This window comes from Rissa tridactyla, chromosome 1 (assembly GCF_028500815.1).
Source record: "Rissa tridactyla isolate bRisTri1 chromosome 1, bRisTri1.patW.cur.20221130, whole genome shotgun sequence".
NCBI classification, from domain to species: Eukaryota; Metazoa; Chordata; class Aves; order Charadriiformes; family Laridae; genus Rissa; species Rissa tridactyla.
Window position 1 is genome coordinate 136,881,696 of NC_071466.1, and position 230,244 is coordinate 137,111,939.

At 40.3% G+C, this 230,244-nt stretch overlaps 1 protein-coding gene across 2 annotated transcripts; it reads left to right on the top strand.

Annotated features, from left to right (window-relative positions):
* The first annotated feature begins 37,517 nt into the window (after positions 1-37,517).
* ATXN10 (ataxin 10) lies at positions 37,518-145,605 on the top strand. 2 transcript variants are annotated; one of them, XR_008469626.1, is made up of 12 exons: positions 37,518-37,658; positions 41,629-41,820; positions 45,006-45,088; positions 66,917-67,013; positions 67,931-68,095; positions 80,437-80,517; positions 86,356-86,521; positions 92,624-92,732; positions 95,532-95,701; positions 95,848-95,869; positions 127,363-127,426; positions 144,444-144,510. XR_008469626.1 is itself a non-coding variant. In XM_054222937.1 (11 exons), the coding sequence occupies exons 1-11, from the start codon at positions 37,534-37,536 to the stop codon at positions 144,629-144,631; spliced, it is 1,440 nt and encodes a 479-aa protein (XP_054078912.1). In that variant the 5' UTR covers positions 37,518-37,533; the 3' UTR covers positions 144,632-145,605. The 2 variants fall into 2 exon arrangements, 1 of the variants encoding a protein (XP_054078912.1); XM_054222937.1 differs by lacking the exon at positions 95,848-95,869 and having other exon boundaries at positions 144,444-145,605.
* The last annotated feature ends 84,639 nt before the right edge of the window (positions 145,606-230,244 follow it).

The window sequence follows — 230,244 nt, forward strand, 5'->3', positions numbered from 1 at the left end:
TCCGTGCTGGTGTAAAGGAATTAAAACAGAGGGAGCTGCCAGATTAAATACAATAACTCTTTGTAACGATCTGTAGTTGAATTAGCAAGTGGATGTGGATGATAGCCCATATTTCAAGGCACTTAAAAACATGCATACTGGTAACTGAAGTGAATGCAATTATTATTTAAAATGTAATTCTGAAGAGTGGCACAAGGCCACCAATTCAACACCAGCTGCCTTATAGCAGGTAGTACGTAGGTACCGCTGTGAAGACAACTCCTTCCAGCAGCGAGTGTCAGAAGATGTTTAAATACACTGTTTGTTTCGCTGAACACAGAGAATGTGCTCTGCTCATCAGTTAATATGATCTTGCTACCTTTATTTTTTAAATGAGCATTTGTATTTTTGCCCTGTTTGTGAAAATTTTATCGATGCAGAAAATAGTAGGGGCCAGCTGTGGCAGAAAAAAAAGAGCATGGGTTCTTAGAAACATTTTCTGTGAACAATAGCCTCTAGCGATTCTCTTGCAATGTTTCAGCAGCTTGGATTTAGTATTCCATAACAGACTTTTACAGGGATGCTGACATATGACTTTTCTGTATTTTGTGGTGGTGTTAATCCATATTGCATAGGAAAATTGCGTATATGTATATATATTAGGTGTAGCTTGCTAGATAGGCTCTTTAGAACAAGAAATCCTGACGCCTGAAGAGCAATTCACAGCTGCTGGAACGGAGAAGATGTTCGTGCCGTGACCACATTGGCTTTGTATTACCTGTCTGAGTGACGGCTCATCTCTCAGGTCTCTTGTTCTTGACACTACTGAGATCACTAACGCCCCGGGACGAGAAACCCACCCCAGGGATGCTGCCTGTGGGCTATGTAGGTAGTCCTTCATGGAAGTTAAACAAAGGATCGGCTCCCTTTGCAATCAGGTGTGTTACATACAGAGCCATTTTAATGATGTCGTGTATATCCCAAACTTCCCATGAAATTACAGCAAAGTCTAGCTTGTGTCCAGTCGGGAGTAACTGCTATTAACAGATGAGCTGGGGGAAGCTCATTCTGAGTTTTTCCTGTTACATTCCAGGCTTAGAGGCACTTACGTAAAAATTCCTTTCATCAGAAGTGAGCGTGGCACACTTAGTGCTGTCCCTGTTAAATATACTGCCAGATTATTATCTTTTTTTGAACATGACAATAATCTTAGTTGACAGCTTGATGCATTTACTGGCCAGCGGAATCCAAGACATTAAAGCCTGGCCTGGAAAACCCCGTATTGCTGCTGTTGGAAGCGCCAAGGCCGAGCCCAGGCGGTGGGGAGGACCAGCTCTCCGCAGGCTGCCTCTGTGGGAAGTCCCCAGGGCTCGCAACCCACGGCCCGCAACAGCCCGTGTATGTCCCGGGGCTCGGGGCCCCACCTTGCCACGCATGTCAGGTGAGCACAGATTCCTCCGCATCCTCTCAAGTAGTAATTCCCCTGCCGTCATGTCCCCGTGACTTCTTTCAGGGAGCTTTTGTGAATGTTAAATACGGCTCGCTCTTCCTCTACGGAAATGGCCAAATGGCTGCGGGATGCTGCAAGCGTGTGCCTTGTCTGCATTGTGTCTTTGTCTACATGAGATTGTAAAGCATCTGGAAAATTATCTCGGCTTTCGTATATGATCCGTGTGCTGCATTAGATCAGTACAAAAGTAAGAATTAATGTAGGAAATTGTTTAGTTGCTCCCCCCGCCTCCTACCCCCCCACCTCGCCCTGATCCGTTTCATTTAACTTTTTTTGCTAGTGAATTTTGAGGATACTATTTTTAAGAACGGCAGGAAAAATATTCATGCAGTGGAAAAACTGTACTTTTGTCTACTTTGTGCATAACGATGTAGTGCATCTCAAAATAAGTAAACGATGCTAAGGACAGCAGAGGAATTTATTTTTGGGGGTTCAAAATGGATCCGAGGTAGTTCCAAGCAGAATTTAAGACATAGCTGTTGGAATTCAGTAGAATCAAAATAAATAAATGTGCTCCTTAATATTATTTTCTTTTGTCTTTTTGAGAAAATCAAAAACTGCTTATAAAAGCATTCTGCAATTTTTTTCTACTGTGGCCATACCTACTGTCTTGATATTATGTCTTCTCTATTTGTTTTCCATAGCAAGGTTCGAGTTTGGGTCCATTGGCTGCCGCTTTGCTTTTGTTTTTTAGTACATTTAACACCCAGTCAGAACTAATTAAACATACTTCTTTAGATTTGTGGAAAAGGCCATTCTCTCTGAAAGGGAAAAAAAATAATATAAAAATCCTTCTCTTCCCCTAAGCTGGGATTTTTGCTAGCTCTTTAAAAGATGTCAGCTGAGGTCTCGCAAGGATGCTCATTCCAAGGGCGTGCAGTCAGTCACCCTCGAAAATAGCGCTTGATTGTTCTCTCTTGGCCGAGTCTGAAGCGAGCACAGTTTTGAGAAAAGTGCCAGAGCCACTTCTGGTTGGCCAGCATGCACTTAGCCATGAGTTAAGAAACACCCTTTCTCCTAAGGAGAAAGAACAAGATGGACCACAACCTGATTTATATCTCGGGGTCCCGAGGTTGGCTGAGGTTTAGAACCTGCCTGCCTGCAGCCCCGCACCCTCCCTTGCCCCTGCCCACCTCAGCTCCTGCCCATGGTCACGGCCGGGGCTCCCCGGGCGGCCCCGCGTGCCTGTGGAGGACGCCCTTCCCTCAAATTACCCGTCTGGTCTGATGCTGAACCGTCCTCCCGGCTCTGCAACGGCAAGGAATGCCAGAGCCCTTCCCAACATCACTTCTGCTTTCTGAGCCTCTTTTGTTCCCTGCTGCCTGCGGTGAGCGCAGGAGGTGTGAGGCTGCGTGGAAATTGCTGCTGCTAGACAAGAGAGGCATAAAGTACACCCACCAAGTCTCCAAAGTCATTGATCTGATGAAAGATTTTTCATTCTTGCTGCAGCTAAGAATGCGCTATCTGTTCTGTAATGAGCCTTTTTTTTTTGCTTTCACCTTATCCTATTTCATCTTTTTTTTTCCTCTCCATTTCCCTTTATTGGATTCTCTTCTCCCTCTCCGTATTTTCACTCCCTGCATCCATCTTCCTCTTTTTCTTCTAGCACTGAGTGTTTACTTGTAACTGAGCAACCGAAGTTAAACATGTCCACCAGACCCCAAAGGGAGATCTTGAAGAGCTACAGAAAGAAGACCTTTCCTGGGGTCACTGCAGACAGAGGCAGGCACGCCATGCTTTCGTACCCAAGATGTTTTACCGTGGCACTCTGTACCACATCTAGATTATGCCCAGGTGGACACCTGCATGGGACAGTTAATGGCCACCCGCTTTTAAATTTACTTCTAACAGTTAAGTCCATGTACCTCATTACTTCAAGGTGCAAGAGCCAATGTGAAGCATGGGGCAACAGAGGAGACTGGGCCCAGAGTAATGAATTGCAGCAAGAGGCAGTGGGTCAGGGGTGTGGGGAGCCACCCCGTGGAGGCTGGACCACTTGCCGACACAGGTTCCCTGCACTAATTCCCATGTCCGACTGATAGCGTGTTCTTACTTGCCACCAAATGGCATGGCCTCTCCATTAACTCACGCTACGATCGGGTTCTTAGAAAACATTCAGGATCTGCCTGTGTTAAAAGACAACTGGCAGAGCTGGCTTGTCCCATCAGGAGGCCTGGGACTTTGAACAACAGCAAGGCGGGACGTTCCCTCCCCTCCTGCAACCCGTGCTGATCGCTCGCTGGGTAGATAGGGGTCCAGAAGCACAGGGATGGCTCTTCTCTGCAACTGCACTTCATCACTGAACTGGGTTAACTAACGTCGTGGAGGTAACTATGAACCACTTGGAATTTTTATGATTATATCATTAAGTCATGCCCCGTCTCATGCTGAAGAGATGTTTGGCAGTGATAAAAAGTGAGGATTAAGGTTCTGGGCTGTTTGATGCTCTTCTGGTAACTGGATATATCATATCCAGCCCCTCCATGCCTTCACTGCTAGTGGCTCTAGTAAGCTCGTAACTTCACTGGGCCACCGACCACGAGGAGCAAGGAGACAGGAGTCACAACTCGCTCCCCTTTGCTTCATCAGTGGTGACTGGGCTAGAGGAGTTCCTCCGCTCTGCGGTGAGAGGAGCAGGTCACCAGTCCAGCATGTGACGATTCACGTGGCACCAAGGTGCAATGTGGGCTTTAACAGTACGCAAAGTGTTTGGGATCCCATGAGGGCAACACGCTGTTATTTTATTTTAGACTTAAGACAGCTTAAGTCTGGCGTTGGTACTGCTCTGATGGAAATGGATTCCCTCACCCCATTTAAATTTAATAAAAAAAAAAAAAAAAAAAAGAAAGAAAAGCGGTTGTGTCCGACACCATGGGTGACAAATATCTTGGCCTGGCACTTCTCGGAGAATGACCTTTGCAGGTTGCTGATGGAGATGGTGATTAGCTCTTTTGTTTTGCAGTTAGCTGATGGCTCTCACATGAGCGAGGTGCGGTGCAGGTTACACAGTGGTGGTGGGAGAGATCTGATGAAAGAGAAATGCTTTTGGGTTCCCCTGCTCAGACTGACCCTGGCAAAGGCAGGAGCCACTTTCTCTGAACCTGCCCCATCAGTGACCTCGGACCTGATCAGAGGGACCACCCTCAACTCTGGATGCGAGGTAAGTTAAATTACATGCTGCCGAATCGTCTTAATACTGCCAACATTTTGGGCAGAAGTTGTAATAATGATAAAAAAGCACCAGTGTAATGGATACCATCATAACTCCGTAACTACAGTTTAGGTTTTGAAAATTACAAATATGTGTTTAAGTAAGCTAACCAGAAAGTACTAGATGGTGCTTTAACTGTGGCCAGCTGTCTAGTATTTAGAAATTAGAAAAGAATGTTTTTTCCCTTCCAAAGTGGAAAAATTGCTGTACATTTGTACATATTGAGCTGGTGACCATTCGTCCAGCTCTACCAGGAAGCATCAGGTTATCTGTGGTATTGACAGATGGCAAAGTTCTGTGTAAAACAACTGCACAAAACCTAAGGAAAAATGGACTTTGTAGCCTTCAATTTATGCGCTTCACTTCTTATGGATTAGAGGCCTCATTTGCAGCTACTAAATTTCATACATTTTTTTTAATCAGACCCCATCAGTTCACAGGTCATGGTAAACTTCACTTTCTTTAATGACAGTGAGATTCATTTTGTCTTGAATTATACTTGTGAGGCTTATTTTGATGATGTCTCTTCATGCAGGCAACTCCCTTCTTTCCAATTCATACTTTTGGCTACTGATCTCTTTATAAATGTTTATGACTATAATTCCTTTTTACCCCTACCCAGAGTAAGCTTCCCACCTTCCCCCTTATTCCACCTCCCTCTCCTTAGGTTTCTCAGATGTGGAACAGCTGGGAACATGGAAAGAGTATTTCAGCTGCCGATGTCTGTGTTGGTAAAACTGAAACGAGATGTTCTGCCCCCATAAGCCAATGTGTTTGTAGAGCTTCTGGCTGTGTGTCAGACAGAGACCCAGGGAAGAAGGTTACGTGGATGAGGCCAGCAGATAGACACAGGAAAGCATCCATCTTAGCAAGCCAAGAAGTGGGTATTAATGCAGTCTGAAAACATGTGGGCTTCCCTGAACTCCTCCTAAGGCGAAGGTTAGACTGAAATCATTGGTGGTTCAGGCTTGACTGTGTTTTTGATGTCTGGCCAAGCACAGTTAGCTGATAGGCGTGGGTGGCTGAAAGATTGCTCTCATTGAAGGGCACTGACAAAATGAGTTTGTTTTTTTTTTTCTAAACCCACAAGATTTCCCAGATTTGCAGATGAACAGCTTACTGAGACAGCATTAGAAAGGAGCTAAAGCAGAGGTCCATGTCTAGGCTGGAGGTGGGCTTACCTAGGCAGCAGTAGAAGGACTCTGAACTGGCACAACACGTCAACTGAGGTTGGATCCAAATATCTGCGCTTCACTGGTGGCTTTGTCCTTGATGCTTGGTCTAGAGGCTGCCTCTGCAGGAGCCTTTCTGTAAGGATACAGGAGGGAAAATGAGCAGTCCAGAGAGCAGTTTGGTCAGCAGGTTATCTCCAATATCTCTGCAGTAAAACTCGCCCCCCGTCTCCTCTGAAACATGGAGGCATTGGGTTGGCAAGACAGACTGGGAAGCACCTGCTTCAGCCTCTCTTGCATGGTAGTCAGTTGTGTTCTAGTGAAATGGGAAAACACTCCTACTGAAGAAAGGAGGAGGAAAAAGGGCAACAAGAATAGCTTCTACGGGTATGTTGGTGTTAAAAGAAGGACTAGGGAAAATGTGAGCCCGCTCTGTAAGGAAACCTGGACACCTGGGCTATGGAGAAGGCTGGGGTACTCAATGACATTTTTTGCCTCAGTCTTCACTGGCAAGTGCTCCAGCCACTCCACCCAAGTCACAGAAGGCAAAGGCAGGGACTGGGAGAATGACAAACTGCCCACTGTTGGAGAAGACCAGGTTTGAGACCATCTAAGGAAACCCTGGACACAAGTCCAGGGGACCTGCTGAGATTCATCCACAGGTCCTGAAGGAACTGGTGGATGAAGCCGCTAAGCCACTATTCACCATGTTTGAGAAGTTGTGGCAGTCCAGTGAAATTCACACTGACTGGAAAAGGGGAAACATAACTCCCGTTTTTAAAAAGGAAGACCTGGGGAACTATACCTCTGTGCCCAGCAAGATCATGGAGCAGATCCTCCTGGAAACTATGCTGAGGCCCATGGAAAATAAGGAGATGACTGGCGACAGCCAACATGGCTTCACTAAGGGCAAATCATGCCTGACAAATTTGGTGGCCTGCTATGACAGTGTTACAGCATTGGTGGAGAAGGGAAGAGCAACTGTTGTCATCTACCTGGACTTATGCAAAGCATTTGACGCTGTCCTGCACCATGTTTCACCCACTTCTTCTGTCTGTGGAGACTATGTAGATGGGTACCTCAAAAAATCCACGTTTCGTTGTCTTTTTAATAAATGCAAGTTGTACTGAACCCTTGGGTGGCAGAGACTCCACAGAACAAGAAAATTTTATTAATTGGTTTATCTTAATATGTAGCTTTAGCTATATATATAAAAAAGAAACCTTAAGACAGCTTGTGGAAATATTTTAAATTCGTAAGCGGAAACTTCGCAGAAACAGTGGAAAGGCTGCCTGGGACCACTGCAAGGTGGTAACAGTAATTGGGGAGGCCGAAAAGAGAAGTATCTTCTGCAGTTCTGAGCTCTGTGTAGAGACCACAGCTCTGCACTCATGTTGCTGAGGGGTGCTCATCAACATGTGCTAATGGGTGGCTGATGTGGGCTCCTGTGGTCTGCAGTGGGACATGCTGAGCTGGAAGGGTCCCGAGGGGGTGGTTTGATCCTGCAGAGCCCATCTAATGGCACAATGCCCTGTAGTGTCGTGCTCTTGGTCCCTCTTTCCTGGAACTGACTGAAGCTTTTAAAATGACATAAACACCTGCTTTTGGGGTGGGAGAGGTAGTTTTCTTCTTGTGAACAGGTTGTGAAGCAAAGGTCTACCAAGCAGCAGAGCTGGTTTGGTGGAGTGTGAAGGCAGGAGGGAGGAGAGGCAGCGACAGCCTGGGAGACCAGAGAGCATGTTGTCAAATCACCTCCTAAAGAAACAACGGCTCCCTGGAACAGCCACCTCTCTTCAGTCTGAAAACACCTACTGATGAAGGTGCAGGTCTACCTGAAATGCAACTGTCTGAAGTAAAAGTAAGACAGGACTGTTAATCTGTAAGGAGTGGTCTGGGGTCTCTAGACAATTTGGTGAGTTTGTCACTCATGGTGCCCAGCTGCAGAGGCTCTTCCCCAACATACCAGTCCCTGTACATTAGCCCCCTGTGGCCTTCAGCTAGCCCACCCAGTTCTGTCACGATGACCCCAGGCAGACCGGTAAGCAAAAGAGTCTTGTTTGCATTTGTCCTGCTACAAGGCCACATGTTGTGAAGGTGGATGTCCAGTCAGAAATACCACTGTCAGCAAAGACCTGACAGGTGGGATTCAGTTGCTTTCATCATGGGCTCCTAGTGCTATTTTTAGATGTCTCGTAGCGTCCAAGACATCTGTGTGTGGCTTGGGATACGACAGAGGACTTGCAGGAGACCTGCACCCTTCTGGAAGAGGATGGAGACCAGGGGGCACCAAGGCTGTCACTAACTGCCTGGATTTCAGCACCTGAACCCCCCAGTGCCAGGTCCAGGGCATCCTAAAGCACTGAGCCTTCCTGGGGCCTGCCCTGGTGGGGAGACACAAGGTGGGCACAGCTGGTATGGCCACATCTAAACTGGTGGTGCTCTTCTCAGTCTCCAATAGGCAAGAGCTGGCTTTACTTATGCAGGACTGGATCCAGTCGTTTGTGTCAACAGGAATTTCACCACTGAATTCAGCAGAATAAAAGCCAGCACAGCTTCATGCTGATGGGCTTTCATAACCATTTGTTTACAAGCCACTGTAAAAGGGAAAATGAGGTTTAATCTGACAGAGATAACATGAGAATACAGAAGTGTAGACAAAAAAAAATAATAATCTGTTTTCCGTCATCTCACCATGCTCTTCAGAGAGAATAAGCAAAAGCATATGCTACTAGTAGAGGAAGGTGTCTATAAGCAATGGAGCAAATCTGGAGGGGAAGATTTTTCAGTATTATCTTACTTAGCTGGAGGATGAAAACTGCAGACCGTGAAGTGACTGGGCAAAGAAGTGGAAAATGTTCAACCAAGAACTGTCCAAAATGGAAGAACAACGTAGGCAGAAAGAAAGACTGAACAAGGAGCTGGGAAGAGATGGGAGTCTATGGGTTTACTTTTCCCTTTTTCATCTGATTAAAGTAATTTCAGCCCAGTGGGTTTACATCGAAGTGGTTCAGTGGCTGCCAGATAATATCAGTGCACTGCTCGGATGAGAGAAGAGCATTTGATAGCTACCTGTATGTAAATCAGATAACGAGTTATTTATAGACCACAAACTCCAGTGTATGAATGAGAGGTGCTATCACTTGGCTGATTCTTGTCATAAAAAAACCAGAGAGACCTCCTGGTCTGCAAAGAGCTGTACCCAGGGAGACCTCTGTCTAAAGTACCTCTGAGGGTCTCGTGGGATCCATCTTTGTGGATCTATCAGTAGGAACTACTAATAGCAGGCTAGGAAGTTTAAATCCTATTGTTTTTCTGTTATGTATGAAAAAGCAGAGTTAAGTTACTATATTTTCCCACCACCATTACACAGAAAGCACAGAGAGATTATGGTTCGGGATGATTTATCGATGAAGCCGGAATTAAACAAATCTCCATCTTCTTTTAAGTCATTCTCTATTAGTCTCAATTAACCTGCACGTCTTCATTAAAATAACATTATTTTAAATATACATAAAAAATAACATAGGTACATTTTACGAAAATAAGGTATAATGAATAGAACCATATAGGAAACCACATAAACTGTATGCCATAATTAAATAAAGACCATCAATGTCTTGTCAGAGGAAATTGTCATTGAAGAATCTCAACTCTATCTCTAATCTCTGTTGTCCAGTGCATCTTACCAGAGGGCCAGCAAGGGTCTGTAACTGAATCCTCTTAAAAAGGCTGTTGAACTGAATTCACTTCAATATCAAAGTGTCCTTGCAAAAACTGGTGTGATCTCTAAATGCAAGACTTTAAAATACCCTATTCTGCTCCATTTGGCTGGAATTTGAGGACTTCAGTCTGAAAAAATAATGTTATTCTATTGACGGATCCCCAGACTGGGAGGGAGGCTGCAGGCTTGATTTGACAGGGTGGTGGTGGTGGGGGGGAAGAGTTAAAAATATCTGTTTTCTTGTCGTTGTTAATAGTGGTTGGGAAATGGCTGGAAGTCTAAATGGTTCTCTGTGCTCACAGCTCAGGTGAAGGGAACAGGGTTCACTTCTGCTCTAGATCATGAACTCTTGGAAAAGTAAACACAGATGAGGTAAGTGCAATGAGGATAGTGCTCATTCTGAGACGGAGGATGTCATAATGAAAAAAAAAAAAGAGATAAAACATAGTTATAACAAAATTAGCCACGACTAATTTACAACGCTGTGTCAGTGACTATCAGATACAGATAAGTTCAACAGATCAGCTTCAAACCACAGGTGCCTCAGTCAAAGTTTTAAGTCCCACACATGTGAGATTAAAGGAAATCCAAGAATGCAATTATTTGCAGTATGTTAAAGAGTTTACATCAGATTTTTTTGAAGGAGGAGTTTGTAAAAGCAGGTATATTATAGCCTGTTTACAGGCTAAATACCAACCTGGCAATTATGTTCTGCTTACTTAATTTCCTCTGCAAGTCTAATTGCATACACAAGTCGCCTTCCTCCTTGCCTTCCACGGCTCTTTAGTACCTGCCATGCTCTTTGGTATTTCTTTGGAATATCGTCTAAGCTACGGTGTCAATGTAAACAAGCCCTGCTCTGCTCTGCAGCTAGTAAAAGCTATATAAACCTGAATTCGCACTCGAATAAGGAGCGCTTAGGCTTTGGCTCATAAATGCAACATGCCAAAATAACTGAGTAGCATCCGTCTCTGAACTTACACTACACATATGTCTTGTTCAGGCAACATGCTTTTATTCTCTTCTTCGGATTAGAGTTCATGGCCTGAATTTGTTTTCCTGAAGTCAATTGCCATTGGTTTTGACCAGAGAATTTCATTACTGATTGAACCTCTTTCTCTGTCTCTCTCTCCCCGACCCCTGTTTTCTTTTTGTTTGATTCTTCTACCTAAATGCATTATGCCCTCTATAACACATGAATCTTATTTTATTTACCAGAACGGAAACTCTTGGCGGGGGGAAAAGTCCCCAATAAATATTTGATAGGCTCTGTGGATCCAAACCCATTTTCCACGTGGTCAGATTTCTGAAGATCTGCAGATCCCTACTGAGATTGTCATAAGAGTCAAGACAGATTAGCTATCTGTGATATTTAGGTATGTCAATGCTTTTTAAATCTAGTCCTTAATCTCCTCAATATTTGGCTGTATAACAAATTAGAAAGTATGTGCTAAGGTATTCACAGAAAGGCATTTTTTTAAAATACCGTTCTTTCCTGACTAGAACATGAAAATAAAACATAGTGGACTTGCTGGAAAGTCACATGGCACTTTCCCACTGCCCACCCTTAAATTTAAACCAGAGATTATATACATAAAATTGACAATGGTGTTGGCCCTTCAACTGAGACTGAGGAACAGCAATGCTGGTATTCTGTAAGATACCACTGACGGTAAACCACCTACGCAGCAGAGCAAATAATCACTTGTTAAACAGTGGAAGAAAGTCTACTGATGGAATGACTTGCAGCCTCTTCACCTTCAGTTTACGGTCAATAAATCTCATTTGAAAAGCAATACTGCCCGCTTAGCCTTTCAGCACCAGCAGACTGTCATCACCATGCCATATTATTTCTGGCCTCACGGTATTTGCACCGCTGACCTATTATTAGTCAAGTTATATCATCACCCATGTCTAAGTTGGTTTGTCAGAAGCTGGTGGGTGGAATTGTCCCACGTCGTTGTGGAGCTCACTGATGGAAATAAAAGCACTTTTCTGTGGGAAAGCAAGCCAGCAGAGAGGGACAGGCCCATGCAATGGGGGAGCATCTTGTCTGACTGCAGCTGGTGAGAGATCAGATGCGCATCCTGATATGAGGTTATATGTAGCCTGAGATGTTCAGAAGCAATAGGTTATAACTGCACACTTAATTGTGTTACACGTCTCAAAGAGGTCAGAAGCAGCTCAGGATGGCTGAGCTTTATCTTCACTCTGCCCGTGATGTTCTCTACTGCCTTGAGCATATAGGCTTTGTCTACACTAGCAAGCAGTGAAGCATAAAAGGATCAGATCTGGACACTGAAAAGGTTGAAGGTAAGGAGGTGATGTTCACACTGAAAACACACAAACCCTACAGGGGTGTTTTTCCAAAAAATGTCTAATCTGATCTTTAGTACCGAACATCCATGACGCTGGAGCACCTTAGGAGCCCTCTTGGTACGCATCTTGATTTAGTTTCATCCAGGGTGAATCCAGCTGTTGCTCTCCAACCTCTCCACAGTCTAAACCAAAGCACAGAAGGTGGGGTACAACCAGGAGATTAATTTCAGAAGTGCACTAAGGTGCAGATGAACCTTTTGCTGTCTCATAGGGATATTGCCATACGAGATTCATTTATGTGTGGCCTGTTTAGCTACTATGATAATGATAGTAGATGTGATTGATAGCATATTTTATTTCAGCATTAACTTGACAATACGCAAGCAAAGATTAGATGATGTTTATTTAGTAGGTGCATAATTAGCAGAGGTTAGACTGAAAATAAACAAGGAGGAGGTCGTTCTTCACACAATGGGTAAGTAAGCTGCGGGGTTCCTTGCTACAGAATATTGTAGACGCTAAAACTTCACAAGGCTACAACAGTGGCTGCAGATTCTCAGAAGTGAAATTAATGGAGGGATATTTTCTTCAAAGACTTTTCCTGTGTGTCGGGAACTCTGAGCTGTGAATTGCTGGAGGATTAGAAAGTGTCCTTTGGAAGAATCACTACGTGCTTGCCCCAAGTACCCAGTATTGGCTGCTGCCAGAGATGGGGTAATGGAGCAAGACAGACCTCTGATCTATCACGTTATAACAATTCTTGAGTTCATCACTTCTTTCTTTAAAAGGCTTTAGATTTTCAAATTTAATAATTCAAATAATTGATTTCAATGATTCAGGTTTTGAATGAGTTTTGTTTGAAATATATCTCTTTGGAAATGACATTGTGGTTCCCCAGGGAGAGAGAAACTGGATATTCCTTCTTCCAGAATAGCTGAGGTCCTTCTACCAGTCTCGCAATAACAAGCCTTCCCCCAAAATTGGGAAGTGGTTCATGATGGGAAAGGACACAAACTCTGTTGTCTCAATGATGTTGTGGTAGAGTACCGGAAACTGAACATTGCTACTTCAGTCTTAATATTTTGAGGACTGGGCATTCATGTTTTTACACAGAACTGTGATTCCCTCAGATGCTTCTTATCAAAACAAATCTGTTCAGTCCAAATCTCAGCATCCCACCAAACAACGGGGGAAAAAATCCCTTACCGGCTCACACTGAAACTTTTAATCTGCCACTGGGTGGAAAGCCTCTGTGCGCACACATGATGCAGTATAGATCTACATCTGATATGGACACAAGCAGCTAGTGTCGCTGTTGGCCAAGCTCGGACTTTTCCATACTCATCAGGGGATCGGATGTTCTGGTGGCTCAAACCAGGTCTGAGAGAGCAGCTCCATAATATTCGGAGGGGTTATATACCCTGTGAGAGGTTTCCTTCTCAAAGCCAGTTTGAGTTTCTTCTGTTCCTCAGCAGTCTTTTCAATCCCTGCATGGCACTTCGCTTTCCTATCACTATGGCTGATGCAACTCTTTAAGCGCTTGTGTGCTTTGAAAACCAGGTCTTTTAAATTTTAATATATGGTCTGTATTAAAGAAATCACTGCTTTTCTGTGGAAGGTATTTTAACCCAGCTGCAATCCAGTATATAGGTCATTACCTTAAAAGATCACATAAGCACAACAAAGCAGCTATTAACAACAGAACAAGGGTATAAGAAATGAAAAAAAATTACCTTCAGTTTACCATAGAAATAAGGTACACACAGTTTCATGTGCCTATACTTGTAGTGATTATAATTCTTTTGTCCAAATTTTGGCCTCAAAGCAAGCAGCCTTCCTCCACAGTCCCATGTGCAGTTACATTCATTGTGCAATTCGAAATGTGGACCTTTTATCAACTGGTGGCTAGAACCTGCTTGACACTGCAGGAAATACAGCCGACCCCTTTTCCATAGTCTGGGTGAGGTCTGGCACCTTTTTCCTTTTGGATCTGTCTGTCCCAAGCCATAAAACTTTTGCTAGGGGGTGGCGGTTAGGAAATCCCATCTATAGAAGTGAAGCAGCTGGTAATGTCTTATTGCATCCTAGGGGTTAATAAGTTCTTAAAAAAAAAAAAAATTAAAAAAATTCCTGTCGTGTTGTGAACCTCCTGGTTTGTAAAGTCTCAGTAAATCTTTTTAAAACCTGACCCCATCCTTTTAGAGTAGAAAATTTCTGCAGAAAATTCAGAGGTAAGTTAAACCACTTCCTAAAGCTACCTGAAAGCGCGTTGGTTTTCTTTATCAGAGGTATAAGTATGGAGAATGCCGCACAGATCAAAACCACCCTGTGCTGCAAAATAAGGAAATATATGGTAATTGATAGTGAGACGCAAACTCCTGGCTCCTCTTTTCTGCTTTACAGGAGGAGCTGGCAGTGCAGCCTACCATTACTTCTGCTTAACACTCCCTGTTACGTGATACTCTCTTCCGCACTAGGATTTTGCCAAACTTAGTGTTTGGGCAGAAATTTTCTATGCTTCAGGTCATTTTTTGTTTCTTAGCCAAAGCAAGCCTGATGTTTTCAAGCACAAAGCTGTGGCAAACAAGAGTGACCATAGACCTGAGCTGAATATGCATCTTGCCACAGAGGAGCATATGATGCTCCAAAAATCGAAATTTGCAGTTTTCCTATATTAAAGTAAGCATGGATATGTATCTCTCTCTTTTTTGTTTGTTTGGGGTTTTTTTCCTGGCATGCTCTCAGGCTGCTGAGCAAGCGCCTTAGTTCCCAGGTGGGCTGGCCTTTCTCTCAGGCAGGCGACTCTCTCCACCTCCAAGAAAATTTACAAAAATACAAGAACTAAGAAACTTTTGAAAACCAGCAGCCTGCAAATGTTCAGTCAATAGAGATAGTACCTAGCCACTACATTTTTTATTTTTTTTTATCAGGTGGAATTTAGGTGCAGATCTGTCACAGATGAAACCATCAGATCTCACCAAGGTTCTGTGGTATTGAACCATCTTAGTTTTCATCACCAAGTGCACTAGAAGCTTAAATCTCTGCCGTGGAGCACACCCTGAAGTATCAAGCTGACCTTTGAAATTCCTGCCTCCGGCCTTAGTCGCGTGGGATTCATGGGTCGGGCATCTCTGCAGCCTCTCAGCTCCCTGTAAAACCCAGTTTGTTGGGTGCGCCAGGCCCTCCTCTTCTCTTCTCAGGCCCTAGACAAGACTAATTACATGCTGCCTCTAGGATAGGGCAAGTATTCTGAAAGGGACCTGGTTGCAATTGTTACACAACCTTTGAACAAAAAGAGATGATAAAAAGATAAGAAGAAATCTTAGAATGGAAAATGGGGTTTGAAGGAAAAATGCCTGCAGCCAATGGCGTGAAAATACCGATGAAATTAACTTTGTTTTTCACGGAAGAACACTTATTGATATAAAATTTCCCCAACCCAAGGCAATTCTCAGCCCCAAAGGGTGTCATGTAACTGTGGTGTGGCATTCAAGTGGTTCTGCTGCAGGAGTCTGCCTTCAGCTATATTGCTTGAGAAAGACTAAAGGTATCCTATCTCGCTGCAGCGGCACAGAGCTGTGACAATAATACTGTGGCTACTTCAGCTTAAGCGATTATATTCTGAAATGGGAATAATAAATTCAGTGCAGAGCTGGAGAAAGCTTTGTGGTGACTTTAATTACTCAGTTCTAGTTGTGTAACTGGATTAAAATGGTATTGCAGAATAGTAGCACTGTACTTGACATACCATTTTTTCTTCCTTAAAGGGTTTCCCATGTCTTGACCTGCTTATTTTTTCCTTGTGATAAGATTCAGAACGCCAGTTTGGATGGGTTAGGTATGTTTCAGCAGTATCAGGATTACTTTGTTTTTCTTTAGCTTTTACGTTACATTGATATAAAAAACGTAAGATGCCAAAAAAAGTGACTTTTAAACCATAATACATGTTCTTTTTAGCAACAGATCTATCCAAAAAGCAGGATAGTGTATTTATTGTTAAGAGCTGCTTGCAGAGGGATGCACACGAAAAGCTGTTTGCAATGCATGGAAGGAAGTTTGATCTGGCCCAGGAGAAGTAAGTGCCATCTATTGGGACTTCATCCATCAGCAATTAGCATATCTCCACACACATCTCCCTTCCAGGATGTATTACTGTGCCCATTTTCAGTTTGAGGTTTACATTTTGTGAAATGGAGCTGTGCCGTATGGGCAGAAAATGGCCAGATGCTCAAAGGAGTCAGCACAAAACTGTGAGATCTGTAATCTGGAGCAGAGTCCTGGGAGCACAGGAGGGATGATGCTGTGGTCTGGTTGAGTGACTGCTTCTCTGCAGTGTATTCACCCATGCATTTATGCAGTATTTTGTCTCGCCAACATCCCAGGGCATACAAATGAAGGGCAGAAACAAGAGCCAAACTATCCAGCCCAACCCCTTGCAGACATGATGTTCTTGCAATTAAGGAAATTTACTCTTATTCAGCCAAGGCAGGTAATGGAAACCAAGTTAAGCAGGCCACCGCCACCTCTGCTTGAGCTCTCTGTATTGCAGCTGCTTTCCTGCTTTTACTCTTCCCGCTTCTTCACTGCTCCCCCAGCCCCAAGGAGATGCTGGGTCTCTGCTTCACGTGCACTGGCTCCTTAGCCTCTGCTTACTTCCCTGGACCATGGGATGAGGTTACCCAAGCATTTCCCAGGTATCTGCTTGCCCTCTGTGATCCAAGACAGAGAACTAGACATTTGGTCCGATCTGCAGCCGTTGTGTTTGTCCCTGTCATCGAGCTCCCGAGCTGTCCCTGACAGAAAGTGGGATGCAGATGTGTAAAGAAGGGCGCTTGGCTGGGGATGTGAGGCAGGTTTAGGAGTCTTGGTCCAGCCAGACTTCTCTAATGAGAAATTCTCTTGCACACAGTGTAGCTAATGCTAGACTCTTCGTTAAACCAAGATCGGAAAGAATCCTAAAGTCAAAACAATTCAAGGAACAAAGCTTCCCTTTCTCCCCTGAAGAGTTTAACCCACAGGCCAGTAGATTTAGTTGACAAAAGGATTGGAAAATCTGATACATGCAGACAGATGCAGACATGTATAAGGTACGTAAAGGAGTTACCTGTAGGCATAAGGATTATAATACAAGCGTACTGATGTTTGTCCTTGCAAAGGTGGGAATGCCAGTATAAACACTGAAGGGCTGGTTTCTATACCATTATGTAATGATCTATTTTTGACCCTTGATAACGTATGGGGCAAAATTACTTACCCATTCACCTGACGAGCACAGAAGCAATCTCCCCCCTGATGACGTGGTGTTTCCTGGACAGGCTGCAGGAATGATTCAGGTGTCTTGAAATTAGCTGAGATTTTTTCAAGACTGTATTACAGCCTGCCTGGGCTCTGGCTGCCCCTCCGGAAAGGTGTGTATCTTCCATAGCTCCTGTATCACATCTGCCAGCCCGGCGTGGGTATTTCGGCTAGCCTAAACCATCTATTACAGCGCTGCACATCTGTGTTCAGGCACCTGAATTGCTCCCCTCAGGAGCTCGGCTGGAGCCTGTATTCAGAGAGAATTACGGCCAGGCAATAGTGGATTTTCACCATTGGGAAGACCAACACGCTGTGGAAGGAAGAAAAAAATTATAATAGATTACATAGGGATTGCCTGACTAAAATGCTACCAGCTGTGCACGGGAGCAGGGAGTTTTGTTAACGCTAGCAGGAAAGGGAGTAAAATGCCCACTTTGTTAGTTGGGGGAGACCCAATTTGTAAAGTTCAAATCTGCATTCAGACCGGAGTCCAGGGTTATTTTGATCAAAGGAGTGAGTACAGCCTGCTGCAGAGACAAAAACAATGGCCAGACTGGACTGGCAGAGAGTGAGTCGAAACTTTCAACCACCAGCTTCTTGGAGCATTGAGCCTGGATACAGCTGTCCAGGAGTGAATTAATGCACAAAGAAGCTGCATTTGGGAGCACTGAAGCTCTGTTAGGTAGATAAGACCCTAAGAGTAGATTAGATTGTAGTGTGCTGCTGAAGGAACATGTGTTTTGTGGAACAGCAGGAGGAACAAAAAGAAAAAGACAATATAATGTGCAGAAGTTAAGTTTTCACAGTATTTCAAATAACTGACAGAATTATTTGAATTACTGGATTTCCGATACAGTTGTTCCTATTATACTGTTGGTGAACTTTCCTGCTGCTGGCAAGGAGCTGTGTCATTGCAGGAGGCGCAAGGAGTTTGCATATAATGGATACTGCAGCAGAGAAGGGCCAGATGAATGGCCATACTTGATTTAAAGTGGTGAACCACACCAAAGACAGCATTTATGGTGTTGTAAAAGCTGCATCTGCATTGCTTAGGGTTATTTAAGAACTATCTTTATTGAATCACTCATCGGGTCAGCAACATGAATTTAACAGCACAAACCCCTCCTGCTCACCTCTTTTATCTCTCTGCACGGTGTACTTTAGTCCCAAAAAAATACAAATAAAAATCAAACCGGTCCTGACAACAACAGCCATTTGGAGAAATAGAAATGCTGACGGGACAGAATTGCTCAGCAGCAGATACCAATTTTGCACTTAGACTTGCAGAGGCTACAGAGAGCTCCGCGTCCTGCATTCCCAATGAGGATAACATCATTGATTTATTTCATAATTTCACCTGCCTCTCACTGATAGATGGCTGCTTATTTTGATCCCTGGAAAACAGTTCTGCACAATAACATAGGTGCATTGAATGCTCCAAAGGTCAAGCAGCTTGAGCATGGGAAAATATTTGTGAATGAGGCCCAAAAAAACTACTGAAAGAGGTGATTTCTTGCTCAAAGATTAGTCTTCATTTAGAGACTGAGAATTTATTGCTGCCCAAACCAGCATTATCAGCTTTCTGTCAGCAACAATCATCAGGATTTCCTTTCCCAATCAACGTGAGCTGTGACCTCATCGTTGCAAAGGTGAAACCCTGACAGGGATTAAAGACTAATAGAGAGAAATGAGGTAGCAGGGCTAAACAAAGAGGAGCTTGTTACATGGCAATAGCGAACTCAGGCAGAAAGTTACAGCTGAAACACGAACCACCGAGCCAAAGGGGGAAAAGACTATTTTTAAGAAGAGCCTGAGTAACGCTGGGTCTCTCCGTCTTTCAGTGGAGGAGGAAGGCAGACTGCCATCCTTGCCACCGGAGATTTTTGAAGCGGGATTAGCATAGCCTTGTGGTTTGTCAAGTGTTTAATTGCAATTCTGCAGGGACGTAGCCTGAAAGACACTGGAAACCAATTTAACAATCATACCTATCATTATATACACCAAATTGCTCCTGTGCACATATAATATTAGTAGTCTGAAACAGAGATGCTGAGTCTGGGGGCAAGGTTTAGAACATGAAAAGCGATGAAAGGCAAATACATGTCTGATATTCATCAAAGCAATTTAATCCATGGCAGAATAGTGAAAAGAGGTAAAAAGGATTTTATGTTGTTGATCTGTGAGTTATTAATTTTTTCACTCATCCCTTCACTTTCTGGAACCAACAATTCAGGATATTTATTCTGAGGGGATTCTCTTCTCTTAAAGGTCACTCTTGGCCACCACAATATCTTTTAATCTTAAAACTCCCTGCAGACTCGATTCAAGTCCCAGTGGAAGCAGTCTGTACCATAACTTCCAGTGGGCTCTGGATCAGTCCCTTTGGCAGTCTCCAACACAACCCTGTTTTTTCCAGCAGAGGTAGACTTGTATTGTAGTCGAGATCCACGTGTTTTGGAAGTTTATGGGATACAGGTTGCTTTCTGCATGTTTCAAGCCCACCAACACAGGGTACCATCACCTCCTCCTGTGTGTGCTGGGCCCTCTTTAAAAGGGACCAGCTAATTTGAACTCCCACCGGAGCACGGAAATTACCTAACAGTGCTGAAGGTACTCAGCACCTCACTGCATGAAGTCTCCAGGTTGCGATCATTTGTGAACGTGCAAGTGGAGGATTAGATACCAAATCCAACTCAAACGTACAAGAATAGGACTGAATTTGATGTGGACCTGTTATATTTGACATGGTCTACTTACATCACATCTCAATCTGGCACAATGACTTCAAGTGAATCTTAAGCAGAAAGGCGAGATGAAAATGTTTTGATGATGATGATGATGAAGTATATCACCAGGCTCTGGTGAAGGGCCTGGAGAATAAACCTTATGAGGAGCGATTGAAGGAGCTGGGACTGTTTAGTTTGAGGAAGAGGAGGGTGAGGGGAGACCTCATCACTCTTTACAGCTACTTGAAAGGACTTTGTAGAGAGGTTGGTGCTGGTCTCTTCTCACAGGTAATTAGCGATAGAACAAGAGGGAATGGGTTCAAGCTGCAGCAGGGTAGGTTTAGACTGGACATTAGGGAAAAATTCTTCACAGAAAGAGTGGTTAGACACTGGAATAGGCTGCCCAGGGAGGTGGTGGAGTCACCATCCCCAAATGTGTTTAAGAGTCGTTTAAATGTGGTGTTGGGGGATGTGGTGTAGGGGAGAACTTTGTAGAGTGGGGTTTATGGTTGGACTCGATGATCCCAAGGGTCTTTTCCAACCTAAATCATTCTGTGATTCTATGATTCTATATCAGGGTCTTTGCTGATACTGAGCAGCCTTCAGAAACTACTCAGAATAAAAATATCTCCAGCCTAACGCATTTTAGGGCTTTCTGTGAGGAATCAACACATCTTTAAAATCTCCAAGGTGCTTTATTCTTTATATTTTAGCGATTAATGTCAGCCACAAATACAACAAGGTTAAGCCCTTCTCTAGTAAGAAATAACCGACTCAAGCAATCTGGTTGATCCCCAGCTCCCAAAAGGTGGAGCTGCAGGAACAGCCTTCAGCTGCTTTGGAAATGTTTTTAAGCTTACTCCAAAACTTGAAGTCACGTGCGGATAATCCCCAGCCCGCAGGGAAGCATTAAAATGCAAGGTTCGTATCTGCTGAGGGTAGCCCAACTGAAATTTGGTTCCTAACTAATGATAAAAACACACAGCAGCTTTTGGAGGCTGGGCAAAGTCAGTGCCTTTTCTGGGCTGAATTTTGTGTTTGTGCCATGGCTGAAACTTTTCACTCAAGGGCATTAAAATATTTAATTGTATTAAAATCTTAGAAATATTAGGATTTAGCAACACTATGGCTTGAGATCTATTTTTTAATGCTATCAGGCTAAGAAATATGGAGCCTACTGGGGTAGCTATATGAAGAGTCCTGTATCAAAACTCTAAGCTATCCAACAGTGAAAGGAAAGTGGCAGGCTTTAGATTTGTTAGACAACGGTTTTCGGAAAGGAAAACACATATATCGTGCTGAACTGAACGGGAAATTTAAGTAGGCACAATATAATTACCTTATCTGGAATCAGGCCAGGAAACCAGACTGGGATCTTTATTCTCAATGAAAACTGCATGGATTTATGCTTGGCAAACTAATTGCCGTGTGTAATTTATTAATTTATATGGTCTCTTTTGTTTTCAATTTAATTTTAGTGACCAACCATCTGCAAACCAAGTTAACTTTTCTCTTTTCCTCCTATCTTCAGCTGTGATCAAACACTCATCAGGATCTATTTCAGTTGCTGCCTTTCTTGTTTTGTTTTGTTTTATTTTACTCATGCTATTTCTGCTTCATGGATTACTGGATCTTCAGGTGCAAGAAAACTAAAAAGATTTCAAGATCTCAGCCTATTTAAATGTCAAATTTGAATGTTTTTACCAACACCTGAGTTTGGGGGAGGTGGTTTTGCAGACGTGTACAACATGGGAATATTTCATAGACAAAATCAACAAATAGTATGCCACTTGTTACCACGTCTTTGACAGGAATGAACAGTGGAGGTTTCACACTGGCATGTGGCATAAAGCGCCTCTTTCTTCCTGAAACTGCGTGCTGGGCTGGCACGCTAATTCCCACACAGTCCTGTTGTCAAAACTCCTATCCTACAGAATTAAGATACGTTCCTTTGAGATCTTTGACCTGGTATGTTTGAATACACGCCTTTTTTTTTTTTTTTTAATTAAAATCGACGCTAAAGCATGCCAGCCAGCGAAAATAGCTGTGCTTTCCTCAACATAACCTATTAAGGGCAGAGATCAGCATAGCTCGGCTACAACTACCAGAGCCCTCCTCGTTTCTTCCCTCCTTTGTCTCCCCCTCCATCTCTCTGCAAACACACTCTAATTTGGAGTGAGCTGGAACGATTTTTTTCACTACATATATTGAAGACAGACTTGGTGTTTGTATTGGCCCAGGGCCTGACATGGCATTTGTGAGGATGAACCACAAGCATGCGTACTCCAGCTAAGCTGGGCTAGGAATATGCGCGCTACAACCAGAAATTACCTTCTCCCCCCACTCCTCCATTTCCAAACCGATAAGGCAAGGAGGAAAGCACACTTCAAGCTTCTCCTTTCTGACTTGTAGCCACGGCTTCCCCTCTTACATCCCACCACTCCTGACAGGTACACATTGACACCACTTCACAGCGCTAGGGACGGTCGGGGTTGCATGAACAAGCTTTGCGGGACGGTTTTTGCAGAGGTGGGAGGGGAGGAACATGGAAGTGGTCATAAATGGATGGCGCTTTGGCTTTTTTTCCAATAATTTGCGAGGCAACACTGCTAAGCTTTTGTGAGAGAGAAGATAACAAGCCCCCAATATGGGTATGCCCATATTATATATGCCCTAATAACTGTGCACGTTCCCAACTGGAACAAAGAGAAGAGAATATTCCGAGGAGGCAATTATAACTCTATATCCCGGGTTTATCTCTGGTGTGCTCCTGGAGTAGCTCTGCCCCTAGCCCTGGCTAGCAGTAACTCACACACACGTTGCAGTGAGCAAAACTCCACCGCATTATATAAAGACTCATTCTGTAGCAAGGTTAATCTAAAATGGTGCCATAGAGCGGTTTGGCGTGTGAAGCAACTAATGAGCTGCAGAACTTTTTGACTCGATGGTCATCAGTTCAGATCTCACCCGAGCTGGTAGCAGCCAAACTCCCCCAGACAGAGACTCTCCTGTTCTTGGGCGTCTTTCACAAGGAATCGTGGCTTTCTCACCGCTACCCCAACATCCAATACAAATAACACCTCCCTGCCTGGTAGCTTGCCTGAGATAGACTGGTCCTGCACCAACAGAGCCGAAAATGGATCGTGTTTCAACAGGCACCATCTTATGGCCCTACCTTTGCTGAAGGTTGTCAGTGGAAGTGCTAGAAACTGAATGCCAGGTGAGACCCAGGCTATTTCTCTCCCTTAGTATGGGAAAAAACTCCTGGGAAACTGCCCTGATGGTGCTTGTTCCAGGGGCAGACCCGGACATTACTTTCCAATAAATTCACAGACTAGTGTAAGGAGGAGGTGAAAACAGATTTAGAGTGTAAGCGCTTTCTGAGGACCAGTCACTAGAGAGCGAACTAGCCCAGCTGCAGTCCCTGTGCATTAATGGCACGAATGGCAGCTGTGAAGGGTAGTCACAGAGATGCTCATCCTCGTTTAAGGTCAATAGAGCTTCTAAATGCCCAAGTAACTTCCATTTTCAAAGTCATTTACTTTCCATCTGTGCTCAGCTGTTCATCTCCTGGAGCTAATGCCTACAGAATACCTTTGTTTGCAGTGTGACTGGAAAAAAGTACTGTCACTTCAGCTCATTAAGCAGTTTGTAACGACCAATTCATTCAGTGAAATCAAGTATTCCTTTTGCTAAACCAGCAAATTCATTCTGTATCTTTTTTACAATATTTCTTGAAACTCTATCACTGACACTTAATATTTGCAGTTCTGTATTTAAACTGTGACAATAAAATAGCTGTGTGTTGTCATTTCTCCCTAGATTATGCAATCAAGGACAGACTAGAATGCACTCTACTTTCCCTGGTTTTATCCAAACACTGCAAAGCTTTTAATGAAAGTTTTCCTCCTTCTTCACATCAGACTGTTCCTAAACGTTTTTCATCCTCACTTCAAAACTTGGACAATTTCAGAGAATTCTCTGAAATGAAAAAAATTTGTTACTGGCTTGTTACTCCAAATTCAACATTTTAAGAGGATAACCTCATCCAAAAATGGGAAAGCTTTGATCAGCTTTGAAACAGATAGATTTATAAGCTGTCAAAAGGTGGACATAGTCTGACTGAGGTTTTTTTGTGACTGAAATGGCTAAAACCTCTTTACATTTAATGTTAGTGAGAGCTAACAGTCCACCCGAGCATCTCCTCTAAGTGAATTATTAAGAATACAAAGGCAGACACATTGAGAAACTGCAGTTAATATGTTTCCCTGACACATTCCTCAGTCATTTACACATCCCCTTTTTGTGTAATCATTAATTCAGTCAATCTTTTCCGCTTCATGTGTGTCTAACATATTGTTGTGTAGGGATCTCAGACTTTTTTTTTCCTCAGAAACCCTGGAGTGATTGACAAGATGTTTTTATAAATCCAAGAAAAAAAAATCAAGAAAAAAGTTCTTCTGTCTTTATACAAGCAGGCTGGCTTTGCTTCTTTTGCTTCTTTTGGAATTTGTTCCTTTACTCTTGTCAAAAAAAAATATCTATCTACCTAGTTTACGGTGAAGTCCTCTTATCAAGATTCTTAAATGCAAAAGACAAGTAGGACAGTGCTCTTAAGAGATATTATTTGACACAGATAGAAATACAACTTTATAAAGAAAGTATTTTTGGGAATCTTGGCTTGAGGAAGGAATTTGGAAGTTGTTGTCAGCTCAACTCTTTGTATGCCAGAATTCAATGAGTGATATGTTATGCAGCAGGTAAATAATATTGAGTAACAAGCTTTGAAACTCTTCTGAAGCTTTAAGCTTGCGTTTACTCTTTCATTTCTTCTGTACCAGTCTGAATAAATCTTCTTAATTAAAAGAATCAACATCTGGAACAAACATTGATTTGTCACATAAACCACAGTGCTTGACAAGTTGTCTTGCTGTTTCTGGCATTAGCGGGTCAGCATGTGGCTGCGCCTGCGCTGTACCTGCTCAGGGAACAGACACTGTAGGGTTTTGTCCATCCACCTCTTCTTGGGAACCTTCTCCCCTGGACCTAATTTTCCACAGTTTTCCCTTGACTGGAATCTTTCTGCCCTGTGTTCAGACAGGCGAGGGCAGCCCCATGCTGGCCTGTGCCAGGAAGGGACAGAAGGGATGCAGGTGGCATCTTGGGCTAGGTCTGCTGTAACGCCAGGCCATGTCACAGCAGTACGGGTGGCCATCTGCCCAGCACGAATGGCAAAGTTTATCATGGCAATGCCAGTTAATCACGTCCAGCTCTCGCATGGTCCCTGCCCCTCATTCCTGCACGTCCTCATTGTCTCCCTTGTGTTAAGGTGAGTGTTGAGCCACCATATGGTGGACCAGCATCAGGAACTGATCTGTATGGAAAGAATGTGGCAAAAGTGGAACAGCCAGATCAGGTCACCAACCCAGACGGATGCGTGGCCACAGAAACACTCGCAGCAGCACAGCATGGGAGACAAGGAGGTGTGGGACACCAGTAACCAAGAGTGGGCAGGAGGAAGGAGGGCAGAGGGTCCTGGAGTTGGCTTACAGCCTTCCTGCTGGATCAGTCCTCTGAATCGGCTCATTCTTCTGCTGGCTGATTGCTAGACCTCAAACAACAGAGCAAAGGTAGGAACTGGCACCTGGGGCAAAGCAGGACTGCCCCTTTCCCAGAGCTGTCAGCTCCAACATCAGCCTGCAGCCATTGTGTTCACCTGGCTCAGCTCCCTGAGCTGGATCATCGGCAACCACCAGCAGAGGAGGGAGGCCAGACAACTTCAAGGCAGGCGATTCAAGTCATCTCTGGCTTCTGAGAGGTACAGTCTCCCACAGGGTGTTCACTGCTCTTCCCCTCATCCTTGTTTACCTGCCAGGGAATGCCATAGGTCAGAAACAGGGCTGTGAGGCTCATGGGCAACCTCTTCTTGATGTTTGCCATTACACCAAGGGCTGAAAGGACCCTGAACGGTAAGGAGAGCTGAAATATGCCCCAGTTAGTGACACCCCACTAAAATACCAGTGTATCAGAACAGAGCTGCATTGCCCTTGTTGAAAGGAATATGAGGAGCCAGAATGAAGATATCCTCTAACATAAGGAGAGGAATTTCTTAGAAAGGCTCTTTGCAACATATCAATATGGGAGTAAAGCAGCCCAACTCATTTAAGACTGGCAACATTGTTAAGCAGTGAACACAGTGGCTGAATGTGCCCTGGTGTTCAAATCTCAGCTATCTTTACTGGAATGGGAGAGGGGAGGAAGAAACTACAAAAATGGCCCATTCACAACAAAACCAGTCATTATTTCTTCCTTTACAAACAATGGGGAAAAAAGGGAAAAGTGCTCTCCTGAGAACCTGTATGAATTTCCTTAAGAGGGTGTACTTTAGATGGAGAATAAGGTAAATTCTGTGAGATACTGAGGTTACCAAGGTAACAATGCAGTGTTTTGAATACGAAAGCAAACAGATGTATAAGCCCAAAGTAAATCATTAATGTGCATCAGTAATTCTGAGATGGGTTGGAGTGACTTATATATTGTAGTCCCTCTTTATTTAATATTTCAAAAGTGTTCTTTGATTTAAAAGCAAACACTTAATAGGCCTCTTTTCAGACAATTATGCTCCCTTTTCTACACAGCACTCTGAGAAGAGACTGGTTATTGATGCCATCTAATAGAACAAACACACAAACTTGATGGAGTCAAACAGAACAGAGGGGCCTTGGTACATCAAGAAACTTAAACACAGGCGTTATTTTAAGGTTGCTAATGATCCCAAGACTACTCAGTTTCTTGCAAACTTGCATTGGCTTCAGCACCCTGCTGGATTAAGGCTTACTTGGGCAATGTGCATTATACTTTTTAACTGCAGCGAACAATTTTTGGTAACAGTATTTTTTAACTAACTCCTTCTATAATAACAAATGAAAAAGTGGATATACATAGGTTAGGGCTGGACATAACTGTTTTCCAAGCAATTATCTTCTTATTCATACCCTATTTTCCTTGTTTATTTCAGTCCAATTAATTAATTCAGTCCAGGAGACCTGTTTGTAACAGCATGATGAATAACTCCTAAAGTAAGTTAAACAGTCAATTGAAGAGATTTCTTACAGGATGATGACTTAGCCTTGAGAGGTACTGAACCTCTAGTTGCTAATGGTTGCTAATAATTGTGAATGATCATTTTTATCCCAAGATCCAACCATTGTTCCAACATCTCTTCCTGTTTTCATCACTATTCTAGTGACATACTCAAAGTCTGGACTACATATTTAGCGGTGCTAAAACACAGTCATTTAAAAATGCTACTGAGATGCAACAAATTGAGCTAGAGTTACTTAGCTCATCAAAGTTTACGATCAACAACAAAGGTTTATTTCCCAGAAGAAAAAAAATACACCACGTGCCTAACATTATGGAATGGACTTAAACTATGATCTGTAGTTAGAAAATATTTGTAACTACTTTCATTAGTCCAGTAGAGAAAACAAATTATTCTCTGATGTGGGAAGTATTAAATCTGTGGCTATTTACTCAATGCTGGAGTTTTTCCAGTTCATAATGTATGTGAATGATTACAAAAATAAGTTATTAAGAATTTAAGTAGTGTCTCTTCCTGTGATTACTTTTGAAAGCTCCTATTTGCCGTATGTCATCTGCCTCCCTTCTGTCTTGAAACGTGACAGCCAGTTTGTAAACACCTTCTGCTGCAAGTCTGAAGAAGGACACGGGTACGTAAGAACTCCTCTGGTTTTTACAACTCTGTTAATGGTCTAAGAAAACATACTTTTTCTTGCAAATCTTGCCTCTTTTAAGTCATCCCGACTACAGCAAACTCCCTCTACTTCCAGACACAGAGGACAGCCTGCTACTGGGCAAGCAGGAGTTTCCCCGCAAAAGTGCCACATCAGGATGCTTCTCTCTCGGGACATCCCACTGACCGTGCCGTGAAGGGACATGCACATATAGAGGGAGAGACGGGGAAGAGCGGCTGCAGGGCTAAGGCACAGCACAAGGAGGAGGGGGAACTCCACCGACCTTCCCTGGGAAGCTCCGAGACGGGTGCTGGTGCCACACCACATCACTGCTGACAGTTCCCTGAGCAGATTCCTTCCATGGGTAATTAGCCTTCACAAAGCATGAATGGACTAGTTTTCTATCAGGAGACTGAATTTTAGCTGACAAATTAGACAGATTCCCCGAGGCCAGAGTTATGCAGCTTTGCCAGTCTCACTAAAAATGTGATTTATAACAGATTCCTCGGTACAGGCACTCCTTGCTTCAGGAATGAAGGTGCACACCATGCTCAGCCTCTTCACATAACGATGGTCCTAGAAACCTTTGTCTTCTGCTAGGAAAAACTGACTCTGTTACCTGCTTTTGATTTACTAAGTGACTCCTCTTTTGCCCAACTGAGTGTGATGGTGCTGGGAAACTACAGCCTGTATCCAGAAGCCAGGGGTGCACTGGTATAAATCACATTTCAGGAGGTAAAGGGACGTTAGTCTGGCAAGTTACACCAGATGCAGCTGGACGGAGTTTCTAGCTGGGAAAGCAACTCAACAGATTTTGTGTAAGATATGTCTCTGGCTTTCGATGAGGTTGGCATAAAACAGAAGCAGAAGAGCAGACATTGTGGCCTCTTACCTTGCATTAATTATTCATTATACAAGAAATATCTCACCCTGCTTTCAATCCTGTAGCCAACCTGCATGTTCCCCTGCACCGGGCCATGAACAGCATGAATTCTGATGCCTGTTATCTCTAAGCACAGCCCCAGGGGTGTGATGAGCCTGCGATACAGATTCACCCTACAGGCAGAGATGGCTATTTCATCGGTGTGGGGCCGAGCATGGGTAAAAGACAAAAATGAGATCTAGCAGACATGAATGCCATATTCTGCTTTATTCCCCTTCTCATCCTGCCTCTAACTCAGACAACACAGAAAGGGAGACAAACAAGATGTTTTCCCAAGACTAATGGGAAGACCCAGAGTCTTGTGCTGTTGCAGAGCCCCAGGTAACAAAAATCTTGGGCAAGGGGAAGGGGAAGAGAGAAGCCACGAGAGGCTTTAGACTAACATATTCCTGGACCCAGTTCTTGCCAACCGAGGCTCCACCTCCGACTCACCACTGTGTCTTCTCCTTATTTACCCCTCCAGTGAAACCGGTATTTGTATTTGGTGAATATCAGGACTTGCTCAGATCAAAAAGCAGGCTCGCCCATCCCTGACAGTGTCTTGAACATGTCTGTGTTTGCACTGTATTAATAGTTAATATTTATTTTAATTATCAATTTATATTACTTAATAACTGCATGCTGTGTTATTGAGGTATCAGGCACATCCAGAGGCTTGTAAATTATGTGGGGAGAGGCTAATAAAACCCATGCAGTCTAGATCTAGCGAGTGGATAACGTGTGGCAGACAGATGCAGGCACAGTGGGCTGGTTTTATTTGTATGAGTTTGGGGCTTCAGGAGGACAGGTGAACAGATGGACAACCCCCTCCTTCAAAATTTGTATTTGTCTCCACGTGAGCTGGGAAATTCATAGCTCTGTAGCATTACGGCTCCGTCATTAGACAGTGCGGGGGTTTTAAATTTAGAAAATCAGAATCCTGTCACGTAAATACAAATAATGACTTCTGCAGAGGCTGAATCTTATAATCAGCACATGCAGAAGGAACCTAACTAATTTAATTTATATTTGTGGCTGCTTAAGGAAGTTAAGATGGTTCAAAAAAATAATAATCTATGTATCACTTAACCTTAGTCTACTGACATGATCTTGCAGGAAAAACACATAAAGCATGAACAGATCAAAGCTTCCCTTCACATACATAATTAGAGGAACTTTTTGGACCGCCTTTACATACTGGTTTAAAAGAAACATAATTTTCTTTTTTTCAGGTCTACAGGTACGACACTTTCATCATTTTCATCAGATATTCCTTTGGTGTGTTACAGTTTTGAAATTAAAAGGCAATAAAATGTCCTCATATCCACAAATCTTCTGAAATCTTCTGAAGATGTTACTTTAATATTTGTTCCCCTTTTTTTAAAATTTAGGTTACGTGTTTCTTTCAAGGGAATATAAAGGTGGCATAGGCAAATTCTAGGAAAATAAGATCTGTTATTTTTAACTAGATCTTCATGTGGTTCACAGTATTATATCAAATTAATATTCACTAATTTTCACTACTCTTTTCTCATGAGTATTAAACTGCTGTTATAGTTGCAAAAATTGAAAAAAAAAACAAATTAAAGAAAAACGTTCTGGAGAATTTAAGTTTGAATCCATCATTTCTCAGTTCTGTATCTGTCGGTCAGTCTAGCAGCTCCTTCATATAACTGGATATATTTTGCCTTTAGAGAGAGACAGAGAATGTGTGTTGCAACTTCTGAGTTACCAATAGTGTCTTCTAAAAAGGTATTTCTTAGGGTGACATAAGACTGGCTTTAACAAATGCTCTGAAACCAAACTTTGCACGTATTTGTTTTCTAACACCCAAGATACAATCCCCAGTCCTATGGCCCTCATCTTACAAATCTTATTTGCTGACACAGTGTCTAAAGTACGGAAAACTTTTAAAGTCTTGTTTTTATGTGATTTAATTAGATTCTAACCTTATTTCTGTGTAGGCTAAATGAAATGCTGCAAATTTACCTACCCTTTCCTGTGATTTTAGTTTACAATAAAGATTCATAGATGCACTCATGAAATTATTTTCTTTTTCACACATGGAATTAACAAATTAAATGAACTGAACATCTGCAGTGAATAGCAGCCATTCAGAGAGATGATTTCAGGTTGAGCTCTGCGGCCCATTATTTTACCTCCACTAGATGTCAGTCTGTTGACAGAGCTGGAAGGGTTTACTCCCAACTTCATAGTAAGGAGCATGGTCAGGATCACAGCTACAATTCTTCACTTCCAGTCACCAGCAGTAACCCCAAACAGGAGCTACTCTGAGTCACTATATTGTTTTTTCTTGTTCTTTGCTCTTTCAGCCCCTATCTTTTCCCTCCAGCACATTTCTCAGCGTTGACAAGGTCCACCAATGCTGATAAATGGGAGCAGCACCAAGTAATGCAGGATTCCCTGTGGGCATTTCCCTGCGTTCATCCATTCATAAAGGGCCAGGCTTGACATATCTACTCAGTAGGCCCACTTTACTTGTGAGTTCCTCAAAAATATTTAAGTGCATGCCTTTTTGCTCCCTGACAGCGACCAGGTGGTGAGGAGCTTTTTGGTTATTTCAGTTCCTTACAAGGGATATTTATTTTTATTTTCTGTGAAGAAGATATAATTTCAGAAAGTATTCCCACCACTCCAATAGTATCTTTACAAGACTGAAGACAAGCTGAAGGAGCCAGGCTGGACTGCAGCCTTAGCAGATGAATGAAATTCCCCAAGCAGCAGAATCAGGGTAATATTTCCAGGACCATACACAGGATTTTGGAGGATTTTGGACACAGATGCTAACTGGTGGCTTGTGCAGCCCTGAAGCGGTAAGTCTCCCATGTGCAGCTCTGCAAAGATCATGCAAGCATGTCAGGTTTAATGTGCACGTGGAGAGTGACTACACGCTGCATGCAAAGGCAGTGAGCCTGCTTAAACTCTCTGTCCTGTGACACAGAGTTACTCCCTGTACGCACATGAGCCTGGTGAGCTCAGTATAGAGCACAGGAGTGATTTATGCACACGTACTTAATATCAACTTTTTGGATGCTCAGCTGCCCAGGCTGCTGAAGTCCAGAAAAAACTGTTGCTGTTATCAAAACACAGGAAAAGCCAAGATTTTCACATGAGAGATGAGATCTGGTTGTATTTGTATGGGAAATCCATATTATATGGCACAACTTTCAAACTTAGCACCGCTGACGGGAGCATTTTCACACGGGAGTCTAGGACTTAAAATAACACTGGATTGTTGAAAAGGTCACAAGAGGAGACTAGTAACTGCACACTCTCACCTTCACAGTCCTCCTCAAGAATCCCCCTTTCCCACAAAACCTGAAACAAAATGCTCTCAACTTATTTCAGCTATCCTGTCTCTATGCAGCACCATCCATTTCTGGTCATGCCTTTCCGTAAACCCTCTGCTTACCTTCCCCATATCCATCTTTTCTTCTTTATTCTCACGGTCAGTGTCAATGTCAGCTTGCCCCATGGAGAGAGATGTCCTTCCCTGCTTTGTGTGTTGCCTGGAGCATCCCTGTCCTTTCCTATAGACATTAAAATGCAGTAACTGAATTTTTTTCCCTGCCACAGTGTTAAAACTATATGATTGTCAACAGACACCCAAAACGAGGAAAAAGAACAGTGACTTTTCACATGGTTAGTTTTATCCAAGTTTGCATTACCCCAGTGTACAGGAAGAAGAAAAATGTCATACACAGCATCTACTGGAGAGTGAAGTGGACTGTATCCCACCTTCTACTGTATGCATCCACTTTCTATTTTGGCCACGCTCACCTCCTTAGTCGTCCCAACCCGTACTTACCCCAGCTCTTGCAAAAATAAGAATGTCACTTGCCATGTTCCAATTTGAGTCCTGATTTAGCGTATACTATACAATAACATAGAATAACTCCCCATGCTTTTTACAGGTCTCTCTGTCTCTGATATGCCACAGTATTATATAGATGAGCAGGTGCAAACAAACGTGCAGGCACACACAAATTGAATTGGGCATCCACTTACGTAGCAGTGGGATGCCATGAGCTGCAGACAAAAGGAATCCTGTTGTGCCCGTCAGATGCTGGGGTTTTAAGCAGGCAAGCCCTGTCCGTGATGCTGCTCCTGCAATACAGAAGATTTTGACACTGGGTTCCTCCCATGCAGGATGGTAAATAAATCCCATACTCTCTGTCAAACCCTGTAATACGGAGATTCTCTATCTGTGAGAATAAACCTCTAAACAGAGGGAGGCCTCGTCCTGGCCCAGATTTTTACTTTGCTTGTGCCCTGGCAGCATGGGAATTGCTTCTTGTTACAACTACATCAAAACGACTGGGAGGGAAGAGGTCTCTGTGGCAGGGGAGAGAGCCGGGAGAAAGCGGAAAGGCAGGCAGAGAGAAGCACTCGTTAGCATCTCCAGAGGATGCCCAGCCAGCTCACATCCAAGTTCAAGGAGCCCAAGAGGTATGTTCAGCCAGAGGATGGGAGAGGCGGCAGCTTGGAAATGCATGGAAGGTGTGTGGACAGAGCTGCGCACAGCACGTATGGGTTGGGATGGGGAAAAGGAGGTGGTAAAACAGCACGAGCTTTTCCTTTGTCCTTGCATGCAGCTGTTGCCAAGGCCAAAGCCAGTGACAAGCAGAGTTAGAAAAGACCCTTCCCTGGGTGTTTCCTGGTCAATGCTATTTAAAAATGGAATGAGGGAGAAGTGCAGAGGTAATGAGCCAGGGTGGATGCAGCCCTCACACTCCCAGGGCTGACACGTACTCTGCTGACGTGTAAGACAATCTCTGTGTCCCTTACACACAGAGAACTGCAGGACTGTGTGAGTTAGTGTACACATAGCCTCCTTTAACTTAGCACCAGCCTTCTTACAATTCAGCTGCATTTCCTGACATACCAGACCAAAACCCAATGTTAAATTCTACATAATATAAATCAAATGGTGCATGAATGAGGTGAAATTCATGTACAATGAAATTCCCCAGGTTATGAAGGTGCTAGACTTTGAGTAACAGGCTACCTAAGCAGCATCTCTCCAATGTTGAATAGGGCAAGGATTGTGTCCTTCCATATGCTCATGCACTTGCCCAGCATGATCATGATGATAATGCTGCTCCTGACAAAAAACAGTCCATGCAGATGTGGCATAAAAACTTTGTGAAGGGCAGACAACAGTTACAAAATTCCTCATTCACTCTGGAAACTGAACTCATCTAACAAATGAGGCGAGAGTATCTGCAGTGACTCTGAGCCTGACAACTGCACAGCAGACAGCATTTCATCTGTATTTACTTCTCGGAAGACACCATTTGTTTCCATGACAAATTGCAAGCCCTTTGAGCATCTCCTCCAGGGCCTTGCAGGCTTTCTTTCCAGATGAAGGGGTTTCTTTCTTATGAAGAATTAAATTTATTTCTGCTATTACATAACAAAGGAGTGACACGCACATCTCAACATCAAATGCGACTGCTCTTTTATGGTCCTCGGACACATATGTAACATCTCATCAGAAGCCAAATAACCTTGAGTTGTTGGCTTGGGACTGCAATAGCTATTCTTGGGATTAAGGCAGTCTCCAGTATCCATTTCATATGTATTCTTCATTGCTCTTGAATACCTCCAGAAAACATAAAAGCTATTTCGTGTCCATCTCTGGTGGTGAAGAAGATAGTGCTATCTCCTCTCAGATGTGCTCTTTGTCCTCTTAACACAGGTGTTCAGAATTCCTCAGCTAATTACTATAATTTGCCTGGTATAAGCGGGAAACTGAGGACCAGCATGAGGGCATGCTGTGCTCCATGGCTCAGTGGATCTGCTGTGAGACTCACTGCTCAGCAACAAAGGCTAATCAAAAGCATTTTCCTGAGTGCATCAATCAATTTCACTGGATCCTATTAAATAGTAGACCAAAAATAAAAGCTTTGGTCTACAGCTTCAAAGCTCTGTGGCCCAAGTCATACTTAATCTAATACAGGCCCAAAATAAGAGACAGAAAACTAATATTTATGCCGGAAATATAACATGCTGTGGGATTTGCTTCTTTAGTGTAAAGTAACTTTTTCCAGAGCTCACATTTTATCTTCTGATGGAAGTTACCTCCAATAAAAAAAAGGCAAGGCTAGTATACATCTTTTGATTAAAATGAGCAGCCATCTCTCAACATTTGAGATGTGAAGGATTCAAAGTCTTTGACCCGCTTTGTCTCCTGCAGAGCCAGTGTTTGCTGAAATGGGGGAACTGTCTCCCTCCAGAGTCTCAGCTGTGACGGATCTTTCTCTGTGTCCAGCTTCAAACATCAGTGCCTCAAAAGACTGGGCTACCTCTTAAGTTGATGCAGAACTCTTAAAAATAGGTTCTGCACTATTTTATTTTCAGATGGTATAGTCAGCTCTAGGGGGATTGTTTCCCTTCCTGTAGTTCTCTAAATCTGTGCTAAGAAAAATGAACATTATTTAGATTGTAAGCTGTTTGGGGGAAAAACTGGATCTTTCCGACACAGAACCGGGAAGATCAGATGAGCTCAAAGATATAACATCTGTGAGTAATGTGGTAAAAATGACTAAATTCTATAATTGATATCCCTGAGACCCTACAATACTCCCTTATGATAAGCTTATCTCAAAGTATTGCATAGCCTTGTGATAAAGGTCATTTTGAGTATGTTGTTGAGATTGAACGAAAGCATGGAAATACTGGAGTGAGGAAAATCAAAGCCCCTGTGGCGGTTTAAGGCAGAAAAAAACTCAAAAGAGATCATATACACAGGCAAAACTATTTTTCACAAGGATCCACAACTAATAATCAATACTACCGACTGAGGATGAAACAGGCAGCAAGACTAAACAGGGCAAAGCTGGCCTATGGAAATTGTTGGAAGAAGGTATCAATCACCAAGATCAGGACTCGGTTAAGATTGCCAGAAAAAAGAAGACTTTTCTGTTCTGCATTGCTTTTTAAGTGTTATTAAAAAGAAAATATTTCTATGTTAAGCTGCTGTATGCTATCTAACCTTGCCCCAGGGTAAGTGTGAGTTACTTTTGTCTTCCTCTATGTCAGCTGGGGTTACGTCAAAGCCTTAACAATGCACTAGTTTGAATTAGAGAACTAATGCATCCCCACAAATGTCTTGGACATCTATGGTCTAGTCAGTACTTTCAGCTATTTGAGCTGAAATATTTTGCAATGTGACTCATCGGTACACTACATGAAAAATCTGTACACTTAATGGAGTAAAAGCTGGTTATCAGTCACCTTAAAACATCAGATGTCATTGAAAAAAATCCTAAAGAGAAATGTTTACAAGGGGTAAACAAAGAATTGTTGCTTATAAGATTTGTGTTTGACAAAAGACAGGCAAAATGGCAAATAAAAGATGATGAAGGCTGAATAAAATCAGATGCTGGGCACGCTGTATCCCTTCCCAAACAGGGTAGGATAAAACCAAATACACAAGTACATGTTTGCGGGTAATCTTCACGCAGTACGTGTGACTACCTTGTTGGATTTCAGTGTACTCTACTGCTTCCTTCATTGAAGCTGTGATCTGCTGGTTGTCCAGGCCTACTGAATCTGTGGTGAGTGCGCACAGGCAGAACAATGTTGTTTCGTGCTGTAGCCGTACCTTCCCTGGAGTCATCACCGTTGGGTACAACATACTGAGCCACTGCCAGGACACTTCTGGTGCCTCACAATTCTTAGTCTGGAGTTTCACTGCAGTTGAAACAAATGACTCTTTACTCACAAACAGGCAATTCTTAAAAGTAATAGGAACTGTTAAAAGCAAGAACTTGCACGATTGCAAGGGGTCTTGCCTGGCATCTTTTACTTAATTTCTACTTGTTATTTGAAGTTATTTTTGCTATAGAGCCGTCAAGAATGAGTTGTTTGTGCATTAGTAATTACCAGGAAGAGGCCCGGAAATGGCACTTACTAATGTACGAAGAAGTTCGGCAGCCAACATAATAAAAAGCCCGCCCCACTGGTAACCCAAGACGTGCCAGTTTATTTCTAAAAGAGGGATGCTGCCTTCAGCCACCAGGTGTGTCGGGGCCGGCTCTGGGATGGGGGTGACGTCCCCTCTGCTCCCCCCAGCGCCAGGCACCGCTTTCGTGGCCTGGGGATGCCAGGGTCACGTGGGGAAAAGTGGAGGAAGGCCTGGACGGAGACAAGCGAATCACCTGCCACACGCTTTCCTGCCATACGCTATGGCAGGTTTTCCTGCCATAGGCTTCCTGTTGGAGGCATTGCTTTCAGGTTCCTTCAACTGTCTTTGGTAAATTTAGTTCAGTTCCAGTCTAATGAGGCTTTCTAGAGTACTTGGCCACAATTAGTTAGAATGGTTTGGGTTGGAAACAACTTTAAAGATCACCCAATTCCAACCCCTCTGCCATGAGCAGGGACACCACGCCCTAAACCAGGTTGCTCAAAGCCCCACGGGAAATTTAATTTTTTTTTTTTCCCCCGATGTGTGTATGTTAGCTTTTCATATGTATGTTTAGAAGACACCGAAATACTTATTTGGACCATTTAGAGGCAAGCATTCCTTAAAGCAGACTGGACGAAGAGAAGGACCAGGCCTGTGGCACGCAGCCGGCCTTCTTCCTGCTCCCTCAGGACAGTCGAGGGGCAGCCTGTGAGCCTGCCGAAGGAGGCCGAATTGAAAGCTGTCCCCAAGCCGAAGTTTTTCACGAGGGAGATGGGGCGTAAAGTCAAGGCTTGGCGGCCCCACGCGAGGCACGACACCGAACGCTCCCCCTGCGCACCCCTCACACAGGCGCGGCGGCCATTTTACCGCCGGCTCCCGCGGGGCGCCGCGCCGCGCCGCCCGCGCCGCCCGTTCGCCCGCCGGGGCCGGGCCGCGCTGCGCCGCCATTTCCGCGGGGCGGAGCTGGGCCGCGCCGGGACAGGCGATGGCGGCGGCGGGAGCGCTGTCGGCGGCGGCGGCGCGGCTGGGTCACGCCATGGCAGCCGCGCCGGAGGCCCGGCTGGAGAGCGTGCGGGGGCTGGCGGGCCTGTTCCGGGAGGCGCAGCCCAGGTAGTGGGGAGGAGGGGCCGCCCGCGGCCACGTGGGCCGGGGGAGGGAGCTCCGGCTGCGGGAAGCGGCTGGGACGGCGGGCCTGGGTGGTCCCCGCGGCGGCCCGCCTGCTCCCCCGTGTGCCGGCGGGCAGGGCTCGCTTACGTTCCGAGGGCAGTCTTGTCCCTCCGGGTGTCTGCAGTGAAAGAGCCCGCAGTGCTCGCAGGGTGCCGCCGGTTACTGCTGTGAAGTCTCTGCGCCCCCCCGCTGCGCCCCCCCCGCTTCACCCCCCCGGGGGCTGTTCGTGTGGGACCCAGGGGTCACCCGTGGGGCCCGGGGCCGGTGGGGGCGACCTGTCCTTTCTCCCCTCCTTTCCCTTGGGGTGCCACGGGGAGCTGGCAGTGCATTTGCATCCCTGTGGCAGGCTCGGGGCAGGCAGGAAAGCTCTGCTTTTGCTTTTCTCCCAGTCGCAGATGACAGTAACAGTTGCCCTTATAGGCAGGTATGCTCAGGTGGGCTGTAGCTGTAGGAATAGCTGCTGTGGGGCAGAAGGCCATGGTGAGCCATCTGCGGAGGCAAGAAATGGGTAAGACGTGCCTGCATGAGGCTTTGCTGGCTGCCAGTTTATTGCCCGCCTGAGGGTAAGGCCTTGGGATGAGGGCGGTGGTTGTGGGTCTCGTGGACAGGGCACGTGCTGTGCAGCAGGATGGGCAGCCGTGGCTTCAGTGGGAGGAAAGGTTGGATGCCCCTGAGTGGCTTTAAGGGAAAGGAGGGAAAGCATGTGGTTACCGGAGAAGGTATGGAGCCCGTGTTGAGCATCGCTATTCCTGTAAGGTCAGGGGGAACCTCTGCTGTGCCACACAACACTGTAGGCTTTGGCAGAGGCTGGGCATGCAGAGGTTCAGTTGCATGACAGGACATACAGTAGTGGTTTACATTCTCCTGGAAGGTGGGAGGCAGCGTAGTTTGGTGGGAAGCTCAGGCTCACTCGTCCTAGCAATAGCTGTTTGAAGGTTATAACACCTAAGAAAGAAGAAATCAAAATTTTTATCATAAAGTTGTGTTGTTTTTAGTGTTTTTTTTTTTTTTTTTTTTTTTTTAATTCCCAATACTATTTTTGTTGATTAAACTCATATTTAAAAGTTGGGGGCAGGGAGGAAGATGTGCTTACAAATATTCCCTTGTGAGCTTTGTGTGTACAGGAGACCTTCTGGTGTTCATCTCAATTTTTCTAAGAAGAGAAGAGGACCTGTGCATATTTTTGGCTTACATGCTGATGCTTTTTCTGCCTGTTTCTTGCCTTTCTCCCTGAAACCTCTGCCACTCTGACAGAGGAGTAGCTATTCCCCAAAATAGCCAAGTTTTATGAGTGCAGGTGGTCTGGAAGATAGACACTGTAGTTCCCCTTCCAGAAAGACAAGGCTGTAGTGTTAGCTTATATCCTATAGGACATGACACAATGGATCTGAGAGCAACTTTGGCAATGAATTTGCCAATTGTGGAAAATACTGTCATTGGTGCTGTTGAACCAGAAGACACAACCCAATGGATGTTTGGTATTTAAAATTGTGGTATTCAGTTACAATTCTCTTGTTATGACGTGATTGATTGTTCAATGCTTGTGGAAACAATTTAAAAATGTGAGTTCTGATAGTCTGTAATTCAGAACCAAATAAGGTGAGTAAAATAATGCCTGAACTACGGGATTCTGGTATGGAATTTGTGAGGCTTGAATTCAGCTGTGTGCTTTACTTGAGACTTCCAGTGCTTTTGAGCACTGGAAGTGCTCAGTTGGGATGACCCAGTGCTCACTGGATGACCCAATTTCTTTATGCTTCCGTTATTATTCTACAAAAGGAAGGAATACTAGGAATATTGTGAAGATAAATACTTTAAAGGCTTTTTATGTACTCTGCCTAAAGGAGTGGAATGGTGTAAGTACCTAAAACATAGAATTGCAAACTTCTGGGTTGTTCTCTTAATTCCCGGCTAGTTTCATGATTTTTGGAGCGCTAGTCTTTTGAACAGGGTTACATTAATATTTTTAACTCTGTGTTCACTAGGAAGTTATCTTTTTTTAGTTTCTATTTTTAGCAATCAAGTACTTAGATCTTACAAGGAGTGACAGTAGTCTTCCTTTTGGCATGGATACGTGAATTCTAACTTTGTTTTGACTTAATGGGAAATTGTGCATGTCTTCCTTGTCTGAGGGCTCAGCTGTTGTACACTTTGCTTCTGCTTCCTCTTCTATTTCTGTAGAATACTTGATGCTGAAATCAAGGACAGGTGGCAGCAGCAAATTGTGAACATCCTGTCTTAAGCAACAAAACATAGGGAACAGAAATTTTTGGAATATCCAGAGAGCAGTTCGTAATGAATGTCAAGGCCTAGTTATAATAGAAGGTATTTTTTCTCCTGAAAGCTTCTGAAGAGGCTCCTTGCTAACTTCATAAATTAATATTTAAAGATTAGCGGAAAGGTTATGGAAGAATTGCAGACCAATTCCAATCTTTTCTGGTTATATAGCTCCACTGTTTTCTTTGTGACTGAGGACCAGGTCTGCTTTCAGTCTGTCTTTTTGCCACTTTGGTATATTGCCCCCTCAGTATTACACCTCTGTAAAATGTAGCTTGGTTGTTTTTTTTCCCATACCTGTTGATAATTCTCATGGATGCTGTTGTGTGGGGTTTTTTTACGTAGCTGGAGATTGTGTAAGTGTGTTGGTCTTGATCCACTGTGAGGTTGTAGAAAAAATACGTATTTCCTGGAGATCTGATACCTATTGTTAGAGTAATTTAATGGTATTGTTTACAATGGCTTGGTTTATGGAGGTGTGATCGCATAAGCGATCCCTTATGTTGAAGGGTAGGTAAAATTTCTAATTGTGCAAACGTTTAGACATTTGAGGAATTAGCAGAACACAGGTAATATTGTATCGTCTACTAATGTTTGATCATGAAATTTTTAAGTTCTCTTTTAAGAAAAGTTTTTTGTGAGAAGGTATTTTGTTGAATATTACTTTCCATTTCATCCCACTATCTTTTGTTTATAGCTTAGCAGGTTTTTCCCAACCTTATGTCTCAGATCCTAATTTTCCTGTTTGATCTTGAGTACAAGTCTGTTTAAGATTCAAGGAAGCTGTGTCCGGATTTTCCTTTTTTTGACTCTGATCAAAAGTACTGTGTTGCCCTCATCTCCTTTCTGAACATAAAATCAGGGGAGAGAGTGTGTAAATAGCTGTAGCTTGGAAACATTTTGTGTATCTGTGTAACAGATCATCTGCAGATGTGTGCTTTGTTCCTGGGGAGTTTGATGCAGCAGCATCAGCTCTCTTATCCATTCGTGTAATAGCTGTCTGTGTGCTTATGGTTTTGTAGTGTTGTTTTGCTAGGTCTTGATACTCTAAGAAGTGGCATGGTATTTTTTTTTGTATGTGTAGTTTTCTGCTGAAGTAGACAGAGTTGACTTCCTTCTTTGGCTTTAATTCATACACTTCAGAATGATGCTAGTGCAGCCACAGGTGTTCTTCATGACTCTCCCTCTGTTGAAATTTGTGGCAGGCTATTTTATAATGGAGCTTTTGATGCCTCCTTCTTCTGAAACATCTAGTGTTAAACATCTAAACTGTGTTCATTAGCTAAATCAATTCCTGATTCTTAAAACAACATGCAGTGTCATGTATAATCGTGCTGTCTGTATGCATTAGGGACACTTTGTGTTTGTTTGGTTTTTGGATTCCAGAGAGCTGTTGGAAAGCTATAGGAATGCTAAGGCAACAACACACCTCCCTCACAGCCTCTTTTATGAAAAGCCTAGTGGGACAACTTTGTGCATACATGTTTTCTACTGGAAAGACCCTGTATACTAAGGATAGTTACAGATTGATGCAGAAACATCTTAGGGTTTACAATAAGAAGCATAACTGCCATAATAGGATGCTTTTTGACAGTGGCACACTTTTTTTTGTTCACTACAAATTTATTTATTTCAGAGAAATGGCAGAAGAAAGTGTATTTCGGAATCTTCTGGAAATCCTGATGAGCGCCTCAAATGAAATTGAGCAGGTCTACAAGGACTCCTGTGAATTGGTAGATCTAGACACCTGCCTGCTGCTCATAGCTGAGTGTTTCAGATGTCTGAGGAATGCCTGTGTTGAGTGTGCCAAGAATCAACATGTCATGAGGTATAGTTATGATCCGTTTTAACCCATACAAAAATATAACCTTCTGATGTTTGTGTGGTTTTATATAGAGATTCTTATTTTACACTGCTGTGTTAGTTGATTTATTAACTGGTATTTCCTGCTTGATGCAATCACTTGAAATGAAGTATGCAAGGAACAAAAATAGCTGACCTATTTGTAGGTCAGAGTTGGGGGCACTGCTGAATAATAGAACAAAGTGTTTGTGTCCTTAGTACGAGTTGATTATGCAAATGATGTAAGCCGTTTGAAGTCTGACTGTAGAACTATCCTTTTTTCTCTTTCGTTTCTTTAATTTTTTTGGATAACATAATGAATAAGTAAATAGTCTTAATTATCAGTTACAGGATTAATATGGCGTTTTTTAAGGTCCATTTAGATCTGTCTCGTACTCATGGCGAAGTATAGCATGTAGAATTGTGCGTATCAACCCTGATACATATATAGGTAAACTGATATTAATGGATAATAAGAAGTCAGGCTGGCTCCTTAAGTTATTTAGCCTCTCTTTTTTTTTTTTTTGCCTGTGTCTGTTGCAACATTGAGGGGCTGGGATGCAACCATCTGTAGTTACTGAAAACTTGGTAGTCTACCTGCTGTTTGGTGGTTGTTTTTTTTTTTTTTTTTTTTTTTTTAAAAAAAGAGACAACCAACAAAAACACCCCTCCCCCCTCCCAGCCAAGAACCCAAAACCAATCAACCAAACACCCCCCCACCTCTCAAAAAAAGCCCTGTTACAAGTTTGTTAGATCATGAAGAATTGTCTTACAGTCTTAAAATTTAGTTTCTTAGGACTGGTCAAATTTGGTTTATTGAACTAAATATAAATTTGACATGGGACAAAGTCGCAACTTCTGTGCTGCGGCAGAATTTTGTTAATGCCACAAAAGTTGCAGGACTTTTCTTAGAAGGCATTAGTTTTAGAATAAGGTCAATCTAAGTTCAGGCTCTTACCTTTTTGTTCCTGGCAGTGCTAACACTCGTGATTGTGTTGTGGGTCAAAGAACTGATCTGACAGAAAAATTATATGCTTGTTTATAAAGTTTTGCTGGATGGATATTCAGCCAGACTGGGTTCCTTATTGTAACTTACTGTAGCTCCACAGTTACTCAAGTTAACAAAAAGGGGGAAACAGAATTGCATGGCTGGGAGTTGGTAGGATTGCCCTTTTCAGTAGCATGACAAATACAACCTAATTACAGATACCTGAATTCCATTAGAAAGTAAAAGCTAATTTTTACTTTCTAATGGAATTCAGATATCCAACCTGCTTCTAAACAAACATGTGCTCTGCACTGGTCATACCTGTGCTGCATACTTGCCCTCACTAGGCAGTTAGCATAGCCTTGCTTATTTTGGAAGCTGGATGCTAATTATACTTTCCTTTAGACTGCAGGAGGGGAAGGCCTGTGTGGACAGAAAGTTCTCACCATGTTTCTAACAGTGAAGGACTCAATGGGTTACTCATCGGATACTGTTTTGGCTTTGTAGCGGCATAAGAATTTATGCTCCTTTTAATACTACACTGGGTGCCTTGAGCCCGCTGTGTATTAGCCATATGTTTGTGTTGATTTGAAACAGTTGCGAATGCACAACTTGTTTAGGAATTAAATGTCCTGAATGATCAACAGTTGTAAATGGAAAGAAAATTATGTGCCTTTGATGTTGAAGTGTGAAACATTCAGATATTCAAAAAAACCCCTCAAACAACAGGTTTTTTTGATCGAAATCAAAACCGATTATTTCTAGGAAGGAATGCAAAGATTGTAAACACAAGGATTGTGTAACAGCTTTTAAGCTATTGGGAAATATGAAGCTTTGTTCCTTCCAGGGTCAGTTTCTGTGCTTTGTGTGCTGTTAAGAAATTTGGTGTTGGAAGGAATGGGAAACGTTTTGATTTTAATAGATTGTATGTATACCAGTGTGCATGTGTGTATTATATATTTATAAATGTATCTTTTTCTCTGTTAGAGCTCAATGAGAAGGAGTATATGTTTGTCTAGAAAACATCTGTGGAAGACAATTATTCAGCACCCATATGTGATGATATTTTTTTTTAAGTAACTCATGCATAGGTTTGGTAGAAACGGTATTGCCATGTTCCGAAGTTTCAGCCACTCTGTCTTGGCTAATACCTTCTCAAAAAGCTTAACTACTAAAGTACAAATGAGTTAAGGCTGAAAACTTCATCTGCTTATACTGAGTTCTTTGACTTTCATTTTTTATTCCTGTTGCTTGCACATCCTGGCATGTTATGTTATCTACCTCCAGGATTGCTGATCTTTACCTGTAGCGTTATTTTGGTGTTTTTCATTCCAAATGGCTTTACTTTTTTAAAGGTCCATTCCAACCCAAACCCTTCTGAGATTCTCTCTATGATCCCTTCTCACTGGAGAAAGGATAAATTATTACATCACCTTCCCTGCTTCCCTCTGAGAGTTTTGTATGTTTCCCTTTGAACTGGCCCTATTCATTTTATGGCTGTCACAGAATGGTAGGGGTTGGAAGGGACCTCTGAGATCATCTATTCCAAGCCCCCTGCTGAAGCAGGTTCACCTAGAGCAGGTTGCACAGGATCGTGTCCTTGTGGGTTTTGAATATCTCCAGAGAAGACGACTCCACAATCTCTCTGGGCAGCCTCTTCCAGTGCTCTGCCACCCTTGACGTAAAGAAGTTAAAGAAGTTTTTCCTCATGTTTAGGAGGAAAAATAACAGTATAATGGCAGTCACTAATCACTTAGTTGGTATTTAGAATCTTCAAAGTTTATTACGAAGTAATGTACATTGATGCTTTCCCTGAACACTGGAACATCAAACAAAGCAAAATTTTTACACAAATAAAACTGTTTAAAAATTAGCAGGTTATTCCTGTAATTTAACATCTGATTTAGAAGACTAGCAAGAAGAAAGGAAAGGGTACTTAGCTCTGGAGGTACTGTGTCCAAAATTATTAATATGTAGGCTAATGCAGTAAACCTGTTCCTTTTGCTTCTGATGGCAGTAGTGTGGCTACTGATAGTTAGGCACAGTTAAGTAGAAGAAACCACTTTTTATTTCAGAGTTTCTGAAGATGTTGAAGACTTTGTTAACTTCAGTGAAAAGCATTTTTGCTTTACTTAAGTGTATTTCATATCAAGTGATTTTTTTTTTTTCCAATTTAATGATAGGAACTTGGGTCTCATCTCTACATCTGTCCATTTGATCAAATTGCTTCATGGAATACAAATCAAAGAAGAATTGTTATTAACTGGTAAGGCTGTGGATTTTGTTGAATATATAGTCTGCGTAGTCTGCATGATTTTTTTTTTTACGTGGGGAGCCAGGTGGTGGTATGATGACACCTTACTGATGCTTTTTTTAATAAGTAAGCTTAGTTGTTTCTTGAATTGCAGTTAAGAATTGGGACGCCTTCTCTTATGCTGCTTGAAAAAAATCTCGACCCCAAGTCTAGTCCCATCGTATTTTCCCCTCAACTATTCTCTGTGGATTGTTAAAGGAAAGATATGTGGAAAGTTCTTTAAAATTAACCAGGATATTTGAATTGTGAAAAGGAAAAGTTGCTGTAATACCTCCATTCAAAATACGTTCTGCTATTTTGCTGTCTTTTTATTTGATCTGTGAACATAGTGAAATGTAAAAATACTCCTTTTTTATTTTGATGACACTTGAAATAATTTATCTGATTCCAGGAAACAAATTTTGTCTGTGACTTTTTAAAATTATCTTTTAATTTTCATTTCTGTACTGTGGTTGCTGGCCAGTCAGGGTAATACCTGCCAAGAACCAAGTACTGATTTGAGTAGTGTTCACATTTCCTTAATGGATGAGTTTTTTCTTTTCTTTTCATGCAGTTAGGAGAAAATCTGACTGTAGTATCCTTCCTCCTTAATGGTGGTTATTGCTACTGATTTCTAATGAGCTTATTTCACTGGATATTAAGGCATTTTCAGTAAATCTCTTCACAAGCTGCATTTCACTGTGTGTGCATGTGGAGCCTAATACAGGGCATTGGACCCCAGTCTTTACTGTCTGTGGTTGCAGAGAGTAGGGAACGTTTGGTTTCTCTTGCTACTTTTATTTCTTTTCAATCCCTTTACTTGGATGAGGTTTTTACTGGGTTCCTGTTGCTGCCTTTCTATCATTTTGTGAAAGCAATTTGAAACTACTGTCATACAGTAACTTGCCCTCAGACAACTTTATGAAGCTGGGAAAGAATAGTGAAGTCCAAGGTACTGCTTTTTTCCTTTTGCTCCTGTATTTGGCTCAAAATGAAGCCTTTCAGGCATGTGATAGTATTATGCTTAAGCCGCATTCACTCCTTCACCAGCTGCTGGAATCCTTCTTCCAGGGAAGGATCCCTGATGCTAGCACAGTCCTTCAGTGTGGGAGAAACAGAACTAAACCCTGCAGATGGCAAAAAGAGGACTTGCTCAATGACCGTAAAGAGGAGGAACTGATAGCACACAGGAGTGACTCTCAAGCTGTGTCACAGGGTTGGACAGGGAGGACTGGCATGGAGGGCAAGAATGTCTTGCCGCATAGTTGTGAACCCCTTCGTGGACCAGTAAGGGAAAAGGAAAAGCGATGGGAACTAAAATGCTGGTTTTGTCCAGCCTGACATTGTCCCTGCTAGGGTCCATGACAGCAGTAGGCTTGAAAAGGCTGTCCTGGGGAAGTGGACTTCCCACCTTCAGCTTACTCAAAGCATCAGGAATTGTGTTGTGAGAATACTACCTTTCAGTGGTGCCTCCCAGCATCTGCAAGAGAGTGAGCAGGATGTACCCCTTGTTGGTTACATGCATGGCCTGAGGTTTCCCCTTCAGTCCTGTGGCTGCTGACCGCCTCCTTGATGGTTTATCATATGTGTCTATGCTTTTCTCCTGCTGCTGGGATCTGAAGAAGCAGCAGTGAATGTTACTCAGCAAAAAAGAAGGGAGGGGGTGGAACCCAGTAATTTGATTAACTGTTTCAGACTCCTTTTCCTAGCCAGAGGATGTTGTAAAATCTCTTTTTATTGACATTGAAAATTAAGGGGGCATTGACCAGAAAGTTTGTAACAGTATTTCAGTACAAAGTGTTTTGTCACTCTTACTCTACATAGCCATTCAACAAAGGAGTTGAGCTATAAATTTGATGTATTTGATGCATTGACTCATGATAGATGGTTTGTTTGGTACTGTATATGGTATTCATCTCATTGCGAAACATCTGTGATGAGCATGGCTTAGGTATTCCATTTATGTTAGTACAACAAAAATTTCTAGACAAGCAAGTGATGCTAATTCCTTGCTGAGTGATCTGATGAACTTTGTGCCTAGAGCACCATCCCTTTATGCAGGGTGTACCTCAGAAATTAACAGTTACATTCAACTGTGGATTATTAGTCATACTTTCAAAAGCGAGGCAAATTGCTAAATAAGACTTTATGGTCTAATTGCACTGTTGAAACAAAAGCAGCCCATGAAATTAGTAAATGTTCCCGTGTTTATTTCTGCTTCATGATTCTCCTCCTCATGTTCCGTACAAGAAATTGGGTCAATAGGCTACAGTAGCATGTATGTTTTCTTCTAGCATATAATTAGGTGTTAAGTGGAATATTTCAAGTTGTTCATTTGGATATGTGTCTCGTTTTCTCCTTTAAATGGCTGCTTGGATTTGATGATCCCTCTCGGTGCCTGTTTATATCCTTAAGGTATTTTAAATACCTTCATGTTCCTTCCATAGCAACAAAATACAAGGATAAAAAGGTAATGCTGTAGTGCAGAGTGAACAATACTAAATAATGTTTCAGTTCCTGTCCCTGTGAAAAATTCCCGGAGCAAATCATTGTAGGCTAAATAAATTTGAAGTTCCAACATTACTGTATTTATGAAGATGATGATTGAAACTTCTTTATGCAGACTGAAAAATTATTTTAACCTGATTTGTGGTATGTTTTTATTCTTTTATCTGTTGGTAACTGTTAAGACTGGTAAGTCTCTGAGTGGTGTGGTAACTTTTTGTAGGAAAGTTTAGTGTAGTACAGTTTGTAATGGATAAAACCAGAAATGAAATAAGTATATATTCTGAAAAATGAAAAAAGTATATATTCTCTGGCCGTGACTGTGACCAGCGTGATGGCTCTAAAGGAGGGTATAAACTGCATGTTCTAACAATATATTAGTGATCAAAGCAGCAAAAAAGGAGGTGCTGTGCAAGGTACTGTAATTAAAAACTGTCACTAAGATTCATTCAGTTAAATCCAGACTCCTTTGCATCTTTTCTGCTAGGAGAAATACTTCTTTTAATAGTTTATCTTAGGCCCAAGTGTTATATACATGGTTAATTTGTATTTGTATATTTACTGAAACAACTCTAGTGCAAGTGTTCAGCATATCTCTCTCTTTTTTTTTTTTTTTTGAATATGCTATAAAAAGTTAGTTAAATTCCTGTGTGCTTCTAATGTACTTTTACCAGCCATCTGTGGAAAAAGCTGTTGTTTTGAGTAAATGATATGCCACAAAGGCAATGGGCCAGAAAACCCAAAGGTGAGTTAGTATATCTGTCCTGGAATAGATCTTTAAGGCTTCAGATAGGTTTAAAAATAACTACTTAAATCATACATATGGCATATAAAGATTCTCCAACCACACGTGCAAGCCAGCCATCGCTGTAATAATAATCTTTCTTTTTAATACATATATTAAAAGAATGTTTTTAGGCCTCTCCCTATGGTGTTGCTACAGGTAGCTGTTTGTCCATACTTTTCCTCCCATCTTACATCCTAAATTAGTTTTAGTTGCATTTCATAGCCTAGTTTCTCCTCTCATAATTGCTTATAATACATAGTAGTACTTTGTCTTGTCCAGTTCATATTCTGTAGTATTTAGAGAAGGGAACCTGCTTTAAGGAGTTACGCAGCAAAAGGCAACAGCTAGATGAGCGCAGGGAGATCATAGGCAATGATGTTTAGGAAGTGTTTAACAATTCATAGCCCTTCTTCTGAGCAGTGTCAAGACTGATTTGTGTCAGATAAGTCACACATACTTGTAAATGTGCTGTTTTCTTATTGCTTCAGTAGTCCCCTCTCCTGCTCTCTGCAAGAGATAGAACTTCCTAGTCAAGTAGAGAAAAATTCAAGGGCTACACTTCTTGGACAGTATCCAAAAACTGGACTTCACCTCAGTGTTCTTAAAACTATAAATGCTGAAGGTGAGTGGTTGTGTAAGGAGGTACTTAACTTCTTAGATTACAGAGCTTGCATATTCCTAGTGGGAAGACAGGGAAGATGAGAAATGCTGCGCCTCTCTCCCCAGTTCAGAATTAATCTGAATAGGGGTTGAAGATGCAGGAAATGTTTCGTGCAAGAAGGTCCATTACATTTCTTTGTTAATTGATTTGAGACCACAGTCTTCCAACAAATAGCTAATAAGATATTAAAATTTTTACTTTAGTCTTAGGAAAAAAATTAAGTCTCTGCAGAATATAGATTTAACGGAATTTTCGTAATAACCTATCCACATCCCTTTTGTTTTGGTTATTTTTTTAATTTTTAAAAAAGCCTCACCGTAGCAAGTTTCTTTGGTTTTTTTCTGCTGTGGGTACAAAGACCAAGAACACTTGCCAGAGGAGCAGGCTGATGAAGCTGCCAGATGAACTTTAACTGAACTTAAAGCAGACCCAGATCTCTTAAGAGCTAAGAAGTAGTTCAGTATGTTAGGGATTGCAGCAGACATAGGAAATATCCTTGTCAGAAGCCCAAGTAGAAAATCTCCTTCACTTCATAGCATGTGTCTTGGTTTGGTTGTTGGGTTGGTTTTTTGGGTTTTATTTTTCCTTTTTCCAATGGCAAATCTTAAGCTTTCCAGCAGAATCTAACAGACCTTTGGGAAGGTACATTGAAGTTTGTCAAGATGATGGATCTTCAGATTCCAGAGTGTGAGATCTGGATTTAGGATCCTACTCTGAAATCTGGAAAAGACAGATAGCTTTGTTTCTCCTTAATAAATTGCAGTGAGGGCATGCCTATTCTGAAGCAAGCTTATATTCAATAGGCTGTGTCCCATTTGATCCTTTCATTGATTCCCACCCCCACCCCATCCTGGACAGAAGGAGCTTTAATCTTTCTGTTTGTACATAGATCTTCTCAAACTTTTCACAGCTTCAAAATAATTGCCGATGCTGAAGAATGTGCTTTGAATTCCAACATAATTGCTTAAAAAGTATGTATCTGCCAAAATACTTTTCTCTCCTCTAGGATGAAAAGGCATTGAATGCCTGATAGTTGCCCTGCGTGGGACAATTTGTTGTGCAAGTTCTCTGAATGAGTTGATTGTCCTTTCTGAGCAGAACCAAGTGCAACTGTGCCGTATCAGCCGCAGAGCCGTACTGCACTGTTGTGTGTGCCTCAGAGGGGTGCTCGGAGCATCGCACCAGCGTTCCTTCATGCCAGGCTGCTGGTGATACTTGAGCTAGCTTTAAACGAAGTAGCATGGGTATTGTTATTGTTATGGTGTGCTGATGCCATGCCTCTGAAGTTTTTTAGGGGTTTTAACCAACCAGGGTGAGCTGCATAAGCATGCATTAATGGGAGAATATTAACAGCTTATGTTAATGTCATGGGTACTCCTGGAGATCTCATTCAAAATCAGAATCCAGATGTGCAAGTTGGTGTTCAACGGTTTAGGTCATTCGCTGCTCTTAATGTTATGAAATCCAGAAACGCTGGACAAACTGTAGTGAATGATAAGCTTGAATCCTTGAACAGGAATTTGACTTTGCTTCCTATTTTCTGCAAAGTGTTCAGGTGCAGTTAAACTGCTACAGATACCCTATTTAGAACAGAACTTAAAACATTCCTTTAAAAGCCGTGATGAAAGATAACTCTATGTAGATTTTTTTTTTTTTTAATACTGCGCTTATTATAACTTGAGCGTTTTCTGGTAGGATGTTTGGCAACATGAATATCATATGTCTAACACCTGCTCACACCTCCTTTCTTGGGGGAGGATGTGTAGGAAAATATGGACTATCTTGTTTTAAACATTTTGAAAATACTCCAAATGCCATGTACTTACAAGGGAGCTATAAAGAAATGTTTCTTGCTTTGAGCAGAAGAGGAGAAAGCCTGTGATGCTGTTCAGGTAAAGACGACGACAATGAATCTGAAACTTCTTCAGTGCCTTTTTCCCCTCTGCCTGCCAGCAGAATTAATAATAGCTTGGGTTCAGCTTCACTCAGTGTTCATTAAGTACTCAAACTGATTTGGGCCTGATCAGCTATTGTGCATATTTTCTTTTTGTTAAGGAAGAAACAATTGCTCTTGACCAATTTCTGCCTTGTGGCATGATCATGTTCTAGGAAGAAACTTTGTTGGAAAGTGCTTTTTCATCTGTCAGTGTGTAAGAGAATTACTCTGCAGAAGAAATGGCAATAAGTAATCTTGGAATTCAGAACTGTGTAAAAATAAAAACAATATTGCTCGTTCATAGAGATTTAAAAAAAAAAAAAGCATAAGGGTGCGCAAGTGCTTAAAAAATAAGAGGTAAGGAACCTAGGCTATATATAGTTTCCAGAGATATTATTTCTTGCAAAAGCCAGATGCGATGGAAGCATTTCATCTTTGATGAAATAACAAAACAAAAACTTTCTCCTGAGGTCTGCAGAACATCACACTATTGAGCAAAGAAAGATACTTTATTTCTTTGTAAATGCTTAAAGGTGAAGTCATGCTGTGTTAAAAAGCCACTGAATCATAAGATGTAGGAGTTCATCTAGTACTAAAAAATCATGTTCACATTTCCTTGTGAGTGATCCCTGGAAAGAAATGAGGAAGAGATCAGAAATTCCATGGAGCTGCATTGGGTAACAACTAAAAAGTTATTAATTTAAAGTCATTTTCAAAGGCTTACAGAAATGGGGATGTCTAATTAAATGTCTTTGTTTTCCTGAAGAAGAATCTGAGTAAAACAGGAAGCTATGAGTTGCTACGTTTGCAAAATATTCCTGAATACAAAAATGAATGAATACCAGTTAAGTGATTCAGGTGATTTCTACTTTGTCAAGAGAGGCTAGGAGAAATTGAATGCCTTCTTTGCTTCGGTCTTTACTGCTCGGCCCAGCCCTCAGGAATCCCAGGCATTGGGGGAAGTAACAGGGAAAGAAGACTTCCCTTCAGTTGAGGAGGATCGAGTGAGGGATCAATTAGATATTCACAAGTCCATGGGCCCCGATGGGATGCACCCGAGAGTGCTGAGGGAGCTGGTGGAAGTTATTGCTGGGCCGCTCTCCATCATCTTTGAAAGGTCCTGGAGAACAGGCGAGGTGCCTGAGTGACATTGGCTTTCCTCCAGTCTTCAAAAAGGGCAAGAAGGAGGAGCCGGGGAACTACAGGCCGGTCAGCCTCACCTCCATCCCTGGAAAGATGATGGAAAGGCTCATTCTGGGCGTCATCTCAAGGCATGTGGAGGAAAAGAAAGCTATGAGAAGCAGTCAACACAGATTCACCAAGGGGAAATCACGTCTGACTAATCTGATAGCCTTCTATGATGGAATGATTGGATGGATAGATGAGGGGAGGGCAATGGATGTGGTCTACCTTGACTTCAGCAAGGCATTTGACACGGTCTCCCACAGCATCCTCATAGGGAAGCTTAGGAGGAGTGGGCTAGATGAATGGACAGTGGGGTGGATAGATAACTGGTTGAAAGACAGAGCTCAGAGGGTCGTGATTAGGGGCACAGAGTCTAGCTAGAGGTCAGTGATGAGTGGTGTTCCCCAGGGGTTAGTACTGGCACCAGTCCTGTTCAATATATTCATCAATGACCTGGATGAAGGGACAGAGTGCACCCTCAGCAAGTCTGCCGATGACACAAACCAGGAGGGATGGCTGACACACCGGAAGGCTGTGCCGCCATACAGAGAGACCTGGACAGGCTGGAGAGTTGGGCGGAGAGGAATCTTATGAAATTCAACAAGGGCAAGTGTAGGGTGCTGCACCTGGGGAGGAATAACCCCATGCACCAGTACAGGTTGGGGGCTGACCTGCTGGAGAGCAGCTCGGTGGAAAGAGACCTGGGAGTCCTGGTGGACAACAGGATGACCATGAGCCAGCAATGTGCCCTTGTGGCCAAGAAGGCCAATGGCATCCTGGGGTGCATCAAGAAGAGTGTGGCAAGCAGGTCAAGGGAGGTCATTCACCCCCTCTACTCCACCTTGGTGGGGCCACATCTGGAGTACTGTGTCCAGTTCTGGGCTCCCCGGTTCAAGAGGGACAGGGAACTGCTGGAGAGGGTGCAGCAGAGAGCTACCAAGATGATTAGGGGACTGGAACATCTCTCTTATGAAGAAAGGCTGAGGGGTTTGGGTCTCTTCAGTCTGGAAAAAAGACGGCTGAGGGGGGATCTTATCAATGCTTATAAATACTTAAAGGGTAGATGTCAGGAGGATGGGGCCAGGATCTTTTCAGTGGTGCCCGGGGACAGGACAAGAGGTAATGGGCACAAACTTGAGCATAGGAAGTTCCACCTAAATGTGAGGAGGAACTTCTTTACTTTGAGGGTGGCAGAGCACTGGCACAGGCTGCCCAGAGAGGTGGTGGAGTCTCTGTCTCTGGAGACATTCAAAACCCCCCTGGACGTGTTCCTGTGCAACCTGCTGTAGGTGACCCTGCTCTGGCAGGGGAGTTGGACAAGATGATCTCCAGAGGTCCCTTCCAACCCTATAATTCTATGAAATAAACCTTTCAGTTCTGTCCTCACTCAGTGAAATGAAACATAAGATGTTTCTTTTCTTAGACCTGTTCTTAGTTCTGCACTCAACCATTTGCAAATTGGAATTGCACTGGAAAACTGAGACCAGCTAATTTTGAGGGTATGGAAAAGCAGGGGAAGGTGATGTTCCCAAACCTACCAAGGAATACTAAATTGGTTTTCCTTTATTCTTTTTTAAATGGACAGCCATGTGTCCTCAACCATTTCTTGATTCTTGTAAATATCTATCTATCTATTTATTTTCTTCCCCTAGAAGGCAATGGCAGCAGCAGCACTGTTACTTTTGGTCCCATTAAAAAGATTATATTTTAGCCAATAGGAAAATGAGCTATAAGTAAATACATCTTTTCAGAATGCATCTGAATGGTACCTTTTCAGAACCAGTTAGCTTGAAAATAAGGGCATTTAGGGCTTATGTACTGGCATAGGAGTCTATCTATCTGTGGCCTATTTTTGATACTTTCTTCTTTTCTGTACCTTATCATTTGAAATGACTGGTCATTCAGCAATGTATTTTAAATTAACAGGAAAGAGAAATAGAATGGTCAACTATGGAACCTAAATATTCTTTAATTAATGCCAATATTGACCAAGGCAGTCTGTCTCTTGTCTCTTGTGCTTCTTTTTTATTTCCTGTTCAGTATCTTTCATGTTTCTGTTTTCTTCTCTTAAAAAATTTGCATTCTGCTTTCACTGCTTTTTGTAATCCTTTAATCATGTTGCACTGAATGGTTTCAGTTCCAAATTACTGCTTGTATAAAAATAAATATTTTAAAATATGCCTGGAAAGTGTGATGGAACAGTAAATTTTTACTAGACAGACATCATAGCAGAGCGAATATCCAGAGCTCATCCAGTGCATTTGGGAAATCATTGCTAAGTTTTATTACCTATAAACAGAGATCTTTTTTGCTGTCTGAACAGCAAGTGTCTCCACACAGGCTTGGTTATATGGATTTGATTGAACGTGACTACAGTTGCAGAAGATGTAACTTGTAAATTGTATCCTGGAGACACTCAAACACAATGGCTACTAAATTTAAACCAACAGGATTGAGGAAGGAAAGTTAATCCTTCCTCTCTTCCCACATCAGTGCCCTCTATATTCAGAGGAGAAAGCAACAAAATCTCTGTTTTGTTGGAGATTTTTGTTGTTGGTGGTTTGTTTTTGAGGTTTTTTTTTTGTGAGCAAATACTGTAAATTATTACACTGCAGTTTTGTTGTACGAGTCATATGTTACATGCTAATTTACGTGGAATGAGAGAGTAAGTGGTTATAAAGCTTGAACCATTTTACTTGTCATACAGAGTCAAAACATCATGAACTGTTAATAGGTGACACTTGTCAATTTAAGTTCCTACTCATATTAGCTTTCCTTTCAAGGGAGGAAGTGGGAGAGAGTGGTTCCTGAATGGACCCACAGTCCATGGGGTTAATTCCCAAAAAGCGGCATGAAGTTGCTTGGAAGAAAAGAGAAGTTAAAAATCTGCACTTCCATTTATTTTTGTATTTGGGGTTTCCTTTTGCTTACTGCTAGCATAATTAAACTTACTTATGTTTTACAGCTTAAATAAACCAGATGCTAATTTAAACAGACTTTTTTTATCCCTATAAATAAGGGACAGCCCTGATCTTAAGTTGCCAGTTTCCACGTGTGATCTTTGCTTTGTCTGTCTAGGCTTTTTGTATGGGGGACTGGTGCCAGTACTTTGCTGCCACTGTTAAAGTAAAAACTATAATTACATTGTCAAAATAATATTTATAGTATTTTCGGGGAATAATTGTGGGAGTGTGACGAATATATTATACTCATCAAACTTTTATGTAAACATAAGCATGAGTTTTTTATTTGAGTTATTGATGTTGTTTTTGGCCTTTGTGTTTTTCCAATCTGTAAAAATAATATTGGGATTTTCATGGTCTCTGTAGCATTTGCAAAGTGTATGCCCTAACAATCAGTTGATACACTATCTGGTAGAAGTAAACTGCTATTTGCACTTGTATTGGGGTTTTGGTTTCGTGTTTCCATAGCTTAAGAAAATCCTGTGTTTTTTTTAGTTTTGCTATCCCCTAATTATTATAGCTCAGAACATTTTACTACTTTACCGAACAGGAAAGTTTTAAGTAATTGGTTTGTTCTCGTGGTACCATTTAGGGTTGTTAGGTTGTTTGGGTTTTTTTCTTCCTTTGTGTTTAGCTCATTAATTTATTTTATTTTTTTTTTAATTGAAAGTGAGTCTGAGTGCTTTTCAAGGGTGACTGTGAGCATCTCCCAGAAACAACTGTGCTAGGAAGCAAGTACGAGGTTTTCTAACAATAGCAGTTGCCCCTTTGCCAATTGATGGTGCAGGCAGGACTTGGGCAGTCTTGCTGCTGGGCAATGGTAAGTTACCAGACGTAACTGGTACTTCAGTCCTGCCCCATACTGCAGTTTTAACTTTACAGCTGCTCTGTCTGTGCTGTGCTTTGGTTAATATTGCCGCAGCTTTTTAGTGAACTGTCTGAATTCAGAACATCTACAGCAAGGATTACAGCCATGCAGGCTTCACCCTTCTTAGGAAGGGTGTCAACCTGATGCCACCTTCCATGGGCAAGAAGGTTTTCTTCGTCCTCATAGTTTGGTCCAAAGTCTATTAAAGGCTGTGGAAAGTCTCTTAATTTTGGTGGGCCTTGGTTCAGGTCAGCGTTCCAGGTCTTTGTTCTTTGGCCTTTTTTCAGAAACTGCAAAGTAGGGAGCCAACTTTTACACCTCTTTCAGCTGTCTGCAGAAGGAAAAGAGCCAAACCTGGACTAAGACGAGTCAAACTGATGAATTGTCCTGAGTCAGCAAACACTGAATTCTCTTTAGCTCTTGTGCATGTAGTATTGCCCCTCTGCAGTGCTTAACTCTTGCTCTATGCGCTGAGAGTCACACATTTAGAATCTTGTGCAGTGCATACAGGCACAACTAACTGTGCCCTGCACGGCTAGTACAGCAAGCTATATTTATGTGATACAGCAGGAACTGTTATTTTGAGTAAATGCTAGTGTTAGAATTGTTTTCAGCCTTGACACATCTGTGTTCGTGTGTATGGCTTGGCTGTGACTTCTGGTATTACTGTGGAAACTTTACACATGCCTTAATTTCATTTTCTCATTTCATAACATCTGGAGTGGAGTGAGGTTTGAGGAGAGCAAGTTCAGATCCACTGAAGAAGTGCAGCTTTAGGACTAGGGGCACTATTTAAATGCAACGCTTTCTTCTCTTAAGGGGGAGGGGGCAAGGGAGGAGAGGGAAGAGAGGCTTCTAACTTGAGAATAAAAGCTCGAAAAGGGACTGAATCATCATTACTAGACCGTTGCTACCACAGGCAACTGCAGTTGTAGGATCTTGTGTCTGAATGTAGTAAGCTCCAGCTTTTTCTGTTTATTCCTTGTTAGTCCTGTGGAAGATTGTTATACTCCCCTCTTATTTGAAAACCTTTTCCTAACTGGTTTAAATGTCCTACCAAGTTTGAATCCAGTGGTTCTTGATAATGAGGTTTTTTCCTACCTTGGGCTTGATTCTCTCCTTGAGTCGTGTTGCATCTGCTGTGACTGACTGATTTAAGCTGTGCTCAGCTGAATTACTTCATTGACTGTGGACTGTGAGTATAAAAGTATATCACTGCAGTGGCTTGTTGAGGTACAATTTGAACTATGGACTGGATCCTGCCTAGTGAGGTTCATCTGTCTGATGCTGTTGACGTTCATGGCATTGAAAGCAGACTTATGAATAGAGACAGAAAAGCTGGTGCTTTCCAACAGTTTGGTGTATGTTGCACTGATGTTCAAAACTGTCCTTTTCATGATACTCATGGAAAAAATTTTTGATTGCTGTACTGGGAAACAGAGGCAGTGACTGTCTCAATATAAATCATTCTGCTCCTTCTAGGAGAGAGACTAAGGTGAGCTAATATCTTTAGGTTGTAACAATTGGTAGATTGATGGGCTGCCTTGTAGGTTTCCCTTTTCGCCTTGCTGATACTGCTTTTAGGCAGTGGGTGTAGATGTCTTGGTTTTTTCTTGCTCCTGCAGTTTAGAGGCTTTCTAGTACAGCCTGCCAAGATGTTGCTGATTTATGACACATGCATAGTGGTTTTATAATGTGGACTGATATCCACTTGGAGCACAAAGGAAATGGAAGTTTGCTGATGTCTATTTAATTAGCATGGTTTCTGGTTACTTTGGTTGAGGCTTGAAATGAACAGTAATGCCTATATTTCTGTGGATCTTTAAATACAGTGTTCTGTAAGCCCTTTCCTTCCTTTCTTCCTTCCTTCCTCGCTCTTTACTGTCCCCTACCCTACCAGCAAATAATGTCAACAAGATTCATAAAGAGGAGGGTTTCTAATCTACATAAGTATATGTGAATCAAAACTTGCAGAAATAGCTGTAAATTTAAGATTTTCACCACTGGTTGACTGTAAAGGTGTGGGGCAAAAACCTAACTGTTCTATTTTGGATGGAAAATTTGTTCCCTGACTTTTTCTTTTGATGGAAAGGCTGTGGTGTTTTTGCTTTGCTCTGACACTGTGTGCTGAATTGGCAGCTGCACGGGGCAGCTCTGGTGTGAGCAGGGCCATCATATTTCTGATCATCTTACCTTGCAGCAGCTGCTCAGTGTCTGTTTCTAGCTTCCCTCTACATCAAAGGCAGGAAGAGGAACCCGTCTTCATCTCATAAGCTGCTGCTAGGCTTTGGCCAGAAAAGGGCAGGCATCAATGGGGTTTGCCAATTATATACTGTCCCTAATTGATTCTATGGTTATTGGCGATGATAGGCAGAGTGCAGGTCACATGCTTTTTCCCTGTCTTGTGGCTGTGATGGAGGAGAAGAGATAAAGGATACATTTATTGTAAAGATTACATTATGTTCTTATGTGATATGACCAGATCTAGGCTGTTTTTGTTTTTCCCGTCAGGGATGTCAGGATAGTAAGATCAAGGTGGAAAGAACAGGACAAACAAACCTTGTAATGCAGAGAGCTTCATGAAGACAGAGCATCCTAAGTATAATGTGGGGAGAAGAAGCCTAGCTGTTTTCACATGTACTGCGAGGAAATGAACCTACTAAAGAGTCACGGAGGCCTGAGAGTGCTATAGTTCTTCCTCCAGGGAAAGTGAAGATGCAGGGGATGGAAAGGGAGCTGGAGGAAGATCCAGGCAAAGGGAGTAATGTGAGGCATCTGCTTGTCTTCAGGTAAACTGTTGCCTGTTTGGATCAAAACCCAAGTAGTTACAATTATGTAAAAGTTGACCATCACATTCTTCCAACCTTTTGATAATCATTGCCTCGGTACAACATCCAGACTCTCCAGTTACATGAGCATTGTTCTGATGGGAAGGGAGAGAGCTATCTGTAACCGTGGCTTCCCAGACACAAGCTACAAGACTTTTTTTCCATTCTGCAGTATCCTTTTTGTTAGCAGGTTTGGGCTGGGATAGAAATGCTTTGTGTCTATCCCTCACTTTTCAGTGAGAATTTTAGAGAATATTGCCAGTGTAGAAAGGAAAAGTTAGAAGATTTGTACCAGGAGATGTCAAGATCTTTTCCTTTCTTCCATCCTCTGGACACACATCACGTTTGATGTGGAAGGGACTGGAACAAAGCAATGAGAAGAGGCAAACTACCTTTATAGATATAAAAAAATAACTAAAAATAAATTGCGATGCCCAAAAATGTGGATGCTAAAACTGTTGCTGTATATTAATGTGGATGTCCAAGTAAAAATACTAAATGTAAGTTTACTTGTTGATCTCAGTATATTGCAAAAGGACCATGATCCATTATTAGCCAGATACAGAATATAAATGGTCCAAGGGAAAAAAAAAAAGTCTGATATCCTTTCCACAGGCTTACAGAAAAAGATCGTTTAGCTTTTCTAGGGAAAATATAAGCACCTCAGTGGAAATTTTGGTTTAAATGAAACAACATCCACAGTATGCCATCAAAAATAATTGGAGAAATTTGCTCATAATCTTGGTTAGTATTTTACATGTTAATAATTTTCTTTTTTTTTTTTTTTAAGACCTGTACAAGGTATCATGTAGTAGTGTGTCATATGGTTAGATACCATGAATAACGCATAGTGGGTGGCCAGTCCTTTTTGTTATTTTTCATGGTTTCCTGGCATGGTTTAAGTCCAGGTTGAAACTCCCCAGTACTTCAAACTTGCTGATTTTGCTAGACCAGGATCTTTAAAGAGACATTGTCTGTTAGATTTAGGCTCAACTTTTAGGTTGATTCAAGAAAAAGATTTTACATCTGAACACATGCAGGAAGCTTATAAATGCAGTTCCCAAGTCTGCAAGCACTTACATATGTTTTACTTCACATAGGAGAGTAATCTCAGGCATGTGTTTTTGCTACTTGTGGGGGTATAACAGGAGTCCCATTTATTATGCTTTTAGACTTTAATAGATAATTTATTAAAGAAATGAACACACTTACGATGGATACTTTCTGAAAATAAAACAATGCAATTAAAATACCAGAAGATAAAGAGAACAATCCAGTTACTGTATTAAATAAGTATCGTTAATGCTGGATGAGTCTGAGTTGGTATGACACTAACCTTATGTCAGGCAGTGGGATGTCAAACTGACTCTTTTCCTGGGGAGTCCTTTTTGAATCTATCATTATGAGTTCTCATTAGAACTTAATTCACATCACAGGCTAATTCGTTGAGTGGTCTGATGGTCTCTTCCAGCTCCCTTCTAATTCACTAGTAACTTCACATTTTTAATAGCGTGGTGGGGATTTTTGTTGTCTTTGAGTCAAGTTCTTCTTTATAGTAAGAAGAAAGTGTTGATATTTTGCCTAGACGTTTATCTTCCAAGAACAGAATGGTTGTCCAGTCACTGCACATAATGTTCTGTTAATATTAGAGTTGGCATTTCTGAAGGGAAAAAAAATAAATTAAGAGTGTTGCTTTCTTTTGGAGGTGGAGGAGATGAGGAGTGGGAACAGAAACTTTATTAAACACAACATTCTTGGTATTCCACAGATGGTAAAAATGGGTTACTAGTCTGCACTGCAGCAAGTGCAGTATGATCAAGGCGGAAATATAATCGGTAGCTAGACGTTCATTTTATTTACAGAAATAAAATACTAAGCACTATTTTAATAACTTTAAATGACAGAGCCCATATATGTATTGTACATTCAATTTGAGTAGTCTAGACAGAATGTTTTCCAAGGAAAATATATTTTCATCAGTATTTGTGGTATGATTCATGGTGGTGAAGAGGCAAATAACTCTTTTTATGACTGGAAGTTGCTTTAACTTGCAGCCACAAGGAAACAAGTCAATGACCGGATGATAGTGGTGGAAACTAACGTTTTATAGTAATAGAGATCTACACCTTATGCTGAGCTGAGGGTTTTATTTTTCCAGGGATGGCAATATATCACAAAACATTCTGCCATTGTTTACAAATAACAAAAGGTGGTGGTTGTAATGGCTTGCCGTCCACAATTCAGATCTATAGAGCTCACAGGTGACTTAGAAGGTGTACAGGCTGTCAGGAGGCTGTGATTTGGTCTGAGTACTTGTAAACCTTTGTGCTTGTCCCCGATGTAAGTGGGACACACCAGCTATATTGTGTACGCATAGTTAATGGTTAGCAAAGCATTAAAGAGAGATTTGCAAGTTTGCTAGCCTTACGGTTGCAGTCTGGCAAGTGATGTTAGAATCATAGAATCATCTAGATCAGAAGTGACCTCTAAGATCATCAAGTCCAGACATTAACCTAAAAATCACCACTAAACCATGCCCCTCAGCACGACATCTACCCATCTTTTAAATACTTCCAGGGATGGTGGTGCAACCACTTCCCGTGAGCAGCCTGTTCCAATGCTTGATAACCCTTTCTGTGAAGAAATTTTTCCTAATATCTAGTCTAAACCTCCCCTGGAGCAACTTGAGGCCATTTCCTCTTGTCCTATGACTTGTTACCTGGGAGAAAAGACCGACTGCCAGCTCTCTACAACCTCTTTTGAGGTAGTTGTAGAGAGCGATAAGGTCTCCCCTCAGCCTCCTTTTCTTCACACTAAACAACGCCAGTTCCCTCAGCTGTTCCTCGTAAGACTTGTTCTCCAGACCCCTCACCAGCTTCCTTGCCCTTCTGTGGACATGCTCCAGAATCTCAATGTCTTTCTCGTAGTGAGGGGCCCAAAAGTGAACACAGTATTTGAGGTGGGGCCTCACCAGTGCTGAGTACAGGAGGACAATCACTTCCCTAGTCCTGCTGGGCACACTATTCCTGATACAGGCCAGGATGCTGTTGGCCGCCTTGGCCACCTGGGCACAGCGCTGGCCTATGTTCAGCTGGCTGTCAACCAATACCTTCAGGTTCTTTTCCACCAGGCAGCTCTTCAGCTGCTCCTCCTCAATCCTGTAGCGCTGCATGGGGTTGTTGTGACCCAAGTGCAGGACCCAGCATTTGGCCTTGTTGAACCTCGTACCCTTGGCCTCAGCCTGTCCAGATCCCTCTGTAGAGTCTTCCTGCTCTCAAACAGATCAACGCTCCTGCCTAACTTGGTGTCTTCTGCAAACTTACTGAGGGTGTACTTGATCCCCTGGTTGGGGTTGTTGATAAAGATATTAAACAGAACTGGCCTTAATATTGATACCTCAGGAAGACCAGTTCTGCCTGGCCACCAACTGTATTTAACTCCATTCACCACAACTCTTTGGGCCCAGACATCCAGCCAGTTTTTTACTGCTTTCATACAGGCTTTATTGGATTTACGTTACATTTCTATGTAACTCCAGTAAAGGCAAAGGGTCATACTTATAACTATCTCTGTGTTGCATGCCCCAAATAAAAAGAATGGAAATCTCTTGTGACTGTTGTAAGCCTCACAGCTGAGGTCAAGATTTTTCGAAGTGATTGGTGAGCAAGTTCATGTACTCTTGTTCTTGAGCAGAGAAATTGTAGTAGGATTTTGAAAGATAAGTCTGATCATCCACCAGGAGAAAACTCATGTTCTGTAAGGAAGATGTAAAAATATGTGTGGATATAAACATTTAAATAATATACACTAGAGCAAAATATGTTGTGTAATAACGTAATTGTGTGTAGCAGTCAAATTGGGAAAGATACCGATGGGGAGAAATTGCAGTTAGTCTTTTGTTGATAAAGGCTTACCAGCAATAAACTCTTCTAACTTTAGTACTGGAATGTTAATAAATTTTAATAAATGAATAAATATTATCACCTAACCATGTGGAGCAGAAGGAAACAATAAATTGTGTTTTTAAATCATATGCTTAAAATCTTTGTCCTAATAATGTCAAGGATTTAACTTTTCATCTAATATACAATCTGATTCTGCAAATGACACTGTGTGAAATGATTTCTTTGTGAGAAGCAAGACACAGGGTCAGGCCTTTGGAAGGTTCAGGTGGGTCCTTCAGACCATCTGGGTAGTACTGCAATATAATTGTTAAATTAAAAGTGTGTGCTAGAGCTTGGTTCGGTTAGTGTGTGGTCATAAGAGATTGAAAGGAACAAATGGAGCTGTGATCTTGAAGCTACTGAAGTGCTGGAGTGCGTTTAAGCCGCCCTTATGCAGGGCTATAAAGTAGTATCAGCTCCCTCACCTTTTGCATGGGTGGCTTTGAGTGACGCCAAAAGATCAGTTTATGTGTAGACAAACATTTAGGTACCAAGATTCACTAGGAGAGGGGTCAGTGTTCCCATTTGTACATGTTGCCCTGTTGTAGAAAGAGGTTATTTTTGTAGAACCTAGAAAATTCTCCATAATCTATTGCAGGCTGTTTGTGAAAGCAACATGTAATCTGAGTATTTGTATTTGCTAAAAAATATCCTGCCTTTATAGGAACTATTGAAATATCAATGGCGGGGGGGGAAATTTCGTCAGCTCTAGGGCCAATCTGTGTATCAGAAGTTACATCTTAGTACATGTAATTTCACAGTGGTCGACAATCAGGTTAAAAATAGTCTTGTTGACCACACACAGTGTAATGTTTTTTAAGTAAAAATTTTGCTGTGCCGACAGCTACAGAATTATTTGTTAAAGTCAGTGCTTACAGACACCAGCAGGTAGGGGGTGGACTTAAGATGTTAACTAAATCAGTCCTATGGAAAAGACATACTTTTTTATAATTGTATTTCCTAAATACTAGCTAATGCAACTGGAAAGATTGATTGACAATTATTTTTAGCTTCATAAAAGTGCGGCGTTTGGGGTTTTTTGAGTATAACCACTCAGATACTACTGTGATGTGATTCAGAGAACATGCTGTGATGAGCTACTCTAGTTGTGGTGCTATATGACTTTTAATGCTGTTTGCCCCTCTTCATCATTGATTTTCCATCTGTGACTGCTGGACATGGCACATAGAATCATAGCATGGTTTGGTTTGGAAAGGACCTTTAAAGATCATCTAGCCCAAGCTGCCTGCCATGGGCAGGGACACCTTCCACTAGACCAGGTTGCTCAAAGTCCCATCCAGCCTGGCCTTGAACACCTCCAGGGATGGGGCATCCACAACTTCTCTGGGAAACCTGTTCCAGTGTCTCGCCACCCTCACAGTAAAGAATTTCTTCCTAATATCTAATCTAAACCTACCCTCTTTAGTTTAAAACTGTCGCCCCCTGTCCTGTCATTACAGGCCCTGGTAAAAAGTCTCCCTCCATAATTTTTGTGAGAAAGGCTGCAATAGGTCCCTCTGAAGCCGCCTTCTTCCCCAGGCTGAACACCCCAACTCTCTCAGCCTTTTTTTACAGGAGAGGTGTTCCAGCCCTTTGAACGTTTTTGTGGTCTTCCTCTGGACCCACTCTAACAGGTCCATGTCATTCTTGTACTGGGAACCTTGAGCTGGATGCAATACTCCAGGTAGGGTCTCATTGTGTAAGTCTGTCCAGCTTAGTGAAGACCCTCTTGTCCCACTTCAACAGGTGAATCTTATCAGCTCCCAGCATACACAGCTTCTCCAAGGCAGGTCCATGATCATACAAGCCAAAACATAGGTATTGTGTCAATACGCTAATCATAACCTCCAGTACACTAACCATATTTGGCATATGTTATTGACCTGGCATAATGATTGCACTAAGTCCTCTGAAATGAGAGAGACTGTGAGCTAGGTCCTGTTGTCTGTAATTCATACTCCTGATGTAGCTTAATTACCTTAGGTGTTTATTGAATCACATTTTTCTTCTGAATTACTGAGATTCATCGTATGAGATTACTTCCATGGGGAAATGTTGCATTATCAAGACATCATCTTTTTCTGCTTAGTTGTGAATAAGTACAGTTGCTTTTGTCTCACAGATTAACTGCTTGCCCATATATTGATTTGTGTGCTCTAATTAAAAGAAAAATGTTAACTGTTACTGGTTAAAAACAAGCACTTAAAGTAAAACTCTATTTTTCCATGGTAGATCCATGGAATTCTGACCTTTTCCTGGATCCTTCTTGCTTTTTCCGGACATCACGATTGAACAAGGACATTGTTGGTTGCTTTCAGAAATATTAAGACTCCAGTGTATGATTAATGGAGAATTTGTAGATATTTATTATTGTATTACAAATACGTTCATAGCATTTCATCATTGTTACAGTAAGAATGGCAACTTTTAAAAGATGTTTAAATTTTTTTTTCCTAGTCCGTAGAATTTTTTTGTCGGCTTAGTCTCTAAGGACCAAAGTGTAACTGATAGCTGAAAAGGGTCAAGCAATTGGAGATTGGAGTATAATCAACCAACCTCACATATCTGAGATCTTTCTCATAATAGAGTAGAGTAGGTAAGGAGTTCACAAAGAGAAATAATACCCTATTCCTAGGATGTAATGCCTTGTTATTTCTTTGTAACAGGGAAGTATTTCCTTAAAATGTCTACTAGAAAAGTAGCGTGCCCATGCTTGCTGTCCTTCAGGAAAATTCTGAGTCAGCAGGATGGGAATCAGATGGATGGGAAAAGCGGAAACATAACGATGGGCAGAAAATAATAAAAAAGTACAGATGTGCAGGGAGAGAGAACAGAAATCTTAAGAACTAATGCATAAAGGAGAAGATGATTCAAAATACATTGTGGAGAAAACATATATATTTTGGGCTTAAAAAACGTATATTGGGAAAAACCAAGTTACTGTTCCCTAAGCCCAAGTGACCTGCTTTCTTTTTGTTCCCAAGAGGACATATGGCCAGACGTCTGTAGGAAATCTGGCTGCCAGCTGGCACAGCACCTTTCAAAGAGACCTGATTTTATTTTCAGAACCTGGCAATATCAGCCACCTCCATCTGTAATAGGCTGCTGTTTGTGATACCTGTTAAACTGCATTTTAGCATTTAATTTTAAGTTTCTTTGCCAACATGTTAATAAGGGCCAGCCTATAGAGAGCTGTCAATAGGGCCAAAAAAGTGCTTTAATTTTGTGAGGTCTGTGGGTTCATGCTTTCATTTTTCATGAATTTACATCTTTTGGTGGGCTCTAGGATATTAACTTGTATGAAGAAATATCATCTTCCCATATTTTAAGTCTGTATTGAGAGGAGGCTGGAATAAATCCTTTGTAGTAATAGTAGAAATCTGCTATATTAAATTCAGTGTTAAAATTGGAGGCAAAGTTACTTCAAGTACTGGCTTTAATTTTTCTGGGATAGAAATCAGAAAGTATTGAGCACATAATCATATTGTATAATTATTTGTCCAGCTAAATAGAATTTAATGTGTGTAGTGAGGGAATAGATTTAGTTCTCTTGCTCTGGCTCTACCTGCTGTAACAAAATTTTCAAGCCATCTTTGGCTAGCTTGGGGAGGGTTCCTGGAGACCTCTCTTATTAGCTGCTCTTGCAGAGCTGAGGTGATGACAGGCGGCCTATTTGTGTTAATTTAATACAAGGAAGAAAGCCACCTCAGATCCAGAAGAGGCAAAATGGCCACTACCATGTGGCAGCCACTGGTTCAGCATGGGTCTGCTTCAGTTTGTGCTAACTGTAGCTCCAAGCTTTCATTGATTTCAATCTGTCTTAAACCTTGCCAGAGTCAATTAGTTCTTGTAGTCACTAGTAAGAAATGTTTGATTCTAATAAAAGTCTAACTGAGGAAAAATGTGATTTGTTTTGGGTATAATTCTAGAATACTTTGTGAAATTATTTGCATTAGAAGAGAAAATTCAAATATTTAAGTACAGTAGAGGTGAAATACTGCACCCAAAGCTTAATTGAGATGGATTCTGTAGTGTATAGCTGTAATGTTGAAGTTTGTCATTTATATGAAATTTATTAGTGTTTCTTTGGATTCCTGTTAATATATTTTCTGTTTTTTTTTCAGCTCTTCGTTGTAGCCTCCAGTTTCTTGGAAACGTTGCAGCAGGAAACGGAGATTCCCAGAATAGCATTTGGAAGTGTGCTTTCCCAGATCTCTTCTTGTAAGCATGGATGCGGGTTTTTTTCCTAATGTAATTTTTGTGGTTATATTCAAATCTTTTTTACATGATAGTTGTGCCTCTACTAGCACCATGAAGCTTTGAAAAATAACTTTGGTGAGAATGGGCCGGTTGAGACCATATCCTGTAGATGTTTTCTTTGTTAGTCAACCACAGGGGTCAGGACCTTTTAAAAAACCTACTTGTTCTAAACTAACAGTAAATTGATTTCATTTAACAGAAACTGGAAGAAAACTCTATTTCAAATTATAAGCTTCAAACATAAGCTTTATTTCGGAGGTGTTTTCAAGTAGTTATACTCCTTTCCAAGAACATAGCTTTTTCTTTATTCACTTTGCTGCTTTGTAGACCTGTCAGTAAAAGTGACTTAATCTTCGTGTCTTGCAGTCCTTTTGCCACCCCACCCTCCCTAACCTCACCAGAATATCTTCCTGGAGGTTTGATGACATATGAAATATTACATAAATTATTTTGTGCAAACTCATGACAGTATTGTTGATGGGTTTGGCCAATTTTTTCGTAGTGAGCTAGTAACAAAGGCACATTCACTCAATTTGATAATCATTCTGAATATGTTTTTGGAGCCCACTTATCCGCACTGGATGTAGAAAGACCTTATGATAATAGAAGCAGATGATTATTATGGTTTTACCCAATTTCTAGATCCCCAGTTAGCTCCAATTTAGCATTATTTTTGTAAATTGCCTGTTAAGTTTGACCTTCAGTTAGGGGTTGGATGTTTTTATTTGCAGATGTCTTCTGTGCCTCTTAGGCAATGACAAACTCATGGTTCTCTAAAAGACAGCACAGAAGAACAACTCGACAAGCTGAATGCCACTAGTCTGTTTTTCCAATGTCAGTTTTAACTTACCTTCTGAACTCCTTATTTTCTCTTGAAGGACATGCCTAATGTACAGTGATGAGAAAATTGTTGCCTATTGTTGTATGGTCCTATTCACCTGCCTTAATTCAGAGAAAGTGAGAGAACTACTGGATCCAGGGAACTTGACTGTGGCTCTTCGTGTCCTGAAAGTCTACAAAGAGCAGTTGGAGTCTGAGTGGTCGTATGTATCTTTGGATTTTTTTTTTTTTCCCCTCTCTTAATTGGGTGGTTTTCTAGTGTAAATCTTTGTATTAAAATGTCTAAATTTGTTAAACTGTTAAGTAGTAAATGAAGATCTATTTAGAAGTTAGTAATTTGGTATAGAGATAATTTTCATGATACTTTCACTGACTGTTTTGATTGCTGCTAAAGTAAGACTGCATTTTTGTTGAGGATATTGACAGGAATCTTAAAATCATGGTCTTTTTTTAATGAAACAGTTCTAGAATGCAAACTAATTTATACTTGTGTGCTGGTTTGTGGAGATTTTTAAAATACAGTTAACACAGAATATAGTCTGTACAGAGTTCAGTTATTGGGTCATGCTGGGAAGACTTGTATGACTAATGCTTCTGAGTAGTACATAAAACGTGGTTTTTTTTTCTTTTTTGTCTTTATTTTTTAAAACAGATCTGTTCTCTAGTGCAACATGCAATCATTTTTATACCAAAACAGAGAATATGTTTTGTTTGTGAATCTTGCATGTTTCATTTTCATACTTTAAGAGCACCTAATCAGTGGTTTTCTCCCATTGAGCTTTTGTGCTTTTTGTTAGTGGCCATTCTTGTACATATTGTCGTCAGTTATGTGTTTGAGAAACGTTCTGCCCTGCATCAGCAAGGAATGCACATTCAGTTAATTGTCATATGATGCATTCCAAGGGGGGGGGGGGGAAGGATAGTTTGTATGTTTTTGTAGCATTCTTTTGATAGTCATGTATAAATTCAAAATTTAATTAGGAAGAATTGTCAGGGTTTTAGTAGTTATTTGGAAAGTCTGTAAACAGGGTTAAGATGATTGAATGAAAAGCAAATGTCATTTACTAGTTTGCTTTTGTACTGAAAAAATGACTTTAAAATTTGTTTGTGGCTGGGCTTTTTTCATAACCAGGTCAATTTGCTTAGGACATAAATAATTTTCAGAAAGCAGACTTAAAGTTGCAGGGTTAGGCAACCAGACTTCTATTTCAAAAGTGACAAACTGAGTCTTTAGTTTTGGCATCTGTCAATATAAACACATGTGAAAGATTGCTTTTCAGATAATTATCTTGATTATCCTTCATTTTCTTTATGTATTGAAGATACGCTGAAATGTATTTTGGCTGAGATATGAAAGCCAGGAAGAGTGGGAAGAGGTTGTTACAGTGTTAAATTTATATTTTGGAGGTAATTGCAGGATAAATGCTGCATCAAAATAAATGCTGAAGTATCAATTTCCCTGATCTTTCAAGTCTGAAGTTTATTCTGTTGATGTTATGATGAAAATGTCTTACCTCCACTATGGATGTTTGATGTGGGTGGAAAACAGTCTCTCTTCGGAGTAGTCTTGAAATTAAAAAGGGGCAAACTTCCATACAAGATATAAGACCACGAGGAAGGAAAAGACAAAAGAGTAATTCTAGTCCTGCCATAAGGCAGTTGAAGAATGTTTGCCCTCTAATGTCAGAACACCAAGTTCCTCATATGGGGAATATACAAAAAGGCATTTGAATATCTTCCAGACATTAAAAAAAAGCCAATACATTTGGTTTTCTTTCATAGTACTTTAACACTGGCTAATTAAGTCTCAAAGCTCATTATCAGTTTTTGCAACTGAAAGAAAAAGTAATGAGTTTGTAGTGTAAGTTTCTTGGCATTTTATACAGTCGTCTTGAACCGAATTATAAATGGAAGTGTTTCAATAATGTTGGCGCTGTCTTCAAGTCAACACAGGTAAAGTGCATTCACAAGTGCAAAATCTAAACCAAAACGTGTGTTATAGCAGTGCAGTATCAAGCATTGAATAGGTATTCAAACAGCATTACCTTGAAAATGAAAAAGATCATTCCTTGCTAGGAAGGGGGTGATTTTTCTGTCTCTCTGTAACTCTGGAGCCTTTTTGTGATTCATCTTGTACTTATTTCTCCCCTGTTTCTTGATCTTCACTTAATTTGTTCTTCTAATGCTCCATTTCTTGTATCTCCCATCTCAAGAAACACATTTAGTCTTTGGTTCTCCCTCATGTTCATCTGTTCTTATTGTGAGACAATATTTGTCATGGCTGAGGGTAATTTAAATGGCAAAATATGTTCTTTCTTCCTATCAGATTTTTTTTTTTAATTAAAAAAAAAGTTATTCCATCCTGAAAGAAAGTAAGATATTTATATATTAGAATACATGTAGTTATCTCTGGTGTACTTGGGACAGGGAGGTAAGAAAGTAACATTTTCACATCCTTTTTTATTGGAAAGAAAAAAAAAAAAATGGAAATCCGCTAGTGCATACCATTCCTTACACAACGCTTACTTAAACAGTCTTTTTTTTTTTTTCTTGGTTTTAGTTATGATTTTTCTTTCTTTTTTTATTTCTTTTCTCCCCTTTTCCAGTTAGCCATAGGTCAGCGTGTCACACTAATGTAATGTTTTTTTATCTTAGATCATACATGCAGCGAGTGAGCCTGTACGGTGCGGTGTATTTCTGCGTAGTTAAAGGTTTGGAAGAGCATACAAAGTCAGTAGTCTTGTTACAAGTAGATCAATCATTGTAAAGTCTTGCAGTTATCGAGAGTTTTTTTTCTTGTTATCGTGGCAGTATTAATGCAGCATGTATTTCATAGGTAACAGGTTGTTCTTAGTTTGACTTTACATTACTTAAATTAATATTCACTTAATCCTATGAATAGCTGACTATGTTTTCACAAGGTACCTGCTGCTTGTAACTCAGATTCTTCTTTGCATCATTTTTCTCTCCCTCTTCTTTCTATCATTCTATCATTATTCTATCTTCTTTCTATCATTTTTTCCATTTGTAAAGCACGTGCTGTATGAGTCTTTACGAGTATTACACCTGATGTCACATGGCTGAACCTCCCAGTCCAAATCCCAGTTTTCTCTTTTTTCCTAGAATCTTAGAATTGGTTTGTGTTGAGGGTAGTCTTGAGTTGAGTCTGAAAGCCCGTTTCTTTTATTAGCATTAATCTTTCTACTGTGAGGTAAGCATGGATGGGTACAGTTGTGTAATGTAGTGATGATACCTTCTGTTGCTTGCTTCATTTCTTATTGCTAAGCAGCAGGAAGCAAGGTAGCCAGCTCTTCTGCTGACTTTCTTGTGTCTGGCATCCTAGAGCAGTTTTCTCTGCTGGTTCTCCGAATGTGCCAGCCATGTTGCACCTATTTTCTGTAGAAAACTGTTGTGAATTTTTCACAGCTCTCCATTTACTAGCGTAAAGTGCTGCTCTGTTCATGTGATCAGACAGAGCAGGCAGTGTCCAGAAATGGCTTCTTAATGCATACGTTGCTGTGAACACAAAAGCTGAACAGTAAACAGAATTTCTCATTTTGGTAGAAGTAATGTTATTTACTTTGGCTGATGAAAGCTGAACATTCTTGTCTTGAATATAAGAACATTTTTTTTGACAATGATGAGTGAAAAGCTAAGCTTTGTCCTTGGGTCAGTGTTAGTCCTCGCATGTAGTAATGCTGTCTCTTTTAGGATAGTTTGTGAAATTGTGTAGGTTTGCATGTGCCGTACGCCGGTAATAGGTGTTCTTTCATTAGAGCCTTCTATTTCTTAAGCATGTTTGGATATTGAATGAATTGCAGTTTTCTGCGAATAGGTGTATGAAAGACACAGTCATTGCTGCTTTGAGGATATGTTTAGACTAAGTTTGGACTCTGGTGTATTAGCGCTGTTGCTTTGGTGTCGATTTTTATCGTTGCGTATAATCTTAGAGGTTTGAACTAATTCTTGATTCATTGCTAAAGTACTGCCCTTTCCCCCCTGCCCCACCAATCAAGTAACTATGTTACTTTGTGATATGGAAGAGTATGCCTGAGACATACTTGGATAAAAGTGTGTAAAAAGATTTCTGTCCCATTTCTTATGAAGTTGAAGCTAAGCTTTGGACGCGCCTCTGGCTGGACTGTAGAAAAAATATTTTGTCAGGAATTAATTGAAAATTTGGAGCTGTACTTCATCTTTCACTGTAGTACATACCACTATGATTGCTTAAATGAATTTACATAGCTGCAGTATTTGCAACAGAGCCAGTACTCTGTTGTAAAGATTTGGGTCCCTTGCACCACAGCTAACAAAGATCACAGCAACCATTTTTAAGCGGCTGTTACGGCATTATATGGCTGAGCCAAAATACAAACTGTTCTTCTTCCAGGAGGCTATGCTCACTGCTGGACTCACAAATGACTGAAATTAAGATGTTCTTACTTCTAAAGTTAAAAGTATTACTTCATTCCTGCCTACCTTCTTGTCTCTCAGCAGGAGCATCCGGTTTCGTATTACAGTGAATAAAAAGTGAATGCCACGTGTGTTTATTCCTCTTGGCTGGGCTTTCTTGCTGTCAAATGCTGGTTTTAGGTATTGAAAATATAACAAGGCAAGTTTTGGCTATAGGCAAGACTTTTATTCATTATTTCATTCCCTTTTCTTTTATTGTGCACTGAAATTTATGACTTAATGTTCTTCTAAGTTAGTATCCAATGAATTCCACAAATAAACACTTAATGATGCTAAAGTTATTTTTACTGTTGCTGCCATGAACCGTTAGGACAGAGAGAGGACATCCAGGACAAATATTTGTATTTGAGGTCATTGGCTGAGCTGTAGTCTCTCCCAAGGGGTCCTCACTACTCCATTTGGCTAGCACATGTTGGGTTTTCTACTCTTCACCCATCACAGGAGGGCAAGCACATCTTTAAATTTTTTTTTTTTTTTTTTTTTTTGGTGAATTGGGAATTCCTCCTCTGTTCATGATCCCACGTTCATGTTTAGAGTCCAGTTTTCCATTTCCAAGCTGGAAGAGTCCTGAGGGAAAGTTCAGGAGGAACCTCTTTCCAAGTGTGATGCCTTTTGCTTCTCCCTTCAGTCTCGGAGTACTTCTGTAGGGAGATTTTGTCAGAGGAAATCTGAGATTATTTTGAGCAGTTCCTCAGAGCTCCTTTTTTAGAAGGAGCTGTTGGTGTTGGGCCTTTTGCAGTTCCTCTTCGGTCTGCCATAAACCCCTCTCCCAGTTAAAGAGAGTGGAGGAAGCGACTTTAAAGGCAGGATGTAGCTTTCTGGAATTTTCCTGTCACAGTTACCTACTTCTTGAATCACAAAGTGTTCAGTAGAAGACAAGGATTTTCTGTCAGGGAAGAGGGAATTTCTGAAGTGTTGGCTATACTTCTTGAGAGGGGTGGGTTATGGGAGATAAGGCTTCAGTTTAATGACTTCTGAATCTAGTCAATGATGGAAAGCCAAGCTATCCACTTTCTAAGCAATTTTTGAAACAGAGGAGAGCTATTTTGCAGATCAGCATAGTGAGATCTTGAGACTGTAAGCACTGATGCATTTTTAGAATGTGGTTATAGATTGACAGCATAACAAAAATTGCCTCGGAACTTGGAAGAAAGGGAGGTAACAGTGCTGTGGTGCACGCCTAAGTGTGTCTTCATGAGTGATACACTTTTTATTAAGTATTTTCTGTGGCGTGCTACGAGCTAAGAAATAGTTAATAAATTTAAGAAGGAAGTCAGTTCTATAAGGAATGCCCTGGTCAAATTTTGTATTCCGTCTTTGTATGATTATACCTGTTTATCCAGACTAGATGGTCTGAAAGTGCATTTCATAAAGCTTGTGGTTACTTGAAAGCATCAGAAATGCTTCTATCACTGAAATCTATGAAGTTGCAAATGTAATTCACACATTTAATAAATATTTTCTTGATTTAAGAACTGATACCTCCTCCTCTTTTTGTTTTAGAAGCTTGATCCTCTAAATAGCTCCAAGATTTTTTTAATGTTGCTACCTTTGCCATCTTTAATACTAGATGCTGAGTGGCATTTTAAAATAATATTAATTAACATATATAAGTCAATGTATTTTTAAACTGCCTCTAAACTTCTAGTCAACATGGCTCCTGAACTTGTTTCAGGCTAGCAGTCCTGTAATCTTGAATACTAGGAGCTCTTCCGAGGTTGCTGCTGCTGGTCTAATTCCCAAGAGCAGTCATCTGAGGAGGCAGATTGTGTATCTCCAACTGAGGTTCTTCAAAACACTGCCTGACTGGCTGTATACGCCTTTGTTTTGTAGCTCTTGGCTAAAATCTTAGAGCAAGAAGAAACTGGAAGTTTTCTGGAATGAAAGCCGTTGAAACTTACCTGTCTTGTCCTGAATGGTTGGATCTGTAGTTGGGCTTGCAAAGAGTGCCCAGAGCTTGCTGCTCTCAGAAAGCTCCAAGGAGTATGATGTTACAGAACATACTTCAAAGCGTATGTCTTTGCAGAGACACTGGCTCTGCAGAAACAAGTTAGTTTCCTTTCTTTGATTTGATTTATGGCATACACTAATTAAATGATCCTATCTCCTTGACGGTTCTTTGCTGTGCATTTGTCTTCTAGAAAATGTGTTGTTCTTTGCAACGTGCAGCTACTATCTAGGTTATTAGCTTAAGAATTAATACCCTCTAACTTTGTTGAAAAACTTCAATGCTGCTACAGCCTGGTGCATGAGTGACCATTCCTGTCCCATCTTTAGTCCTGAGACCTTGTCCTTCAACATAGGCTCCCCCTTTCATGGGTTGGTTATGATCTGTTGCTTCCAGCTTGCTCTGCTCATGATCACAGTTGTGGGATTAGCATTCTCTCTAAAATACTTCCTTGCACATGGAAGGTTTTTAAACCTCTCAACTGTGGTTCTGTTGCTTACACCCTCTTATGATCTCTTTTATTTTTTCTTTTAGAATTACTTAGTTCCTTTATATCTGTTCCCTAACAGCAGAAGATCTGTCTCAAACTGTGATCAGTCTTTATGCATTATGCCTCTTTTGGTTCTGCTTTCTCTACCCATATGTTCCATCTTCTGTTTCTATTCAAAGGGATGAGCATCATTTTCAAGCCCTTGGGAGACAATAATTTATTTTCTGTGTATTTTCCCGTCTTTCCAATATACCTCTGTAGTGGTATGCTGATTTAATTCTTCTGAAGTGTTGACGTACTAAGTTGAACATATCTAAAAACATGTAAGCAAGTATACTTACTCCATAAGCTGATTCTCTTTTCCTAGTGCTGCTTTCTTTCAACAGCTGCTGCCTAACAAAGGATGCTATCAGGGAACTGGACATATCCTTCCTTTACATACACTAGAATGCACTGTTCAGTAACTGAAATGTATTTCCTATTCACTCTTAATGTCTGTGTCTGAAAAAAGGTCTGATGAGTCTTCTGTACCAAACTCCCTTGCTGTTCCAAAGGAAGAAGAAAACACAAGCAGCATCTTGTGTCACATGTGCAATATGCTAAAGGCTTGCCAAGCAGTGCCTTTTCTTTTTCTTTTTCTTTTTCTTTTTTTTTCTTCAGTAAAAGCTTTTTCTTAAAACATGCAGAGAGCTATGCCTTAGGCTCTGGAAAATTATGGAGCCTTTAAAAAGTCATTCCTCTGTGTTTCCCCACACATCCACTCCCTTTTCGGTTTGTATTAATCAACAGCAGAAAAGTGTGTCACACAGTTTAGAAGCTACTGTATTTAGAAGAGAAACCAGCGCAGAATGCCACGAGAGATCTATTTTAGAATATTGAACCTGCGAACATATGTGTTTTGTAAAATAATTAGGAAAAAGTAGTACAAAATTACATTATAATTTATCCTAACCGAGACCAATGTGTATTCTAAAAGCTGTTTATTTTAGAAATACTTTGGTGGTTCCATTAGAGATGAGAATATAGCTTGTGTCATCAGTTTTTCCAAGTGTGTGCATGGGGCAGTGTAGCTACTATGGAAAGAAAAAACAGGTTGTATTTTTGATTCCTGAAGAGCAAGGAACAAAAAATCCTCCATTTTAAAATGGGAGGCGTAATATGCCTTTTGGCTTCCAGAAAAATGATATTAAGAGTGTGGTCAGCTGTTTGGCATTGGAAGTAAGATTTTTTTGAACATCCACTTTTTCTTTTTGAAACCACAGCTCAATGATGACTGTAAAGATTAGGATGTGGGGCTCCCCCTCCCCGTTTTTTGCCTTTGGTTATTTTGTCCTGGCTTATGGAAAGAAGTGTGGACAGAAACTAGTGCTCCTGTGGCAAGGAGTCTTGCCCGTAGGCACAGATTTAAAGGCAAAGATAGAACTTCTCAGTTGCTTAATTGGTATGCATGTGGTGGAGAAACCAGAAATTGTTACCTTTTTTAAAATTTATTTTCTTAAATTTTATTTTATTCATTTGGGGCTGTCAGCTCTGTCTCTTCTCACTGACAGTTTAGGGTGTTCCCTGCCCCCTTCTTCTACTCTCCAGAAAGTAATTATTATTTTTAATTCCAGGAAAGTTGGAGTTACATTGCAGGTTCCAAGTTCAACTGTAGTTTTAAATAGTACTGACAACTGGAAAAGTTTCCTTAATTTTCTTAATTGTAGAGATCTGAGTGCCTTCTGCTTTCTATTTGCAGTAGCAGCGTATTGGCACAGATTTCATCAATTTTTCAAACTGAACCCCACATGTTTATTTATCTTGTCACCTCTTTCTTCTTGTATATGTTGTGGAGAAGGGGGAGCAGGAAGTGATTGTATTGCTAATCATCTTCCAGTTTTTTTTCTTTGTATCTCTTCAGAAGAAAATTTTTCCAACTTCGTGCATAAGTAACAATAGCTCTCTTTTTAGTGCCTTTCAAATGTAGCTATCAAATTGAATGGGAACGTCTTCCGAGTCAGAGAACTACTACAGATAATCTGAACTCAGTCGTCTTGACCTGAGAGTTGACTTGGTGGATAGTATGGTGGCCTGTAAAGAGGATGCATTCATTGTGGATAACACCTTTTGAAGATGGAAGGATGTTCACTGTCATGCTTGATTCAGATCAGGAGAGGAGTATGTGATACATGGGGTTGAGCCTTAAATCTGGAAATGTGTTCCTTATTCTTCTTCTGAGTGAGAAGTGCCGCTGTTTAAGTGGGATGAATTATCTAGTTTACGGAGGTCTTTGTGGCAGCAAATGTGTTTCATTTGTTATTAAATAGCTTTATACTTGTAATTGTTTTTTAAATAGTTTTGATAGGGTGCTTATATTCTTGTGCAAGGACAAAAATTACTTCTAAAATATGTTCTGGTCCCAAACAATTCCTCATCATGCATATTGCTTTTTTAGCATCTAAAAAGGCTGGTGATACAGCTTTGAAAGGTTATCTGTTTAAACTTTCTTCTTTTTTTTCTTCAAAATTTGGGTGATTTGTTACATTTGTTTGTTAAACTACAGTAAAAATAGCTGTTTCATTCTTACAAAATATTTTGGATAGACTGTCATTACAGTAGGATGATGAAAAATGCCTTTGGTTTTGAAATCAGAAGTTTGCTGATCAAATAGAGAATTGCCATTTCTTTACTTCTTTCTTCTAAAACATTTGTAGGGGGTTTCTTCCTCATTTTCTGAGACCGAGGACGCTGTTTTCTGAACTTGCTAATGGGATCAAATCAACTTAATATGGAGCATGACAATTGATGATAAAGTTGATTGCTTACACCCGGCTTTGATTGGAGCAAGCTTAGTGGTCATTTGGAATATAGTGAGCGCAAATGTAGCTTATACCATTTCATCTTGGCTGCTTCTCAAATTCAATTTGGTACAATGCAGCCCTTGTGCTATTGTGCAGTGTATGAACTGAACATCTCCTCCTGTATTTATCTACTATGTAAGCACTTGATTTTTTTAGGATTTTAGCCAAACAATTTTTTAAAAGTAAAGAAAATTGGCATATTTAACACTGTTCATTTGTTACTGTGTTACGCTTGCATAACAACTTTAGTTTTCACCATTTCCTTTGCTAAATTACAGTGGTCCTCGGTTTATCCCAGTGGTTCTGCTGTTGGCCCCCAAAGAGAGTTTAAATCTCCTACCAAAGTCTTTTGTGTGCATCTGAAATGCCATATTCAGTTGGTAACCCAAAACTGAACATCTTTTTTTATTTGAAAGTTGTGGATGGTCTTACTTTTCCTCTTCTTCTCCCCTGCCCCAAATGAAAAACAGGAGAGCTGAGGACTAAAGATATTAGATTTAATTTGAGGCATCCTTGCTTAACTACCACCAAAATTTCTGGGCATGGTAGCAAGAGTTGAAAGTGCTTTATTCCACTACTAATTCTTCTGTTATCTCTTGATGATGCTCTTACAAAATATGCTGGTGCTCTGTTCTTTATGATACAGTAATGCAGGAAGTGTAAAACATAAAAGAGAAACTAAAATGCAGAAGCAGAAATTTCTGAGGTGTTACATCATGTCGTGAAATTAAAAGAGTAAGAAGCAGATACAGAAGTCTGTGCTCCTTTATAAGCAGAAAATTTATTCTGAAATTCTGCGAGCTCCTGAAGCAATAGAGGTCTAGTCCACAGAATGTGGAAGATGTGTGTGAATAAATACAAGAGCGTAGACCCAAGCAATGACGAAAATACAGGTCTTCCACTTCGAAAGGGTAATAACTAGTGTGCACCTAGTAGCATTAGATCTTTTTGTGTTAAGTATTGATCACTTTTTAACTACACGGCAAATAGTCAAGAAGATTTCCTCAAAGTAATGTTAATTGTGAAAATTAAGATTTAAATTCATAGTTCCAACTGCAAAATTGAAAAATCTGGTTTCGGATTGTCTCCTTAAATGCAGTTTTACCATAATTCATTGTCAGCTGAAATTTGTACATTATGAGGTTAAGTGCTGTGTTCTGCACAACTCCGATTATTATGCTTTTTTCTTTTGCAGCTCCAGATAAAAGCCTTTGCTTCTACTCAAATCCCTGAAAAATAAAGTCAGATGTTACCATTCTGAAGGTTTAACTGTGGATGGCTCGTATACCATGAATTGTTGGTTCAGGAACAGTAGAAGTGCTCCCCTTGACTGCCCTGCAGATGGCTTGATTCAGTTGTTATGTCTGAGTCTGCGCTGCTCAGTTGGAATACATTTCTGCTGTTGACTTTGGGGAAGTCTGTAGGCTCAAATTTGTGTTGAGAAACTCTTGAATCAATGCTAGGCTGCTCAGAATGCCAGTTTTAAGTTGATGATTCTCTATGCCTATACTATTCTTTTCCTTGAATGTGTGTATAAATATCAGTTAAAAAAAAAAAGCACAGCACAAAATAGCTTTTCTTTTCCCTCCTCTTAAAAATGCCTAGTTTACAGTAACTGAACCAGATGCTGGCTAAGTCCACAGTTACCGTTAGAAATATAATAGCTATTAATCTTCTGGACCTCTTATTCTTCTATTTCCCCAATTGTCATTGAGTATTTGTCCAAAAAATACTTCGTTGCAGTTGGAAGGCTTCTATGTGATCTTCCTGTTAGCTATGTAGTGGGTTACAGATACACAAAATAAAAGGCTGTCAGCAAAGTGAAAAGCAGGGAGGAGGTGGAGGGAATATTTAAATTGCTTGGTTCATATTATTTTAGCTATTCTTTCTCAGTAGCTTCATAGGTTCAGAGGATGCTCAGAGATTTGACCTATAGTTATTATATACTTAGTAGGTAGACACACTGCTTTAAAAATGTATAGTTTAGTATGTGTATGCCTATGCAGCGTATATAACCCTGTCAGTACTCATAGGAATGTAATTTGAGGAGAAAAGTATTTTTACATACTTTGTTTTTTTCTCCATAATGCTGAGAGTACGTCTGGGTTGAAATTAAATGACTAGCATCTGGTATTGACTGCTGTGAATGGTGCTTGGGAAAATGATCAGTGTAAATACTGGCATTAGCACAAAAGCAGACTGACCACACCTACCTGCCTCATAGAGCAAGGAGGTAGATTTGGTTATCATCTTAGGTTCCTATTACACAAGGAGGGTATTTTTTGTAAGTTGAGAACAGTATTTTGCTGCCTTGTGTCTGACAAAGAAGTTTCCATTTGCTTTCATGCTTTGTTAGGATTTTTTTTTTTAAAAGAGAAATTATTTGGGCACCTTTTTGACTGTTTGTTCTGTTTACAAACACTGTTGTGATGAGTAGCATAATAGTTTTCAAGCTTGAACTTTGGCTTTTTGCTAAGACGCATAAACAATTGGATGAGTGTTTTATTATTTGACTTGTTGTGTGCCTTTTGTATGATGGGCAAAAGACTCTACCCAGCTTTCCTTCAAGCATTTGAGTAAAAGTGTGCTGAATTGCTGGGAAATGGCCATTGCTGTATTAGGAAAAAATACTGCAGAGTAATGCACAATTATTTTGCGACAATTTGTATCTATTAGCAAATAGGACCAGAAGCATGTCACATGGCCATCTACAAGTGAAATCATCATCATTTGGAGTAAATGTAGATGCTGTTTTTGTAGCATCAGTAACACTTTTTTTTTTTTCCTCTTTAGGTTCTTGATTGTTACAGACCATTTGCTGAAATGTCCAGAGCTGGTAAAAGCCCTCTATGCCAAACTGAGCAATCAAGAAAGGTAACCCCAAAAACCAATGTGGCTTTTAGTATTTAGCATTCCATATAGAGTATCCTGTTCACATGATTGAAAAACTGTGTGGTTTCATAGTTGGCACAAAATCTCTAAATACATGTTTCTATGTCAGTAATGGTTTTAAATTGGTTGGTTAACATTACAGCTTAGCCACAACTGGCAGTGATTTATGTAGGGTTGCAGAATCCAGGTTGGCGCCATTACTGGGTAAAGAAATACTTCAAAAAAAAAAAAAAAAAAAAAGAGACAAGATTTCAGGCCTGTGTCTTGATTTCATAAGAGCACCACACCCTGCAGTGTTTTACAGCTGTATTTGAAATGTCCTCAGCTGTTCGTACTCCTGTTGTAATTACAAGAAATTAAAAGGAAGCCTTTACTAAAGTTGGAAGAGTCTCTAATACTGGTTAGCAGAACCTAAAAAATGTACATGTGCAGATGCCCATGGTTACTTAATCTTTTAGTATTTCCACTATTGAAAATACAAAATGCTTCAACAAACCTTCACTGTGAAAGAAACTTACCTAGTTTTCCTTCAAGCTTTTGAGTAAACGTATGCTGAATTGATGGGAAATGGCCATTGCTATAACTGGGAAAACTCTCGTTTACAATTGCCTTGATAAAGAATTGGGGAAGATAAAAAGATTTGGTTTTTAGAGTAATTAATTTTGGGAAATCCTGTACTATAATTCTACAGCTGCTCCAACTGCTTGAATATTTTGTGATCTTGTTTATGTATTCAACATGGCTACTTTGTTCCCCATTTGCCCAGGGAAACTGCAAGTTCCCCCTGTATTTTTTGCAGGTGAAAGACAAAGCAAAAACCAAAGCAATCCCTTAATGTTTTTTTTTTTCCTGTGTCTTTTGCTGTGACTAAAGCCACAGTGTTACTACAAGTGGGAGTACAGACGCTGATTGGAGATTATAACGAAACAAAAGGGATGGCAGGCAAAGAAAGAGTATATGATGGGTTGAGAACCATAGATAAAATATCATTAATGTATAGGTATGGGATGGAAAACAAGGGATGGGAATGATAAGGAGGGAAATATTGTCTTCCTTCTTTATTCAGGTTAGCCAAACGGGGATGAATATGCGCTGTGTGCTAATTGTGCCTGGAAGTAGAGGCTTCTTAACCAGTCAGCAGGAAAGACTAATTTAAGTGAAAGACCTAGATTTAATACTTTTGGGGGATGTCACGAATGTCAATTTGTTTGTATGCTTTCATAACCTCGTTGAGGACAGCCAGGACTGGGTTAGGGTGTTCAATCGTGCTTAAAGCAATCTATGTAATTAGTTTCTAGAAAGGTCTCAGCTGGATTTGTTGCATGCACCATGCTACAGTCTGTGATCAGCTGCCTCGACTGAAAGGCTTTTGGTGTAGGCATCATATGGATGATCACATGTGGGGTGGCTAGTCACAGCACGTTTGCTGAATTTATTATCAATCCCCAAAGTTCTGCAAATAAAGTAAACTCAGTTAAGTTTTTCAAAAACATAATAACAGTACAGTTTATTATGAATTTGATACTGCTTAATTTACTGTCAAACATATGGAAGCAAGTGGTGTAGAAATAGTCCTTTTGCATCTGAGCTATAGAAGAAAACCCTGCCATGGCATCCTCCTGTATAATGTTAGCATGTGTAAGAATGCATTCTTTTGAGATATATGAGGAGACAAATCCACTTCAGATAAAAACATTTTGACTGTCATTAACCGGAGAACAAAGTAACCGTATAAACCAAAGCATAGGGAATTCATTGTTTCAAAACGAGACAAGGAGCCTTCACCGCAAGAGTTGCCGCATTGGGTGTCCAGTAAGGCTGACTAAGACATATAAATGAAGAAAGGACAGATGTGGTATTGAGGTGTCTGGGGAAAGCAGCTTGAGCTCATGAATATATGGTAACTCTTAGTTACAGGATTCTCTGTCATGCACATTAAATACACTTACTTTTAAATGTATTTACTGAAACAAAATTAACTATGCTGAGAAAGTTTGCAAATACATATGTTAGCGGTGACTCTTAAAATTGGCAGTTGCCTTAGATAACGAAAGTATATGCAGTTGCATAACCGCAGTTATTTGCACTATTCGCAGTATTTGCACTATTCAAAGTATTTCCTGTAATTGAAATCTACTGCATTTGTGCTACAGTGGCTGTGGTGCACGCCATGACATAGTTCTTGTTGTAGAAGTGGATCTGGAATCTGAATTTTCAATTAGAAGACAAATTCCTGACTTCTGGACAACTTTCTCTTTCATTTCCAAAGGAACTTAAGCACTTTGTTGCATGTCTGAGTTTGCAAATGGCCTGACGTAAATGCTGTGATAATGTGATCAGCTTTTTTAATGATATTCTGGCTTTGAAAAGTGTATGATGGTGTGTCAATGCCTGCTGTTTCTCTGCAAGTGATTATTGTAGAAACATATGGCTACGGTATTGAGCCAAAAAGATTGTAGATTCTTGAATTCTTTGCCATGTTTGAGATTTCCCGGCACGTGTGTGCAAGTATTTGACAGAAGTATTTAGAAAAAGCCTGCTTTGCTTTAATCCAAGTTAGCCTTGAGCGTGGACAAGGTAAGTTAATGCCTTGATAGTCTTAATTACACTGTAAAATCTTCAAAATGAGTACATCTGTGTTGTCCCTTTTAAGAAGGGGCCTTGCTTTAATTAACAGCAACAAAAATGCAACCGAATAGCTTCAGGTGTTTTTAAGATGCTCAGCTACTTGCATCTTTACTTTTGATTTTTGTGTTATTTCATGTGAAGTGTTCTCAGTGAATGATGTAGCCATTGAATTACCAGACAGGGAATGGGCACTCAAGTAGAGTAAGCAGCGCTGCTGCTCGCTTATGTTCAGCCACAGGGCTGCTAATGTCAGTGTTGTGGTGGGTTTTTGTTCTTAGTAATGCTCACAGACATAGAATAGTTGAAGGTAGCGTCTGATTAGTGTCCTTCGCAAATTTACCAATTTTCATTTACTAGGATGCTTACAAGTATTGTTCAAAGACGAAAGAATTGAAAGTTTCAGGAAGGACCTAATTTGTCTTGTAGAACCATTGCTGTCAGTGAAGCGTTTCAGGGAAGAGAAGTCCCAGTCTCAGAGAAAGAATGTCCCAAGTGTCTGGCACTTGCTAAGAGGTTATAAACCAAACACACTTGGTGCAAAAATTGTTTGGCAATAATAAAATTGATAGAATTTAACAATACTATTTTTAAGACAGGCTTAGCAGGACTTCACTTTATTTTGTAATAATGAGCTTCCAGATTTAAATTGCACTCTAATGCTGTGGTTTGTTTGCAGACTATAGGAGACAGCAATGTGTTTTACTGATGACTGCATATACTTTATAGTAGTTGTTCTAAGTTCTTGCCAATTTGGTCTGCTTCAGGAAGAACTGGTTTAAATTTGTCTAGGGGAAAAAAAAGGCAAGAGATTGACAAAAAGTATTCCTAAGTGGGGCCTAAAGAAAAGGAAGATGACACTTACAGCATAATGATTTCCAAGTAGAAACACAATCATAAATATAATATACCAAATTATATTTTAGATATTGAACTGAGTGTTAAATTGATGATGAGACGTGCTAAAACCGATACCATCAGTTATCATATCTCTTATACTAAGCTGTAGGCAATCAAGTAGGAACAAACTTTGTCATCTGAATGGCTAAACAGTTGTGAGATTGTTTAAAAGAAATGAGCAAATTGCTTTGCGTGTGGGAACTAACTTGGAAAAATTCGGGTGAGTCTTGGAAGAAAACTGAGAGAAACAATAGAAGAAAGGAATGTGAGGGAACTTGAATCAGAACAAAAAGCATTGCTCTCAGGAAATTGTTGGCTGAATGGCAAGACTTGTTTGAAATTCAAGGGAAAAGATGGGCATGTCCTGAGTGATTGTGCCTGGAAGAAAACTCAGGAAAATAGTTTTGACATGAATGCCTAAAGAGAACAGAAAACTTTAAAAGAAATTACATACAGGTGTTGTTTTAATGTCACTCCTATTTCTCTGGAAGGATTATGGTTGTCTAAAAGGGCACCCAATTATATTGCAAGATGAAGAGTAATGCAATAAACTTCCCTATTGGCAACATCTTACTGATGCAGCTTATGGAAGTCTGTGGTGACCCTCCAACTTTACAGAACAATTGCTTGTCACTTTTAAACGTGTATTATTTGGATGATTGGTGCAACAATAGCTGACTGGAATTCTGTTATGCAGGAGATAATATTTTATTGGAATTATGCCTGTCACGATAAAGTCTGTGAGCAGCCTGTTTTCGTAGCTGAGCATACGTGTGAAAGGCTCTAAGCTTGGTAAAAACTTGCATGTAAAATCTAGCCCTGTCTTGGGGATGAACGACATGTCTGTGCAGTTGATTGTTGTATAGTATGCCAAATCTGAAAGCCTTCCTTCAGTTAGGGGTGTTGGGTAACCGGACTCTGGTAGTTCGTAGATGCGCAAGTGTGTGGTACTCAGCTGTAACCTGCAGAACAAACAGAACAACTGTTCTGTGTCGATGCTCTGTCTCATGTGTAAGCGAAGCCTGTGAGAGAGGTTACCAGTGTTTGACAGCTTTCTGTCTGGAGTCCACCCTTTCCCAAATGTGAGCTACCGTATTGAAAAAGCTTTTTGTCCTCATTCAGATAATTGTTTAATGCAGCTGTATTAATGACATTGAGGGGTGAGTTTAGCAAGAACTGAGTAGCTGTTATGTGATTAATAGAGGTGGGTTCTTGGAGGTTAATAAAGCAGTGACCGTGCTTTTTCCACAGAAAAAGACATTTCTCTTCCCCTTGTGACAACCTGCTTGGTAAATTTAAATTAAAAAAAAAAAAAAAAAAGAAAAAGCATTTGAACTATTCCACATGTTTAAATGTCAGTCCTTCCATCTGAATTGCAAATATTTTAGTGAAAGAAAGCCCTGAGCCTGGTCTTGAATTCATTCAATAAATAGCGCTCTTTCAGGTTGAGAGAATTACAGTGAAACTTCACTAACCCGTGTGCTCCTCTGTGCTGGAGTTGTACAGGGAAGCTGTAGGAGGGCCTCTGCCATGTTAAAGTCCTGCTTCCACAAAATCCTCCTAGTTTGCCCTAACAGCATGAAGGGATACCGGAAATAAAACAACATTAAAGCTGTTAAAATAAATGACCCAAGTACACTTTATAGAGCAGCTTCGTTATGTATCCACTTACTTGCTGGTTTAATACACTGAGTAACTCTTACTGGGTGTATGAGTAATTAACTTGGATTTACTGTAATCCATCTAATGGCAATTATAAAACAGCTGTAAAGAACCGACTGCGCGTATCAATTTTTATTTCCCCTGTTTCTGCTCAGAATTGGTTTGGGGTTGGGGAGGAGAACTAGTGAAGGACTGAGTGCAAGGCAAGAGCTGTGAAAAGCTGGTATTTTCAAATGGAAGCTGTCAAATAGTCTGTGTTTATTTTGCTGAACTTAACAACAGCTGTTAAGAGCTGTTTTGGTGGAAATTTTAGACATACGGAATATGCAGTCACAGTACTGTTGTGTTAGGCCACAAGAAATTAGAAATTGAAATAGACTTGAGAAAAATATTGACTTGACTGTCTGGCCAGATTGTATTAATTGAATGATAAATTAAATTAACGGTGTGAAGAAATAAACCAGCAAACAGGAACTGATTGCCAGTGTTCATAAGATTCCTTAATTTTTAAAATTGGCTCTGTTACTAGCATGCTAATTGTTTGTATCATTTTCAACAACTGTATCTGCTTGTTCTACTGATAATTCTATATGGCTTAGTGAATTTGATTAAAATGTTGTTTTCTGATTCTAGAGTTACTTTGTTAGAGCTGATGATGGTGAAAGTAAGTGAGAAGAACCCAGTTGACAGTGAAGAAATTAACGTCTTCATGAGACATGCTGACTTCCTTGCAGGCTGTTTCCAGGAGAAATGTGAAGCTGTGCTCAAGTTGACTTCTGCAGCAGATGCAGAAGATGAGGTATGACTGATAAAAAACATTATAGTACTTGAATCCAAAGAGGTGAATCTTCATTGCCGCTATTACCCAAGTGGCACTTGTGTACATTCCCGGTTTACTTTATATTGGGAAAGCAGTGGCAGAGTTCACAGTAGAATCTCTAAGACAGCAGCTCAATTTGGCTTTTAATTTGAGGATGACAAAGAATACAGTATATTGAGACAGAAATAAATCTACCACATTGTTAAAGATTTCAACATTTAATAAATGTTCAAGTTGTCACTTGTTTGGATGTTTTATTATGTTCTTACTAAGGATCACTTCTATAATTTATTTGGCTTGTGAATTATATTTTCTTCAAATATGAATCAAAACTGGAAATATTTATTTTATTTATAGGTGGAAAGCAGCATCTCTTTTTCTCCCCCCCCCCCCCCCCCAAAGTTGGCGTAAAAATGGAATAAATGCTTTTTTTTCTAGCAGTACTAAAGTAAGTAAATCTTGGGGGTTTTTTAGAACTTAAATTTAACTGATGATAACTTGATGATTAATACATCGTTAAGGTTCCAGACAGTAGTTCTTTGAAAATGCATTTGTCTATTTGTAAGGCAGGTGTTCCTGATCTGTTAGAGACCTGGAACATCAAGTTCTGATCACGGAGCGCTGTGGCATGGGTGGGATTGGCTCAGTGCAGGGGAGCTGTCTGAAAGGTATACTGATCCTTTCAGCAAGTGAGGGCTTTCGTTACTGACTCTTCCCCATTTCCCAATGAGTTGGGGATCTCTGGTGGACCTTGCATGGCTCTGACAAGGCAGCACTCTTGGGGCTAGCTAGTGTCCACAGCATCAAGTTGCAGAGCTTGCTGGGATCTTAGTGGCAGTGAGCTCCTGTCTCCTGAGCACCCAGACACTTGCCCCAACCCCAGTCCACTTGGAAGAAATCTGTTATTGCTTCAGACTTAATTAACTGGTTCTGTTGAGGATGGCCACAATGAAGTCCCTTTGCAAGCTAAATAGGAAGGCTTTTATGGGTCACAGATGGTTTGTGGGTTGCACTTTGGGAGCCTCTGATGCAGAGCTGAGTCCTGGATGGCCTTATTTTATTTCCTCCTTGTGAAGTATCCAAGAGTTGCTGGCTACTTGCCACACCATATAGTGCATTAAGGAGGTTTAGGCCATCTAAGGGTAGAGGTCTTTTCAAATAATCTGGTGTTCTGTTTTTCCTCTTGCTTTCAACAAGCTGCTTGAAGATCTAACAACGCCTTTGGGAATATAGAAAGCAACTTGCACCATAACTTGCAATGACCTTATTTGTGCTGTGTTAGGCCATCGTATTGTGAGCAGGTAGTGCCAGGTCATATTAGTCTCAGTTCTTGATCCCTCTTATATAGATAAAGTTTTAATGTTTTCAGCTGATTTAGGGGTGCGTGAGTTTTGGGGTTTTTTTTCAAGACTATTAGCCAGAAAACTTAAAGCCTCAAAAATCTAATGTTTTAGTCAACATAGAATTAGTTAGTTTCTGATTCTCACTGATTAATCGTGCTTAGTTTCAGAAGTGTAATTAATATATTTTCCTAATAAGATATTTTAAAAGATATTTTTTAAAAAGTCACATCTAGCTTCTATGTTGCCAAGTGACCACAGTGGTATATTGAAATTGCATTACCCAATATACATGCAGTCAGAAGCATTTTATTGTTCAAAACAAAATTAACCTGTAATAGTTTGATTTGTAGAAACTCTTGAGAACAGCTGTCATAACTAATTTACTATCAAAGGGGAAAATATTGATCTTTAAATGCTTTTTTATGATAATGTTACAGTGTTGTACTTGCTGATTTTTTTTGTTTGTTTGAATAAGCACAAGAATTTTAAATGTATGTTGAGAAGTGTTATGAAAAGATATTAAAAATCACTTTATTAGGAGGTGATAGTTGGATGCATCAAAAAAAAAAACAAACACCCAACCAAGCAAAACAACCATACTGCAGTCTCTTCCTATGTATCCAAGAAGCACAGCTTCCCCCCACTGCCCCAACTGCTTGGTCTAAGTTATGTTAGAAAACTTAATTGACTACTTCTGGAAAAGGTATCAGCTTGGCAGTAAGAGGATGTATAGTGAGACAATTACATCTTTTTGTTTTTCCCCCCACCTTCCCCCCTTTTTCTTTCTTTTTTTTTTGTGCTGTGTGGTTACTTTCCAAGTATTTTGTGGTTTAAGTTCTTGGAAAAAAAATGTATTTGTTTGCACCTAGCAGAATGAGGTCTCTGTCCAACTTGAAGGTGCTGGGACAGCAGTACTGAGAATATTACTATATAACTTGCCGTGCTTGACACTGACTCTTATCCTTCTCTTACACAAACGTGATGTCTGATAAGTTAAGTATCGCTTACTTGGTGGGAAACTTGGTGGATCATTTAATGAGCACAAAATAGAACTCATAATAGCTGAATAAGTGGAGAGCAATGACAAGAATAGTTTTTTGAAAGAGTGTGTATACATTTATTCATAACACACGCTTGCCATGGGAAAAGAGAAATTCCAGCTTAAATTCATAGAACTGTTTCTTTTCATACTAGAAATGATCAAAGACTGCACCAATTTCTTCTTGATTATATAAATATTTTTGTTTTTGTGTAAGAGTTGTCCTTAACTGAAAAAAATGCAATTGTGCATGTAGAGTCTATCATTAAAAATGCTTTGGGCAACATCTGTGATATTCAGCTAAGCTCTGCTGGACTTTTCTGTGGCCCTGAAGCCAAGTGCCTTGGTCAGGCTATGTCTGTACTAGTAAGCTGTCTTAGCCTCCAAAACTGTGAGGCCACATTTGAAAACTGTGTTTTGGGAACAGTCCTTAAACTGGCCTGACTCCCAAAATGTTGTCTGGGTATCCCATCCTGTGTTTAATTTATTATATGTAGACATTGTCTGTTTTCCCTAAGGAACCTCAGGTCTTGTAGCTTCCATCTCAAACCAATGAAAAGCTAATCATATGCTTCTGCAGTGCTTAAACCAATGTTTAAAATAGCTTTTCCATTATAAGCCTGACTTCAGCATCAGTTTGCTTTCACTAACTTCCAACCATACTCACAAAATAAAACCCTTCCCTGGATTACAAGTTCTTATTTCGTCTATTTATAAGGAACATCTTTTCTGAGTCTCTCTTGAAATATGTTTATTTAAAAAGTCTTCAATTATTTCTTTATTTACTTTTCAGATCGTGTCCACATCAAGATGGCTGTCAGATTTCAAAATATTTTTGAGTTTGAACAGCATCTTGTTGCTGAACTTAAAAAGGAAGTATTCTGCTTTGTTGCCTTTCTTTTGTACAGGTGAAGGATGAAAAAAAAATAATTGGAAAGCTGGGGTGCGGAGAACCCAACCAGAGATGTCATTTGAAAATATCAAGTTTCACATGTAGATATGAATTTGGGGGTTCTTTTGTGCTTTTTATATAATCTGTTTTTATCAAATCTAGATGGAACAGTTGCTGAACTGAGACAGATGGTGGGATATGCGAAAGGGAGAGATGGTAGTATAAAACCCTGTGAAGAAATACATAAAGGACAGTGAAGAAATACATTTAAAAAAAAGAAAGGCGGGGGGTGGAAAAGAATAAAGCTGCTGAGAAAGGAAAAGCCACACCTCATAGTATCTGCTGCTACAGAGCTTGCATTATGTATGTGGGTAATGAGGTACATATAGGCAGCAAGGGCTGTTGTACCTTACTGGTGTGATTTATAGTTGCCTATTGATACTTGTTTGCTTTACAGTTGTAAAGCGTGTAAACTTTTCTTGTGCAAAGGTAAATGTTAAGTGTATGAGCTAAGGAGGCTTTTGGTTAAGGTACTGTCTTGTAACAATGTGAAATGGTTTAAAAATTGTAAATACCTGCTCACTGTCTCTGAAATCTTACTGCTTCTGTCTCTACCTGGACTTGTGCAAAGCATTTGACACTCTCCAATTTGAGAGATATGGATTTCACAGATGGTCCACTTGGTAGATAAGGAATTTGCTAGATGGCCGCACTCAAAAAGTTGCAGTCAACGGCTTGATGTCCAAGTGGCAACCAGTGACGAGTCATGTTCCTCAGGCATCAGTACTGGGACCAGTGCTGTTTAACATTTTTGTTGGCGAGGTGGACAGTGGGATTGGGTGCACCCTCAGCAAGTTTGCCAATAGCACCAAGCTGTGTGGTGCCGTTGACACACTAGAGGGAAGAGACGCCATCCAGAGGGACCTTGACAGGCTAAAGAGGTGGGCCTGAGCAAACATCATGAAGTTCAGTAAAGCCAAGTGCAAGGTCCTGCACCTGGGTTGAGGCAATCCCAAGCACACATACAGGCTGGGCGGAGAATGGATTGAGAGCAGCCCTGAGGAGAAGGACTTGGGGGTATTGGTGGATGAGAAGCTCAACATGAGCCAGAATGTGCATTCGCAGGCCAGAAAGCCAGACGCATCAAAAGAAGCACGGCCAGCAGGTTGAGAGTGGTGATTCTGCCCCTCTACACTGCTCTCATAAGACCCCACCTGGAGTACTGTGTCCAGCTCGGGAGTCCTTGCACAGGAAAGACATGGACCTGTTGGGGCGAGTCCAGAGGGGGGCTACAAAGATGATCAGGGAGCTGGAGCACCTCTGCTATGAAGACAGGCTGAGAGAGTTGGGGTTGTTCAGCCTGGAGAAGGGAAGGCTCTGGGGAGACCTTATAGTGGCCTTCCAGTACCTGAAGGGGGCCTACAGGAAGGATGGGGAGGGACTCTTTATCAGGGAGTGTAGTGATAGGACAAGGGGTAACGGTTTTAAACTGAAAGAGGTAGATTTAGATTAGATATGAAGAAGAAATTCTTTACTGTGAGGGTGGTGAGACACTGGAACAGGTTTCACAGAGATGTTGATGTCCCATCCCTGGAAGTGTTCACGGTCAGGTTGGATGGAGCTTGAGCAACCTGGTCTAGTGGGAGGTGTCTCTGCCCATGGCAGGGGGGTTGGAACTAGATGATCTTCAAAGCCTCTTCCACCTGTAACCATTATATGATTCTATGAAATACAGTTCAGGTATTCTTACTTTTTAACAGGACAGTTACCAATGTATTCAGAGGCTACTTTTGTGCTTCCTACACCTGTGTGAGGGGAAAAAAAAATAATAGAGCTTTAGGACCTATACTGATTTGTTGTCTTCAAGGAGCATAGGAAGGAGCAAAGAATGGATATAATAGTATTTAATTACTGAACGCTGTAGCTGGTTATTTGAATTAAGTTATATTGATTATATGGATTCAAAAATATTATACTATTGGTAAGCAAATGTCTCTTTGTCCTGCACCAGAGAAGGCAGGAATAGTTGCTGTGACCTATGTCTGAGCCTTTGCAAGGCTCCTTGCAGTTTGCGTACCACACCTTGTGCGGAATCATCTTGCAGTCACAGTCTGGTTCTTGAGCAATATGTGGTGTTCCAAATTATGCCATACACTCTTAAGGTAACTTCTCTAAATGCTGGATTGTCATTATAAGCATGCATCAACATAGCCTGGGAGAAAAAAATAGTTCTCTGGCTGAATAAATAATATGCAAATAAAATTGTGTGTCTCATACCTAACCAAAATGCTGCATCTATGATCCCAATCCTATTTACCCAAGAATAATGTAAATTCTCGCAGCCAAAGTTCATTTGACCACAGAACTTTACAGAATTCCTGCGGATAACAAATTGGTGTCTTGCAGGCGGTGTTTGTGTCTTTAAAGTGGGACGCTCCTACTGAATAAACTCAAAGAAAACATTTATACAGAAATAATTTTCTCAGCTAGTAATTTTCTGCATTTCTGCTTTTGGAAGCTACTGTGTTTTTGTTAAAATTTTATCCCTTATGGTTCTGTTTTGGTTTTTCCCCATGATTTTTTAGGGCACATATAACACTGACTGTAGAAAAGAAATTATTACAGTGTAATACATTATTGTTATTGTAGAAAGATGTCCTCATTTTATATAAATTTATTCTTGGCAGTTTAGAAGACCCACAAAGAGCCTGAGGTGCTGAGTTCCTGTCTTCTGTTTAGATCGTCGTTTTTTTGTTCTTACGCTGTCCTTCATAAGCCGTTTTCAGAAATGTAATTTTCATTTACAGGAAGCACTGGTTACAATTCGTCTTCTTGATGTTCTTTGTGAAATGACATCAAACAATGGACAGCTAGAGCATTTACAGGCTTTGCCTGGTTTGCTTGAAACAGCCATAGGTGAGTGAAAACCCACAAGGTTTAACTGTTGGCTTGCTCCAAATCACGTTACTCTGTGAATGAAAACATGTTTTTCACAACTGGTGGTAATTATGATTCTGACCTTTTAATAAAATAAGTAAATAGGAGATCGAGTTAATCTACATTTTCAAATATTTGATTTGTTCCTGGAATTTTTCTGCTTCTCTAGTTGCTCTGTTGGTTCCTATTACCCAACAGAGCCTTGATTCAACTGTCAGCAATGCGCTATTTATACAGTAAGAGTTGTGCAAAGGACAGCTGCTTCTTATGTTCTTCCACTGGCTGAATGTACATGGAATAATTGCCTTAAAAAGTAGAAAAAGGACTTTTCCATGCCTGTTTCTTCTGTTTCCCAAATTCCTGAAAACTTGAAACTAAGTACAGTTTGAATGTTCTTAACCAAATTCAGTGACTTTATAGGTCAGTTTAAAAGAAGCTTTCTTCTGCTAAGAAACAAGAAGCGAAGGGCTTTACACACAAAAAAATTAAGCCAGGGTGGTCCAGAGAGACCCTATATACCTGCGGAGGAAATACACATATACTGACCTGTGCCTTCCTAGATCTTATCACTTTCTGAGACAACTGATGTATGCCACCATATTCTGAGAAAATCGTAAAAGTTCATGGATTTTAAAGATAAATATGTAATATTCTGGCTTAAAAAAATGAAAAAGAAAAAGGCTGAAGTAGCTGTTAACTATGAGATGTGCAGAGAGTCCTTGCTGTAAGAAAAAAAACCACAAACAAACAAAACCCCAACAAACCCTTTATTTTTGAATTTTTGATGACAGGTTCATAGTTTTATTGCTTATAGTAAAATGACTACCAACAAGATCTATTTTGTGCGTGTGTTTTGAGGAAACTCAAAGGTATGCATTGTATCATCTGAATGCTTGTATAAGTCTTTCAACTTAAATGAGAATTTTGAGGAGTTGCAGATCACTAGTTTAGAAGCTGGTAGGCCAGTCGTCCTTGCTCTAGCTGTGCGCAGACTGACTTTCCTCTGCAGCCGTCTCCAGGCTAATGAAAAGGCATTTTGGAAGAGCTGCTCTTTGGGATAATGAGAGAATGGCAGACAGAGGTGCCCTTTAGCTGAGAACATGGGTGACATCCCAGGAGCGGTTGCTGTGTTGTGTTTCACTGCGCTGTGATGTGCAGTGTTTGAGAGGAGCACTGTTCTCTCTGTGTTAGCATAACGCATGGAAAACGGCTGCTTTTCTTTCACCTTTTCCTGGACTTCTCTTTCCAGGTAGGTGCATTGCTTATTGCATTTTTGTCTGCACTGTAATAAAATTTTGAGGAGTTTTATTTACTTTTTTTTGTGGGTCTTTTTGTTTTATTTTTTGTTTTTAATCCTTTTCTTCAGGAGTCCCTCTTAAGGGCAGGCAGAAGGTTTGGGAAGACCATGGAATTCCCTCTTACATGTCTGTGGTGTGGGAGAATACTAAGTCTATAAGGCAAGGAAGCACACAAAATGAATGCCACAAGAAGGATGTGAGACTGCCCATTTTTATGAGTTTACAAAAGCAAACAAATTTCTATTAATGAGATTGTGTTTAAAAGCTCTTTTGTGATGACAATTTTTAGGGGCAATTAGGAGATTGATTGGTTTTTCTTAGTTCAAAATATGAACAAATATAAGTGGTCGCTCTAATACGGAAGGCCTTTAGGCCACACTATAATTTTGTATTTTAAAAATACTACCAAAAATATAGTTACCTCTTTATCAGCACAGAGGTTTGTGTTTTGTTTTTTTTTTTCTTCTCCTGCATAAGCCACCTGGGAGTGAAACTGTGATATAAGGACCTGTGAAGTTTTCTCTAATTTAAATCAGGAAATCTAGTGCCCATTGCACTATAGATGTTGTCACATCTGGAGCAGAGGTAGCATAGGGTTTAATTACTGCCCTGTGCTATAACCTGGTTTTGCTATATCTTTACTGTTCCAATGTAAGTTGCATGAAGCATCTTGGGGACAATTGCATGCCAAGCCAATTATCAGTATTGCAGATTGCTTAGAGGAGAAAGACTTGCTTAGTTTTTAAATATAGGCACAGCCTTTAGTGACTCAGCTAGTATAGACTCTCAGGGGTTCACATGATTTCAACTTTGCTTCTGGGTGTGGTCTCTTTGTGGAATGTTGTTTTCACAGATTTCAGTTTCCCTTCGCCCTGACTTCTTTCTAGAGCATTGTAGAAAAAAATCCTAGTTGCTGTAAATTAGCATTTACTATACAGGAACATTAGTATTTCTCAGTTGACGAGATTATGGCACTGAAGGATTTGTAAAGGTGTGTCAAGGGGCTAGTTGTACTCGAAATCTTTTCTCGTACTACAGAGCTAGGAACAGACTGGAGAATAGCGGAGGAAAAAAAAAGCAGTTCTTTAATTAGTATGTGTTGCTGTGACAAATTTGAAGTAAAGGAAGTTTTCTAAAAAAACTTGATTTTAGAAATATATTTACAGTATCAGAATCATCAACAGCCTACAGATTCTGACTCTTCACGTAGAGACTGATAGCACCAACCTTCAGACTTCGTGTCTGAACTATGTAAGTGTGTATAAAGGATGCAAAAACACCTTCTGACCTGGAGATGGCCTTTTATGGTTATACTAGCACAAATTAAGAAATGAAGAAAACTTTCAAAGTTCTTTTGACAGATTGGTGAATATCTGAAATTGTTGATTAACTATTACTACTAATTGTTAGGTTCAAGCTCTGTGCAAAGTGATACTAATTTTCATGTGCTAATTAATCAAAATATTTTTGTTTTTTGTAGATACCCTGAGATTAACTCATCTTGCTGGGAAGCAGGCTGTAAATATTTTCACTGCTACACATGCTATGACAGGGCAGGAAGAAATTTCACATCCAGCTGTGGGTTTTAAATCTCATCTCATTCGTTTGATTGGAAATTTGTGTTACAAAAATAAGGAAAACCAAGACAAGGTAAGTTCATGCATTTTTCTGGCAGAACTCTAACATGCGACCAGATGTATATGCCTGACCAGGGCTTTACTGGTGAAAATATATTGTTGATGTACAAATAGAGATTAGAATTGGTCATGTAACGGAGGTACTTTTTTTTTTTTTAGTGTCTTTGAGCTACTGTAACAGGTATGCTAACTTTTTAATAACAACGTGGTGTGTTCCTGTCTGCGTTTTACTTCAGTCCTAAAGAATGCAAGCCAGTACCTAATTCCTTTATTATTTTCACATTTGCATTTTCTTTGAAAAGCAAAAGTCTGAGACGAAACCTCAACTTCACTTTGAAGGGAAATGAATGGGAATTGTTGCATGAACTTAATTTTAAATCCTTGAATTAGTTTCTAATGCTTTCTCCCTCCCCCTCCTTAAATTTTGCCATGCTACTTTAAAAATGTAGGTCTGCTTCCATCAAATCACTTTGAACCCTTTATCTTTAGAATTTCTGTATGAAAAATTAGGTTTGTTTCCACTTGAGGAAAAAGAGGAAACAGCAGCATGTTTTTAAATCCGAAACCTTTTTTTCTTAGAGTGATAAAAGATGTGGCTTTCCTCCAGGACTTGTTAGACTAACCTAATATCAGCAAGAAAAGCAGTCATGAAATAATGTTGTCTTAAGGTTCATCTGAGCACTTCCAAAAATCAAGTAGGTTACTTTTCTCATTTGGCCTTGACAACCGTGTGTAGTGTGTTACAGTAGCCTCAGCTTATGAAAGGTTTCTGTTTCTCTAGTTCTTCCCTGTGAGTTTCTTGTTGCAGAGAAACCCTCTGTTGATTCCTGTACCTTCCTTTTCTCTTAGAAGTGTCTTGCCTTACGGCAGCCTTGTCCTGGAAGGAAACGGTCTTGAGTAGCCATTGTTACTGATATTTGTTATTGAACGGGGAAATTTGGGATTGTTTTCCTTTCTTTACTTAATTAATTTGAATCAAAGTTTTCACCTGCTCTCAAGGAAGCAATTTATAGTCTGGAAACTGAAAAACATAGAAGAAAGGTTGTATTGAAGAGGGAGTAAAGGAGATAATGGAGTGTTTTTACTACTCTCGTGTTGTCAAATGAGGCCTATGCAGCAAGTACCAAAAATACAGTAATTAGTACTGGATGCTCTGCAGGAAGTTACATATGATGACATACTCGGAGACTAATTCTGCGTTGCCAAGGAGCTATTGAGACATTGAGTACTTCAAAATCAATCTCTGTTAGAAGCTTCTGTTTCCTAAATATTTTTGTTGTTGTTGTTTACTTCATTTTATAAAGATAATACATTCTTTTGTACCGATGCCATCAACTGCTGGTTTCAACTGCTACAGTATCTACCAAGTTAGACTTTTATAATGGCAGCAGGGCATTTTCATAGTGTCTGAGGGGAGTGCTTGCATTTCCTTGTTGTTTTTAATGCAGGGCAGAGGAATGGAAAATCTGAAGAATGCTACCCGCTTTGTCTGACAAATGCTAATAATATGGGCATATAGATGGGAAATACGGTAGTGATCCTCCCTTTCCCCATTCATATTACAGTATATAATAAAAGATTTTAATATTTCTGAAAAATATTACTAATCCTATTAATCACTCTTGCACAGTCTGGCTCTGACCCATTATGATGTAATATGTGTTTATGTAAGTGAAATACATTTTTGTGGAATACCTTATGATGGCGGAGGGGAGGGGGTTGCTTTCAGTTTGAAAGGGTTGATTTACTGCTTATTGTTCATTTGCACTGGGGTTTTCAAAGGCCCCTGGAGCAATTAGGCATGCAGGCTTAGTGTTTTCAATGGAAGCTGGGTATTAACTTGCCTTAAACTGCCTGCAAATATTATTGCTTTATGCTGTCTTGAAAATTACTTAGATTCTTGTGTGCGATATCATGGAACATTATTTAAGTGCCGTTGAAACTTTAGAAATGCCAATAGTATGATATCTTGTCTGTACCTTCAGTTTATTTCATACATTCAAATTGGTTCTAATAAATGCACTTGTCGTTTTAAGGCAGTTTCCGTACATAAACGCATGCTTGTGAGGGCAGGGCAAGCCGCCCATATCATTGCACAGATAAGAAAACTGAAGTTTTGAGATGGGAGTGAATTGTTCAAAGTGGTGCATGTGTCAGACCTAGAACTGAGTGCTGATGGGGTTAGTTCCTGGGTTCCCACGTCTCTTCAGAGTAGTATTTCACAGTATAGGACTTACTTTATATCCATTAATGGGTTTACACAGTTTGCTTTCTATATTCAATCAAAAGTAATTTTTAAAAACAAAAAAAAGATTTTTTTTTTTTTTTTTTAACATAATGAGCCAACTGACCAATGCATCTGAGAGACCTTGGGCTTTACCATTTACCCATTGCTTTTGGGTGATTTACCACGTGAATTGTAGGCACAAGCTGGGGAAGTGGCCTTCTCTTCAGTCCATTTAGTTGGTTGCCTGGCATTAGAGGGTTGCACATCACTTACCAAAGGTTCTTGAACAGCACTGTTAGTATTCTGACTCTTTGATAAACTGAGGCTTTCACGGTTGTTTTCTCTAATTTTTTTTCCTGTAATTTCTGGTCCCAGTAGAGCTCTTTTCCTGGTAATAGTGATAATGCATTAGAAAATGGAGCCTCTATTTTCTTATAATATAACCTTAGTGGTTGTTGTTGATCTGCCTGACTTGTTCTGAAAATGTAAGTAGTCTCAAAAGACTTGAGGCTCCAACAGTGACTTGGGCTAGGCCCTCCAAAGCGGACAGAGTTGCATCACTATCTTCAGGAGCTTCTTCAAGAGTTGAGTGATAACCTGCTTGTTCTCTGGGCGGTGGGTCTCAAGCCAGGCTACGCCTCACGCAGTGCATGTCTCCTGAAGTACGATGGTGCAGTCTTACTGCATGGGGCGCTGGTGACAGAGTTAAAGCAACAGCAAATACCTGGGGTGGGAGGATAATTGCTTGGTAAAGGCTGCTTCTCCATCTCTGTTCATGGTCTCCACCTGCTAGAAGAACAATAATTGCAGGGGATTAAGTGCACGGTTTTTTTGGCAGTGGTGAAAAATCTTGTAATGCTTTGGAACAGAGAAATGTCTTACTAGTACTTTATTACTTCTTCACTTTCTGTTTAAAACCATTCTTTGTTTTTGAAAAGCGTTCATTGGCTTGTACTCTGTTAGCATTAGGAATGCATTCTTTACATCATTTCTTTCTTGTAGTTTTATTTACACTATTGTGACAAGTTCTTAAGATATAAGGGAGTGGGCAGACATTCGAGCTGTAAACTGAGATGCAGTTATTAAAATGGGTCTTGCCAGGCTTTCTGCCCACTTACGTGTTTTGCAAGGCTGGATGGGTTGATATTGGTAAGAAAAGTGTCTGATAAAATGTTAATTTTGGACTGATAAGTGTTGGGTACATGCATGTCCTGAGTTGCACACACTTTTGCATGAAAAGGAGAAATGAACGGATAAAAGTGCTGTACTTATGACACCAAGTGTTGAGCTAGTTCTGTGTTGAATCTGGCAAGAGTCTGCAATGGATGTGCAGTTCTCCTGTTTTCTATCTCTGAGGAAGACCTGTCAAGAGTTACTGTCATACGTGTGAGACAGTCCTGTGGCTTGTACTTTGTTATGTCTCCTTCACAAAGATGCATTGTATGTTTTTATTAAATACATTTGAAGGAAGGAGGTGGGCTGTCAGGCTGAGCTAGGACTGGAGGTTTTGGGTGGTAGTTGTTGAATGAAGTTATCGGAAGGAAAATGTGAAAATTCTTCCATACTCGCCTCACCTTGTTTGACTTGCCTTCCAAACACCGCAGTTTTATCATCTAGACAGAATTTATACTGTTTTCTTGGGGGGAGGCTTTAGGCACTTATTTTCCACTATCACTTTTAAAACTATGAAGTTATGGATTCAATGCAACTCTTTCTGCTGCTTTAGTATAGTAAACTGTTTTAATAAAGAATAAAATTCATGAAAGAAACCTAATGAATGAAGTATAGAAGATATAATCCTTTATTGTGGAAATGAAACAAATACAAAATAGTCATAGCAATAATCTGCACCCCTAGTTCTTTGTTCATTTACAAGAACATGTACTGGAAGGTGAGATGACTAATCTCTGCCTTAGCGTGACAGCGCTGCTCTGCGCAACTTTACTACCTTTCCCTAAAACTGTTGTTTACGTTTTTGAGGTGTTTATGCAGTATGACTTGTTTAAAATACTTGATTTAATTGCAAGTGTGTGTCATCAGTACTTGAATAAGCAACGGAATGCTGTAGATCTTATTCTGCATTGTTTCCCTTCCTCTCTTGTAAAGAGAGGAATTACATAGACTTAATCACGTAACCTTGCTGGAAATAGAGAATTGAAAGGAAGAAGAAAGCTTGACAAAGTTTAATTGCAGTCTTTATTCACTATTCACTTTAGTTCACTGTTACCTCTGAGATCTAACGGGGAAGATCTGAATTGCTTGGGGGTTCTGTCCTGTGAAAACTATTCCTGAAGGATGCAACGTTGTCTGGAACAAGCTACATGCGAGACATGAGCTGTGTTCCTTGCAATGGGGGTGCAGCCAGCTGGCAGAACATGGGTGTGCTGAGATCATGCTGTACTGATCACTGCCTTTTGAGAGGCATCCTGAAGGGAAAAATTGTGACGTTTCTGAATGCAAAGTTAAGGCTCACTTAGTGAGAACAAAGCACTTAGCTTGGGTTTTGTGCTGTAATCCGGTTGCATTGGCTTTGCCGTCTTTAACTGTTTCTTGTTGCTGATAGGATAGGTAGTTTATTGCTACCTGCTTACTTTGTCTAGCAATACAGTTAGTGTGCTGGGACAGTTTGATACACGCTGAGAGATCTCTGTCCCCTGCAGAATAGAGAATACACATAAGTATATTTTTGAGATATCTCTTTCTTAATCAGCCTGCTAAAAGCAGAACTGATCCCCTCAGGTAAAGAACGCAGTCCATATCCTTATGCCAAGGACATTTTAGGTACTGGGGATGCTCATGGACCCAATGGTAGGATATTAATGTTGGCATGTGCGTGTTTCATTGGTAAAGTTGTTCTGTTGTTTATGTAGGAACAAAAAATTTTAAATACTGAGTTGTCTTTGGTACTGGCACCTTCTTACCTAAATGGAATCACTGTAATGAGGCGAACAATTTATGTGAGAAATTTTTTTACATGCCTGTTTTTTGTTTGAGGTAGTAGAAATGTTTCCTTTAATGCAATTATATTGGGTTTTGTCAATGGAGAGTTGAGAAAGGAAGTCTTCTGGGAGAAAAGGGGGGACGGGGAAGAAGCTTCTACAGTTAAAATTAATCTTAATAAATGTAGCAAGTAAAACATCTGGATACTGTTTAATGTAACTTGGATTTATTTTTATAGACGTCTAAGCTAAATTGTTTTATATGAGACTAGCTCCCTAATTTGAAAACTGTTCTGCCTGAAAAGTATGAACAAGATTTGACTTGTTTGGAATTCAGTTTTCCATTATTTTTTTTCACTGGGGCAGGGTGTGCAATGCATCCTGTTAGAATACAGTTAGAAAAAGGTGCCATCATCCATAGATCAAATTGTCACCGTTCAGCTCCTTGACTTAATCTTCTTGCTGTAGTGATTAGAAAATAGAAAATTTAAAACTAAAGACAAATACTTCGTTTTATTTAACAACTGGCTCTTTCTTCCCTATCATTTTCGGAAAGACTGTATGAGCTTATCTGTTCTTTTTCTTCAGGATTAGTTTAACTTTTTGAAGTAATTACATTCTTCCTGGCATGGCAGGATTTGGGGAAGATTATCCCACGTTTATCTGTATGTGCTGTTGAGAGAGGCAGGAGAGAAATAAACCACTTTGATTTCTTTATTAGAAACCCACATAATTGTGATTACTATGTTTTCCTGATTTTAAACATAAGCCTAAAATGGAAGAGATTGTTGGTTTAGAGTTGAACAAAAAAGGAGGATCCTTTGGGATCTGGATGCTCTGAATTGGTGAGCTCCTGCACCCCTAACTGTAAAGTTCTACATGGTTCCACTCTTTGGATGGGGCTACTCTGATGTTGTAGCTATCTGTATGTTTTAATGCTTTGCTAGATAAGGACAAAACATTCATGGTGTTGCAGGACTCAGGCCTTTAATTGGTGTCTAGCTATAGCACTGCAAAAAACACCAGTAAAACTTAAAATGGACTTTCTCACAGAAGTGTTTTAAAAGCCTAGGTTTTTCTGTGGAAATGAGATCTCTACCTAACTAGTATAGAGATACGTCAAGTTGAAAAGCGTCTGTGGTTCAAGAGTGGCTTTAGATCTGTTGCAACATATAACTGTCTTTATGTCCTGGTCCCATATGGATTTTATGTTAGTCTTCAGTTGTGTTGCAATCATGAATCCTTAAAGGGCCAAGATTTTCATGAAAGTGCTAGAGACTGTTAAACAAAAAAGAATCATGAGATCTCTAAGTGGTGGGACAATAAGAGCAATAAAGGGTTGGTGTGGAGTTTTTTTGCCCTGAGGTCAGAGATGCATGCCTAATGCAGTATTGTTTGTAAAGTGCTGAATTATTTTTACAACAATGTAATGTATTTGTTGTTACAGAATAATACAAAACTTTATTGTGTTGTGCTGCCCCTTTATAGGCAACGAGTTAATATTCCCTCTTGTCCTGCTCCTGTTCCCCCTTCTGCCCCACCAATTTTTGGCAATTGATACAGTTGATCCAGTCGTTCCTTGTGACTTGTCCGGTTTGACCAATTTCACTCGAAGCCTTGATCATACAACGCACAGAAAGTTTTCTCATTTTCTCTTGCAAGGAACTTAGATGCACTTAGTTATAGTGCATAAGCTATTTTTTTTCTTTAGGTTTTATTTTAAACAGCTTCCATTTGATATTTAAATTGCATACTACATAGAGACATCTTCATATATTGATTGCCTGGATATCCTCAATGATTACATGAAGGCTGACACACACACAATACCATACTTCCCTTCTAGTATATTATTGGCCTGCTACATGTGGAGGATTACCATAATTACCATCTAACAGATAAAGGGATATGAAGATCAATCTGTATATTATTATGTTCTCATGAATCATAGGCCGAGACTTTGACCAAACCTTGAATATACATAAATGTAAACTACATTGGCTTCTGCCAATGTGAAGATGTCTGTAGAATGATGATTTTATGCAACATACGTTTGCCAAAAGCAAGAACAGGACTTGGGCATTTTGGAGTAAAAGAAAGATTGTGGGAGGAGGATTATTCTTGTGAAGTTCATAGTGTTTTAAATTAAGATGTTGGATAGCTTTAGAAATTAAATTAATTGCTTTGATTTATAGTGGAGAGGGAAGATAGAAAAGGGTAAGATGACTAGATGTCTTCTAAGATTCAAAATTAAAACAAGCTGGTTCTGCATACATTTCCCAACAGTCAGTACCAACTTACAGGCTTGTTGGCCTCTGCCTGACTCGAACGATTTTTTGAACCCTATTTGGTGTTGAACCCTATTACCATTGTGGCGCAGCACAGGACTGTAGCCCTTTTTAAAGGAAAGCTCAGCACGCCGTTGTCAAACAGCCATTTCCAGACCTTTCTCAAACTCACAATAAGCACTTATGCGAAGTGTTGAAAGTGCATCTATAGCATTGATATTTAATATGCCTGTTTAAGATGAGCAGAGCGTGTAAAAATACTCATTTTAAGCCAGACTGAAATCTAAAAATAAGGTATTGATCTTTATATGGAAGAATTCTCAGAGGTTCCTGCGATTCCTTTCTTGTTCTGATGGGATGAGTAGTAGTTATCATACATGCGGTAGACAAGAATTAAACTTAGTGTTCACCAAAGAGTGCTTCATGCTGTTGCAAGCTTTTTAGACTTGTTGGTTTGCAGAATGGTCTGATGTAGTATTTACCTGAAAGATGTATTGTGTGGCAGACCGTCCTCGCTGCTCCTTCCTCGCTGCTTGGAGCAATGAACTGATACCTATATAATGAGGGAATTACAGCTGTGCTGCGGATATCGCACGTGGTTCTTTGTGTGTTACCCCATTTGTGAAACAGAGGAGTGTTCTCTTGGGCTTTGCAGGTCCTTTCTCTCTTCAAGAATAGCCTCAGCATCTGCTGGGAAAATGCCCTGGTTTAAAGTCCACTGAAATCAGAAAATGTCTTTGTTTTCCTCAGCTCTTGGTCAGCCTCGTAATTTCTTTTTCCGGGTGTATATTTTGAGGCCTATAAACATGGGAGGTGATGTCGCCCAGTCTCTACAAAAAGGAGTCTGGGAGTTGTGACAACTTTTGTTTTTTCCCTTTCTCCCACTTGGATTCAGATGCTTTGGTAAGTTAAAGTTCTAGTAGCTTGCAAAACATTCTGGGGTATTAAGAGATTTGTGTTGTTGTTGTTCCATATATCATTCTCAGTTAAGATCACTGTATCAACCAAAAATGTTTCTTGCTCGTTTACTAGGTGGTGAAGAACTGAATTTTTTTGGGGTACTCAATGTTAGGAAAGCTATTACTAAAATAACGACCTTCTGGTGTGGCTAATATAATATTTTTAAAAAGGCTCAGAAGGCATACAGTACCCTGTATTGCAGGAAGGGGCTTTATCTGCGTTTCCTGCTTTTTGCCAGTGTTACTGATTGCTAGGGGCAAAACCACCATAGGTGTAAGAATGTCTGCCTTTCTAAATAATTTTTCTTCAGCTCAGATCTGAGCTTTTAGTCCAAATCCATTCCACTTTTACTGGTGTCAGATACAAGTGACATATATTTTCCATGACTGTAATAAGGAGTTTCATTAGTTTTCTATGTTGTTTTTCATTGTTTTAACCTCAGCATGAACTTTGAGTTCCCTCATCTTTTCTTAACTGCCATCACACATACAATTTATTTCCTTTTTTTTTTTTTTTTAAAGCTGCACCAGACTTCACAATGGGCTGATGTTACAATCCTGTGAGTGTTGAACGTGATCCCTTTTGGATACATAAAACTTTCTCTTCCTTTACACTTAGAATAGGCTGTTTGCTGTTTTAATTATCTTGTGAGGCACAGGAATTGGACATCTTTTCATCTGTTTCCTGGGTAGTTACTAAGTTTTGGTTACTGTGAGATATTGAAGTTTCTCAGCTTGTATTTTTATGACAGTCCTAAAGTTTGTAAACGTAGGCAGAAGGAAAAAAAAAAAAGCAAGAATTTCTGTTTTGTTGGGTATTGAGATTTGGTCATCCCTACTTGCAATCTATCAGTTCAGTTCACATTTTGGAAGCGCTAGTAAAATAGTTTCATTGAGGAAATAATGAAACATGTCATATGTGATAGACTATGTTTTATGATGAATTTAGTGTGGTAACTCTTGGTTTTAGTGGTACTCTGTGCAGCATTCAGGGTGAGGAGGACATGAGGGGAGACTTTGTGTGAAGGCTTGTGGAAGGGGGTGGTGGAAGATCCCTTACCATCAGCAAGCAGGGTTGCTGAATCCTGATATTAACTTTCCCATCAGAATCGGAGAAGCATCAAGCTAGACAGAAGCTTACAAATGTGCTTACAGAAGTCTGGTGTCCAGTTTGTTTCTTCAAAGTGGGGTTCAGTTTACTTAACTCCCTCCACTCCAGTGTCACCTTGTCATCAGGTTCAATAGAGGTGTAAGGTCTTCCAGGCTTCAGCCTGGCTTTGTCTTGTTGCAAAAGCAGCTGTGAGCCTTCAGTTCTCTTTGACTATGCGCCTTCAAGCCAGTATAACTTCTGTTGCCAGCCCTGAAAATTGTTTGCTAAAACTCCTGTTGAAGGACATAAGCCCATGTCAGAGCACCAAGTTTTCAGACAGAGATGAAGAATTTAGTTTCCCTAGGTTTTTTCCCCTCCTTTCTCCCATTTTCCTTTGTGTCTTCGGTAAGAGAAAGGCAACTGCTGGGACTGCCATCTGCAGTTTTGAATTTCTGCCATTGGGTGATGCTGTTTGTTTTGAATTGTAGACCTGCATTATTCTTGCTGCTCAGTGTGGTGATGCTTGAGGGAAGTTTGGTGATGCCAGGGCCCAGAGGGAACCAAAGTACTTGAATAGTCTTATTTTTCAAGGCTACTGAACCAGAAGGGGTGGGAGACGGGGGTGGAAATCTCCATCCTTTTTTTTTTTTTTTTCTTTTTTTAAATTGTGCTCTGTTATGCAGTGGGGGTCTACCTGGTTGAGTAGTAAGCCTGGATTTTCCTGCGTGTTGTAATCATGTTAGGTCATAGAGGAAATGAGTCTGGTGAAATTGTGCACCATTTCCAACATAAGCAGTCCTTTCCATGATTGTTTTCTCTTCACTTATTTATTACCAAGCTTCTAAATATGTCCCCCAAAAGGGGTACCTCACATATTGTAGAGAGTGTTGATATTAAAATGTCTGGATACTGGAGCTTGACTTTTCCTGTTAACTTTGGAAGTTTCAAAGTTTTCTGTAGAGCCCCAACATCGTTCAGATTTGTAAAAGGAAAACTGCCTATTCCAGACCTTGAAAATAGTTATGTTCCTACATAAGCAAATGGGGACGTTAAATGACTCTGCAGTGGCTTGCTTTTTCTACATTTATTGTGTTTTGCTGGTGGTAGCAGTAACATGAAGAATATGAGATACAATGCTAAAAAAGCCTTCTTTTCCTCCTAAAGGAGCAATTACACCAACACTTCATATGCTATATTTGTCTTTTTCTGGTAAAAATTTAATTTCTTATCTACTTTGTAAGTCAAGAATAGCAGCAAAAATTTCTTCATTTTAGGCGTTTGAGAAGTTTATGCACCTCAAATCCTTTTTATATGTGTATATTGCAGTATTTAAAAATTGAATCTGTTGTCTGTGCTTTATGCTTCAGAAATATTAAAGAATGGAAAAGAGCTTTTGTTCTGATACTTGCTAAAATGAATTGATATACTGATGTCACATTACTGTTACAGTATATCCTTTCTGTAGCACACATGCACATCTGTAGCACAAAAGCCTAATTCTAATTTGGTTTTGTCATTTCTGCAGCAAGAGGTGATGGACTGTGATTAATGGCTGTAAATTTACACTCTTCAGTCATGCTTATAAAGTAGGAAAAAAAACCCACATCTCGCTTTGGTCTGCATAGGCTTCCTGACCCTTTGGGAGTGTTCTGGTTTGAGAAACCCATAACAATTTATTGTCATTTAGACAATTATTCTATCACCCAATGACCCCTCCCCACCTGGGAAGGGGAATTGGGGAAAACAAGGAAACACAAGGCTTGAAATATACATAGATTTAATAGGATGAGGCTAAATAATTAACAATAACACTAAAGAACCAGTATCGATCCCAATACCAATGTAAAATGTACTAGGATTATACTCACCCCATGAAATCAGCAGGAAGCTGTGCACTCCCAGCAGTGGACAGCAAACGTCAGACACTGTGAGCGCTACGGCTTCGGGAGAAAGGGAAAGGCTCAGGGGTCTGGCACCAGGGCAAGAAATTTTCTGGAGCAGCCATCATAGAGGAGAGAGAACTCCTCAGCAAACTTTCTAGTTTATATTGAATGTAACATTCATGGTATGAAACGATCCTGTTGGCCAGCTTGGGTCGACTGCCTGGGTCTTGCTCCTTCTCATCCCTGCACCTGGCAAGACTTGAAAACACTGAGACCTTGAACCCACATAGCCTAGCTGGCTATAAAATAAATATTTTCACAAATTCAGAGACTAGAGTCTTCTAGAAGTTTTCCCAAGCATTAGAAGAGAAATGAGTCCTTTGTTGCTCAAACTAGGATGGGGGTAAATGGGCAGCTGGAATGGAAAGATAGAAATACCTAGGACTGGGCAGGTGACACACTTAGTGTTCCTTCTTTGCAACCTCGAACAGTTTAGTGGGGCTGTGATTTCTCCATGGCAGTATAATTGCAGGAAGCGGAGAGAGCTGCCCCTGTGGTGCTGAGCTCTTGGTGCTACTTGTAGACCTCATAGGGACATAGCTCTGGAGGGAGGAATGTCTCACCTGTCGTGGGCCACAGGCGGCTCAGCTCAAGCTGTCTGTCCACTTAATGTATATTCAGCAGGACAATAGCAATTAACTAGATCTAAAAAAAAAATACTCAATTGGAATATATGCTAAATGGGGAATGATGTTCTAGTACTTTGAGATGCAGGTAGCCTGTGAAGAGCGCTCTTTAAAAGAGAAGTGTGTGCTGCAACTGTGCATTAATGCTAACTGTGGAAATGTTTGTGCCAACCCTGATAATTAATTGAGATATTTATTAGGAATAATTAACAAGAGTAGATGATTCTGAGGAGGCAGAATTATAAAAGAATAATATGAAAGACAAAGTCCTTCCTTGCCCATTGCTAAGGGTTTAATAAATGCAGAAAAGTGCATTCTAGTTAGCATTCAGTATTGACCACATCCACATTTCGCTCTTTTGTTCCTAAACTAGTCACAGACTAGGTATTAAGTATTGTCCTCACTAGGTGAACATGTACATGTTCATTTGCATGTGGGAAGGAGGGAGGGGGTCTATAAATGTCTGTGCAGGCAAAGGTTCTGACTGTTCAGCTGTTATTGCAGGGTTCCATTCAGTTATCTTTTCTGCTTGAAAGGCATGGCTTTTTGAAGAGCCCTGATAATATTAGAGGGCTGCAATAACGTAAAAGTGAGCGGTGACCACTTTTGCATCCTCTTTCTTGAGTATAGATTATCTACTCTCCTTGCTGTCAACAGCCAATGGTTGGAAGAAACCTACCTAGCTTTTCATGCCTTCTTTTATCTATGCAGCGGTAGAACAGATGAAGAGAGGAAAACTTCTTGTAATCCCTAAGGAGATTTTAGAAAAATATCTCAGCTCTCACATTGTTTGAGGACTTCATAAATAGTGAGAATCTTCTGTCCGTGTTTTGAGGGAGACCAGACTTAATATTCCCTTTATGGTCTATTGATATCTTTATTTTGGCAATTCATATTAGCTGTGCTTTTGAAAAACTTCTATTCTTTAATCAGAAAGCTCAATATTTCCATAAAGAAGTGGCAAAGATAAAAATTGCCTCGTTAGTGAGCATTTAAATGTTTAAAACTGCATGTCTCCAAGTTCACACATCATAATTGCAATCAATCAGACTTGTTCAGTTTGTTATGGCAGAAGTGGTTTGCTGGAAGGATTTTGAAGGGGCATTGACCAACGATCTAGTGAAGACACTGGAAAAACAACTGGACTTTTGTTTAAGTTCCTTAAATGGAGCACTGCCTGTATTCAGATACTGTAGCAGTGGGAGCAACATCAAAATACTGCCTGAAGTGATCTCCGTGCTGAAAGTCAGAGCAGCAAGAAGATGTTGAATTAATCCTCTGCTGTTTGTGAAATGCAGAATTAGCTAGATTTGCCAAAGCCAAGGTGATGGCTTGATTGTATGTATTAAGCTTTAGTTGATTAGAGACTGCTAGCGAGATTCCTTCGATCTTCCTCCAAGCATTTCCATGTCTTATTGTTCAGTATTCCATTTATGAAATGGAATATTTTCCATAATTCTAGGGAAGAGGGAAATTGATAATCCATAGAATTAGCTATTTTCTGGTTTACTATCTGCAATATGGATAATTTTATATATATATATAGGCATGTGTCTGTGTGTATATTATTTTTTTGTATAGACACCTGTGTGTATATATATAATATATAAATATATATGTGAATATAAATATATACATGAAAAAGAAGCGTGGCCAGCAGGTAGGTGATGCTGCCCCTCTAGTCTGCTCTCATGAGACCCCCAACTGGAATACTCTATGCAGCTCTGGAGCCCCCAGCACAGGAAAGACATGGACCTATTGGATCGGGTCCAGCGGAGGGCCACGAAAATGGTCAGAGGGCTGGAGCACCTCTCCTATGAGGACAGGCTGAGAGAGTTGGGGTTGTTCAGCCTGGAGAAGAGAAGGCTCTGGGGAGTCCTTATGGTGGCCTTTCAATACTTAAAGGGAACATAGAAGAAATATGGAGATAGACATTTTACCCAGGGCCTGCAGTGAAACAACAAGGGGTAATGGTTTTAAAGTGGAAGAGAGTAGGTTTAGATTGGACATAAGGAAGAAATTCTTTACTGTGAGGGTAGTGAGACACTGGAACAGGTTACCCAGAGAAATTGTGGATAACCTGTCATTGGAAGTGTTCAGGGTTAGGTTGCATGGGGCTTTGAGCAACCTGGTCTAGTGGAAGCTACCCCTGCCCATGGCAGGGGGCTTGGACCAGACAGTCTTTAAAAGGTCCCTTCCAACGCAAACCATGCTATGACTCTATATACATACATACGTAGATATATGTATATACATACACACGCACACACAAACTGATCAGTTCCTCAGTATACTACTGTGTGTGGGCTTCTTTGAAAAAAATACAAAGAGGGGTTTTATTTTTGGTTAAAACTAATTGCATTGTACATCTTTGATTTACTAGTCTTTCCACAAGCAGAGTTTAGATAGTGTTGCTCATATTATGCTGTGAAAGATATTTTCAAATATGAGACTAATTAATCTCTTGAGTAGGAATCGTAACTTTTGTTCCATTCCTGGGAAAAAAGTTGCATTGCTAAATTTAAAAAAAAAAGTTAGTTCTGTGTACCTTGTTAGATCTTTTGTTCATTGGTGGCAATATGTTGTCTTTTGGCATCTCTCAATGAACTTTGTTAAAAATGACCTATGGAGCAATCTTAATGATGTGAAAAGGAAAAAAGAAAAACAACAGTGATACTTGAAAAACGTGAAAAAATTCATATGAACATAAATTATTTGAATTTACATAGGGTGAAAAAAAAAATCTTTGCAAGCCAACAGTACTTTGAAAATTACAAATGCCAAAACCATATGAGCCTTGAACAATGTATTTCACGGTGCAATTTAGATATGATACAAACCATGGAAGTTATATTCCCCTGATAATGGTTTCCTAAGGAACAGAACACCCAGTGTTAAAGGGATCTATTTGCAATACGAATGGGTATAACTGAGGCCGTTGCAGTATTTTAATTTGAGTTTGAGATCCATTCTGCTTGTGTAACTTCAGAAATATAATTTTGCTGCTTTTAAGTGTAAAAAAAAAAAGAAAGAAGAACAACTTAGATTGTTTACTGCCTCTGAAGTAAAAATACCCAGTGTGCTTCATTTCAGTCCAGTAATTTTTGAGGTGATATGTGCAATATTGCTTTAATATTTTAAGTTATTACAATCTGATATTTCAAGTGAAATATTGAAACTGGGCTTAATATGAGGATTATCTTCATCTTGAGAAAATAAAAGTTTTTCTGTTCTTCACAAACTAAAATAGTTGAGTTGCTTGCTTTCTTTTTTGTGTGTGTTAGCATTGCAGTCTGCTTTGGTTTGACATTAATCTTACCTATGACACAATAAGAAGGATTTAGATTTTTGGTCCAGAATTTACTGTTCTAGAGCATGATTATGGAGCTCAGTGAGTTCATATTGAAGTTGGCAACATTTCTGTTGAGTTTTAGTAAGGGTAAACTGCAACATTTACCTCCAAATCGATTTTTTCCTGTCTTTTTAGAAAAGGAGGGGTGCTACTCATGGAGCTGTTCAGGGCTTGGAATTTTCCACAGGACAGTTTCCAGCTTTTCTAAAAATCCTTTTGCCCTTTAGTCCAGCAAACTTAACATTATGTTGGATTTGGAAATATAGAAGGGTTTTATTTCAGGCAATTGTTCGGTATTGTAGTTAAAAAAAAAAAAAAAAAAAAAAAAAAAAGAAATGCAGTGTTTTGCCTGCAACAGGAATGGAAACAGTTCAGTGAAAATTAATAATAGAACTGTAAGTTCCCCTGAACTTGCGTCTAAATTATGTTCCCTTGAACTTAATTAGACCTCAATACCTTAGTATTTTCCAACCACGTCTATTTAGTTGTCTCAGCTCTGCCTGTTCACCACAGCTCCAGTCATGAGAAGCTGATGCAATGTAAGAGGACATTCCCTACTGTCAGTTCTTCTGGAACTTGTGATCCAGCTGGAGTATTTGGTGGTTGGGAGTGTCACCTTTTAATTCCAGCTGGCGTCATACAATTTCATGAGCACCTCACCATTTAATACGTTTTTGAAAGTGCTTTTATAATTTGTAGCTGCTGAGAAAAAAAGCTTAAAAATGCTTTCTTAAATTTAAAAGTAAAAATGTCATTTTTAATGTCCCTACAATAAATCAATCTGGTGGCAGCTGATTGAGGTTCTGATTCAACACTTTTTCTCTTCTCACCTTCTGACCCACCATTACTGTCAACCTGCTCCTGCAGGCTTTTCTATAAAAGTGTCGACCTGTGCCTTTGAAAATCAACTTCAAAGAAAATAGTGTTTATTAATAAACTCCTATAGAAGTTTTCTTTGTTATTTAAAAAAAATAATAAAAAATAGTGACTTGTAGATCTTAAAGATTTTTTTTTAAAATGTTTCTAATTTTATGATTGCGTTTATTTTGGTACAGATTTCAGCTTCTGAAATGTACCCTCCAGCTCTGTTCATATGAGATCTTTTTTTCTTTAATGGACTTGCTAGGAAGAGTGCTGTGCATGTGAAGTTTTCTTTAATGAAGTTTTAATGACATGGTGTGTATGTATACTTAATGTAAAGTAGTGAAACTGTGTCTTGAAACAAAAACTCTTTTTAGTTTTCAGTTAAAACCCGCAGTCTTGTCTTTATAGGTACAGACCTGTAATCAAATTAATGATCTGTTGCAAGAAAGGAAATAACAGTATAAATAAAGCTAAACAGAACATTTAAAATTTTATAAACAGTTGGCGTAGTGCCTGAGGATATATATACACATCTTGTTTTGTATAATAGTATTTTCATGTAAACTGACCATATAAAAGGATACATTTATTATGGAATTTTAAAAACAATTTGAACAACAACTTTACAAATTAAAAAGCTTAGAATCTGTTCATAATGAATATATGAGTTCAGCTAGAAGCTGAGAATTTTATTTTCATAGTCCCTGCAGTTCTTATTACCAGACAGCACGACATTTAGAGACACAAATACTCAAAAAATCCTCTGGTAGTTGTAATTTAGAGGTAAATTAAGAAACTAGTATGCAGTCTCCTTATGTACAACTTCATGTATCATCACGCTCAATAGCCTGAGGCATTAGCAAGCTTTCAGCATGAAATTTAGTGCTAGAGCATGCATACCTGAGTTATTGTATATCATGCATACTAAATATATGGCTTTTATAGACATATAAATCACAACATCAGGATTCTTGTGTTTTCTAAATGTAAAGTTGATCTTAATCTCAACAAGGTGGCTAAATTTATCTTAATAAGAGAATCTGATCCTGTGCAAAGGTTATACTTGGTGAATCATTAAAAGAAAATGTGTATTCTTAGAATATCAGGTAAACGTAGAGAATAATTGCTCAACTTTCTGCAAGTCTGGATCATCAGCAAAGAAACACAGTCAATGTCACGTGAGGACTGGGACAGTCCCTAGTGGGTACAACAAGTAAAATATGTTAGGGACCATTTCTAGCCTTGAGGGCAAGTTGCAGAGTTTGGCATGGCTCACATCCACATCACAGCATTCTCTCTCAGTTAAAAACAGAACACCATTACTAACAAAATCCTGGAATTGTTGAGGATTTGATTGTGTTTGTATTAAAAGCTGTAAAAAAGACCCAAACCAAAGTAAAACCCTTTTTTGCTCTGAAATACGAGGAACATTAAATGCTTGAATAGCATGCGTGCACAGGGATTTCCCCTAGTTACTTACTTAAGCTGATAAAGAATAGCACTTTAATGCAACTATGCCAGTTTACAAACCTTAGCTTAATATTTTTCTCTTTAAATGACAGAAAATGCTTGTTTATCATCTTCCCATACACTGATATTTTCCATGTGACATATTAGCATATGTAATAGGTTGGCAATTCAAAACACCTTCATTAGTACATCCCTACATCTCATTAAATGACTAGTTTATATAAGACACAGCTGGTGAGAAATCAAATCAAATTTAATTTAGGGAAAAAAAAAATTTAAAAAATAACATTTGTTAGTGAAAGTCATTGTTTTTTCAGAGGGCACCATAAAGTGAGAACAGACATATCGTGTTACTGATTGTTAACTTGAATAAAGCCTCTCTTAATGTATTTGAACACTTTTTCCACTGAAAAATGTTTCTGTCATGCCACAGCTTCTCTTGCATTAATACTATGAAGTCTTTTAAATACGTCACTGAGAGTCTCCTCGTTTCTTTTAATGTTCAGTTTCAGTGTGTCAGAAATCATTTGGTCCATCTGGGATACTCTGTTTTGAAGAGAGTATCATCTTCAGGCAAAGTTCTGAACCATGAGGCTTTTTTATTCATGAAACGTGTGACGATAGTTGTCTCAGTGAAAATGTTGCTGAAGTAGTTCCTGGCATTATTTCAGTCCTGAAGAAATAAATTCGATCTGACTTGTAACCAATGCTAACCTGAATCAAAAGTTACCCTGTTCATTTTATAATCACTTAATTTATGGTAACTGCTTACAAACAATTTGTTTTATTTTGCAGCAGATGTTTTCTACAAAAGCACAATACCAAAGAGAGGCATAAGAAACTTAAATATGTGAACCCCAGCATCTGTCAGTCAGTTTGTTGCTGCTCTATATAAAGTAAATGTGGTAGGTTTTAATTGCTGTTCTTCTAGGTAATATGGGCAGAAAGTGATAGCTGAGTATACAGAGCTTGTGAAAGAGGATTGAAAGGAGCTTGGTGTTTGATCGTGTTTAAAAGAGGACCTAGTCATTATTATGAAGTTAAGCTGAACACTTCAACCTTCTCTTAGCTTTCTTGAATGTTCCAGTGAAAGATGTTGGGATTTATTTGTGTACTGAGCCATTGAGTAAATAAAAATTGTACTAAATTGGTTATAAAATTACTTGGAGGAAGAAATGAAAGGGCTTTACAGGGAAGTGCTTAGACCAGGATTGATATTTTGTACAGGATTACAAAATAAACAGGAAGCCAACTAATTACTTTTGAAAAATTAAAGAAAGTGTACTTGCTTTGCCTTCTATTTGAAATAATGTGCCGCCTGTTCTATTTTGGATGAAGAATACTCTGTGACTTGAAGGTATCATAAAGGAAGGTGTTATTGGGAAGAAGAGGCGTATCGGTCTCAGCAGTACAGTGTATGTCTAAAGCTTCTTTTCTCCCAACTTGAGACTTGATTTGCACCTGCATTAACCTCCTTTGAAACCGTCCCCAGTAGGCTGTACGTATTGCTCTCTAGTAAATTGAGACCACCTCTGTTAGTCCTGAGACAAAGCAATTATTATAATTGCAAGGTTTGGAGATTTTTTCTTTCGAGAAGACCATAGTTCTGTTATTTATATGTTTCTTGGAAAATGTAACGCTTCATGTAAAATGGAGTGTGAAATTGGCATTGCTTGGTGAGAACTATTATTTATGGCGGTATTAAGTGATGGAGTTGTATGGCTGGCTTCAGACTTCTGAAGGCTTCCCTGACTGGTCTGATTTAAAACACAAGCAGCAAACACCATTAAACTGTCTTCCGGCTTTAGTAGTCAGTCGGGTCCCGCAGTCTACCATTTACAATTTCTGTAGAGTTCTAGAAAGGCATTTTACACTCCTTTCATGAAACGCTTTATTTTACTATGCTTTAACCTAGTGAAAAATGTAATTATCATCAAGAATAGCTTTATACTTAATGTGTAATGGAGCGCGTGTCTTTTACACACGTACTAGAAAATTAACGGTTGTTCTTTGACCCGTCACTAAAATCTTGGAAGCTCTGCATATGAGGGAATGTGGAAACAGAGAATAGTGAATGCCATTAATAATATCGATGGGCTGTTTTCGATCTTCAAGCCCACTAGCTTTCTCCTTTTTTTATTTCCCCCCACCTTCTTGGCTGTGAAGTTAGGAGTGATAAAAATATACTCAATAACTTAATCATTACAGTTCGTTAAAAAATTTTATCACTAATAAAGTCACTTGATAATTGCAATAGGAAACTCTGGGGAATTATGGGAAACTGCCACCACTTGGGTGGTTTTTCGTGCTTTGCTTCTAGTCTTGAATCTTATCAGTGCACTCAAAGCACTGCAATTCAATGTGGCATCCTATTGTGTTTAGCCGCAGAATTTTACCATGGAATGCAGCAATCACTAGCACAAATCATTGTATGTTTTTAAATCATCCTAGATCTTTTCTCACGTTATTTTCATCATTTGAATATTGTGTGTTGCTGTCTTTACCACAAATGAATTTATATGTCTGACATTGAATTTTTTTTTAAACTGTTGGTTCAAAGTGAAATAAAAGGAGAATGCTAAGTAACGCTGGACACCCCAAAAGTCATTACTAGAACACAGAACATCTGATTGGCATTTAATTTTGCTTGCTGAATTCAAAAGTTTCCAAGGAAAAGTTATAATCCCTGATGTTGGGAGTGGAAGCAATTTTGGAATACAGTAGTAATGTGGGAGAGTGATGACACTTGTGGCTTCAGTGAGGGTGTGTATTCATCAAAAGAGGGTATGAATTTGAATTGCTTTTCCTCCTGTTCCATTCCCACTCACTCTAAGTTGTAAGCGGATGGCAGTTTCGGGGGATATTTCTGCTGAATTGGATTTCAAGGAACAATTGGAATATTGAGAGAACATGGTAACAAGAAGGTGTGCAGGCTGTTGGGGAGGAAATGAAGTTAAGCACCACAGTTGGCATGAGTAATATAATAGCGAGTCACAAGACTGTTGTGCTGATTTTTAGCTAGATGCGTGTGTGACCATGTGTAGAACACTAATGAGGAAATCTTCAACGGAAACGCTCTGTGGTAGTCTGTTTTTCTATCAATGTGAATGATTTTTAAAATTGGGATATTTTATGGACTGTTTGAATTTTTGTTCCAGAAGACAAGCTATTCCAACATAATATAAAATGTAAGACTGAGAAGAAAAAAACCCCAAACAAACAGCTCCCCTCCCCCCCAAAAAAACCCAGTATACACACAACCAATAAAACAAAGACCTTCATTTTAATTGTGAGATGCTTAAAATGCTTTGTTAAGCTTGACAAAAATACTGTAGCCGCCAAAACAGTGGAGGCTTGCCAAAATGACTTGGAACTTCCTATTGCAATTGGTGATTATAGGGGCTGAAATGAATCATGTGACTTACACAACCTTTATCTCTGTATTTTTTCAGAACTGTAGAGTAATTTGAAGACTTCAGTTTTCATTCTGCTTTGGAGCAAAATACAGTTTTGAAATTTTCATGATCTTATATGAGCGATGTCCTCAGCCAAGTTCTAGTCACCTAGCTAATTCTTCCAGTTAATTTCCTTTCTTTTTTTTTTGTTCTGATGAAAGAAAAAAAATTAAGAGAACCTCTTTTATAGCAATGATTTGAAATCAGCAAACTAAGACCATCTGATTACTGGTTTTAGTGGACTGAGAATAGGATAATGAGTGACTAGAAGTAGAGAAACATATACTCTGTTGTTGTTGCAAATTTGTACAAATTCAGCTGATATCAAGCACAGTGGTTTAATACTGGATGATACTTAGCACTGTTGTTTTATTTTACTGCTGCTGCCAGGATAGGCAAAGACACACTACCAAATATTGGGTGTTTCAAGTGACATTCATCTTGTGTCAGACCTTACTTTTTCCATCTTACATAGCAGATCTAAACCTAAAAAGAGCTAAGAGCCTGCTCCTCAGAGCAGCATCTGTTTGTTACTGAAAAGTGGCTTCTGTTTCAGGAACTGTAAATAAGTGGATGATGAAAATGGAATTGTTTAAAAAACACATGAACCAGTTGTGTTACTGTCTCTTGCGGGAACCTATTCTGAATTCTCAAGTGTTTATATTGTCATCTCAATGGCTGGAAACTCCTGTGTTTTGCTTTTGGAAAGACTAGTGGAAAAAATTATTCAGCAGCTGACATGGCTTGTTACCCGCTCCTAGTAGCTGGACACTCTAGCTTCTGCTTGTTTTGGCTCAGTCCTGATTCTGTGCTTGGTACCTTCGTGTTCTCTTCTCTTCCCTTCCCCCTCAGTAAGGCCAAAATCTTCATCTTCTAAACCAATTCTCGTTGGAGAGTTTTAGGACAGCACAAAGGAATCCCACTTGTAGATTCTAAGATATTTTTTTTTATCTCCCAGAAAGAGGCAAGGGTCAACTCTTTTAGGGGAGTTGAAATAAACCTAATGTCTCTCTGGGGTATAATGGTGAAAGAGGGAGAGTGTCTTTGAAAATAATGTAGCAGGAGCATCAAGTTTTGTTGCCATGATTTCTGAATTTCAAATGTTAAAATGTTAAATACATGCTTACCTAAACAGTGTAGTAGGTGGAAGAGTATTCTCTGTACACTGCCTTGACTGAAATGGACATAAAGATCTCTCTTAGCTCTCAAAGTCATTCATACTGGTGCAAGGAGCCCTCAAACTAGCTAAGCAAGTCTGCTGTGATGTCCTGGAGAAAGGAGCCTCTGTCCACAAGTATTTCAGTAGATCTGCAGGATGTGGTGAACTCCAATAATAGACTTGATTGCCACAAGCCACAGCTGCCTCTATTCTAAGCCAAAGTGCCTGTAGTCTGCAGTAGACCTAGGAATCCACTAGCACCAACAGATTAAAGTGTTCTTTTGTCCTTTGAAGTAGAATCTCCTGTGTATCTCCTGTCACTTCTGCTGCTTAGAAAAACAAAGGAAAAAAAAAACCCAAACCAAGACACACAAATGAACAAAATGAAATAATACTTTTCAATACCATCATAGCTGCAGAGGAGCCAATTTGTTAACCTAACCAGTTGATATATTCCTACTCTTATTAAGCTGTTCTGTTACTCAAATAAAATGCTGGATTGTACCCAGATGTCTAATTATTAGTTACCTATGTTGTTGAGCATGTCTTCGAGGAAAACTGACTCCTGTTGGTCAGCCTGTTTGGTCGCAGGGCCTGAAGGATATATTTCTCATTACATAGTCATTATGTAATCCTCATGTGGTGCATTCAGAAGGAATAAGACTTAAACATATCTTTAATGATGAGCAAAGATTGTCAACAAATACCCAATGTGTATTTCATTGAATCACTTTTCTTTGGCATAATCTATTCTAGTATGATTTTCTGTTTGAGAAAGTCATGCAGACTTAGAGACAGAAAGGACTCGAAGGGTCATTACTATTCGCCTGTCCAGAGCAGGACTTGTTAGAGTATTCACGGTTAAGATTTTTCAGGTCATTTGGGGAGACTTGCAATATTGGAGACTGCTCCAGGAGTCTTTGAGACTCATATTTCAGAGTATTGCAGTGCTTGACTAAACATTACTGTTAAAAATATTTTCTGAATGTGTAATGTGAATGTTCTGTTCGTTAGGCCCATTACTTCTCGTTCTCCTGGATGTAGATAATAGATCATACTGTATTCCTCGAAACTTTTTTTTTTTCTAGAACTCTTTCTGTTTGCTACATACTCTGATTAATTGTTTCTGACAACTTTTTTATGGCTTTATAACCAAGAAAAGGTCATAGTAGGGTAGAAAGAATCTGGTTTTGAGCTAATGTGCAGAAAAGAATGGATTTCTGCTTCTTTCCACGGTCTTAGCCCTTTTGTTTTTGTTGGAGTGAGATGGAAAGGTCTTAGACTCACACAGTCATTCAGGCGGGAAGGAGTTTCGGAAGGTCCATTCTCCAACCTTCTGCTGAAAGCTGAATTCAGAGCGGGTTGCTTAGGGCTTTATCTAGACAAGTGTTGAAGACCTTCAGAATGCCCGCAGTGTCTATGGGCAACCTGCTCCATATCCTCATAGTAAAACATTTTTTATTCTCTCCAGTTAGAACCTTCTCAGTTTCATTTTATGATCATATTTTCTGTATTTACACTACTGTGAACCCAAGCCAGGAGAGCAGCTCTGTCTTCTTAGTAAGCTTCTTGTAGGTATGGGAAGGCTGCCACCAAGTGCTCCTCCCCAAGCTAAAAAAACCCAGTACCCTCAACCTCTCTTTGCGTGGCATAGCTTCAGCCCCTTGAGTAGGTTGCAGTCTAATGAGTACCAAGGAGAATAATTGCTTCCCTTGATCTAATGGCTATGCTCCTGTTGGTACAGCTTAGGATGCTGTTGTCTCATGTAAGACAGATGTTAAGATCTTGATGATTCAGCTCTTGAGAACTATGTTAGAAGATAATAAGTTCAGTAATCTGGGGTGCTAAGAGAAAACAGAAAATATAGTCAATAGGTTCATTTTCTTAGGTCATGCCATCCCAGCTGTGTTATTCTTCCCCTTCTCCCTTACTTTACCTCCTCTAGCTTTTATATCCTGTAGACAGTTTAAATCAAATTTGTCAGAGAAGTGTGGGTATCAGAAATACTGTTTTACCCCTACTTTTTGCCTCATGAGACTCAGCAAATAGCTAAATGAGAAACCTAAAGTAGTGCTCCTGAGAGGGGAAGTTGGGTAGCGGCAGCTTAATCCCTGATCAACTGCAAACTAAGGCTGACGTTTGGCAACCCATCAGCACACCTGTACCTATGAACCATGTGCTGCAACTTGGGTGTTTTTTGTCACTTTTAGCTGTGTGACAGAACTAGGAGCATTGCAAAGAGTGAAGGAGCCACGTCTGTAAAAATGTGAAGTTTGACAGTTTTGTTGCTCCCAGAAACCATTTTTCTTTTAAGTTACGTAACGTGAATTGTAATTTAGTACTCTGGAGCTAAATGTTATTGGAGACAGACGTTTTCTCTGGTAGGAAATGTGTAATGAATGTCTTATCTAGAGTTTTTCCATATAAATGGTTCCTGCTTGTTCACATTTTTTGACTTGTTTTTAGGCTGTAGTTTCTGCCCCCAACTGCTTTTTAAACTAGAAATTTGTTTTTCTATTTGGCAATGTACATATCAGTAACATGTAAAAGGAAGAGTGGGTATTAGTATGGATTATTCAAACTGTTAGTAGTCCACTTACATTTGTGAGAATGCATTTCCTTTTGCTTATCTATAGTTAGAACAAACAAAACTTCTAAGAAATTGATGTATTTCTGTGGCTGAAACAAACACATTTCTCATTCTGCCTTCTGCATCGATTGAAGACAGAGAACTGGTTACATTCTGGTGGAAGAATAATATATGTTCAAGCTGTTGATGACTAGAGGCATAAATGTTCTTTTTCACAGAATCAAAGAATGACAGGGGTTGGAAGGGACCTCTGGAGATCATCCAGTCCAACCCCCCTGCCAGAGCAGGTCGCACAGGAACGCGTCCAGGTGGGTTTTGAATGTCTCCAGAGATGGAGACTCCACCACCTCTCCGGGCAGCCAGTTCCAGTGCTCCGCCACCCTCAAAGTAAAGAAGTTCCTCCTTACGTTTAGGTGGAACTTCCTATGCTCAAGTTTGTGCCCATTACCTCTTGTCCTGTCCCCGGGCACCACTGAAAAGATCCTGGCGCCATCCTCCTGACATCTACCCTTTAAGTATTTATAAGCATTGATAAGATCTCCCCTCAGCCGTCTTTTTTCCAGACTGAAGAGACCCAAACCCCTCAGCCTTTCTTCATAAGAGAGATGTTCCAGTCCCCTAATCACCTTTGTAGCCTTTGCTGCACCGTCTCCAGCAGTTCCCTGTCTTTGAACCGGGGAGCCCAGAAATGGACACAGTACTCCAGGTGCAGCCTCACCAAGGTGGAGTAGAGGTGGAGGATGACCTCCCTTGACCTGCTTGCCACACTCTTCTTGATGCACCCCAGGATGCCGTTGGCCTTCTTGGCCACAAGGGCACATTGCTGGCTCATGGTCACCCGGTTGTCCACCAGGACTCCCAGGTCTCTTTCCACAGAGCTGCTCTCCAGCAGGTCAGCCCCCAACCTGTACTGGTGCATGGGGTTATTCCTCCCCAGGTGCAGCACCCTACACTTGCCCTTGTTGAATTTCATAAGGTTCCTCTCCGCCCAACTCTCCAGCCTGTCCAGGTCTCTCTGCATGGCGGCACAGCCTTCCAGTGTGTCAGCCACCCCTCCCAGCTTTGTGTCATCGGCAGACTTGCTGAGGGTGCACTCTATCCCCTCATCCAGGTCACTGATGAATATATTGAACAGGACTGGTGCCAGTACTGACCCCTGGGGAGCACCACTTGTCGCTGACCTCTAGCTAGACTCTGTGCCCCTAATCACAACCCTCTGAGGTCTGTCTTTCAACCAGTTTTCTATCCACCCCACTGTCCATTCATCTAACCCACACTTCCTAGGCTTCCCTATGAGGATGCTGTGGGAGACTGTGTTGAATGCCTCGCTGAAGTCAAGGTAGACAACATCCACTGCCCTCCCCTCATCTATCCATCCAGTCTTGCCGTCATAGAAGGCTATCAGATTAGTCAGACGTGATTTCCCCTTGGTGAATCTGTGTTGACTGCTTCTCATAGCTTTCTTTTCCTCCACATGCCTTGAGATGACGCCCAGAATGAGCTGTTCCACCATCTTTCCAGGGATGGAGGTGAGGCTGACCAGTCTGTAGTTTCCTGGGTCTTCCTTCTTGCCCTTTTTGAAGACTGGAGTGACATTGGCTTTCCTCCAGTCCTCAGGCACCTCGCCTGTTCTCCAGGACCTTTCAAAGATGATTGAGAGCAGCCCAGCAATGACTTCCCCAGCTCCCTCAGCACTCTCAGGTGCATCCCATCGGGATCCATGGACTTGTGAATATCCAGTTTACTTAATTGATCTCTAACTTGGTACTCCTCAGTCAAAGGGAAGTCCTCCTTCGTCCAGACTTTCCCTGTTACCTCTGAAGTCTGGGACTCCTGAGGTCTGGCCTGAGCCGTAAAGACCGAAGCAAAGAAGCCGTTCAGTAATTCTGCCCTCTCCACATCCTCTGTCAGCAGGGCATCCAGCTCATTCAACAGTGGGCCCACATTTTTCTCTTGTTTTCCTTTTGCCTCTGATACGCTTGAAGAAACCCTTCCTGTTGACCTTGACATCCCTCGCCAGTTTTAATTCCAAGGAGGCCTTGGCTTTCCTCATTTCATGCCCCTCTGGCGCCATTCTTGTAGTCTTCCCAAGTGGTCGGTCCCCTCTTCCATGTGCTGTAAACTTTCTTCTTCCACCTGAGCTTTTTGAGAAGCTCTCTGCTCAACCATGCAGGTCTGCTGCATCCCTTGTCTGAGTTCTTGCTCTTAGGGATGCACCGATCCTGAGCTTGGAGAAAGTGGTATTTGACTACCAGTCAGCTCTCTTGAGCCCCCTACCTTCCAGAGCCTTAGCCCACGGGATCTCTCCAAGAAGTTTCTTGAAGTGGTCAAAGTTAGCCCTCCTGAAGTCCAAGGTTGCATAATAGTACTCTTTTTTTGCATAATAGTACTCTTTTAGTTGACTAAGTAATGTTTCCAATGCCTGAAGTGTTAATGATTCTTTGAAGAGGTTATTTTTGCTCGAGGTTTTCTGTTACTGGCTATAGAGTCGCCGGGCCTGGAGGTTTGTAGTTGCATTTACTAGATGCACATCGATTCAGCGACAAGCATTGTCATGCTCAGAGAATTTGCAGTCTTGCCCCTGAGCTTGGCTCCATTGCTGCTAGAGGGAAAGATTGAAGAAACAGCCTATGGTTAATTTATACTTTTTCTGGGCTCTGCTGTGTATGATTGTGTTAATGATAATTACTTCTGTGAACTTTATGAGAAAATACTGGGAGATTATCAGAAGTAGTTCTGTTCAGGCAGATATCCTTAATTATGCTGGTGACCTTATTTATATATTGGTCAATAAATGTGAATTCTGTAAAATAAAATAAAAACTTTAATTTTGGTCTGAATGTTTTCATTGGTTATCAAGAGAAAAAAGCATAGCTTTTTCCTCAGGACTGACATGTCCCAAACCATCCAAATAAAACACTTTATTTTTCCTTGTCCGTGAGAGCAGTATATATGGTCTGGGCTGGTCACTTTCATAAACTCTTGTTTAATATTTATACAGAACCTCTGCCTACATGACCTTATGTTTAGTGTCTGGTTTAAGTAATTGAAATACATTATTAAATTCCAGCTACAGAGAAAGAGGAAAAAACCCTAGTGGTCACTTTGTCACTGGCAAAGGCATTTTCTTTTAAGTGTAATACATGGAAATTTCTCACTGGTGTGATACTAATCTTCATTACGTTTCAAAGGCAAGTACAGAAGACAAGCGGGATGGCAATATAAAGCTGTGTTGTGAAAGATGTCTTTTTTAACTGGCAGAGATGGATACCTGCCTTTGCATGCTGGATATTCTATTTTTCTGCTTTTTAGAAAACAATTTCAGAAACTGGCGTAATAACATTAGGGCAGAATTTTTGGTACTGACTTGACTGAAGCACTAGAGATCACTAGCGTAGAGCTGTATTTTTTTTTTTTTTATTTTAAAGTTGTCTTAAGTAACCTTTGTAATTAACTTAAATGTGGTCAAGATTTCAGCATACACATAGGTTGCAGCTTCATTTACTGTTTCAGTAAATGTTCAGAACAAAGTATTACAGTTCTTCATAATAAAATAACCTTGTGGTTTTGTTACAGTCCAGTGCAGTTCCATGTTATTGACCAGCTATATTGTTAATAATGTAAATGGAGAATAAATTTAGTGATCTTTTGTAACACAGGCCGATGTGAGTAATTATGTTTACAAGACAGACACCAGAACTGTCCTATTACTTAATTTCTGTCTATAATTTCTTCCAAAATCTGGATGGATTACAGCCAGCTTCACACCAGCCACTACAGGTTTTCTTCCCAGGATACTTTTGCACCTTATTTAAAGTGAGATTTGAGGCTTGTGCAATATTGACTCCTTTCCCAAGCCCTGCAGAAGATCCCTGCAAAAAGTCCGCTGCGTTACTCTTCACTTTGCATTTCACGGACATTCCTTTTCAAAGGAAAAGCTCTGAGGCCAATGATTAGTTGGAAAAATTCACTAGCCTCTTCGCATTGGGCAGTATAGTTCCAATAAATGTGTGTAAGAGGTTGAGATCTAGGGTGATGGTTTCTCGATGTTTACAAAATCTGCTGGTGTGAGAGATTACAGGCAGATGAGAGTGAGAAGATTTGAGAGATTCTCAGCATACAAGTGGGACAGTCTGGTGGGGGACAGGTGTTCCTACCTTTGACTATCTGTGGCATTATCGTTGCAGAAATGGCTCTGCTACATGCAGAGCAATTCCTGAATTGTCTCACATTGCAGCCCAGAACACTACAGAACACTGGCATGAATTTTAGGTTACTGTAAAATGCTGTTTCAGTGGATCGCTGGTGGTTCAGGAACAGCTGGGGCATGGACTGGAACTTCTCTAGTAGTGGTTGCTCAGGAATCGGAGCTCTTCACCTCACAAGTCACTCTGAGAAGTATGTAGATTTGTCTTGGGTGAGAACATTGTAGGGTTTCTTTTCCTTGCTTCATTTCATTCTGTAGTAAGTCACAGGTGACATACTAAAGCATGGTTACAAAAACTGTGCCTAACTCGGTCAAATTATATGTACAGCTTAATTCTACGATGTTCAAGAGACTCTCAGTGGGTGTATAAGGCAGTGGTAGTTAGCAACTGGTTTTTACGTTAAGGTATCCCTGAGGCTGTGGTTTGCTGCTTCTGTTCCCGCTTAACCTTGAAGGAATCTCATTATATTCCCGCAGTAACTTTTTGGAGCATGTGTGGATTTTAATTAAAATTTTACTTTCCCCGAATGCTTACTTACTCTGTTAACCAAACGTCTCATTTGAATCGAACTGGAACAGATTGCATGGTTTATTTCAGTTGACAGTGCTTAATCTAGATTAATTTGTACTGTTCAGCATTTCACTGATGGAAAATAAAAGGTAACATTGTAGGCATATCTGAGTTTGGCTGCAGCGTGAAAATCAAAGAACTAACGTTTCCCAAGCGCGTGCAAGTACTGTATTACTGAAAGGTCATTGTTTGTTCAAGCTTTGAAGTATGACATCATACATGATGCATGACTTTTGGAGAAAACACAAAAATTTTGTGGAAAGAATGGCTATTTTAAAACTTGTATTATTAACTGTATTTCATGTAGGTATAGTTATGCATGTTAGCACAGATGTGCCAGTCAGGTCTTAAGAGCTAGTGATGCTCTTTGTTTTTGTTATACGTAAGCCTTGCCTGTTTCTGTTTCCGTCTCTGTTACTGTTACTTTCTGATGTTGTAGCTTGAGACGCTGCAATAAGATTATCTGAAAAGGAACTTGTAAGAGGGATGTGCTCAGATTTGTCTTTGAATTCAGTTATGCTGAGTGATAGTCTGTTTTGTATTTCACATCTGAATCTCCTCCTACCCGACTTCCCTCTCTTACCATAGAACTTGCATTTCAGAAATCTGATCCATCCTGCAGTGTAAACTTCATCATTTGTTGTTTGACATGGTACATAAAAGCGTACCTTGTTTTGGGAAAAAAAGATAGAAGAGACAACAATCATCAAGCCACAACCTAAACTGACATTCTGTCTAAATTCTTTTGCCCACCAGCTTTTTGTTTGACATTTAATTTTAAGGAATTAAAGAATTTAAGATTTCGACAAGCACAGTTTAGCTATCAGAATCACAGAATGGTTCAGGTTGGAAGGGACTTCTGGAGGAACCTCTTGTCCAACCCCCCTGCTTAAATGCAGATCAGGTTGCCCAGGATCGTGGCCAGGTGGCTTGAAGCATGTAAATAATATACAGGTATAAGAATCTAAACAATTAATCCTCATGCTCTCAAGTATTTTTAAAAATACTTCTGTAATTAAAAAAAATGCTTATATGTCTTAAGAAGTTATTTCCAAGGTTGAAATTTTGCGGGTAATTTAGAACAGGTTTTCATTTAAATGCATGACACCTTCTAGAGCTATAAACATACATGATCATTTATGGTGTTACAGCGTACCTTAGAAGTCTAGATAAATTTCTTATGGAATATACTTTTCTTAAGATAATTATGCTACACATTTATAGTTAGCATCAGCTTGCCCTGAGTTCTTGGTAGTGTGGGTGTGTATGTAGGTATGAGTCTGTTAGGATTATACGTTATTACCTCATCCGCACACAAAAACATATTAGCGAATCTGTGAATTCACATGTATATGTATATATAGAAGATAAAAAATTGTCGATCTCATCTTTGCTGGTTTGCTAGTAATGTAATGAACACCTTATCCAAGGAAAAAAGTCAGTGGCTCTTATTTGATATAAAGAATTTGTGCTTAGGTACATACAGGTAACCCATTGCTTTTGAAGGTTGTATAGATACAGAACGTACAGAAGACATGTGTCCCCGTGCTGACTCTTGTGCATGTGTACGTATATTTTTCAACTTTTTCTTTTTTCCTGTTTTTTCACTCAGCAGTTTTTCGTGGTTCTTCCTTCTGGAAGAAATGAGCTGCCAATAAGCATAGCTTCTCTGGCTCGGTGTGAGACGCATGACATAGACAATACCTCAGTCAAAACACATGCTAAATCAAGGAAGAATGTGAAATTAATGTCTGCCTGTGTTACTCTTTTTTGATACTTACTGGTGATAATACCAGATTTACTCTGCAATTCCTGTTAATATTTTTAATATTTTGGATGAAACAAAAATCCCTGTTATGTTTTTATGTATTTCTTGCATGAAACGTCATCAGAATTGTTGAGACATCTGTTAAATTAAACTTGTTTTTATTTAGGTTTATGAGTTAGATGGCATCCCCTTGATCCTGGACAACTGCAGCATTGATGACAACAATCCTTGTATCCTTTACAAAAGAATTCTAATTATTGAATATGATTCATAAGAAAAGGTGTGAGGGTTTAATATATTTATGCCAGCATTGCTTTCACTTATACCTAAGTCTGCCTGGCCTAGGTTGTATTTAAATGCTAGATTCAGAAGTGAGCAAACTCATGAATATGCTTTCGTGAACTGGAGTCTAAGTAAGTTGAACTGTGGTTATATTCTATTTCCTAAAATAATAAATATTACTGGTTTACAAATGTTCAATTCAGAGAGCTAACTGTGGCAGAAATCTTAATTAAGACTACGTTTGGTCATTGTGTCAGATCTCGGAGCTTTTCCTTCAACTGAAATCTATTCAGTAGACTGAAATAAGTACCCCATCAATTCTCTATGCTTGTTAATTCTGACTGGAGAACTTATTCTAAGCACAGACACAAGGCTAGCAAGCTGTAATGAAACGTGTATAATGGAGAGAACTAATGATGCAGATTACTGAAATGTTGGGGAGATTTTAATATAAATGTCATTGTGCTTCATATTTGGGATTATTTTTCCTGTGACTTAAGAGCAGAGACTTTCCAAGATAGATTACTATTAGAGGGAAATAACTTTACATTGAAGATAAACAGTTGTTAAGCAGACTTAGCCATCTCTTCATGAACTGCATAGTAATCCTGCTGGTCTGTTCAGTGGGTGAGCTATTATTTTCTGTCATCTAATCATTAGATCCTTGTAAGTTTCTGATAAGTGCATCTGGAAATCAAATGCCTTTCCTGTCTAAAGTAATGTCAGCTTTCTTATACTGAACATGAGAAACAGGTTTTTTAAATCAATTTGTCGAGAAAAGCTTGCTTTTTAACAAGTATCATAAAACAAAACAAAAAAAGTTGTGAAAATGTTGCCTCTTCTCATAATTGTGTGCTGTAGAACATCATCTATATATAAATATGTCTTAAAAGGATGAAATAATGTGGGGACAGGTGATAGCAAAATGTTACCAAGCTGGGTGGAGGGTGTTAAGTATCCTCTGAGTTACTCACTTGGTTGCTTTATATGCAAGGTTTTTACATTCATCGCTATTCCTATAGTTGCAATAGTGTGTCTGACGGTGTGTCTCTTGACAGTGCACTGAGTAGCAGAGTTTTATTTCCGCAGTCCGATTCTGGTAAGGGGCACTCCTGGATGCGGTGGGAAGGGCAGGGAAAGTTACCTTTCCCTAAGCAGAAGATCAGGTCTGAGAAAACCTAGTAAAGAGTTTCAATCCCAAGTTACTCTTCCTTTGCTGGAAAGCACAGCTGTGCAACGACTTTCAGAATTTCTTTCTAGGATTAATCCTTCATTTTAGCTGTTAATAAAAGAGGATAAAGTTTGAGGCCTTCAAAGGGTAGAGTCGTAATTTACGATCTGGAATGAAATGAAAATAAAATGCCACAGGAGCCTTTACTGCGTTTTGAGCAATGTGGAACTTCTTACACCTTTTGATACAGGCTGACATTTTACGGCTGTACTATAAACTTCTTACCAGAGGATAAAACTTTGCTTACTTGGTTTATGAAGACTTACTAGACATAATGACACCTCTTAATATGAGCTTTCACCACTGATCTGTAGTGTATGGTATTCAGGTAGACGAAAAAGTAAGTAGCGCTTGGGCAGAGGGTGGACTAGCCTGCTGTGACACAGTTTGCTGCGTCAGCTTTTGGAGCACAGCTTCTGGCTGCTGCTCTGTTTATCATTTTGACCTAGAGCTATTCCAGGTGTTCTTGTGCTATGTGAAGTCAATGCTCCCCTGCTGCTCTCCTGCTTCTGACGTTCCTCATCTGCTGCGTTCTCAGCATGTCTTATGCAGGGAAGCAGAAGAGGAGTTTGCAGTTTGAATTTGTCTTTACTTTCACTGGCTTCACTGCTACTTCTAGACACTACAAACCAAGTCCTTAGTAGCATGTAGGTGCCTGACTCCATTGCATAACAATCTTCTGAAGAGATTCTGCTGTTTCTCTCCTCCCTCTCTGCACCCACCCCTGTCTGGGACAAATCTGTTTTGTGATGCTTGTAAGCCAGAGGAATCTTTTACTAAGATTTGAAAGCCTACTTGCTTAAAACTGGAACATCTTAAAATTGCCCCCATTGTAACTTTATGATCCAGAGTGAATATATTTCTTCACTTTTCTCATTTCAAGGAAGACTAATTAAAAGGAAGTATTTCGGCACCTCTTGAGCTCAGTGTTGAGAGAGTTGCCAAAATTCAAATATGATCACTCAGTGGGGCTGCTGTTTGCCAAGGTGACGTAGAAAGCTGCAAGGGAAAGCTCAATGTAGCTGTTCAGCCAGGGTTCCTTCAGGGAGTCATGTCCAGAAACTTCTCTCTACGTTCTTGTTTCTAGTGCCTGTTTTTGTGGTTTCAGACTGTGTTACTCGGATTTCTCCTTGGATAAAGCTAACTGGAAAAAGTTTCATCCAGATTCCTTTTATATAAGAATGTCTTAGGTTTTTTTTAGTAAAGTCTTCGTAGATACACATTTTTCTTTGAGCTTTATCTTTTTGGAGACACCCAAGGTCAACAGATAAGATGTCATTATATTTTCTATTGAAAACAGAGTTGATATACTGATTTCCTACATTTTAGTAACTAAGTCCTGCCTCCAAATTACACATACAAAATTTTCCAAAGAAAAATGTAACTTTTGTGGTAAAAATGATGGGATTTTTTTTCTGGATGGGAAAAAAAATAGTTTCCCTAAAGTATGCAATTAATCAGGAGAAGCTGGACTGCCATGTTAGATGTTAAAAGAGCTCTTTATTACCTTTGAGAGGAGAAATCCTTTGATAAATCTTTTTATTTGTAGCGTATGGAAGCATACTGAAAGAGGAAATGGGTCTGCTCTTATCCCAAAATAAATTCCTTTGTAAACCTGTCATTACCTTAAAATTGCATCCTTTGAGGTTCTGAACAGTTTTGTAATGTGTGTAAAAATATCAGGAGGCTCATCGCTTATGAGATTGGTAGCTGAAGTTCAGCTGACGTGTTTGCATTGCTTTAGCTTTTTAGGTTTGAATTCATCTTTCAGTGCCCATTTTGGGAGAACTGTTACCTTGTCTAATTACATCTCAGGCAGACTTGTGTCTTCTACAACTATACTAACAAATGGTACTTTTTCCTTATGGATATTTCCTGAGTAAAAGTAACAAAATACCCCCACCCTTGTTAGTAACAGACATGAAGATGATTATGGACAGTTAAGAACAAATTTTCTGTACCTCTTGCAAAGATTATTTGAACTGGTATTTTAAATTTTCAGCTACTATAACTTTGCATGGTTCCAAGTAAATTCAATGGAGAAAGGCTGAAAGATGCCAGATTTTCAACTGTAGCAATCAGTCTTTCAGCACAGGGGAAAAGGTAGAGTGAGACTGCGGAGATACAGTTCATTACAGATCTTGGGGTCTGAAGAGTTAAAGTTCAGAGGAGGCTGAACGTCACTTTAACTTTTTGTATACCCTTTAAATCTTCCATGTCGGATTGGCTGTATCCTAATCATAACGGTCCTTCTGTATTCAAAAGAAAAAAGGGTGCTTCAAAATGCAAGTGGACTTGCTTGCCTTTGCATTAACGAAAGGTTCTTTCATGAGATAAATTTCTGGTTTTGAAAATGCAGTTTCTTGTTCTGCTTCTGAAAAGTTGGGAGTGTCATGCTTTACTTACGTAACTGGTATTTAAAAACAAATAAATTATCCTGCCACAGAATAGCAGAGGGGGTTGGAGATGCCTCTCTGAGTAATACCACTAAAAAATTTACTCCAGATCCTGCTTTTCAGGTTACTTGGGTTGAAAAGGTGTTCTAAATGAAAATCTCTTCTATTTTGCTCTCTGAGCCACCATCTTCCTCATCTCTGACAGGCTGTAGCATCAGACAAGAGCCCTTCTTTTTGTTCTTGTCTTTTACCTTATGCTAATCACTTACTGCTCCTTTCAGCTTCAATTCTGACCTTTCGCAGATTCCGCTGGCTTAAGGCAAACATAAGAAGGGAGGCCAGCCCATTCTGATCAAAAGACTGTTGACCCTAACCGTACAAAAAAGGTGCTTATGGAAGACTTTAAATAAACTAGCCTGTTTATTATTGAAGGCTTTGCAGTTTACCTTAACTAAATTGTCTGGTTTTATGCTCCTCCCTAACATTTAGGGTCATGGGTAACACACAAAGATGTGCCTTCTCTGCTTTGGGGGGCAGGGTGGAGAGGGTGTTGGGTTTTTTTGGTTGTTTTTTTTTTTTAATTTAATGGTTGTCCTTAAAAATATTTGTTACTAATTTGGGAAAAAAAACGTATTATCCAAAGTACTAAAACGTAATAGCTGTTAGTTAAACTGATAAAACTTGAAAATCAGTTAAATGCAGTTTTGAAGATGGAATATTCTTGTTTTTTCAGGATGCTTGACAGTCTTACCCTTTTGAGATTCTTCTAGTAGGTCTCTTGATAAATTGGTTTTGTGAATGTCTGAATTTAATTGGAATGACCGTATGCAAGTGCCCATATTATATTAACCCCTAATCAGGCATGTTTTTCTGTTAGCAGAAAGGGGGAGTCATACTTGAAGAAAAAATATCCTGCTGTGTAGTGTGTGTGTGTATATACACACACATATATATATGTTTATATATATGAGTATACACCCAGCTGGCTATGTTTTAAGAGTAAGAATTTTCAGCATTTGTGAAAGCAAAACCTGTGGTTGCTGTCGATATCCATACACAGGCCCGTTAGTTGGAATAACGGATGAAAATGTAGAAAATATAAGTTAATTTTCAGATACTCCTTCCCTAAGCTTCTTCTATTATATTCCGTTTGAAAGTCATCTGAGAGGTAGATTGAAAATACTTCTGACTTCATGGCAACAGCAAGTATAATTGTGGTTCATGAAACTTCTGGCTAAAGCTAGAAGAAATCAAGTTGCAATGGTCTACAACAATGGCAGTTTGTTTTTGCGAGATGCCATCAAAGACTTTGGGGGGAGCTGACAGACATTTTATTTCTAAGTTACAGAGTGCAACCTAAAATAGGCCACATACTGTAAAAAAGCCTCACAGCTGAATAGAAGCCAGTAGAAAGCAAAAATAGGAGTGTGAGTTAACTTTTTAGAGTAAACCATGATAGAGTTGAGCATTTTCACGTAAATGTGGCTATCTATCTCATGTATGTTGGCAAGAAAATACAGCATAATGTTACATTAGTAATGGCTGCCTTTCTTTGGAAAGCTCACTTTAGGCACTGCCAATGCATTTAGTAGTTTGAGGTGACCTATTTGGTTCTATATTTCCATAAGCATACATAAAATCATGTTATTTCAGTGGATATGGTCAATGCAAAAGACCAAGACTACTGATGAAAGCAGTAATGACTTCCTCATGCCCAGTCAAGTTCTGTTCGCCTGGGAAAAATTGCGCTTTTCCTCATCCCTTTGACACTTGCCTTGCTGCTCAAGTAAGTTTGAAGTCTACCTAGGCTGAATAGAAGTGTATTCTTTGGTAGATGGCTTAAGTTTTGCATTATTGCAGGCTGCTGCTGCTGCAGCCCTTATCCTCGGAGACAGAACACTATTAGAAGATTATTTTCTGTAAACCAGTACTGATTGTCACTATGACTTTAACAAAAAAGTAGATAGTAAGCTTTTAGCAACCTAGCAGTGGTAGAGGTTGGCAGTGGAAGAATGAGACTTGTTAGCACAGGTAAAGAGCAGAAATTTGTTGGCCTGAACCTTTAGGTTCCTAGTGCCAAAACCAACACAAGATATCAACTGAGTGGCAGCCAACTACCATAGTTGGAACTAGAATGAAAAAAATGGTCAAGCAAGAAGAAGTCGCTGTACTGCCATACTCCAGTTCAGTCCAATTCAACTCCTACACGCTGAGAATTCTTCTTGAAAACCCTGGAGAGTGTGGAGGATTTCTGTTTGTGGCATATGCACAAACCTTAGCTCCTTCTTTATGTCTTACAATTATATTCAGATGGACTGGTCAGACTAGAAACTGGAACAGGTACAAGTGTGGTTATTCATTGAGCAAGAACAGTCTCTGAGAGGGTCTTATTTCTTTCACCTTATTCAGCAGACCAAATCCTATCCCATTCCTGCAAGTTGCTGTGAATTCCTTATAGCTATATTTTGTTAGATACTGATGGAGCTATGTGGCTCACCAGGGAATCCCTCAGTGTTGTATGATAAGGGGTTTTTTTAGCTGCAGTGGTGGGCCAGTTTCCTAAATGATTCCCAAGAGTCTTCAACCTTCTTGTTGTTTTTCACGGTGAAAGGGGGAAACACAGCTATTCCCAAACACTGCTTTTGGTTTTATTTGGGGAAGTCATCCGCCCACCGCCAGTGCCTATTTCTGCCACTCTGCATCAGGGCATTTTTACACTCTTGAAAGAAGCGTTGGAAGTAACTGGGTTTTTTCTTGCAGAACTGTTAATGGACTGAAGAGGTCTGGATTTCATTCTAAGTAGGATTTTTCTAGATGATATTGAGAAAAGTCTCCAAAGGGTAATTATTGTAAAGCTCTGCAGGGGGAGGAACTAGGTACGCAGTCCCTGTTGGGTAGGGTACAGGAGGCATTTGTGTAACCTAATCCTATTGTAAATTACTCTTGACAGTGGCTTCGCATCTGAAGAGTTGGGATAATACAACTGCCATGCCTGAACCCATTGTTTATCTTTTCTGTATGTTGCAAACTCTTTGGAACAAAACTCACCTAAAAGTGAAGAATCAAGAAAAAAAAACCTACCACATCAGGATTAAGCATGATATTTGCTAGATTTAACTTATGACTCAAAACAGTGCTTCTGAAATGTTTGTTCTAAGAAAATGTTTACTTTAGAATGAAAACAAAAATGTGACGTTTTCTTGTGAGATGTTCTGCATCTACTACCTATATCAGTAACCCACACTGTTCCCCAAAAACTAATTTTCTCGTGTCAAATGCAAAGTTCTCCGTAACATGAAAAAGACTAAGACCACAAGAGGAACACAGTGTGCAGCACAGGAAGAGGTGCTCTGGGAAATGAAAGCGCTGTCTCTTTTTTTTTCTTCCATAAATGACCACGGATTAAGTTTTGTGTCTGGACATTTAACAAATTTGTAGTTTCTAATGGTAGATTTCAGATTGTTGGTTCCGTAATTTCAGGATGCAATTTATTTAGTGCATCTGCAGAATGATTAAAATACTGAAATTCAGAGTTCATGGCCAGAGGAATATTAATTTCCTTGAGAGTATATAAATTACTGAAGCAGATTTGCAGAGATGTAAATATTAAGTCTGTTCTTCAGTATCTCACTTCTACGCAGCTCCAGTACATACAACTACCATCATTAAGAAACCTGTGAGATGTACAGGGTCCCTCTTAGAGATGAAGAAAGTTTGACAGAGCTGTACAGAATACAAGAAGTCTCTTTCAAATGTTACATTATAATATTTCTAATCCCTTGAGAAGAGTAATCTCTGTAGGCACCAACTCATGCATGTGAAAGTGAGGAATTAAAGTTAATAACTCTATTTCTAAACCAAATATTGTCATATTTGTCCTCTGCCCTAATCCTCTTGGTGGATTTAAATCCATGACAGGCTTGAATTCTTGAAAGAAAGCGGATCTTTAGTTACCAGGAGCACTGAAGAAAAAAAAAAAAAAAGGAAAAAAAAAGAAACAGAGAAAATATAATATTTCACTGCTTTTATAGCTCAAACAGCTTGCTTGATTTTTCTGTAGACTTTCTTTTGAAAAATTCCCCTCTGGGCTGAGACAGAGCACTAGAAATTTGAGACCCAAACGTTTTTGTTTTTTTTAAATAAAGCTAGGAGTGGTTCAAAAATATTGTTGAGAATGGAATGCCTTCTACAACCGCCTTATCATATTTCAGTCTGTCTTGATGTTGCATGCCTCCAAAGAATATTCAGATGTCATATAGCCAATGCTTTGCATAATATCTTTATTCTGACATTTTTCTGTTGTCCTATTTTCAGGCTTTATTATTAAAACAATCTGTAACTTCAGCTGGTGAATGCATTGTCCTATGTAGCTCCTTCCTGATCCTTAAATCATTTTCTCTCATTTCTCCAGATCTTTGTTTAGAGTTTGTTTTTCTATTTCCAAAATGGTTTCCAAAGTCTAACCATTTCTTTCTTACTAAGGATATTCTGCAGTCCATTCCGCTGACCTTGTTCATTTGTTCTTGTCTCTTGGTGTTCTGAGATTTCTTCAAGGAGATGCAACCATTTCCTGAAATTGTAGCAGATACAATTGTGGCTAATGGCTATTTTGCAAAACATGGGAGAAAAACCTTAGTTGGTTATAATTCAGTTGCATCTTTCAAAGCACCCATTTATTTAGCTGTTGTTATTTTTGGATGCACACTGGACATCATCTGATGTCTATGAGACTGGAACTGGAGATTCATTTACCTTCCTTGTTTTGATTATTTGTCATAAAGGGATGTTTGAAATTACCAAAAGCAGCAAGCATGGGAGTTATGCCGTGTAAGTTATTCAGAAACCCTGAATCAATAAAATACTCAAGCACTGTGCTGATAGATAAACTGGCATACAGATCCTTGTTGAATCTATATAAATAGATTAATCTCCACAGATTATAAATAGAAAAAGAGCTTCTGTCCAAATTGTGACTCAGCTTATCTTGTCGTCTGCCTTAGAGGGATAAATTATAATTAGCTTGACGACATCTCAGGTATTAACTAGGTTGGGTTTTTGAGACTAGTGCCAAATTTTTGAAAGTTTTATTTGACTTCTGTACCTTTCATTTACAGCATTTTAGAAGGGCTGTTTATTTCCATATGTATGCATATAAATGGACATTAATATGTTTCTGTGTGTAGGTGGAGCTTTTTTCTTTACATGTCCAAGGAAATTCAAAATGACTACGGTCTGCCTGATATTTAATCAGTTTGTGAACACAATTGCTATCTCCCTATGCTTTAGTGCCTTACATCTCAATGTTGTGGTAGGTTTTAATAGTAATTTGATACACGAGTTTCAACTTAATGGAATTTTGCCTTTTTTTTTTTTCTGTACCTGGGAAAATAAGATAAGCTAAGGCATTTTTAACAGTTAGGTAACAGCAATTGAAGCTTTTTCTTTTTAATGTAACAACCTGCTAACTCTCCAGTACCTCTTACAGATAACTAACAGATTTAATTTTCATGAATTCTTAAAATAGGATTAGTGTAATAGAAGGGACTGGAAGAATAGAATATTGTAACTGTGGAGCATTAGCTTGAGATTGATCAAGAGTGTGATTCTTTCTGTTTTAAAACCAGATGATTTATAGTTACTCATAAATTATGGGTTTCTATTAAAAATGTAAGTCGTAATTTTTTTGAAAATTGGCAGCCTAAGCAGCAAAAATGAATGTGTCATATTCATGGTTTTAGGCTAGAATTACAAGTTTGAGTATAGGAAAAAGTAAAACAAACTAGAGATTATGGCTTAATTTTTTTTAAAGTTCTGTAAGTTTTGGCATAAGAGACAATATAATAAAAATAGCCTGACATAGCTAAACATGTAGTATGGCTTTTGTAGCTCTGGAGTACTTGACTGAAATTTTGTGTTTAATGTCATAGTATGCTAAGGTGTGTTGGCACTGTGCTTTTAAGTCCCACAGAACATGAAAGGTGGCGCACACAATATCGATTAAATGTCATTTAGCTGGCAGGCATTAAAGACTACTAGCAGTCTGGGTATATAATACTGTTCATTGGTGTCTTGTGTAATCTGTTAACCTAGAAATACTAGTGATCTGGGGAGAAAAATCCCCACATTGCTCTAGGTAAGGCATGTCTTAGTAACCCACATTTCTGAAGTAGTAAGCAGCTCTTTAATGAACGTTGGGTACCGTTTAGCTGGACATCACTGAAGAATATGTAGTTAAATGTAGTCAAGCTTTGGAACTAAGAATGAGCCTTATGATTTGGGTCTGGGTGTCAGAATTGGACAGTGCTGAAAATGTGTTTCTGAATGACCTGGAGAATTTGGGCTCTACTTGTGGCATTCCTTGTAGCTAGGAGTGAGAGGGAAACTGAATACTCTGAGGTTTTATTTTTCACTTTTTCTGAATTACTAATAGGCAGAAGGAATAGGCAACTGCATTGCACCTGTAATCAGCCATATAGCAAATTTTGGCACAATTTGTTATGTAGCTCTGATGCCGATGCTTCAAAAGGGATGCTGAAAAATATGAATGGAAGAAAGAGGTACAAGAATTATGCAACGCTTGGCATATCTCCCTTAGTTTCTGTCTTTAGTTCATGCAAAAGATGCTTACTGAGTGCCTTGATTATCACCTGTGAATTACTTTTAAAAAAATCTATAATGAAAATCAGTGTTTGGAAATAATTCTAGACAGATCTAAACCAGAAATAAATCATGGGCTGTAATGAGTTTAGCCACTGGAACAGTTTATTTAGGGGCACAGTGAAATCTGGTCAAGATTGGGTGTCTTTCAGAAAAAGGTGTTGAAAATATCTTGTACGTGAAACAGAATTGATTTCAAGAGTGACTGACTTTTGGTCGTCTGTGTTCTGTGCAGAACTGTTGGGAAAAAGAGGTATAATTGTCCATTCTGGTCCTAAAGTGTATTTGTTGGCCATAAATACTTTAATGGGTGAACTTTCACTGAAAGTTATACATAAGATAAAACATGCCTGTCTGGATTATACAGTAGATATCAGTCCCATTTTAAAGAAACCTCTCTCCCACAAGGCACACTTCAAAAAGTCGATTCATCATTACAGATGATAGGTAAGGATGTTCAGAGACGGGTATAAATACAGGTAGCCAGAAAGATGGTGTTTGTCTGCTAGAGGAAGAGATAATTACTGGTGTGGGAGGTTAGTGAAAGCTTGGGCACTGGAAAAAGTATTTCATGTACAATTGTTCTCTGCTATGGATGTTTCCTAATTTCTGTAGGCTGTGAATTGCAGAGAATGTTGCCTTAGTATTGAAACCATTTTGATTACTTTAAACTGAGTAGTTTTGCCCATTTGTCTATTACGAGATGGTATCTTTTGAGATCTTTCTCTGGCAAAGCAATGGTCTTCTACAGAGCTGTTCAGGTTATTGGGGATGGGCATGCTGCCTTTACCAAAATATTTTGTGGAAGCAAATTTGTATGGAGAGTGCTTGCAGTAAGCATGAGCAGCCCACCCTGGTCTTCCTGTCCCAGTAAGGAGTAGAAAGGGCTGGCTGCAGGAATCTTAGTTCATGCATTTCCAGTGAAGTTTTGCTGCCACGTAGTGGTGGAGGTTGAAGCTTGTTTGGCGGTGGATGGTCCAGCCTTGCTACTGATCTCTTGGACCAGGTGAGAGTTACCTGTAGCAGAAATGAACCTCTGCTTTAGCTTCCCCAGCGTTACAAATCTTATCCCTAAAAAGCGTGATCAGGAATAAATGCCTCTTCCATCATCAAATGGTGCCTCTCCACCTCGGAGGCTTCTAGGTTAAATGAGCTGTGCTGTGTCTGCTCTGCAAGAGCCAAGTCAAGCAGGGGAAGGACAGAAGGACATTTCCAGCTGATACAGCACTGCCTGTTTCTGTCTTTTAAACCCAGAATGCAGTGACTGCAATCATAGCTGGTAACTGCTATGGAATAAAAATACAGGCGGGTGAAATATTTTAGACCTATTTATTCTAACTTCTAGGCAGAGTAATTTAAGTTTGTATAGGTTAAATTCCTGAAATTTTCTGATGCTTATAATTTAACATCAGGTATAAATATGAATTAGCTTCTTTAAGTAAATAAATTATGATAAAAACCTTTTGTTCTTTACATTTTCTGTGACTAGTTTTTTGATAATGTCTTAAGCACAAGTTATGTAAAAAAGGTAAAGGAGTTGTAAGGAATTGCTATTATCGTGTAAAGGAGTTGTAAGGAATTGCTATTATCGTATACAGCTTCTAGGACTTCATACAACTATTAAAACCCCCAACAGGAAGAAATTTGTAGAGCTTTGTAAGCAGTTTGGCTGACTGTGAGGGACCAAAATCCTGACTGTCTACTACGTGTGGTCAATCACAGTGCATTGGTCCAAACCGTGATTAACAGTTGCAGTGGCTGCCTAGAGACCTCTTTTAATGGGGAGAAGAATTATCTTCGTGTTGCTGTGAAACAAAAGTACTTAAAAGGACTGAAAGACTTGAAGGGGAAATGGTTTATGTCTTTTCAGTGTGGTCCAGTCAGGTCTGTAAGTGGAAGTGATTCTTCTAACGTGACGCTTTAGTATTTCATTCCTGTCTACAGAAGTTTCAGTGATAATTGGATTACTTGTTGAAGACCATAAAGAAATATAATTTACAAGAATTGTATTTTCAGTATCTCTGGTTTCTAGCTCTATAGACCTGTTCCAAAAAAAGCTCTTGGAGAAGTTGGGTGGCTTTAGCTGTTGCATAAACAGCCCATTTGACTAGGGTTCCAATCCATGCGGTTTGTCTTTCTCGGTAAGGTTTTATATCTCTTCCTATCACAGAATGGTAGGGGTTGGAAGGGACCTCTGGAGATCATCTGTTTGTTTAAATATTTAATCTATTTGATTAAAATGTAGTTGATATTTAAATAGTCAAAAATCTGATTTAAATGAGGTAGTGGGATTGGGCAAAGAGTATCCTCTTTTTCTCATTAGGCCAAATGACTCTTAAGAAAGAAGGTTTCGTAATTAATCACTTAATCATTGAAAATCAACTGTAGTGCAGGAAATGTTCTAACTAAAAAAAGAAGTATCTACAGTATGTAGTAAATCAAACTCTCCACCAAGGATGTTACATTTAGAAATTCCTTAGTATTAATAACTATTAAGGAGACTTAAGAAAGCAGATGTATGTATTTCATTCTCCTTGTCACCACTTTTCAGTATCCTATATTAGTTAATGATAATACTTAACTTCTAAAACTCACTAATTGCCTTTTTCAAGCAACATACTTTCAAGATTACTTATGCATTGCTGTATATCTACCTCATCAGATTCAAAACTCATTAATAATTATGTCTACTATCTTTCATCCATAGAATCCAAATTGTTTTATACAACAATTCATAGGGATCCTGATGGCTGCGATAGACTTGCCAATAACATTTAGTCCAAATTGGGCCTCCTAATATGAGAATTAAAAGCTGGAATACTCTCTTTGGGAAATGGTTTGTAAGTCGTCCGCTCCAGTAATGCATTGCAATATGGTATTGGTTAGCGACTCCTGACAGTATGTGGTTGTGTTTTCACACACCATTAAACTTATAAAATAGTCACTGTGCTATTGCTAGCATTAGCTCTAGCAACCTCTTGTAGCAGAATCCATATTAAAAGAAACAAGAGAATCGTGTAAAGTTCCTTTGCAGTCAATGGCAAAACTTCCACAGCATTTAGTGGCATAGATTTTCATGCTTTATTTTGATTCCAGATAGTAAAATTTTTCATCCTCTAGGGCAGGTTGCCAGTACATTTTCTCTAGCTCTCTTCCTTTCTCCCTGTATGCCCCCCTCCCTGACAATTGAAGCTACGACCCGAAGGAATTTAGATGATAAATTTTAAATTGCTGTATGAAGATGTTACACAAGTATGGAACACAAGGCAAGTTGATTCAGTTTTGTTGTTGTTTATATAAGTGAAAATTACCATAGAATCCCATAGCATACAGTATTGATGGATATTGAAAAAGAATTGCTATAAACACGTACAAATGTTTACTTTCATTCCCTAGTCTAGTAATGAAGCTCCTGCAAAACGAAAGCAAAATTTTTTTCTTTTGTATGCCTTCTGCACTGTGACAGAGATATTGTAATCTTCACTTCTTGTCTATAAGATTAATTAATTTGAGAGTGCGACGTGTCCTCTTGGAAAAATCCAGACAAGTCTGCGCGATCTGATCTACTGTGCTTGCTGCATTTCTTTTCTTTTCTGCACTTTCACAACAAACAGGCTCATGCTCTTATTTGTAGTAACTATGGAAACTTTAGAAGCTCTCTTTCTAAAGCTGAGCATACAATAAAGTGCTTAAAGTGTTGGTAGGATTAGAGACTCTGGAATATGTTTAATTTTCTCTCTGTGTCTCTATCTTTGGAGAGGAGCAAGAGGGTAATGTGAATATTAGCTGGGGACTAGCTTTAATCTCTGCTGACACTTAAGTCTGTCTAGGTCTGCATACAGCCATCCAAAGGTCTTAGCCTCACACAGCATGCGAACAAGGGAAATCATGCATATTCATGACTGAATTTACAATGGAAAACCTACATACAGAAAAGAGTTTTTGAGTGAGTGAAAACGTTATTGAAACCATTTTGCAGCTTCAGCTACAGTAGTCAATAATGATAAATGCCATAATGATGATAGAGTTCATAAGATAATGGGGATGTCTTAGATATTATGTAAGCATGAATGGATATGATAATAGGAGAACATCATTTGCTGTGGGGTTTAGCAGTGTTTTTGTGTTGAAGGACATAAAGATGATGGTTACAGGATTATTCCCAAGGCTAATACATAAAAAAAATTTTTTGAGAGTACTTTTTCTCTGTGTGGCACTTTGCATGATTGAGAACTGTCACTCTTTGAAAATAACTTTTTTTTTTTTTTTTAGGAGGTATTCTTTTATGCAAGTGCTCCATTTTATGCGGACTTGTATTTTAGGAGCACAGCAAGTCTGCTTCTCATCCCAGGAGCAGAGCTGGGGAGGGTGGTAGCATGTTTCTCACAGTCCGTTGGGAGAACTTCATGTTACTTCCTGGCACTCGTGAAATGCCTTAAATCAGACCTCAGAAAGACCTGCTAGGTATCGGCCTTTATTCATCTGTTTGTTCATGTGCCTTCGTCAGCTTGCATACTTTACTATTCTGAAATTTATTCTTACCATTGGAGCTGATGAGTGAGATTCTGCTTATATATGATTTGATTTCTTTGGTATTTTATTGTTTTATATACTCAAATGTAGTCTTCAGTGCAAATATTCAGTTTATGTAACTTACAGTTTGGCAGTTGTGTTTTCACTTAATCATGGTGGAGATGTGCTGAAAGAGGAGAATGCATTGATATTCTCAGTCTTGTTTGCCTATTAAGGCTTTGATCTGGTACGTAATTATTGTTTTTTCTTGATTTCTCTCCTCTGTTACTACCCCACCTGGATCCAGCATTTAGACAGAATTTTTTTAATGAAGGAGAAATGCAGCATGTTTCCTCACAAGGTCTAAAGAACTCAGTCGGAAAAGCGCCTTACAGTTGTTACTGCTTTTCCATTTTTGATTTGCAGTTCTGGGCTGCTTGAACGTGAAAATAAATATAAACTGCTATTAAAAGACAGGGGGCTGTTTCACTGGTGGATGCCAGTGCAGGATTGTTCCCTAGCATGTATATTTCCTGGGATGTTTGTTCAAGTTGCTCTTCATTTAAACCCTTCTCTCTCTATTGATGATTCCTCATGTGCTTTTTATTTCAGTCCCTTCTTTCTATTCTCTTTTGGCATCTAAGTAGCACTGCGGTTAGGTATAGTGGTCATTTTTATTTTTTTTTTTGTCCCCCGTATTCTCAGTTTGTCACTTCCTCTCTCTTAAAATGTAAGCTTTTGAAGGCCGGGTCTCATATTAAGAAAGCTGCTTCTGCTGCGTTCTGTTGTTCATCCACATTGCCTGGTGCATCCAACAACCCAGCATGAGAGACTGCCTAAGGGGTAGTTGGAGGCGTCAGCAAGGTAGGCGCAACAGTCAGTGCAAAGTGCACAGAGAAAATGGCAAGACCGCTACTATAAGAATGTGCATGCAGTGGTACTGCATTTTCCAAATGCTGTCATGACAGATTGTGTAAGGAAGTCCAGTTCCTGTATTTTATTCTTTTGGCTGAAGTTCCCATCTTCCACAATGGAGGATTTCTCCCCTCCAGTCACCCTCTGGCAAATGCCCATAAGAACAGTATCTTATCTCTGTGCTTAGACACTGTCCAACCCAAAAGACGTCAAGGAGATGAGTAAATTATGCATATTCTTCTACTGGATGTGAAGCTACATGTCGTAAATAATTGGTGCCCTGCAGGCAAACCACTTTTGTGTGATTCAGAATGGCTTGCCTCCCATATGGGTAACTTGGGAAAGATTATATCATAACATAGCTTTTCAGCTGCAGAATTGGGACTAACATCTCTGACACTTCATAAAATGAACACTGTAGTTCACTTGGAAGATGTCTGACTGATAATCCTGGGAATTTAAATCCTTTGTCTACGGCCCTGACATGTGCCTCAGTCCTGGCCTCAAGGGACCACCTTAGAAGGTAAATAAGTTGCAGCTTGTGCCCATTTAAACATGAGCAGGAGCTACCTGCTGGTGATCCTAGTGTCTGTTCTGCTGGCAAGTTTGTAAAAGCACCCGGGCACAAAGAACTGAGTTTAGATAACACTAGGAGTTAAACATTGGTAAGTGTCTCCCACACGATTTGTGCTATTTTCAGTTGTTAACCTGGATAAGATACATTTCTCTTTTTCTACATTTCTTCAACTTTTACAGTAACAATAATAGTTGTCATCTTTCTTGTACCTGATTTGTGGCTCATTTTGTTTGCCAGTCCTTGGAAGTGTGGTGTTGAAGTGTGCAGATTGTAAACATAGTGACTGACTTGTGGGTTTTTTTTTTAATCTCACTCGGAAGATCATTGGAACATTTCAATTAACTGTAATTTGGGTTTTAAACAATATGTCCTTTTAATTCCTGCAGTTCGCTTGTGTTTTGGTTGGTGGTTTTTTTTTTTTTTTAAATTCAAGATAAAACCTAGTGAACTTGCCTGAAGTTAATGGACATACCTCATTTAAACTTAAATTACCTCATATGCAAGTATTTGCAGGTTCAGAGTCATTGCCTGTAAATGTCTTACTTTTTCAAACCCTTGATTTCTACTGTTTTTCTAGGTTTGAGGGATTGGAGGGGGCAGAGGGAGGGGAATGCAGTAATAAAATAAGCATTGTTTCATCTTTAAATAAATAAATTATCCTTAACTTTGGCCAACAGTTGTGAACCAGTGGGCAGTATATGCTATCCGAAATCTCACTGAACAGAATGAGAGAAACCAAGAGCTTATTGCGCAGATGGAGGAGAAGGGGCTGGCAGACAATTCTGCTCTGGAGAGTATGGGTTTAGAGATAGAGAAACGAGATGACAAGTTAATTCTGAGATCTGTCAGGAAAAAGCCCTCATGAACAAAAAATTCAGAGCAGTCAAATCATTACAAGAGGATTTCTCTTTTAAAATATTTTTCCCTGCTCAGACAATCAAGATTTCTTCAGTTTTAGTTCCAGTCTGCTGGAAGTGTTACGTTTGTTCTCAGAAAAACTGCCAAATGATACTTCACCTTCACTGTTGTAAACAAAAGGACACCTACACATTTTCTAAATACCTAGGTAAATTAACCTAGGAAAAAAATCCTTCTTTTCGGATGGTTGAAATTTCATTACTTTCTTGGTTTTTTTAGTAGAAAGATATCATGTGTGCAGTATTGAGTTGTTATAATTTCCATTGCTGAACCTGGAGAATAACTATCATTAAAACCTCACCAAAGAAATAACTTTGCAGCCTGCCTTCTCCATTTAAAAGATCTGTGTTGAGTCAGGGCTAAACAATGAAGTTACTCATTTTCGATCATAGTGCTTTAATATCTCTTCTTATATAACGATCAGTGGAACATTGGATGTACATAAATACTTAGTGAATCAAACACAACATGCCTTCTGTGTATTTAAATTATTAGTAAATTGTCTTTTCTACGTTGTTACCTTTCTGTCTTCATGACAAGTATATTAAAAACAAAGCTGAAGCTGTTGTGGCAACAGATGCTACATTCCTTTGCACTGGGGCATGTCTCTGTTTTGGAGACTTGGGTGTTTGTTTGAATTTTATTTGTTCCTTTGGATGGTAAGTCAGCCCACTTTCCTTTTATTTTGCACTTCTCATGGGTTTTCTGAACTCTGGCAGACTGCTGAAGAGGTAGTTTCTCACTGTGATTAATTCTAGCAGTTTCTTTTCACCCCTCTGCCTTTCCAAAACATTGACAAAACTCATTTCCAGTTAATTAATTCAAGAGAGGCAGAAGAATGGAAGGCCCTGCCTCTTCATTTTGGGTACCCTCCTATATTGTTGTTGGACCCTGCCACTGTGGAATGTGGCATGAATGAGATGGGGGAAAAGGGGGGTGAAGAAAGGGCTGGGGGGGGGTGGGGGGACGGGGACGTGGTTAACACTGTGTGCGCCATAGCTTTGCCCTGGTAGCCAAGAAATGTAATCCTGCGTGCATAAGCATTACAAGAGTTACAAAAAACAATTACAGCTTAGTATGACTAGCACTTGTGTATCCTTGCTGTCATTTGGTTATCTTCAGGTGTGTCTAACAGGAAAGTCCCAGAAAAGCTAAGTTGTTCACGTTGTTGTCATCTTTTAATCCCATTCTTAAATGGGAAGGGAAGATTCCGTCCTAAAACTGCACGTGCATGTAACATTCAGCCAAGTGCATCAGCTTTTGCGCATCCAATTTGTTTTTTGATTTAAAAATGAAAAAAAACCACATCGTACTTTGAACTATGAGAAATATATGGTAATACTTAAAACTGATGGTGAGTATAGCTGGACTACTAAGATCTTTTTAAGTTAACCGTAAGATTTCAGTGTCTGCCATCCTGACCAGGTGGGACTGTGGAATTGACCTAGTTGGATTTTAGTCATGTGTTGGTTTTAAAGGCAATGATATAAAACTGCTGGCTTTAGCCATTTGTTAAGTAAAGGATGTATATAAAGGGATAATGCCAATAGGAACAAAGAGTCTAACTTTTGTTGCTTTTAGTGACTTCTTACTTTAAAAAACAAATGGTGGAGAAAAGTGTTCTTTGTTTTGTTTTAGCAAAGAATAAATATAAGCAATTGGCTTTTTTAAAATAATTTGACAGGAACATTTCAGCGGATATTAAAAACTGTTGTGTTTAGGTGCTGGTATATAGAGTCATTTCTTATACAGGTACATGCCTTTTGCTAGTTGAATGGAAAAGGCTATGTGGTTTTGTTTCTTGAGCACATGGTCTATCAGGTTGTGGTTTCTCAATGATTTCCATAAGCCTTATTTTTTGTGTTAGGACAGAATTCATTTAGCAGTTTAATTACTGTGTCACGTCAGATTTACAGCTTGTTTTGTTTGTGGTTTGTTTTTTTTTTTTAATCTTTATCTCCATAACACAATGGAAAATTCATACTTCTAGCACCTAAATGGCAAAAAAGAGAATTTTACTCTTAAAAAAAAAAAAAAGTTTTATTTGGAAGGCCGCATCATTCAACTTTAAAAGGAAAGAATTAAACTTTTGCTAACAAAGGAGCATCAAATATAGTAACATCTAGAAAAGTGAAGTCATTTTCAATTGAGAAATTATAAAATTTCAAACACTTTTATTTTAGCACCTCTACTTACAAAATTCATGGTAGGTAATTTAACAAAGTGAGAAAAAAAATAACATCATTATACTGAAGAGAAAATGAACTTTCTGTGAAAGGAAAAAATGCAAAGAATTTCCTTTTATTTAGGGTAATAAAGAGTTAAAATCCTGTTCACAAAGCAAATCCAGAAAGAACTTTGGTTGTGGAAAAAGCAGTGGGAGTCCCTTTTTCCTTTTAAGCAGTTGGGTATAGGCAGGCTTTTTGTTTTAACTTGATGGTTGTATATCCACCAATGGAATATGCACAAACCCATAAATATAAGCCAAATAATAACAAACACAAATAAATAAAAGGGGGTTGTGTGTTTCAGTACATAATGGAGTAATAGTTGTGTTTTCTAAATGGGAAATGTAGGGCTTTCACAGTGGAGAACATGCTGATTACTGTATTGTGAGTGGCTGGCTTTTGATTTTCCTAGATGGATTAATTCTCAGAACACAACAGCTTCCCTGTCCTCCCCCAGTGGAGTCGCAGTCTCCAATAGGCTTGTTTTATATGCTAGGGGATTAATACAGCACAGCAATCAGTCATAAAAAGCAAGCTTTATTGAGTTTTGTAAAGGGGCAGAACAGTCAGATCAAGTCTTGTGACCATCTCATTGCTTTCGAGTGCTTTTAAACAATAGTGATCAGATCTTTTTTTTTTTTTTTTAAGGTCTATTTTTTATTAAAAGGGAATAGGGAGTTGTTTTTTCATCATAAGTGGATAGATTTTTTAAAGAGCTTTCTTGCAAATTGTGAGAAATGAACTTAAACGTTTGCAAAGCTCTGAATTTTTACTGCTTCTGGTAATTTAGGTTTGTTTTGCCTAAAGGGCTTGTAAAATACATTGTATACAGAAATAAAATCCCAAGCAATTAATGCCATTGTCACGGTCTTTATATCACAGTTGATTTTATATTTTGAGGTTGCTGTGTTTGAATAGCAAGACTCCAGAAAAACCTCGACATCTATTTGCAAATGAAGAAGCAATAAAAATGTGAAGCTACACCCAAAATCACTTTAAATGTTTCTTTGTACCTATCCTTATGCATATCATTGTTTGGTTTATGTTGCCTTTAGAGTACTGCAAGAAGACAGCAAATTCTAAGTAGTCTTCGTATTAAATGCCGGGGGAAGCGGGGGGGGAGGCTGGGAAATTTATGAAGTAATGCAGAAGGACGCGTTTTCCTTTGCCTCTCACTTCCTTTTTCAATTCCCTAAGGCTTCCTTATGGATTATACACCGCTGCGGTGCCCGCAGGCGGCAGTGGCAGCCGGGGGTAGGGAGCGCGGTGGGGGCCGGCGGGGTGGCCGCCCCTCCCGGGGCCGGGGTGGCCGGAGCCGGCGCGGCGGAGCTCGGCGCCGCCCGTGTCCCTTCAGTGCTGTCCAAGGTTCTGATAAAACTGCCCGTGGCTCGGCGTGAGGAGAGCTCTGCAAACTTCCGGTGGCCCTTCACGCGGAAAGAAACGTCGTGGGTTTGTTGCCACCCTTTTCCTCATTTGCCCTTGGAGTTTCTCTGCAGTGTGGTGAGGTCACACCTGGGTAACGGTGTGCGTGCTGTTTTTAAAGTATACTTGAAGACAAATCATAGAATCGTCGAAGTTGGAAGGGACCTTTAAGATCATCGAGTCCAGCCATCAACCTAACACTGCTAAAACCGCCACTAAACCATGTCCCTAAGCACCATGTCTACCCATCTTTTAAATACGTCCAGGGATGGCGATTCCACCACTTCCCTGCGCAGCCTGTCCCAATGTTTGATAACCCTTTCAGTAAAGAAAATACTTCTTACTGTGTTACATGTGGAAGATATTTAGGTCTTTGTTGTTTATGGGCAGATGTGTTAGCAGTGTCTCTGTTTAGGGTTAAATGATGCTTTCCATGTTAAGATCTGGTTCCAGTTGCTTGTAGCTTGGCCAAATTGTAACCATTCAAGTGGAGATTTTCTATGGTGCTTTAAGCTTAATTCGTTTCTATACAGGAACTTTCTCTCTCAGTGATTTCTGACACGATCCAGTAGTTTATGAGGATGAAAAACTGGCATTGTTCTTTGTATACATTAATAGTATCTCTAAAATAATTTTTTTTAAAGACTAACTATTCCCGATATAAATGAAGGTTATGCATTTTCCTCTGTCATAATGCAGTCCAAATTTGGCCACATTGTAAACTCTGGAAATCCTTAGTTTATACAGTGTAAGCAGAGACTTGTGAGAGTTGAGCTACTAAATTTGCTAAACTTGCTTTTTATTTTCTTTGTTCCAGTCATGAATACAGGGTCTGTACAGGGCATTTTCAACAGCTGTTGCTCCTCACTAGTGTGGTGCTGGCAAAAGAGATCAAGAACTGAGAGATTCTCTGCACTTCTGTGAGAGCTGCCTGGTGGTGTCTGTCTAACATGGAGTTAGAAACTGCTTAGACTGGAGAAGGCAGCAACAAATAAAAATGGATCTCAGAGGCCGAGAGAGGGAGTAGTTTAGGTCCGAGAGATGACTACTGGAAGATGGGGAACGCGTTATCGGTCTGTATGTAAAACAAACAAGGGAGTGTGATTATTTCACATCATTCCTCCTAGACTCTGACAGTTGCATAAGTTTGCTGTCCAAAAGATATCCTGTAGGAAGAGCCTTCCCTCTCCAGACTAGGATCAAAGCAATGTCCACTTTCACTTCAAATTTATTATGGACAGGATTGGCTCTGTACTGCTTTTAATTGCCTTATCGGAATCAAGGATACTGTGATATCTGGCTCAACATTTTCTGCAGTCTTACAGCTTACTCTGAAACTAGTATATAATTCAGAAAATACTTAAATAGTTAGAATATTTAAATCAAAAAGAGAAAATATATAAATAAATCAGAGAATTCTAATTTTTCATGTCTTTTCATAGGAAGGGAAAAAGCAGATGGAGGTGAAGACAGATGGAAGTCTAGAGCATTTAAAATTTGCCTCATCCTCTTTTTGCTGCATGGCATCTCACCTCAGTTCAGAAGCACAGCTAGTGCCTCATCAGTAGTGATGTAGATACATCACTGAAGCTTCATTAGTAAGACCCACTGCAATTTGCACTTGATCTTGTTTAAACTTCAGGTAATTTCCATAACATATTTAGGCTAAACTTAAAAGTTTCCTATCATTTTTGAGTACAAGCAAACATAAATTTAGAGACACAATCGCACAAAAGGGATTTCTGTTTGAATTTTTACTTATTCATTCAAGTAGTATTTCAGCCTGTCCGCCCGCTTGTAGAGTTGTTATGCAATGCCTTGAGTTTTGGTGGAATGTTTTGTAATAATTCAAAAGTTCTGAATATCTTAACACTTTTTGACATATGTTCATAGTCAGTATTTGTTATAAGATGAACAGTCCAATCTCTAATTTGTTTTTTGGTGGGGTTGTTCTTAAGAGGTTTTCTTCTCATGGGGTTTTGAAAATGTGATCAAAGTAGGCACAAAAGCTATGTTGCCTAAGGAAAAAAAAAATCTCAAAAATACATCTGAAATGTGTGAACTGAACAGGCGTCTCAGTGGTGATGTTAACACTGAAACATAAGTATTACAAATGTTGGTAAAGATAGCTATTCTACTTTGGAGCACTTTTGCAGAAACGCATGTTTATGTTGTATCCACAGCACAATAATAAGGAAAAAAATATGGATTATGTAATTCATCTTAAATATCATATATATACTCTGGGTATAGAGGGGATTTTCAGCTGTTAGCTTGGGCAATTTGGGTTTTGAAATTGTGTTTACTGAAAGTTATTATAAAGATGAATCCTTCTATTGTTACATACCTTTTAAAATCTACCCTTGGTGAGCTGTTTATTGAATGCTTATAAAAGCATTTTCTCGGGTTTTCATGATAAATCCTTTATATGTTGCTGCTTTTAAATATATTTAAATAACTTTAATGAGAAATCACTTTAACACTGAGCATTAGCATGTAATGTATTTTTGACATATTTCTCACAGAACAGATCATGAAACTAGTGTATATGGACTGCTGTAAGATAAACTGCTTATGGGCAAATTGGGGAAAAAATAGGAAGGTAAAGATTCATGACAAAGGACTGTCTTGTGGCTAATTACTTATATAATTCACAGCTTGGCTAGCTAAATGGTAAGGGATGATCTCTTCCCAGTAATTTCTGAAAGTATTTTGTTATTGGAAATGTCAGGAATTGATACTCAATTTGGGCAGAGTGATGCCTAGGAAGAGCGATGGAAAGAGCGATAAGAATCTATCATGTTCTGCCTGGAGTGCCTGGACTTGTGGTCTCGTGTTGCTAGATCAGTGTCTTGTACTGGGCTTTGTGATGTATTTTATTTTTGTGGGCTTTTTTGGCAGGATGCAGGGGAGAAGCATCCATTCGCTGCCTCAGGTTACCTGTTCATTAACTGTGGATGAAGTTGCCTACATTTGGTACAGAACTTTTTCAGCTGTTAATGTTATATGTAAGAATTAAAGTGGAGGAGGGGAAGAGCATGCTGGGAGAGTATGCAAGACAGGCTGACTAAAAAAGATTAGACCTAGAAATACAGATCTAAACAGTCTAAGTTGTCTGTGTTTTCTAAAAATAAAAAAAAAACCAGTTAAGGCAAGCCTTGCAGATCAAAGCCCTCTGAAAGGGCAAAAGTAGCTTATTACTTTGGGGGTGATTGTAAAAGGAAAAAACCCACAGAAATTGTTGATAAACCATTTAAAAATAATATTTTCCCAGACATAGTGTGATATTTCTGCTCAGTTCCTTCATTTTTCTGCACCATGCATTTCTTTTCTTCTGCACATCGTAGACTGTTGCTACTTTTGATTAAAAGTGAGGTTCAGGAGGCTGATCTATATGAACAAGGCAAAAACAAATGCAGTATTGCGTGTGCACTAATAAATGGAAAAATGTTGGGCCAACAATATTAATGAAAAGAAGCTTACAACTGTCTTATATTACAGCAAGTTCCCCTTCAAACTCCTGAGGCAGCCCTCCTGTTCTGCTTTTTATAGGCCCACCATTATAGGTTCTACCAGAAGTGTTAGTTTGTCAACAAGACTGAGTGCTCTGCATCAAAGGCAGCCTTCCAGCCTTGCTCAGAATACTTAAGGTAAAAAATTTAAGCCCACCTTCTCTCTGGGAGATGTGTATTTCCCCTGCCTTTGCTTTCCCTCAATTCAATTTGAGATTTGTTTTCTCAAAACGTTTTGGCAAAAATGTCAACAAAGCCACTTCATAAGGGAATAAGGGATGAAAATGCCTAGCTCCTTCCTGGGAAAAACCAGCATCCTTACTGACTAATACCTGGGAGGAGTCTCATCCTTAATGGCAAGTCTTCTCAGCTGGACCAACAGGCTTGAGTACATCACTTTTACTACTCACTGAAGGCAAAGTGCATACATAACACTGTTACAAATCACACAGGGGTTTTACTAATAGTGTCATTAAAATTACAGCACATTCTTTGTCATTCTAAACATTTGTGTATCATCCAAGTCTTTGCAGGGTGGCTTCATTCTTTTTTCCTTTCCTTGTAAATTCTTTGTTACAGAAGTTGTTTGTTAATTCAATTAGACAGACCCTGGCACCTACTCTCTACTCTCAGCTGCTCTCTGGGCCAACATTAAATATTATTTAATGAGCGGGTTTTTTTGGCCACATATTTTATAAAGTAGTGCACTTCTGATCTTTGGCTCAAGCCCATGTCTGTTTAATGATAGCAAGATGTGTCTGAAGAGGGTCCTCCTGAATTCTGCGTATTTTTCATTGTCAGTGCTTTGTTTTAAATTGCAGTCATCCGTTGGGAGCCTGCACTCCATGGGTTAAAGAGTATTTTGATATTAGAACAGGCTTTCATTATGTTTTCCCTCTTTTCCCCCCTTCTCCCCCTCCCACAATTTGGAACTTTAAGCTTTCTAGTTAAGCTATTATGGTGGCCATAAACAGGTGCGTGCTTTACAGAGGGTCTCATTCTGTGGTTTCCACTGGCGTCCCTGGCCTTCTGAACTCCCCTTTGCTACCTCCTTCCCCCTCAATAATTTTTTATGAATGATAGCTTTTCAACACCCTGGGAACAGCTTGTTGGGAAAAACACTCTTCATGGGGTGCAGTCAAATCCTACACATTTCTTCAAGGGAGTTTTATGAAAGGAATGGTACTGTGTTGCAGGTATGACGTATGTGTGGACCCCCCCCCCCCAGCTCACTCCCTCACCCCCTGCCTCTATGATTCACTGTGATAAATTTGCTTTTTAATAATGCCAGTAGACCCTCTCACCACAGGTGCTTCTCAATTAAAATCCACTTTGTTTAAAAACTGGAGGCTTGTTTAACTGAGCCCCTGGTGAGAGTTGTCAGATCCCAGGATAGGTGACAAAAATAGATTGGTGGCCCTCTGGAGTTGCATTGAAAGTACCATATCCCAGGGTACCAGAGGGCAGCGTCGCTCTTAAAACAAATCTGCAAGTTTGAGAAGCCCTGGGTGGAATCCCTGGGAGTTGTCATTTTCAGCATGGGGCTTTTTTTAATCCATCTTTTAGCATTTTGTTTTGTTCCTGCTACCCTTCTCACACCCTCCGCCCTCAAGTACTTTCCCCTTCTTTCTACTATTGATTTAGCTATTTAGAAAATACAAAGGTAAAAGGAATATTATTATTTTTTTCTAAGGACAGTCTCTCTTTCTTTAGTATTCTAATGATATTTGCAAGAAATTAAATGGAATGGCAAAGCGGGGTGTGGAGGAGGCCTTTTATATATTAAAAAAAAAAGACCTGCTTAAAGTGTTAGAATTGTGATTTTTTTTCTTTTTTTTTTTTTTTTTTTTAAGCAGAAAGGAAAACTTTTGGGTGATCTGATCTTTTCCCTGCCCTCTTAGATGTGTATTTTTAGCATTTTGAACACATGTAATGTCCTCAGATATTGCTTACCAAAGCACTTTGAAATAACTATAGAGGGTGGATGGGATGACTCAGGGGACTGGTAATTGAATACGGAGCCTTTTCACCTCGAAGTCACTAGTTTGAATCTAACCCAAGTTGCCAGCGACCTAGTGGTTACCCTCAGATGGCTGTTTAGTGGCCTGTCTGAAGTGAGTTGGTGGTCTCAGTCCAGCTTTTCACAAACAGCTGTCCACATCACAGAAACCACCGTCACAGTTAGTACTAATTAGCAGCCTTGTTGGCAGTATCGGTAAGTGAGGCGAAGGACTGAATTAGCCATCGAGCTGTCTTCTGCTGTTAGAGGTGGTCTCCCCGAAACAGAGCCAAGGCACCCAGCTCTTGGAGTCTTGCAGCAGCAGCGGCTTGGTTTTGACGCCGTCTGGATTGTGTGTGCATGTGGATTTTCTCCCTCTGGGGAGACTGTAACTTTTTTTACTCCCACAGTATCGAGCTGTGAGCCGTATCCCCGTTTTGGTTTGGTTTTGCTTTGCCCTCTGCAGTTCGTCTATTCCTGTGTTCAGCGGCATCTCCATACCTGGTGGCTGGTCTTTCCCACACACCCTTTATCTGTCAGATTAGTCTCCTAACATCTCCACTAAATCTACCACAAATAAGATTCTTCACATTTCAGTCCATTTGTTTCATAATGGCAATAGCACTGGTGGTAGCTGTCAGTTCCAAAAGTTTCCATTACTACCCCCCATCGTTTTGCAGTCCCCTTTCTGAAGCTTTTTTCCATTTTATCTCTGCAAGAAGTTTTGTTCTTTTCTGAAGCTAAACCAAAACTAGTCATTTTGAAAGTGTGAGGATGAAATAGATAATTCTGACCTTTTAAAATACCTTATACCTAAAACAAAAATAAAAAGTTTTGCAATAAATATCTTGTATTGGGGAGTGTTAGAATATAACCCTCATGTACTCTGAATAGTGCATTAATGGATTCCAAAGCTCACAGAGGATCCCTCTACTGGTAGTAAGATTTTGGGTCGATGCCTAAGTCTACCCATGGTAATCCATTTGCAAGATCATTAAAATTTTCACTTGTTAAAAAAGTTGAAGTAAACATGGTTTACAACATTTTAAGCTGTAGGCAGTTCTTTCTGAAAATGGGGAATTCAGTATGCATACTCTGAATTCCATTCAGGGGAACAATAGTAACACAATTCTAATCAAAATACAGTGTTTTTTCTCCCAAGTACTAAATTAAGCCCCATAGGAACCCATTTCTGATTTTTTCCCCCCGACTTTTAATTTTAACAGTGGTTTCTGCAAAAATAAATATTCCCTCAAAGTATTGGCAGCCCAAATACAAAAGCTAACACTGAAGGTAACAATAGTGACCTTAGAAGTTTTTATTTTCTAACTTTAGAGAAATGGCTAAAGTGAAGAGCACAAACAGAAACAATGTAGATTTTTTTTAAGCTTTTGATTCCTGATATTGGTAAAATGGTAAGGAAGAATCTGTATAACAGGAGATTCACATATTGCCTTTTGAAGAGGAGGACAGGGTTGCAGGTTTGGGAATCTGTGGTTTAAGTTAGGGGTAGCATCACGCTGCACGCTTCCAAGTAACTAGTTAGGCTGACTACCATTTCATCATTTCTAGTCATCCACTGATAGATGATTAGGTCAGTCTTCACTGGGACTGGATTCATTTTGTGTATCTTTCAGGAATGTGGTTTCTTTTTAGCCAGCAGGAGGATTTAAGGAGGCAGGTGGGAGAGCAGTGCTCTAGCTGGAAGAGAAGAGAAGCCTAGCTCAGGGCTTTCTCTTATGTTTTGGACAAGCTCAGGAAATTAACTCTTTTGAGCTCATTGGAAGGGTCTACAAGGAGAATCCCATACTGGCTGGTATCTTGAGCCGTCCAGAAAAAGAAACAAAAAAAAAGGTTGCTGTTTACAAGTTGGAAAAAGTGAATTAAGCCAAGAAGGTGTTTGAAGTGATTTGCCTGAGTTGTGAAATAGATGTATAACTAATCAGGAGCTGATGGTGATAGAGCATTCCCTCTTTAGAGCTCAGGCAGGGAGGAGGACTGTACACAACACTGCCCTGAAAATGTGTCTTCGAGTAAGCATTCACAGTAGAAGTACTGGAAGTCTGGAGGAGATGAAGTCTTCTAAATAATGATGGTTTTATGGAGGAGGTCATGCTCTCCTCTCGCGAAGGAAGGAGATGGCAAGAACTGAAGTGGAAACAGTTGGCAAGGTCAGCCTGTCATGTTGTCACAAGAGTGGCAGGAAGGAGGCCTCCAAACAAACCGAAGCCCCGGGAGTGAGGCAATCACCGTTTCTTCCTGCTTACATCGAATTCTTGTTCAAGGCATTTCCAAATAAGGGTTAGGAACCGAGCGCTGCAACCGCAAGATGACAGTGCAATGCTGTTAAAACCAAGACTCCTTTTTCCTTCCACTTAAAATAATCTATGTCCAGCCATGAATCAAAACGCCTCTGTAACCTGCCATGCTCTGAAATAGACTGACAGAAACATATACAAATTCTCCTGAAAAAATAAATGATGAAAAAAGCTTTAGCTGGCAATTCCAGAGTAAGAATGATTAGCAAGTTGCACTGTTGAGTTAACGTGATTTTAATCGTGTGCTGCTTGTTAATCTCAAGGGAAAAAATGCCGTGATGTTTTACTTGTGTGAGCACAAGGCACACAAAAATCACACAGCAACAGTGGTTTTTGCTTAGTGGTACCAGTAAAAACAAAAAAGAAAAAGAGAACAAGGAGCAGAATTTCCTGGCTAATGTGAGTTAGCCTGAGATCAGTGGAGCTTTACTAACCTATGCCAGCAAAAGGTCTGTCTTGTCACCCATACCCTTGAAGCCCTCCCCTTTAGCTTGACAATGTTATAGTAGCAAAGAGCCATGGAATAGTTGTTGAGATGCCTCACTGAAGTAAAAAGCAAACCAATATGATACTGAGGAAAAGAAGGAAAGAGCCATTTTAACTTTTAACACCAGGGCAGTGCTGTCAGGGCGGGAGCAGCCTTGAGTTTGCCAGTACTTGAGCCCATTTTCACTTCATATGAACTTTTAAATGTTCGGGAAGTCTTTCAGTGATGTTTTGATTTCAAAAGCTATCTGGTGGCCTAAATGTCCATACCCAATAATTAAACCAATAAATTCAGAGGCCAGTCTTTAAAGTTCTGAGCTTCAAACGCTGCCACTAGTGCATTATTCATGGATTTGTTTTTTTCCTTTGATATCTCTCTATGGTGTCATCTATATAGCAGAAAAGAACCCACATCTGTCTGTTTACACCACCCTGGAAATTCCTGTGGGCAACCAAAAAAGTCAACCACAAATAACTGCTGGGCTACCAACAAACATAGTATCTGGAGCGCCTCCACCCACCTGCCATTGAGCAGTTTTCTAAATCTTATTTGAAAATGGGAAAAATCAGATCAGGATGGGAGGGAGAAAGAGCGGGAAGGCTGGCAGGAAGGACTAATTTGAAAAACTAACCTGAAATTAGCAGAACTAGTATAGGATATTTTTTTTATTTTTTTTTTAAGTGGAGTACGTTACATATAGGCCCTGAGCTGAGCATCACATCATGACACAGTGCATCTCATTGAATCGGATCATTTGAGTTGAACTCTTTCATGCTAAGACCGGGCAGGTTCTTCTGAGCTGCGTCTTGAGGAAAGGTGGACAGAAAACATCCTGTAAACCATTTTGAAAATTCAGGAAAAATTCTCCAACAGGATGCTGGGAGAGATGTTAAATTCCAGTTTTGCCCTAGACAGTGGGGGCTGTCTGGTCATTCTCACTTTAACTTAATAACGTAAGGGTATTATAACAAGGGTATCTTTACATTATTATGGGTCTTGTTGGAGGGAGTTACAATTTCCATTGGTTTGAAAAGCTTCTCCACGCATCCAGTGATGAATTCCTAACCAAGCCTTCATTCACCCAGATAGATACTTTTTTTTTTTTATGCATGTACCTGAACTAAAGCATTTTGGGTAGCTTTCTCAAAAATCAATGGAAGGAGTTATGTACTTAAAAGTAGGCATCCACCAAGCTGAATCTCAGCCTGTGACTCTTTGCATCCTTGAGAAGTACGGAAAACACTCATTAAGTCATTCCTGAATTGTGCTGCTTGATTTGCAATATTCTTAGAGCTCTTAACTCTGCTTTGACTGTTATTTATCTCACACTAATATGTAATCAATCAGATGTTCCACTTTAACTTGATACGTGATTTAAAAAATAAAGCCATAGTGCAAATGTTGCAAAGATTTCATTGTCCATAAATAGTTTTTCAGTCTGATGTTGTATCTGGTTTTGAGCCTTTCATTTTTCATGAGGTAATTTCTATCTGATGCAGATCATCTTGTGTAACTGGAGTACATCACACTTACGTTGACTTGTGCCCTTGAAAGTTTGTTACTCTTAAAGCTTCTATTTCCTGCATCTGGCCAATAGTTTTTCCCTTCTAGGTGCGTTCAATTTTCTGAGAAATACTTTTTCTTTTTTCTTTTTCTTAAAGTAGCGTGTAATAATCATTTTTTTACGAGGAGACATATACATTGGCTAGGAGCTTATGGCTAGGTGGCAACACTCTCTACATCCTGGACCCCTTAAAAAATAAAAACTAAAGTTTTTTTAAAAGCTTTTTTTTTTTTAATCTTAAGGCTAGAAACTTAAACTTGATTTTTTTTTTTTTTAAAATCACTAAACCTCCGATTTATTCATGTCAGCTGAAAGTCTAACCGATCTTTTGATTTGGCGTGCTTTTTTGACTCTTCCTGACTCCCTCCCTTGTTTTGTTTATCCTTATTGCAGAAGATGGCCACAATTCCTCCATTTCGTGCAAATTAGAGGTAGTGCTGGGGTCCCTGGCAAGTTCCCAATACAGGTCTCAGATGACTTAAATCCTTCCCATGGGTACATCGACATATTATTGAGCAATTACATTCTCTTGTGGCAGTCATCTGTGGAATAAGTAAACTCCCTCTATTAGCCACACAATGATATCATGCACCATAAATACATGCTTGGCCTCCATTGTGTCAACAATCAGTTACATTCTCAAAGGAAGAAATGTGAATATAGTTCTAAAACTAATAAACAGGTCAGTTTTATTACCTGTTTCTACCTTGAATGACAAGATTAAATTTAATTTAAAAGACTACTGTAAAAGGAGAAGGCATATAGGTAAGCATAAAGTTATTATTTATTCATTGTAAATATATTATTAACTTCTGGGATGGGCAGTGGAAAGGGAGGCCAAAAGAGGAGAATGGTTTACATCTTTTTTCTTTTTTTTTCTAAACTGACTAAATGAACGCTAGTCATAAAGATAACTTTCTCATCAGTAGCTTTTGCAAGACTATGACGTACATTACTGATCATTCATGGATCTGCTTGTACAAGCAGAATATTTATGCAACAAGATGCCAAGTAATGCACTCGTGAAAATTAGGAGATCTCTGATTACGCAGTATAATGTACAGTTAATATTGTAATGAGTCTTTTTTTTCCTCCCTTTTAAAAACAAGTACGTAAATGTTTTGTAAAGCTTCGAAAACTTCCAAGGGCAGAGTGTATCTTAAAAGGTGATGTAACTTTCTGGGTACGCTTTGATATTGATCACTAGCTATCATTAATCAGATAGCCTGTGCTTGGGTGCTTTCTTCAGCCTTTGTGTGTCTGCGTGTCATTCAGTGATGTAGTTCAGGCGGATTACTCTCACAGGTATGGTATTTTAATTCGCTGTCCTGTGAAACTACCTCTAGTGATGCCTACGTAATGTGAAGACTGGCTTCCTATACACGTTCAAGATGGGATGAGGCTAGCAAGCAAAAACCCCAAAAAGTATTTTTACAAGGGAGGGAATTGTGAAGGTTTTAAAGTTTCATACTATCCTCAGATAAATTTAATGGCCACCAGGTGGGTTGGGACCTCTGAAAGGGAGAAGCCCAATACTCTGTCCTGCCTGGGTCACCTTGAAGGTGGAGGTGGTCAGTGCTGGGTGTCCTACATGCAAGGCCAATCAGGGGTTGTTTCCCCTGGATCTTACGTTCTGGCCGGGGTCAAAAAACAGATCCCAGTGTGCCTTTCAAGGTTTTAAAGTATTATTCAGTCTGGATGAATGACTACCCTTTGCTTTGTCATCAGAGAATATTTATGACCGTCAAAGCAGGGTTGAGTTCCTGGAGACGGGATAACGCGTGGCTTTATGCTGCCAGACAGAGAGTTCCTTTCGGTGGTCACACCAATGTTTTTTCATACTCCCACGGACACCGCAACTTTTTTGGATAAGGAAGAAGATGATGGAACACAGATGAGGGAAAGAAATGGCCTCAGAGAACTTGGATACGTGGGGGTATTTTTACCCTTTGGGGTTTTTTCTTCCTGAATTTCAATGAGTGACTTATTGGAAACTTCTTTGGGTTTGAAGTGTTTTGTTCTTGTTCCACACACACAAAACTGTTTTGGGTTGTTTTGTTTGTTTATAATGCAGCTGAGATAGGGTGACTTGATATTTTTAAAATAGAAAACTGATGCCTTCTGAGGGAATGGGGGGAACAGAGGAGGACTTTACTAGCTGGAAACATGGGTCATGCCAAGGACAACTTGTTGCTGTGAAGGATGTGTTGGAGATGGGGGGGGAGGATTGTGTGGAAGCTGGTACGGAAGGAAGGGTAGTGCTGCTTCTCCTTGAGTGCCCAGTCCACTGATTGTTCTCCAAATGCGGGACCCCCAGGGTTCCTTCACCACAGTCACATATCTCCTTTTATTTATTACCTTTTTTTTTTCTCTCTGACTTTTAAGGGAAATTCTAGATTAAAATGTTCCAACCCACTACATTAGCAACTATCAGGAACTGAATGCCAAACAGATACGTTCTATTTCATTTACTGCTGTCCTGCTATCTCCTATCAGTCCCTTAAAAAAAAAAAAAAAAAACACAACTAAAAAAATATCCTGTTTATGATTATGGAGGTAACAAAATTAATGGGATTACAAATCCAATTTTTGGTCACTCGTTAAGCAGGAGAACCCTCACAGGAAATGCTCAGCATCTTGTCCCTTCTCATTTTAATCATTACTGGAGCCTATGAGGCACTGCGAGTCCAGGAGCATGCTCTTTTGGAGCCTGCTACACAGTGGAGGCTGCCCAGCACGCCCTGGAGTAATAGCAAATTGTCAGAGAAATAAATTGTCGATAAATTGTTGGATGTCTTGTGGACCAGGAGGATAATATGCCAATGACAGAGTGGCTTCCAGGGATTACTGATCAAATTGGCAGCATGAGTTTCCACATGAAACCTATTTGTTTCCACTTCATGCTTGTTAGGAATAGTGCAGTCCTGTTTTCTATGTTGTGCAAGTAAATTAATGAGTAGCACGAATAAGTTATTCTATTTTTTCAAAATTATCACCTTTGGGATAACTTAATAGTTTGAAATGAATATTTCCTCAGCATTTCTATGTCTATAATAGAAAGTATATGGCCAATGCTATGATAATGGAGGGCATAACTCAAATATTGACAAATGATCACTGTAAGGTAAATCTCTTGGATGATAAGCCTCTTTTCCTTGTCTGCTGTCATTGCTATTCCACAGCTTCCTCACTTTTCTATGGGAACTGGTCAAGCTGGAGACAGGGACTAGAAATTAGTGGCAGTATTGAAATAAACTCCATTGTTCTGAGATTTATGAATAATACATTCCCACTGGTGCTGGTGCGGTTCAGATACAAATTTGGGTAGGCTTTGTTACCTCCTGCTGGGTGGACTAAGAGAGAGAGAGAAGGTGGCATTTGTTTTGTATATCCATTATCACCTTATTTTGATTTTGTTGTTCAGAAGTGATTGAGATTTCATATATTTTGAGAAGTTTACCAAAGGTACGCTTTATGCAGATTCAGTTCAAGCGTCAGCAGATGCTGAGGGAGCCAGGAAATAATGTTGAACAGGGCAGTATTACAGTCATTCTTTCTACCACTTCCTTTCGAAGTGATGTAAACAAATGCGTGTTTTTATGTTCTTTCCCTTGGGAAAGGGAAAATGCTGAACTCAAATGATCAATATGTGGGTTTTCCATGGTTACTCAGGAAACTCCATCCCAAAAATCTTTTTTAATCACAAGTTATCTGGCATCCATTGACAGGATCCATCTTTTCGTTTTTGGTCCACTGTAAGTTATGGAATCTGGCTAATAGGAACAAATCTGTATGAGCTAGTTTATGGAACAATAAACCCAGATATGTGTGTTTGTGAAATTTAAGGAATTTTTTAAAAGGAAAATAATCACCATTTATAAAATGGTGATTAATTTTAAATTTTATATGCACTGTAGGCTTCCATATTCCTTTACTGCTCTACACAAACATTTTTCATGTTTGTTTTGTTTTTGCCCCCCAGCATTTTTAGCACATTTGTGGTAGCTGGATTTGATGGCTTCTGAACCACTGTGATTTCTTTTCACTTAGCAAGAACCTGAGGCACTCCACGTGTGAAAGCGAGGTGCAGCAAGCCATTCTGTGGTGATCAGTGCCAGGACACGATGGTGTGCAATTCCTGGGTTATACTTCTGGTGTGCGATTTGCAGCTCTAGACAAATAACATCAGGGAGGCTTTGAAGACACGCGTCTGGTATTTATTTCCCATTGACACGCAGTAATATGAAGTGTTTAACAGCTGGTTGTATTTTTCTGAATCCCTCCCATACAGTCTTTCAGTTTTCATGTTCTCAGTTATCCCAAATAAAAGGTGAAAGCTTTGAGGTTTTCTTCCCTGGAATTTAAGTTCTGCAAAAATGTATTTGCAGAGGTGATACTTACTGCATGGTCCCCCCCCCAAGAGCGCTGGCAGCTTGCTCCTAAGCAAGCTCCAGAGCTGGTTGAATTGAAGCTGCTCACCAGGATGAGAGTGGACCTCCCAGACCAGATAGGAAAGGAGTTTCTGAACCACAAATACCTTTAAGGTAGACTAATGGACAGAGAAGACTCGTATACCACACTTAAGTCAGCAGCTATGCTGCCAGATTTGCAGGTCTAGCAAATGAATTGTGAGGCAGATCGTGTTCAAGAGGTATGGAGGAGGTGGGAGGTCTCTGGGATTGTGTTCATAGGACTGGCGAGAGGTGGGCTCTCAGTGCTGTGTGTCTGGGAACGGTGGCGGAAGCGGCTCCTGGACCTCTGTCCAGGTCTGAGCTGCGGTTAGGGCTTGTGAGGCCCATCATGGGGGTTATCAGACATGAGAGCTGGTATTTTCTAATGGTATCGAGCGCTCTTTTAAGAGAGCATGGTAAGGGCAAACAATATATACAGGTACAAAATAATAATACAAGTTGGAAGACAGAACAGACTTGTGGTTCAGAGAGTGGATGGGAATCAGGAGTTCTTGGATCAGTTTTTGACTTTGCCACAGACTTCCTGTGTTACTTTCAGCCAGTCACTTAATCTCTGCATCCACCATCTGTGAAACAGCAAGGCTTGGAACAGCTTGTGTCTCTGAAAGCATGTATCTAATTTAGCTGTTATTATAGAAGTTAAATATTAAGGAACTGTTACATTATCGTAGGATAAAACTATGCCGCATCTATTTTCACTGTGAACTTTGTTCTTTTGCTATTACATTGTTTTTCAGGAAAAAAAATGTTTTCACTATATAAAAACAAGTTAAGCAGAAATTCATGGTACACGCTGCGGGAGCCATACTTGTAGATCTTATGTCTGACACTAAAATAAGAGATGCACATTAAACGCCACTGGAAAGACTTCAGAGCTGATTGCTCAAGAAGATGAAGCACAGGTCTGGACATCAAAAGTAAACAAATAATATCAGGCTCTCTAGAGATCAGTATCCCAAAGCTGTTCGAAAAGTTCAGTAGCTTGTGTCTAAATGTAGGCACTCCTCATCCACTTGTCGACAGGCATGCTGCTCTGAATTCTTTGTTCAAATTTCCATTAATATTCTGTGTCAGAGAAGGGAAATAACTTAGATAAGATCAATTTTCAAACATGTTTCTTCAGGAAGGAACTAAAGAGCGATCCTGAAAACTACCTCCTGGAATGTAAAAATTCTCATCTTTGGGAAAATAAAGGAACTGCTGTGTGAGATGAAAAATGTCACTATATTTGGAGGACAGGTGAGTTTGTTTGCAAAACCTGACTTATTTGCAAACTTCAGGTCTGTCTTTTAATGCGTGTACTCAGTTTGTGAGGAGGTGCTTCCAGATGTAGGAAGCACTGATATATGTCAAAGCAATTTATACTACTCACATTAGGAAACGCAGAAGCTTCCTGTGATGGCTGACAATTTGTCCATGTAGGGGAGGATGACAGAGACTTTTGTAAAGGTCAGTATGGGTTTAATTCCATTTTTCAGTATTCATTAATACTATGGAAAGTGTTAATTAGTTGAATACTGGAGTAGTATCTTTCCAGCAGAGCTGAAGGTACGTCTGTAGCACAATTACATACACCTAAACTGGCAGGGAAGCAGGTGAAGTGTGGCCATACACGTGCCATTCAAAACCAGCAGTTTGACCAAGCCGACTTCATCAGTGTCTTTGTTCTAAACGATAAGAAATTGCACAGCATAAAGGCAACTTCCAAGGGATGTAACCCTGAAAGGCATGTCTCTTCTCATTTCACCCTCCCAGCCCTAACCTAGCAATGTGAGCGGGTAATAATGACCTAGAGCCTTTTACAGAATTTCAAAAATTTTACCTGTGTTGTGTCTACATTGTCACATGCACTGATGCGTCATCCCTGAAGCATTTGTATTGCCGTATTAAGTACCCTGTCTCAGCTATCTCAGCTTGCTCTCTGGAATTTTTTGGTGTAAAATATTCTTTAGGAAAAGGCATCACCTTTTTTCTCCACTGAGTATTTAATATGGTCCACAGGCTATTTCAGATTGCTTACGAACAACTCCAGAGCAATGTTTTGGGGAACTTTTGCTCTGAGATCTATAATGTAGGTCTCTTTCCAAAACCTCCAGAAAGCCTGCCTAGAGCCATTGAATCAGGGGGTTATTCAGTTGGAAAATCATTCACCTTTAGTGGAAAAAAAACCATCCGTATTCTTTGGATGGCCTTTTGTAATGCAGGGACTGTTACAGACCTCAAAACCAGAGAGCTCCTTCAGCTTCTGAAACGGCTGCAGATTTGCACAGTTGTGTTCTTGGATGGTTTGGCACAGCTTTAGCAATGCAGAGCCTTGCTCCGTGGCGTCCTTGTATCCCTGCCTTGTCTGCTGGGACAGATGTGTTTGGTGATGTCTTGAACCTACCATGAGTTACTTGTGTGCCTTGCTGCAGTAGCATCTTCCACAACATCTGTTAACGTTATTTCTGCTAATAGAGGTTATATTTTAAATCATTGGAGTTAGACCACAGCAGATCTGGCTGCTGCTTGTATCGTTCTGTGCAAACTTGAGTCTCCAGAGTCTAAAATGCTTGGGATTTTTTTCCTTTCTTTCTGTGAAAATGTCAGGAAGAGAGTACTGTTAAAAAGGAGGCATAATTTGAAGCTAATTAGTTTAAAAACTTCAGGTGGAGGTCTGCTACACCTCAGATCTCCACTTGGAGTTGCACAGTCGGAGCTTTTTAGCCGCCCAGAGCCCTGTAACAGTAGACAAAGGGCACAGAGGTCCCCCTGCAGGGACCTCTCCCATTGCCAGTGACAGCTTGATTTGTGTAGTTACCTTCCAAAGAAGTAGCAGAAGTCACTGCTTGGAAGGGCCAACTAGACTTTATACAGTAGTATGTAATACGCTTTGCAAAAATTTGTTAAAATGGAGCACGTATGATCTAATAGGTCCTTTCTACCTGTTTTCTCTGATGTATGTGCTGAACCTTAAATACCGTGTGATGCTAAATCCACACTATAAGGGAAAAGGCTTGATTTTACATTACTCATTTGAAGATCAAACAAATTCTCTGCCTGATAGAGTCTCTGACAGCGGAAGGCAACAGAATATTTTAATTAAAAAGCTAAAGCAAAGCACTAATAATACATGTTATCTCACCAAAACCACAGTCGTCTCCCCTGCAGCTACAGGATTTTCCAAAAAAATAAAAAGCCATAGAATAATGGATTAAAGATGCTTTCTAGCTTGTAAGCTTTAGACAATACATTACCAAAATGTGATTCTCAATAGGAATATTGTGAGGAGCATCATCATTTAGAAAACTAGCCACCAGGCATTGGATTAATCTTGGTTTTTTCTTCCTCTTTTTTTTTTTTTATCATTGCAGGCTGGCAGTACTTCTCTCCAGATGTACCATTTGGCACATTAAGCAATTCTTTTCTTAGAAGGGGAACCTATGGTTTTGCCATGTAATGCAAAACACCAATGGAATCACTACATAAGCAAAATGCCAGTGATGGTATAGTGGTTCAGCCACAAACATTGGTATGTTAATTTTGTTTTATTTTTCCCAGTGTGTCATCTGTAGTACTGTATTTTGTATCAGGACTATGGCTGGGATGTTTAGTATCAGATTTTAAAGTGCATTTTCAGCGAGAGATTTAAGCTAGGAAACTAATGGTTTTGATGCTTTAAAAAAAAAAGGAAAAAAAAAAAAAAGCTGTACTTAATATGGATCTAACTATCATTTTAGCCTGATTTTAGAGACCAGGCCAGATTTTCCCCTCAATTATAGCTGTTCAACCTTTCAGCTGCATGCATGCACTTTTGATAATGGTATCCAAATACCCTGGAAAGCAAGTAGTTTTCGCTAAGGCTGTGGATTATACTTGCCATTGCTTCCTAAGACTAACTATGCCTTCAAATAAAATTTTGATTTATTTGTAAGTAAGATGAAAACAATTATAGCATATTCAGTTTGTATATGGAAGGCAGTGATTGGCCTCTCAATCCTCTGTGCTGTCTTAGTTCTCTAATGGATCATCAGATTGTTTAGTTCTTGCAAATGCAGCTGTAGTAGCTCTTGTCTTGTATCTGCTGTATTTGAGTTTACTTTCTGAATTTGTTCTATGCTACTGATGTTGTATGGAAAAGAAAAAAGTTGCAATAAAACCTTGTTTTCAGTTCCTTTGTTTTTCTGGCAGCAGAAAAAGTGGAGAGGGATTACATAGTGACGGGTTTTATCTATCATCCCTCTCTTTTTGCATGCAGAAGCAGAATGTGAGTTGTTCCTTTTTTCATTTTACTTTTCTGGATGAGGATGGGATTTAACCTACAATTTCTTCTGTAAAGCTTGTTGAAGGCCATCCAAGATGAGGGCTTGTTTGAATTAAGTGCCATTCGTATGTACTGCAAGGCAGCCCTTGCCCAGGTGTTCTTCAGTCTAAAGAGTAGGAGAAAAACTTGGGGGAAGGAGGTCAATCCGGGGTAGACACCCAAGGATGGTGATTTGCACAGGTTCATAAAGGACATCAGCAGGAACGTGATCTGATTTTTTCTGTATTCCCCCCCCCCCCATAATACTCAGGATTGCTGGAAGCTGAGAAGGAATATCTCAAGGAGAATTGTTTTATTCTTGCTATGTTTCTCATACACCTACCCTAGGCATTTGCTGCTGGATACCATCAGAAGCAGGATGTTGACTTAAACCAGTTGTTTGGTCTCACCTGGCATGCCCTTGTCTAGCAGTTCCCTAAGCTGGGATCTATTTTCTCACCCATATTATACTAAGTTATCACAGAGCGTGTTCCCTTTTCCTACAGCCTTTTCCCTGCTGTAATACTTCTGATGACATTTGTTTCTGGTTTATGTATTGTAAGAGAGTTGTGGCCATACTCTCTCATCAGCCAGCCATGAAACACGGCAGACAATAGGCTGAATTCCAAGGAGTGAATGCATTGCCTCCCATGGCAATCCTGTTTCTTGCCGTGTTAGACCTGTCCTGGGTGCACGTGAGGTCCTGAGTTCCCCAGCTTCTTCTGGTAAGGACCTTTGGGCTGGTCATTTGCAAGCATTCCCCACGTGATCATTTAGAGATTTAGGATGGTGACAGATGCTTTTTCACCTTGCACAAATGGTGACAGCATTACTATAAATTCCTTGTCTTTCAAGTGAAGGGCAGCAAAGGAGCAAGGACATTCCTCACTTCTCTCTGCTGCTATAAACTGACGCTTTATGTGTATTACAGAGTTTCTTCCAGTCAATAGGCCTATCCTTTCCCCTGTCTGAAGATTTTTTTGAAGAATCTCTGTACTTCATGCAAAACATTTATAAGGAGGAGGCAGCACTTCCCATGGGACCGTAGCCACGAACAGCAGCACAGCTACCTTCCTCCTAACCTTGGGGCCAAGGGAGAAAAAGGAGGTTGGCTGCGCAAATAACAAATTCTTCCTTGGCAGGGCTGCTCTTTGCACTGGGGGAAAGGTTGTCACCTTCGGGAGAGAGCTGCAACGTACTGCCCAGCCTGACTCCTGGCTTGGGTTCCCTAGTTATTTTTCTGTTTGTTATAACAAATATCCTGTAATTCAAGCTCTCCGTAGGTGGGGTCAGACTCTGATGAGTAGAGTTTCGGTAGGTAGCAGGTTTCTTTCTATTTAATATGACAGGTGTTTAGTTTTTAACTGGCTCCTGCCATTCACCATAAATCTCACCTTTCCCCCTCCCAAGTTAAATATGTCAGTTCTGGCTTTTGCCCGTCTGTGCAGTCTGAAAATGACAGCTTCTGATAACCCACACATACATAGCAGTGGAAGATCAACAGTAAAAAAAGTGATTTCTGTCCAAGTTTAAAATTAGGTTAAAGCTTAAATTAGGTTGTGTGGCCTTTCCAGTTTGATTAACTATGTAATTAATAACGACCAGGTGTGGCAGGGTAAGCACTTTATTCTGGCTTTTTTTTTCTGTTCCATGAATGCTGGGAAAGAATGCAAGGAAGGCACTTAGTTGTGAGAACACTTTTCCTCTCCTGTTGGTTCAGTTCCTAAAATCTGGTCATGTTTTAAACCCACAGGAAGAGGAACAAGCAAAATTTCTTTATTTCTCTTCAGACCTGTAAAGGCTAAAGGCTAGAGGATTTCTGAAAGGAAGATAATCCTCGCACCTGGTCAGCCACAGAAGTGAAACGGGCAGTGCTAATGCTGTGCCCTGTTTTGCTTTTTCTATTTTATTTTTTTCATTTCTCTTTGAAGCAAACGGCCCAGAGCACAACTTGGTTGTGAAGGTTTACAGTTACCCTCGGAGCTGAAGTGGAGAGAGTCACCACCGTGTTGCTGTCAGCTCTGCCATGCTGATAGAGCATGGGGGGGGGAGACGGGATGCGTATTCAAGGTAAACTACTTTTAAAAACTTGCTAGCTAAACGTTTCAAATCATATTTAGCCTTTTCTCTCTACCATTTATGTTGCAGAAAGTGATCCCCCCTCGGTTGTAGGGTGCCTGAGGTGGGGTGATTGAGGTAGACTGTAAGAATACTATGGGACTGTTTCTCCTTTGAGGCAAATGTGTTAAATACAGTTAAAGTTTGAAGTGTCATGTGAATGTAACTCAAAGCACTGATACTGCTTTAGTCACCACTATGCTGTGACTGAGACGGCATCCATGAAAGAAGTGTTGATTAGGCTATCAACCTGTGTAAGTCTTTTCCCTGAGGCACACCACCTACTCTTCATGTTTGCTGTATTTTCATAAGACTTGGGTAACTGAACTTACATGTTCTCCATTCCAAAGTCCATTCCATTTTTTAATGCTTTTCAGTTAGAAGTGGCTTTTCATGCCTGGCTGTCATCCAAATTGCATGTCGAAGGCATTTCTGAGGAAACTTGAAGTTTTAGAGTGTTAATGAAGTGTTGCTTGCTAAAATAAAGCCAGATTGGTTCAGCGTTAATGCTAAAGAGTATGTAAACACTAAAGGCTGAAATCTCAAAACAAATAAAGATAATTAAAAAATATCACCCTGTGGTCAAGGTACCTTGGTGACATTTCATGAGCTATATTATATTAGTGAAGACTATTAAAAATGAGGCATTGCCATATGCTGAATACGTCAAGCTTCCCTTCTACTGTTGCTGCTCCTGGGGCAGAGGATTCTTCTGTAGGCATACAAGATCACATATTTTCCTGCAAAATCCTCCTTGAGCCTTTGCTCTGCGAGAGTGCCCACAAAGAGTTTTGTCTACAGCTTGTTGCAGGTACTTTCACAAGGCTGTTCTCTTCCTTTGTCCCTGTGCATCTTTTATCCTTTACCTGTCTGCCTGGATCTACATCTTCTCTCTTGACCTTGACTTAATTGGAAGTTCTCTGATGCAAGAACCAAATTTACGTTCTGTGCATGTACAGCACTTAGATCCTTCTCCATAATTAATGCTCACTCTCCATACATCCAACAGCATATGGTACTTCCCGAGAAGAATGAGAATTTCCTTGAGAATTTCCTTAAGAATTTCCTTAAGAGGGGAGTTAGGGTAGTCTTTTATAAGGTTAGTCTTTTAGGTTAATAATTTATTTTGTATGTTATTACAGCTTTGGCACAAAAGCAGTGTTCCCTTTACATGAGGCTTCACCTAGAAGAAGAAATGGCGAGCTCATTGGTAGGACATACTCTGCAGGCTTTCCACTTTACCTCTGCCCCACGCTTTTCCACAGCATACACTGCTTTGATCCAAAAACCTTGGGACTGTGGGCACGATGTGCAAAATAGGGTTGTGAGGTCTTTGTTCTCCTGAGTTCTTTGGTGTTATAATAGGCCGTTTCATGGAGCCTAGCAGAGAGATCAAAAGGAGAATGATTCTGGTGCTGGTTCCTTAGCCATGAGATCCAGTGGGTACATTTTTCACTTGGTTTACAAGATTCACTGGTAAGCATTATGCTAGTATGTTGTTGCTTTCCAGATGAAGGAGTCCTTTAAAGACTTTTCATGTACTAGCAAAGAAACTGGATTCCAATACCAAGAGTACCTTTCCACTTTTTAAAGTTGCCTTGAAGAGCATGTAAAATTAAATTCTGCATCAGTTTTAATATTCTTTCATACTACTAGGCTCCGCTTTAATATCAAAAGGAATTATTGAGTGAGGTTGGATTTGATGTAAAGAATAGCATTATGTCATCAGAAAGGAAGGTGCTGCTTAACCACTAAAATCTTTTTAAAATATTTTTCTGAATAGATTTGTTACTAGTTATACTATATAAATTTAAGAGTGGAAATTTGGTTTCTCCATCATCATAACTTGCATGTCTAATATTTTGCACTGAGCCTTGGAGTGCAGCCGAAGTGCAACTCTCCCTGGAAATTTATTTTTAATATAATCCCATTTTCTAGTTAAATATTTCAAATGAAATATACTGAGCAAGAAAAAGAGGACTACTTTGTTTGGAGTACTCTATAGACAGAAGATTGCCTGAGGACTTCCTTATTGAATGTACCTTATCTTGCTGTGTACCCAGTAACAGATTGGGTTGGAGTGTAAGGTACCTCAAGCTCTGTTTAGTTTTCTTTTTTTTCTTTTTTTTTTTTTTCTTTCATACCCAACTACATGGATTAGAGCTATTAAGATGTTGGTCTAAGTCACAAGAGTTTTGGAGACCGGAAATACTTGATTTCAGTAGTTGAATTTAAAGTTATCTGAAGGTAAATATCTCTTATCTAGACAGTGTGTAAATTGTGTATTCATCTGATTTCCTTTCCTTACTGGATATCGTTTTCCCTTGGTGAGTGGTTCATTTGGCTTCCTAAGCAGAACTAGACAAACTCCCAAATCACTTCATGCTTTCAGTGATCTGTGTCACCTTTCTCTTTTTTTTTATTTTCTTTAATCATTCTTTTCATGCTTCCGGAACGATTGAGCTGCAGTATTGCGAAAGTTTCACTGTCATCTGCGTGCTTGACTCAAACTTCATACCTTAAAATTACTATGTTTGATATTTAGCTACCATCTCTCTAATAATGCATGCTTCAGGGTTTGTGATTTCTAACGTGACTGTAAACATTACCTTTCTTATGATACCCTGTGTTCGATTAAATGATGCAAACACTAGAACAGTGAGTGCGGGAGTTATGTGCCTTTATCCATCTGGGGAGCTGTAATCTGCTGCTGTAAATTCTTATTCAAGTTTCCCAAATATAATACCTTGCCCAAATCCTTTACTAAATGACTATTCTCCATTGCTGCATAGTTTGTGTAGAGCCTACAACTGACTAAATTCCAGCAATAGTACAAGTTTTCAAAAAGGATGTGTGTGATGGATGCTGTACTTCTTGTATGGGCATTTTTTAAAGTACTGTGTGTGGAAACACATGCATATTTGTTCTAATAGCAAGTCATTACCAGTAATATATTAGTTAACCCAATGTTTTCCAGAAAACATTTCCACTTTGAAAAGTCATTCTGAAAAAATTTCACCTTTCCTCCATACCATTATCGCTTCATAACATACCATTATCGTTCCATAACACGCCATTATCAGCAAATACCTGATAACATATCCCTATATGCTTGTTGTTGTAAAAGAATTTAATATTTACTACTTTTATTGCTGCAAGCATTGCCAAAGTGTGCAGCTATCTCAGTTTTGGAATAGCTCTTGGCATTGTTAACTATTTTGCTACTGTGGTTGCAATTCCTGCCTTTAATTTACCCTTGTTCTACCTTACTGGAAACTGGGAGTTGTCCACATTGAGTTGAGGGCAGCGTTTGGCTCCAGGAATCTGTTACTGGTGGTGCTATGTAGGCCAAATGAAAACCAGCTTGACTTCGGTTGGAGTCCAGGCTAACTTCTCTCAGCTTGGCAACCATAAGTACCATGCTGCTCAATAAATCGGTATGAGGAAGAACTGCTAATGTTGCTAGGTTGACTGCGTACTTTATGGTTATACAATTAAAAATGTGGAAGGAGGAAAAAAAAAAGAAAAGAAAAAGAAGATTCTCCCAGCAGCACTAACGGTATCTTTTTGCAATCCCTACCCGTTCCTGCATGTGCGAAGCTGCTGGTTCTGCATTGACTAGGATAAGGGGCATAGTAAGTACTGGATGGAGACGCTTGTTTTCATCGCAATTCTTGATGCCCTTTCAGACTATGAAATTAAGAGGATGGTGTGTCCTCCTTTGAAATCCCAGATGAGGGATGGAGGTAGGAGGTGGCAGTTTGGTACCAAATCATTTAAAAGCAGCAGGAATTTGAAGGAACCATAACACAAAGAACGTAGGCGCAGTCTCAAAATCACGTGAAGCTACCACTGCTTTAAAGATGCCTCTTAAAACTCTGACTGTGCTGATGTATTAATTTGCCAGCTGATGGACTTTGAAAAGCGTCATTTTCAAGGTCAGTCATATGGAAAAAATGGGGTCAATACTCCAGTTCTGTGGCCTTTTGTACTATTATTTCTACATGATATAAGGGCCTTCCTGAATAGAAATATCAATACACTTCCAGTTAGGCTGAGACAGCAATTCACTTTTTGGTGGCATTTGTGCAGCCTCCCCTGCCAAAGTTGTGCAGCTGCTTTGTATTTCATCTCGGGAGTAGCGTTTCCTTGAAACCAGTCTTCAGGAATCCAGTGTGTAACTTGGAGGGGAGGGGAGGGTATCCTCAATTTCATTAAAATCATATCCAGGACTTTTGTGGAGGAAAAGACTTGGAGAAAGGGAAGAAGCCAGCATGCTATTAATGAAAACATTAGATTCCTTGCAGAACACCACTTTCCTCACAAGGCAAACACCAAAAAGAGGAAGAAGTGATTCTTGGGTTTCTGATTTCTGTGGCCCGTTGAGCTGATTTGCAGCCGTGAGAAAGGTGCCAATATCTTTGTATTGTTTGGCAGGGAAAAGATTACCTTGTAACTCATCTTGTCTGGCTATGGCCTGGCACTGGATCATGACCAGGTTGATGGCAGCCTGACAGTTTTAAAAGAATATGTTGGCATTTTATGAAAAGGGAAGTTATTACACTTGAAAGGAAGTAAAAACAAAAACAGAAAACCTACGCTTGTCAGTTTTATGGCAGAGAGGCAGTAAAAATTCTGGCATGTTACCTCAGCCAATCCCTGCAACAAATTAGTGAACTAAATTGATTACAAAATCAAAGATGAATTTACATAAGCATTTGTGTTTTAGTTACCCTGCTCCTACAGTGTTTCAGACACTCAAAAGAGTCAACCCCATGCCCCTTACAGTTAAAATTAGTTTACAGCCTAAATTTAGATGTGTGGCAGCAGGAAGGGAGCATGGAAAGAAAAGAAGAGCATGGGAAGGGATAGGACCTCCTGGGTCACTGGCTCCAGTCTCAGGAAACCACATTGTGTTACCCTCTTTCAGACTGTGTTACGATCTTCTGACATACCGTTAGATGATACAAAAGATAGGAGTTTAAATTTACAGATTTGTCCCAGTCCAGTGTAGTTTTCCTCTGTCTCCATTAGCTGTGGGATTGGACCCACGCTGAGGCTTATCATAAGTTTCTGCTGGTGGCTGTGTTTTACAATGAGGAGGTGTGCCAGGGAGCCGGGGACTGTGGAGGGCAAAGGCAGCAATGTTAGCAAGCCTGAGGAATGAGGAAGATTCATGGTAGCTCTTCCAGCAGCCAGGAGGACCATGAAGTCAGAAAAGAAGGTTCCCAAAACTTATTTCTCTTTCTGTTCCCAGCCTCCTGCCAGAGTGAAAGCAGATCGGTTCTCCCGGGTATGCTTACCCTGCAGCGCAGCCTAGGGTGAGCCAAGGAGGCTTGGGTGCTGGGGACGGGGTGAACTGGTACCTGGGGAGCCCCGTGCTGTGCCAGCTGGGTGGCTTTCCATTCCCATGCTAGCTCGAGTATCCTTACATTGTGCGCCATGCCGTCCTTGGAAACCCGTTCTCCTGCCATCCTCAAAACCGTTCAGTGAGTATCTTCACTTTCACACTCGCATGGGAGTTCAGAATATGAATAAGGCGTACAAAGAAGGGTTCCTTGGCGAGCGCCACAGCCTCAAAAGTGGTTGTGAATTATTTTGCTTTGTCAGTCAGAACTGTAAACTGCAACCGTATGGCTTTAGCTCCGGAGAGGGCTGAGTGGAGTTCCTAGCATTACAGCGTCAGGCGACGTAGCCAAAGCAAACGATGAAACCAGACTTCTTCTTGTGGTCAGAAAGAAACAAACAATTTGTTTTGATTGAAGGCTCGGTGCTGTGGAGAGGCCTAGAGTTATGAGCAGCTGCATAGGAAGCACAATGATATGGGCTGGTGGTTGCCAATACGAGTTACATCCGTCGCAGCTGAACCTACGGCGCGATGAGTGGCTGGAGTGCTGAGAGCAAGGCTTGCAGCTGAGAGAGAGAGGTCTGTCAGCTCTGGCATGCGGGAAGACTTGGCCGAAGTGATCTGCTTTTCTTAATGCCAATCAAGATTTTTGACTATTGAATTTAATTGCCTGAGTAGATGCATATAATCGTCAGACTGGCAGTAATTTTCTCTAGAGTTATGTTTCCTGTTTTGGAAAGGAACAGCACGATGGCGAGTACATTGTGTAAGTAACACATGCTATTACACCTTCCTGTGGCCAGAGAATCGGTATCGCTTATGTCTCTGTCCCGACAGTGCCTGCATCCTCTGGATAACGCAGCCTTGTGCTGTCTGAGGCTGGCAGCTTTTTATTCTTTTTTATTCTTCTGTGGGACAGGACTTTGTGTCTGAAACCACGGCTCAAGGAAGTCATTGCCCCATCTCAGTTCTGCCCAAATGGCACTGTTGTCTCCCATTCAGCTAAAACTACGGAAGATGCAACATACATTTGCATTTAAGAATAACTTTGGCTCAATTTATAAGATTTAGGTAAGGAGGAGGTCACAGTGAAGGAGTTCCTCCTTCTGCGTTTCACTTTCAGTTGCTTTCTACTCTCCTGTAATATGCCATTGGACCAAAGTTGGGAACATTTGTCCAACCTCTGTGAACTCACTTTGCGAAGTTTTGCATGATGATATAAACTGCAGAGAGATGGACGAACAGAGCTAAATATAATGCTGCAGTAGTAGTTGGGCCTCCAACACTGGGAATGCACTTCAGCGTGCCTGTTAACGCTGTAGTTCTTGTTTATCATTGCCTCCTTTGCAATATGAGCTCGAAATTGAAATGCTCTTGCAGTGGATTTCTATTGCACTTGACAAGGGCAATACTGAGCACAAAAGTTCCTTAATGGCTAATGGTATAGGTGGAACCTGAAGCACGTCAAGTGAGTACTCTTTATTTATGGCCTGTGTGCAGAAGGCAGAGCTGTGATTTTAAGTTTCTATTGCAAAATTCACTGGGAGTTTCCCCCAGAAATAGTTGTGAGCTCAGAGCATGCAGATCTGCCCTTGTAAATTGGCAATGTTCTGTGGGAAGGTCACCATTGTTCCTCTCTTGAATGCACTTTTGAGACTCGACTTTGTTGTTTTTATGCTGTAATCTGCTCTGAATCCTGTTGCATTTAGAAATCATCTCTGTTGTCGTTTGTTTTGAGGATGGATTTCATCTGAAGCTTTGTTCAGGTGATTCAAACCTGCTAACTTATCTGTGGTTTCATTTTGCAGGGTTTACCAAATATGAATATGTTTTCTTTAGATGCTAAAACCGAAGTCAGTTGTGTTTGGTATTGAACTCAATATAGGAAGGCATGTTTTGGGTATGTTTAGATTCCTTAAGGGATTTTAGGCCTAAGGGCTCCTCCTAATTTTTAATTCCCAAACAGGCTTTTGCATGAGATGAGAATAAAGACTCCCTTTTCTGGTGAGAATGTTGCGGTCCTCTGCAAGCACAGTGGAAAAATTTTAGGTACTTAAATTTATTTTTTTTACTGATAAAAGTTTTGTCAAGGCAGTGTGTTTGTGAAAGATGTGCTCAGATTTTGAGAGTCCAAATTTCACCTCAAGAACATTAGATGCTTATGTTCAGACTTTGCCTTTTATTATGGGGTTCACAGGGAAGGAGGGTAATATCTGGTCCTTAACAACTCTGTGCCTAATTCCAATTTTACAGATGGGAAATTTATAACACTTCTTAACCATTCAGAGATATTGTTAAGATAAATATTTAAGCAAACAAATCGCATGCTAATATAGAGGTCATACATATGGTGAAACACAGTGAGCATCTAAGCTTCTATCTGTCAAAATCTCTAGTTGCTTCGTGAAAGTGTAGGTGAGTAGAAGCATCGTAGCTGCCATTTAGAAATGAGATTTGCATGAAGCTGTGTCGAAATTGCTTCCTGGGAATTTTGGCAAAAAAAAATTCTGCAGAGCTTGTTGTTAAGGAAATCATGTTAGAAAATGTGCTAATTTTTGCTTTGAAGCCCTTACCAAGAACTAAAACATGAATAAATGACGTTTAGAGTCCACACTTAACTGCAGACCTCTACGATCCACCAGTTGTCCATCTGTAAATTATCTGTTTGTCTGTCCCTGTAAATCTGCGTGATGAAATATGGCCGAGACCGGCAAGAGCCATGCATCAGGATGGGAATTGCCTGGCGTGCTGCCTTGCTGTTCCAGAATATCGTCAAGCTGTTCAAATAAAGATGAGCGGGGACAATGTAACAGCTGGCCAAGATGAGCATGGGAAAGAAAAATATAGACAGGAGATGCAGAAGTGACTCGGTGTGTTGGCATTCCTTTCTTTTCAGGGCAAGGACATGTGAAAAGGCTTGTCACTGACAGAAAGACCCTCTCACGTTCTATTGTGGTGAAACCTTCAGCCTCCAAAGAATACCACAAGTTGTGTGTTTCCAGATGTAATTGCCATATGCACGTTCTCACACCGCGGGAATTTGACTTCACCTTCTCACGCCACAGCCTTGGCGACTCGGAAATCTGTTTTACTGTGGCAGAGGGTTGGGGGGTTGCTTGTTTTATGTTTTCAAATGCATGTTTCTGGTATCCTTTTAGCATTAAATTATATGCAGGCTGAGAGCCTTCTTTTGTGATTGATTAATTGAAATTCATTGATAAATCTTTAAAGTGAGAAGGTTTTCTAATTTCCATAGATTGATTGAACTATGGGATTAGGAGACTCACCTTGCACCTCTAAGGTCTGAGCTCAAACTTTTAGTTTAGTGTAAGCAAAGCTAATTCCAGGGAAAAAGTGGGACAAAGGAAGAAGATAATAGTATTTCTAATGAAAAAAAAAGTAATATACAATAGGGGGTTTTATCCATCTGTATTTAACATGAAAGCCTGTGTTGATTAGGGGCTTTGTGAAAAGTTGATTTTCCAGTTCAGCAAAACTTTTAGAAAAAACATTTGCTTCAGGTCACCTGCAGCTAGTTTCCCTCCCTCTTGCTCATTAAAATGAAAAGCAAGTGTTCCCACTTCATTCAGCCTTGAATGACCTGTTTGATCTAAAGCAGAGCTTCTCCCAGAGCTAGATCCTGGTCACTGGACTCGGGAGGATTCTTGATTTCTGTGGTTGTGGTAGCTCTTTAGGTCACACATACTTAGGCCCCAAAAAGAAGGAACGCAATCCAGGGTCCCACCCCTAGATGGATGTCTAACCACTGGGATGTCATGGTTCGTGGGATGAGTTTTCATCAGCCTCTCCTGAGGAGCAGCTTCACTTTATATCAGATATCTGTTGAGCCAGAGAGTGAGATAAGATGTTGACCCATAGCTGATGGAAAGGGAAGGACAAGAAAACAAATTCTCCACCAGTTATATAAAGCAGAACATTGCCAAGTAGTATTAAGATGCTTTCTTAGAGCATAGAGTGACATTAGCACCTGATTGGGTAGAAACGGTCACTAGATTAGATTCACTGTTTGTGGAATAACTTTTTCAGATGGACATAAATTGACTGTTTAATCACAATGTTAAGGAGGGTTAATTTTTTCATTAATAATTTTGGTTAATTTTATTGCAACGTCTTTCACTTTTCAGTCTAGTGGTCTTCAAGGCTAGTAGAGTGGCTTCAAAAACAGAAGGGAGAAGGGGCAGTGTATCAAGGACTGTGTCCAACCCTTAGGCTTAGGAATAGTGTCATGAAGTCTCAGAGTTTACAGAGCAGGCAAGACAACATTTTTATGGTCATCTTTGAAAAAAATGGGTTCTGCATGTTTGGAAGAGAGGGCTCTGCGCATCTTCGTGATGAAGCAGTGGTGCTGAGGTGGTCTTGTCACATCCAGATCCTTTGCTCTAGATGCTTCGGGTGTGATCACATGGGTTTGATATTGTGCCCAAGAAGGTATGAGATCATACCCTGATCTCATACCATCTGTTTAACAGATGGATTTGTATGGTAAGGCTAACGGTTAAAAACCTGGCTCACTTAGGTCAGTGGTATCAAGATTTTACTCATGATTGGAGGGGGAGGAGAAGGAAAAAAAAAAAAAGCGTCCAAAGATAGGTTTCCTAAATCACTGCTGGGAAAGCTTGTAGGCTTCAGAGCTTCGCTTACTTACTGTTCTGTCATTTGGCTCATAGTTATTTGTGCTCAGCCCTTGGGCAGAGTGTTTGATCTTTATGTCTAAATGTGTATGTTTGTTGGTGCAGACTGCTAAGATATGTAACTGTTGAAAGACATGGACAAAGTACAGCTCTTATTTCTTATGAAACTTATCTGGTGTTGATCAGAATCCTGTTTGTACATATCTGTTCCGTAATGAATCTAGCACAAATATCAGTCATGTTTATCAATAAGTTCAGATGTTCTGTTCTCTGCACTAGACCAAACGGTGAAGTTGTTTCTTGAATTTTCCTGTTTTCTTTTCTCGTCTTTAAACTCCCAACAACACAGAAATCAACCCTGGGTTTCTTTAACCCACAGAATACGATTGTTCTACCCTCACTGAAATGTTTGTGGACTGGAACATGGCTGGGTGGGGCACTATTCAGTTTCCAGCCTAAAATCTGGCAATGGCTTCTAAAATACAGTCCTCAATAGATTAAATCCAGCTGTTGCACAGGTGCACTGAGGCCGTGCAGCAAGGAAGTTTACCCACTTATAAACTTCTGCCTATGTGCGTCATTAAACCAAGATATTTTTGGTTCTCAAATATATACTTTTTGTTTTTTTGATTAGGCAAGGCAAGTGGTCTTCATTAAAGCCACAGACAGCAGAGCGGTTTCATCTACATTCATCTCTGTAATTGCAGAAAGACAAACCCAAGTATCACAACGCTCTGATTCCTCCCCATCCTGCTCCTTCAGGCATTCTTATAATTGGGAGTGAAGCCTACAAAATCTTAATTGTTTGTCTAATTTGACACTTTAACATCCAATCTGCACTAAAATAGTTTATGTAGAGTTACATTTTATGCATTTTCACCACTGACTCTAAAAACTACGATATCACATTAGGAAACAGCCTAGGGAGTCAATTTAATAAAAAAGTTGTTTTGAACAAGTAGGATGTTATATTTATCTGACTGATTTGCAGATCCAGACTTCTCTTGCCTCTGAAGTACTCTGTTGGGTAAATAATGTGTACAATAAACACAATTGCTCATAGCCAGGAAGTACTGACCAGCGTATAACTTACCCATGTTTACTGCGGGTGTGATTTTTCCAACTCTGCAGACACAGCATGTCCTCCCCTGTACCGTAATTATTGAGAGACACAGGAACATATCTTAATACACCTTGGAACAGAACATTAACAAATTTGTCCTCCAGGAGATTCTTTCTGAACCTAAACTTAGCAGCAGCACTGAGGTTTGTCTCTACCTTGTCCCATGTCCTGTGAAATTACTTCCTATCTTTCTGAGTAGTGAAGAGAGGGGACTGGTTGAGAAACCCAATTAGTCAAAATCCTGTTTCTTCTTATTTACTCTAGCTGGAGGTGTGGCTGATAAGCAAGGGGAACAAAAAGCCAATTAGATCCTATATCTTTTTTTTTAAAGGTATCTCTTCCAACATGTGTAGTAGCTGTGGAGTGCACCGCCAATAATGGTGGGGCTAATTGTACGCTTTGCTGTAACCTTTCCTGCCTTGAAGACAAAGCTTGTCACATGCAATGGCTCTTCCTCAGGTTGCAGCTATAGTCTGGAGGCATAAAGCTTAGCACTTCCATAATGACTAAGGATGGAGAAAGGTTGCAGTTTTATGCAACTATCTATCCCTATACCACTACTTACTGCCTTTTTGGTTATTGGCTTGCCTCTGAACAGGACAAGAGGAAAAAGCACATGCCTGTGAACAGGGATCCCCTTGAAATTGCATCTTTTCTATTAGATACTTCTCTAAGGTTATTTAGATTTAACATCTTGTATTGGTTGTCCTTGCTGTATATGCAAGGATCTCTCACTGGAGAATCCTTGTTTCAATTCTCTTACTAGCCGTAATGATTTCCACGTTGAGTCACACCAGAAGTCCTCCTGGCCCAGTATTTTGTCTCCATCGTGGGCATTAATGGGTGCTAGTTGTAGCACTGTATTTTCCCACAGCACCCTCACAGGTTCCAGCTGTCAAGGGCATAGGTACTTTCTCAACCAGGTTTTCAGTCTGCACTACTGTTTTTAATAGCTGCTGACGGATGTCCATGGATTTATCCGAAGTCTTTTTTTATCTCCATCCCCAAACCTCCTGTATCAGTGAGCTCGATAATTTAATTATGTGTTCTGTGAGAAAGTACCTCTGGTTTTTTAAACTTACTATCTGATCATTGTATTGGATATACATTTATACTGTATTTGGAAGAGGCTATTCTAAGTAGATTGAATTTAATGGGACCCAAAGAGAAGTAAAAGTTTACCGTGCTGATTCAATTACATGTCTAGGATCTATGTGTTACAGATTGTTGAAGATCCTGAACATGCTCAAGAACATGTTACAGGCACTTCTAAGTTGAAAATGACAGCACAGCAAGACATTGGCAATAACAAAGATATATCAAACCAAAAGTGCATGTGTGTCTTCATCAAGCTGTCATTGGCTGGATTGGGATTTGTTGCAGAAATCCCATCTGGTAATTTATATTCTTGTGAAAAAACACTATGAGGAATTTAATGCTCCAAAAGAATCAAGGTTTCTCATTACTTTTCATCCAAAGAAAATGCTTTCAACAGGAGTATGAGCAGAGGAGCGGAAGCTTGCTAGTGAAGCCAGTCCTCTCCTTGAAGGCATTGCAGCATGAGGCCTGCTTAGATTCAGATCCTCTAAATTGTGTACGTCTTTTTTCATGATCATGATCAGCCACTTCAGATGCATTGAGCTGATCCCTGATGTTTCTGAGGTGGACATCAGCAAACATGAAACTATGTAGAACCTTTGATCTTGCAGCGAAGAGGCTTTTTAAAGCCTCTTGTTTTAAGGGTGTTTTACTCGTATACAATGCTCTGCTTTCTTGCATTCCCATTTTAAAACGGAATAATATATGTTTTTTAACTTCCATTGTATTTACATTCCTTTTTTTTCCCACGTTTTCCATAAATTCATGAATCTTGTTGCTGAGAACATGAACTGCTTTACCTGTCCTCAACTGATGTGTAGTTGGATATCAGCAAAATTCAGTATCATAAACCTTACTGCTATGTACATCTGTGGCTTAATCACAAATCATTTATAGTCACAGTTGTTCCCTTCTAAACTGATACAATCCTAAAATACAAGCAATTATCAGTAACCATCAACGGATTCAGTTGCTCGTTCACAACACCAAACTAATCGATTTGGTAGACTGGAAAAAATTTTGATGCCTCACAAAAAGTTGATGTCTCTGGGGAAACCTGTGTGGGACATCCCGTGAATGTGTTACGGCTTCAGATTTTTTATGTGAATCAACACTACCAACTCTTGTCTAAATGCCAGGTTTCCAAGCATTCTTCAGTCCCATGTTTTGATTGACTTCTTGTCTAAGGTAATCAAGCCCATAATTTGTTAGATCATTTTCAGAAAAATGTTAAATCCTGGTACCTGAGCCTCATGAGCATTGACAGCAAATAGTGATTGATACAAAAGGCTGGACTTCACTGTTTGGTCCTGCTCTGGATCAAATTATTAAATGATAGTAGTGTAATCCATAAGTGACTCTCTTTATTATCTCGTACTCATATTTTCCAGTTCCTGAGATCTCCATGTTCCTGGACAGATCCATAGGCTAGCTGTGCATCAGTTGTCCCTCTGACTTTCCTCTCAGAAGTCAGGCATGCTTTTTCTGTGTCCTTTTTGAGTGCAGGTACTTTGAGGGTATTTCTTTTTCTGATTTATTTGTACACTTTTATTTTCTAACTCTCTGGAGAAGTTGTTTTCCCATTGTAACTTATCTTCCCTCCTGTTTTAGGAGCACTGGAATGAACACCCCGTGGGGCATTTTTCCTAGCAATGCTTGGAGCTTTTGAATGGTTCCCCTATTCTGTAAGGTCTTTTGTTTCTGTTATAATATTTTCCTGGGATTTTACCTTTGAGTAAATCCTTTAATTTTTTTGCACCATGAAAACTACTGGCCCCTTTACAAGGGGCTGGAGAGCTAGATTTTGATCCAGTGCCACAACTGACATTTTGCTGTAGGCTGTAGTATTAATATTGTGAAATTAAATGGGTATATGAAAACTATTGTAGGAACATGTTTTTTAGGTTACTGTATTATGCAATAGATTTCACTGCATGAGAAAGCTGTCAACAAGATGTCGTGTACCTTGAACTTAAATTCTTCAGAAATCTACCTATAGATAAAGCTGTGACAGAATCAGAGTAGATATTTTAAATTTACATTTGTGAATGAATGATAAAATTGGTGCCATAGTTCTCATGTGGGTTGTTTCTTCGTTTTTATTAAATTTTATTTAAGCATTGGAGTGGTGGCCCACTTTCTAAGATGATGTGGGTCACTCCATTGTCTTTTTTTCTTCATTGCTGATGTTCTGCTGAGATGCGTGTGACGTTTCAGATGACTTCAGTCTTGCTTGAGGCACACCACAAACTCAGGAAAACAAATTTTGTATTCATTTATGTTGTCCTACAAAATACATGCCTTCTATTGCAACTGTGGTAAGAGAAAAAAAAAAAAAGAAAAAAAGAAAAAACCTCACGATTGTTCTGGTTTTATTTAATAAAATCTGAGATTTTGGAACATAACCTGTAGCCAGTGATGAATTGTGCTGCAAATGCCAGCACCACAAATGATTGAATTCACAGCGTTCTGCCTGTAGCTGAAGCGACGTTAACTCTCAGTGCAAAACTCTGTTCATTCTCATTCGGTTTTTCTTCACATTCTCATATGGGGGAAGAAATCTTTTCGTATCTAGCCTAAAACCGTATGTGAACTTTTTAGGAAAGTTGGTGGAAAATCCTTTTAGTCCCTTGAGTTATGGCAAACCGCTCTGTTTTGCTGGTGTTATCTGCAGCTCTGGAACACCTGAACCAAGAAACTCGCGCTTTGCATCTGCTTATGTATGAGACTGTTTCTACTTAATTTTGTGTCTATGTGTCTACAGAGCAACTGAGAATTAAATTTTTTTATGCGATGGAAGGAGAAAAGGGCAACAGAAGTGAAAGGCGTTATTTGCATTTTTTCATTTTACTCTAGACTTGGGTTTTTCTAGTATGGTAAATGTAAAATGCATACTCTGATCTAAAATGCACTATTATCTCTGACTTTCCTTACTTTCTGTATTTCTCTCGAGGTCAACAGTATCAAACTTTTTAATATACCTTCATACAGAAATATTTTTGGACAACAAATCATTTCTCTAACAGCTGGTTTCTGTGGGGATGATGGTAAAGCATATTGCTAACCATTTAATGTAATTTAAAATAGTGTGTCTGAGATCGGTTTCTCTGTCATCATTGCTTGTTATGAGGTTCTCATCAGATTTTTTGGAATAATATGTGAAGGTAGTGATCAAAAATTTATGAGTTTGGACAAACAATAAATCCATCCCTGTTAAGCTAGCAGTTAATTTATCTTGCTCACCACTGGACTTCTTTGTGTCAGGTGCTGTTCAAAATTCTCCGCGTAGCTATAACATTATGCTTCTGTCTCAACTTGTAATGACCTCTGGTAATCCAGTCCAGGCTTTCTTTTAAGCAAAAATTTCCAGTTGTGCAGGATTGTATGGTGGTTTTTCAGTGTTGACAGAAGTCCACTAGGATGCAAACCACCGAACTCATTTTCACTGTGACCTAAACCAGGACTTAAACTGAAATCTCTGGAGGTGAAAAGCTAGACTACTAGCAAGTGACAGGAGAACCTCAAATAGCTCAGTTCAGATAGGAATCTAAAAGTTTAATTTTTCTGAAACCGTTCTGGTCCGGAAATCAGCTTTCTAGTCCCGTGAGAGTAGTCTGCCTTTTCTGTTTTATTGCATACCCAGATTGGGACTGGATTTCTGAGACACCATAAAAACAGCTTTTTTCATACGCTTTTGACTAAAACCAGTAAGTGAAGATGTGCATTAAAACAAAGCAAAAAAAAAAACCCAAACCCGCATGCTTTGAAATCTCAAGTACTGGATTTATTTTTTTGAAATCATCAGGTTTCCCCGTATTCAAAATTTTGTTTTCCATAATAGTCAGTGGCAATGTTAGAAGGAGAACTCTGGTCCTCACCGCAGAGGTTAGGAAAAGAAGGACTGGGTTTGAATAGACATTAGAAACAAAAAGTAACAGTAAGAATAGTGAATCACTGGGACAGGAATGCCTGGGAAAATGGTGTCATTTCCATCACTGAGAATGAGAGAGGCTAGATAAAGGTTTTGAAGAACTGACAAATTTAGGACTGGTCCCATCCCAGGTTGGGAATATGCATTGCATGATGTCTTCAGACATCTTCCAGGTTTATGATTCTGTGATTGCTTGTCTCATGCAACAAAACTCTCCGGTATGTCAATGTTCACGTGAAAATATCTCAGTGAAAAGAAATTTGTCTCTTAAAGATCACTCATAATTTACTTGATTTGGAATATTTTAGCAAAGACTTCCCTGGTAAAAACATGGCAGCCTTTGCTTGCTGGGGTGTCTCTCTGTGTCTTCCACAGCACCTTTGCACAAAGTGGTTGGGAAATGCTAACTGGCTAGTATCTATACGCTGCAACTGCTTTTCAGATTTTAACCCCAAAATCGTGGTTTATTTTGCATACTGGAATGAAGAGGGTGTTCCCACTTCCGTTATTCTTGATGCTTGAAAATTAAAATGTGTGTGGGAGAGACATGCAGAGGAAGAATTGATGATGTGCGAAGTACAAGATATGTCTACTGGAAATGATGGTTCCAGTAGATGAGACCCACTCAGATAATAAAAATGTGAGTCAGCTCTCACTCATGTGCTAACATGGTAAAAGTCAATTTTTCTCTGACCAACTGTTTTTAAATTTTCTACATAAACACCGTGATGCATCAGGATATGTCTAAAAATAATTTTTCCTCCTCCCGGCGGATATATCCACAAACCCTGCGCAAAACCACTTGTGCTTCTCAAACACAGCTACTGTGCTATGAGGCTGTGGGTGAATGAGTAGGCTTAGTTAAGAGGAGTTTCAATCAAACCTTAGCTAAAGATGAGGAAAAAACCAAAAACAAACTATAGAATTCTGGTTCCAAAAGGGAAGCGAAGAGCTGAATGTGCCACCACGGCTCCTTCTCACTGCCATTTAAATTACGATTTTTGTCAAGTCTCACACCGTTTATTGGTATGATGTATATCACTGAGCTTCTCCTATTTTAGCTAGTTGCTGGAAGTGCTATATCCCTCTCAGCGCTGCTGTTTGGCTTTCCATGAACTATTAAAAGTGGCCCTCATCTGAGCTGGGTAGTTTCATACAAAAGTTTAATTCAGCTGAATCAGCGCCTGGCAAAAAGGTCACGAGACATGTTAGTTTTGCTGTGGTCAGCTCTAGTGGGAGCTAGGTGAAAGGAGACTGGCAGATAATATTTGGAGCTGAATGTGATGGAGGGAAAATGGTGTTACACTGGAAACCAGGCAACAGGCTGGTTTTTACGTTTATGATTTTGCTTATTAGTAACCTGCTTGTAAACTTGTATTGATCTAATATTAATCTATTATATTGATCTATTGCTGTTTAGTTCCATGAGATGAAAGACATTCTGACTGTCTACTGTCCGTTGTCATGTTAGATGTGACTTGTTGAAGTGCGCACAGATGGTGGTGCTTCTACTGAGGACCGTGTGGCTGGGGTTTTTGGGTTGGCTGTGGAGCTGGCTATACACAGAGGAAGAATAAGGATGGGGAGCACAGGACGGGGTAGCTTTGATGTTTGTCATAGCATGGGAAGCCTTCTTTTTTTGAACCACTGAAGTCAGTGACAGAGTTTGCACTGACCTCTGTAGGAGTTCTTCCTGTGGACCATCAGGATGGCAAAATGTACCAGCTGCTCTTGAATAACGTCAACTCTGTAGAGTTTACTGAGTGCTTTGTTTTAAGCCTAGACAGAAGCAGGTCAACTACCATGGCTTCACTGAAAAAAATGATACTGGACTCAGTGCAGTTACAGCTTTTTATGTCAGCTCATAACCTGTCACACGACCCGAACAACGCTGGGCATCTTTCCTCCTGCTGCTCTCTCACACCAAAAACTGAATAAAAGCCCAGATGTAAAGTTCCCTCTTGCATTCTTCTGAAATCCTGAAAATCTGTATTCTTGAGAGTGTTAGTTCATTACCCAGCAAAAATGAGCTATCATGACCTAAATGAGATAATAGTAGGAATCAACTTGGGATTTTCAGAAATCTTCTATTATGACCTAATTCTGCTCCCATTTAAGCCACCACTGGGGTTGATCTGGGCTAGAGTTATACGCAATATTAAGTGCTTTCAGAAATCCCGTCTTAAGTACAGAAGAAGAGTTAGGGATATCGATGTGGTACATTCTTCAAAAGAAATAAAAAACAAACAAAAATCCCCATTTGAAGTATGACTTCCACAAATCCTGTCATTTTATGCAAAGAAGCATTTCACAGATATGTACAGTTTCTAAGAAGATAACTTCAGCATTAAAACTTGAAAGATTAACAATCATCTTTAACAATTTAAAAAACATATTTTTGCTGGCTGGGTTTTTCAAAGCAGTTTCTAAATTTTAAATATAAAATAGTAAGTGTTGCATGGATTTTATTTTGCCTTAATCCTTGAGTGCATAATCCTGAAATAAATTTTGAGCTAAATCCCCTGTGACCAGAAACATTCCTTTAAACTCTAGGGATCCAGCCAGCTATAGTTATATTCTATGCCAACTAGCCAGATGTATTTAAAAGAAAGAAAATTCTATTCTAAGTAAAATAAATTCAAAACTCTTTACCATAAAGTTTGAAAAATAAAGCTAAAAACCAACATAGACTTTATTCCCACAAGAGCACAGAATAAATATGAAAAAAATACATGTCAGATGGGATCAGAATGATGTTTATGCATTGCAGGGTATTGCCTCAGCAAGGACCAGTGCAATTGCCTGGACTCACGGAGGAAGTGAATTGGTGCAGGCATTTTATGGTTGATAGAGGCATCTCCTCTCCTGTGTAACACTGAATCCTTTTTTGGTCAAGAAATGGAAATTTTTGCAACTTCCAGGGCTTGGCTGAGTTTTAAGGAGCTCTTGTTTGACTGAAAAGCTCTAAATAACAAAAAAGGAGCACGGGGCTTGACAGGGTCTGATTCTGAGTGCAGTGAAGCTGATGAGAGAGTCTCCCCTGACCTGGCTGGGCATGTAAGTGTTTGGATCTACAGGCACAGATGACTCCTAATAGTGATTTATAAACAGAGATTTAGAATTTTTCTGAAGTTACATCCTCATATGCCTGGTGGAGCCCTAGTTTTCTTTCATTTGCCCCCGTCCTTTTCTTGCATTCCCTTCTCCATCTTCCTCTATTCCCCCCCTGCCCCCTCTGCCTTTTTTCCCCCATTTGCTGCCATTTAGCATTACATCAGCAGAAAATCACTGCAGTACTGGTGTGGCTTCCATAAAGCAGCAAGCAGACTTGAAATCAAGGAACAAATTCAAAGATGGGTTTGTTGTGTTCCTGTGAATATATCATAACTATAATGAGGGTTTGGAATACATCTACACACACCATAGGGGTAACCTCATCGTTACCCACCCATGGTGACTCTGATCTTGAGTGATCTCATTCCATATCCTCAACATAGTTCTGGCATGTTCCCTCTGCATGGAGGGGGGAATAGAGAATGACCTTCCTTTGAAATCCTAGATGTATTTACATGAGAGCATGCCAAATGCATTAACAAGTGGTGGAGCGAAACCCCGAGTGAGTAAACATGGTCAGCCCAAACACGTGTAAATAAATCTAAAATTTCAGAGGATGTCCTGCTTGCTTTGATTTACACCGCAAACTATAGCAGGAAATGTTGGGCCAATGAGAATCTGCTCTATTCATTTATTTTTAATTGCTATTTTGTCATGGCGTAGCACATCAAGCTCTTGGGGAACTATTTTATTTCCTCCTTGCAAAGTAGATTTGGTTCAGGTGACAACCCTGTTTCATTGTGACTGTAGTGACGTTTCCTCGCACGTAGTAGCAGTTTCTGGTGGCGGATATTTGGGATGTTGCGCTCTCTGTATGCTTATCTCTCTCCTCATCTGCTGCGCTCTCACTCAGAAAAAGAGAAGGCTGCTGCTACTAAGCTGGAAGCAGATATTTGGCCGAGTGCTTCCCTGGTTTTGGATGGGTGTTCCTACTTTTAGCAGCATGCCTAGACTTTGAGAGGTACCTTATGATGAGTGAACAGCTATATGAGGAACTTTCAAACTCTAAATCGTATCCAAGGAACCTCCGGTAATAAGGGCTTCAGCTTATACCCGCAAGTGGTCCTGCGGGAAAACTGGTCTTTGGCTTTTATTTCCTGAAAGGAAGGATTGTATGGCAGTGTTGGGGCTTCGGGGTCTGTATAATCAAGGCTCGGCATGATGAATTTGATGTACTGGCATCTGTTCTGTATGCTTTGTAAGACTTCCAATAAAATATGAATAAAAAAGAAATATGCTTCATATGTCTATATAGGACATATGGCAGTTAAAGCTTTAGATATGGCATTTTTGTTGAGTTAAGAAGGATATGTTAGAACACACATAAGTGGCACAGTTCTTTCAAAAACAAAAAGGCAGGGAAAATTTAGGAAGGCAGTCAAGGCAGATCCAACCTTTTTGGGGGATTTCTCGGGGGGCAAGGGGTTGCTTCAAGCTTGAATGCACCTCTGAAAAATCTGAAGCTCCAGACAGCATCCTGTTACTGTGTATAATCCTTCAAAGAGGGCAAGGTGTGAAAACAAGCCAATAAATGTGTAAGGGGTGAAAGAAGATTTTTACAGATCAGAGTCAAGGTTGCCAGCTTTTCCCCACCACAAAACCCCAACGTCCCTCTCCAGGAACTCGACCCAGAATATTATTTTTGGATGACTGCCTCTGTAAATCAGTACAGTGCAGATGAGGGCCCTCCCCCACAATCAACTTCCAACCTCTTGATGAGTGCAGAAAAGGCAAAAATAAAGGACAAGGCTGGAGTTTGGGTGATTTTAGTCTGTGATGGATTTTCCAGCGCTATCAATGTGCCCTGCCTTTCCGTAATGAAAATTAGAAGCACGATTAGGTAAATCGAATGTTTCCTATCTTGCTTGTGCTTTCTCTTAAAGCAAAACCAAACTGTAGCTTTTTCTTCCTTATGCTTTTCCTGCAGCTGCTTCCCCTGGCTCCTCCTTGGGTCTTGCTTACTGGTACTCCAGGCCAGCTCTGATCAGGGTGGGAGCCTTGCTGGGACCCTCCCTGCGTTGATCGGGGGTCACATCTCAACCCAGGCCCTCACCCCTGGTCCTGCAGCTGCAGGCACCGGTATGAATGTCGCTGCATGATCCACAGAGCCCTGTCTGGGAACAGAGGGAGTTTCAGTGACCTCACAGAGGAGAAAGCCTTTTGAAATTTGGGGGTTACACCCACAAAGCAAAGGTTTGCTGTAGTTTTCTGCATACGAGCTCTCCGGATGCCATTTATAAGTTTCTGAAGGAGTTAACAGACAGAATTGAAAGGAAGAGCTCTTTCCCCTGGAGGTGGTCCAGGGAATATTTGTGGAAGATACTTCACAAGCAATGGGTAACTTATGAATCCCCTGCCTCAAATTTATGAGACATGTATTGGACAGAAGATGAAATGCTTTGTAACGTGATTTGGTTTCAGTCCTTCAAGCTGATCATGAGCTACCCACTGTTCAGGACTGGCTGCTTGCAAGAGCAAAATAGCACCCTTGAAGAGTATTTATTCAGTGCACTGGCCTGGCAGAAAACAGCTTAGCATCAACCTGTGCCTTCCCATTGGAGAGCATCCTCTGGACTCGGCACCATGTGGTCTCTTCCACGTGGTACATGTGTTTCTGTTCTTGCTGAATCTCCCAAGCCTGTCTAACATCTGATTTCATTTGACTTTTCTTCTGGCCCAGAAATGTCCTTTCCTGCACCGCAGCTGGGACATAACTCACTGTAACAGCACCAACCCATGTTCCACAATTAGAAACAGTCCTCTCAGGACAAAGACCAATGGCTGCTCCTACCTTCTAATCCACTTCAGTGTATCAGTGGGCTGGAGCCAGAACCCTTTGAGGGAGAAGAACAAAAATTTCATTTCTCTTTCAGAGTAGACGAAGAAAGAAAGTGCAACTAATTTCTAATAGTGCAGTATGGCTAGAGGAGGAAATTTTGTGCAATTTGGACTCTGGCTGGAAAAGGCAGTCATTTTCTGGGACTGAGCTAAGGATTCCCCTTCCTGGGAAACCCATCAGAGCCTACAGCCTGTGTGAACCACTGTGGTGAAAAGGGTGGTGAGATGAATTATTTTCAAAGAAAGGGGAGACGTGAGGAGCCCAGTTGATGCAGAGCAGTACAACTGCTCTGGCAATGTAATTTTTGTCAGCTCTAAGACCTTTTATTGCTGGAAGCAGAAACTTAATGATCAGACAGGTGGAAAGCTGTGTGAGGTGAGGGAATCCAGCATGAAGGAGATGGGAAGGGACATAAAAAATGTCTCAGATTATTTTGTATTGAGGCAGAAACCATCTACTCATACGTTGGGCTGATAGATTCTTAATGCCTGGTCAGAGGCCTCCGGGTGCAATTGCATTCATTACCCGTCCCTTTCATGGGGACAGCTCTCCTTCCTGCAACCTTCTTGCAAAAGGCTATGGCAGCGATGACTCTTGGCCTTGCTGGTCACAGCTCAGTATCGCATATGTACAATCCCATGAAACCAAAACATACTCTCAAAGAGCTCTTGTACTCCAGGGCTTCCACTTCAGGAAGGATATTAGATTTCAAAGCATATTTACATATTTACTATAACACTTCCAAGAGCAGTTTTTTTTAAAAGGTTATAGCAACATCTGTTTGCCTTTGATGGGGACAATTCCTCTTGCTTATGTTCCCTAGACTGTTGAGCTCCTGAATCTTACAGAAATCTTGAGCATTTTAAATTGTCTAAAGGTTTTATGTTTTTTTTCGCGTAAGAGTTAGAAACCAATTGGCTATAGAGTGTCCATAGATGAAACTAATAGAGTAGTGTGCTCTGAAGACCTGAAAGTTATGCTCCTAAGTGTGTTGCATTTGCTAAATTTAAAGGGAAAACAAAAACCTCTGACTATACCTGTGGCTTACACTGTGTTGTGTGTGGTATACAGCAGCACAAAGGAGAGAGAGAGAGATTTCTGGTTGCTCCATAGCAATGAAGCAGCAGAAAGAAGTGGAAGAAATTCCATACTCAAGTAGCTTTGTGAGTCCTTTGTGGGATCTTAAGTGTTCAGGAATCACGAGTCTAATAACAATATGATTGGATTAAAAATTTGAAATGCAAAGTATGAAACTGGGAGGGTTGAACCTAGGAAACAAATGCTGGTTATACTTTCTAGCTATTTTTTTTGCAGTTTTTTTTTCAGCAGTGAAAGAAAAAAAATAGCTTGGGGCAGCTTTTTTGAGGTCTCACCATCCCTTTTCGGCATTCACATCTGAAGCTTCCCGAGACAGCTCATTCTCAACCAACCTACTTAACCCTGGAGGCATAGGTGTGGATCACAGCTACCAATGGACATGGTAAATTTGTGATTCTCCAACATAAATTCAGGTTTGCTGTCACTGAAGGTGGATTGATGCTTAATTTATGAGAAAGGACACTATCCAGATTCTTGCTCTCTCTTTTATCCCTTAGGAGTCCAGTCGTCTTAAAGGCATGAAATGGAAAAACCTCAGCTTTTCTTTTCCCCATCACCCCTGCCAGCCAACCCTGCTGCTCAGCTGGCAAATACTGTGAGGGCACCATATGGACGCACGTTCCCGATGAATGTCAGCTGTCCGGCCTCATATGAGGATTGTTTTGAGTTAGCGCAGTACAGACAGCAAGAGAGATGCTAGTCCCTGTACGCTGACCACAACTGGTGGTAAGTTTGTTTTAGGTGGTGCTGAGTGCATTACACAGTCTCGCATCTGTATCTGTTTTATCTTTTTCCATGTTTTCTTCAAATAGATATGTGGAAGCACTCAGTTGATTCAGATCACTTGACACCTGTCAAACTCCACACAAGTTTTCTAAGTTGGGCCTGAGGTGTCTTTCAGGCGGGGAAGGGAGACAGGGTTGGAGGGTCCATGAGCTTTGGGGAAGTATCTGATCTGACGGCAAACGCTCAACTGTAAGATGCTTGTGCTTTGATGTAGAGGGAGCAGCAAGAGCAAAAATTGGAGAAATGTGAATCCTAGTCCCAGCTCTGGCTCTAACTCCAGGTGCTCAGATTAGGTCTCTGCTTGTCACCTTGAACAAGAAAACCACGACATAAAAGCATCGTTTAGATTCAAGATTGCTAGAGCTGTCCCAGCTTCAAAAAACATATGGCCACCAGACCTTATGATTTCTCCTAGGTTGTTCTTCAGGGAAGTGGGAAAAGACTCAAATATTTTGTTTATTTGTTTGAAAAATTCTTTCAGTGAACATGGGGGAATATAGAAATTTGCAGGAATGCAGGGAATTAAGTTAAATCTGTAAGTGAAATTGCAAATATGATGGTTTTATGTTTATATGCACTGGAGTGAGAGCAGAAAGAAGTGGGCAGAAGAACCAGAAGAACTGTGGTTGTTAGGTTTTAGGTCTATTTCTGAAATATTTGTGTTTTCAAGTGGCGGTTCAGAGCAAACCTTTATGTTTAATTGAAGATGTCTTATATGTTGGAGGATCTTACCCACTACACACATGGCATCTTCCCAGCTCTAGTGGCATAGCTGGGTAGTTGTGGAGATAGCGCATTAGATACCAGCACAAGATAAGCCTGCTGTCAGAAGACATCTTGCAGAGGGCTATTAATACACTTCTCTGGTGAGGAGGAGGAGGATGTTCTCCTCTTACTCGTGCAAGGCATCTTTTTTTCTCTCTTCCTGTACCCTTGAAGGGAGTATAGGTGACCCTATGTCTTCCAAAAACCTGAAAGAGTCAACAGCTGAGATTTGCTGGCCTTCTTTTTCTTTGTAATCACCTTTCTATTCTAAAAAGAATGAAGAGGAGAAGCAATTTTTGTAATATCTGATTGTTTGTTTGGTACAGCTAAAGTTCTTTATCCCACAGCTGCAATTATTTTAAATAAACAAAACCTTGTGTTTTTGTCCCATAGAAAGAATTTCTATTATTTTCTGTATGGTTTACATCTAATTTGAATTATGTTGGGGATTAGCCTGGGAAATGTTACGCAAATGGCTGAATTTTTTTAATTTTATTTTAACAGATCAAAACCCGTTTTCAGCTTATGAAAGCCTTTTTCCCATAATTGATATTATTCATTCTTTTTCTTTTAAGTCCTTAGAGGATTATGAATGTCAGTATTAGAATAAAAGGAAGATTGCTTTAGATAATTTTATGTGCAGGGCTCCGTTCCAAAGGAACCAAACTCAGATGGGGATCTTTGAGAACACTGGTAAAGGGACATGATAAAAATAAGGTGGGGGTGAAGAAGACCAAAGTGGGGGAGGAAAAGGAAGAAAAATCTACAAATCAAACTCAGCAGAGGTTTCCAATATAGCTGACGTTCCGCGCTTTTGGTCAATCCATCTGGAATGTTTTGATGCTGTAGCGTAACATCGGTCCAAGATTGTTTTCACTTAACACTTTTTTTTTCCTGACTTCTGTGAAGCTTTCCAGTAATTGGAGTAACATGGTGTTATCCTAGATTAACACAGGACGTGACTGTAGGGAACCGAAGGCGTTGAGACTGCGTCCCTTAAATGATAATGTCTCATGCCACAGTTGTTTTCTGACTCAGGAGCGGAAGATGCAACTTTGAAGGACAATTCTTAGCCTATAAAGTCATACTACTTCAGTTCCCACAAGAGGAAACGTTATCCCTTATCACAGAGAAGGCAGGCTAGCAAACCCCTCACCTGTAGCTAGAACTGGAAAGAGCAATGGCTCTTTTAAAAGCATCTCCTCTTAATCTGATTTTAAGTCTTTCTTGATGGCCGTCCTTTAGTACCTCTCAAGGACCACATTTGAAGAACGTTTCCTCTCACCTCCACTATCTGTGCCTGGCAAAGCAAGGCCTGGAAAGACTAACTATACCACAGCACTGCTGTGTGACCAAGCAGGGTCTGAGGGTGATGAAGAGCATCACGTGGTACGGAAATACATGTTGTACAGCCACTCCAACTGCAGAGGGGACACAAGATATGTTCACCCTCCTCCCCCCCAATAAGGCTGCATGCTCCTTCTGAAATGCTGTTATTTCACCATAAAAGTAGAAATAGTCATTTCCATGCGACTTATCTCTCTGTGGTCTTGCCAGTGCAAGAAAGACTTATTTAGTAAGTAGAAATGGAGTATTACAGTACCTAAAATAAAACATAAGAATAAATATGCTTTCCCCTTTTCTATGATGTAAATGTTTAGTTAATACTTTTGAGGTGAAATGCAATGTGGTTTGAAATCACACCTCCCATTAAAAAACTACGGTGAATAAGCTTGCAGGACATCTTCTGCCATTAATTTGAGCAGACGTATGGGAAATGTCCTAAACTTGTACCAGTCAACCTACAAGTTTTTGTTGGCAGGCAGAGATCAAGATTAAGTTTTCCTCCAACTTTTTAGTGCATTGGCTGTAGCTACCTAGAGTAACAAGGAGAGAGGTAGGGATGTGAAGGAAATCTAATCAGCCTAATGCAGCTTCCTAGTAACTTATAGCCTCCATTGTAGACGATGACAAGGGTACTCCAAAGGGTAAATCTTTGGGGACGTTTACAAAGTTTCTACTTTTCACAAGGAACCTCTGTCAGGTTGTTATGTCTAGCCCATCCAACCCAGCCCAATTCTGAGTGACAGTAGCAGCACAAAAAGAGCAAGAGGCTGTTGGCCTTTCTTTAGGCATTAACTGTTAGTGTGTCTTGTGCACACACCGGTGTGAAAGAGTCTGATGGAGGGGAGCCCAGTTTGCCTGGTGGGGACATTGCTGTCTTGATCTTCTCCGCTGTACTGGAGGCCTCATGTGGTCAAGGTGCAGTCAGTGCCAGGTGGAGCCATCAAGTCAGCCAGCCCCTGTGCGGTGCAGCCCCTTTTGGGTGGGAGTGGATCAGGCACAGCAGTTGTTGGACTTCAAAGAAGTGCTCCTTGTTTCCCTGGTAGAAGTTATCCATCAGGACTGTGGGGAGGCCAAGCCTCTGTTTGGAATTCAGTTAGCAACGAGCGTATTGAAAGTGCAACTCGTTTACCATCCATGTAAAGTTTCTGCCTAATAGCTTAGTTGTCCTGAAGTGGTTGTTTTGAGGAAGGATAGATCAGAAATCAGGACACCGGTTAAGAAGTGCAATAGCTGGTTTCCAATCTCAGCTTCGTTACAAATTTATTTTGTAACCACAAAGGTCATTATCAAGGTACAGTGGTCAAGATAGCAAAGTTAACCTAGGAACCTGACCCTTAAATTAATGTAGTCCCAGTAGGAACATTTCCCCAGCAAAGCTTTTGTCTGTGTATGCTATTCCTACACTACTGTATGGGTACAGGGCCATGTTTTATTTTCCCTTGGGCTGAGGTGCTTTTTCCTGAATACCTGTACAGCAAATTGTGGCTAAATATTGCCCCGGATGATTTAGCTACTTCAGGTGTTGATAACGTTAAATCTGCAGAATGCCATTGGGTTTAGAAGCTGGAAAACCGTCAGCCTAAAATCCAGACAAGCAATGAGGTTTAAATATATGAAATATTTTAAAATAGATTATTATGATGGTGGAACATACGTATATTAGAGTTTGGAACCCCATTCTAAAGTAATATGCTACAGTCCAGAAATACTTAGAAAGTTGATGAAGTTATGGAACCGTGATGTGGCACACACTCACTTCTGGTACCATTTAGAGGTCTTGTAAGAATTTCCATTAGGCCCAGCTTTGTGCCATGCGGTCATCTCTTAACATTTTGATCCTGCACCATCTGGTTTTACCCAGCTACTTGCTTCCCAATGAGCCAATTGTGTGACTGGTGGAGAGTTAAACTCTTCATGACAACTTGAGCAATTGCTGTCAAATGATGTTGAATTATAATCCAATGGATAGGCATTCTTGACAAGATCTTTAAGTCCACAAATGAAAACCTGTAATTCTCATTTGCTATTTAGGAACATGAAAACATCTATGTTTTCGATAAAGCTGAGCCTGCACCTGATATCTCCTGTCAGAGAGATACCCAAATTATACTCCAAAGTGTAGAAAACCAAGGCCAGTTACCAAAGTGCTCCAATAAGAGTTTAGGAATGGAGAAGTAGACAACACTTTGGGAAATTTCATCTCTGAACAGAAAGAGCATAAAACCACCCTGACAATGAAACAGTACAGTCCCAAAAGAAGTGAAAGATGGCATGGAAGCTGGCCGATGTGAGATCAAAGCAGCAGTAGCAAGGCTGGAGAGAAGTCAGCTGCAGCTAAAAAGCGAGATATAAAACTTCGCGTATCTTTTTCTGAAGCCCTGTGAGCTTGCATTCATGTGGGTGAGTATCACTGATTTTATAATGAGTCACTGGAGCAGTTGAAGCAAATGATTAAATGAAGAGTAATTATCTGTTGCAAAAAAATGCTAAAGGAAACAGAGTGTCCTCAATCTCCTGATGTCTTCAGACAAAACCTTTTCTGGAAGATTAGCCCTGACAAGATGTAAGCTACCAACTGAGCTTACCTCTCCAAGCTGAGAGAGTTGAGGGGTAATAGCTTGTGTTACAGGGGAGATCCTTCTGACCTTAGGACCTGATGGGGCTCTTCAGTGAAGAGGTGACTTGGATGCACAATTATGGTCCAATGTGTTAAGCCTTCAATTCATTTGCTGCGTAGTGGGAATAGGGAACAGAAGCCAGGTCAGTAAGAGCAACAGCAGGAAGAATCATCTGGATATGCATCTCTGACAATTGCCTGTGGGACTGAAGGGCTGCCAAATACCCGTTCTATTTATTTGGCCGTAAGGGGGCCTTGTCCAAAGAGCTCTTTCACAAGTTTTCTGGTCATAGAATAAGCTTGGGTAGACCGTTACAACGACAAACTGAATGTTTTCCAAAGCAGTATTTGGATTAAAATTCTCCAGGAATCACCCAGGTTGTGGATACCCTCTAAGGCTCCCACCTTTATCCCTGGGTAGTGATGACTTGGATGAGCTCAGTTGCATCAGAGGGTGTTTTTCATGCTCACCTGCTTTGCTGGATCACAGCGTAAGTGACTTCCCCTGCAAATCTATCAGAAGACAGTGCACTCAGAGTATCTTGCACTCTGCACTTCCCACATCCCACTGGCAAAATTGTTTCCCCTTTTATTGAATTACTTTATTTCATTTACTTTGAAGTAGTTTTGCAGTAGTTAGACTGGTCTGCACTTCAGTATGTTCCTTTCTTCAGGAAGAAGGAATGCAGTTCTAAGTAGCACCAGTCAAAATAACTGTAGTTTTACCCTTAATAATTTACAGTTACTTCAAGACTGTACCTTAACGTGCAAGAAGAGCTGGATAAATCTACAGTGTTCTGGGTGGGAGGTTGTTTTGTTTTACGTGCAGCTTTCAACAAATTAGGGGTACAATTCACTTGTGGGCTTTCTCTTCTCTTTTTCTTTGAATGTGAGATTCATTTCAGCAACTGGAAAAACTTAGATTAAATGCCACCGTGTAGATTTTCAGTTGGACAAAATGATGCCATTGCCTTCTGTATTATTATAAAAAGACCACATCAAACTATGCAAGTGTCCCATAATGTCGTGATTACAGTGTTAGGCTCGTACCAGTTGAAAAAATGACTAATTGAATATTAGAATATTCCTTCAATTATATGTTTGGCTGTCCACATAGATATAGGCAGTTTGTTAAAATACTATGTCAATTTGTACTAGGGCAAGCGTGGAAGGTTTCCTGAGAAGGAAAGGGGAGACTGGAAGCGCAGTCTTCAGCGTTCATTGCGATATCACCTAATCCTGCCATCTCATCAGAGCCTGCTCATGGGGAAAGCGGTGGGAATGAAACCCCTGAAGGAACACCTGGGTGGAGCAGGAAGGTGCTGCAGGTCATCAGGGTGAGGGCTGCTTTTCCAGCCCGAACCTGTCCCTCGCTGTGGCATGAAGTGGCATCCTGTGGCAAGAGGAGGCCTGTTGTGGATGATGGGAGAAACCAAGGTGCCGGTCACGGCACAGCTTCTAGGAGTGTCTTTTTGCAAGAACTTGAAGCACTTTTTAAAAGAACCTGTTTTCTGTTGCCAAATTACAGCCTCTGTAATTACATTCTGGTTGCCTCAAGTACTCCTGCAGTTTCAATTGAATGCACAAATAAATAATAAATAAATAACGTGTTTTAAAAATGCTAACTGGGCAGAATGGCAGAAGGCATAAGGGTGTAGCCATAGGGCTTGAAAAAGGAGACTTTCTTTTATTTTTTGATACTTTTGCCTGAAATAGCCTCATATTTTCAGGTCAGCTTATGGCCAAGAAAAACACAAATCCAACCAAAGCCCACAGGAAACCGTAGCAGTCCTAAGAAAGGCCAGCGAATGAAGGGTGTAGAAAAATCACTGTGAATGATATCATTGACCACTGGCAGTGGGAAACTCTGAGGATTTGTAGCTGCTCATGAAGAGGGGCTGGGGAAATGAAATGTTAAAATATTCTGGATTTTTATTTATTTGTCTTCTGTTTTCTAAGAATCCTGGGAAAAACAGCTTCGTTATGATTGCCACCCATTGCTTTCTGACTTTAAAGGTCCCATGGATGCAATTTATGCCTGTGAGTTGCTATAGATACAGGGGATGAAATCTGTTCCTGGCCTTGCTAAAGTTGCTGGGAGTTTTGCCATTCAGTAGGGAACAGATTTCACCATAGATTTTCAGTGGCACAATCTTAGCTTCTAACAAAGACAGAATAAGTCAAAACACGCCACTTCAAAGAGCAGCGCTTTGCAAAGGAAAGGAGCCCCCATTTAACCATTTGTAGCCTAGAACTGCTTCTGTTACTTTATCAGTGTTGCGTATGCTAGCACAGTGTGAATTATGTGCATGGGATAAGAATTTGCATGTTTAATTAAAAGCAGCTTTCTCTCCGATGTTGACGTGGACCTAATGCTAGGAAGCAAAAGTGAGGAAACGTAGAGGCAAATTGAGAGCGCTTCAGGTTGATATTGAGCTGGACTTATTAGATCACAATCACCTTCTGTTGATACAAAAGGGCTTTGTGTTCAAGTATTTTTTTATGACTCGCCGCGACCCTTTGTTAATGCATCTGAATGCACTGGTTTGTGGGCTGGGGTTGTATTGCTCTCCTCTGCTGTCTTTCACAGACTTGATTTCGTCCGTGTGGTAGACTCCATTTTAACACAAAGCTTGTATCACAGATCACCTTTCCTGCTGCTTCTGAGCACAGATTGTGCTTCTGTAGTATCTGTTGCAATAATTTTAATTGGAAGGTGATACTGGGAAAGCAGAAAAGGTATTGTATATCATCGGTTCCTGGTTTCCACTGCTCAAAAGTCAAGGAGCAAATGCCATGTGATGAGGCAATTCTCCGCAGACCACACTCTGGGGAATGTGGACGGGAGCTGCACTAGCCTGATGCTTTCGTGGTGGGAGAGGGGGAGCAGCTGGCTCCGGAGCTGTTTCTGTGCCTCGGTGTGTAGGCAGCCTCCTGTTAGTAGTTCATGGCGCAGCCTCTTTGGTGCTTTGCTGGTGCTGTTTGGATTTGGTACTGCAGCACACAAGAAACCCCGGCTTGCTTGCAGTTGCAGATGTTTCCACAAAAGTGTGCTGCAAGATTACCAAAGCTAAAACTGAAGCAGAGGCGAAGTGAACCCAGGTCACAAGTCAGCAGTAAACTCGGGACAAATCCATAGCTCTGCATCCCAGGCTAACGCCCTCTCCACCAAACCCGGTGGATTAGTGTACGTTGCTCCTTCCCCAGCTTCAGCATCTGGTTGATGCTGGAATGAGTTGGATAAAGTTCAGTCCAAACAAACTGGAGGTGACGTAGGTAGGTGTTGGTGTGGTTCATCTCATGGAGATGGTGAAGGAACTGCGTTAAATGCCGCAGTTTTCTCACTATCACCATTCCCCAAAGAGTTACAAAATACTTTACAATGTTAAATTATCTGTATTAAAACAGTCTCTTCAATGCAACTGGAGACCACCCAGAACTGATCCTAGATACAGCAGCATCCTCTCCAAGGAGATAGGCTGAAATTATTTGGAGTTCACTGCCCATAAGGCATATTCTGGGCTGGATGTACGCACGCAGGCAGTGCTCAGGGGACTTGTCTCAAGAGTGCTCTGTTTCTGGTGTGCTTTGTTTGCATTTGTGTAATGGAACCATTTAAAAAATAAATAACAGTTTAAAAATAAATGAGTGATCTTCATATCTAATGTTTATCTAGCGTAACTGTCATCCATGTCCAGGCTAAAAAACCTTTACTGGCTTTATGAATCTGATTATTCAAGTATCTGTATTTCAGAAGTAGCTTATAATATTTGCATGTTAAGTAGCACACAATTTCTTTTATCGAGAAAGTTTCTTCCCTATATAACTCTATGCTGAAAAGGGAATATTGCGCTTTATAACAAAGCTTTCAACTAGATTTGTCAGAGACTCAGCAGGACAAGTAGCTCCAGTGTAGCTTTGCTTTGTCATAGAGTCTTTCATTGTAGACTCCAGACTTGGTGTATGATCAAATCAAGAACCCGTATGGTTGGAGGCGATGTGGGTTGTTAAAGAGGAGGGTTAATAACACATTGAGAAGATCAGAAAATCTAAGACACACACACCTTTAACATCGGCTCATTTTGGACGTCCCTGTATGGATTGTCCCATGATTTTACATTAGGCATTTGACAAATTGACCATATTGTCCCAGATGTTCACTTCCTCAGTGGAACTGGCTCCATCCAAGTCCACTTTTGGGCCGTGAGTGTTAAACGTCCTTCTGCTGAAGCAGTCCTGATCCTGGTTTCAGCTGGGTAGGAAGGTTAGCTGGTGTCCATGGTGCTAATATGAAATACAACAACACAAGTGATGTAATTTAATTTTCTAAAGCCCTTCTTAAAAAGCTTGAATCTTTCTTAACCAGCCCTAGTGTAAGTTACATTGGAGTGAGCTTACTGAGGGGATTTGAAAGACAGTCGCAGGGATCAGACACCGGAGAGTTCATACCCGTACGAAAGGAACAGAAGAATTACAATGCTCTGCGGAGCTTTGATTAACTGTCTCCAGAGTAAATACAACCTCTGGAAACAAAAGCTTTCTCTCACACCAGGCCCCAGAATTGGCAACTTTAGCACATTCTCTTTGTTCACCTCCAGGATGGCTGGCAGGTTCAGCCAAAGGAGAGAGACTGTAAATTACAACAAAAAGGGAATTAGAAGATGTTGTTTTAATCAGACTACTGAATGACTTCATTGCCGAGCTAGTGCACGGTGTGCACAGTAATCAGACTTCTGTAGGCTCGGTGCAGTAGCTTTCACTGCAGGGTTGTGCCGGAGGAGGCTCAGAAAGAAATCTTTCAGCACACCCTTACGGTTGAACGATCAGGCAAGTCCTGTATCCCTTCCCTTGTACTTCTATTGTATCTACTTCAGATCACTCTTTGCATAAGCAATAAGGCTGAATTCTTTTAGCCAGGATGTCAGGCACCGATTTTGCAAAACATGATCTACTCATGTAGACCCGAGTGCCCACAGAGAGTCCAGCATCGTTCCAAAAGAGGGTCAGGGGATCCTTGCTACGAGCTGTTGAATGATTAACTCTCACCCAGGTCCCCTGCATTATTTTAAACTCTGCCCTCGTTCTTATAGAGAAATGCAAAATATTAGAAAGTTCCTTGTGCTGTGCTATGTTTCATGTTGTCAGAGCTGAAATCTCAGTGTTAGTTAATTACTGGATTTAGTTTCCTGCTCTGCCATAGCTCTCCCATGCAGGCAAGCTGAATTTCCTTGCAGTATTTCAAGTGAGACATTTACTGCCAGTGTTAACCAAAGAAAGGATTTTTAAATGCTCCCTGATTTTGAATTATTTTCCCTGTTGACTGTATGCTTCTTCACACTTGCTTTCCCTGGGCTCTAAACATCTCTCAGAAAAAGCAACCTGTCTTTCCCACAGGAAGGTTCAAGAGTTGTCCCCCGGAGTCTGTTCCTCAGAGTTTGTATGCTTGAAGCAAAACCAAATGGCAGGATTGGATTTTTTGGAGGGAACATACCTGCCATTATTTAAAAGAAAAGAACATTTTCCGTTGAACATTGCCATCACGTATGTGACTAAACAAGAGGCATCAGGACCAACAAACTGTATCATAGTTGGAAACTTAATGAATGAAATTACTAGTCATGAATCTATGTAAGAGGATAGTTTACAGAGGAATGGTACTCTTCTGAGCGTTTCTGTGTAGCTTAGCAAAGTGGATGCCATGACTATTTGAACCTTTCACATGGGGAGGAGAAACTGGTGGTTCAAGTCAGGGATATTCTTTAGCGCAAGGCTGCGAATTTGGTGAGACTGTGTGTGCAGTCCGATTTTGCAGGTGAAGATGCACGCCACCATTACCAGAGGAGGTCCACATTGCCTCACTCCATTGTCTACAAGCTCTGGCTCAGGCCTGCTCAGGGCAATCTCCACGTTCGTATCTTCTGTTGTCCACTCCCTTTTCCTAACACCACTGACACATGTACATGCCTGCTAAATTCACCATGCCCAGTAGCTCTTTGCATCACCAGGCAAGGAGAGCTTGTCTACCTTGTCATGCAGCTCACTGCTTTCCAACTTTATTTGTACTTATTCCATTAGGAAAGGGGCTAAATTGTGCCCTTTTTTTTTTTAAAGTTGCTAGTTGGCCTTCAATTTTTAATGAGGGCTATGATTATTCTGGACTGTGTTACCTCCAAGTGTTGTGAATTATCTTTTACAAAAATATACCAGGTTTTCCCCCTTTTTTTATCCTTCCCATGAAATTCTCAGGACGGCAGCCTGTGCTCTGCAACGTCCCAAGGGCCAGCCGAGGGGCAGAAAAAGGAGCACCGGGCAGGGACCTCTAAAGCAGCAGGGCGTGGGTGACTTCTGAGAAGAGGAAGGGGCTGATGCATGCTGAGGGACTTCAAGATATGCCGAGAGTGTTGCAAGCCAGGTAGGTCCTGCCTCACTATAAGGAGAATTATGGATGGTGAAAAGCAAGCAAGCCCCAAAAGATGCACCTTGCAACAACACGGGGATCAGGTGAGGAAATAATTACTTTTAATCTATTTATTCTGTTCTGTCTCACTTTGAGGGCTTTTAGGGTACAGGGGAGTGGAGAAAATGAACCTAGTGTTTGCGTTTAAAAGCCTTAGAAGCATTTTTAGGGTGCTTAGGATAAGAGCCTGGGCAGATCCATCTTAGTGTCATGCTTCTCCGGTTAATGCATCAATATCTGACATCACTTTTGTAGTCTCTTTCATCACTAGAATTTTTAAACTTCTGGCATTGTGTGTGGCTGATATTACCAAAGTCATGTTAGTGTAAGGTAACTGTGTAATAACACGTAGTAGTGTAATAACCAGTATGAGCCTCAGTTTGCAGAGGGAAGTCATCTAGAGAGTAGACGCTAAAAAAAACCCCCACAGCTCAGTGTCCCCACCACCCCCCCAAACCCCAAAGGACAGATTCATTTAATGTGAGAAGTAGTGATGCCTACTATTAGATGGGGAATGGGATAGAGCTAAGGATTTCTCTTTGTGAAATGCTTGTGTATATAGAGAGTTTCCACAAAGCCTGTTTATCCTAAGCCTCCCATAGGCCTGATTTTGAGAGCCTGATGTTATTTGTTTCCTTCAGACTGCTTTCCAGGAAGGTAAATAAGCCCAGACTTCTGCCAGGAGAGAAGACCACCTAACCTGGACCTCTCCTGTGGAGGTAAAAGGGACTGCTGCAGAGACGCATACAAAGAGTGTTTGTGATAAACTGTGCCCAGAACATGAATATAGCTATGTGGCTTCATTGAGGAGACAAAGGTTAAAGATACAGCAATTTTCTGTGACGGTTGTGTGGAGTTTTGAATGGCCTCTCCTCATATAGCGCTGCCTCATGGTGGTGTCTACAGAGCTCTTAGTGACATGTCTTGGGAGTGCAACACACAACTTTCTGGTGTGCTTCCCTGCAGAGAGCCTTTCCAGTCATGCCTGGTTGTGTATCAAGCCACTTTGTCTCCTCAAGTATGCGGGGTCCCCTTTGTCATGGAAGGACAAGGTGGGGCTGCACACTTGCAGATGCGTGGTGCGCCTGGGCAGCAAATTGGAACTTGGCAGCAGCGCTGAGTCGCTTCTCCAAACACAGCATGAACGTTTCCCCTGTGTGGTCTTTCGGGGGTGTCTAGAGAAAGACTTGAAAAGTCCTAATAGTTTCATTGGACTGTGCTTAACCCACTGACTGATGAAGGCTAGGACTGATTGGCCTCCACATTGGTTTGTCCTTCCGCACCTTGGAGTCAGGCCACCCCTTTGGCAAGGCAAGGGTCTGAGGAATTAGGAGCTCTCGTTTTACCACTTCATTACTTACCTGGACAGCCATCTCTTGCAATGTATGGTTTGCTATTGCTGGCATCATATTAGAATAAAAAAAAGTTAAAAAAAGAAGAAAATGCCCACATAAAAAGAAAACCCAAACCCAAACCAGAATTCAAGGTTACTCTTTAAATTTGGGACTTTCTGTTGCTTGCATGAGAGAAATGAGGGACTTGGGTTTGTTCCCTCCCCCTTAGCCCTTCTTCCATTTTCTAATTTCTTCTGGTTACATTCATTTTTTTCGCCAGTTGCAGTTCTCTCATCTTAAGCCTGCACTAAGTCACGAGCCAGGGATGCGTGTTGTTCATCAGACCATGAGGACCTTGCTAGCCGTACGTCTTGATGCAGTTTTGTGAGGATGATTGCAGAGTTTGCAGATCCTTTTCCCCCTCTCTCATAGCTATTTGTGAGGTTTTGAGCCCTTTTCTTCTGCGAGCCTTGCTGCCATGGTTTTCTTTTCAGTGGTTTGGATGCTGAGGCTAGCATTAGCGCCAGTGCCATATTGCTTGTTTTCAGCAGCACTGCTGGACTGTTTAACTTTTTTCCTGACTCGGATCTAGTCTCTCAGTTTGGTTATCTATACTGTTTGAAGTCTGCCTCCAGCCATACTGGAGGAGCTTTGGAGTCCTGTGGGTGCTGGACTGCTACTCGTATATCAGCTTCACTGCTTGACTTCCTATGTGATCTTGGAGAAGTCATTTTGGATTCAGTTTTCAAAAGCACTGTTGAAAGTAAGTGAGACTTCTGCTCCTAAGCTGCTTTCAGAGCGTTGTTCTGTGTCTTTGTCGTCTGTTTGTCTTCCCACCTCTACTCCTAGTGGCTTGTTCAGGCTGCCAGCTCTTTGGAGCACTGCTGCTTCTTGCTGCTGTTTCTGCGTACGTGCCTTTGGCCTAACGCGGTGGGATCCTGGTCTCAGGTAACAGTGACGGCATCTCGGGGCGGACAAATGCAGGACCAAACTGGAGCTCACTGTGGACGAATCTGAAATCTAGTCTGGAATGACCTGTACAGGGGATGTTGATATTAAATGTTATTTTCTGTTAATCAGTTACATATGGTGGCCTGAGTAAATAGGTTTATGCAGGGCTGGGTGCAGAGACCTGTTTAACATTCGGAAGGAGTTTGCGTCTGCAGCCTGGGTGACAAACGGTGAATGTGGAGGAACCGGGGTCCTTTAGTGAGCCCAGGAGTCGTGGACGTGTCCGACCCACGTGGGCAGAGCAGCGGCTGCTCGTCAGGGCTTGCAGATTGCCGTACATCCAATTGCATCTACTGCCCTGATCCATCCAGACAGCAATCCAAGAGCCAAAGCGATGTGCTGCCGCAGCCGCTGCCAGTGGAGGAAGGAGAGAGTAAAGACCCGTTAGCTGCCCTTAATAAATCTGTACCCAACTGTCATATAAAGAAAAGCACAGGTGGGATTGTGGGCTAGTGCAGATGTATTATTTTTTTTTTATCTCATTTTAGTTGAGGAAATAGAAAACACTGCTATGTAAAATATGACTCTATGTGTGTGTGTATATATACACATATATTTTAAAAAAAGAGAAACATTGCCAGAGAGTTTATTCCTCCAGCATTTCCACACACATGCTAAGATATTGAAATCAATGTTTTAAAAAGAGGGATTTAAAGCAGAAAATCTGATACATGAGTTTACCTAAATGAATGATGAGTACGCGTCAGTTCTGTCAGGTTGATCTGAGGTGCACAGGAGATACTACTGGGCGGTGGGAGTTGTTGCTCTTTGTGCTTTTTCTTTGCTAGTGGGAATTTAGAGTCTTAACTTTATGGCTCTGTTTTGTAAATACAGTATAGCATTGCTGACTGGAAAATGTTACAATCTATGCAAAACTGTAAGTATTCTGTACCACAAGCCTCAAATTTTCATCACTTGACTACTGCACCACCTGTGTGTAATTAGCAGCTTGACACGAGATGATAACTAGAAAGTTACGTGAAAATGGAAAACCTAGGCGACCTGATTTTCTATTTTCATTTTAAACAGACAAGAATAGACACCACAAATGCATACCAGCCCCTTCTGTGGACATATTCGCTCTAACATTTCTTAGAGGCTTTACTCTTTTAACCAAGGACATAACTGGCTGAACGCATATCAAACACGTTATTCATGCTAATATTTTCAAATTAGAAGCTATCTGTGGTATGTTTTACAGAAACTGTTTTAGCGCTAGCCAAAACCTGAAAGCTGCAGTTACCAAATCTCTGGCAAGACAGAAAACTAACGTTGGTTTAAAGGAGCAATGCGTTGCGAGTGCTTGACTTCCCTTCAGGAGCAGTTCTGACAGACGGAAGGTTTTAAGCTTATTAACATTGTAAGTCAGGCAGATGGTTTGGTGCCCGTGTTGTCCATGCTGAACGAAGATAAAACTGTCCCAGACAGGCTGGGCTGAGGCGGAAGGTCTGCTCAGAGCAGGAAACAATGGGGACATCTCTGTGTCGTGGATCCTGGGTACCGCCTGTGTTTCCAGAGGTGCCCAGGGGAGCGTGGCACCTGAACCCTATTGCCTCGCCCGCTTAAATAGCAACTAAAGTGGTTGCCAACCCTGAAGTGCACACACACCCTGGTTTTATGATCCTCCCACCGCGTCCTTTCCCCAGGACTAGCTTCGCCGCCGCCAGACTGCACGCAGCACAGTACAACCACATGAAACCTGTCTGGCCGACTGCGAGGTTTCTGGTTACAGAGCCAGCTTCAGAGCGAACTTGGCCCCTGCTGCAGAGTTAATTGGAAATATTTGTCCAGCGAACTTGCCTGATGGATTTCGCGTGCTGTTTGATTTCCTCGTTCTTGGTGTTTAATCTGTCATATCGGAACGTGTGGCTGAGTACAGTTGGTTGGTAGAGTCTGGAGGAGTGGGAAGGATGGCGGGCGAAGCCAGCAGACAGTACAGCACCCCGTGATGCGAGTCCCATGGATCCCCCCCCTTCCCCCAGGAAAGCCTGACAGGGACGAGGGGGGCCAGGTTTCAGCCAGAGATTTTGGAGGAGGAGGAGGGTCGATGGGCGGCTGCCCACTGATAGCAGGCGCTGGTTGGATCATTGGCATGCAGTACAATGCCCTCCTTTGGGTAACAGTGGTAGAAGTAGGATATCTCTGTGCAGGATCGTTGGCTGATCACTCCAGTGTAATTGCCAAGCAATCCTAATTGCGTTTGTTCTGTAATCCAAAATGTTCTTAACCAAGTCATCGGAACTCTTTGAAGTATTTTTTTCGTTGCACCTCTAAAAATAGGTAAATCTCTTCTTCCTTGCTCTTTTTAAAATAGTTGAGCAGTACCTTGACTTTGTTTTAAAGCCTTTTTGCCAAGTCTTTGTCTTAAGCACCGGTGACAAGAATATGAAAGGAGTTAGAAAATTATTATGGGATTAAGGCAGCATCTTGCTCACACACAAAAGACATGTTGATTCCTTGTCCTCCAAAGAGAGCAGTATAGGTTCAGCAACTAAATCTGGTGTAGCCAAATACAAAAGGTGCTCACGTGCAGTAATGTATGTGGTAGATAGGAAAGTAATCCATGGAACAAGCTTTGATTTTAAAAAACTACACCCCCAAAAACCGGTCTTTAAAGGAATAGCCAAAAATCTCTTTCAGTTTTTCGTGAACTAAAGAAAAAGTATTCTTCACCTACATTTGCGAAGAAATGGTTATTTCTGTCTATGGTAAATAGCAAAAGTGGGTACACTTCTGACTTACTGATTTTATAATGTGTTCTTTCTGTCTCTCTTTCTAATCAGCAAAGAGATGCTTTGCTGCACGGGCGGACGTTTTTCTAATTCCATAGTAATTTCCCACATAGAGTAAAATCAGATGGGATAGAAAAATAATTTATTTGATACCTCTTTGAGAGTTGTCCTCCATGTCTAATTTTCAGCAAACAGAAATACCCGCCCCCCCTCCATATCCTCTTCCTTGTAACCACGGATATGTCCACAGTTTTCATAACAATGCCATGTATATGAGAAGGGAACTTATTCGTGGAAAATGACATACAGCTCTCTGGATTCCTGTTTGTTACAAAATCTGACCAAAAAATAATTACTTTAAAACTCTACTGAGTGGACTTCCAGCTATTTGAAACTGACAGCTAACTGACGGTCAATCTTAAACCATGAACTCTAAGCTTAGTGCTTGCAAACCATAAAGTTAATGTCAATGGGAATTTTGCATCAGTGAGGACTTCAGGATGTGGCTGTGTGCATTACTGTGCTGCTTATTCCAGTTCCTGTTTTCTTCTCCCTTTGAAAGACCCGTTTGAAGTTGCTTCTTAATCTCCTATGACTTGAAAGTGCATATCGGCCCTCTTAAGTATGAGTCACGCCAGCCCTCAGTCATCAGTATTGTCCAGAAATGTAATGTTTCCCTTCTCATCTCTTCTTACCCCCTTAACCAAGGGCAGCTATGATTCATACTGTAAAAGGGCTTGATTTGCATTTGATATGAGTCAACAACTAATTCAAGATCAAGAAACAGCATCAAACAGCCCTTACAAAAAGGGAAGGAAGCTTTCTCGTTTACTGTGGCTGAATCAAAAGTAGAGGCATAGCCATTACACTTGAAAAATCAAAAGGTTACACTGTCTTGAAGCCCCCTTCACACAGATACCACAAATGTTTGAAGAAATTAATATATGTTAAAATATACTGTGTTCCAAGCAAATCAAAATGTCGTTTCTTCCTTAAACATCCCTGCCAAGGAAACATTTCTGCTTTTATTTCTTTACAGAAAGCTTTGTGCTAGAGTCTTTACAGGTGAGCAAAACAAGACGAAAAAATCTCCCATAAGAAATCCTTTTAGGAATGCACTTAAAGTGTACAAACCTCATCTTTATTTTAGACGTAAGTAATTATGTGCTTACCTGCTATTGATGTCTGTAGGCTTTAACCACCTTTAAGTACATTTATAAATTAGTTTTCCTGCACTGAGATCTAAATGCACAAAATGGGGCAGAGATCTAGGGAGGGGTTAAGACAGGCCAAATGGCTATAATAAATCCATAGGTCCCTGCTTGCAAATCTAGAAAATTAGTCCAGGATCTTGAACTACTACCATTGATCAGTTCTGGATGAATAATGCAGCTGAGCAGGAGCAGACATTGTGGGATGACTGCACCCCGTGGTCTCGGGGCCATTTTCTTTGGAGCAAATTAATATATGCACTATGAATCTTGTGTGTCTTTTACCCTCTCCTTTTCAAAACTAGCTTTGCCCAAAAGATGACCTGTTTCTTTAAACTGTCTTGAAAGAAGATGCTGGACCAGTTGGAAAGGGAAATTTTTAATAACATGGTAAAGGAATTAGTATGTCTGTTTTCCCTCTGCTTGTCTCTTAATATTCAGCTTCCGTTGCTTCATCAGGGTTGTCTACCTGAACTGTAAATTCCGTGAGGCTTGTCTCCTGTCTTTAGGTGGTGGCCAAGAAATCACTTGGCATTTTCAATGTAAGCTAATGACTGATCAAAGGAAGAGTTTAGGAGAAAGAGAGATGGATCCCTGATCAAAGTCAGGCTGCTTACATTAATCGCTGTAAACTAAGTAGACAAAATAAGGTGTTGGACCTCACCGAGGACCCATTACTCTTTCATTTCTCCTTGAAGGAGGGGAAAAAAATTAAGGGATGATGCAGCAGTTTTGCATGGCGCTCTGTGGGGCTGTGAACTGGTGCGTCTCTGCTTGTAGCTCTCCACAACGTTTTGTTCAGTCCCTTAAACTGAAACTGATGTTGGTTGATCCTCTCTGTCTTTTCTAGTCTCCTCCGGTTTGGACCTCGGAGCCTCAGGATGTTTGTCTTCCCTCTTTCTTTGTGCAGGTTTAAGGTGGGCATTATTTCTGTGGACTTTCTTAGTAATCTTCTCAGAGAAATGAATAAACACGTTTTGCAGGAAATAAGTGTTTTTTATAACTGCTTTGGCTGTCAAATACCTTGTGAGTGCTATTTTGTTACTACAAAGACATTAAGTCATGTGATACACTGTCACAGTATGTCTTCTGCTTCAATTTGTTTCAATATATTTATAGAAATTCACAAAAATGCATTAATTAGTTCTCCAAGGCAGGTAACTTCTATGCAAACAGAAATTTTATATGTGAGAGACCACATATTTCATAGTTGCATACACTAATGGTGGTATTTCTGGAAATTAGGGATAATAATCCACAATCAAAAACATAAATACTGATTCATCTGTGTACGTAAAACTATATATACCAAATGTGGCCTATATGTCTAACCTCGTTCAAAATTACAATCAGAGCTTCTTTCCCCCCCACACACACCTCCCACCGGTTTCTGAATATTCCTATTTTTGACATTTGTTGTTGTGGCATTGGGGTTTTTCCCCCCCCATATCTGCATTAATACTCAGGCAAATGCCATGTGTTTCTAACCAGTTTTCTCCGCTCCTGATATCCACACACCTTTCGTGTACTCACTTTCCTATTTCCTACGTTACAATTTTATACACTACAAGTCTAGAACCTTTGAGTAAAGTACCATCTGCAACATAAATTTCTCCTTCAAAGCTGTTAAAAGGAGTAGGTTTACATTCGGAAGGCCGGACAGCCTTAATCACTGGTATTACCTTTTGCAAAGTCTAATTTTTGCATTACGATCTCTTGCAGTGACAGACCGCATCCTGTCTGAGACTGAGAAAATTTTCTCGAACCTATTTACATGAACAACATCAGACTCCGGTGTTTGTACTACCTCTCCTTTATTGAAAGCTCAGACAGAGTGTCTGCTGACACGAGGTCTTTTCCAGGTTTATATCCTAGCTATAAATCATCCAACTGTAACAAAGAATAACCTTTTCAAGCAAAGTTGTGTTTGTGAAACCCTTTCCTCTGCCATTGTCATTAGCGGTTTGCAGTGTGCTTCTGCAAGAGAGGAACTGTTTTTTTCGTGCATACAGAAGCACCGGAGAGCTTTCATTGTCCTGTCCATATTCACTGGCATTCAGCTGAAGTTGGTTTCCTGCAGCATTAACTACAGTCTCTGGTGCTTGCCATCTTTGCAAGAACGTTGTTGCGAGGCCTTACGTAGTGGGGTCAGTTGACAATTGTGTATAGCAATTGCCATCAGAGAATCAAAGGAAGGGTGTCTTCTTCGTAGATTGTTCTTAAGCTAATTGTTATGATTGGCATCTTTCATACACTATCCTTTTTTTGCAGACTGAAGTTTTTACATCAACAGTTATAGCAGCCAGATTGGATACAATTTTTTCAGCCAAATTTATCATTCCTGTGTACTTTCCTTCTCCGTAAGTAGAGAAATATTGATAACCATCTATAACCCCCCACAAAGGTCTAGCAGGGCCCCTAGATCAGTCCCGGTTTTCCTACATAAGTTAATTATTCATCCCTACATTTACATTGCCGTCTGTCAAGTTCCAAACTTACACCGCCGGCTCCCTGTCTGCGATACTGCTCCGTTCTTTGTACCCACAGCAAAATGCCATCGGTAAACTTCAGTATCTTCCCAGGCTTGGGTATCCTTTTGTGAAATGCTACGGGTGCAGACTGTAGCCTAAAAGTTACAGCAAAGCACTGGGTTCAGAGTGCTTTAAAATTTCACAGACGTGAGCTCTCTGAAGAAATTTTCCGCAACCCGGTTGAAGTACTTCGGGTGAGTTGAGAGGGAAAAGGGCAAAATACATTCATTAAGAAAAGTCCTTCCTCGTAGATATGTGGAGTTGTGTACACAGACATTGGCTTGCCCCTTAGGAGGTAGGTGTAGGTAAAGAGTTTCCCCTTTCTCTTCTGGAACTGGTAGAGACAAGACCGCTTCTAAAACTGCATCAGTACTCTCTGCTAGATTCAGAGTAATAAGTCTAATTTCTTCCTGAAGTTTTAGCCTAAGTACACTTCAAAGTATGTGTTGGCGCATGTCTAAGAGGGAAATAGAGTTCTGTTAACTTTATTTTGTATTCTGTTGATAGGTTTTCTATGCCATTAAAAACATCTGAGAATATATTTTCTGCCTTTTAGTGGCTTCTGTCCTCCTACTGTATTCACTTTCTTAATAACCTAATATCTGGCATTTTCGCCCCTTGAGTAAGTACTCACTTTCCTGAAAATGTTTTATAAGAAAACAATTATAAATGTTATTTCTTCAAGATTTTGTTATACTTTCACATGGAGCTCATATCCACAAAGAACAGTTTGATTTCACTCTAGTGTCATCAAAGAAAGCTTTTATCAACTCGTTTTCATATAAATAGGTTTCGTTTCAAAACTGTTTTTGTAACTTCAGCTAACTAGCAGCCTGTACACACTCTCTGGGTGTGAGAATAACCTACGCACCAAAGTTTAACCTATAAAAACACGATATTTCAGTTACTGTATATGAAAAGAGTCCACAATGTTTTCCTCTCTTTTCCTCTTCACAGCAGGGGCATGCACGCTCTGTTTCTTTTTGTCCTGGGGTTTCACTGTGTCAAAGCTAAGCAAAGCTTCCCAAAGCCAAGGTATGCAACGTGCACTGCCTTTCCCACTGCCTTCATCCAGAGGAACGGTCACCTTGTCAGAGAAAGCAATGAGGTTGGTCATCATCCTTTGCCCTTGGTAAATCCACGCAGACTGCTACCAGTCACCTTCCTGCCCTTCTCATGCCTGGAAATGGATTCTATGAGGATTTGCTCCACAACCTTCCCAGGGACCATGACTGAGGTCAATAGACCTGGACCATCCTCCTTGCCACCTTCTTGCAGATGGGTGTGGTATTTGCCTTTCCGCAGTGATGAGGAATCTCCACCGACTGCCATGACCTTTTGAAGGGGACAGAGGGCAGCCTCGCAATGACATTGGGCTGCTCCTTCACCACCTTCGGACCCATCTGCTCCGGTCCGTGGAGTTCTGTATGTCCAAGTGGGTTACATGATCCCGAACTTCATCCTCCTCTGCTGTGGGTACTGCTTCATGCCCAGGGACTCTGCTGGGAGGCTCAGGGATCTGGGAGGTCTGGAGGCAAAGCCTATCAGTGAAAACTGAGGCAAAAAGGCATCGTGTAACTTAGCCTTTTGGATGTCCTTTGTCACTAGATCCCAACGAGCAATGGGCCCATGCTGTTCTTAGCCTTCCTTTTGCTGTCAGTGTACTTACAAAAAATCCCTTCTTGTCTTTCACACCCCTTGCTAGTGCCAGCTCCAGCTGAGTTTTGGCTTTTCCAGCTCCGTCCCTGACAGCTCAGGCAGTGTCTCTGTTCCTCCTGGGTAGCTCATCCCTGTTTCCACCTTCTATGGACTTCCTTTTTGGTATCTAAATCAGATCAGTCCTCCTCTTCAGTTTTGGTTCTGTGGATCACAGAAGAAATCAAAATCAAAATTTGATTACAGATTTAAGCAGTCACAGTCAAAAAATCGTTATAAATACCTCAAAACTCTTTTCATCTTTTCACCTCTCCTGGGAAATTTCTATCCCTGTTGCTTACTTTTTCCTAAAACTGTATTGTTGTGATTTCTGTAATTTAGGGTGGCAGCTAGTTTGCGCTTCTCCTCAATAAATCTAGTGGTTCTGACCCAGTGCTATGAAAACAACAGCTACTTTTACCCTCTCCCATGAAGAGGAGAATGTTGCTTGAACTTCTTCCGGTGGTGTGCCAGAGGTATTGGGGCAGTGCTGTCACTGCCATGAGCCCTGCACTTACCCCTTTATCTTTTCCTCAAGCTCTAGATGCCGCCTCCAAATTTATGGCACCAGATAATGCTCAGAAGCGATCATCACTCCAGTGAGAATTTTGCATTGCAACTTATAAACTATCGCGTAAGCAAACTGTGAAGAGAGGGAATCCGTGAGAAACTGAGGCAGAGAGGGCTCTCCACAAAGCCAGCTAAATCTAAAAACAGGATAAAATCAAAACACACTGTGCCTTTTGGAGGGCTAGTTCTTTTGCAGCGTGTGTCGTCTTTTGCTCCAACCCACAAAAACATTGCTGTCGTTCTCGCAGGAGCAATAATATGGTTGTCTTTCTAATCATGTTCCAGTTACTCTTGTCCTTGATCTGGAAAGGAAAATGCAGGAGGCCAACACTTGTCAAACTCTTTTTGTACAACAGTTAAGATTAAATAGCTGTACCACTGAGCCAATAATCAGAGAAAATTTATGTCCAAAGCCAATTGTGAAAATATGCATTCGTTTTTTGAAAATGTTTCCAAACTTACTTGCCTTCCACAGTATTTGAAAGAAACCGTGTTAATTCAGATTTCCTCAGTTTTCTCTGTGAACCGATTACTCGATTCGATTACTTCTCACAGATTTTCACTGAAGATACTGATATTTAAGATGACATTCTGCTCTTTGAGCAGATTTGAATGCTGCATTGACGGGATTATTTACATTGCATAGATTATATTCTGAGTGTTTTCTGGGCGTACCTTTTGAAAATTATTTTATTTCAAGCTTTTGAGAATTCATTTTTTCCCAATACGCTTTGGCCTGCTCAAATATTAGTTCAAAGACAAGAATGAATCACAGGCAGAATTGAGTAAAGCTTAATTTTGCATTTCTAATGAGTTATTTACCGATCATCTCACCCACTTTTGCAGTGTAGAAAGCAGGGGCACTTACAGCGAAAAGCTGAGTGCCTGTAAACTCATCTTTTATTTCTATAGGGTAATGCAACTCTTATTCGTACAGTTCCAGAGGAACGACACAGAACAATTTTTGTATATTTGTAATACACAGCATAGGTTGTAAAGCTGCCCTGGTTTTAGTTAATCCAAATGAGAACAGGTCGAAGACAGAGATCAGCAAAACCTGAAAGTTTTCTCCGTCAAAGCATGATTCAGCTTTTGCACTGTATCTCTGCTCTGATGGCTGCGCAGTAATGCTTATGCATTGCCCATGATGTGTTTGGGTCCGGCATTTTCACTTTAAAGAAGTTTACAACGGAAAGTTTTGATTTATTAAAGTACTCAGAAGTTAAATGGATAGCTTGAAAAATGCCAGGTGAAATGGCACCTCTGAGTGTTCACAGCTGATTTTCCTATGTTTCGGAGCAATGTAACTCTAAGCCGGTGTGTCACAGTACATGAAGTTCCTGTGAAAGTCTGTCCGGATATATCCTGTAGGATTGTTATGGAGCATGCAACCGCGAAATATGGATCAGAAACATAAAAAAGGACCCAGAAATCTGCAACTAGTTAGGGCTGTGCAAGATGTCCACAATGAAAACAGAAACTGCACGAGATTTGTTTAGTTTGAGGATTTGTTTAGAAATTCAGAATAAAAACTGCCTGGGTCCGAAGGTCTGTTCAAGTTCACTAGCTTGCCTACTGACTCTAAATTCATTTTCAAATAAACCCGGCTTGATTTATAAACTGGTATCAAAATCACGCTAAACTTGTGGTTTCGTACGGTTTAAGCTGGCCGTGCTACTTAAACTAGGTAGCACTCGGTGGTTTTGGCTGGGTTTTGCCTGGCTATTTCGAGTTCATTAGAGCCCCAGGCTGAAGGTGGAAAGCCTGGAGGTGCCAACCCTGCCCTGCTCCCCGCCGGGAGCCTTTGGCAGGGCAGCAGGATTCACGCGGGGCAGCCAGGTCGCCTTCTGTGAGGGCAGGACCGTAAATGAAGGAATCCATCTTTTTCCAGGGAGTAGAGGCGCTTCTGTGCTCGGTCGCAGAAGAAAAGCGCACGCGTGTGTGTGTGTGTGCGCGTGTGTCTGTAAAGAGTTGCAAAGCTGATTTGGGGAGTAGGCGTTCAGGCAGAGGAGTTACTGCTGCAAGTTCTGAGACTTATTTTTCCAGTTGTGAGTTGAGAGTGTTTCTACTTGCGTTATTATGTCTACTAGTATTAACCTCTTTCTTCAACGCATGCCAGATTTTATCAGCGACACATATGTTTTGAGAGGCGAGTAGCTATTTTTGGAGTGAGGCTTGCGTTTCCGTGACCGCTGCTTCTGCATCTGTCTTTGGTGATTCGGGAGCAAATTCATCCACTTGTCCTCTCTGAAGTATAACCCACCGTGCTTCTCCTATTATGTGCGTAATTTCACGTATTAAATTTATTCCTCGTGCTGTATTTATTTAAAAACTTTATTCCGTCACATGCCTCTATGTGCATTTAAAAGGAGCCACAAATATTTACGAGGCAATTTTAACGCTTAGCAATTACTTTTGTGGGGCTTGGTATTACAGTAGGTACTTTAATTGTATCAACCTTGGCTGATATTTCCTAATTTTTCATATCTAGAAGTGTTATCAGCAGCCGTCACAGAGCGTTACCAGCATCATTTTAAGCTCTCTTCACCTTCTTCAGTCTGGGTTTTATTTGAAAAGCAGACATGCAGTCCCCAGTGAGAATTAAAGTAGAAGCATTAGCTTGCAAAATATATGCCAATGACCTAATGATTCTGACATTTCCACAATACGAGCTTTACAAGAAGGCATGCAGACAGCAAAGTCTGTTTTTCTATCTCATATTTTTTTAATGGGTAAATGTTTGGAGGAAACAAAATGGATTTATTCTGCTCAGTCCAGGGTATAATATCAGGACTTATCCGGTTCCGGGCCCCAGGGCTTCAGACAACTAACAAAACACATCTTACTTCTGCTCTGCTAGTTCTCTGTTATGCTTTTCACACGCAGGAAGAAAGAGTAAAAGCATAACCCAATTGAATAAAGCAGCGTGGCCTGCTATTCTTTGCTTATGAAGCATCACATGATAGACACCAAATTAAGAAGAACCCCCCACCTGTGGCTAAGTATGTATGCAACTGTCAAGCCATTTTATGTAATATAGAGGGAATTTTACCGTCCCTTTCGCTGCCAGAGTGCAGGAGTATGTTAAAAATGTTAATGTCTCACCAAAGCATGCTTCATTATTTTTGAATAATCCAGTGATTTTATGCCATTTAAATAAAATCAAAGATGCTCTTCCCCCGTTTATTTTGAACTGCTCCCGCTTTTCAAATCTTTTGCTCTGATACATGGAAAGAAAACTAATCTGAGGTTCTCCTTGTAGAATTTAAGTTGCAATTTGTTTTTTGGCTAGTCAGTCGCTGTTTATGTAAGGATGTATTGGGATAGGGCTGTCTGCCATGATATGGTAAAAAAAAATAACATCTTTTCTAATAAAAATAAGGTGCTATTTAAGCAAGAAGTTAAAGGAAATCTCTCCTTTCCTTTGACCTTTCAGACTGTGGTAAGCATAGAACATGCAGTGCCAATTTTATGACACGGTTGCGTCAAATAGATTGTATATGATATATTTTAGTTGCGATTTCAAAGAAGGTTTCGATCGTGAGAGTTAGAAAGAAAAACTCACTCATGCAAATATGTTCTGGTTACTTTTCGTACAGTAACTTCATGGACCATCCACCTAACACCTATGACATGCCATATGCAAGAACATTTCCTTAACCACGGGGCTTTCTGGTTCATTTTCTTCAAGTACTCTAAATTTTTCCTGTCGTTGCCCTGAGAAGTTGCAAGCAAATCTGATGGCGACGTCAAAGTCTTAGAGGTGTCTGGCATTTGTTCAGATACCGGGCTGGCAATTTTGACTTTTGTGTTTTTCCTTCCTCTCCCTCTTTTGCAGGATTAACTGCATAGGTGATGAGTTAGTTGCAGTGATTTCTCGTACCTACATATAGTAAGGTCCTTGCAGCAAAAGGGCTTATATTTCAGAGGTGGCCTGTGTACATAAAAACCCTGTAAATTTGAATTGTTTTCTTGTGATACAGTGTTCAGTACATAAGCAATGAAGGGATCACTTCAAATTCATTGGAAGGATCCCTACCACAGTTGCCGTTGCTGACTGTTGTGACGGAAATATTTCAAATACCTGGCTATAGACCAAGGAAATGCAAGCTTCAGAAGTGGCTCGTCACTGTGCGTGAAAACCCAGTCCTTGCAAAGTGTAAGGATCGTTAATTGCCTTAGTCTGGAATTAACATGACTCCTTGTCTGCTAAAATTTCTTCCCTGCAGTTGCTGTTTCTCTCTGTGCATACAGAGGAAAAGCATTGCTAGTGCCATCATTACCGTACGGCATCTTTCTTTTCTTTTTAACGTGGGCTTCTCTTTGCCACAGAGGTGAAAGCTGCGGAAGCCTTCTGCCTTTGAAGAACTACTTAAGATGAAATGGTTCTGAAGTGCATTTAAGGGCGTTTACTTTAGGCACTTTATTTTTTTCTCTATTTTTATTCCTATTGGAATTGGCTAATGTTATTCATTAAACTAACAATTTCTCCCCTGCCTGTTCTTAAGTGTGACTTGTGACCTTGCAATCTGTGTATTTTGTCATCACAATGTGTTACCATGGAACTGATTTTGATGTCATGAATAAGGGCATTGTGAGTTTCCACGTTCCCAAGCATATTTGAGACACAGGTTTGGAAACAAAAATGACTTCACCAGTTAAATATTGTTAGATCCTATAGTATATCAAAGGTAAGAACACTTGTGCCCTATATTCCTTTACATAGAAGAATCTAAGGTTAGGAATTTCAAAGCAGGTATATACAAGAATGACACTACAAATAACATTTCACAAGATTAAATATTTTGTGAGAGCATTGAACTCTAACCCCTTTATGTTACTGTAGACAAAAATCTTTCATATTGTTCATGGAGACTTCTCAGACTGTCTAATACGGAGCCTGTATAAAGAGGAAGAAAGCTGTGTGCACAACAGCACTTGGATGCTGCTGGGACTTAACTCCTTCAAGACAATAGCGGCCAAAGGGAATTTTCCGCCTGAGATCGCTCACAGGCAGACAGAGGGCAATGTAACATTGCTGGTTATGAAGCCGAGAGTAATATTTTAGGCATTTTTCTGAAGAGAGCTGTACACAATGCACAAAGGAAAAACATACTTTCCTTGTGCAGCAGAGCGCGTGTATTCCGTGCCTTAAATTAAAAAGAAAGCAAGTTTCCTCGGTGACCCACCTACCAACATGAGGTTAAGAGAGTTCAATTGAATCTCTTATCAGGCTGTTCCCCGGGGTGTTTAATTCATCACAATTAAAGGGTTGATAAGATTCTGTAATAACGAAAAAGTTTGGAAAGCCTCAAGTGAGGCTTAAAGTCCTGGGTTGCACAAAAAGCGCTAGTGTAACAGTGACCTCAGATACATTTCTATTTATTTGTGCTGCTTTTTTTTTTTTTTTCCAGTTGAGACTTACCCATCCTTTGCATTTTACACACTAGCTCAGTAGTATTTTGCTCCTGGCACCCGGCAAATATGTCCTCATTAAGTAAAATTTATGCTAATACCATTCTGATTAGCCAGCAGTCATTGATATTCACTCTCATTAGCTAAATTGGTTCGCTGGAAGACATCCCACTGAGGATTTTTTTTTTTCCTGTTTTAAGTGGAATATAAAATGTATGAATTCGCAGAGATGACAGATGATGATAATTATACCCTGTGTTTACTCAAGCAGGTTTTTTTATCCTAAAGGCTCCCAAAGTAATTTGCAGCATTTCCGTCTGCAAGGAGAGAGAAGACTTTTTTTTCCCCCTTCTGAGAAAGAACCTCTGTCAAGAAATATAGAAGCCATTCTGGTTTCACTGTTATGAGGACAGATTGCACAAAGGAATCTTCCATTCTGAATTCAGGGCCACTTTTTAATGAGACAGAATGCAGGTCAGTTCATAGGAAATCTAGCTGGGGAATAAACTCGATTCATGCAGTAATGGGACTTTCTACGTACAATCTTTTTAGAGTAACCTTGCGACTCTGACTTAACATCTCTGGGAGTTTTGCCTGCAGCAATTTTGCAACAATAGCCTCAGTGTGAACCTTTCATCAAAATTACAAGTATTCTGTCAGCCCACTCTTACACATCTTGGTTGAGAGGACTGATAGTTTCAGCTGGAAACGTTATCACGTTTTCTTGTTTTAAAACATATACGATTAATTCAAGCCATGGTTTAATTCAGTCTAGTGTGATGCTGCGGTGAATTATCATCTGTTTGCTGTTAACTCTCTTAAAGGGCTCTTGTTATGCAGGGATGACCAAGTAGGAAGCTGTTACTCCCAAGGTGTGATAATCTTGTCATCTATTACGGTTGAGAATATGTGTCTTTGTGTCACAGCCCCCATTTCAAGTGCCAGGTGGAAAGCAGTGATCTTAATGCCTTACATTCTTAGTCATATTTAGAAAAAATAAATCTCAGTAGATACCTGTCTGTATATGTAGGCATATATATCCTTTAGAAACTCTGCCCCTGTACTCTTCTGATAAAACTCTGGTTACACTTAAATATTGGTACTCCGTATACTCCGTTTTCTTTAAGGTGGGAAAACATTTCTCTGGTCATTCAATCCTTGACCTCACTAGAAGGTATATAAACAAGGATGTCTCTTCATGCCAATTTTTTACCTTTTGAATCTGTAATCAATACCACTTCATTTGGGCTGCCAACCAGCAAGCAGATGGCAGCAACCATTGACCATCAGCAACGGCAAGATGGGGAACGCTGGCCGACAGTGACCTTCAACTGGGCTTGAAATTCCTTGGTTTGTCTTTGAATCCCCATTGCTGAATAGTTCACATCACTCCTGTGCAGTAATTGCAGTGTTTTCACGTGTGCTCTTCTGTTTCAAATCGTCTCGCTTCTATATTGATCTAGTCTTTTCTTCGGTAATCAAAACTAATTTCACATCCAAAAGATGCTTTGGAGGGGACCACAAACAGTAACGTGAAACCACCCAGAGGCAGATAAATTGCCATTCTCCCTCACTGCGCAGAGAAATTGCGTCCTAATGGTACGGCAATTACTTTGTTTCCATGGTGATGTGTGTGTGTGAGAGCACGCTATAAATAATGTTTGGTGTTTATAAACAATTCAGTTGATACTGAATTATACATACTATTTGTATGCTAATATCCAGTATGCACTTCCAGTTATTTCACAGCAGTAGAAAAATTAATAGAAAGCTGGAAGTTTTGGAAGCACTGCAGTGAACCATGGGATTTTATTTTTTTTTCCCCACATTTTATGTCCGAAGGAAAAGCTACATGAGCTGAATCTATTTCCTTATCATATGGCATACACCAAATAACTAAAAAAAAATACTGGAAAGAAAAACTCACAAAATTAACATATTTTTTTTGCTGCTCATCATCATTACTATACCAGGGTTTTGTCCCAGAATGTACAAAATGTTTTGCTTGCAATTCAGCACACTGTTTCTGTGCATGCTCATTTTTAAGCCTGTGAACTGATAAAATACCTCAGTTCAATGGTTTAAAAATTTATTTTTTTCCCCCTGTTATTGTGTAATAGCAAAATATTGTCTCTATTTTCTTTTTGGCACTGAATTTTCATGAGTACTGCAAAACCAACAAAGGGCCGTCAGCATTTGCTCAAATAGGGTAATAAAATTCACTTCAATAGCAGCTTGTTTGCTAGTCGCAAATCATTGCCAGGGAAAAAAAAAAATGGGGCTATTACTACTATTCAGTATGGTTGCAAGAATAGTTGCGGTGAAGGCAGATTTTAAGAATAGGCAGGTGAATATCCAGCAGCAGGTAGAAAAGCGGGGGCGAGGGGGCAGCTCTGAAACGAAGGAGTGCCGTCGACGGCAGCGCGTTAAGAGGGACGAAGGAAATTCCTCCTCCTCCCTCCCGCGCGGCTGGGGAAGCACAGTTCACTTCTGCAGCTCCTTGGCCACTGGCCAGCGCGATTAAAACACTGCACCCTACCTCGGCGCGCTTTAATTGCTGCCTACACACTTTGCGAGCGGTGTTTGTACTTGTTTAGCTTGGGACCTTTGATAGGCTTAGCAGCCGGGCTGGAAGAGGGAAGCAAACACAAGCAAACAAATTTATGTTAACAGAGGGTAAGTGTTCGTACTGCATAACACCTGTGGGCAGACACGTAGACAGCGGTGGGTATGCCATTTAAACAGCAAGAGAGTGCCATTTACCCATTGTTTAGGAGTAAATGAAATACATTGCACTAAATTTGTTCCTTGGCAGTCATCCCAGTCAAACTGCCATGCTGGTTAGCCCTGGACGCCCCTGTATTTACATTAAAATAGTTTGGAAAATTTCGCCTTTATTCATGCCCTGAGTATGCAAACACAATCTCCTCAGGGCGAGCTGCGAGCGAGGTGGCGAGGTGTGCTGAAAGCTGGGCTTATGCCTCTCCGGCTCCTGGGTCCGCGCCGGGGCTGGCGGCAGGGCAGCCTCCCCAGGGCAGCGATCCCAGTCCGCCCCCCTGGGCCGATGGGGTCCCCCCTACCTTTGATGTCCTGACACATGCCACCGCCAAAACAACATGAGTGGTATATTTGCTTTATTAGCTGGGGGAAGGTTGGATGGCCGTTTGCCTCGTCCCCACTTGGAGTGATTCTGCAGCCTGTGCTGAAGGTGTGTAGCAACACGGTCTCACGGCAGCATGCTGATTTTGCACTGATTTGTCGCTGGGCTTGAAAAGAAAGATACTTGCCGCCAGCAAAGCACCAAGAAAACAAATATGACCCAAGGCTTTCCAATTAATAGAGGCTAAATATTGTGGGATTCAGGAGAGAGCTGTTAGCGTTGGGCTGCAGTGTCACTTGAGAAGAGCTCTGTGCTTGGACATCGACCGCATCTCGCTCCTCTCTGTCTTAAATAATTTCTCCATCGCTGGCCGCCAAGTGTTCTCCTGAGCTGGTGCCACGATAAGCAGAAACGACCACACTGACGCCGGAGCACTGGTTGTCCAGCAGTTCACTTGTAGCTCCCAAAATCAAGCCTTGGAGTCTTGCCTTCTGCCTTCTCCTTCCTCAGAGGATGCAGAAGTAGTCACCATCCGACAGTGAGGAGAAGTCAAGGCTGTAGTCGTCGCTGAAAATAACTCTCGCCATGAGTTGCTTACGGTACCGTTGTTGGTATGAGTATTTCTGAGTTTCACAAATGACGGGGGGGGGATGTTGAAAAACCCGTGCTAGCCTGTCCGTTACTACACCCAGCGTGTGCTCCCTGGCTTCCTGGGCTTGATTTGGTCTGCCTGAAGTGTCCTCTGCTACACCTGACCACAGGATTGAGTTCTACCGGGGTTTTCTGAATGAAGGGAAAGGGGAAGCTACCTAGTTGTTGGGCAATACTTCACAAATGAGATCTCAAGTCTGGCCAGTAAGCTCTTATTTAATCATTTGTGTTTATTTTAAAACTGTGAGAGAATATGACAACCTGGCTTTGTTTTAATATTAGGCTTCTACTATTTAAATGTTGTTTTCTGTGTTGTTTTTTTTCTTTATATTTCCACTACTTTTCAAAAACTACTCTTAACATCTTTTGGCTTTACATATTTATAAGGTGAAGATGATGGTATATTCCAGTTTTGCTTGTTTTGGATGTCTGAACTTGGAAGAATGACATCTTATAATATATAATATCTATCTGAAAAGGCTTAGAGAGAAGAAAAAGAAGAAGCTGTCTTCTTTTAGAACTGAAATTTGAAACTCCACCACAGTCACGTGGACTTTTTTTTTACCAAAGCAAAGTAGGAGGGGAAGAAAGATTATGGGCTCTATTTGAAGAGAAATGTTCAAAAAGATAACATATTCCTTAAGCAAGGAATAAAATTATTTTCCTATCACGCACACACACAGAAAGAGAATCCTGAAAATTATTCTCTTTCCAAGGGATCAAAAAAATTTATAGTTCTGGGATTTGTTGGATCAGAGATAGGGTTTGGCTTGGACCAGATAAGTTATTTTGGTCTGATTATTGTGAAATCTTTTTGTATCTTGTTTCTTTCCCTTTTCTGAGCTTTTAGCTTAAACATATTAAAATATATAATTAAAATTAAATAAAAATGAAGACACTCAGGAAGCCTACTCTAAAAAGTTTTCTCACTTGCTAGTCTCTCACATTTATGATCAGCTTCAGAGATTCATCCCAACTCTACCTATTTTTGTCTTGATTTTTTCACCAAAGAAATTTTTTTTGCCAAGTTCTTTCACGGGTTTGGGGTTTTTTTTCCAACCAAGGTAAGTGTATGAACGTGTTATAGGACAGATGTAGGTGTGAAATCATGCCAGCCTCAGAACTGTTGCAGTTATATACTGAGCAGCATCTGTGTTAACATTACTGTTCTGCACAGACTGCATCTTTTCAGTAGTTACAATTTTTTAATCTTCATGTGATTGCTTTTTGTGATTTTCTTTTTTCTTTCTGGTGCTTCTGTTGAGTGTGTGAGCTACGTTATGATTTTGAGGCTTATCCTGAAAATCCCTTGTTGAGAGGTCTTTTTTCAGTAGTTTAATTACTGAAGGGTAGTAAAATATGGGAATTATGCTAAACAGAAAGCTTTTAAACAAAAAGCGTTTCAAATTTTTCAGAACTGAAATGGGATATTTAGGATGAGGTGTTCAAAAGTCAGAGGGACTTAGAAAACCGTCTCATTTAGGTCACGGCATCCTCTAGTCCAGCCCTGCCGGGCATAGAGTCGGAGCTGAATTTGGTCATAACCATCACCTTTGACAAATTTCAGGTCAAGAGTTGGAGCAGGGCCTAATTTGATTTATTGCTGCTTAAATTGATGTGGCTTACCTCGCAGTCGTCCACGGTTGAAGGGTAAGCTCAATTCCCTCCTCTCTCGGCTGGAGACGATGGGAGCGGGCAAACACTTCACTGCTCTGAAGTGCCAGCAGAAAATGCTTTGAGGACTGTGGCCAACACCCTCTACAAGTACTTTTTGGATCTGTCTCAGCTTGAGTAGAGACATTTGTACAGGCACCAGATTGTGAGGGAGTGTAGCTTGCTAAAAAGCTGAAGTGGAGAAAGAAGCTCAAGTGAACCCATCTAGGGAAAAGAGGCATCTCTTGTATGCCGAAGGTTTTAAACAGAAAACTGAGGGTACTGTTTTTAAAGGAAAGCAAATGGAGGTCCTTGGAAAAGCATCCATTTGGCTGTTTTTTTAAAAAAAAAATTATTTCTGTTTGTTCTCTTTGCTGGTGGACAATTTAAGATGGCGAGAAAAAGGAAAGAGGAATAGCCTAAAATTGTCAGTGCTAGTACTTTTGCTAAGTGTATTTTACATATACGTATTGAGTTGGTCATACGTAGTCAAAGACTATAAAAAGGGTTCAAACACTATTAGGGGCCATCCGACTTGTTAAATCTTAATTTACACTTCAGGTGGCCATCACCAAAGGGGCATATGACCTATTATCTATTTGAATGAAGTACTTCCCCTCATTTTTAAAAGTGATATAATTTGAAAAATATGCTCTGATTTAAAAATAAACATTTTCCATACATACATTATTATTTTAATATTAAGTTTCAAAATGCAGTCAAGTTGCTGTTTTATGAACCTGAAGACTAGAGAAGCTGAGAATGAGTAAATGCCTTGGGAACAAGGAAATCTGGTGTTCTGACCTGATGCCTGTATCCGTTCGCTTTTACCTTTTCCTTTTATAAAATGAATTTGATAATTTGATTGGCTGTCACAGGGATTATTTCTATTTTGTGGAAACTTTTCAGCACAGAAGATATGGACTGTTGCGAAGGGTTCGGAGATGAAGAGTGCTGCTCAAAATTAGTGTGGGTGAAAAACATCCAGGATATTCAACTTCTGTAAAGAGACCTTCAACCAGAATAAAAGAATCTTGTTCAGAGGCTTATACTAAGAATAAAGTGTATTATTAATGCTTAGGAGTGGCTCTGTTTGACTAAGAAAATGCCATTGGAACCAAGTATTTATGACTAAACACACTTGAATAGAAAACATGCAGAGAAAACTCTTGGTAGTTCATTCGTCAAAAGCTGGCTGAACTGTAGCCCTGTAATAATTCTGTACTGGATATCACAGGCAGAGAAGCTGGTGACCGCAAACTAACTTCCTCATTCCTTCTCTTTCCTCCAGGAGTGGTTTGGATTAGGTAGTCTGCTGAAACTTCCAAGGCACATATTTTATTACCATGCTGCTGCAACCCATCTCCAGGTATTTCTTGCTTAGATCCCCACCAAACGCGTTTTTTCCCCACTTTTGTCCATGAAATTATAAGTTTATTGATGCATTGACTTAGTTAAATGTTTCCTGGGTCCCCCTGCATGCGTGCACAAACGCACCCACACAAATGCATAGAGAGGAAAGCAACCTATGCACTGAAAAAAAAAGGCAACCTGGCATTGCTGAACGTAATCCAACAACTCTCTAGTTCCTTGTCCCGAACAACAGATATTCTGTATCACCTAATATTAACAAACAAAAGACTTTTTTCCCACGCCATTATATATTTACATTAGCCTACTGTTCAAGCTTGGCGTGTTGGCTTCCTTAGACTATTTGATCCCAGATGCAGCTCTGTGCCAGAATTGCTGGAACAAAATGCGGTGGGTGGACAAACCTGTCCTGCTGCATTGCTTCTAGCCTTTTAAAAACAGAAAGCATTTATCTGACTCATTACTGTAAATGTACTAACAGAGCATACCGGTGATGATTTTCTGACTGAAAGTGCCTGCATCTGCTCAAAAGGTGAACACGGGTGCAACGTGAGTGCGTATCATGACATATTTGTTGATACCAGCCAGGGGCAAATATCAAGTAGCTTATCTTTTAAAGAGAGAGATAAGGAAGAAGGGTTGTGAGATGCTTGCCAATAAACGTATGTTCATCACAACTGACGCTCCTGTGCATAGCAGTAACCACAGCGGGTAGGGCTGGTAATCGCAGCCCCGGACCAAAAACCAGGACGTCTGAGTTGTAGCCCTGACTCTTGACTTGTGCTGGGGCCTTTGACAAGCGATTTAGAGCGAAAGCAGGCTGCCTGCTCTTCCCAAGCGGCTGAAGGGGAGAGAGTTTTCACACATCTCCCCTTTCTCCAACTGCAAAATGAGAGCTTTTTTTTTTTTTTTTTTGCTTTTCTTTGAGACCTACAAACAGGAAGGCCTACAAGTGAAAGAAAGAGGTGTTGTTGGGTGTTATTATGATGACACAGCCCATCTGGAAGGAAACGTGGAAAATTTGTATCCCTGCATTTCAGTAGGAGGCCACAAAATCCACTCCCCTCGAAAAAGGAAAAATTGAGGAAGGATCTTAGAGAAATTGCTCTGAATATCTGCAGTGTCTGTTTTTGAAATACACACATATATTTTTAAAGTTTTCTATTTATAAATTTTTATATATATTTGCATATACTTGTGTGTGTGTGTATGGAAATACATGCATGAGATGTGCGGGCATATTAGACTTTTTATTTGGGCTATACAATGCAAAGTGAGCAGTGCCTTTTTTCCTCTCTCTGGGTAGGTTAATGTTTTCTTAAGTAGCTACGTATACACTTCTTTGTCTTCAAAAGATAGCATACTTACCTCAAAAAGGTGTCAAGACAAGTAACTGTATCCTGTGTGATGGCTAGCGTTACTGGGAATACGAGACTGTTCAATTTCACTGCCTTTTTAACAAGCCTAACCCGTAAGGCTGAACTCGGCTTCAATGGCAGGGTGCAACCCCTGCAGGTAATTGGGATGCAGCTGCAGTGAGAGCCTTTTGGCGTAGCCTGATGTGCTCACGAGCAGCAGCCTGGGTGCGCTCCGATGTATTAACCAGGAAAGCGTAGCAACGCAGCCCCGTTCCGATCCCTCACAACCAGTATCGTAACCCTATTAAGCCTTCACCCCATGGATCAAAGTTCTCCGCACAGCGCAAATCTTAAGGGGAAGTCAAAATCATAACTAAGCCGCTTTGTAGGAAACTGCTTCATCAAGTCACTGGATAATAGCCCGGCTTTTACAGTTCTCTTTGAAATCATTTCTGCGGGGAAATATTTCATGCGTAAAATCGGCAGTCGGAGATTGGTTGGAAGAAATGAGAACAGGGTGGCAGTAAAAATAAAAAGCAAAGCCAATTTCACTGACATAATACGGTGTCTATTCCACAACACGTAAAATAATAAAGCTTGCCGTTAAAAAAAAACTAAGGAAAATATAATTAGTGCCCAAGAGCAGCTGAGGCAAACGGTAAAGGGGAAATGGGAGCTCATTCACACCACGCAATTTTTGGTGCTTAATTTCAGCGGCTAAATTATCCGGCATGCCTCTCTGGGGTTTCTCTCCAGTTGGGAAGAAGGAGAGGGTCCATCGGAGCTAAACTAACACCTCCCCCGGAGCAAGTTCTCTCTTCCTATTGTGGAGGGAGTCCGGCAAGGCTGTCAGCTCGCTTAGCCAGTCTTTTAGTCTTTTAAGTTGAGTGGTGTGAATAGTCTTCAAAATGCCTTTGGGTTTCCCTTTACCCAAAGATTGAGGGAATGCTCCTTTTCATTCTGAGCCACAGGAATTAAACAATAAGATCAAAATCGTGTAATCTCCTTGGGAATTCCTTTTAGCTGTATGGGATCTAAAATGCTGGTTTTCCCCTAAATTGCTGGGCAAATCAAGGCAGAGGCAAATCATACAACTGGCTTTCAATGCAAATGTTTTCCATGTCTGGTGCAGTGCCATTTGTTTGGGATCGGCTATGAAACAAATATCTTAATCGTCTTAAATACCTATGCACAAGTTTAAATGTCATTAAGCTGTTTCCTTATTGATCTTATGGTCTGTTTGGAGGAAGAATAAGAGGATCCAGGACCAAAGCAAACTTTATTATTCCCGTTTTTTTGGCCTTTCATAGTACCAAGTTATGGAAAGGATCATCCTATAAATTCGAATCACA

Excerpts from the sequence above, each read along its gene's own strand:
- ATXN10 (XM_054222937.1), top strand. The coding sequence starts at position 37,534 with ATGGCGGCGGCGGGAGCGCTGTCGGCGGCGGCGGCGCGGCTGGGTCAC. Across the intron at positions 92,733-95,531 it reads TTTGCTTGAAACAGCCATAG|ATACCCTGAGATTAACTCAT; the intron begins GTGAGTGAAAAC and ends TGTTTTTTGTAG. Across the intron at positions 95,702-127,362 it reads ATAAGGAAAACCAAGACAAG|GTTTATGAGTTAGATGGCAT; the intron begins GTAAGTTCATGC and ends GTTTTTATTTAG.